This window comes from Drosophila obscura, unplaced genomic scaffold, assembly GCF_018151105.1.
Source record: "Drosophila obscura isolate BZ-5 IFL unplaced genomic scaffold, ASM1815110v1 contig_192, whole genome shotgun sequence".
Taxonomy (NCBI): Eukaryota; Metazoa; Arthropoda; class Insecta; order Diptera; family Drosophilidae; genus Drosophila; species Drosophila obscura.
Window position 1 is genome coordinate 662,134 of NW_024542781.1, and position 225,788 is coordinate 887,921.

Below are 225,788 nucleotides of genomic sequence, written 5' to 3' on the forward strand. Positions count from 1 at the left end.
TCAAAATCGAAGAATATGATTTCCGATCATAAACAGAATTAACCCATTGTCGACCAAAGTATATTTACGGTATATCGGTATATATTAAAGTGATTTTCAAAATGACCGCAACCCTCCTAAAATACCGAAATTATTCGGATTTAAATAACCCGAAGTCAATCGCTGTTTACTTGAAGCCTATTACTCAGATCGAAAAACTGTTTGCTAGCAAACAGAGGTCATATATTTTTCGAGCGACCAGTGGTGTGACCAGAGGTGTGCACTGCATTCCGAACGGTTACACTGCTCAGACCGCTGCTTGGTTTTGTTTAAAGTTAACAAAATGCACTTCTTCGGCTGGGCCGCTCTTCCCCAGGCAAATCCTGGGCTCCCCAATATTTTATTGGCAAGGTAATGTGTCTGAATATCAGCAGCAGCCGACGCCACCCGTGCCGACCACCGTGAAGACAAACTGTTTTGAAAGCAATATTTGTTTTATATTTATGAAAATTAATAAAAATATATTATAATATCCATATATTTGTCCTTTATATAATGCTGCATTAATTAGATTCTATTTGTCTTCATTATTTAAATATTTCATTTGGTTTTTTGTTCTCTTATTGCAATGTTTGCTTCGTGTTTACTGGCAAAAGATATCAAATTAATATCTTTTTCGAGGTGGGTCGGAACATACCAAAAAAACAAGCAAATACTTCTAATACTTTTCAAGTATATACCGACCTTTTTGTTTTTTGATCTGAGTCACAACCATACAGTATATAGATGTGCCAGTTCATACAACGAAACCAAAACTTCGTAAACGATATCGCAAACGTGAGTTACGCGAAACTCAAACGGGTAAAACGATATCGATAACGATAATTATGTTCCGAAACCGTTTTGAGTTTCGTTTCCAGGTTACGTAAATGTGTGTGTGCCATGTATTCTACAATTTTTAAACTTTAAAACCAAAATTAAACTTTAAAACCAAACTCGATCTATTCAGGGTCGGATCAACCCTCAACCGGGCCCTGGGCAACCATCAATCTGGGGCCCCATTTTTCACGCCAGCTCCCTTCTTTTTTCATTTCAAATAAAAACTTATAAATTTAATGTTTTTGAGATTATTTTATATTCTTATCAGTGGGTATTATATTTTTATCCATTATTTGTAGTTTTGTTTTTTCAAAAAAATTTTCTGTTAGCCCTAGGGGGGCCCTCGGCAACTGCTTGTCCGGCCCATCATATTTTGTTGGTGTATTCTGTCGCTCGACTCGACGCGGGCCGCCATTTTTCACATTTTATGAACGCTCTGCAAAAATACCCCGCGCGCCCGTACCAAGAAACGTCAAACGAAAATTTAACAAGCATTTGCTCCTCGTGAAACATCTTTGTATTGCATAGTCTTTGCTTCTACGCAACGATAAAATCCTGAAGAGACCTTATTTACATTTAAATCTAAAAAAATTGTTTTAAAAAATCTTAACAGCTTTTAAAAGCTATTTGCAAATTTTACAAGCTAATCCACTTTTAAAAATGTCACTTTATAAAAGTCTAGCCTGAAAAAAGCTAAAATGACAGCACTGCTGCGCGTTTTTGCAAATGGCGGCGCTGCCAATTTCTTATAAAAAGGGGAGTGCAGTCGAAGCGAGCCGTCATTTAAAATAAATTTTTGAGCAATCAACTGCTCTACTAAATATTACTGCGCTGATGACTCTGTTGGTGCAGTTCTACAATTATTTTTATCAGCTCTGATTTCGGCCTTTGGCTCTTTGCTGTAAATAGTATGGGGCAAAGCTCATCACTCTTACAGCGACTGAGCCTGAGTTCTGCGTTCGGGCATTGCGCGAAAAAGCGAGGCATCATCTTCTCTAGCTGCCCCAACTCCTGTTCCATCACACCGTGATGGTCACTGTCTGGTGGCCGGAGGAGCGTTCGCACTGCCCCCTTGGCTTCCTCCATCTGTGCTTTTCATGTGGACGCAGTATACGTCCACACGTCGTACACTTGGTGTAATATATTTTCTTGGAAAAAAAAAATTTCCTATATATATTCTTGACTATATGTAGCGAATGAAAAGCCTTACCGGGTCCACGTGTCCGTAATTTCCCGCCAAATTATTTCTTAGGTGCGTGATATCTTATAGGCAGGGAAATTTGGTCATGGCGTAGCCAAAGGCATCGCCATTGGCACGGTTGCCGTCAGAAATTATCCCAAGCAGTCTCGGAGTCAAGTGCCCCAATCTCCGCTTCAGATAGTCGAGTACACGAATTAAAGCGTAGCTTACTACCTCGCTTCCCATTTTTCGGCTCTCGCTCGCTGCCAAAGCAGCCAGCTGCTTCAGATCCTCCGTCTTCAGTCGGAGGCCCAGTTTCTTTAGTTCCCGGAACGAGAACACCTGCCAGTTTTGCAGCCGACGAGTGAAGCTGCTGGCTGCAGTATAGCAGCGCAGCTCTATTGAAGGATGCCACTTCTTGAGGATCTCTGCCACGGATCGCACATCGCAGTATGTGTCGCGACGCGAACGGGGGTTCAGGGTGATGTCCTCGTTCTGCAGCCATTTCTCAAGGCGAGCGCGCTCGTAGTAGTTTAGTTTACGGATGCCCGGCATTGCACTTACTCGATCCACAGATCGTTTTCCAATTTTGATAACTATTTTTGCAGTATTGTGGGTGTACGAACCACCAATCAACTGCACGATACTAAAAAACAACAGGTACAAATTGTATACTTTGGATGTCGAAAGAATTGTGAATAATAGATTTTTGTTTTCCAAACCAGTGACCGCTTCAGATAGTCGTGTACACGAATTAAAGCGTAGCTTACTACCTCGCTTCCCATTTTTCGGCTCTCGCTCGCTGCCAAAGCAGCCAGCTGTTTCAGATCCTCCGTCTTCAGTCGGAGGCCCAGTTTCTTTAGTTCCCGGAACGAGAACACCTGCCAGTTTTGCAGCCGACGAGTGAAGCTGCTGGCTGCAGTATAGCAGCGCAGCTCTATTGAAGGATGCCACTTCTTGAGGATCTATGCCACGGATCGCACATCGCAGTATGTGTCGCGACGCGAACGGGGGTTCAGGGTGATGTCCTCGTTATGCAGCCATTTCTCAAGGCGAGCGCGCTCGTAGTAGTTTAGTTTACGGATGCCCGGCATTGCACTTACTCGATCCACAGATCGTTTTCCAATTTTGATAACTATTTTTGCAGTATTGTGGCTGTACGAACCACCAATCAACTGCACGATACTAAAAAACAACAGGTACAAATTGTTGACCGCAATTTGGTGCCTTTTTTCGAGCTGCGTATACTTTGGATGTCGAAAGAATTGTGAATAATAGATTTTTGTTTTCCAAACCAGTGACAGCCAATTGGGAATGGGCAGAGTGGGTGGGGGTGGGAAATAAAAACAATATATAAAAATAAAGGATTCGCTAAAGCTCTGGAAAATTTTCTATTAGATGTGTACATTTATTTCATTCAGAGCGTTCATAAAATATTTTTTAAATTTTGCCATTTCTTTTCGACAGAGTTCCCACTGTAAATACACACAATACAAACAAATAACAACTTTAAAACCAAACTCGATCTATTCAGGGTCGGATCAACCCTCAACCGGGTCCTGGGCAACCATCAATCTGGGGCCCCTTCTTTTTTCATTTCAAATAAAAACTTATAAATTTAATGTTTTTGAGATTATTTTATATTTTTCTCATATAAATAAAAGAAAGTCGTGTTTGTTACAACACTTATTACTCGAGAACGGCTGGACCGATTGCCATGCTTTTTGATTTGTTGGATTTGTTTCCTTCCCGAATAGCAGAATACATCTTAAAAATTATGAAAACTCGATATGTGTAATGAATACTTAATCATTTCAATAGATGCTGATTTGTTTATTACATGTCAAACATTTGTTGTCCAATCCTGTCAAATAGTGTAACAACTATTTTTTTTTTTTTTTGGAGCTTATGGCCTGGTTGCTGAGACCTTTAAGCCACAACATTATTTTTTTTTCTGAAGACATCATGTGCACTAGACCGAACATTAAAAGATCTGCGCAATGACTCGAGATGTTTTGGTGGTGCAATGATTTTATTATCTGGCGATTTCCGACAAACACTACCAGTCATTCCAAGATCTACTGCTGCCGACGAAATAAACGCTTGCCTCAAAGCATCAAACTGAAGCAATTATTTCTGCATCTCCAAGTCAGATACGCACATTATTTGCTATCATCATTTCAACACGCTTCCCATCGAACCCACGTGACCTGTGGAACAAATACAAAGATAACATGTCAGAAGATATTTTACATCGAATTCGCGTCAGCTCAAGAAATTCCGATCTTGAGGTGAATGAGGAGATCCATAACCAGACTTTGCCCTTGATCGAAGATATGTGTTACCTCATGTGCAGCAGTTTGTTAGTTAGGTTAAGAATGCCAGCGCTAGATCGCTGAATGAATGACGCATTTAATAGAGAATTGGAACGTGAACGTGAATATGATCCACATGAACTAATCCAATCAGTTCAAACGAATGTACCTCTGTTAAATCCTAAGCAGAGGGAAGTCTATGATACACTGATTAATGCAATTGATGATGGAAATGGCGGCTTATTTTTTTTGGATGCCCCCGGTGGAACTGGGAAGACATTCCTCATGTCATTGATTTTGGCCACTGTACGTGCGAGATCCGAACTTGCTGCCAACTCTGCTGCTGCCCGCTGCGCACTACCTCCCGCACAAAACTCCGTCGACACATCCATCAGCTCCTGGCTGCTGGAAGTGGCCACCACCGCCGCCGACACGATAACTCCGCGGAGTCGCTCCCGGGGCAACTTCTACCGGCTGGGGCAGTGCGGAATTTAATAAAAAGGCGAAAATATTGTCCTTGTCCATTTCACAACTTTCAAACGCGTTTTTGTGTGTATGGACATGGACGCCATGCAGTGGCGTAGCTAGGTAGGAAAGGGCCCCGGTGCAAACGGGGCCCAACCTAAAGTAAGATACTTGATCATTAAGAGGGTTTTGTGTGAGCTTTATGGATTAATAATTTTGGTATTAGGTCATGAGGTAAATCGAATTCTTTATTTTAAAATGTATGTGTTCAAAAAACTTGTTTATACATTTAAAAAAAATTACAATCTTTATTTTGCCTTACGTTTCGCAAAATTACAATACTCAACAAAATTCAACCGACAGCCGTACTCAAAAAGAGTTAAGGGTTATATTAGATTTGTGGCACAAGTGGATGTGTGTAACGCAGAGAAGGAAAACGTTTCCGATCCCATAAATTATATATATTCTTGATCAGCATCAATAGCCGATTCTATGTCTGTCTGTCTGTTAATGAACGCCTAGATCTCAGAGACTAAAAGAGCTGGAGCAACCAAATTTTGTTTCCAGACTAATGAACTGCTACAAGTGTTTTTCAAAATTTCGCCCCGCCCCCCTTCCAACACCTCAAAGGACGATAATCTGTGTCAGGCACAATTTTAAGAATGACCATTTTTACCATATCTGAATCAGATCGGATTATAATTATAGCCAGAATGAAGAAATTCATTTTCAGTTGCTTCCTCCGCCTCCCCCTTCCAGAGACATGCTACCATCTCTTCTCGCTCGCACACTCTGCTGCGTTCAGTGCGCGAACAACCCCTAGCGGAGGAGATGTAGAAAACAAATGGTACATCTATAATCTACATGTTAGATGTAAAATATACATTTAAATGTTGATTTAGATAACAGATGTAGCAAAACAATGTTAAATGTAAATTTTTTTTTTAATTTTAAAATTCTAAAAAATTATAAGCTCAAAAATGTAAATGCTGAATGAGTACGGGTATAAGTAGAGTTGCGTCCCCAGAAGCGACTCACACGTTCCTTCTGGTTTTTTTTTTTTTTGATAATCATTTACCTTCAACCGTGATTAGTTGAAAGATTTATTTGGCCTCCACGTCTGACACTGTATGTGGGTAAGGAATGGCTTGAAGATTGTTCCGAATGCTGACTGCAAAAAAAAAACATGGGTTCACGATGTTTTGGATGTTCCAAGACGGTTTGTGTGCCTTAAATGCGGCTTTTGCGCAACCAAACCTGAAAAACTCCGAGGCCAATTTGACCGCCTTTTGTGGCAATATTTAATAACTTCTAAACGAAATAATATTTTTTGGTTTAGTTTTCTTGAAATGAGTTTATATTGGCAAAATGGAGGTATCTTGAAAAAATGGGCGTGGCAACGCCTTTTTTTAAATGAAAAATCACATTTTAATTTTTTTGCTCCAAATAATAAAAAAAAAATCTTTATAGTCGAATGTTGGGGATATTTTATTATATTCAGGGGGCGTGGTACGCCTTAAAAATAATAAAAGATATTTAAAAAATATTATTACAGATAGCTTTTCCAAACAAATTTTACCCGGGACACCTGTAATATAAAAATTCAGGGACTTTTAAAAAAATTTGTATGCGCCTATTGTATGCGAATCGTGTTTTCTTTTATTTCGCTTGAATGAACCAAGATTTTATGAACTGTCATTGGTCAATAATAGTCTCCGCAGTATTAAAGCAAAAGGTTTGAAACTTAGCCACATTTAATGGGAACTGACTTGATATATATATATGATATATACATATATATTGTCCATAGGTTTGTGATCAGCTTAACATCAATGCCAGTGATTTCTGCGAAGAGTTTCGGGTCAGTAAAGGCACGTCGAGCGGTATTGCCATTATTTGTGCACCCAAATCCTCCAAATTTTGGTTGATCTACGATTTGTTGTATGCAACGTTGAGTTGCTGTTGAGCTGATGGAAGGTGAAGAGCTTTAGCGGGGCACTCGCAGTTCCGGTTTTTGTTGCAGTCGGGTGATGGGGTGGCTAAAGGGAAGGAGCCGCTGCTCATCCGCTCGTCTATGTACATAAAATCATTAAATTCGCGTGCGATGGACAATTCGGATAATTCCACAAATAGAAAAAGGACAGAAAGAACAAGGATTAACTTCAAGCATCCAGACATTTATCTTGTGGCGGCAGATGTAAACGCGACCACGACTGCCCTCCCTTCCATGATCGCTATAATCCAAAGAAAATTTATGGCGATCCCAAAAAAAAGTCTATTTCGCAATTCCTATGTATGTACATGTTCCCTACACGACGCAAGACCCCCCTCAAATTAGGCGCAACTAGCACGAATTCATATCAAAGCTAAATTTATTTAAATAAACAATGCAAATCCTAAAACTACTAACATCATATTCATTTCGAAAATGGTTCAGAATTGTTGAGCATCCAATAGGGAAGAACAAAATATAACACTATTATAATATTGATAAGGAAAGAAGAATATAAAATATATCGAAGGGTAATATGTATATGCATTAAATAAAGATAAGGTAGGATAATATGAACTAAAAATTAATTCAATTAAATAACTAAGCGGCATATTAAAATTGGTTAAATCAAAAGAAAAAGAAGAAACAAAAAGGATTTTTGTTGTTGTTGTTTACTGTAATGTTCGTTTTACATTTTCCATGTAGGCAAATGCATAGAATGCGCAAACCAACGGCAAACCCACCGCTAAAGCTCTAGAGCGTATGCTTAGGCTGTTAGGCGCATGCCAATTCGGCTAGCGGGAAGAAGGCACAAAAGGGACCGGGAAAAAATTATATTTTATCACTTACAGATGGGTATGCATGTAGGTATGCATACAGTACTTCCTCGGAGAAAGGCGCCTTTCGCTGGGGGTTGGTTTGATGACGCTGTGGAATTAAGGTATTATTGTTCCCTGTTGGCTCCTGCCAAAGGCATATTATTGTTAAATTTCTTTTTTTTTTTTAACACAATTCTTTCCCTCTCCTCTGCAACTAATATGCCATATTTAAATTGGGAAAAATTTGTATGATATATTAAATGTACTTATAGAATAAAGAAAAAAAATTATAAACTATGTGATGGCATCGACTTCTCTTGAGACAACGTGGAACTCTGACGTTGTAGGTATGTCCCTCTTAGCGTGGCTCACTGTAAGCACGGTAGGCTGTGGCACCTGCGCAGAGGTTATGGCAAAGTTATGGCGAGGTGCGGGGCCCAAGAAAACGGCCCCCACCTACATTAGGCTGACGAAACGCCCAGGTCAAACGATGCTGGTCTGGCTTAGGGCGGGGCACTACTTTTTCACCGTCAAACGAAAATTGAACGAGCATTTGCTCCTCGTGAAACATCTTTGTATTGCATAGTCTTTGCTTCTACGCAACGATAAAATCCTGAGGAGACCTTATTTACATTTAAATATAAAAATATTGTTTTAAAAATGCTTAACAGCTTATAAAAGCTATATGCAAATTTTACAAGCTAATCCACTTTTAAAAATGTCACTTTATAAAAGTCAAGCCGGAAAAAGCTAAAATGACAGCACTGCTGCGCGTTTTTTCAAATGGCGGCGCTGCCAATTTCTTATAAAAAGGGGAGTGCAGTCGAAGCGAGCCGTCATTTAAAATAAATTTTTGAGCAATCAACTGCTCATTGTTCACAGCACAAATACTTCCAAAACTTTCTGTCACACAGACAAACCATCGCCAACCAAACTTTCGCTCCAAAATTAGAAAAGAAAAGTACAAACAATCGGTCTATCGATTCTTGCCAATAAGGCTGAACAGCAGCCAGTCGACTGCTCCTGGCCTGCCTTCGGCCAGCTGTTTCAGATCCTCCGTCTTTAGTCGGAGGCCCAGTTTCTTCAGTTCGCGGAACGAGAACACTTGCCAGTTCTGCAGCCGACGAGTGAAGCTGCTGGCTGCAGTATAGCGGCGCAGCTCTATGGAAGGATGCCACTTCTTGAGGATCTCTGCCACGGATCGCACATCACAGTATGTGTCGCGACGCGAACGGGGGTTCAGGGTGATGTCCTCGTTCTGCAGCCATTTCTCAAGGCGAGCGCGCTCGTTGTAGTTCAGTTTACGGATGCCTGGCATTGCACTTACTCGATCCACAGATCGTTTTCCAATTTTGATAACTAATTTTGCAGTATTGTGGGTGTACGAACCACCAATCAACTGCACGATACTAAAAAACAACAGGTACAAATTGTATACTTTGGATGTCGAAAGAATTGTGAATAATAGATTTTTGTTTTCCAAACCAGTGACCGCTTCAGATAGTCGTGTACACGAATTAAAGCGTAGCTTACTACCTCGCTTCCCATTTTTCGGCTCTCGCTCGCTGCCAAAGCAGCCAGCTGTTTCAGATCCTCCGTCTTCAGTCGGAGGCCCAGTTTCTTTAGTTCCCGGAACGAGAACACCTGCCAGTTTTGCAGCCGACGAGTGAAGCTGCTGGCTGCAGTGTAGCAGCGCAGCTCTATTGAAGGATGCCACTTCTTGAGGATCTCTGCCACGTATCGCACATCACAGTATTTGTCGTGACGCGAACGGGGGTTCAGGGTGATGTCCTCGTTCTGCAGCCATTTCTCAAGGCGAGCGCGCTCGTTGTAGTTCAGTTTGCGGATGCTCGGCATTGCACTTACTCGATCCACAGATCGTTTTCCAATTTTGATAACTAATTTTGCAGTATTGTGGGTGTACGAACCACCAATCAACTGCACGATACTAAAAAACAACAGGTACAAATTGTTGACCAGTTGCCGTCAACAATTTGTTGTCCGGCCCTTCATATTTTGTTGGTGTATTCTGTCGCTCGACTCGACGCGGGTCGAGGCATTGACGAAGCCGAAAGCAGAGGCAAAGGCTAGCCTAAAAGAGAATGGAAGAAATACGCCGCGCGCCCGTACCAAGAAACGTCAAACGAAAATTGAACGAGAATTTGCTCCTCGTGCAACATCTTTGTATTGCATAGTCTTTGCTTCTACGCAACGATAAAATCCTGAAGAGACCTTATTTAGATTTAAATCTAAAAATATTGTTTTAAAAATGCTTAACAGCTTATAAAAGCTATATGCAAATTTTACAAGCTAATCCACTTTTAAAAATGTCACTTTATAAAAGTCAAGCCTGAGAAAAGCTAAAATGACAGCACTGCTGCCCGTTTTTTCAAATGGCGGCGCTGCCAATTTCTTATAAAAAGGGGAGTGCAGTCGAAGCGAGCCGTCATTTAAAATAAATTTTTGAGCAATCAACTGCTCATTGTTCACAGCACAAATACTTCCGAAACTTTCTGTCACACAGACAAACCATCGCCAACCATCTTCATCGTTAAAACTTAAAAAGTATTTTCTTTAAAATAACAGCAAAAATTACAGTAAAAACTAATCACACAAAATGTGTGCAATCCAAAGGAAATAAATTCCTTCTCTGTAACGCACACACACATCCACTTGACCACAAACCTAATATACATACTAACTTGTCTTACTAATTAAACATAGAAATATAAATGGAATATATTTAAATTATATTTACCCCGAGCTGGTCTACATGCGATTCATCGATTTGCAGGTAGAATGCATGTCCATCGAAGTTCTGAAGTTCGTTCATGAAGTTTATGTATCCTTTATCTAACCCCTTCACACGCTACGGCCGCTCAATTTTTGATAATATAGCCTCAAAAACTTACCCGCATGTAGTTTAGGCATCGGTGAAGAGCTTGTTTCGTTGCTGGTTCATGATATCCAAAATGAAGTCCTTCATGGTGAGGATGCGCCGGCGTCTGCTGGCATCACTTCAAAGCTGCAAGTCTTTTTAATTGATCTTTCAGTTTTTACTCTATTTGGCATGATATATATAATCATGCCCTCTTCCAGCTCTCCTGGAGCCAATTTTGACTGGTAAATATACAGATGCTTCATCTTTTACGCACAAAAACAACAGCAAATCAAGCCATAAACGCCATAACATAAACGTAACTGTAAATAACCGTGCCCTATGGTCATACTTTGATAGAAATGGTATTTTGTGATTTTGTCCGCTCGGTCACATATGTATATATACACAATATTTTTTCAAAAATATCAAAAAACCATTAACATCATCATCTTTGCCCTGCTGGGGTATATTGGTGTCAGCTTGGGGCTGCAGCTTGGCCGTCAAAATTGCAGCATCCTTGGGTGTCACTGAGTATTATTAAACAGTAGATCATTAAACATTCAAATATTCGAATACCTGTCGGCTTTAAAAAAACCTTTAAAATGGATTTGTGGATCGAGTCAAGACATAGAAGAGGGTTTGATCCTGGTAAAGTGGATCCACTCGAGTGTATTTTTTGTTATTAAACATGCCCAAATGTACAGCAATTACTCGCTGACACCTTTTAACAGCTTAATTTAACTTTATAATTCTATTTATGCCCGGTTAGCCGTGGATCTCATCATATTATCTATATTAAAAAATCATCCAAACAATGGGTTTTTATTGTTTTATTAATTCATTTTGTTTTATTTTTCAAATGACCGCCAAACTCCATTTAGCGCACAAAAAATACCGACATTTTTCGTTTTGGAATTCAAAATTTATTTCTCTCATTTACTTTCTAATGTGGTTGGTATCGACGACAAAAATCGACGCTTTGGACGCTTTTGCTTGAATCTTTTTATGTAAACAATCCAACAAGAAAGAGTTCCGAAGACTAGCCAATCCTGAACAAAATTTATTGAGGAATTGGATAAAATTATTTGTTTAATGTTGAGGGGGCCAACTAGCTAGTAATATTAAACCGAACATTAAAATCTAGGAATATGTCATGTCCGTCGGTATATTTATGGTATATTTTAATAATAGTATATAAAAAGGTATATTTCGGTATTTTTCGGAGGGTCACGGTATATTTTACATAGTTGAGCTATCGATAGTGCCCTCGATTGTTCGACACCTCACACCTCTAATTTGCTAAAGAAATAATAAAATAAGGTAAAAATTAAAATAAAAACTATATAAAAAGGATCCAGACAGTATCTGCCAAAGGACTTTGTGAACTACTCAAGCTAGCGAAAGCATTGGATAGATCGCTCGATTAGTGAAACAACAGCACATATTACATAACCTTTTAAGGTTACATATGGGAGAAGAGCAGCCGAAATTCGCAAAATATTAACAAATTATCTTTGCCTGCAGATGCTGTCGCAAACAATTCTGACTGGAGTGCGTGTGCTCCGCACGGAGGCTCGCCGGAACTTTGGCCTGGCTGCCCCAGCCCTGAACAAGGCCTCCGATCCCATCCAGCAGCTGTTCCTCGACAAAGTGCGCGAGTACAAGCAGAAGAGCAGGTAAGTCTAGCTAGAGAAAATCTTCATCATTATCACTTAGTAATCACCTCTGTCTACCTCTGTAGCGGTGGCAAGCTGGTCGATTCCAATCCCGACATTGAGCGTGAGATCAAGACCGAACTGGACCGTGTGGCCAAGCAGTTCGGCAGCGATGGCAAGACCGATATGCTGAAGTTCCCCGAATTCAAGTTCCCCGAGGTCAAGGTTGATCCCATCACCCAGAGCGCCAACTAAACAATGAATTAGTTGAATTCTTTTTAAGTTCTTCTTTCTTTTGTCTCTTCGGCGTTGCAAGAGTGACGTCCCAGAGGCGAGGCTTGCAAACAGCAACCAATAAATCCGGAAAACAAGCGAAACGTTTGTGAAAACATCAAGTGCTATGTGTGTGATTGAATCAGCCCAAAAGTTACATGGAAATCGTTTAAATGATCACTTTTATAACGCTTAAATAGATAGACACAAATGATATTCCTAATCTAAGACGAAACAAATCCCTATTTTGGCGCATCGATGGCCTGCTGCACTGTTTGCTGGAGCAGCTGCATCTTGTGGTTGGTGGCCACCTTGCTGAATGTCGTGAGCAGTGTCTGGATATCCTTGCCGCTGATGAGGGGCACAAAGTTACCCGCACAGGTGCAGAATTCGGCCAGATTCTCGCGCTTGATCTCGTTGCAGCGAGCACAGCGCAGATCCTGCAGGACATAGGACATCATCTTGCGCTGCAGGGCATCTAGCATGCGCATCTCAATCTCCTCATTGTCATAGGCCACATAGCACTGGGCGCACAGCCAGACGGGTCTAGAAAGAGTCATTTAAATTAAGACAGGCAAAAGGATGGACTCGTTGGTTCCCACTCACATGCCATCCTTCATGGCGCGATGCTTGTCCTTGCAGAGATCCAGGTCGCGACAGTGATTGCAGGCCTTGCATATGACCTCGTTGATGATGTGACTGTCGCAGGGATCCTGCCACTCGGCCATGTCCGAGAACTCGCCAATGCCCACGAGACGCAGCATGTTGCGCCGCAGCTCGTTGATCTGCTCGGCGAGCGTCTTGTCCACACTGAGCACCTTGATCATGGTGCGGATGAGCTCCAGGCCCGGACTGGGCTTTCCCTTGCCATAGTTCTTGTGCAGCTTAAGGATAGAGTCAAAGGCACAGTGGGAGATGTCTCTGATGGCCTGCTCTGTGGTCTTACGCTCGGCGAGCGACTGCATGAATAGCGTGATGAGCGACTCAAATTTCTCCCGGCACTCGTTCTCCTCGGGCAGACGCTCCCCAATGGTCCAGTTGAGCTCTAGAGCCAGCTCATCATCTGCTTCTGGCTCTTGGTCAGCATGAGCCGAGGGATCTCTGTTCTCCTCCTCATCATCATCATCATCATCATCGTCGTCGTCGACATTCTCCTGCTCTTGGTTTCTTTCACTCTCCTGCCGCATGGTGGTGGACACAATGGAGGACACTGTCTCATCTATGCCCTTGGGCAGCTTTCCGCGTATCCCGGAGAAGTTGGCCTGGTCCAGCCAGAGCATAAAGTTCCAGCACTGCTCAAAGGACAGCTGGATCGAGTGAAACATCTCCTTGTTGCGCAGACTCTGGACAATGTAGTCGACATAGCCCAGGGCATCCGACACGGTCTTCTTGCCCGAACTCAGGATAATCCGATTGAAGTCCGCATACACAATGGTGGCGCCCAGACGCTTGAACTCTGCTATGATCCGCAGGAACATCTTTCGCATGAGATTGTTGAGGGATCTCCTCAGAGCAGGATCGTAGAGCAGCGCGTTGCTGGAGCGCACCCAGCGGTAGAAGTGCACGATCTGAAAGTCGGAGAAGATGTTCCGATTGATGGACACCTCCCGCAACCAACCGTTCACCATGGAGCGCATCACACGAAAGGCCGCGGAGCAGAGGGCCGTCTCATCGTAGCTGGGTAGTGTGGCCGCCGGCACAGTGCCGATCATCTCCTCGAGGGAGGCCTGCGGCATCACATCAAAGGTGATGGCCGAGGAGGCGCCCTCCATCTCCTGGATCTTGCTCGACTGCAGCAGCGCGCTCACCGCCAGGCTGTCCAGCGCCAGTTCCACACACACGTCCGGATAGAAGCCAGCCTTGTTCTGCACCACGCTGATGTTCTCTTCGAATTCCGCCAGCAGTCGACTGTCGTCCGCCTCGCGGCCGCCCAGATCCGGCCTCGTGCTGGCCGACCACCAGAGCACAAAGTTGTGGCGCTGCAGGAGGCGGGCGAAGAAGAGATCCGCTCCGAAGAGCACCGTATCGGGTGGCATGTTGCCAATGGGCACATGGAAGTAGCGACACTGATCCAACATCAGATCCAGGACGTTGTTCAGGTTCAGGAAATGCCGCACCACGGCCCTGGTGCCCTGACGCTGCCAGTCCAAGCCAGAGAGCAGGCTGGCATCATCCGAGATGTGGATCTGGGCCTGGGGAAACTCCAAAAGGATGGGCATGGCCAGCGAGAGTTTCCTCGCCTCCAGGGCCGTCTGCAGGCAGAGCATGGTGGGTCCCTGGTTCTCCTGTTTGTATGTGGTCAGGGCACGCTGAATGTGCCTGTAGATCTGCTTGACATCCACCTCAATGACCACCTCAAAGGTGTAGTCCTCAACGGGTATCTTCTCCTGCTCCTCCGCCGTGAGATTCTTTAGGAGAGCGAGCCGTTCGGCGGCGTAGAGCTGCCGCAGATTGGGCATCTGATTGGCACGCACCGTGTCCAGGGCGAAGATGTAGCCCTTCTTGCTGGGCATCAGTATGAGCGACCAGATCTCCTTCTTCGCCGTGGGCGTATTGTGCTGGTACAGGTAGATCTTTCGCATCCGCGCATTGGCCATCGCCAGGTACTTGACCTGCGTCTGGGGTCGCTGCTCCAGTTGCTCGATGCTAAAGCTCTCCAGCTCCTTGGTGGAGAGCAGGGCCAAGCGACGCGACTCCTCGCGCTGCACGCCACAGATGCAGCCCATGTCCATGAGGGCGCGGAATTCCAGCGTCATTTGCGTCTCGTAGATGCCCTCGATGTCCGGAGTGGCCAGATCGGCCAGCATTCCAAGGGAATTGTCCCGAAAGAGCTGCTCGGGCACGCTATAGCGATACAGATTGAACATGGGTCGAGAGCGGGGCAGCACGCGGTTCACCTTGCGCCACAGTTGTCCCTCCTCCGGGGGCGCTGCACTCCTCTGATTCACATAGAAGATCCTGGGCACCGTCAGCTTTATCCGATGCAACTCCTCTCCGATGAGCGCCCACACGGTAAAGTGTCCCAGATCATCGACGGGCACCAGTTGCAGGATCTGCCAGGGCTGGTCCAGCAGCGTGCGCTGTGCTCGCCTCAGGAACCCGCCCAAAGTGGCCGTCGCCCCGGGTGCCCTGGGGATCGGCGCTTCCTCGTTGCGCACTCGCTTAGAGGCCTGTCGCGAGCGCTGGCGCTGCTCCTGCTGCCACTTCCATTTGCGCTTCTGGAAGCGCACCCACTCCACGATGCTCGCGTGGGTCTCGCCAATGGCTGGTGGAGCGCCCAGCGCCTGTCGCCAGGTGGTGGGCTGCGGCGTCTGCTCCTCCCCTTCCCCCTCGTCCAGTTGGACTCGTTTCCTCTTGGTGACTATTGGCAGACCAGTGGGGTCCTCGATCTCCTTGCCAGCCATGTCCTCCATGTCCCGCAGCTCCAGTTGCTTGTCCTCCAGCGCTGGCTTCGGTTTCGGGCGACTCGTGAAGATCTCGTTGATGCGCCGCTGCTTGAGGACATCGTTCTTCTCCAGCATCTTCTTGTGCAGCCAGTCGGGATGCTGCACCCTCGGCACGGGGTTGGCCAGTCCCTGAAGGGCCGCGGGTATGGTGATGATCTTCTGGATGGTGCCACCCAACCGCTCGATGTAGTAGTTCCAATCGAGGACATCCCGAATGTCCGCATCCCCCATGGTGTTGTCCTTGAGCCAGCGCCGGAGATGATGCCGCCGCACACTCTCCTCTGACTGGAAAATGGCCAGCGGTATGGCCCGCTCCGTGACGGGGGCACCTTCGGGCTTCTTGGAGATGATGTACTTGCAGGCGAGGCCCGCATCCTTGACCATCTGCTCGCCGAGGAACTCGGCCAGTCGCTTTGCCGTCGATATGGAGGTGCTCTTCTGGGTGCCGTACTCCTCAAGCTTCTTGGACATCGATTTGTTCTCGGAAATCAGCTCGAACAGCTCCGAGTCGGGCAGATTGGATCCGCGGCTGTAGAGGACATCCAGCCAGTAGTCGGCCACCTTGGCCACCGATGCATAGCACTCCTCCAGGGTGCTGCCCGCTAGGAACGCCTCGAAGACGGAGCTCTGGAAATTCTTGATCAACTGCAGCTCGCCGCGACGCTTCACCTCGAAGCCCTTCAGCTCCGCAAGAGAGCCATCGAAATTGAAGACTGCGTAGCGTTTCTTGAGCTTCTTGCCCTCCTCCTTGGCGGCGGGCAGGACCATGGCGAGGTAGGGCCCATCCACCTCAAAGAAAATGGAATTCTCATCGCGTATATCGTACTGCGGTGCGGCGTCTGCGCCCTCCCCATCCTTATTCTCATTCTTTTTCAATTCGTGGTACTGATCGTTGGTAAAGTGATCCTTGACCATTGCATTGAGCACCGCATTCGGGTAGGAGATGTTTATCTTCTTTTTCTTCGCGTGGCTCGTCTGCACGGTGAACTCCTGCGGAAAGGATCCTGGCAGTATGCACCAAATACCATCCGTGTCCAGCTCCAAAGGGCGACCCACACGCTCGATAATCTCCCGCGCCTTGGTGATGATATTCGAGCCGGTGAGGCACACAATCCCGGCCATGGGCATGGAGTGCCAGCGAGCGCCGCGTCGCATCACATAGCCGTAGAAGGAGTTCAGGATGCACTTGTGGGCCAGCTGCAGCGAATCGTAGAGCACCTCCCTGCCCTTGGCCGCCTTGATCTCGGCCGCATCGCCCGAGGCCACAGCGGACGTGACTGAGGCCTTGGCCACCTTGGTGAGACCTTTGTACTCGTACCGGCGATCCCTGAAGGCGCGCACCGTGTCCACATAGAAGCTGTTCTCCTTCTGGCAGATGGTCGAGTTGCGTGTCTCCAGTTTCGTGATCTTCGTCTTCTTGTACGCCTTGCGGCAGTAGTCGGACAGGCGCTTCTTCTCGTACGCCGCCTGATCCTCCTTGGAGAGCTCGTGGAAGGCGCGCGTCGGCCCCCCTGGGAAGAGCGATGGAAACTTTTCCGTCTCCAGCTGCTGCTGGATGCGCTGGAACTCGTTGCGCGAGGCGGGCAGCATCTCCCCGCGCCACATCCAGTCCATGGAGCGCTTGCAGCGTACACCCGGCTTGTTGAAGTCACAGGCGGCACAGTCCAGATCGCTGACCATTGCCGAGGGTTGTAGGCGATTCGTCAGAATGATATTGGGGTACATGGCGCCCACATCCAAATGATAGATGACCGGCTGCTCCAGGCGATTGGGTATGTCGTGGAGACCTTGGAGGCCTTGGAGAATCTCCTGTTTGACCTCCTCGAGATTGAGCACCTGCTCCATGGGTATGCCCTCCTCCACGACGATGGCATGGCGCAGGACTCCATCGATTTGCTCCATTAGCTGCTTCACCATTGTGGGATCCAGCCGAAAGCGGCAGGGTATGTCCGCTCGAAACACACCCGACTCCAGGGCCTCCACATGGCCACCCACATAGGTCTCAGAGTCCAAGACATGGCCCTCGTTGGATAGCTTGTTCAGCTCCGCCTGGTGCTTGTTGGGATACACAATGTTCGCGTGGTAGCCCTCCACCATGAGCAGCGTCTCGCAGAGAGTGCCCGAGCCCTTGCGCAGGATCTCGTCGGGCTCCATGGGAATGATGGTGTTCAGGGCAAAGATGAACGGATGCACGTACTTCATGTAGAGGTAGTAGGTGGCCACCGCATCCGACACGGAGTAGTTGGCCAGCACCTGAGGCTGCTCCACGGCCATGCGGCACATTTCCTCGGGATCCAGCTCCACGGGATCGTAGCGCAGCTTGGCCTTGGCCACCGCCTTCAGACCCTGGGAGCCCACAGGCAGATACGAGTCCCGCTTCACCCAGCAGAGGCAGTCCATGTGGATGGAGGGGCGACTCAGGTAGACGCCATCCCGCATCTTGGAGAAGCCAATCTCCTGCTTCATGTCCAGGTCATAGGTGGCGGCACGCGTCTCCACGAAGGGCCAGTCGAAAAAGTCGCCATTGTAGGTAACTATGATGTGGGGACGCACCTCCATGATGTGATCGAAGAACTTCTGCAGCAGCTGCATCTCGTTGTCCTCGTTGTAGACCACGAAATTACCCTCGAACTCCGGCTTTGGGGTGTACTCAAAGTCGGCCACATTCGAGGAGATGATCTCTCTGTTGGTGATCAGAAATCCCTGGCCATCAATCATGTAGGATATCATCATTATCTGATCCGTTTGGGCATCGGGAAACTTCAATGGCAGCTTTGTCGTCTCTATATCGAAGGCCAGGACCACGGGCTCGGGTCGGTCGAGTATATCCGGCCGCGGGGAGATGTGGGGCATCTCCACGCCGCTTCTGCACCGAATGTTGTACCACAGGCCGCAGAATATGCGCAGATCTATGGAGACCCTCACATGGTAGGGCACATCGTGCTCGCGTATGTCCATGATGCAGTCCATGTAGTCCTGCTGCCGCTTGCCCAGGCCCTCCTCCGTGCTGGCCGACGACTGGGCCAGCGATGTGGCCAGCATTTGCATGTAGTACGTGTTGGATTTCTGGCGTTCCGTGTTCCGCCGCACGGCGGCCATTAGCTCGCGTCGCACCTTCGTCATGGCGGTCTGATTGAGGAACGAGAGCTTCAGGTAGTTCTGCTGCAGGCCAGACAGATGGTTGGGCAGATCCAGATCCTCTTTGGAGATGTGCTCAAGGCTGGCTATCTGGCCAGAGTATTTGCGGCCCAAGAAGCGTGCCACCTCCAGGTGCATTTTGTCATCGGGTCGAACCAGCAGATAGGGCTTATAGGCCACTGTGCACTTGAAGCGCGAGCCATCCATTTGTATAAAGAACAGATCCAAGGCGGCTATTAACCGACGATCCTCATCCAGCACTTCGTTCTGTTGAGGGGAAAGTCCTGGAGTCTGTAGAAGGATTCTGAATATGGTTTAATGGTTTAATTCTTACGGCATGCATATTGATGAGATAGCCAGTGCGCTCCTGGTTATCCTTGACTCTATCGAAGCCATACTTCGAGTCAATTTTGTCGTTCTCCCGCGACTGTCGGTAGCCTGCCTCGTTGTAAAAGTCATCGCTGCAGGAAAAACCGCTGATAAAACCGCCCTTTTTCTCTACTTTCGCCACTTACCCCTCAGTTCTGTTTTCGCCTACGAATCTCCCAGTGTTTTGCAGACTTTTGGCTTTGCCAAATGCAGCCATTTCTGCGACAGAACGAAAAATAAATATAAATAAAAGATTTGCCGCCAAAAAGGTATTGCTGGAGATGATATTGATATATCGATGTATAATTTTTAATATCGGTATTTTTGTGCGATAGGCAGAACGAATTCTGCGTTTAAATACGAACAACAGGTGTCGCTGCTGCATTTTTTATTATCATAGTCGACAGGAGTCCCAAGGTGCGCCTTAGACCAACCGATTGTATTGCATTTAAAAATAGATTCTACAGTTCATGGTAATTGATTTATTAGCAGTTTATGTGCGTTTAGTACTTCCGAGTATGTCCAAGAAGCGGCCACATGCTGACCACTTGAGTTTGTTCTTCTGCTGGACATGTGTGTGCGCACTACAGTTCTTTTTATTTTTTATTTTTCATTTTCCATTCCAGTTTTTACTACCTCTCCGAAACCGAATTACACACGCACACCAGCGCATTCATTCATAAAATCCGGCTCACCTACACGAGTAGTAAAACAGCAGTCGCAGAAAAGAGAGCAGTGGCAGCGACAGCGACTGCGAGTCCAGAAGAGTGTCGTTGTTGCGCATGCTCTCTCGAAATCCGCTCTCGCTATGCGCCATGCACTTGTCGACCGGTGGATACGTGCCGTACCCTGTGTGCAGCTATTTAATTACAGGACAAGTTGACAATCTCGTCGCTGCAACCCCATATTTGTTGCACGTGTGTATCGTTATGCAAGGCTGCCTCTGCCCCCGGCCCAAAGGGATCGCTTCGAATCTTATTGCCCTTTTTTCTCTTCTGGGTGCAGTGCAGCTGGCTGTGCCGCCCCTGCATATGCATGCATTTATGCTCGTGTGTGTATGTAATTTATGCGAAATGCGTTGCCAGAATATAAAAAGAAATAAAACACAGGCTCTTATTTTGTTGTTGTTTTTGTATCTCTATGTGTGCATACACATAAACCTGTTTCGGTGTGCGGCAGTCAGTCCCGTCCCAGTTCTGGGCAAAGAGAGTCTTTCAAATGCACAGTGGTTGTCATTGGTGGTTATGGAAATGGAAACAAACCATAATAGTTTTCGGAAATTATATTCCTAGAAAAGATCGGTGAAAACAGCGAACAATCTTCATTATCATTTCTTACATCACCCAAATTGTACCCAGTACTTTGCTGTTGTGCGACACTGTGCCAATGCTTGCTAAAATGATTGCCCACGCACACTCGCTCATAAATCATGTATGTATGTATGTAATTTTTTGCACTTACACACAGTTCTGACCACGCAGATTTTGTTGTTGCTTTTTCATTTGTCCCCGCCACATATTGCATTTGTTTTTGTTGCCTAAATATGTAATTCTGATTTTTCTGATTTTCTTTTTTGCTCATACTGCGCCCAAGCGTTCTGCGCGTGTATATGTGTGGAAATAGCCGCTCTCTCAGACTCGTCTCCCACGCGTTCGCTGTGCTCTCCTTGATTATGTTGTTGCTGTGCGTTTGACAAAAGTTGATTTGCCAAATCTGAACAAACATATGTACATATGTACATAGTATGTAATACATACCCATACGGACCAACACACACACACACTTATGCATAGTGCAAAATACTCTCGATTTTCGTTTCGTTTTGTTATATTCTGTCGTTATCAGTGGGGGGAAAGAGTGTCCAACAACACTAAGTCTGGGGCGCAGTTGTTGCGCCGCTTCTTCTTCTTCTTGCCTTCTCTCTCTCTCTCTGAGTTTTGCTCTCTCCGCTCACTTGTGGCAGAGAAACGCGTCGGCGTCGCTGTCGCTGTTGCTGCCGGCGTTGCTGCTGCTGTTGCGCCTGTTGCTGCCTCTGCTGCGCCGCACTCTGTTTTTCGCTCTCTTTTGGTTCGGTCGGCGGCAGCACATAACGGTTAAGGTGTTGGAAAAACAAACAAAAACAGTGATCGCGAGTGCAATAATCAAAAATTTCAAAGAAAATCTATCACAAAATCCATATAAAAAGTTTACATAAACAAACCCCTGCCGCAAGATCGGTGGATATACGGTTAAACAAAATAATAATATAAAAAAAATCTATCAAAAAACCACAAAAATCGCTTAAAAATACATCAATCTGTGCGTGAGTGTGTTTCGCGTTTGTTTTTCTGTGTGCGTGGGTCGCACTCCTCTGATCCATTCGATTTGCTCTGTCAACCAACGTTCCTTCTTATAAGCTGAACCTAAATCCGAGGCTCTCGGCTCTCTCTGTGTGTGTGTGTTTCCTTTCGTGCGCTTTGTTTCAGGCACGTAAATCTGTCTCCCTCTCTGTCTCTAACCACGGTTTCGCGTTTACGGGCCCTAATCAACCTGCTGATCCCCTCCAGAGGGTTAAGCACACACACCGACACATACAGCCATAACGAAAGACGGAGAGAGAGAGATAGCTATCCTGCTTCGATCAAGATTATGCGCCTAATTTGAAGCTGTAATTAATTTGAAGATACCCTAATAAAAAGAGTGAACACCACGGAGAAGCGGATAACCAGAGGCAGAGAATAGAGCCGAAGCACACGAAAATTCTACCTTCTACCACATTTTTGAGGGGCGTTTGTCTATACCCGGCGCTATTTTATTAACCCCCCCACCGCCGGTGAGTGTAAAAAGTGTTGAAAAACAGTAGTCCCCCTGTAAACCCTTTTCGAGTGTGCGAGTGTATGAGTGTGTGTGCCTGTTGCCTGTTTTCTTGAATGAATCGGAATTGGAATCGGAGTCTAGGGGGAAAACTGGTTTCCCAGCGCGATCTTAACTATCCGCTCGATTCAGTCCAGGATTGTGCTGCCTATAAAACTCGTTGCTTGCCACAGAATTTGAATTGGTTGTTGCCACCGATTCCGATACTCATGGCTAAGAGCGAGAGAATGACAGTGTATCTGTGTGGACGTACTTCCACAACCCTTGTGGTGGGAACCAGCGATCGAAATTACTACTGTGTTCCTCTTACAGTTTCCGGTCCCGAACCGAACCCATTTTTGATTGCTTTTTTTCTTGGCCATTGATCTGCAACGCGAGCGAGGTTCCCCCAATACCCCAATCCCAAATGTGTGAATGTGATAGAACAAATATATCATTAAAGTGATACTCGTATGGGATTATCATTTGGGAGGAATGCAACAAGAGTTTCGTTTCGGAAAGATCTAACAAGGGTCAAGGGCTATGGGATAATTGGTTCATTCCTGCGGGAATCTATACGAATCATAATTACATTTGATCTTAGCTTCGAACAAATCTCCGGATTAGGGAATCGAATCGGGCAGATCTAACAAGGGGTAGAACAGGGAAAGTACCTCCCATCTTCCATATTTACGATACTTGTTTAATTCATTTTGGGAAAATCTGCCATTGATTACCCCAGACATTTCTATAAATAAAACCATATATCGATAAAGAGTAACCTTGGAGCTTCATTCATTCTTTAGTTATATGTATGTATATGCCTCTATTTTCTTATCGATTCGAAACCCAAATTTCTGGCGATTCCCTCATTTTGTTGTGAATTTTTAAACAAATTATTCTTATCAATGGGCGAAGTCCGTCCCCTTCCCCACCAAAAAAAAGTGATAGATAATGGAAAAAAACCCTCATTAAAAATATGGCAAAGATTTCTCCTAAAAAAATTCGCAAAATAAAGTATATTTTGAATGTGTTATGAACTCAGGCACCTCATTTGAGTGTCAGTTCAATTTTTAGCTCTTAAAAAAAGAGTCGCAAGGTTGTAGAAATCATGGAACTACATCATATCTTAACAGCAGAACCGCGCAAAAAAAAAACCTTATCGCCGCCCCAGACGACACAACGTAGATAACCAAAAAACAAAAACTAGAAGAGAAACAACATGAAAATCGGAGAATACGGAGGGGGGAACATATGTTTTCTCTGGAAAAATAGCAAAAAAAATGGAATATGGGAAGATTCTCTCCCAGTGAAACGTGTATCTGTATCTCAGACGGGTCCCTGGCTGTATCTCTGTGTGTGTCTTGAGTCTGAGTCTGCGTATGGGGCACAGCATCAGCAGCAGCATCTGCTTGAAGGAGGAACAGATTGTAAACGAATATGATCTTTCGATATGGTGCACACACACACCGCTCACACTCCTCCCCCCCTCCCTTTGCTGCACACACAAATAGGGGTGCAATTTTTCGTGTGTGTACGTAACGGTAGAATACATATTTAGTTGCTGTTCTTTTTGTTTTCTTTTTCAATGTCTGCTGAAAAAGGGATGTTAAACGAATGATGATCCTCGCTTTCAAGACGGTACTATGGTACGGGATGGGACGGGACCTGCCTGTGTCTGCGCCTGCGCCTGTGCGCACATGTGTTGCCCTCGAAGAAGATCTCTCTCTCTCTGTCTGTGTATAGTGTATTTGTGTGTGTGTGGCTCTGTTGTATCTGTATCTTGTCTTGGGATCAATCTGTGATCTCTCTGTGCTCTCGAGACTGTCTGCAGAGCAGCAGGTTGATACTTTTAGCATCATCAAAACGTGGCATGGGGCAACGAACGAACTGTGCACTGAACTGTAATTGTATATGTTGGATATTTATGGAAAAAGGATCTTAAAACTGGTCTTCAAAGATCCACAGAGGAAGAGACAGAGAAAGAGAGAGAGAGTGGTAGCAAGGGGCAAAGAAACCTCAATTATGGGAACCACTGATCTTCATGGTTGAAATTATTGATTATAAAATGCATTTACTTAACATTCGTTTATTAAATTTCGTGTTGCACTTGAAAAGAGGTTTCTAGGACCAACAAATATGCTCTCTACCAGTGAGACGTATCACAAACTGTATCTTAAGATCTTTGGCTGTATGTACATTATTTATTTTTTATTTGGAAGGATTAGAACATGAAAGTGTCTCAAGCTTCGACCGAGGGGTGCTGCTGCATGGCGCGCCACACGTATAATGGTCGACAGAGTATGGAATCTTCAAATAAATGCCATACGATTTTAGGATTAGGAATTAAAGACAGTAAAGATTTTTCAATTGCTAAAGAATTTCCATTGAAAAAGCTTTAAATATCCCATGCAACCATCCCCCAAATGATATTACACTTACGAACCCCTTAATGATCTAGTATTTTCTCTGATCTGAAACCAGAAATCCATTTGTGGTGCCAAAAATTATGCCAATTATCTTTTGCGGCCAGGCCAGAGCACTTTAATGCGTCAATAAATTATGTATGTATATATTTTTGGGTGTGTGAAAAATTGCATTTAGTATTTTTACCAAAAACCAAAAACCACAAAATGTAAAATACCACTATCCCCCGGTTCCTTCAATCTATATATATATCTGCCAACACACAAGTAATATCGTATCTATGAGTACTGCGAGTATATTTTTGCTGCATTCGTATGATCTCTGTATTCCACATTGTTCAATCAATGATTTCACTGCGAATGAATGAGAAGGCGGAGTGGCACTCTGTTGCACTCGCTTGTTGATTTTTATTTTATTATCCATTTAAATGTTGATTAACTTAAATTGAGAATGCTAGTGTATATCGTGGATATATCGTATGACATGTGTGTCTTTTGGTACAGATCTCAGGCAACCGCTTCTGGGGACACAGAAAATCAGCAAATCAAATCAAAAATTGATTTCGCAAACTCAAAAGCTGAAATTTATGCAACTGTTTTTCATTTTCGAATACCCTAGAGTAAATGAGGTATATTAGTTATGCCAGAGAGTTTGATTGTAGATGGGACACTGAAGGAGTATACATATAAAGGGTAAATTGTTACATTAACGATTCTATCAATATTTTAATGTTTTTTAAGGGTATTTCAAGCTTCGAGCATGTCCAAAGCAAAGCATTTTCTTTGCTTTTGTTTCAGTTTTAGATCCACAGCGCGAATATGGTGACATTTCATGGGGGATTTACATACATATGTGTGTGTGTGTGTGTGTATGTATATGTATATGTAGATAATTGTAGATAAGGCCACTAGATAACTGTCACCAAAACACAGAAGAAGAAGGATAGCTAGGGGGAGAGAGAGAGCTAGGAAGAGACGAAAACTTTAACTCAACAATCGTCACCGATGCGACAGTTTCTCCACTCCACCCCGAGTATTTGCATAACGTATCTAATTAGACGACCACTTGCCTGCAAGATACTCAGATACTCTCTTTGTAGATCAGCTTACTCAGCTGATATCTATATATTCTATATATGTGCATATTTACATATGTATGTCCGAGTGTATGTAGATATGGGTAAAGTTTTTCCACAAGGTTTCAGAATATTTAAAGATGCTGTTGAGGAATATATATCTACCATTACCATTATTCTATTCAATTCGTGCTGTTTCTTCTGTAAATTGATGAAATAAAATTGGAAAAAGGTTGAAGTGGAATAAGTCTTATGCATCCTAAAAGGTACATTTGTATATCCTTCTTGAAAAATAGGAAGGTATTTTCTTTTCTTTCTATATTCCATTAGTACCAATAAAATCCTTTCATCATTCGATTTTGTAAATATGGATGATGTATTGGCATGGACTTTTCAGGCCTCCTAGCATTACCTCTAAAAATGCCATTAAACTTTGTATATAATATCAAATCACATTTTAAATAGAATATATTTTAGATATGTAAATAAAACCAAAATACATTAAACCTAATGGTTCTACATTAGTATTCAGTCATTCAGAACCTCATTATAAAGTACTTACTATAAATTTAAAGACTTGTTTGTGAATTTCAAAATTTGAACTCAAATTTTCCACAAATAAAACAAAGAACAGATTATGCATATTTTCCACAAACTAATAAATCATTTAGAATCTTTTTTGGTCAGCAACACTGGAAAAGCGAGAAAGGAATGGCATTAGTTTTTGAACTTTTTATAGAGCAAAAAACGTTGCTCACTTCAGAATCCACTTGCATTTTATCGCATGTTCTGTGCCCCCGTTTTCGGTATTACTTTTTCCTTCACTTTGTTTATCACTAAAACGTTTTTATCAGTCGGAAGGCGTACTTGTATTTAATGTAAATATACTCGTAATTTTTAATGCGTAATTTACTGCGATTTATCTCGGTGGCAACGGGGAACCGTAATTTATATTTATTTATAGTGGAGCATCAGCATCCAGCATCAGTAAGGAATACCAGAGCCCCTACTGGGGCTCTGTCGGGGCCCTGCTGGGGCCTTGAGAAGTGTAAGAAACCCAAAATAAAGATGGGAGTGTGACAGAAACCCTCATAAGAACCCGAACTCGAACCCTCATGTGTGCTTTGGAGATTTAATTTGTTCTTTTCTTGGTGGTGGCTTATCTCTGCTCCAGCACTTCCGTTTGATAAAAATTCCCTACGAATTTATTATTCTTTTCGGATTTGGATTTAAGTTTTGTCCATTGTTGTGGGATGATGAATAATGGAAGATAGAGTAGACTTAGAGAAGAAAAGGAAAATGGGAATCGCGAGAATAATTGTAGGAGATGTTTTTTCTCTCGTTATCCTTCGCTCTCTCCCAGAGCGGCTTAGCAGGCAAAGTGTGGGTTTTAATGTACGCTCTCGCCGAAAGGTGATTTTTATTGCATGTACTCGAAATGTACTCGAAAAGAGAGTGTCTCTTTCTCTCCTTAACTATCTTTCTCCAAGTGCGACTTTTAATTGAAAAAAATTAAAGTCTAAGTATTATTAAAAACTATTCTTTAGTTGAAGAACTCTAAAAATAGAAGGAAGTTCTATTGAGAATCATAAAAACAGCTCCCGTAGAAACCACAGAACAGAGCAAAAGCTGAAGGGTGAAATCTGTTTAGCCTAAAATCTGAACACATGGAATATATCGTATAAAGAACGAAAAGAAGATCTATCTCCGTGTGATGTGTTCTCCTGTCTATCTGCTTGATCTCTCTCTCTCTCTGTCTTTGTCGTACTTCAAAGTAATTTTTCATGTTTTTTTTTCTGTTTTGAATGAGTTCCCAAATCCCCAAACAACATCATAATCATCCGCTGTTAGGCCCGAGTAAATATTTGACAACTCTAAAGAGACAGAACTCTAAAGAGGAGAACCCATTAGAAATATATATATATTGAAAAACCCTTTGGGTAACCGCCTTACAACCCATAGAATATATGCCATGGTTGGATGCTGTTTAAATATCAGACCAAAAGTGTGCTCATGGGCGGTACCTTTTGTTGTGGCTCTGTGTGCACCTCAAAAGGAGGCGGCCTTTGATGTTGCAAAAGTGTCATAATTTGTTGAATAAACAAAGAGAGAGAGAGAAAGAGAGACAGCACGAAGCGAAGGTGCGAACGGGAGGTGTGAACGAGGTCCAATAAAAATTACTGCTAAATGGCTCGATAATTGTGCCGATAATTGCCATCCATTTGTGGCACTCATTTTCCGCTTTTCCATTTGCATTGATTTGTTTACTAATTTCCCCTTTTTCCATTTTCCGTTTTCCTTTTTCCCTTTTCAGATGCCTTCACAATATGGAATTGGCGATATGTAAAACAGATCTATCTGCCACAAAGTTTATGCTGCCACCACCAGCGTTGCCCCCCGCATCCAACACCATTGCCACAGGAGGAGGAGCCGCCGCAGGTGGAACACACGCTTCGTCGTCCGTTGCACAGTTTTCCTTTCCCCACAACCTCAACGAACTGTTCAACGGCTTCAACGCTGGTCATCTGTTCAAATCGCAGCCAAATAGCAGCAGCCACAACACTTTGTGCCACAATTCCACCACAGTCAGCATTCATCCATCGGTGGTGCCATCGATTTTGAATAGCAATAACTCCAACAGCAACATGAGGCTCAAGAAGAACCGAAAGGTTACATTTATAACGAGTTTAGTGGCGGTAAGGCATTGCATTTTAAAGGGACATCCCTATTAATCTCTTTTCTTTATTATATTCGAAACAAAATTATTCTGTACTGTTAGGACATACTGGGAGAGAGGAGAAGCGTAAAAATAATAGTATTTGAATGACTGGATAAGGTATATGTACCTTATAATTAGATTTACATTTTTATTAGATTTTTATTGGAAAAAGATCATAATAAACATTGCTTGATCAGATTTGTTCAGATTTAAAGCCAATTCTCTTGAAGAATCTCAAGAGGAAAACTTGTTAGGTCCCAGATCATTCCAGATCTCAAGATCTCGTTAAGCAAACACTCGATGAGCGATGATCCATTGATTTCTAACTCTCCAAGGACTTTCACGTAGAGCTGCTGCTGATCGATGGCTGCATAAATTCTATAATTTCTATATATAAACGTTTCTGTCGCTGATCGATCGATAGCCTGTCTTTCTGTCTGTCCATCGTTTTCTATGCCACTTTGACAGCCTCGACTGCATCGATCGATGACAGCGCGAGAGAGAGAGACCTCAATCCGGAATGCAAAACACGTCGAAGCGAGCGGATTCTAAATTTGGTTAACGAAACGCAAACGCAATTATTATGTATTATGCTTTTTGCTTTTTATTCAACACCCTTTAAATATTTATTACCGAACGATCCAACGATCCAGCGGCTCTTCTCTGGGTGATATCTATCTTCAAAGCGTGGAGGAAAGGGTGTAATAAAGTCGTGTCTACGGCATTCAAAGGCGCAATTCTATTGTGTAAACAATCTATTGTCAGAGAGTAAATGTGTCTGCTATAAAAGCCAGAAGCGTGCCACTTAATTTATGACGCATCTTGCGATAGAAATGATTGACAAAAGGCCGCCCATACCGATCGTTCGAAGGAACTAAAAACCTCTGGAACAATGGTTATGTGTAGGGCTTCCCATTGGGACATTCTTTCTCGGCTCCAGCTGATCTTTTGAGGATCGTTTCAGTGCCTGCGGTTCAGCGCATATCCGCTGAACCGTTGACCACTTTCATCCGGTCCGTGACCCCAAAGGCCTGACGATCCTTTCTCTCAGGACATGCCCTATGTGCAGTCGCTTGGAAAATGCCCAGCCCACAATGTAATCCGATCTCTATCATGTCTGGGTAGCAGCAGCAGCAGCAGAAAAAGTCTTCTTGGGTTTCCATTTCGAAACGTAACTGAAGCTTAAAACCAAAAGAGCACTTTTTATGGGACATGTGGGGTGGGGCCATTCAGGAGAGCCCCCGAATTGAGTTCCAAATCGAAATTCGTGTGTGATACACACATTTCATTTGACTATTCTGACCTCCATTATCATTAAGCGACGACACAGTGGGACCTCTCCCTGGATCGCCGCTCTATATGGAAGTCAAACGTACAATTCAATTTATTAGAACGAGATCTCTCAGGGCAGAGGGGAGGGGAGAGATCTCTCAGCTCTGCTGTGGACATTGGGGCAGTCCACAGAGGCACCCGTCAATTGCTGGCAATCTATTCCATGTTCTGGGGCTGGCTCTGATTACTCGAGCCCCCTGGTTACACTTTTCGGAGAGAGAGAGAGAGCGAGAGAGCGAGATGGTAAGGAGGGAACATATGCACATTTATTTTGTAATTGGGTAAAAGTGGCTTGTTTATAAATATGTACAAACACACAGCACACAAACAATAATTTGGATGGCGGGAGGGAGGCCTTGTTGTGGATTTAATCATTGTATGACAGATATTACACGGAGTGAGAGAGGGTACCTACATATACATATACTAAAAATAAAGATAAATAGATGTAAGTATGATCTACAAGACGGAACGGGGGAGATCTTGCTTAAAGGTATTAAGGTAGACTCTGTGAATAAATGTCCAAAAGATTATAATATTTTTAAAGAAATGAGATGATGATCTTTGTAAAGATAATGATCATATGGAAGAAGCAGAAGGAAGAAAGGAAATAAGATTTGAAAATTATCTGGAAAAGTAATTATCTTGTGGAACAAATGATCTAAGGCTGATGATACTATTGAAGAAAAGGAAGGCACATGATGAGCTTCTGAAGGAAGTTCCTGGAAAGGGGAAGATCTTGCTGAGAATTGATCTATAGATTATGTTCGAAAACATATTTTTCACTGTAATTAGAACATTTAATGTTTAGATTACATATTGGAAATGGAAAAACATGAAATATATTATGGAAATGCAATGGTAAGATCATTAGAGACCACTGAAAAAGACGAACCCCAACTCTCTCTCTCCCAGTGTGTCTTGGTAATTTAAACATCATGAAATAGTTCATAGCAAATGAATGGTATAATTTGTAGAGATGGCAGAAAGGGATCGCAAGCTCTTTGTCTCTCTTTCGACCTTTTTTTTCAAGGGTGGAAATTTAATTTGATTTTCATTATTTGTTTTGTTAAATTTCGTAGCATATTCAATCGGTTGCACTTAAACTTTAAGCTCTCTCAAGTCTCTGATCTAAACGTTTCCCCTTATATAACCTTTCACTCTCCATTTTTGTCTATTCCAGTCGAAAAACATATTCATCAAAGAGGAGCCCATCAACGGGTGCAAGGATCTGCCGCGTACAATCTGCAGTTTATCGGATATTTCAGATCATGAAGCCTCCTTGGGTGAGTACACTAGAAACCATCCAAATATCATTTTACGGATTGTGCACGATGACACACTTCCAGAAAAGAAACCCCAATTGCAATATCTTGTACTACTTCATTTATTTGATTTGTATTATTATGTCTCTGGTGTTGCTTTTCATTTTGTTTGTTGAATGGAATTTTGTGGTCTTTGTGGGCTCCAATTTGATAACAGATTTCCAAGAATTCCGTACTCCGTAATAATTGAAGAGCAAAATGTCGTTGAAGAGCTGGCTGCGAATGCGAATGTTCAACAATTATATGGTTGGGGCGCGATTCGTTATGGCCCTATCTTTTGCCACAAGCACAGCAATATACATACATACATTCATTATATATACATGTGTACAATATATTTGTTCATGGAAGAGCATTGCTCTAGTTCTGTGCTTTTCTTTACATGTGTTATAGGGTATTGAGCCATCATTAGTCATTGTTCTCAGTGTCCATTTGGCATTTCCCACGCTTATATAATCTGGATGATGGAATATACTGTTTGATCTTGGGTTTTATAAACTCTAGAGCTATCCAATTTGATATTTAGATACATTTTATAAAAATAAACAATCTAAAACTATAAACTTTAGATGTTTATACTAAAAATGTACTAAAATTGTCTTGAAATAAAATAAAATTAAAATATATAAAATTTTAGATGCTAAATGGAAATGATATATATATTTCTTAGGATACATATATCATAGTCGAAAACCTTTTTGCTTGCGACTGTTATTATTATTTTGTTTTGCCTTTTGAACCGCCCGATAAGAAAGGCGCTGACATACAGACAGAGAGAAATGCAGAACTATAGAACGAGAGAGAGCCAAAATTATTTGGCGATAAGATAATGCTACACAGCAAAAAAAAAACAAAAAACAAAAAAGCGTGTGGCTTGAAAGAATCCACAAAAAAATAAGGAAAAGATACGAGTATTGTTTTGCAGACGGATTGTTCTAGCACCATAACACATGATATACTATGTATGGATTGTACTTATGTATTGTATTGTATGTACTATTATTTATTATATGTATGAATGAAAAAATGTACATAATTATCGGTAGCATTTCGCATAGATTTCTGTGAAAAGTCACGTCGTTTGTTTCCGGTTGTTGCGCGCCCAGCCCAGCCCAGTGTTCCTCCTTCCTCACAAAATCCGGCAAATTGCCAAGAGAGAGAACTTACATTCATTTGCCCAATCATTTGCTCTTTCATTCATTCATTCATTCATTCACTCCTTTGTGAAAGAAAAAAAAGAATACATTTGCATTTGAAAAAGCACGAAATAAATATCTGAATAATATGCAGGGGGCTACCTTACTTTGTACTCCTCCCTATGCTCTTCCCATTCAACTTCTGCTGCTGTCAATCAGACAATACGTCAATCAGTCACTCACTCACGCAGTCTTTTTCAGGCAGTCCCTACATCCACCCAACCAGCCGTTTGTCAGTCCACTGATCGTATACGTAATGTGACAAAACATTGTCGCTGTTATACCCCTTGAAGAGAGATATAGAAGGGTGTTATGATTTGTAAAACAGAAAGATCGGACGACTTCTATTTTAAATAGCAATTAAAACCTAAAAGAAACCTGTAAATTTGATTTGATTTATTATTTCATAAATCTGTTTTATATTAGATTCAAAATATCCCGAAATAATACGACCTTTGGCTTGTGGGAACATTTGTACAGCGAACCAATGTAGATTGTGGGGGGGCTAACCAAAATAAGAATGATTGGATTTTAAAGAGTATCAAAAACCTCGACGTCTCTCCCCAGAGCTACTCTTTCTTTTTACGCTGTTGTTGTTCTTGCTTTTGCTGCCACGCTTTGACATGTGTCTACTATACTTCATCTATTACACAGATACACACATACATATGCAGATCTATCTATGTATGTATATCTGCTTGTATCGGACAGCGTTTTATGGTAATTTGTTATGCATCTTTTGCCCTGATGTTTGCTGTTTTTTTGCTGCCAAAGCGAGGGAACAATGTACCGAACAAATATGTGTTAATAATGAGAAATTCTTGCGATTCGATAATAATAATACTAAATACTGGGAAAGTACTTGTACTGTATTTTATGAGTAACACTTATGGCAAAACTCCACTCCAAAGTCGTAAGTAGAGTCCGAAGGCACTTCTCCCTCGACAATACTCGTATCTATAATTTTACTGAGAATTAAAGTTTTAACGAGTTTAATCTCTTCAATATTCCCAAGAGTTTCTAAAGAACTTTGTGAAGAGATTAAAATTATTCAAGGAGCTATTCTCATTTCTTTTCATGCCTCTCTCTTAGTAAAATATATATAAATATATATCTTTGGACTTAAAATATTTACTTGAACTATTATCATCAATTAAGATCATATTCCATATATCCTGATCTTCCAATCCATCGGAACTGGAGCAGTGGGGAATCATTTTTTCATCATAAATCTATGAAAATGTATCTGTATCTTTGTTGTATCTGTGCCATGACACACATCAGGCCACATGAGGCACAAAGCCTACTGCCAGCTGTAGCCTCCTCAGGGTAAAAACCATTTTAGTGCTGTTTTAATGTTTATAGAAAAAAAAACATCTTGGGGATAGACTGGAAAGAAAGGAACGGAACCCGAACTCGTAACGAACCCCCCAAAAAAATAAACGTAAAAAGTATTTATGTACAATATTTATGTCTTATCGCTGCGTAGAGATCAACAAAAGCGCAAACACAATTTCAATGTCAACGCAGCGACAAAAGCAGCAACAACAACAAAAACACAAGACTAAAAGTCAGTGCCCAACTAAATATATGTACAAATACATACATATGTATGTATGAACATATAGTGCTATATATATATATAGAAAATATGCTCGTGCTCTCTCTTACACACATCTGTAGAAGCACAGGAGTTCCCTTACTCGTTGCGTCGCTAGAAGAGATCGCCGACCATAAAATGGCAACAGAAAAGGGGAATAAAACGATATAGAGACCTTGGGGATACCCTATATTTGTATGTAATTGGAAAGAAAAGAACATTATATTGTTTACTTTCAGTTTGAGAGGAAAATGTGTGACATTTCCTTGCTTTTCATTGCTGGAAAGTAGAAAAAAAAATATTTCACTCTGGTATCTGGTCGAAGCCAGCACCTGTTACATACCTTGCCGTAAATAAAATATACCCTTGTTATCTACAAGTGCAGGGCATTGAAATCACTAAAACAAAAAACATGCAAAAACGGCGACAACTGCGCAGATGCTGCCCAAAGAGATGGTGAAGGAGGAGGGGGAGGAGACCCCTCTTCAATGGGCATGGGATAAAAAAAAGGGGGGAACATCAGTCAGAAGAAAACGAAAAAGAGGCTGATGAAGAGGGAGAGCCTGAAGAGGAGCAAGAGGCGCAGTCACGTACATTTAGTTTACATTTTTGTGGATAAAAGATACGGACAGGGCTGCCCTTATTTTAATTATATACACATACACACACAATACACTCACGAATGTACATACGTATGTATGTATGCATTTTGTATATATCACCACACACACACACACACACACACAAATATATGTACTAGCTGTCCGCGCTTTAATCATCTCTCATTAATCATAAACTTTGAAAATAACCACAAAAAAAAAAACAAGGAAAAAAGAAACAAATAAATAAAGCAAATTAAATCTTTTTTGTCTTATTAAATATGGCCTAAGATTTGTATGAAAATAATATTATAAAAATGCTTTGAACGAGCGCCAACATCGGAGAGAGGGATCCAAAATCTTAAAGAGAGCAACAGCAGCAGCAGCAGCAGAGAGAACGAACCGCAGTCAGAGAGCGATCTGCTCTGCCAACGCTAACGTCGACGTCGCTGCCTGCGCCCCACAACTTTCATTCATTTTGGCGCTCATTTCATTCATCCTATTGCTGCCGGCGTCGCAGCCAGCATTAGCTTCAAAGCGCGCGCTCTCTCTCTCTCTCTTTCAGATTCTCTCAGCCAGAAAACACGTTCGTTTTCATTCATACTCGCACAAAACAAAAAACGTTTGTTGGTTCTGTTTTTGCTGTTGTGGAACGGGGGGGGTACGTACCGATCGCCTTACGGCTTTGAAATGCAGTTGATGAATGATTTAGGGGGGGATGCATGTATGATGGGGATCCAGCGACTGGATCTTGTTTCTTGTCTCTTCTCGCTCTCGCTTTCTTAATCTTCCTCTTTTGCTGCTGTCGTTGGATCTTGATGTTTGTTTCCTTCCTTTTATTTTGCGTGCTCCATTCCGCACTTTTGCTCCTCTTCCTCTCTGTGTTCTGCTTGTGCCTAAGTTCCTGCAAACCGGCTTTGTCTTTTGGGTTCGTCTTGGAGTCTTTTATCTCTGTTTCTGCGGCATGCTTCTCCTCCTCTGCTGTCTTTGCTTGTGCTGCTCCTCTGTCTCTGCCGCTGTCCGTGGGCGCGTCGCTGACTTGTAGCTCAGCTTTGACTGCGACTGCAATCCGTTGTTGCTTTCGATACCCTGAAAAAGAAAGGGTATATATTGTATTGACTTGTGGCTTGACAAGCACTGTCGAGTCGAGTCTTAGGTCTTTTCTTATATCATAGATTGGTACCCTAGAGATGGGATGACAGTATAAAGTATCTTGCATTTGTTTTTAAATCTGAACATTTTGATTAAATTACCTCATTCATAATGATCCCTTAAATGTGATTAGTATTCTGTGATTGTTTCATAGGCTCTATCGATATTCCAGGGTATCTAACAGTTGTGTACCCAAAATCTAGTTTTCCTTTTTTGTTTGCTTGTGTATTTATTTTGATTTTTAAAGTTGCCTTCTTCGCTTTATTTATTCATAATTTGAACTCTCCCGCCTTGCCTGTGTCTTCCCCCGCTTCCATGCCTTTCCCCCGCCTTTTCTTATGCGCTCCAGCTCCCCATTCCCCCCCTCGAAAAACGCACAATTTGTTGCCAGCTGGAAATGGAGCTGGAAAACGAGTTGCCAACACAACAACACACACAAATAATCCACACACTTGCTCTCTCGTGTTTCTTTTCTGATTTAAGTTTTTTGTTTTAATATAAGTTTTTTTCATACCTTTCAAATTTTCATGTTCACAGATCTTTTTAATTTTTTTTCTGCTTCTCTGTTTCGTTTGGGTATCCACTTCTTCTTTCTCTCCACTTCTTGTGGTTGTCTCTTTCGTGGAATTGGTGCGTTAACAACTTTTGTAGTTGCTGTTGTTGTTGTTCTACAATTTTTCATTCATTCATTCAGTCATTTGTTCGTTCATTCATACAAATCTACATACAGGAGTAAGTGTGCGTCTGTGTGTGTGTGTGTTTGTGTGTACATCTCGCCTGTTTTTCGTTTCATATTTTGTATGCACAAGGCGTATGCTGTGTGGGGTGGGGCATTTCTTTACAGGGAGCTTCTATTCTATGAAGTATTTCACCGACTCATTCTGGAGTGTCTTCGGGTCGTTCTTTCTTTCTGGTCTCCATTACCTTACCCTCTTTTTAACACATCTTGCCTGTGCATATGCCACTTTGTATTCACTTACTATTTTTGGGGATCTTTTCGTTTGCGTTTTGTTTGCTTTGCTGTTGTTGCTCTTTTTTCTTTAGTTCTCTGTGCGCGTGTGTGCGTGTGTGTTTGTGTGTTTTGCCTTATTCTGCTTTATTCATTCATAAAAATTTTTACAGCTCCAGCCGTTGATTTTGCTGTTCGTTATTGTTGTTTTTGTTGTTGTTTCGCTGAAAATTAATTGCTTGAGAACTTTTGATTTATTTGCATTTTTGTTTTTGTTTTTTTTTTTTGTGTGCGGAGTGGGGGGAGGCTTATAATTTTTATTGTTGTATAATTTCATGATTGCATTATTCGATCGGAAATTGCATATTGAAGGAATAGGAAAAAATATATGTATGTATCGCATGCACGATGAATGACGGTACAGTAAAAGCTCTCTTGGGTGGACAGGCCACAGATTAGATGGGATTGTCCATGGGATTGTCCACTTTTCTTTACCTGAGTGTGTCAGTGCCTTGTCTGCCGAGGTGTCTGCTTGAGGGATTTTCCACCAAATTCCCATTGGATGGAAGTTCTTATGGTTGCATAATTTAGACGCATTATAAAAATACTCTCTAAATAAATCTAAATCTTATCTCCTTCTAGAAGTTCTCTTGGGGGACAGTACCCTCTGGAAATCTTATCGCCCTGAAGTAGTTCCGCACTAATCTGTATTCCATTTCCTCTATTCTATGCTTCTTTACTCTATTCTCTTTTGCTCTCTTTGCATATGTAAATCGTTAACAAAAGGCAAATAAAAAAACAATAAACTGTTTGGAGCATCATCTCTGGGGTTATATCTAATCACTTTACTCCCCTCAAAACCTTGTTGTTTTTTCTCTCTGTGTAGAACGGATGTATCCCGCTTGTTTCTCTCTGTGTAGAACGGATGTGTCTAAATTGAGAGCATCCCATGGACAAATTAGCAGCATTTGTTGTTCTTTCTTTCTCCGTCTCTCTCTCTGTGGGTTTTGTTGTTATTGTTGTTCCGTTGTAAAAAGCCCAGCACATGGCTAATCAGCACGATCCGAAAAAGAGTGAGATATATTGTAGGGGAAGACCTACAGACACAGAGAAAGGGAGAGCGAGATCGAGAAACCCCTGACAAAGCACAAAAATCAGAGAAAATTCATAAGTTCTCAGGTAACCCTCGAACAACAGACGCGTGCGACCTTCACCAATTTGAACTTTACCAAAAAAAAAAAAACTTACTTTTTTCCAATTTGTTTCTACTTGCTTCCCACTCCATACGTAAACCCCATGCCAAAGAAGAGGCACAAAACGAGAGAGAGAGCCAATATTTGTGGCTGCCTGATAAGGGGCCCCTCGATTTCGTTATCTAAAAGGGTGGTGGTGGTGGTGCAGAAGTGGTGGCACGGAGGGCACTTCAATATTATAATGCACTTAGCCTACACCTTGAAAGATCGAGCCTGCGACAAAAAATAACAATAATATGTGTGCTGGGGGTGAAGTGGTTTACAAAGAGGAAAGGCAACGAAAGGGGGAAATTAAAAAAAATTAAAACACATTTAATTTATAATTAAAAAAGTTTTTTTTTTTTCGTTTGATTAATTTCATTCTATTTTATGAATAAATAGTGTACATATTGTACATTTTGGTCCACAGATAAGAGCTGGTAAAAACCCAGCATTATCAGATAGTTTATTTATTTTGAATTCTGAATATTCAACCTTCAACTGACACCTTCACTGGCAACTTCCAGTGCCAGCTGCTCCAGGCCATTATTGCCTGGCCAAACGTTGGCGTTGTGTCACCAGAGCATTCGAACTTCGCGCCCATTTCTACAGCTGAATATCTGTTTCATGGCGGCTAGCCTTTGTCAGAGACAGAAAACATGAATTGGCACTCTGACACAAGCTGAAATATATGAAACTGTAATGTAAAAACTGAAGTTCCAACTATGACATCAGGGAGCGCCACTGCGTCGCCATCTACATGGTAGAAAATCGTCTGGCGCTGTATGTTCCAGAAAGTCGAATTTAATTAATTAATTTCATGCGTCTAGTCAACTCTATGTCGAACGTTGAATTATTCTTGAGTCCTTGACATTCATGGAAAGGGTTTCCCTCCTCCCAACCACTAGGAATCATAACTGTGTGGACTTGTGACGCTCGCTTTGAAAGAAATATGTCATCTTTACGAAAAAGGAAAGAACATTAGGATCTGTAAGATGGTCTTCCCTTTGATACCCACTCCACTGTGCTCTGCAAAGCTCTCAATCGACTCATTGGCATTATCGGACTTTGTACGTCCTGGCGACAGAGGCCTTTGCTGATTGGTTGTGGCTTTGATTTGATGAAGGATAAAACTAATTGTGATATTTTTTAAAATGATTTGAACTAGTTTTTTAGCTTATTTTCTCAATCTGGAATTAATGAAATAACCCAATCAACTTTCAATAAATATTTAATTTCTACCATAAAAATAATTGTATTATATCTACATATATTTTATGCATAATATCGCAACCTGAAGGCCATTAAAATATTTGCCTTTTGTTTCCTAACCCTGAAAGGCAGAAATTATGTCCAAAATAAACTCTAGCGCGTGCCATCTAGCAAATTAATTTTATAATTTAGACAAATGCTTAAAGGAAAAGTTTCAAAATAACACAAAATCAATTAGAGCCCATTTTAGGATAAATTCAATTAATCATAAATACCAAATATGGACCACAGCACAGCAGAGCACAGATCAAAGATATAAGATACAATCGTATCTAAAAGGAAATGTCTGAAATCCCATTAGGAAATGCTGCAAAACAAATATGAATCAATTAATGCAACAAAAGGCAACCTGTCCACGAAGCAGACTCTGAGATACTTACACACACACTCACACACACACACACACACGCAGAGAGATACAGATACATAGATACACAGCTACTTGTATCCAGATTAGACGGCAACAAATTGCGGCATGTGTGGAAACCCGTTCTTGGGACAGCTTCAATTGCATTTGGATGATTTACCAACCGTCGGACGGACCAATTGATAATCGCAATCGCTGAGAAATTGAATCATATACAGCACGGGACGGGACGAGACGAGACACACACGCAGGATAGGAACCGATCACCCCGATCCATATTTATGGATCGTAAGAGAACACCTGCCACAAACATAATTTTCCAGTTGTCTGCCTACTCGATGCAAAAGTTTTCCAGGAGTAGTCATAGCCATAGTCCATCCATCCATCCATCCATCGATCGATGATCATCAATTGAAGCGTGTCCGCCGACTTGGCCGGTCGCCGCTCTTTTGGCCAATTTATCGCTGCTGTTGCCGGCTCTCCTCTCCTCTCCTCTCTTCCAACATCAACCCCTTTTTGGCCTGGCCAATTGATAATTTAACGCTTCAATTGGCCCAAAAAACAATAGGCCCTATGACTTATTCGTATTGTCTTGGCCCATTGCCTTTTGGGCCTCCCCCCACCACTCATTTTTCTGCCCTGTCATAATTTGTTCAGCATTTTCAAATTAAAGTTTAAGCTGAACATTTCCCCTACTCCTCCCCTTCCTCCCTTCGACTGCTTCTTGGTCGTAACGCCTAATGGGTTTTCTCTCTCTCTCTCTCTGTGTATTTTTAATGCCTTTTCTGCAATTGTCATTTGAATTAAAAGCCATTTCGTTGCGGCACTTTTAACTCTCTTTGCCTCTTGAATGCGTTTTTAGATCGTGTCACCTGTTTGCTTTTAAGAGCAGAAGGTTGTCTAAAAGTTCATTAGGCCTCCCCTAGATGGTGTTTGGCGAGTGGAAATTAATAGAAATCGAAGAAGGAGGATGTTTAATTAAATGTATACTCAAATATTGAAGAATTTTAATTGATTTTGTGGAAAATAGAACAACCTTAATGTTGGTTTATGTTTTTAGATATTAAAATTCTAATATTCCCTTGGTATTGTTTTAGTTTTAATTTCAACTTCTTCATTGGAATTTCTAATACAATCATGACATGTTTTGAATGTAGCAGGAAGCCAAAGAAACTAGATTAACCTACGTAACAGAATACTAGAGGAACTTTTGGATCAATATGTTCCCTTAAAATATCAAATTGTTCTTCTAATTTTTCCCACAATTCTATAGAAAGTGGAATCATCCATCAGAATTAATCGCTAAGTTTTTGATTAAAATCATAGTCCATGGATAATTCTAGCATAATATATATCCAATAAATATCCAAACAGAAAGTTTTATATCCCTGATCTCATGCCATAACTTTCCATCAGAGAAAGAGATTTTCGTGATGTATGAATAGACTTGAAATCTATTCGAAGATCTATATAAAATATCATCCCATCCCCCAACCCCTTATTCTCTTTTGTGATTCCCCTCTCCCATTTTCGATCTTCACAAACAATTTGTCGGCTCTGGCGCTTTTGTGTCTATTCAGACCAGAGAATTCTCTAAACAAAAACAATCGATAAATTCTCATAGAAGATTGCTGCAAGTGGCAAGTGGCAGAAGGGGGCATGTGGCATGAGGCAGGGGCACCGTAATCCGTGGATAGCGCCATTCGCACAGTGGGTTACCTTTGATGCCGAACGCAATTTATCAACGAATTTTATTGAGTGTTTTTCTACTGTTGTGTTTCGTGTTTCGTGTGCCATTAGCTGTGCTGCCTGCCTGTTGCTTGCATTTGAAATCCGCGCCGCCTCTGACGCTGACCATAACACCTACCGATCCACCCATCCACCTATCCTACCCATCCACCGATTCACGGATCGTAATTGTATCGAATTCCGAACGGAACGGATTGGATTGTAGGATTGGGTGGGGGGATCACTTGTGTGTGACTGGAACATAAATTTGTTTGTACAAGGAAAATATATTTATATAAGTACTGTGAAACAGTGCGGCACGTATCTGTAAGACAGAAAAAAAACAGAAAAAACACACATCAATTGATATATTTTCAATCCGAATATATTTTTTTCTCCTAAGAAATTCTTTAAATTTCGATTGTCTTAAAAATCAGAGACGCTGTAGCTTTGCTTTTACTGTTAGTCCATTGTCTTACACTTGCGAAACGCACTGTATTTGGTAATTTCTTCCTATGGCTGTGTGTGTGTGTTCGAATCGGAAGTTAATTTATGCTGCGTTTAAGCATTTAGTTTTGTTTATTTGAAACCCCCAACAAGATTTGTGGCTCTCCACATAAATTTGTTTGTCAATGCACCTGATGCCCCTGCCCCTGTCCCACCGTTCTTTGCTCTGTTGAAATTCATTTAATTTTATATTTTAATTTGGTTTCGACTCTCAATTGTTTAGGTAGCCGCCACCGCCACCGCCAACGCCAACGCCACCGTTGCCGCATTGCTTAGTGGCAGAGTGTGAAAATTCTGACTCTTGCAACTGCTGCATCATCATCAGCATCTACATATAGGAGGAGGCAGGGGGCAGGAGTGTGGCACGTAGCAGGAGCCTGCCACAAGCAAAAAGGGGGGAGCCTCTGATTTTTCCTTTTTTAACCTCATGGCTAATGCCAACAAACACTCGAGACTCGAGATAGTGCCGAGACTCTTGCGCACACGCAAGCTGCAACTGCAACTGCAACATCGGAGCAGGTGAAACTTTTGCTGCAACCAGTACAGGCAAGAGGAGGCTTATTGGGGGAGGCGGTGTGGTGGTGGGGCACCAATGAAACAGCTGACCAAACCGCTTTTGTGGCATTAAAACAGGTCTCCCCAATGAGCAAATGTTGGGGGGAGGCTGAGTCCTGTTTCTCTCTGTCGTTTCTCTTCGCTGCGTATCTCTCTATTAAAAATAGTCTAATGATCAATGGGTGCTCCCCCTCTATGCAAATGGCGGGGCGGGAGCGAGGAGGGGGGACTTGCAGCCAGTTTTCGTGGCAGCCTCTCAACGATCATGAAGCATCATCATCATTGTGTGTCCTAGGGCGAAGCAGGCGACCAGGTGCTATGCTCCATATAGTAGGAAGTGCCACGAAAGTGCAGATTAAAGAGAGTCTCCAAGAAAGGCACACAGAAAGGAGCGACGAAAGAAGGGAGGGAGGGAGGAGGAATCCATTCAGAGATTGCCACAGCGTGGGCTTATTATCCCACCAAACAAATTTCAACTTCATTTGCCAGCTGAAAGAAAACCCAAAGTCAAATAAGTTATCAATCGGAAACCTGCCACTGCCACTGCCACTGCCCCTGCCCCTGCCCCTGCCCCTGCTCTTCTTTCTTCGAAGATCTTTCCACAATTTATAATGTGGAAATTTAAGTTAGGATCCATCCGGGTGTGTGTGTGTGTGGGGGGCTGTGTGGCGCCACATGTCTTGGCATCTTATTTAAAAAACAATTAATATTATTTGTTTCCCCGTTTTGTGGATATTTTAATTCAATTTTTATCAGCGGGATGGCTAATAGTGCCCCTACCGTCACACATTTCGATAGCCCTATTCGAAATTTAGCCATCAATTAATGGCCGAAAACGAAACTGGAAATGGCTAAAAACAAAATGTTTTTACAGCTTGAGATACATTTAATTTGAATGCATTACGAAAGTATCTTTTGTAATTTATGCAAAGCCAAAGCATCCACAGAAATGCTTTAAAGATACTTAAAGGCAGCACTCCATTTAGATTTTATTGGGCTTTTCTGTGGGGATTCTCTTTTGGGTTTCAGTTTTCGGTAGTTTTAGTGGCTTCGATCTTTCATCTATTTATTTGCCCCTGGAGTGTGTGAAAGCTATAAAAGTGCTATAGATGGGAATTGAGTGGCAAGAACACAACCTAGGAAAGGGTATAAGGATATGCAGATATAAAGCTAGATATCTATACTAATTAGATCTCATATCGGTTGCCTGTGGGTAGATGGTAATAATTTGGTTTATTTGGAATATTTGTTGTACTCTTTTTAATCTATAGAGCGAAGGAATTTATTCCATTTCTACTACCAGGAAAGTTCCTTGGTGCCTTTCGCTTATGGGAACATTTTTATCATTACATAAATTTAAAGCAGTGGAGTATTCAATTTGGATGCTGGAAGATCACAGATCACTTCCGTGTGCATTCAGCAATCTATTTGAGATACAATAAAAGGAAGAACTTGTGCTCCACATTGGGGGAAAAAACTACTCCTAAAGATATCCACGAGCCACGAGACTCCATTCCCCGCTCCCTCTCTCCCCCCGACTCTCGTACTGAGTAATTATTGCTAATTGATGTTGATGAAAAATGAATTTATGAATGTGTGTTTTGTTGCTGTATTGCTGTCCGCTGGATGTTCTATCAATTAAACCGCACTCAACCAGTTGCGGAGCTCACAGATGTAGTATGAATGAATGAATGAATGAGTGAATATATAACTGTAAGAACTAGCCAACTTTTGGCAGAAGGAAGTTGTGCCTGAAGTTATCTCCAAGATAAGAACCAGACACGTTATATAATTTATGATATTTTTGATGCCACCCCCTGGAGACAGAGATGCGTCATTCGAAGAAAAACAAATTTCATTCATGATTTGAGGCTACGGCCAGAGATAGGAGAACATTTCGCGAGTGTGTATGCATGGATAGAATATCTATATAGTATATAGACTCGCTGTATAATCTATCTGCATGGCAGTCAGCAGTCAGCAGCCAGGCGGGCAGGCAGGCAGGCACACAAACAAACAAAAGATACGTACACACATGGATACGATAGACGATGGAGAAGCATATTTAATTTGAGGCACAAACTAGCAATGATTAGGAACATCCGGTTTACTAACCGAAAAAAATACACACAGCAGCAGCAGCAGCAACCGAACGAATCAACGATGGAACGACGAACGACAGAATCTCCAACCCAAGAGATCCACAGGCACTGCGCGCAACAGCATCATCATCATCAACAGCATGGGATACTCTCTTGTAAGATGGAGAGCATTACAATCTTGTAAGGAAGGGTGCCTATAGAGTGGGTGCTTTAAGATGCTATAGAGGGTATCAATAGGGATTCATTTCTATTGGAACTGCCATTATCATGTATCTGTATTCGCGTAACTCCCGATCCCCAAACATATTAATCAAAATAGATTTCAATCGAATTTTAAAGACTCTTACGTGTATTTTTTTTTATAATTCTTTTTAATCCGAGTATTAAATCTGGAATTTACTCGACTCTGCCACTGGCAGTATCGGTTTAAATAATGTTTTTTCTTTATCAACTATCTTCTATCATTCTTGGAGTATCTTTTGGTATTTTCTATCATTCTTGGAGTATCTTTCAGTGTATTTCAATCTTCGGTTTCCCTGCATCAGTAGCCTTTTTCTTTCCCATTGAACAGTAGTCAACCAACCAACCACCAGACGATGACAACAACAGCATAACGACACTTCTCTCTCTCTGTCTCTCTCCCGCTCAAACATTCAACTTGTGATTCGTTCTTATGTCTACGATCAACGATCATGATGATCGTTTAATGATCGTTGCTGGGATGCTGCTGGATATTTGAGTGTGGGTTGGTGGTTGGGGGTTGGGGGATGGGGGTGCCCCTGCTGTTTGCAAGCTATGGGATAGCGGTAGCGCCAGTCCCCAAGCCTCTCTTCTTCGAGCTTCAGTTCTCTTCAGTTCTTGGACATAAAGGCCCCGATAATAATGATGTTGTTCTTGTTCTTTCGGTGCTCCGGCCGCTGCCGCTGCTGTGAAATTCTCTGTTTGGAGTTTGAATTGTGTGTAATTTGTTTGCTACTCGGCTACCGCACTCCGCCGGCTACTGTATTTTCCAGTCGCCAGCCTCCAACTTGAGCTTCAGTTCAGATACGATCCAATCCCGAGTGCCTGCCCTCGGCCTGAGCATCTCCACACGATCATTGCATTCATCTTGGCCAGGCAGAGAGATGGAAAGATGGAGAGACGGTGCTGCTCTTCTGTTCTCTTTGTTTGTTGTAAGCCGCGCGACATCGTCTTCTGCTCTGGCCTTCTGGTCTTCGTTCTTTGAGTCTCTGCTCCAACAGATCCGATCAGCATCAGAATCGCACTCGTGTTTATCTTTCGCTTGAACTTCCTTTTGGGGGAATTTTTCTTTTCGCTACGCTTAATTATCGATATTCATATTGGTTTATTCGATTAAATGGAAATTGACTTCTCTCAAAGTGGGCTAAAGCGAAAGAGATTCCCATTTGTTACGGGGGGGTTGGCTCTTAATTAAAGCTATGAAAAATGGAAGGAAAACTCTTCTTTGGGCTAATTGAAAGTTGATTGAAATTGGTTTGAAGATTGTTCGTGGAGTAATTGTTATGGGAATCATTCGATCTTGAAGTTTTTGGTAAGATTGAGATCAAAAATATAGTTTGAGATATCTTTATTATGTTTTTAGGCAGGAAGAGGATATTAATGGCCTGAGAGAACGAAAAATACATCGAAAATTAATCTTGGTCTTAGAGAAGTGAATATCCAAGGATCAATCTATCACTTTTACGATTTTAAGTCTCTTTTTATACACATTTTCGATTTTGAATCCATTTTTGTGTCATAAAAGTATCTTAGAAGCAGCCAGAATCGAACTAGAAACAGTTTACACAATAATTTTGATCCCAAACCAAAAGAAAACGTTCTTTTCCTGTTTTGTATTTTACTCACAGTTTAAATACGATCTTTAAGCGATTTTCAGCTCAAAAGTATCTTTTACTCACAATGTCTTTATCTCTTAATCCCTGTACTTCTGTATCTTTTACTATAAATTTCTGTATTTTTTATACCCCATTCTGTATCTGTATTTTTTACTCTCAATTTGTGAATCTTTTTTGCCAAAAACTGAATTAGAAATCGCTCATTAGAATATTTTCAATCTCAAATCAAACTGTATTTCCGATTCTCAGCAATCCGTTACCAATCCGTCTTCCGTTTGGTTTAATTTATCTTTGGGATTGCTTGTTGTGGGTTGAATGATCTCTGTATGGATCCGATTCCCCATGTGCTATTTCCCATTGATACCGAGTCTCTTTCGTATCTGATTTATGCATAAATATTTCTGTGAATGAATTGATAATGTAAATATTGTGGTGTGTTAAATATTAAACCGAACTTCCCATAGCAATTAAAAGGCAATTAATGAGAAGGATCTCTTGTGGGTCTCAGGCCTCATATGATTAAAATCGAGGCACAGAGGCGGCCCAGGCCCGGGAGGAAGGTACACAAATAGAGAACGAACTAGTTTTTGGCTTCGTCCAGATCGAGTTTTGTGCTGAGGTTTGAGTTCGTTTTGGAGTTCCAGTTCCCATTCATTGATTACACAAACAAATTGATAATTAATAACTTTAGATACATCGAACGAGAGACGCGAAAGAGCCCAGATATCGGCGCAGGGGAAACCCGTTTGGCCCGGAAACATATCCTGTGTCCATTAACTGTTTTCTTGCTGCTTGACAAACTTCCGCAAAAATGGGGGGGAAAAAACTATGCTATGGAGCAGCATCAGCAGCAGCAGCAGCTTCCTTTTGCCGCTGCGTTGCCGCTGCACTGCACTGCGGATGCTGCAAATAGGTTGGACCTGTGCCTGTGCCCCACCGAATCGAAGCTGTCTGCCTGCCTGGCTGCCTGCCTGCTGGCTGCAGTTTTCTAAGCTGATTTGAATGTCAGATATAGATATATATTGTTGTATGTTGTCCATGTTGGCCAAGCAGCAACTTTCGCATTTCATTTGGCACGAGAGCAGCAGCGGCATCGGCATCGGCATCGGGATCCCTCCTGAGCCAGCAGCCACCACATCATTCACTTGACTTCATTCGCTGCGACTCTGCGAAATATCTGGCCAGTTGATCAGCAGGCAGCATCCCATCCCATCCCCCCAACTCTCAGGTACAACTACAACTACATCACAGACTTTAGATACAGCTACAACTCGCCTGCTTCAGTTACAACTACAACTACAGCTTCAGACCCCAATCCTCCAACTCAACTCCTGCTTGCAACTTGCTGCCTGCGAGCCTCCTAAAACAAAAAAGAAAAAGTTGCATGCGTCTATTTTTCTGCAGATTGTTGGAGGGGAATACCCTAAAAACATGAGTTGTAGTACATTTATAGAGAGGTTGGACGGGGTTTTGGAAGCATATACAAGAGCGGGATGGGGCTTTTATCAAGATTCATTCTATTCCAGTATTCATTTGATCCATTTCTGCTGCTTGTCCATTGCCAAGAGATATTTTTCATTGAATATTTCAAAGTTGTTCCCAGAAATCTCTTCATAAAATGAACATCTAATCATGGGCCATAAGTCTTCATAGATTTCCTCGAATAGAGCATTAAATATTCGTTGTATTCTGCAAGATGAGTGGAAATTTGTTGCGTTTGTTTTTAGTTTTTTCTCACATTGACCGGATGAGCAGCTGCTGGGGAGATCTGTGGAACTGGGGATCAGGTGAGGATGAATATAATAACATAAACCCCAATATCAACAACGGGCAGTGGCAGTGGTGGCAGCAACAGCCACAGCAGCAGCAGCAATCGATGAAACCAGTTTTCCATTGAGAAAACGGCGAATACGAATACGTATACGAATACTCGAATGAATACTGGCAGCCACTGGGGGCCAGCCACTACATGAATTAATCACTTCGTTTGTAGTGGACCGATGGGGCAGAGACCCACAGATCCGAGCAGCAGCAACAGCAACAGGCGGCGGGTGGCTGAATGAATCGATGGATGGGATGGGGGATGGGGGATGGGTGTGCGGATGTGTGCAAGTTTTCCAGATCAACTCTCATGGATGGATCGTGTTTGAGTATGAGTATTTTTATGAATGAAATGATCGACAGCTGAATTGCAAAATCGTTAAACAACGAAACAAATCCAGTGGCAGATCCAACAGGTCGTCTCTTCCATCTCCCATCTCTCATCCATTCATGCTGATGATCATGAAGTCCCCCCCCGTCCGTTGGCCGATGGAAATCTAATTTCTCTTAATTATATTGCCAGCTCTTGCTAGATTTTGTATACTTAATGAGTGCTTGATTAAAAATATGTCTGCTCATTCGTTGGGTTGCTCAATGGCCCAAAGATTTATGGGTTATTCTCTATATACATATTTTTGTGTGATATTTCCTTCAAGTTTTGGCAAAGATTTTGATGGGAGTTTGTCTGCGAAAGAGTGAATCCATTGGCCAGTCAATTAATCAATCAATCAATTTGTCAGTCAGGCAGTCATTGGGTTCAATACGAGTATTACACTATGTTCATCCATCGATTGACTTGTTGTTTCTGCTAATGCGATTATGGTTGGTGATTTTTTTTTGGGGGTGATGTGATTGGGTAATGATTGAAAGGATAAGAAAGTAGAGGCAACCGACAAAAAGAAAGACAACTCGAGTCTTACTGGGCAAAAGTCAGAGGTGGAGAGGGAGATAGAGAGGTTCTTTGAGTACTTGTCGAGCTCTGGGAAAGAGAGCCAAAGAAAGAAGGAAAAGACTAAATGGAGACGCAAAGTATTTGCTAGTGCTCTCTCTCTCAATGAGTCTTCTTCTTGCCGAATTTCATTGCTAAGTCACACTGGAAGAGAGATTAAGATTGTTTTGCTTCATACTGGCTATAATAATGATCCGATTGAAATCACATTTGGTAATCTGATAGATGGGATCAGTCTTAATTATTCTGGAATTTCATTATTTTCGTTATGTATAAAGTGGAACAGAAATATCTATATGCGAAACCTAAGAATAGTTTGATAATTCATTTAATTTTTTCCTTGAAATTTCCTAATTCACATCACATTTTTAAAGATCTTTCTTGTATCAAATCCCACTTCACAGAGAACTAAACTTTACGATTGTTTCAGATCTACAATCACTTCGTTCGGGGTCGTTCGGTCATTTCCTTTCATAAAGCGGCCAGGCCTTTCGTGTGGTATACTTTATGGCTATACATAGATTATATCGGGGTATATATATAGAGTCGTGAACAATCATGAACAATCTGAACGCTGATTGCACTTCAAACAGCGTTGCCAAAGTGTCTGTTTGATATCAGACATTCATACGGCATACGGCAGCCTGCCGATGCCTTCCGCTGGTGCCGAGTGCCACTTTATTCACACCTTTCATGAATGTATCTATCCCCCTCTCTATTAAGATATAGATGGGGGTAGGCAACCGCACACAACAAGTGCAATGGCAACAAACATAGGTTCTTTGATGTATAGAATCCCCATCTCCCACATGCCACACACCACCCAACCCCCCCGTGGATACAACTCATAATTTGTGAAACAGATCTCTAAAGATCTCAGATCTAGAAAGCAGGAAGAATATACCATACACATACACAAATATATACGAGTAGATATTGGGTATTGGAACCATCATAAACATTGATTTTTGTGTGATATTATTTCACCAAAATTTTCACATTGTTTTGCCTTTATTTTGTCGTTTGATGTTTTGTTTTGTACCAAACAGTTAAATAAACAGAATTTATTCTGCGAAGAATATATATATACATATATAGTACATATATTAATCGGTGGAAATCGGTGGTAGATGCTATAGCATAGATCTGCATGCTATATTTTTTAGCATTTTGTTTTGTTTGCTTGTTTGTAAACATTCGACAAAGTTCCGCTGAAGATGCATGGAAATGCCGCTCTGTCTGTCGGTGTCCTCTATTTTGTATCTCTGTATCTGTTAGATGTGTTTTCTATGTGTATCTGTATATGTGTGTCGGTCTCTCTGTTTTTGTTCTTTAATGTCTCGGTGCGCTTGTTTTTCTTGCTTGAAACAAAATACCCATAAAAAAGTTAAAAAACATCGACGTTTTTTAATGTTTGGTGCAAGAAAAGAACCAATGAGGGTATATTGTATTCTTGGGCTTGGATGTGACGGAAAAGATATCATCATTGGTATGAACTCAGAGATCTTAGACACCTGAACTATTGGATTATCTAAATTTGGTAAAGATAATTACTATGTGATGTCCTTTTTTTGAAAGATTATTTTCACTCTGTTCAAATTCGTCTTACATAAGCATAATATTGGGAAAAATCTGTGGGAGCTCCAATATTTCTGATCTTAAGATAACTTTGGGTATAGGTATACTCATGGATATTATCTACCTATTTATCAAATATAATTAAAATGGCATAAATATTACATAAATATACAGAGGAAAACAAGTAATATCTACACTTTTAGAGATATGAGTAAAAATTTAAATTTAAATTTTTTAAAAGTTATAATTTTTAAGATAAGTTGTAGAACTATCTACGATAAAAGTCCCAAAATTCAGCCAAATCCAATAAATTTGGATCCCACTTCAAACTTTGTTTAAGAGGTATTCTTTAGTCTTTATAAACTACAGTCCAATATAAAAATGAATTTATTTGCTTTTTCGCCCCAAAGGCAAAATATCCGACCAAATTTTCCGAGGGGTTGGGCAGAGGGAGAAGCAGAGAGAAAATATCTGGGACAGAGAGACGATTGATCTCAGTTCCGTTTTGGCATTGTCTTGGCATCACACAACACACCTTCTCCTGCAACTACTCTCTCTCTCTCTCTGTCTCTCTCCTTCTGCTCCTCTCTCTATGTCTCTCCTTTTCCATGTGAGAGTTTTCGTTTGATCATCAATTTTATGAGGCAGAAGCATTGTTGTTGGGGGATTTCCACCGATTGACTTTTCGGGGGGCCTCTGTCTATATAAATTTTGGTATTCTTTCCCCCCGTTGATCGTTTGCTAAATAAACATTTTTACTGGATCCATGGATCCATGGATCGTTGCGTGTTTTTTCGGTTGTTTTTGTTTTTAGGGGGCAGGGGGGAGAAACAGCAAACCGTTTCTCACTTTTGGCGGCATTTATTTTTTGTATTTTGTATTTTGCTGGAAATTCTTCAAGTTCTTGGAACTTACAGTTTTATAAAAAAAAGCTTCCCAAAAATTCGTAGAATATTTGAGAAATAATCAGATATAATATTATCAGCACAGCATAAAAATATTACATGAAATGCATTTCGTATGAACCTTTTGGTCTTGACTTTTGCTTTCGAAATCTCTTTCGTTGATTCAATTTACTCTCGCACGAGTCTGGGTATGAGTATGAGAACTATGAATGCTCTGAATAAATCATTATGAATAAATGCAATTAGACAGAGAGTCTGTGGTCTGTACTGGTCTGTTGGTCAGTTGGTCTGTCTGTGGTCTGTGTTCCCTCCCACCATCCAATTTAGAGAACAATTAAAAGATTAAAGACGGAACGAACGAACGAACATCTTCTGCGCATGCGCACAGCCCTCTCCCCACAAAGGAAATTGTGAATCGACAACGATTTTTGTCACTAATTGAATGAAATTAAAATTGAAAGAAAAAGCCAAATTAAAGGCAGAAATTACTGAACATAACAGAACCACTTGGCGACACAAGCCCTAGCCATTGATTGTAGCCAGAGTTTTCCTAGAATTTTACTTTATCTACAAGTATTTTCATGATCGGAATGCACATTGCACATATGTACACCATTAATGTATCTGTATCTATAATTGTTGGACAAGCAGTCTGTCGTTTTTTTTTTTAGCATGCTAGACAGCGGGCTGCCTTTGTTATCAGAAGGTTCTTCATTACGAGGTCTACCTGTCGACCCAGCTTACCTGGTGATGACTCAAGGGCCATTCCCCACTCTCATACCGCATATCCAGATCCCCATTGCAGTTCGTCCCCCCATCGAAAATCAGCGGCTGGCTGGAATTATTGAAGGGGGAGACAAGATCTCTCGATTGGGGCATATATTTTATGCCAAAAAGCAGAGAAAACGAACCAAAAAGAAGGCTGCAGAGAAGGCAACGAAGAGCGAAATTTTTGGTTGATTTTTCCCACGCCAAAGACGCCAAGCAAACAGGAGAGAAGTCCTTGATCCAAAGATCTATAGAGAGGGGGTACAGAGATCAGTAAAGAGGAGTAAAGAGAGGGGGGTACAAAGATCACCAAAGAGAGGGTTAAAGAGGGGCTACACAGATCATTTAAGAGGCGTATAGAGAGGGGTTCTGTCCAAAGTCCGCCAAAGGCCGTCTACAAGTCGCTTATGACCCATCCTGTGGGCAGGGTATTTAGATGATCCTTTTTTTCTTGTGCACAAAATTTTTGGAGGATCATTAGCAGGTAAAAGCTGCAGCAGCAGCCAGACTCTCCAGGACTCCCATTGTCCTCCTCTACAAGTGTCTGTGGGGCTGTGTCTGTGCCTGAGTATCTGTGTAATTTGAGTCTTTTCTTCCAAGCAAAGCATCCAATATTGGAATCTGTCAAAATAACAAAAACAAGCACAAAATACAACACAATTCAAGTTCAAGTGCGTGGGAATTTTATTTTCTGCGAATTTCGTGTGTCCTTCATTGAATGCAGAATGGGAAATGGACTAGAGATTGGGGAGCAACGTATGGCAGAAGGAGTGCAGTTATCTGTTGATATTTTTCAGGTTAAAGATTTTACAGAAAGTAATATTCTCCTGGGGATACAATTAAGGCTTGGAAAAGTACTTAAGAATGTAGCTTCCGTACGATTGGAATGATTCCATTTGATTTGGGTTTTATTTCATAAAATTCGTACTAAAAAAAGAAAACAATTTCTCGTGGCTGACTTCCTTGCCTCGCGTACCTTCCTTTAATTTTGTTGCATTCATTCCTGGCATATTTATTGATCTTTATTCCGCCTGAACACAGGCCTAAAATTTCACAAGACTCTCTCCTTAATTGCCCCCATAATTCCGTGAGTAATCCCTTAAACATAAGCACTCTTATGATCCCATTTGATCTTCATTCATCAATACCGTACCGTACAGACACTCGCACTTAATCGCATACATCATCCGCCAGTTTTACGAGTATAATTTGCTAAATAAATATTCCCATAATTATGGAACACACCTGAGGTGCAACACTTTTCATGTCCGTTGTCGATGGGACGATGGCAGGAGATGGGATGGAATGGAATGGGATGGGATGTGGAGGGAGGACTTGGCAGTACTCCCTACCTACGTCAGAAATTGGGCAATTAATTTACTTTTCCCCAGAGATATAGAGACGGAGAAACAAAGACAGAGAAAGACAGTCACACCACACATCAAATTGGGTTCGATCGTTTTGCACCCTGTTGCAGCAAACAGCAGCAGCAGCAGCAAGTGGGGAGGGAGAGACCTGTGGTGCACCTTCCACTGCTGCCACTGCCACTGCCACTGCATCTCGAATCTCAGCTGCAGCATGCAACGCACTCTCGCACACACACACAAACACACACACAGTTTAAGTGTTGAGTGTGTAATTTTATATTTCCGGTGTAGTACGACAACTTCTCGGCGGCTAAAGGAGTCCGGGGAGATGACGCGGGAGTCGTGTGGCCAGGGTCGCCTCGCCGCATCTTTTGGATGCCACTGCCACTGCCTTTTCCCCTTCTTTTACACTTGCTTCTCTCTCACTCCATACCTCTCTCCTTGTCTTTCTCTCTCCTCCACTTTTGCTGTTTCAGCTGCAAAATGTGCAACACGAAGAGCTTCGATTGAGGGGTATTTGTAGAGAACTTATTGCAATTTCTTGTGGCATCTAGAACTTGAGAGATATAGAATTCTGCTCTGGCATGCTCGTATATATAAATACGTGTTTACATATTTACCGAAAATTGTTATAGTCGGATAAGTTTTTAGGTTCTTTATTCATCATTTTATGCCCACTCGTTCCATCAAAAAATACCCAAATTAGAGGGTATACTTTAGTCTTAATCCAAAACCCGTGTTTTTTGCCTTGTTTCCTCTTCATTTTCTTTCAGTTTGTGTTTTTTTTTCGTATACCTTTTTTGAACGACGTCGTCGACAAACACACAACTCACACAATTCCTGCAATTATTTTTATATCGAAAACTCCCCTCATCACCCAGCCAGACCCCATGCTTCATACTGCTCATACTCCATGCTTAATGCTTCATGCCTCATGTGCCCCAACTCCCGGGGATGGCCTCCTGTCATGCATACATATTTATTTATACTCGAATGTGTATTTTGTCGTAATTTGGCTGAACATTATTTGATTTATTTGCTTTCAATATAATTTCCAGTTCCAGTCGTCATTTCGTCTGTCTTTCTTTTCTGTCTTTATGTCTGTCTTTCCATTCTCTTTTTTTTTTTAAATTTTTTATCCAGAATTTTAGAATTTCTGCTTAGTTTCCTTTGGTTTTGGTTTATAGGTAATATTAGGGAAATAAATGTCTAGAAAAGTGCATATATGAGGTTCCTGGAAATTTCATCAATGCACAGGGAAATCGAAGGCTAATCGAAGAAACATTTCGATTTTCAAATACTCTTAAAATTATAAAAATCTCCAGAAAAGAATTGTAAAGAAATAGCCATACAAATTTAGATGAATTTTATGATAGTTTTGTAAGCAATATTATGTTGAATTTTAGTTGAGAGTTAAACAACATTTTTGGAAAAGCTTAAGAATTTTAAAAAGAGTATTTACATTCCTTAAAAAAATATTTAGGGTGTTAAAAAGTCTATTTCTTATTTCCTTCCAGCATTGCCAGTATTTACATATGTACTTCTCTTTATTTTTCCACTAGGTTGACAACATTTTCAACATTTTCCAAGAACTTGTCATGACATTTTGCCTCTGCTTGAATTTGTATTTACTTAAAACCCACTGATGACGCCCCCTTTTTTTTATTGACTTAATTTACGATTTAAGCAGCATTTATATCAAAGAATCAAAGAACTATATATACTGATACAGATGTCTGGCTATCGGTTTGAAAATTCCAATCAAATTAGTTGCCTTGTTTGGCCCCAAGGCTTGGTAGGAATTGTTTTATAGATGAATGCATGTCAAAGGACATTCGATGGATAGAAGGAGCAGAGCTACAGCTATTGATTGCACTATATATTTTGCACATAATTACCCCAGACACCAGACATCACCGCTGGTTCTCTCTCGATTTTATCTTGTATATTCGTACCCCCCCCCCACAATGCGGCATTCCAGCAACGCCTCCCATCTTCCATCACTCCGAAGGTGGAGACTGGAGGCTGAAGTTAGTAATGAAATATCTAACGACCGGAAGTCAATGACAAATACTGCTGTTCCCTGCTGCCTGACTTTGTGGCAGAGAGTTTTCCACAGAGTTTGCTGCTGTTTGCCTTTTGCCTTTTGGCTGTTTGCTAATTTTCCCTCCTTTGCAGCACGTTGACATCAGAAAACACTCTCTGTCACTACCTTTTGAAAATGGTGTTTGATTCGTTTTCACAATCAGTTTTCTTCGATTCGTTCCGGTTATCAAGGTTATCAGATCAAAACAGGAAACGGAAATAGGAATTTTATTGTGCAAAACACATTCCATTCCATTCCATTCCACTTCACTCCACTCGAAACCAGTTTATGAATGAATTTTATGCCCAAAAACAAAAGAGTTGGCCTTTTTTTTGCGCACCCAGAGCTTCGGCCAACATCCGGATACCTGAGAATAGAACTGCTGGCCATAGATAACACTTATCAGAATGGCGGCACTGGCCTGATAAGAGTCCCCACCACAATCAGCGTTCAGTTCCAACCTGCACTAATAAATTTGCGCGTGTTCTTCACCTCAAACCAACGCGATGCGATGCACGGGATTCTTGGAATTGCGATAAGGTCCCAGGGAGAGAGCGTGCTCTACATGGAATATTACTCACTTTAGAAGCATATGATGATTGGAATAAATCTAGAGAGAGACGAGACCTCTTTCCCTCCCATTTACGTAATCCTAGATATGGAATCCCCGCCTTTCGCGTAGGCGGGGAGACTTAGTGTCGAGCAGCATCAATGGGGGAGATTCTTTCTCACACAAAATGTGGTCTACGTGACTTTTGTGGCGTATTCAAAGCTGAGTAAGTGGTCCATTGATTGGAACATTTTCGCGATAGGATTAGAAAAGGGTCAAATCTAAACCGGCATACTTGTGTTTCTACTACTGGGGATTCCCCTATTTATGCTTTGCATGGATGGTGAAAAAACTGGGAAGTCAAATATGAGGTGCGCTGTGCCAGGCAAAAATTTAGATATGAACGATACGTGATGAAAATTAAATTGGGACTCAAGAATTGGAATCAGTAATCGCAGGATAATCAGTTATACAAAAGGTATAGGTATAAGGAACTGAATTTCGGATCTAGATCCGATCTAGATCTTCTGCTAGATCTTAAAAATATTCTCAAATTTCACACAAGTGTAACTTTGTTTTCAAAGTACTAAGTTAAATAAATTACATTACTAATCCTCCACATGCAATCCGTATCAACTGCCACTCACGTGGATACCAGAAATCTCAGTCAAAAGACCAGCCCACCGTGACCAACAGCTGCATATGTACATCCATCTCTTCTAGTAAGAGAACAGACAGACAGAGGTACAGACACCCCATGGTCAGCATGATTGACCCATTTAAAGATCTCTGACTGCAAAAAAAACTCTCGTAATGAAGATCATCAGATGAGGAGTGAACAATGAACACCTCATATGATTACACGAGTATACGAGTGTACTACTCGCTTGTACCAACCGCAGCGTTTCTTTAGTCGCTTGGGAGGAGGATCAGTGCACCGCTCCTGCACTTCTGGGCATTAGCACCCCAAGTGGCCCTCACTCTGTGGGCCATGTGTGTGGCCCATGGCTAGGGTCTTCAGGCTTCGAGTCTGAGTACCGTGTTCTCTCATAATGAATTTTGAACACGCACAGACGTTTTGTAATTTCAAGTTTTGAAGTGCTCGAAGACGAAGACGTCTACGACTACGACTACGACTACAAGTCATACTCGTAATAATTGTTATAGTACTTTTTATAGTACATATGCACATACCCTACACTATGCACAGCAGGGGGGGCGGCCACCTTGGTATCTTCTCCTCCACACTCCTGTTCGTACAGGTAATATCTCAAAGATAAAGCTGGGAAGGGTTTTGTTCCCCCATCCCTGCATTTGTCGCCAATTATGCGGTTTTGTGATAATGACCAAATGATCTCTCTTCGTCTCTCTGTCTCGTCCGTCTGGCCCGCCGTCGCCTCACGTAATTTCAATTCATTCATAGATGTTCGTTTTGTTTCGTTTCGCCTTTCGTTTCGTTTTCCATTCATAAATTTACCTGGTACTCGTGCACCGTACGAGTAAACTCTCGTACCTCTCGTACCTGGCATATACCGCGAGGGTACATAGTCATCATAATAGCTTTATCTGATGTCTGCTCTTGGCTACACTGGAAAAATATAAAGATGGGCGTCGAGTCTTAAGCGATATTAAAGAGCTATATATTTTATTTGAAAGTTAAATTTTGTCCTGTGGATATTGAGCCTCCAATTTTGCCCAGTGTACCTCTGTTGCTGCTGCCGTTTCTTCTTCCTTTATGCACACACAGCACACATGCATATGGCGCATACTTATATAATTTAAGCGAGGCGGCGACGTGGCCCCCGCTTATCCATACGCTCCTGCTCCAACACACCTCCACTCCACCACCTCCCGCTATCCATTGGTCTCTCCATCTCACTCACTCTACCTTTATCGCCTTGCATTTCAATGTTCGATACATCGAACGGAAGCAGCGGAAGCAGTCGACGTCGACGTTGTTGGTGCTGGAGTTGTGTTGTTGTTACTCTGCTCTGCCTATTCTCCTGCTTGTGCTGCTGCTGCTTCTGCCAGCGTATCGGTGTCTTTTTCTTATCTTTGTTGTTGGATTTTAGAGGCCTCTACATTACCTTTCCTCTGCCTGCTGCCTGCTGCCGCTGTTGCTGCCTTGGACTGCTGCTTCTTCGTTTTCTCCTTCGGGTGTCTTTTACTTTTTTTTGTTTTCTTTGTTGTTTTTGTTCTTGTCAATTTGTCTGGAGTTTTTGTTCAAAAGAAGCGAATGCGCGTGTGAGGCAACACGAGAAATTCATTCATAAATTGCTTGTCTGTTGATCATGTGTTGTTGTTAGAGGGAGAACGAGAGTACAAGTGTGTGTGCTGGAGGGAGAAAGGGAGTGTTGTACGAGTGCGAGTATATGACGTGAGAGAGTGAGTGTGGGGGAAACCTGAGTAGATTTGCCATATGTGTGTGGGGTAGACGAGGAGATGGGGGGAGGGAGCAATCTGGTTAAAAAATTAAGGAACAAGATATGGACAAGGAGAACATGCAATAAGAGCAGAAAAGAAAAGCAATAAAAAAAGAGGAATAAATATGAGAAGAATGAAAGGCAGAATACGGAAGATTCCCTACGTTACTTCCACTTTCTTCAGTGATTCTTCCTTAATTCCTTCCCCGTTTGAATTTTCTCCTTTTCCCTTTACTCTTTTTCTGTCCCGCACCTGTTACACACCCTGTATGCCAATGGCGGGGGTGGGTGTGCAGCGTCACCTGTTGCCTCTGCGACTGGAATCCCATTACCAAAAATACAGCACCAAAAAAAAAAAAAAAAAACACGGCTTGCCTTTGGCGCTGTTTGTATTTGTATTTGCTTTTGGTTTTTTGCCTTGTTTTTTTAGTGTGTTTTTTTATCTAGCTGCCTTTTTGCCTTCTACCTCTTCCCTCTCCCTCTTCCGCTCTTGTTGTTTCTGTTGTTTTACGAGATGTTGCCGTTGTTGTTGTTGTTGTTGTTGTTCTTGTTGTTGCTGTTGTTGCTGCTGCTGCTGTCCCGATGATGGCCGTTTCCGTTCCAAACACACGCTCTCTCTCTTTTGCTCGCTGCTCTCTCTCTCGCTGTGTGGTTACGCTCTGCAGTCGGTCGTTTCGTTTCATTTTATGAATGAATTCTCGTTGCTTGGACTCTCTTCGCGTGCGCGCTCTCTCTCCAGTTGGTTCTCGCTCTCTCTGTCGTTCGCTGTCCCTCTCTGACGCTGGCGTCGCTACGGATATGCAGCGACGGACGCGATCGTTTCGTTTCAGTTCGTTCCAGCCAAATCCGAAAGATACAACAGACCCAGAGATACACAGAATTACAAAATTATACTACATTTTGTGTTTTGCGCTAAATAAATTTCCATTAATCTGTAGAACTCTAAAAATGTATCTGTGCCTGTGTCTGTGCTCTTGAGTGTAGTTGTATCGCGCGTATCTGTGTGTTTTAGTGTTTAAATAAGCTACAAAAAATCTATTAGCTATAGTTATTTGTTGACAGTGTACTAATGTGTCTGTGATATACATGCAATTAACGTCTTAATTGCAATTGAGGCTTGAGATACATTTGTATCCGACAGGCTCGAACGGGGTGACGACTCGACTTTCACTGACATTTCGGGGTCAAATGTGCGCGCGCCTTGATTGTGCCACCACACCACACCAATCAATTAGAATCAATTGAAGAACTCTTCTCTCAATCTCGATCTCGTATCTCAAAGATACCCCACCCTTGTATCCGTCGGAATTGTTTTGACATTTGACACCCACAGCGGCAACAAATCGTTAAGAAGTCAAGAATCAACTAGAGAATCAGTTACCGCCTGATTATGACCAATGAGTGGATCGATTGGAGCGACAGTCGCATGCTGCCCCCACTGAGATCCGCCCACTATAACCATCATCATCATCATCAGACCCTCCTTCAGAATTGCAACAACAACAACAGCAGCAACAATAACAGCAGCAACAACAACAACAACAACAGTAGCTATCAAAGCTTCTCCAGCAAATTCCATCTTAAAGCCCATAAACTCCAGCAGTTGTCCACCAATCACAGCCGACTGAAAGGTTTACCTCTTTGCCTCTCTCTCTCTCTCTCTTTCAATCTGTCAATGCTGCAACGGTAAACTAATCAATGTATTTCATTTCTGTATCTTTTAGATGTGCCCACTGCCTTGCCACCCCTTACGCCGGGCACCAATCGCAAGGTCAACGAGGTGCTCAAGGCCAGCTTTGCATCCTGGGAGAAGGAGGTGCAAAAGTACAACATAACCAAAGGTAAGATCTATACACTAGAGGGAAGGGTTCTTTGAAGTATCTATAGGATACCCAAAGATGTTCATTGCATTCTTGATTGGATTTTATTTCTCGCTGAACAAGTTGCCTTCTCTCCAATGACATCCCATACATGTCTCAAAGAAGTGTTGCCCAAAAAAACTATCCCTTACCCAATGAAATAATTCCGATGCGCTATCAAAATGATAGAATTAAAATATTAATAGAATTCCCACAGCAATAACAAGCACACAATTGCGCGAACTCCCACGCTCCATAATTAAGCGCCCAGCCCCAGAGAAGCCCAGAAAGAACCCCAGAGCCGGGAGGCATTAGAAAACGATTAATTTTCATTTGAATTTACATTTCTATTACTATTTTCATAAATGAATATATATTTCCATTTTCTATAGATCCCCGTGAGTGGACGGAGGAGCATGTCATCTATTGGCTGAATTGGGCCAAGAACGAGTTCTCGCTGGTCTCCATGAACCTCGATCCCTTCTATAAGATGACGGGTCGTGCCATGGTCGAGTTGGGAAAGGAGAAATTCCTGGCCATTACGCCGCCCTTCACCGGCGACATACTGTGGGAGCATTTGGATATCCTACAGAAAGGTAAGCACTACGTGAGGGGAATTTTAGTGGTCCACTGGCGCCAGCAGATACAACAAATAAGTGGAATGTACATGTACCTGCCCCAAGAGCGAAAGGAGAGCCAAAAGCCACTCAAAAACGGAAGTCTGTCTAACAAAGTCAAGGGGTTGGACACTGGGGTGGGGTTCTACAGTGGAAGTTCGATGGCAGGCGACCACTTTCTCAGCTTACATTAGAATGGGACCAAAAATGTAACAAACAAAAATCCATGTATAAAGAGTGCCTTTCAAAATATTTCATTATCAGTTATAGTTCCATAACTAAAATAGTGATAAATCGGTTAAGTTATCTTGAGCTAACGATAGTTATCGTAACCCTCGTCGTGCCTATTCTCCCTCGGTCTTTGCCTTTCAAATACCGCGACGTGACATTACAAGCAATGGAAATGTGTGAGCTCCAAGCGATAGTGTAATTTCTACATATTTTTTTAAATCGATGAAAGTCTGTCCACCCTGTACCATATCTCTGTCGAAGGAGAGGGCTCCGATTGCCCCAAAGGCGACTTCACTGTACTCCATTGCATAGGTTGGGGGACTTCAACTGCTTCACTGTTAGGACCTGTTGCGCCATTTCCATCACCCCCCTCTGTGCTCCTGCTGTCGCTTCCTGTCCGGCGCTGCCTGAAATTCGATTTCTCATCGAGGTCGTTCCCGGGTCGGATGTTGAATCAAGTGGCACAGAAAAATCCTAGAAGGGGCAGCAAGCGAGCGAAAAAAAGAGGCGAAATAAATTTTGTATACAAATAATATAATTTATTGAGTTTAAAAAGCTCTTAGTGCTCGGGTCGACCTGATTAGTGAGTTCAGGGTTAGGTATTTTTATGCTAATAACTCAATTTATTGTGCAACGGAACAGCCATTTACTATACGACCTTTTTTTTTTTTTGGGACAAACCCCATTTTAATTTTTCACATTTTCACAGATTGCGAGAAGCCAAATGAGGATATTGTGCACGGCAACTCCTTTGAGTCGTCGGCCACCACTGCCTCGGTCTGTGGATCGGACCATCAGGTAGCCCCCAATTACCCCACGTCGAACACGGGTGGCACCGAGGGTACACCCAACTCCTCGCAAACGGCGGGGCTCTCCAGTAATAATACCAGCAATAATACCAATAACAACAACAACAATAGCCGCCTGTCCTCAATGGATTATGTGACGGGAGCGGGCAACAGTGATAAAAGCAGCTTCCATCCAGCATCCTCCCAGCACAATGGTAAGTGGATTATTTCCTCAAATTTATCGTGTATCTAGGGATACATTTCAAATTTAAACTGGGTTACTGGTCTTAAAATAATCACTGACGAATCTCAACAATTACAAATCCCAAGGACCCAAATCGAGGGATCCTGAGCGTTAAGCATATGATGCTACGGCAGATACTAGGGTCTACAGTTTTACTTCTACTACGATTTGGGAGAGCTTTTGCCCCCGAAAATATCATGAAAAGGGGTTCTTTAAGCTAACCCAGTCTTATTTTTCACACAAGAATGCTCTTCTCATTGCTGTCGGAATATTTGAAGAGTTTTTGAGTAAAACAATGAAGAATTTTCTCAGAATTATAAACCAGTTTGAGCTTCAATTAAGTATTCGTTAGCGAATTTTTCAAATCGTTTGAACCATTTGTATCTTTGATTGAGAAATTATAAAATTATTTGTGTACATAGATTACGAATTATGTTGCATTGTAAAACATTTAAAAAATGTATCACTAAATGACATGCCATAGATTCTTGCAATTAAAAATTGCATTTATTCATTCTTTTTTGCCTACTGTTAAAGATGCCTTCGTTAATTTGTTTTAATTTGTGCAGTTCAGCACCCTTGATTATTCATAAATATGACAGGAAATCATCGAAGGACACTATTTTCTATCTTTAGATACGGGAAATATTTAATCCATCAGATACGCAATCCTTCAGCTCATACGCAAATAACTCCACTAATCATTCATTTCAATTATTATAATCAAATTTATGTGCAAGTAAATTTTGTGCATTCACTAAAATTACACTTAATCGATATCCGACGATGAACGACATCCGCCAATCGATGGATCGCATCAGATCGAAGCTGAATCTGAATCAGAAGAATCATTAACCGATCATCAGCCTTTGTTTATGGCACATCCTCTCGGGTGTAGTCGATTTGCGGTCAAATGATGAACGATACGAGCCATTTTGGCCATTATTCGGATCAGTATTTGGCATGTGTTTAGTGTGCATCCGGCCTGCTGGCCCCTTGAACTAAAATCAAGAGCAAATCCATAACTAAATTCAAATCGAGAGCCAATTTAAACAATTCATTTGCACATACATACATGCATATGTACATATGTGTGTACATACTCGAATATATCTTGTATCAATGGCAGCATCAGCAGATACACTCGTATCTGTCTTATGGATGCATCCACAGGGAGCGTTTTGACTTTGTTTAACATTCCATTCCCCTGTGATTTGTATTTTTAATTTATTTATGTGAAATTGAAACGGAAATTAAATTTTAAAACAAATAGCAAAATCCGTCTGTCTGTCGCTGTCGCTGTTGCTGTCGCTGGAGCCTGGCGCCAGCGTAGGCCGCGTAGAGACAGAGACTCCGCTCTGGGGCTGCGGCATATCTAAATATCTATTTAAATTGTTTACATATTAGGCACGGGAAAAGATAGACGCCAGTGGCACAGCTTGAGATTGAGATACATTTATTTAATGCGTGTGGCTGTACAAATTGGAACAGGGGAGCCGGGCAGGGCAGCAGACAGCAGGCAGCATCATCAAGCCCCCATTGTGTGCACAGGTCATCGGTGGCAGTGTCAAGATGATGAAGTATCCGATACAAAATATTGAATGATTAATCAACTTTGCCCCACAGCATGCACCCGTCTGCAGTCTCCGGCAGTCAGTCCTGTCTCCGATCCGATCCGATGAAAGTTTAGTGGCAGCAAAGCCCACTCCTCACATTATAATAAATTAATTGAATTTATGGTCTTTGACACATTATGACCATAAATGCTCAAAACATTTACATATCGAGACCCAGCGGCTGATCCAGGCGTGTGCGCGGCTAATGAAACAATCAAATCATTTGGCCAGATCAAATAACATTAAAAATTAGGGAGAAAAACACTCGAGCAGTGGGTATACCCTGTCTTTGTTGATGGTTTATGGATCTTCAACGAAAACGTTGTTCCTTTTGGCTATTCAAGAGTTTTGCTTCATGTTTTTGCTGGCGCCTATATTGAGTTTGTTAGTAGTAGTACTTCCATGCAATCGGAAATACCATTTCCGCATTGCATTGTTGAGCCTAGTAATCCTCATTTCCTAATAGTGTTTCCTTAATTTAAAGTATATTGCCAATGCATAATAGCACGCGTACTCGAGACTTGAGACTCACTTGAATCGTCTTAAAAAGTTGAGTTGCTTTTGAGTGTTTGATAACACATCGACTAGAAACCTTTTGTAATCGTAATCGTAACTTCCCAGAAACCATATCTATTCTCTTCAAATTATGAACATTTGCTGGGATGTAAACTACAATAATTACCAACAAATTTTTCATACATTTATAAAAACAAAACATTAAACATATTAAAACTAAAAATATTTTATGGAAAATATTGCAGTTCAGTTTCCAATTTTCAGTCGGGTGACCCCGACATGCAAACAAAAATTAAGAATCTTTGCTAAGGCTTCGAACTGTGATTATTTTAAAGCATGAAGCTCTGAAGTTTTGTTTTGGGGCATAAACATCCTCTAGTCTTTAGCTATCTTTAAGTGAGAGTATCTTAGACTCCAGCGTAATCCCCGTGATCATTTCAGTGGCTGTGCGCTTTGAGTTTTTCAATTTGATTCAATCATTTGTACATATGTACATAAGTATATGCACACATCTCGGTTCTCCGTTTCGCTGTTAATGTTGTCCCTGTTCTCATCATGGTTGTTGTTATTATTATTTCAATCTTGTGGATAAACCACTCAGTGGGGGCCCCCTCTCTCTCTCGTACTCTCTGTCTGCATTGGCCCGCATCTACAGAAATTATGCGGTAGCCCCGACCCTACACTCACGTGTAGGCTTTTTCTTAATTCGTTTCGATTGTCTTTTTGTCAGTCATTAATTTGTGGCATTTGCATATTATTGATGATCATTTGCATATCCCTGGAACTGTCTGGTCTGTGTGTGAAAAATTGATTGACCCCCGCGACTGTGGATACACGAGTGCTGTGTCTTTGAAGAGAGGATTTTTATTCCCTATATTCCCCTGTTGCGTGACTCTGTTGACACTCTGTTGAACCCGTGTTGCTCCCTGGATTTTGCAGTCAAACAATTATGCAGATGAGTGGCCTACAGTTTATGGGTTCCAGGTGTTTGCTTATGCCTGAAGAAGACCTTCAAGGATGGATTGGGGGGGAGGGAGGGTGCTCGGGCCTTAAAACTCACTCATTAAGACTAAAAACAAATTATGATTAATTACAGACATTAAGAATCGAGTTCATGCCTTTGGCAAACAACGTTTCCAAATGGGAAAAATGGAAACATGGAAAAACTAACCAAAAACCAAAATAAATAATAATGAAAACAGTGTCATGAACACACGCTTCACTTTTGGCCAAGTCAACCAAGTGGATCTTCTCTTCTTTTAATTTTTGGGGGCTACAGCTACAGCGTGCCCCCACCCTCTCGCCCCTTTAGATCGTGCAACACCTAAAACTACTACACGATGGTTGGAAAAATCAACGAAGCGCAAAAAAGCTGAAAATGCCTCAAAGTTTCATCATCATTCCAAAGGGGGGGTGGAGACACACTGAATGATTTACGATCTTGCACTTTAACGCAGATTTTGTTGCTGTTGTGTTGTTGTTGTTTCCCTCCTCAACACTCACTCACTCGCTCGCCTCGCCATTCATTCATTTATTCATTCATATTGAAAGTATTTTCCTTTTTTTGCCTACAATCAATATACAGACATACGAAAGATACAATAGCTCACAGATACACAGATAAGCTCACATATGAGCGCTGGATGATTGCTACTATACATCTACATCTACACACATCCATGACCAGAGAGACCCCAGACCCCAGACCCCAGAGCCCCAGAGCCCCAGAGACCCCCAGAGCCCAGGGTCTTTTCAATGTTTTGGTTGAGAGCATATCTAGGCTAGTGTATCTGTATCTTAGATATTTGCACGCAAAATTGTTGCTATCTTTCGGATTCATTGTTCTTCTTTTGGCTTAAAATTTTGATTTGTTTTTGCTGTCTTTCGAGGGACACGAGAGATCACATCCACTCGTACCTTTATGATGTCATTTCCAACTCATCCCTGGATGAAAACCCAAAAACGAATTCAAGTTTATTTCCCTTTGTTCATCTACAAAAAAAAGTTTTAGATTTGCAAAAATTCTATTGGAGTTTGTTCTCTCTCTCGCTCTCTCTCTCTTTTTTAGTGCCGAGTGTATCTGTATATTTTGTATCTGTATCTCTGGCTCTGGCTCTTGCTGTTGTTATTTTTTTATTTCTACATAATAAAGTGCCTGATGCGTGAAATGTTTGTCCAAGCTTGAAGAGTTGTTGCCATTGTTGTAAGCCTCTAGCCTGCCGCCGGCTGTTGATTCATGTTCATCATCATCATCATCATTCATCATCATCGGTCGTTTCAGCTCTATAGAACCTCTGCTCTCCTAAGTGTAGCTCAAACTTCACAGTTCCATTCCCCACTCTTCGATCCTCTGATCCGTGGATCTCTGGCTTACAGAATGACACATGTAATGCACATTCGTAGATACATTTTGTAGCGCAAGCGAATGCTGCTCTGCTCACATGTCTTTGGGCATTCTATCTACCATGTGACAGTTTGTGGAATCTCTTGAATCTCTTTCGTTCACTCTCTTGCTCTCTGCTGCTGCTGCCTGTCAAGTTTAGTTACAGTTTGTTGATTTTGAAAATGACAATGGAATGACAATCTTTTAGTTCTCCGAGAAAGACGGAGACAGCGACAGCAGACACAGACAGCAGACAGTGACATGTGGCAGACGTCATCCATGAAGGTAGACGACACAAAGATTATGCTCAACTTTTCACTTTCGTTGGCGATTTGTTTGCTCAAGTCATGGGGCACTCATGGGAAAGTTATTATGGAAGTGTTCTTTTTGCTAGAAAAAAAAGTGATGAAAATATGGTGTAGGAATTTTTGGGGAAAGTGTCTTGAAGATTCTGTGGAAGCTTTTTATCTTCCATTCTAAAGATTTATTGGACATATGTAAATATAAAGACTACTAACAGCTACATAGAATGATAATGATAATTATAGGAACAAAATAGAATAGTTTCCCAAATTTACAAAGCATCATAGCATTATGTATGTTCCATTTTCATAAGAAAATTCATCACCTAACTACTCCAATTTCCTGAAAAGTCACTCCACCATCATTTAAACTTTAGTTGAGATGGAAAAACATGCATAAATTTCCAATTAATCCCAAAACGAAAAACTTAATTATAGAATAGCAAATACAAGTATGCAAACCATTAAAAAATCCAAGTGGAGTTATCAAGAATCATTCCATGAAATTAGATATTTCTGCAGAGAAACCCCAAAAGCCAATTACCATACAATGTGGGAGGAGGAGCTCAGCAGAGATGGCAGATGGAAATTATGATCACCTCGAGAGAAGCAGCAGTACAAGTTAATATTTCTGCTCTCCATATTAATTACACTAAATTCAGCCATTAACGCAAGATAGTTTTCACCTCCCACAAATTGTTGTGGCAACAGAGCAGAACTGAACTGAACTGAACTGAGCTAAAGTGAAGGAAAACCCCGAGGAAAAGCCAGAACTATGAAGCGTTGGAGAAGAAATCTTTTTCGATACGCAACATAAAACCTAAAGAGTCATAACACAGGAGGGGAATTATGTTGATTGCAAATTTGTTAAGGTCATAAAATGGAATTTTAGTTTTAATTTCAACGCCATTTCCATTGTGTTGTGCCAAAGGTAAAAGCAAAAGAAGCGTAGAAGTAACAGAAGAAATAAAAGAAGTGGTAGAGCACTTCTAGCATATTATTATGGCATTTAGCGGAATTTAAGAGGCGGCCCACTTCGTTGGCGACTCCCAACTCTTCTCCTCTGCTCTGCTCTGCTCTCCTCGCCTTTCCAGTGCCACAGTGCCACAGGGAGAATTAATCATTCTCCAAAAGAATGGAAGTGGCAGAGGGGCGTGGCTCAAGGGGGTGTGGGCGCTGGCAGCGCCTCGAGGGCCTTCAGAAATCACATTGCCACTAATTAACATACTCGACTCCAACTCCGATCTGGGAGTATTTTTCGGACTACGCGCCTGCGCGCTTCGCTGCTCAAAGCCGCTACTGAAGTCCGGGGGCCTTTGGATTGGATCTCATGGATGGGGGATGATGGTGGATGGTGCGGGATCTGTACGATCCATGGAACCGGGGGGGTATGTGTGGCATGCGGTGCGGAAGGCTGCCAGAGCGCAGAGAGCTGTGAAAAGTCAAGTCAACGTTTTTCATTTGAGTTTTTTATGCTATTTTTCAGTCTGCGGGGTTTTTGTTCTTTAAAGACTAGAATCATACGACTGGTGCTGTCTATGTGAGATACCCTGGAATACATATATTACATATACATACATATAGAAGGATAAATACATAGAAATATAGATAGATATACGAATAAACATAATTTTCTGAATTTTTTTATTTCTAAAAATTCTTTTTTTCCCCCTTTCATTCAATTACATTGCATTATTACTTCTAAAACCCCTCCCTTGAGAGGTATTCGTTAATTCGATTAGATTCCCTTTAGACTCTGGTTCTACTGCTTCTGTTTGCTGTTTTGTTACCATTCCTGTGGTTTCTGCCTGTTGAGTGGTGGCTTGTGGAATATCTTTGTAGGTGATGCATCTATATAACCATCTCTGCTGATGTCTAACCCTAACCCTCACACTCACACTCTTCTGTTCTCCTTCTCTCAACTGCAAAAGCTACGCGGATTTTGTTTAATTTATTACCATATTCAGTGGAATCTGACGCGCGCCAAGCGAGAAGAGCAACAGGCTGGGGGGGGGGGTGGAAGAGAGCAGTCAACCGACATTCGGTTATAATAGAGGGGGTATACTCGTACTCTACTACCTCCCCTTCTATGCTCGCAGCGCCTCTATAAACCCCCACCTTTTATAGCCCTTGCCTCTTTTTCAGCCCCCTCCCTTCTCTCCTGTTTTCTCTCTGTATTCTCCTAAAATTCAAATTGGATTTTTCAGCCTAGAATCAGACGTAGTTTTGAACTGTTGCTGATGTTGCAACAACACACTGCCTGTCGACGGCAAAGTCTCCTCGAACTTTAATTTTTGATGCCCTTCTTAAAAGGGTATTATGATTTTGAAGCCCAGAGAAGGAAACCCATAGGGTAGAAGGTGCCTGGAAAGATAATTTTGTACAAAGAACACTTCAATGATACTTTGGAAATTTCAATTTCCCATGCAGATACTTTCCTATAATCATTCAAAATGAATAGAAATCTGACTAGAATAATAAACTGGTTTTTTATACGAAATCATTTTTTGAGCCCACAAAACTTTAGATATCCCATAAAAATCGTATAACTGCGATCTATAGTAAAGATCATTAAAGGGTATCCAGGTGTAGCTTTACTCTTGATGGTTTGTAGCTTTGTTTATACCTCTACGTTTGTGTTTCTGTTGTTGTATTTTTTCCATTTTATTTCGTTACGAACGTAGATGTAAATTTACGCCATAGAAAAGCCTCGTTACGGTCGAGTTCATCTAAAACAAAGAACGCAAAGAACAACAAAATGTTGGGGGAGAAAAACAACAACACAACAACAACAACAACAATAAAAAACACACAACAAAAAAAAATTAAACATTAAATTTGTATAATGCGAAAGCCGCTAATAGAGAGAAAGAGACAGGAGAGACATGCATGTGGATTGGAGCGAAAGAGATGGATGGATGGATAGAAGCAGTCCCCAAAAGGCAATGAACGAGACGTGGTGTAAATGAATGAAAGAGACGAATTGCATTTGATTTCAGATGCAAATGCAAATGCAGGCTTCGGCGGTGGTGTCCATCCATAAAGAGAAGAGAGATATATATCTATATAGATAGATGGATAGAGGTACGAACAGACGGAACGGTGTACCACCTTGAACTGCGAATCAAAAGGGTTAACGTTAACCCCATGTGAATATCTCTATATGGAACTTTGGGTTTTAAAGCTTTGCATATTCATATGTACATACTATATAAAATGTAGATTAGAGTTGGACAACCATAAATCACTTTGAAATATGGTTTTCAATGCCACGAGGGGTTATATTGGGGTTATATTCTTTGAAGATTTGAAGATGATGTGTTTGAGAATTGTTGTACATATTTTATAACAATTGAATAAAAATTATGAAAATATTGGGGGAATAAAACTTGTAAAAAAATGGAATAATAGAACAATTTAAGAAGTGAACAAAAAAAACAAACATAATACTTTTAGTAGTGGGCAGATATAACGGTCGACTGGTACTTTGTTGGTAGGAAAGGAGGCTCAGAGAGAGAGGGGCCGGATGGATCGGTATGGAAAAATCAATTTTTTTTGTCATTAGCTGAAAGGGGTGATGGATTCCATCCAAAAATATTTTAAATAACAGAGCTTTATTGCCCATTGGTCGCTATAAGGTCTTTGCTTAATTTAATAAATGATCCAAATATAATCAATCGTATCAACTATCCTAACCTTAAAGCCTTAATTAAACTCTGAATCATTTTCAATGCCAATTTGTGAAAAATCAAACATAAATCACTTGAAAAAACTAAAAAAGCTAACGAAAAGAATAATTAAATATAGTATATAGAATTAGACTGAGAAAAAGGAGTGGGGATAGTGTGGATAGGTGGACAGAGGGTTGGGTGAGGCCAGTGAGGAGTGTGTGTGTGTGTCTGTTGGCAATTAATTTGCAATCAACTTTCAAAATGTTTCGAGTATATTTGCCAAGCGACAAGAGGAGCAGCGGCAGCAATAGAAACTTTGAAGCGAGGCACTTTATGCATCATTAAGAATTAGGCAAACGAACAAAAAAAAAAAAAGAAGCAGAAACCAAACGACAAAATGGAGAAATAGTCTTACAAACAGCACATACGACACACGCACGCAGCTAGTAGATACAAATGTATCTTTGTATCTGAAGGAGAGTTACCCAACGAACGACAGAGCGAACGAACAAGCGAACGAACGATAATTATTAACTCGCAAACAAACGAAACAAATAAATAAAATCAAATCAAATGTTCGACGAATGGAGTGGAGAGACTTAGAGGGGGTCGAGTCGGTCGCCCCGTAAAGAACTGAACCAACATCCGTTGGCCAAGTCAATGAATGGAGATTGGGAATGAGTATGGGGGGGATCTCTCTCTGAGCCAAGTTAAAGCTGATGCTGAGGCTGGGGCTTTTAGCCTGAGCCTAAAACCCAAGCCGGTTCGAATGAATGAATGAATGACTGAAGGGGGTGAACAGTGAATGAGTCAATGAATGAGTGTGGCGCTGAATGAACTGTAACTTGTTTTAGATTTTGCAGACAAAACTCCTCTCCCCCCACCCCCCATTCCACCACCTCCTCTTGGGGCCTGTAATTTGGTTTTAACTCTCTTTTTGTTGTTGTTGTATTTTATTTATTTCGTTGGCTTTTCGAAAAGAGTTCACATGCGAGTGAGGAGAGGAGCGGAGACGATGGCAAACGGCGACAAAATGTTGACCGGATGTGAGGCTGCGTTTTTTTTTCTCTCTTCTTCTCTATCACTCCATCAGTCTCTCTCTCTCTCTCTCCCTCTCTCATTCATTGCTCCTTTGGGAGCCATGAGTGGTGCTCTGTCTCTCTGTCTCTCAGTCTCGGGGGCTCCCTGTGCAGACATTAATTATATTATTAAAGCAAATTTCAACGCTAAAATTAATAACTCTGATGAAATTATGTCTCAGGTTTTGTGGTTGCTTGTCGGCTTGTTGGCTTGGGGATACCTCTTGGTACTCGTGTGGGTGCGTTTTAGAGTATGTTGGGTTCAAGGAGATGTTTGTGACAGAAAGAATGAGGAACCCATGCCTCTTTTATTCAAACTCGATGTTTCATCTCAGAAAGAATAATTGGTTGATGAAATCAGTTGTTTTTTTTAGCTGATTTTAGCTGATTTTTAGTATCTATCCAAATCAAATTTTAACATTTTGGGACATATTTACTGAATATTTCCTCTAAATTAAATTCAAATCAATTATGTATATCTCCAATTTGGGTATCTTCTAGTCGTTATATAGTTGTATCTCATTCCCATCTGATTCATCATACACCTTTTGGTTTCTGCTTTCTCCAAAGGAGGGAGTTAATTTCGTTTCAGTTAAGGACATTCTGTTGTGGCCTCCATTAAGCCGCAATTTCCTTTGGCATTTGCGCCAAAAATCTCCCCCAAAAACCACCGCCCCCCCCCGTGCCAGTTCCAGTCCCAAGATCTATCCTTCTATCCCTCTGTCTATCTTTCTATCCATTCATCGATTCCTTAATCTTTCGCGTGGCCCCATCTTTGGTCTGCTGTCAGCGCCTTTGCAATTTCCTTGCATATTTCCGCTTTTAGGCGTTTTCCATCAGTTTTTCTTTTCGTTTCGTTTCTTTTTGTGTGTTCCGAATGCAATTCGTGTTTATTTATTTTACTCAATGGCCCAGAGCGGAGTGAGGAGCGGTGTGCGGCGGCAGGCAGGCATGAAAACTGTTTGGGGGTCTTCTTCTCTCACTTTTGCAATTTTCATTAACAATTTTCGGTTTTCTTGAATTCTGCGGCCGTCGCGCGTGTGCGTTAATTGAATTGTGTTGAAAATTTGTTTTCTCTTGCGTTTATTGTTGGCTACGAATCAGGCGCGAAATGATGGGAAGATTTTCATAGAATGCGAATTTGAGGAGGAAAATCTAGGAACATTTATGAGAAGAAAAATGAATGAATAAATGCATGTATGTTCATTCAGATCCTATAGCTCTCACTTTGCAACAATATTTATTTAAATTTTGTCCCAAAGTCCTACTGCACTTCGTTCCCTACTTATAAGTATTTCTTGTAACTTCCGGTTCCCAAAGACCGGAAAGACACAATTATGATGCCAAAGTCAACAAACAAATACTTGAGACTAAGATAAATCCCGAAATGGGTAGAAAATAGTTAAATTTTAAAGCAAAACCCACCCTCTCAGAGAGATCTACTGACCCAACCAAACCTTGGGAACACTTGTCCCACTCAGACCTCAGAAAAATAACGAAATTATATAGAAATGCGATTGTTTGGGAAAATCGACGTGCCATAGGGGTGTTCTCCTCTCACTGAGAGAGGGTTGTTGATTGAGGAGAGGGTGAGCGCAAATTCCGGTAGAGCAAGTGCTGGTCCGGACAGGGGATAGGGGGTGCTGTGCCGTGCATCTGATGTCTATCAGTGGATGCAACCACCATGGCAAAAGGACCTGCAGGACATTGCATTGCATCAGTGTTTTTTTTTTTGGGCGCAATAATTTGTCTCGACTCTGAGCCCGAAGCTGGTGGTAACACCTGAAGAGGTGGCCCCTGCCCCTGGCCCGCAGTCTGTGTGGAACGTGGGAAAATTCTCATATCCCTCAGAGACTCTACCGCTATCCCTCTCTCACTCTCCTTTCCCCTCAAGGCAAATGCAATTTAGTGGCTTGAACTCGTAAATTCTGTGCAAAAGTATCTTTTAGTTGCTGTTTTTTTTCGTTGTTTTTTTTCAGATTGTTATCACTCGAGAGTTGCTTGCCCTTTTCTCGCTACCTCTATTTTTATTCATTTTCATTTAATTTTCACATCGTTTGCCCTCTGTTTTGTGTCATTTATTTGTCTACATTTGTCTACATTCTCTTTTCTCTCTCTCTGTTTTCGTGATTCGTATTTTGTGGTTTCTTTTTCCACTCTTATTTTATGCTCTGCTCTGCTGTGCTCTTTGTTCGAAATGCGTCAAAGTGTAAATAAATTTGAATTTTCAGCTTGTTTTAGCTTTAATTTGTGTTGCCCCCACTCCCATTCCCCCGTCCCCTCTCTGTTGTCTTGCAATTTTCAAAAGTGTCGAGCCGCTTTCGTCTCGCCATCTACATGTACATACTATATGTATGTATATCGAGTGTGTATATAAAGTATTTTTTTTTTTTTTAGAGCTGTTGTCGGCTTTTGGGTCTTTTGATCTGTGCGCCTGCGCGCAGCTGATTTGTTGCTGTTTACCCGAGAGGTTTTTATACTGTTTATTCAGTTCTCTAGTAAGTATCTGTAATGCGCCCCAAACTTATCCACTCAATTTTTCAGAGATAAGAAGATATGATGGTTGGCACCACGATGGGAACTCTGAGAGGGGGAGTAGGTCTTTGGGTCTGAGAAGTGGTTCCACTTTGCTGCAAAAATCTGTTAATATGGGAAAAATACATAGATATTTGTTGTTTTGTTTTGTTCAAGGTATTTTCTAGTACACTTGCAGAATGTCAAGGTCTTAGTTTTATTTATTTTAAACGAAGTGGATATATATTTGGAATGGAGGATTAGTTTGGTGCTGTTTGTGAACTTCTTGTTGAAATCTATCTGTTTTATCGTTTACTGGAGTTATAATCATCTTTCATTAACCCCAAACTTATGTCTTCCATACCATATTCATCCGTTTTCCCATAGTTGTGATGGAAAGTTCATTATTTTAAAATCAGGAAGTCAATTAATTGCACCCTCCTGTAAATTTAATCATAATTTTTCCTTGCTTATAGAGCAATAAACATCTCTCATACCCGCACTGTTCAGACCCTCCCGTATATCGGAGCTGCTCTCCCACGCTCTTCCCCACGCACAGAACACGGAACTTGTATGGTTGTTCGTGTCCTTTAACGAGACATTACCGCGCAATGAGGTGGAACGACTTTGGGCCAGGTCCAGGGTTCCTGTCTCTCCATCATTTGTTGTGTAATTTATCAAAAAAAAAAAAACAAAAAAAAAAGAAGGAAAAACTATAAACAAGTTGGTTTTTGCTTTCCTGTAGAGCCCACCCCATTGGAACGGAACGGGCGTGGGAAAGCATTGACAACAAGTCGCAGGGACAACAAAAAGTTGGCCAATTAAAAACTCATTGCATCGCGTACAACGAGGTGTGCAATTAATGGTCTAAAAGGATACGATTACCACTCCCACACCCCCTATACCTCGCTCGTACCTTAGACAGCGGCACACCGAGTATGCGTATCCCAAGGATTGGCAAAATGTTTTATTGGTTTGCATTTCATTCCTTTTGAATTACATTTGGCTTCGGTTTCAAGCGAAAACAAAAATGAGCAACAAGCAACAGGCAGGAGGGAAGGGAGGCAAGGCCGTCCACAAAGCAGAGCCGCAGGACATTTCGATGAATCAAAGCAAAACGAAGAAGGGCAATGGAATGGGAGTAGGAGTAAGAGCAAGAGCAAGAGCAAGAGAGACCAAAAAGAACAGCAACAAGCGTAGAATGAGTAGACAACATCCGGTAATTTACTTCCTTTAGTTCCGTATCGATGCACCACCTTGAACAGTCTTTAAGAACGGCTCGGCCTCGGTCTTCGATTGTTTTTCGTTCGGTTTTTGAGTTCAGTTCAATGCCTTTCTTCCTTTTTTCGGGTAGAGATTTCATGAATTTTTATGAATGAAATCTACAACAAAAACTCAGGGAAGAAGGAACAATGGATTGCAGGCGCAAGTAAATTAGGCAAGCCCTTAGGGGCCCCCGCCGCCACGACTCTCAAAAGTGGCCTGGCAGGTAGAGATCCTCGGTCCTGGGCTATTCTAATGTCCCTATATAGCCCTCATATCGCTTGACTGCATCTTGTTCTCGGGGTAAACATACAAGCGTGGTGGGGGTACAGTGGAAGGTGGAAGGAGGAAGAAGGAACAAGGAAGAAGGAAGGAGCCGCCAGAGCCGAAGCCACAGCCAGTGCAGGAGCACTGGCGACTGCCTGCAGTTTTCTCACACTCGGATAAATTGTGTGGGCGATGCCCTGCATCTGTTTGCGTGCGTTCGTGTGTGCAAAAGAGAGAGAGTGAGAGAGAGAGCAGGCACAGGCACGCAATCTGATCCTAAAGGGCGAGAGGGAGAAGCATGAGAACGGTTGCGTTGAAGTTATTGGCAGAGGGGGAGACTTAAAAAAAAAGAGCAAAACTCAAGGTCCAACAGTTGTCCAGGCAAGGTAAAATAAAGGCAAGGTGAGGCATTGAATAAGGAGAGGAATAGCACTGAAAGTAATATACCTTTCCCCTGTATGTGTTCAATCTTACTTTATATATATCAGAAAACTATATCAGGAGTGGTGCTCCCACCTTATCCAAGTACAACTTGCGCATGCACAACAGTTGTCCATGGCTTAGCGCTATCTCGTTTACTCCCGCACACTTGCTGGCTTCGCACTCTTGTTCTACCTCCCACTCCTGCTCTCTGCCCCCTCCCTTGCTAGCGCACACATGTTGTCGCTGTCCGAAAATTCTGTCGACGCACGCAGTTTTACTCTCCCTCTTTCCCCTTGCTTTCTGCTGCTGCTGCTGCTGCTGCTGCTGCTGCTGCTGTTGGAGTTGTTGTTCTTGTTCTTGATGTTGTTGTTGTCATGGTGATAGTCGGACAGGTGCAGAATTCTCTGACATTTAGTCAGCCGCTTGAGTTCCTTTCTACCGCTCCCTCTCTCTCTCTGTCTTTCTCTCTATTTTACAGCCAGGGTTCATTCGTTTGTGCTTTGCGGCACTCTTCTTCTCCTTGTGACCGCATGCCACATTCGGTGCACAGTGGGAAACGGCCATAAATGAGCCATTTAGCGAGTCACTCTCTGTGCGCTCCTTTCGGGCCAACTGTCTTTTCAGAAGGTAGAACATCTGACACACACACAGATATGCACAGCTACACAGATGCGTAGAGTAGAACATACCCACATGGCCTTCAAGGAGCTCTGATTGTAGATCGGACAGATATCAAACATGATCATTTCCGGTTTCGGAAAGTGTTGAAATCCTGTTTATACACGTCGATCTGGAGATCAATGTAAGATTTGCATGTGTCAATCTTGTTTGTAAGCTTATCTCGGGGGATCTGTGTCTCACGATCCACAGAACATGATCACAGATCACATGATCAGCGATAGCTCGTGATCAGTGACTTTAATGGTTGCTAATCTTAGCATGGATTCGTATTGGGAACCGTTATGATTATCCATGGTTCTATCTATTCATCTCTGTACAGGATCTATGATTCATTTAAGGATCTATGTATATCGTCTCGCAATCCATAGATGGTTAGTTAAATGGCTTTAAATCTTTGTTGAAACACAATTCTCCCCTAAATCTAAGCCAGTTCAAAGATTCACCTGTAAAGGACATTATGAAACATAAATTTTCCCAGCTAATTTAAGGTTTTCCTTTGAACTTGAGCCACCTGATCCCAGATCTGCGATAAGCTCAGTTTCCTTTGCCATTTCCTAGCTGAAAATCAGTTAGTGTCTCATTTCCTATAGAAGTCATCCATTAGTGGTTTGGAAACTTCTCAGTTTTCATCTGAAGATCATTGACATCTCCTCTGAAGGATCTCATATCCTACTCAAGCATCTATCTACATCTATCTATCTATCGAGCGTAGAGATCACAATCAACAGATCAACAAACAGTCACTTGGCAGCATTTGGCTTAATCAAGATCGATAAGTGCAGACTCGTACTCGTAGATCAATGCATGGGATACACACATCATTACCAGCGCCTCCTTCATCATCAAGCTATACTCCAGTTCCAGCATCCAGTTCCAGTTCCATCAGCACCATCAACTACCATCTACTACCATCTCCATCTCAGGCTACACATGCGTTTTGCTATCAGAAAGTATCTGGTTTCATTTCCGCTCTCTGCCGTCTCTGATGGGAGCTGTGAAAACGCATGTGGATCGGTTCGTAGGCATCTCCAGCGTTATTATAATGATTGTTGTTTGTATTTAGCGTGTTGTTTACAAGTCTGGGGAACAATCAGAGAAGAAGGAAGACCTCTCTTTGGAGGTTGCATCTGTTTATTTTGTTGTCAAAATGCAGGTATTCCTCCGGCAACCTGAAAAAATTGCACAGCAGCATGTGGGGCTCGGTTTACATAGAAAATTGATATTATTCTTGGCCTCTTGCACGGAAGCCAGCCTCCCCGAAACAGGTGGGTTGTTGGGTTGTTGTTGTTGTTGCTGTTGGTAGAATGGGGGGTATCTTGGGGATAGTAGTGCTGCAGCTGTAATTATGATGGAACTACTGGGATGGGACTCGGACTGGGACTGAGACTGGTGTTTACGATTTCCTTCCGTTCTGCCGTCTAACAGTTTATTTATTTATTTATGTATGTGGCTTGCTTGTCTTCTAACAGGTTCGCTCTCTCTCGCTCACTCGTGGCGCTCGCTCGCTCGCTCTCTTTCTCCTTCTCCTATAATTGATATGCCTCACGCGCAATGCACTCACATCCGATTTACATTAGGCAGAGCGAGATGGTGCGACATGTGTGCACGTGTGTGTGTGTGTGAGCGGAAGTGCTTACATATACCAAAGAGAAAGAGAGAGAGAAGGAGAGAAAAAGATCGAGTGGATTGGAGTGTGGAGTGCAATTTGCACACGTGCACAGAGGTAGATAGAGAGGGAGATATACTCCGCGTAACATATCCTTAAAGATATCCTATATCTATCCTTTTATTCCTCATTCCCATTCCTCCCATTCCTTCATTAATTTGATATCAATTGAATGGCCGCCGAGTGCTCTCGAGTGTCGGCGGCAGCCAGCTGTTAGCTGGCAGCTTAAGGAACCATTCCTTCCATTTCGTATATCCTTGTCTTACCAGCCTCCTTTGTCATTGTTCCCCTCTCTGTAGGCGCTTCCTGTAACTCCCTCTCCGCTCTGCCCAGCTCTGCTCCGCTCCGCTCGCCAGCTCTGATTGCATTAAATGTGTGTAATCCTTTTGTTGGAACAAGTTTTAATTGAAATTCAACTGGAAAGTATACCCTTTTTTGGCACACACCACACTCTGGCACTCTCGCACTCGTACTCATCTTTACACTCATTTCGTATTCATTCAATGGAATGATAATTATTATGTTAACCCTTGGTCTGGTACTACCTCTTTGAACGTGTGCGTTTTGGGCAAGTAGGATCCCATCCGATCCGATCCTCTCTCTGTTCTTCTTTTTTTGGTTTGGTTTGGTTTGTTTTGTTTTTTTTTTTCTTTTTGGGTGGAAGTGTCGCCGGTTTTATGAGATTGTGATTGGTTTTCTCTGCTTTTCGGTGGTGGCTTTTCATCGGGTTAGGAAGGTTAGGGGAGTACCCTGGAGGAGGGGCACACGGGCACTGCCATTGCCACTGGCAGGGGTTCAATGGGTTTACCTCCTCTCCGCTCCCATCTTTCCATTGCCCTACGACTGTGCGCAGGCGCACGTGCTTCAACCGGAAATGGTCGTAAGCGAGGCGCATCATCTATCTCGCTTCAGCTCTTTGGTGGCTCCCCAGCTGCTGTCATTGCCTGTCTTCTCTTCAGTTGTTTTTTTGTATTTCCGCTTGTACTTCTTCTTTCTATTGTTCCACGCTCTTTCCACTTTACGCGCAGCCAAAAAATCAAAGAAGAACAAATATTTTTAAAATTTATTTTACATCATGCGATTATTATTTTTTTGTGGCGTGTGCTGCCAGAATTCTTAAGTGACCCAAAAAAAGCCAAGACCCAAGCCAAGAAGAAGCCCAACTCCAACGATCCTTTTGTGGCCGAAGTCCCAAACATGGTCAACAGCTGTTTTGTTTTTTGGGGGAGAACTTCCTTTTTCGATAATTATTATGTGTGCCGTTAAATTGGCAAAAGTTATGACTTTGTAAAGGGTAATTTTGAGTATTTTTAATAGAGTATTGGAAATATTTCTTTTAAAGCCGAATTCCACTGGAAGTATTTGTGAGAGAAATTGCAGTTTTAAACCGACTTTTATCATAATTTTATGACTAAAATGGTTCTATATAGGGTATTCAAAGTTTCAGGCCATAATTTACCCCATTCTTTCTGGTTTTATTTTTTGTGCTTTGTGCTTTATCAGCCCTCTGTCGACAAGAGTTTTCCAGGAAAATGCCAAGGCACTTGAGCCCTCGTTGCAATTGCTGCTGCTTCTGCTGCTGCTGCTGCCAATGCAATTGGAAACCAGACAGTGGTATGATAGCCATGGAATCAATAAGCGATTGATTGCCCCCTGCTGATAAGAGGCAGTATTATTTTTGTATCTTTGAGGTTGCGCTTATCGGGTGCTCTATCCCATGGCTAAGCTTTGCTCTGGGGCCTGGTTGGGGAACGTGCCATTTCGGACTCCACGTTTCGCACTCGTTTCGACCGAATCGAAATTGTCATTGGTTGGCAGCAGCTCCAATGTCGAAAAAATGCCCCAAAACACGTTTTCAGAGCGGGCCACCATTTTTTAATTTTATTTTTGGTTAGAAATATTATATAAACCCATACACGCTCATACAAACATATGTATCTCAAGACCTGAAGACACGTACGGCTTGGGGGTTTGAAATAGTTAACTAATTTTTAATTTTTGTTGCGTTTTTTACTTTGTACGGGTATGGTTTTTTTTTTTTTTTGGCATGATATCATCGCTGGGAGAGAGGAGGGGCAGTAGCCAATCCCACTCGGGCTCTGGGACTCTCTGTAGCGCTGAGATACTTTTTCTGTTGGCCATCAGCGGAGCTGCCCACTCGATCATCATCATTGGATATCTCAGAGGCGGACCAGTGGGCTGAAGAAACAGTCTTTGATGGCCATTTTGTGTGTTGCTGGGCGCTGTGTTGGCGTTTGTTAATGATCGAAAAAAGCTAATTTCGAGAAAACTGTACTACAGTTCGCTCCCCAGAGAGCAAAGAGGGGAGTGGGAGAGTGGGAGAAATCAACAAGTTGAATCTTGCTCGAACCAAAAAATATCATTTAAAATGCGCAGCAGTAGTCACTCACTAAAGAGCACACACACTAAACACCACACACTGATTATGACGAAGGGAGAGCGGGGGGCAATGAGAGAGTGTGAGAAACACCCTGTGAAAGTATGCTCCCCCTCCCCGCCGCCGATGATGATTATTATTTGCCATTGGCACACACATTCATTTCTTCTCTCTCGCAATGTTGTACGCGCTCTGCTCTCTCCCACACACACGCGCACGCACACGAACACGCACACGAACACACACACAAGCCAGCGAACGAAACGAACCAACCCGAGCGAACAGCAATCGAATGCACGAACGAAACAAGGCAGCAACTTCGGAGCAACTTCACTTCTTTCCCGTTCGCCGTCGACGACGGAATGTATCTCGGCTCGCTAGCACAATTCTTTTGAGATCCGTTTAGTGCTGGATTGCTCATACGCTCCGCGCGCGATAAGTGTTTTTAAGAAAACTTGAGAATTAAAATTGAAGATAAAACCCACACCCAAACTGGAATGAAAACAATATAATATTGTACATAATATATAACTTGTGCCTGTGAGTGAGAGAAAGAGTAAAGTGTGATATGCGCATTAAATTATCAACGGTGCCAGTTGCCAGTGCCAGTGCCAGTGGCAGAGTGAAACGGAACGAGTGCAGGGGGCAGTAGAAGAACCCTACAATTAATTGCCATTAAATTGCAAAAAATAAACCACAATTGGAATTACATATACGATAAAGCCGCCGACGGTGAAATAGTGGAGAGTGCGAAACATATATAGAGAGGGGGGAGAGAGAGAGAGATTTCCCATGGCATTTCAGAACACAAGTGTGAAACAGGAAATGAGGCGCTGAGAATCGATCCTCAATCATTGTGATTAAAATCTCTTCAAGTGTCACGCCCACATAAGTCACAACTAAAGTCCCTTGTTAAAATCCCCCTACGGCATAGTTAATACTTATCAATGCCACAAGAGCAGAGGGGCCCCAGGCACTCCAATTGATTAGAGCCCGCATAAAAACAGAATCATAAACCACACACAAAAACCAACGAAAATTGTATGTGTGACAGTGCAAAAATTAAAATATTCCAAAATAGAAAGAAAGAAGAAATCAATTTTAATACGAGTGCAAGTACCACCAGCAGCATTTAAGAGATTGACAGAACAAACCGAAACAGATCCCGCAGATTCCACACACACAGAAACTCTGGTATTCATTCTGGTTAATTCATCTGGACCATCGTCAATGACGCCTCGCTTTCTGATTAGCGAGGAGGAGTTTCCGTTTTCGAGAACCGATCAATTTGTGAACGAAGCAGCAAAGAGATGCCGCCCTCTGCGTTTTTAGTGAATGCCACCATAATCAGCAGTGCCGCCAACGCCTTGGACAGTGACAAGGAGTCGGATCTCCTTCACCAGCAACAGCAGCATCAGCATCAGCAGCACAGCCATCATATCCTCCAGCAACAGCAACAACAACATCAACAACACTACAACAATTACAACAACATGGTCCTGCAGAGCTATGAGAATTATCCCAGCTATCATTTGGGACAGCATCATCATCATCATCATACGCACCATCATACCCAGCAATCGATGCATCTGCAACATCATCAGAGCCTGCAACAGCAGCAACAACACTTACCACAGCAGCAGCAGTCGCACCTGCCACAGCAGCAGCAGCAGCCACCGCACTATGGATCACCCACCCAGCAGCAACAGCAACAGCCACAACAGCATCCGCACCATCGTCTATCCGGCGGGAGTACGGGCAGCACGACGACCACCTCCTCCGGCTCAAGTTCGAGTGCTTCCTCCTCCAGCAACACCTCATCGCAAGGATTTGTGCCCAATAGCAGTGGCAGCGGCAGCAGCACCACCAGCGCCAGCAATCTGGTGGGAGCTCTGAGCAGCTCGACGGCCGCCTCCTTGGGTCTGGGATACTTTAACGATATGGCGCCCTTTGGTAGCGACTCTGGAGGCGTGGGAGTCGGTGTGGGGGTTGGAGGCAATGCCTATTACACGGATTCGGATGTCAACTTCTTCAGCACAGGTCAGCAAATATTTACCAACATCAAAAACGGAACAATCCTCGAAAACTTTTTAATTACAATTTGTTGGAGTGTGAAAATCATCTGAAAGATACGTGGCGATGCGATGCGGTGTGGCATAATTAAATTCGTTTGTAATTCGTTTTTAAGTGTTTGACACGCAACAAGTTGACTCTCCCACTCTCTCTCTCGAGCCATGCCACAAGGGGTGGCAATAAGTAGATGGATGGCTGGATGGGAAGACTCTGTTGTTTGTTGGGGGGAACAGAACAGAACAGAGCACTGAACAGATTGACCTGGTGATAAGTGGCCAACACTTCTTGTGGGGACGCACTTCTTGTGGCAATTAGATGGCTTGTTTGCTGGTCGTGGGTGGGATAACAAGATTCATTAGAGGTACAACATTGTTATAAAATATACAAATCAAAAGTTACAAGATAGATTAAAGAGAACACAGTAAAGATTTAGCTTCAAAAATACAACAAAGATGCATTTAAAGCATAGTTAAAATATGCTTTAGATACAGTGCCAAATATACCGAAAAGTTTCAACTGATAGTACCAAAATACTTGACAGATATTATAGATACAACAGAGATTAAGAAGATACAACATAAATTATGAAAATATAAGACAGAAAATACAAAGATACAGAAAATACAACAAAATGCTCTCAAAAATTATTGGACCTAATACGAGCAAATTATTATACAAAGATACAGAAAATATTTGAAATATTCTGAAGACTCAACAAAGTACTCGCAAAATATAAAACAATAAAGACAACAACGAAATTTCACAAAAGATACAGCAAAAAATACATAAAAAATGCATCAAATTTATAAAAGATACTGCAAAGATATACAAGATACAAGATAGACACGACAAAATTACAGCAGATAAACAGTGTTACAGTAGAAGCACAATAAAAAGGATATCAAAAATACAAAGTATATACAGATATAAACCATACAGATACAATTCAGTAGATTCAGCAAAGACACAAAAATTAAAAAAAAATGTTGAAAAAAAAACAGTTATAATAAAAAAAAAAGATACAGCTACAGAAGATGCAACTAAAATGGAAGACAGATACAAGTAAAATCAACAACAAAGATATATTAAAGATGCAGCAGAAATACAACCTAGATAGATGCGAATACAGAGGCATAATTAGAAGATTCATTAGATGCCCACACAGAGATACAGATACAAATTGTACGAGTAGAGTATCTCTGCATCTCTGATGATGCTCTGATGATGTGATGCCTCCTCTCTCTCCTCTATTGCCAGCGTGTGCGAGAAGAGGCGGCACCTAAAAAGGCGCTGCGCTGCTGCTGCTGCCACACAACTCTTTGACCACCAGCCAACCAGTGGGGCTGGCTGCCTCGTGTATCTTTGTATCTGCGCAGTAGCGTCGCCGAGCGAATGGGAAACAGCGCTTTGAAAGCTTTTTCATTGCTTCTTCGGAACGACAGACAGAGAGTGTGAGAGAGGGAGAGAGGTAGTAGTCGAGTGAGCGTACAGCTGCGCATGCATGTATGTATTTGTATCTGTGTGTTGGGTATGCCAACAGGTTTTCGTATTTCAAAGATACTTGCGAGCAGCGTGCTCTCGTCTCGGTCTCGAAATGTGTGAAATTTCCGTTGTATTTGCAATTAATGTGGCGTTGCACACAAACACACACACACAAACAAACACTCTTACAGACCATTAGATCGAGGGGGATGGTGGTGATGGTGCCCCCCTACCATGTGTATCTATGTGTATCTATGAGATGTGTATCTGTAAGTTCACAATTGGTATGAGTGTGCGCTGTGATTTTTGATTGGTTTTCGAACTCTTTCACACGCTTCCCCTTCCCAACACATACACGCACACGAAATGGGAAAAGACGCCCCATTTAGGAGAGTGTCGAGTATAGAAATGTTCTTCAAGCTGATTTAGATGAAATTTCTTATCAATTTAACAACGAAAGGAAATTTTCTGATGGAATTGGGACACTTTTTCAAGTATGAGAAATTCTTAAATGCTTTCCTCGAACGATTCTCCTCTAATTTGCACTTTCTATGTGTCAAGAATATCTGAATAAATGTATCTTTGGATTGAAATTCATTCTTAGGTTGGTTTTGCTAATGAGTAAAGCAATGAAAGGTTCGAAGTCCTTTCATTAGTAATTATATATCTCAAACTATCCTTTTTCGCACTCCACACATTCTATATTTCCATATAAATCTCTAACTAATCCATTTGTATCTTGTTTCTTTACATGTTGGCTCTCCAGGCTACAGCAGCAACGCACATGAACGCCCCAACAACAGCCCGCCCCCGCAACAACAACAACAGCAGCAGCAGCAGCAGAATGGCAACACGAACAACAGCAGTGGCAACAGCAGCAACAATTCGATGCTGCCACCGGCTGTGCAGCAACAAAGCTCCAGCGACAGCAACAATACCAGCAACAACAACAATAACAATAACAACAACAACAATACGAATCCAAACAACAATAATAATAACAATAACAACAATAACATTAATTACCAATTGGCCGCCATGGCCGCCATCTACCAGCATCAGCATCATATGAAAGAGGAACCGGGAACGCAAAACGGAAGCGGCGGCAGCGGTGGATCCTATGCGGCAGGAGGGCCCAATGGCAGCCAGAACGATCCCACCGATCTCAGTAGCTATGGCCTGCCACCGCATCTGGCCGCCGCCTATAGCGCAGGTGGCAGTGGCAGCAGCAGCGGGGGAGGAGGAGGCACCGCCTCCACTGGGGCGGCTGGGGATGACAGCGATTACCATAGCACCATCTCGGCGCAGGAGCACCAGAGCCAGGCCTCGAGCGGAGGCAACGGCAGTGGCAACAACAGCACCGGCAACAGCAATGGCTACGGCATGGATGGCAGTCCGGATTTTTACAACTCGTACGGACGGGGACGATTCCACGACTATCCGCCAGAGTTTACGCCATACGATGCCCAGCCCTTCCAGTCGATGGGCGCGCAACAGACGGCCATGGATCAGTGGGGGGCACACACGCATCCCCATCCGGCGGCGTACATGAGCACCCTGGGGCTGGACAAGTCACTGCTCGGTGGCTACACGACGCAGGGCGGAGTGCCGTGCTTCACGGGCTCGGGGCCCATCCAGCTGTGGCAGTTTCTGCTCGAGCTGCTGCTGGACAAGACGTGCCAGAGCTTCATCTCGTGGACAGGCGATGGCTGGGAGTTTAAGCTAACAGATCCAGATGAGGTAAGTCGTTAGAAGGATATCCTTAGATGCATGACAGTCACTAATCCCCATTATCTCTCTCTCTCTCTCTGTCTTTAGGTGGCACGTCGCTGGGGCATACGCAAGAACAAGCCCAAGATGAACTACGAGAAGCTGAGTCGCGGCCTGAGGTACTACTACGATAAGAACATCATCCACAAGACGGCGGGCAAGCGCTATGTCTACCGCTTTGTCTGTGATCTCCAGAATCTAGTTGGGTAGGTGTCCATACTCTTTGAGGGAAATCCACTTAAGTAGCTAATGAATGTATTTTTCTGGTTTGATTTACAGCCACACCCCTGAGGAGCTGGTGGCCAAGTACGATCTGAAGATTGAGAAGAAGGATGTGGACTAGCAGGAGAGCAGCACGGAAGCTGCCTAAAAAGAAGAATTGCAGGCAGCAGCAGCAGCAGCGCAGCAGCAGTTGGAGCAGCCGTCGAAGAGAATTGAGAGTCAGAGGCTGCTCCCCACAACAGCAGCAGCAGCAGCAGCCACGGATTGTACTCAACAAAAAACAGAGAAATATATTGTTTTAATCAGCGTGATGTTAGCTTTTAAGCAGCAGTACCACCCACACAAAGCCACCCACCAGCCCCCCTGCCCCCAAGAACTGCGATCTTGCAACGAGATTAAAGTGTCCCTGCCCCCTGCCCACGAAAACAGAACCCAATCAATCCATCAATATGTTAATTGTAATTATTGTGTAAAAATTAGACTTTTGAATTAATTTGAAATTAATTTAAAATATTTGTATTTTCATAAGGTTAAGATTTAAGGAATTTCGTAGTCCCTTCTCGTAGCATCAAGAAAATAAAAGAAAAACCAGTTAAAATTTGAGGTAAATTCTGTGTGTGTGTGTGTGTGTCTGGGTGTGTCTGTATGCGTGTGCAATGCGAATGCGACGATTGATTTAGAGGCCATAAACAATATATAAAAAAAGAAAGAAAGCAATGTGTCCCCCAAAAAGTGATATTAGAGCGCAACATATTCTCTGTTTAAATAATCATTTTCTTAACCCACAAGGCAACATAACATTTCAGAATAGAATCATTCAAGCTTCAAGTTGTAAATATTGTAAGAAGAAAGAAGGAAGATGATGTAATAAGTAGGAGCCCCCGATGAGTCCCCCCTAGTATTTATATGATAACTACATAAGTTCTCCTGTGTGTCCCTGTATCTTGTGCGTGCTTCCGTGCGATCCCAAAAGTTTTAAACAAAAGCAGTTGATCCATTTTATCTAAAGAACTCTTCTATATAGCATATAGCATACATATATATAGGATATCGTAGTATCCCCTAGGCTAGGCCCTACTTAAGTCTTAGCTCTTAGATGCTTAGCCACGTATTAAACGTAAAACACACATATACTATATATAATACAGATATATAGCATATATATAGCGCATATATGTATATGTAGAGCAATTCTAAAATATTGTATTTATATACATTGTAATATTATTAAAGAACTAAAATACGATAAACACACACATTAAATAAAAGCAAATGAAAAATCATAAAAATCATTTAAACGTAGTTATCCATGCCAACAAATTGCCAAATATCTCTGGCATAGTTATTTCGTTTCCACAGTACAGAGTTCCTATTCCAAAATTTTCACATTCCCTTGAAGTTTCGTAAAAGTTCATAATTAAAGCAAAAAAACTATTTTTAATAAAAAATCAGCCCAAAATGCTACGCAATCTAACAATGACGCTGTTCAAGCAGCGATCGCAGGTCCAGTCGCCGTCGCCGGTCCAGATACAGAGCCGCAGATACGAGCACAAGATGCCCGAGCATCTGAAGAAGGTGGCCAGCGACAAGGATCCCGAATTCTCGGCCATGGTCCTCTACTACTACCATCAGGCGGCCCAGGCCATGGAGTCGCAGCTGGTGAAGGAAATGGGCAAGTACTCGCACATGAAGCCCGAGGCGCGACAGGCTCGCGTCTCAGCGATCCTCAATCTGATTGGCAGTGTCACCACCTCCGTGGAGGTGAGCTTTCCCATCATCAAGAGCAATGGCTCCTACGAGATAATCACCGGCTATCGGGCCCATCACATACGCAATCGTTTGCCGCTCAAAGGAGGTAAGTTCCGGAGATGTGTATATCACAAGGGATACTGTATCTTATTTGCTGTCCTGTCCCTAGGCATTCGATTTGCCATGGATGTGGACGAGAATGAGGTCAAGGCATTGGCTGCCATCATGACCTTCAAGTGCGCCTGCGTCAGCCTGCCGTATGGCGGCTCCAAGGGCGGCGTTCGCATCGATCCCAAGAAGTACACCGTGGGGGAGCTGCAGACCATTACGCGTCGCTACACGATGGAGCTGCTCAAGCGGAACATGATCGGACCGGGCATCGATGTGCCCGCCCCGGATGTGAACACCAGTGGACGGGAGATGAGCTGGATGGTCGATCAGTACTCGAAGACCTTCGGCTACAAGGACATAAATGCAGCGGCCATTTGTACGGGCAAACCGGTGCACATTGGCGGCATCAACGGACGCAACTCCGCCACGGGACGTGGCGTGTGGAAGGCCGGAGATCTGTTCCTGCAGGACAAGGAATGGATGGACATGCTCAAGTGGAAGACGGGCTGGAAAGACAAGAAGGTCATTGTCCAGGGATTCGGCAATGTGGGCTCCTTTGCGGCCAAGTTTGTGCACGAGGCGGGGGCGAAGGTTATTGGGGTGAAGGAAATGGATTCCCAGCTGTTCAACAAAGATGGCATCGACATTAATGTAAGTCCACAGCTGGGCAGGTTCTTATGATGGTTCTCATGGGTCTTTTTCGGCAGGATTTAATAGCCTACAAAGATGAAAAGAAGACCGTCAAAGGCTACTCCAAGGCCCAAGAGTCCAAGGAAGACCTCTTGGAGGGCGAATGCGATATTCTGATGCCGTGCGCCACCCAGAAGGTCATCACCAGCGAGAATGCCAGCAAGATTAAGGCCAAACTGATACTTGAGGGCGCCAATGGACCCACCACTCCCGCCGGCGAGAAGATCCTCATCGACAAGGGCGTCCTCCTGGTGCCCGATCTGTACTGCAATGCTGGCGGCGTTACTGTCTCATACTTTGAGTATCTCAAGAACATCAATCACGTCTCCTACGGCAAGATGAACTCCAAGACCACATCCCAGTTGATCCACGAGGTGATCAACTCCATCAATGAGTCCCTCAATCGCTGTCCCGATAGTGAATTTGTAAGTGAATCCGCAGCATAGGCTCGTTCTCATTAAATTCTTTTACTTTCCCCAATCCTTAGCCCGAGATTGAGCCCAACGAACGCCTCATGCGCATACGCGACTGCACCAAGGAGGCCGAGATCGTGGATGCCGCTCTGCAGACTGTGATGGAGTCGGCCGCCGCTGGCATCAAGGCCACCGCCAATAAGTTCGAGACCTGCAACGATCTACGCAAGGCCGCCTACATCTATGCCGTCTTCAAGATCTTCAATGCCGTCGAGAGCTCCGGCATTTCCCAACAGTAGTCCCCATTTGAACCTCAATATAGCATTGTAATTGCTGTCTAAAATTTTGAATTTTCCCTACACAAAATGTTTCTGCCCAACGGAGGCGTTTTAACTAAATATATACATATTTATATATAATGAATTGGTTAAATAAGCAAGAAAGAAATTTTTATTTTATTCTGGATCTACGACTTAAGGAGTTTCGATTTTGTGAAGTTTCTGCCTTAAAATTGTATCCTAAAACTTAGGAAATCAATAAATTATAAGTTAAATTATTACTTGTACTATTATAAGTTTTAATACACAATCACAGCACCACTCGAAAAACCTGCGTGATACCCATTTAAGTCCGATTATTTTTGCCATAGAACTATTGCAGTATACATTGTACATTGCTTTGATTTCAATCGTGAATTTATAGTCATATCCAAGAGAATCCATTCAAAACTGATCAATGTATCCGCCTTTGTGTTTCATTTCAACAGTCAGGACTCCTAGCATTAAAGGTCACCCTTGCGTAGTCAGTTGACATTTTGGGTTTTGATCAAAACTATACGGAAATTCCTAGCATTCACAAGGGCCACCGAACCCACCCACAAAACTAAAAAAACTCTATTCGTGTTCACACTTCAGATCTATAGATAGAGATTTATTTGATTGTTTTATTTATTTTTCGGTTTTGAGTTGAGTAAATTCACAGAATGGACGACATACAGCCATTCAACAAGACGGAGTTCCTTGAGGGCTATCTGCTGAAGCACAAGGAGCTGGGGAAGCGTCAGCGCGAGTACAAGAAGATCCTGTCGGGTAAGCTGAAGTCGCGCAAGGAGACGATCATCGAGGCGAGCTATGAGAATGCCATCGACCAGCTGGAGGACGAAAAGAACGATCTTAGGGCCCAGATCTGGGTGGCCAGTGGGACGACGCACCAGCAGAACAATCAGCGGTACTTGGAGCTCATCCGCTGCCATGTGGAATGCCAGGAGAACCTCGCCCAGGACCTGGGCACCCTCAAGACCTCCATTACGAACATGGAGCGCGAGATAAGTCGCGTGAATAAGCAGATCTACAACCTAAATCGCCTCACTGTACCGGACCAGCAGCACCAGGCCCATGTGGGGCGTGTGCGCAAGAAGATGACCATTCTGGAGAACTCCCTGGAGGTGGGGGTGCGCCAGGAGTGCGGCTTCACGGCGGCCAATGCGGAGCTGCGGGAGCAGCTCATCCGCATCCTCAACCACCGCACCTTCTTCAACGATTCGTACACGAAGATGGTGCAGAAACTGAACAGCGACAAGAAGTATCTGATAGATCTCATCGAGTACGCCCTGAACACCTTCGATGGGTGCATCGATGTGTACGAAAAGATCGACAACATCGCCAAGAGGGAGGCAAAGGAGCGGGAGGTGCGACGCGTCGAGATGCAGGGCATCATGCGGCGGGTGGCCGCCGATGGGGACAACACCGCCTTTCTCGAGTGCAAGGCCAAGCCCCGAGAGCTGGCGGACCTGCAGCCGAAGGAGTACCGGCGTCGGGACGAGTTCCGGCGGCTGCACAACAAGAAGATCAATCTGTACAATTCGGTGCTGCAGAAGATCCTCGACTATACGGACTCCAACAACGTGGAGGAGGTGATCGAGAAGTTCCAGCAGCAGGAGAGCCTCTACTACTCCTTCTTCAACTACGCCAACGAGATGTCCTACCACATCACGCTGCTGAACAACTCGGTGAACCGCCTCTTCGAGGACATCATCGCCCTCAAGCGGGACAACTCCAACACCCTGCAGGAGCAGCTCGATCAGATCGGCAGCCTCGAGGTGCAGGTCGGCCGCAAGCAGAACTCCAACATGCAGCTGCAAAAGGCCCGCGAGAGCAACGACGCCCGCCTCGAGAATCTGCTGCAAGGCCTCGAGACCGTCTGCGAGATGTGCGCCATCGATGCCACACCGCTGTCCCTCCTCCTGGGCGACCACACCCACGTCAATCTGGTCAACTTCAGTCGCTTCTGCAAGCTGCTCGAGGTGCGTGTCCAGGAGCTCACCGCCAGCGTCTATGTGATGGAGCGCCAGGACGAGGGCCGCTTCGACTATGTGGTCAAGCAGATCGAGAAGATCTGCGAGCTGCCCACCGATCTCAACGACATTGTGCTCACCCAGCAGTGCCCGGAGTGCGCTGAGGGCGAGGCCTTCAACATGGACGACGGCGGCGACGGCGTCCTCATCCACACCGTCACCGAGGCCAAGAAGAAGCTCTACGAGAAGGTCACCCAGCCGGAGATGCAGTACCGCCTGCACAGCATCAGCCAGTGCCGTCTACCACGGTCCCGCCTCCTGGCCGCCAAGAGGAATATGTAGATTGCCTATTCCCTCTTTGCATCTGTTTGGTTTCCATTATAATACGAGTAACATTATTTGTGGGGTCTAAATTGCTTGGTTAATAGCTATTAACTATAGTTTATTGGTGGTTGATTGGTGGGTCCTCTATCGGATCCGCTCGAAGAGGACTGCTCGGCCTTTCCTGTAACGAAGGGGCAGGCAGGATTTAGACGTGAAAGATATTCTTAATATTCTTAATATTGTAGAATCTACAGGGCTCGACACGGCCCTATCTATTCTGCTGCTGCTGCGCTGCCACTCACGTACCAATACAATCTTCCGCAAATTCCAATGCAAAACGAGTGAGTGTGTGCGTGCCGACCACCAGATTTAGATAGATGATTAGACGCAAGTATCTTTATTGAGAGAGTTTATTGCCTGTACCAACAATTTTATAGACTGATTCTACTTAATCTTTGGACGATGAATCGAATGCCTGTTCCTGGGACTGCCTGTAAATCTATTCTCTGCTTACCTACAAATCATTTAGAGTGAGGATCCATCGTTTCCACGATTGATTCTTCAGATAAATCATGTAGAGTGCCCCTTAAATCTTGCAATTGTTTCTTCAATTCTTGTTAACAGTTTATTAAATTATTTTAAGACTAAATATCAGCTAAAAATGTATAGCTATTAGCTAGATAGATTCATTGATGCTTTTGGGGTATGTGGGGGATGTATTAAATAGTTTCGAGCGTTGATGATTCGTTAGAGCTAGTAGATTCTTTTGGTTCATTGGTTCTTGGATCATTTGTCCTACTTCTGGGTGGATGCCTGCTTCTGCTCCTCCTCCTCCTCTCCGAGACCCAAGCCGCTGATGAGGCCACCAAGAAAGCTGTCCACAATTGGATTTCCGCTGCCAGCAGCGGGAGCAGGTGCAGACGCAGCACCGGTAGAAGGGATATTCGAGGTTGGGAAGGAGGGACCAGCACCCACCGATCCACAATCGTACATGCGGTTGAGCTTCTGTATGTCCAGGTCGGAGAAGCCATTGCGCTGGCCCATTTGATCGGCACCCTTGGCTTGCTGTGGGATAGAAGGATATGGGGCGATGTCAGTCATGAGAGGGAAGGGTACCAGTATCATCCCTCAGCACTTACCATCGGCACAATGGTGGGCTGTCCATTGATGGAGAAGGCGTTCTTCGAGTAGTGCATCACACTGCCATAGTCGTAGGGCACGCCAAAAGCCTCGGTGAGGGCGGCCTTCTCGAAGTTGTTCATCGCCGACGACTGCACATTGCCGTACTGGATGGCCACGTAGCCATCGCGTTCCATGCGGTTCTGTTCGTGCAGGAAGCCCAAGGCGTGCATCAGCTCGTGCATGGCCGTGCCGGGGCGGCTGAGGCATCCAGGACTCTGGAGATTCACCTCCTGCTTGCCGCCGACGCGGCCCACGGACGACCAGCAGCCGGAGCTGCCGCTCACAATGGAGATGTAGTCGCGCTGGGAGCTGCGCTGCACGAAGCGGATGCAGGTGCGGCGGTGGTACTCTGCAATGGCGTTCTCGATGGTGGTCCTGTCGCGGGCATTGAAGTTGCCGCGGATCTCGTAGGGCACCACGCCACGGGGCCAGCGTGAGGACTGGGTGGGCAGGCCGTTCTTCATGATCAGATCCAGATCCGTCTGTGGCACGAGCATGTCGCCCTCCAGGTAGCTGCCCAGCTCCTCGGGATTCACCTGATCGGATTCCGCACTGAAGTTGCCCACTAGTTTAGCAGTCAGCTCCTGGTCTGGTTTCCCGTACAGCGATGCGCCCAGGGGCGTCAGATCGATGATGTCCTTGCCCAGGACGGGTGGTGCCTCCTCCTCAATTCCATTTCCCGGCAGCTCCACCACCTCCGTGTCATCCTCATCGTCGTAGGACACTGCCAGAGGCACCGCCTGGCAGATGGCCAGACCCAAAGCTAGCAGTAGAATCACTCTATTCATGGTTTCGGATTGGGTTTTGGTTTTGGTTGCTTGTGTTTTTGCTGCTTGGAAGGCGTCGTTGGACTGTGTTTAAGTTCTGTCTGCGATCGGGCTTATATATCCCCCGACGGCCAGAGCATAATCTCGGGGGCCCCCCCCCAACTCTTTATCGGACGCGGCGGCCGGCGACTTTCATATGCATAAACATGTTTTCCCCATAGACCTTCACGGGTCTCGTAGTCGTCGTTCTCGTACTCCCAGTCGTAGCAATCGTCATCGTCTCTGGTTTTGTCACACGCTTTATGGCTGTATAGCTCTGCAAATATTTGGCTGTGGGTTGTGGTGTCGCTCCTCCGTTCAGTTCTGTTCTCCTCCAGCTATTGCCATAAAGTGTATCAGTAGTTTGTTTGCATATCCAAAAGTTAAGTTTAATGACACTTAATTCGTGATTTTGTGCCGCCCCCAAACGATAACCGATAAGAGCATTATCTTACGGCACGGCACCGGCGACCTCTTAGCTTTATGGATGATATTCCGTTCCGGAATATTTTGGCTGTGATTTAGAGTGGAACATTATAATAGGGAACTCTTAAATAATTCATTCTCAAGGAGGTTCTAACACGCGCTCGACTGCCAGACGAATGGCATTGGGGGAGAGGTCTGTCTATGAACGATTAGGGAAGACACAAGATTATAGTACGTTTAGGTCTGGGACTTGCCAATGATCCATGATGGGAGTACTTTAAGAAAATAAAACCAATAACCGATTGGTACAGCCTCAAGAATACTAGAGGGGTAGTATGTTTCAATCCAAAAATAGCTTAAAAAAAACTGAATAAAAAACCTTCAAAATGATGACAAAGCAATTGGAGAAGTTTTAAAATTAAAAGAAGTTTAATTCTGGATAGAAAATCTATAAAGGGAAGCTTACAAAATTAGTTTCGATCAACTAAAAAAGCCTCAAAGATAGAAATTCAATTCATTTTTTGAAACCCACACTTCTTAACTTTTTGAATTGACAAAACGATTGGGTAAAATGAAACCAAAAGCCGATAGGTGAAGCCTTAGGGATATCTTCAGATAAAAGTGCTTATCATTTTTTGATTCACACACATTTAATATCGGAGTTCTTTTACTTCTTAAATAGAAAAATGAACTCAAAATGTCACAGAAACCTCAAATTGAAAGTTCTTTGGTGCCAAAACTGATTAGATAATCACTAAGATGAATGTTTTGTTAAGTTCTGATTCGATTGATGGACACGCAAGATGAAAGTAACAAAAATTTGTCCATAATTTCTTCACTTTTTAACTTAAAAAAAAAATTCTTCTAACACATAGCAAAGTTTTCTTTCTAAAAAAATTTAGTTACAATTATAATGTATAATTACAGAATAATAAGTAGAGCTTGGAGACCAGCCCTTAATGGGCACTAATACGAGTATGTTCTGAAATGAGACTTATTCGCACTCTTAAATACTAAACGACTAAATGATATTCACAAATGTTGGCACAACGCATGACGGCGGTGTCGGCGACTTCAAATGGAAATGCGGGGGAAAAACATCACTGACTGGAGAAATCCCAAGCCTCTGCGTCTGCCACTGCCACTGCCACTACCTCTGCCTCATTAATAGATCGTAGAAGAACGAACATCTGTGTGTGCCGTAGGCAAGAAATTAAGTTCAAGTGCATGGAACACACGCACAAGCGCGGCAGCAGCAACTATCGATCTATCAACGGATGGGCTGGGCTGCCATTGAGGTGGGGAATTAGGTATCGAAGCTCATTTCCACCACCATATTCGAGTCGGAATTGGAGTTGGCAAACTCCTCCTCCTCGTCGAACTTCAACTTCATGCCATTGAATTTATCCGAATTGAGGACCCGCCGACTGTTGGCCGTAATGTTCTTGGCCACATCGCGCAGGGCGGCGCTGCATATATCATCGATGGTGGTGGCATCGTCCATCAGATCCTCGATGCAGGACTTCAGAATGGTGGAGGTGACAATGCAGTCGCGATTGAGCGACAGACTCTTGTGGAAGGACTCAATGGCCGAGTCCAGATCACCCAAAAGGGCATGGATAAAGCCAATGGAAGTGTACGTGGTGGCACTCTGCGGCTTCAGCAGGAGAGCCTAGAAGGGGACCACAGATTAGAGCTAGAATAAATCCCTCTCGGAGCACTTACATATTGGAAATTGTAGAGGGCATCCTCGTACTTGTGAATTTTGCGCAACGAGTGGCCCAAATTGATGAAGAGCGGCTCCCAGCGGGCGGATATCTCCTCGTTGTTGGCCTTCGCCCGCTGCTTCACAATGTCCACGGTGCACTGGAAGATGGTGGCTGCCCCACCGTACTCGTACTCGTATTTGATCAGACCCAGCTCGTGCAGCACATACACATCCAGTGGGGCAATGTTCATGGCCTGCATGAAGAACTTTTCGGCCAGCTCAAGGTTCTTGGTGAGGCCACACTCCACGCCGATGTAGAGGAGCGGCAGGTGGCAGCCGCGCATCAGTTGTGTGGCCTTGAAGTAGGCGGCCATCGCCTGCTCGTGCTCGTTCTCGTTGGCAAAGGAGTGGCCGTAGGCCAGCCACGCCGGTCCGTACAGCCGATCCAGAGCGGTGGCCTTCGAAAGATAGCGACGTGCTGGATCGCTCTTGCCTATCATATCGTAATAGCAGCCCACGGCATACCAGGAGATAGCCTTGTCCGGATAGCGATCCACCAGCTTGTGGGCCACATAGAACAGGCGATTAAAGTCCCCATTCTCCACCAGGCAGGCGATCTGTATGGTCAGAGCAATGTTGTGGAAGGGATCGATCTTCAGGAGGCTACGGGGATACAGATATGTGGATTTAGATGTGTGTGTCAATGGATGATCTCCAGCACTCACTCATTTAGGATCTTCACGCATTGCTTGTAGTCGCAGTCGTAGAAGCATTTTTCCGCCTCGGCGGCCATCAGGTCAGTACTGCGCTGAACGCGCGTGAGGCATTCGCCCAGAGGCACCAAAGTGTCTGCCTCGAGGTCCCGCGAACGTCGGCGACTGGAAGCATCGAAGATGGATCGATGTGTGGCATCAATGAGGGAAGAAGCACGCGACAGGCTCGTCTGCAGGGAGAACGAAGGAGCCTTCAGGTCTTCCAAAACTCTAAGAAGGCGAGAACTAATTTTACAGAATGCTCCAAAGCGGAGGTATTGGCCTGGCACTCACTTTTGTGCTGGCGACACGAATTGACTCGGCGTCAGGGGCACCTTCAAGGCGCTAACCCTCGGCATCTGCGACTCTGAGGAGCAGGTCTGCTGCACGCGAGCCGTGAACTCCTTGATGAACTTGAGCACATCCGGATTGACAATCGGCGAGATCTCCTCGCCATTTCGTGCAGAAATCAACTCGTAGTACTTTTTCAGGCGCGATTCATACAATTTCAAGATGAATTTGGCATCCGCTTCGCTGGACTGTTGGGCCAGCGGCAGGTGATGCATTAGCTCGAACTCTGGACGGAAGATGGAACCAAATACAGAGGTGCTGCGTGCAGAGAGATATCTGCTACTACTCACCCTCCCAAGCCATCAGCATTTCATGCTGCACGAGGGCTTCCAGGGCCTCAAAGCAGTAGATGGATTTGTGCAGCGCCTGCACATAGAAATCCATGGCTGTGCCGCGGTTGTCCAGCGCCTCGTACACCTTTCCCTTCACCAGGAAAATGGAGGCCAACAGCTCGTTGCGGCTGTTCTCCTCGCCCCCAAAGACGCTGTTGCTCTCGATGTAGCAGCCGCTGCCGGGATCCACGGGCTGGTTGATCACCGAGGTGGTCATCATCTCCACCTCTACTGTCTGGATCATGGCATCCGCCTCGTTGTACTCCTTGGCCGCGTACAGGCTCTCCAGCAGCAGGTTGAAGCACGGCAGAGAGTTCTTCTCTAGTTTGTGGTGGCGAATGGTATGGGCCGCGCGGTGGAACTCTCCCAGCAGATACATGCACTGCGCCTGGTAGTAAACATCGCGCGGCTCCTGGCCGCTCAGCACGGCCACCTTTTCGGCCCAAAACAAGGCGGTGCCATAGCGACGCTAGAATGAAAATTGGAAAATTGGAATAAATTTACACATTTCTTTGCCGGCGTCTGTGCGGCGCGCATTTACCATCTCTATGAACTGCTTGACCAGCCGGCGGTAGATGGACAGGTCAATGTGGTCGTTGGTCGTGTCCGCGGTGCTGGTTTCATTCTCCCCAGGCATTTTGTTTAATCAAAAGCGGAGTTTTCTCTGTCGAAATAAAATTGTTTTAATTTGCAAAATGCCAGCCACAAAACGGACTGATCTGGCAGCGCTGTTCGAAACAGCTGTTTGCACATCGCACCAGACAGTAAGAAAAACGTCCCATCACACAACGCTGTTTACACTGGCAGACGCAAGCATAGTGAAGGAAAAGGTATACCTTCATTTATAATCCTAAAACAATTATATTTTTATGGTATGAGGACGAACTCCAACAAAATCTGCAAAGAAGTGGCTAAAATATATAGTAAATAAATTTTAACGTTTTCCATAATGGTGTTATATCAGCAATAACCTGCGTCATGCAGTGTAAACGACTATTCTGTATCATGGCGGCTGTTCTGATATCGATAGCAAACGCGCGGTTGTATGCACTCTTCTGCTCTCTGTTTCTCGTCGTATATAAGTCCTCCTTGCGCCCTTCGTTGTTGGGGCTTCACATTTGGGGACTTCATTTCACATTGCTCATTGCTCCGTTAGGTTCTGTTCCCTGCAGTTCGGCCCGGAACAGCAAAAACAGCCGACAAGAAGAGAGGCACAAGAAAACAAAGTAAAAGAAGCTTTTTGCCAAAGGCGGCGGCAGATTACTAAACTTCTTCCCCTTCTTCCATTGTCAGCTCAGCAGATTTAATAATCAAAATAATTGTTCAATGCGAGAAATGTGTATGGGGGACTCGGTGTGTGTATTTTGAAGCGTGTGTAAAAAGACGGGACGGCGAAAACTACTCTTCAAACAACAACAACAACGCACCAAAAGTAGCGTAGTAGCAAAAGGCGTGCAAATCAGAAGTTGTAGTTGTAGTGGCAGAGTAACGGTTGCGCGTGTGTGTGAGTGTGTGTGCAATGTGCTTGGCACCACGCACGGAGGAGGACGACGACAACAGAATAGCAGCCGACTCAATGCAAAATTAAAATTAAATTTGCCAAATTTTATGCACGCGGCGCGTGTCGGCCTCAACACTGGGAAATAGACGGGAAACGGAGTCTCTACGCTGGGTATGTAGCATGTGCATAGGTACAATATATTGCATTGAAAGCCGGCACAACAAATTTTTGTAAATTTCATAAAAGAACAGTAAAAGTATGTGCGTGTGTGTGTGTATGAAAGATTGTAAGAAAAAAAACTGTGTTTCCCAACTCCCTTTTTGCTCTACGTTTTAGTTTTGTGCTCTTCTTTCATTGTGCGTGTTTTTTTTTTACTGTTGTTTCGTTTGACCATCAAACGCCTTACATGGCTCACGTCATCTCTCTCCTCTGCCCACTGTCCATGGCTGAGAGGAGTGTGAGAGAGTGGGTAAGAGCGAGATAGAGAGAGGGCAGGGCATGGCAAGGCTAGGCTCAAACTCCAAGAATGGCGCTCGCCGCTCATTGTGTGCCCGTGCAGTCAGTGCGGCTTTCTGCTCATTTCATGCTGATTTATGGCTCTAATAATAGCTTCGCTCAACACACAGCTTCCGGTTCCTAGCCAAAAGGTTTACACTCGTTCGCACTCGCAGTAGGCGTGTCGCTCCCTTTTAGGCCCTTTCCGGCCACTTGATAGTTGTTCTTATTGGAGCTATAAAAAGGAATTGGAATATAATGACAGTGAAGGGACAGAATTATGAAAGGGCTAAAGCCTCACTCTCCGTACTCTCTCTTCCTCTCGCTTGAAAGCACTTTTAAATTGGTTAATTACAGTTATGTTGTGGCCATGGGCATGGGCATTGGGTTACGCCTTGATCGATTAACGACATTTAACGCTCAGTGGGTCCCCATTTTAGTGAGGGGGGCAGGGAGCGTCCGTCCGCGTGTGCTTTTTACTCGAGTGATTTGCATCAGAGAAAACGTTTTAAGATAAGCGATGAGCGATGGATGGGTTAACGGTAACTACAAAGGGGAATGTCAGGGATTAGTTTAGTGATGAAAGCATCCCCTCCCATACGCCCATGATCAATGAACGGTGAACGTACCTCCCCGCCCTCCCTGTGATATCATTTACCATGCAACAATAGAGGAAGAGGAAGACTTAAACTCCCATTACTTATTCCAGATTATGTAAAATACATTTTCCTATACTTTGTACGCTCTTTCAGCACTACTCTTCGGCAGCAATTTGAAATTTGGCATCTATTGACGAGAAGGCATAATGAATCGATGACTGTTGGCTGCTGCTGCTTCTGCTGAAACCGGCCACATCTGCCAGCTGTCTACTGTCTTGTGTGTGTCCTGCGTGTCTTCCGTCTTCAGTGTCTGGCCCCAGCAGAGTCAAGTGTCGAGCCCAACATTACATTGCCTGAGGCGGTCGAACCCAACCAAATCCAACCCCAAAGAGTCGGAATCCAACCGAAGCTTTGCCTGCGCAGCTTCAACAATTGAGCAATTGAGAGCGCATTTGGGCAGTGATTGGGAGAGCGGATTGCGCGAGAGTGTGAACAAATAGTTGGAGCTATAAAAGGAAACGCCGTCGGCTGGCTTGCTTGCGGCCTGGACTCGAGTTGGACCCCAAAAAGGAGGAGTGGGGGAGCAGGAAAAGGAGGAGAGACAGCACAGAGCAGACACGGAAGTGGTGACATCTGTTTTTGCCGCTTTGTCAGTGCCATCCGGCAGCCAAAAGCCGAGCAGAGTAGACGAACCCACCCGAACACGAACGAGGGAGGACACGAACACAAGTGTGGAAATTGGAATTTTTATTCAAAACAATGCCCCTGCTGCAACAGGTATGTAAATAATAATAAAACCCATTCGCACTCCTCCTTTACGGGCGGTAATTGAAACGCTCACGTACGATTCGTGACTTCGGAGTCGGAATTGGAGTCGAACCAAAGAGAAAGATAGAGACAGAGACAGAGAGAGTAACTGTGTATCAGCTGTGGTTTGGTCTGGTCTGGACTGGTGCTGTGTTGTGCTTTGGGGCTTATCTCACCTATACAATTGGGACTTTTAGTGGTGTGTATGTGCCTGCCTGCCTGCTGGATGATCCTAATAAGATTAGTGCCCAACTTGTACGTACAAGAAGGACTTGTGAGAGTGCACTCTCCTCTCTCTCTCCCTGGCTTATACAGCCTATTCGCTGGGGAGGGGGGTCGTGGTCGTTGTCTGTTGCACATTATGAGTAGGTAAATTCGATTAAACTTGTGGCGTTTTGTTCCTCCAACAGCAGACAGACGCTGACTACTCTACTGCAGCGCTTTTGCTTCGTCCTTGGTCCTTGGAGTACACACAAACACACAGACGATAGCAGGGCAGGAGCAGCCGTTTAATTGTACTCTTTGTTGCGCAAAATAGTTGCGTGATTTAATTTCCGGCGCCTTTATATGTTTTTTAATTCACTTAAATGAGCCCTGATTCGATTAATACACTCACTCACGAATATAGAGAGAGAGAGAGTGAGAGTGTGTAAAGGCCAGAAGAAAAACAGCAGAAATGGGAACGAAGCAGGGCAAGCATACTACTGCTTTCAAGCAATGCTTGCACTGCTTAACCAATCGAATGAATGATGCAAATTGAAAACGTTCTGGAAATATTGTATGTTCTATTGGTTTTTTTTTAACAATGTTTATAAGGAGCTTTGCGGTGTCGGTACTTTTTCTGTGATTTTTTCCCATTGTGTCCAGAATTACATGTAAGAAGATTAAAGCGTTCCCCAGAGATACCCTGCTTGAACCATGCTTGACTGTTGATGGCAGCCAATTGGAATTTAGGGACTTTAGGGACGGAAAAGATTGTAGACTTAAAGAATGGGAACTGCAACTGGAACATTGGGATGTATTGGATTTACAAAATTACATTTCGGACGGAAAAGTGAAGAATTTCAGGCGGTATAAAAACGCTCGAACGAGAACTGACACTTTAGGATGTGGAATGTAAATATATGAACGCACTCGTCTGAGCCGTATAAATCTTTTGGAACCATGACTGGTGGTATTATTCTCGTGATTGGCATGCCTCTCAAAATCTTGTATTTATCCTTCAACAAATTAATTATATTCCAGTCGGAAATAAATTCAAATCAAAATTATGTCAGATCCGGTGGTTGCCCTTCGCCTCCAGTGAAGCCTCCTCAACTGAGGGACACGGCGCACACATGTGTACATTTGCCCGTAATCATTACAATAAATGTATGCCCCCCACACTTGACTCGATGAACGCACCACATGTTAACCCCACGCATCCTACCCGGCAACCAACAAACACCAACGACCCTCGACTAGATTTAAACGATCCTAAAGCGACTGTCAATATGTGTGACAGGTTTTTTAAGACGGCTCCCAGGATGCTCCCAGCCTGCTCCATCTACTTCCGATGGTTGGGGCACTTCCAACCATTGTTGCATGCGTCGGCGTCTCTCCGTTTGTATCCTTGCCACGTCCTTCCGCCTCCTTCCACCATCTTTCGTGTCGTCTCGTCTCCGAGTCTTCCCTGTCTGTCAAAGCGGATGGGCTGAAAGTTGCCTCATTGTCGACTGTGACATGCCTGGGCCGGGCCGAGCCCATCGTCTATTGCTCATCATTCAGGCATTTGACGATGGAAGAAGAACCTTCCACCATTCCACCACCAAGGCAGAATGGGGTATGTGCTCTTGGGTTTGCACTGTTGTGCCATCCCATCATCCTGCATCCATGACAATGGCGCTGCGCATTTGTTACAATGTTTACACAAATATTTAAGGATAATCCGACGATTTCAAAGGGGTTATTATGCAATTTTTCTACTCATTTTATTGTGTGGCAGATGGCAACAAAAAATGCAAAAAGCAAAGCGAAGCAAAGGCAAGGCAAAAAAAATAAATGCAAAAAATCAAAATAGACACAGGGAACTGAATAACTAAATGCAAAATGTCAATTTCGTCGTGTAAGCAGACGTCTATCCTCTTGAGGGTGGGAAAAATGGGGAGTGGTGAGTGGGGTTGCGACTGCGGATGGGGGGTTTACATCCATCCATATTTATATGGTCCTGGTACTCTATAATGTCTAAAATGCGTCTACTTCCTGCCCTGCCGTGCCCTGTACTGCCCTACAGCTTAATGCGCTTCTCCCCTCTCTATCTACCCCCTATCCCTCCCTCCATCCCTCTACAGAGATATATATCTGTATTATTTATATTTTTTTTGCATTCATTGACTTTTCCCCGCTGTTTAAAATGCCTATAAATAATGGTGTCTGTCTTCCTGTGGGGAATGGGGAAATCTGGTGGCAAAGCGGAAAATTTGTCGGTCATAAGAAAAATGTTGAGCATTTTATTTGCCATTTCGATGCGCTGTGGGATGTGTGCTGCGACATGTGTCCTGCATGTCCTGCTCTGCATACGACGACGACCCCCCCACAAAAATACCCCCTGCTATGACATCGTTTCATATTTCATTTTCTTTTATTGTATTTCTCCGTTTGGACCTCCAAGGACTGCACTCAATCAGAACTTTGGGTTAGAGTTCAGTGTTGGGTCTTCAAGTCGAGTACAATGGCAGGAAGAGATCTAAGAGAAAATATTTATTCGATATAGTTACGCTTTTGATCCGCACTTAATCGCTGTAATGGTCAAGGAGATCATTTATCTTCGGATCTTTGTGAGTTCCACAGTTCCATTAACAGCATTCCCATTCGCATTCGTATCGAATGGGTCCATTGGGACATTTGTACAACGAATACCCCGAATGCTGGCTCTTCTCTGGGGCTATTCTTGGCCATTAATCCTGTCTTGCTGGCAGACCAATGTACAACCTTCTAGAATCTATATCTAAGAGTGATTTCATGTGCCTGGAAGTGTTTGTCATTACAACAAACGAGACCCATTTCGAAAATACACTAGCCACACCGCTGTCGCTCGCAGTACATCGTCAACAAAATACTCAGCACTCAATTTTTATTTAAATACGTAAGTATTTATGTATTTACTAATATTCCGCTGATCCAAGCTGATCGTTTGTATATTATTCCTTCCGTGTGATAGACTTGAGATCATTGCCGCTCAGGTTGCAAGTCTGCAACACTGTGTTACGCATCAAATGGTAGACAGCGTCTGGCAATGTCATCAGTTGGAATTCGGAAAGATCCAAATGTTTATTTTCTTTTGCATCCTCACACATCGATGCACCATACGGATGACACCGCGTCCGGCAAGTGGCGGGAATGTGTCTAAACTAATCATCTAAGGGCTACGTTCGTTGGCAGTCGTGTTTTCGGTGGATTTGTCATTGGAACCATTGGTATTGGCTCCACTGTTGGGAGCATTAGCAAGTTGCCTTAATCAAAACATGGCTAGAAGAATCTGCAACACAATACACAAAAAACCCAAAAACCCAATAAATATCATCCACTAATGTTAGCTTGAGGTAAAACCAAAATAAAAACCCAAAAAAAAAAAAATAAGAAAGGACTCAAATTGACTCTTGTGCAAATGGGAGGATGCTAATAGCCATCTGAAATTTGATTTTCAACAGTCAGGAGGCAAATCATTGGCATTATTCAAATCGAACACAGAAGAGACCCCCCAAGTCCCCCAGAAACGAAACGGCGAACCCGGAACAGAAGAATGGAGGAAGGACGGATGAACGGACGGACGGAGGGTCGGCCACTGAAGTGAGATGAAGCTCTGAAGCTGTAGCTGAGAATGAATGAAGGAAATATCATTGTGTTTTGGTGGGTAGAAGGACTGCTGCAGGACACAAATGCTGGACGGCATTTACAGTTGGTTATGTATCCTTAAGTATATGCCGCGGGGGTGTCTGCCGAATGCGGACTGCCTCTGCGCCTCTGCCTCTCTTGCTGGTTGGCTGACAGCTTAGGATATGTCCACCAGCAGCAGCAGAAGCAGGAGCAGGAGCACCACCAACCGTCGCATCTCTTTCTCTGTCTCTCTATTGGAATGTCTCGACATTTCGCGCAAATGCCAAAAGTACAAGGCGTCGGTCGTCGTCTTGCAACCATCCAAGAATCCAAGGATTCAACAATGCGGCGGCGGCAGCGTCGGCGGCCCACGGGGCCCCCAGGCACATCATTAAAATGTCGATACCGAGCAAATCACACGCCCGCCGCCTGAAGGATAATACTCGCCTACCAACAACACAAATAACTATAAGGAAATATCAGAAATGAGGGGCAGAAGGGGATGGGATGCGTTTTGTTGCACTGCCTGTGGGGATGGGCTGGTTGCTGTTTGCTGGTTGCTGGTTGCAGGTTGCAGGATGAGTGCGTGGGGTGCCGCCGCCGTATTAGGGCGTAGCCCCAGTGCAACATGAGCCTCTGGCATTTAAAAAATAACAGAAAGGAAAATGGCAAAGCGGAAAAAAACACAACGGAAAAACAGAAAACAGAGAAAACGAGTGCAAAATTCAATTGAATTTACTTGGCCAGACTTGGTCGTCGTGTATAGTCGGCGTGGCACACTCTACACTCAACTAGCATTTAATGCATTGACTGTGGCATGCGTGGCAGCAGGTCTCCTCCTGCTCCTGCTACTGCTCCTGCTACTCCTCTTTCTCCTGTGGTTGAGCGAATGATGAGAGAGAGGAGCAGCAATAGCAGCAGCAGCAACAGCAGCAGGATGGTACACGGTGTCGAGGCATCTACATATACAATGCTGTTGCGTTATCATTAAAAGCGCACAAAAATGCGGCAAAAGAAAATAAGAGGAGAGCAGTCAGCAATGAGGGGGGGAGTGGCAGGAACAAGGGGAAACAGAAACAACTACAAAAGACAACCACAAAAGGCCAGCACCCTGTTGGAGTCGCCTCTTGTGTTATTTTTTTTTTTTATACCAGCCTCTCTTTTTTTATATATTCTGTACAGGGGGAGTGCCTGCTCCACACAGTGGATGCTCCTCAGTGTTCCATCCAGTTATCAGGGTAGATGCATTGAGTGTGGGATATGTGACATGCGGGGAAGATCTTTAAGCTTAAATTGGTAACTATCAGTTATGGGAGAGGTGATTGCAAATAGCTATAGCCTGAGTTGAAGCATTCAACATGAAGCATGAACTATCGTAGTGGAAAATAGCTCTTAAACCGGTCAAAAATTAATTCCGAGTAGAAGATGCCGCTTGGGGTATTAGAAAGTAAAGATACGTAATTATCACCCACTAATGAGCTGTCTCTGTAAATTCGGTTCCAAGACACAGACTATCTTATTCTCGACCTACTCTGAAAGTTATATTTATTTACTGCCGTTTTCTGTTGATAGCACGTTGTTCTCATCTGTTTTCTAATTGGGTTCTTTGATTCCACTGTTTTAGGAGTAGAAAGCTCTCCCCAATTAACGTTTATCATCCTGCGATTCCTTCATTTCCATTCAAAATTTCCTTCCACCTTAAAGTATAGCATAGTTTTCAGCATCGTTTCGCTGTCATTCATTAAAGCGGTTCTCCATAAACGTTTCATGTGCCACCCAACACTTTTGACAGTTTTTGACTTTTCCTTTAACTCGATTCGAGGATCTCTGCCAGGCCTCTTCCTTGCCCCACCAGAGCATCGCACATTCGATTCCTTTGACAGCAGTGCGACTTGGTTTTGTTTCTCTTGTCAGAATAGGCCTGCAACAAAAAACTTGTGCCTTTTCGCAGCCTAAAAAAAGTGCATCATACGCTGCGTTCCGTGGTGCCACCAGAGGGGAGGATGGAGCAGGGTGTGGCATGAGAGGATCCGAGAGATCCAAAAGCAGAGATAATACAGTGCGGAAAAAGCGCGTGTTTTATTTCCACTTAGCACCCGCACTCCCCGGCACTGCCTCTCGCCCTCTCGCATATTGAATGCCTGTTGACGGCTGCTTGGCCCCTCGCTCCACGCCTATTTCTGCCGCCCCTGGAGACTCCTCTCTCTCTCTCTCTCTCTCTCTCTTTGTCTCCATGTCCTTTTCTGGCTCTCTCTGAAGGGAGAAACAATAACAGCAGCAGCAACAAAAGCCCTGAGAATCGGAAATGTTGCCGTTGAAACTGAAATGTCGCTACGCCTCTCATCGTTTGTTTGTCCCTAGTAGAGGAGGGCAGCACCAGCCGTAGCAGTGGCATGCAGCAAGCAGATTGTTGGTGGGGGAGTAGGTGCTGAAGGATGCCATGGTTTACGCCCCATGTAAACGCTCCTACTCCTCCCTCGTGCTCGTGCTGCCTTGCTGCTCCTGTCAGTGACTTGCCTGAATTACGATATTGTTATTATTAAATGGATGGGCGGCAATAGGGAATCTGGCGAAGAGAGAGCCTCCTCCCGAAGATGTCTCTGTGCCTTCCTTCCTTCGTCTCCTTCTGCACTTTGTTGATAGTTGAGTTTTGATCCAGAAACGGCATTAAATGTCTTGTTTTCATGTACACATATTGGACATAACAATACGCACAGAAATGCACTTGCAAAATAGAAGGATATGCATACCCCCTATATCCCCCCCTACATATGTATATCTGGATGTGGATCTGTATCTGTATTGGGAGCGACACATGGTGTCAAAGCAGAAATCAACTTGTGCGCTGATGAAATGACATTCAACATTCAGCATTCGAACAGACATACAGCCAGCCATGCAGCCATGCAGCATGCAACTCAATTTAATTTGCCCAGGCATTGGCATTTAATGAAATGCACACCAACACAGAACACAGGAGACAGAAGGAGAACAACGTGAAGGGGAGAGAAGGAGAATGAGTAAGGAGGAGTAGCACTACTAACAGCAGATGGAACCTCCTCCTACTCCACTCCTTACTGTGTTGCATACACTCGTAGGCGCAGCAGCAATTACGTGCCACTGCATTAGACCCGTCCCTACGCCACACCCACAGCCAGTATCCAGGATGCCTGTGTCCTGCAGGCATTTGCATCTTATCGAATCGAATCCACTGTCGCCTACGGCCGCAGCCACAGCCTCTCTCTCTGCCTGCCTGCCTGCCTTTGGCTCCTTTCGTTGAATGCTTTTTAATTTATAAAACATTAAATGCGGCGCCTTTTTCTTCCACGAGTCAGCCAACAGATTCCTGGGGGAAAAATATACTTAAGGTCTTTTTTTATGCTCCAAGAAGATTCCGAGAGGAAACGTTTGTTTAAGGACTGTTTTGATTGACAATAAGAAAGCGAAAAGGTCTATAAAATCAGGGAATCTGCTCTCAAAATCAAGTGAGATCATAAGAAGAAAGATTTTCAAACATTTGTAGGGAAATAAATATACTCTTGATCTCCTGGACTCCTGCACTCCGTTGGTGGAAGTTACTCTGAAATAAAGAATAACCAATTCTCAGTTGGAATTCGGTCTGTGACATCCGCACACCAAAAGAGATTATGGTTCGAATGACGTTCTCAGCGATAGGAAATATTTATAGATCAGAAGTGAGTCCCTCGATAAGAATAAAGCATTTTGGTGGGAGTTGGATTCCTATGCAATTACTCGTAAATTTCCCAAGTTGAAGGATTGAATATCCATAACATTTTCTCCTTCAGAAAGAGTGCGGACATCAAGGGATTGCCGGGGGATTTAAACAGTGCTCTGCTCTCCCCAATCTTTGGAACACGTAGTAATATGCAAACACTCTATTACCGCTGGCAAATTCAAATGCATTCGGCCATAACTCTTATCCTTTATGGGGCACCACAACCACACACCGCTACACTCCCCACTGCTGTCCGTCCTGCTGACTCCTTGACAACATGTAATCGTCCATAAAAAAAATTACAACTGTGCATTAACCTCTCGCTCTCTCTCTCTTCTCTGGACGGTGGGAAGGGGGAGGAACCCCAATCGAATGGAGTGCCACAGTGGGAATGCAGCTTCCAATAGGGTGGGGGAGGGTAAGGGGATGGGGCTGGGGCTGGCGACGACAAGGACAACATCGTTATTGAACGCTTATCACTACATGCCATCAAATTTTAATGCCGAAACCCTTTGGGCCATAACCAGAAGGAGCAGGACGCAGTGGCCAGTAGCCAGCAGAAGCAATGTGTGGCAGTAGCCAGTGGCAGTGGCAACATACTCGTATCTAATAAGTGTTGCAAGCGATGCAAACATCATAATTTGTATGACTTTTGGAAGCAGAAACTTGTAATTTTCCAGTGGACAGAGGGGCCGCCTGGCCTGTGTGTTTGTGTGGCAGGACATGAGAATATCCAGGCAAATCGCTTGCCAAAAAAAAAATGTAAGAAAATGCAAGAAAAGGGCAAAGAAAATGTCCATCCATTGAGTAGGAGCAGGGGTCCCTTGACTGCCTGCCTGCCCGTCGACAAGCAAATGCACAAAAGGCAAAGTCAAATGGACTTTGGATAAATAACTACTGAGTTATGGGTGGTGGTGGATCTTTGGATACTTGGCCAGGAACAGGAACAGGGACTGGGACTGGTCGGCATCCAGTGGCAGAGAAAGAGAGCAAGAGATTCGGAATATCTTCATGTAGCAATCAGCTGGCAGGCCATGGAATGGCAGCCAAAGGATAGAGCATGTGCCAGGGATAGGAATTAGGAATGGGGCAGCAGCAGCAGCAACGAGGAGCAATGCCATTGAATCAAATTTTGTAAATCCTCGACGACAAAAGACGAGAGACGAAACGAGACGCTGATGCTGATGCAGTAGTCGAAGTAGTAGAAGGAGCAGCGGCAATAGCAGCAGGAGAAGTAGAAATCTTGCGACTAAGAGACCAGTAGTCGTCACAGTCAGAGTCTCTCGATAGTGCGACGACCAAATGGAAATGGGTGGGATGCAGAGTGTTGTCGAGGGCTGGGGGGAGTGGATGCCCCCATGAAGAATAGGACAGCTTCAGGGCGGTTCTCCCGCCATAGCCCTGGCCGCCAGTCAATAGGCCAAGGGTGTTATCTATGCGTCAACGGGTGGTTAAGATTTTTTGTCGTATTCAATTTCGTTGTTTATGGGCCTCCCTTTATTCTGCGCTCGTTTCTGTGGAAAAATGGAGGAGCAGCGGGGAATGCAGGGGACAGTGACAGGCGATGCTTGCTGCTTGATGGAGATGTTACTTTTTGGAAAGAGATCTCCCCAAAAGGTACCTGGGGGTACTCTAGGGGCAAAGGAAGTTCATGTCAAAACTGACTTTTATTTCCAATTTTTTGAAGATATTTTATGGGGAAATATTTTCTTTCCTTGGAGTTTCTTTGGACATATTTTTGATGAAGGAATTTTCAAAGTAGACTCCTTTTTTCAACCACCATTTTCTTCCAAAATGTTCCAGTTTTCCAGACCGAAATCTGGAAGAGCAAAAGAGCTCTAAGACAAGTTTTTAAATATATTTTTAATTTAATTTAATTTAATTGCTGGAAATTTAAGCCATTCTTCTTGCTAATTTACAAAATTAGGAACCTGAAATCATTCGAAAATCTCTGCCCAAAAGAGCATCCCAAGTTCGTGGCCAAATGCCACATCCTTCATGCATTTCTTGACTCTTTTTGGCTGGCATTTCCGACAGCGAAAGCTTTTAGCATCTTGGGCGTCTTTTGTACGTCAGATGCGGATGCGGATGCGGACACGGATGTGAATGCGGATGTGGCGGGTGTGGAATGTGCGATGTGGGATGCGCGGCCTCGGCATTACAAAATAGCTTCAAGACTATTTGTAATTTGCATTCATTGACGCCGCTTCTAGTCTCTTCTTCTGTTTGGTGTTTTTTTTGTTTTTTGTTTTTTTATTGCCTGCCACAAGTTGCAAGTGTGCTTGCTATCTGTGTGGCAGTGCGGCAGTGTCCTGTGTCTGTGTCTGTGTCTGTGTGGGAGGATGTGACGTATGTCGGTTGGAAACAAAGTCTGAAATCCTACGCCCATTCACCCACACACGCTCTGTGTGTGGCACTGTGGCATATGTATGTGTCAACAGGCCACAATGCCTGCCGCCTCTCAAAAAGTGAAAGATAGAGAGAGTGGTCGAGGGGGAGGGGAAAGAAGAGTTGTCCGGCAATGCTGCCTCCTCCCTGCCACACCCAAAACGAAGAGGAAGGGGAAGTGTAGGCGGCGGATGATTGCCGTGCGTGTGGTGTGCGATGGATGTTCGTGCCATTTCCGACTTTGCCACGTACCTTCATCAAGTTGTCATTCAATTTTTAAATCCATGGCAAGTTTTGTACTTAACGTAGTAGTTGTGACAACTTGACAAAAACTAAGGAGGAAGCCATCGCCAGCCGCCCGCCGCCTGTCGCTGCTTCTCTGTTTCCTCCTCATTCTCCTCATTCAGAACTTGCCACACAAGAGCAAGTTTTTTGCTGTCAGGAAGAGCAGTGCGTTAGAGAGGAGAGAGGGAGAGGGGGGAGAGATCTTTAACAGGAGTTCACATGTAGGACAGGGAAATCGCTTCATTTCCACTCTACTGGAGGGTGAAAGAACAGAATGAATGGTTCGACGGGTTCCTTAAAAGTTAATTAAAATATATTTTTCTTTTGTGTGAATATATCTGGGAGTTACCATAGCTAACAAGACACAGCTCCTCCATATTCCAGTAATATTATTTCCGTAATTTTTACGGTACTAGCATGCCGGAATTTGCTCTAAAATATTTTCCAGTAGATGCTAAAAGCTAGCCTCCAATGTTGAATGATAGAAGCTCCATTAAACGAATCATTCGGTTTCCATCAATCTGTCAATCCTCGCACCAGCATCTTCCACAAACACCTACTTGCGGCATACCTTAATCCTCCAGCTGTTAGCTAGCCCCGGAACCCTTTGATAGGTGACTGGAGCACGACTCCTTCTTCCTCTCCCTCCTACTCATGGTTTACCATTATGGTTACTTGTTGCCTTGGCTTGGCTTGGCTTTGCTTTGCTTTTACCCCCCCTATCCGCACTTTGGCAGCTCATCCTGGCTGGCGTTCATCAGGATTCTGTTGCTTGTCCTTCGTCCTTTGCTTTGCCTTCGATTCCGTGTTCCGTTTGCCGCATTAATCCCCCCTCGGTCGTTGGTCGTCGGACGGTAATGAGTTGTACGCCATTTTGCGCTAAATTGTTTGGCGAGTGCCTGATAACAATATTTGCACTAATTTGGCATTTTTAAGTGTGCTCCACTGACACTTGATGCGCTTTTAATTGCGCCCAGGCGCTCGAGAGGTGCTCTTCTGTCGAGGAGCAGGAGAGGCCAGCACTCAGCTTTGGTTGCCTGGTTGTCTGTCCTGTCACCCCCCCTTCCCTTCTGTCTGTCTGTCTTGTGGCTCTCCTCCTGCGGTTGCCTTGCCAACTTTCTACGTTGTTGCATCCGCATCGGCATGCTTCTCGTTGTGGCTCTGGCTCTGTCTCTGGCCCTGGCATGTGGCAAGAAATGGAAAAGATAAACGATTCATTAGTTGCAGCAGCAGGAAGGCTGCCACTGAGGCACTTTCTGTTGTGTGCACCTGCAACCCCCCACCCCCCACACACAAGGACGAAGCCCCGACAGAGACAATAAAAGTTTCTCCAACTGGCGCCCGTTTTTATTACAATTACAGTTGGAAAATCTCTTGCTCCGATGTCATCCTTCTGTTGCCTCTGCCTCTGTCTCAATGCTTTTTTCTCCTTCCAGTACGACACACCCGACTGCTCTTCTGGAACTAGTGGCAGTGGCAACATGCGGGCCTTGAGCGGCGCCTCTTCCGCGGACCTGCTGCAGAAGCACTCGACGATCAACTCTCTGCTCGAACACCACCAACAGCAGCAGCATCAACAGCAGCAGCAGCTGCAACTGCAACACCACCAGAAACAGCAGCAACAACAGCAGCAGCAGCAGCAACAAAAGCAGCAACAACAGCAGCAGCAGCTACAGCCACACGATCTGCTGGGCAGACGCAGCAACGACGATGGACTGATATCATTCATAAACGGTACGATATGGCATTTTTTATTACATGTATATAGATATATATATCTTCTGGGGTTTTCAGTGCCATTTCCAAGCTATAGACTACGATTTCTACCCTGGGAAGAACCTAATTCCAAACAAATCATTTTCCTTAGCAGGAAAAGAAATGTCAGGACTGTAAATGATAATTATATTTGCAGAAAAAGGGACAATTGTTAAGCAATGGAATTGTTTTAAAACACGAACTTATCACTCATATGTTCCAAACTTCATTAAGGAGAGAGGAAAAGGCAACTCTCACCTTTGCGTAGGCATCGTAGAAAACTGAGAACAATCGAGAAAGATTTAGTCTCAGGGAAGGGACTTTATAAAAACCTCCGTAGTCTGAGGACAGCTTCGAAATGCGTCGAATGAAGCATCCATCTGCCTGCCTGTTGCATACACAAGAAAGAACCAATCAAATCCACACAACGGACCCTTTCATCTGAATGTGGCATACTTTTACATAAATTAAATATACACAGTCTTAGAGTCTGTATTACAGATGTTCTCTTACGAGTACAAACACCATGTATAAAGGATGGTTTTTATTTTGTATTTATATGTATGGAAAATGGAGAATATGGAGGCAACTCCTATAACTTTCGTTTTCCTGTCAGTCAGACAGAACTAGACGTTTCGATATACATTATGAACAATATGGGATATATAGAAGAGAGCTCAATCGTTTTTTACTTTTAGGAGTCGGCACACACACAAAATATTTTTTCATTTCAACATTTATTTAGTCAATCGTTATTATCGTTGTAAAGAATATATTTGTTTGTTTTGCAAGTCGTTTTTGCCTTTTGTCAAATTCGCATTCACATTTCGGTTACAAATTTACGCTCCACCAATAAAACGGAGGAATCGCAGAAAATAAATTTTAAAGTAGCCATCTACAAATTTTAAATAAAAAAATCCACAAAATTGTTCTCCTGTGCCCACACCACACGCACACGCACACGTACCGTGCCACACACACACACTAGTCTGAGTCTGTCACAAAGATCGCGGTTTGGCGATCGAAGTACTTTGAAAATCGGTGCCCGGTGTTCCCGTCCGCGTCGGGGAGTAGTCCCAGATATGGGTGGCATTGAGGAGCTGTTCATCAGGAAGGAGCCATCGAAGGCGCCCACGCTGAACCAACACTCGTATGAGTCGTCGTTCGTGGATGATGTCGTGGATGATGTCGGAGACTTTATACCAAGCAGCGAGGAGGCAGGCTTTCCCAGCGACAGCCCCAGCGATAGCCCCAGCGACAGTCCCAGCAACAGCAGTAGCAGCGGCAGCAGTTCCGGGGAATGTGACATGCTCAGCAGTAGCAGCAGCAGCAGTCAAGGCAGCAGAAATACTGGAGGCAACAGCAACAACATCATCATTGAGGAGGACCTTGGCATGATGGCTGTCGGGGATGGAGAGCAGAACTTGGCTTCCAAAAGCCACGACAGCAGCAACACAAATAGCAAGGACTGCAGTAAGTTTCGGGGGTCCTGCCAAAATGGCCAAAAATGAAAGGACGGACCCAGCCATCGAGCGAGACATCGAAGGAGAGCCAACACATATTTACGCTTAATTTATTAGCAGTTTTTGAATATTTGCAAAGTGCTTGAGGAGGCAATAGTTTTTGATTTATCGAGGGTCTGCGCAAACTTGTAGATAATTGTTGACCATACACTGCCGCTGCCTCTGCTTCTGCTTCTGCATCTACATTCTCGACTCTCTCTTTTCTTTTCAGATCCCATCACACTCAGTGATCTGCTGGGTCTGTGCGGCAGCACCACAACTGGAGGAGCAGGAGGAGTTGCAGCAACTGGAAACGGAGTGGGAGCTGGAGCTGGCATGGGATTGGTTGCAGGACCAAGAGCCGGAGCTGGAGCCGTAGACGGAGGAGGATTGGCCACAGCCCAAGCTAGTAATCAGAAACAGAATCAGAACCAAAGCAACGGAGACAACGGCATCAGCAGTGGTGGCAGCACGAATCGTTTGAATTCCGCCGCTACTGCTGCCGTTGCCGCCGCCTGTGGAGAGAGTGTGGGCGTGGGCGTACGCGTAGGTGTCCAACTGTCGGCCAATGCGGCTGTCTACTCCCCCCTGACGCCCAGCTCCACGCAATCCTCGGCCTCGCCAGGCACCACCAAGTCCAATTTCGACTACTTTCAGGTAAATCTTTGGCTAATGTTATTCCGTTTCCATACGAATCGATTCGATTGATGCCTGAACTTTTTGCGAGTATTCTCTCTCTCTGTTTTGGGAGGCTCGGGAACCCTCTTTCTAATAATTGCACTCAATTTGCACCGATTTCTAGTAACTTTTTTGCTTGTATCTACATATTGTATACCCCCATCCCTCCTCTGTGTCTGTCTTTCCTCCCCCACTCTTTATATACATATATATATATATCTCCCTCTCTCTATCTATGTGTCCCCGCTATAACTATTTCTCTGTCTCCCTTTCTGTGTGTTCGTCTATGTCTTGTCTTAAATACCCTTGCAGAGAGCATTACAAATTTGCCATTCATTTGGCCATAAATAAAGATTTAAAATTTAAATCTTAAATTTAAATTTTAAATGGAAGAAGGGAAGAATTTTCTTAGGAAATCAGAGATTTCTGTCAGAAAATGTTTGAATTTTCGATTTTTATAAATTGATATATATAAAATAATATGATATTGGCAGTTCTATAAAATCCTATGTCTTCCATGGATACACTCGTTAGACAGAGGTTCCAGACCACAGTTCCATTAACAGCTCTGGTCTCTCTTTGTGTCCGCATATCAGTATATCAATGATAATATTAGAAGTCATCAATGCTATCTCTCTTGCAAGGGTATTTTCTGCTTCGTATCTAAGACGAAGATAACCGTTTAACCTTTTACTGTTTACCGTTTGACCGTTGAACTATCGTGTTTCCTTTCGTCGTTTTTTAATTTATTTGATTTCCATATTCTTTATCTTTTTTATATGTCTGAATGGTTGGGTGGAATTGGCGAAAAACAAAAACAATTAAACAATAGTTTGAAAATGTTGCACAAAGTAACCCACTTAAGGCTTTCCAAAGAACAAACATCAGCTTCGATTGCTCTGCACCTTTATCGCCAAGTACGCCTTCATCTATTTACAATCGCTCCTTTCACAGTTCACCTCTGGTCAGGTAATGCTATACTCGTAAGCGGCACTGCACCACAACTGCACCCGCCTTCTACAATATATATTAATTCTCGAATATAGCCCGGATCTAACATTTCATTCCTCATGCTACCCCCTGCAGTGACAGCAGCAACTCCTCCAGCGGCAATGGCCTCTCAATGGACTCGATCAACATGCTCTACCAGCAGCAGCGCCAGGAGCCGCAGGGCTTTTCCAGCAGCGGCCTGGGACTGAGCCTGCAGAATGCCTCCACGCGCTCCAACACGCCCGAGAGCCAGAACAGCAACCAGTCGATCAATGAACCAAATCTACTGGATATGATTGTGGGTTCTACCCTTCTCCGAAAGAAAGTCGAATCTCTTCTTATTTATTTTGTTATTTCAGAACCTACTGTCCGTGAATAGCAACCGACTGGCATCCATGCAACAGCAGCACCACCAGCAGCAGCAGCAGCAACTCCACCAGCAACAGCAGGTCCAGCAGCAGCTGCAGCAGCAGTACGCGAGCCTCAACAGGAACTACGAGCAGCAGCTGTCCGGCAACGGAGGGCCGCACAACTTTGACCTGAACGGTGACCTCAGCCAGTGCGGCCTGGAGAATTTTGCCAGTGTGGACATGGAGCTGGCGAAGCTGCAGAATCTGCAGCGCATCAACACCCTGAAGCTGCTGCAGGCCCAAACGCAGCAGATGCCGCTGCTCAATCAGCTGTTGCAGAGCTATGCCGGCAACATGCCCGCTGCGACCAGTGCAGCCAGCAGTCTGACGAATCTCGGGGGATCGGCGAATGGATTTGGGCCCAACCTCACGGTGGACGGCGGCGCCGGCACCAACGATGGGCATCTGGATCGCGTGGCCAAGTTCCACAGGAGCTCTGCGGCCCTGTGCGATGCCACCTGCACCTGGAGCGGACAGCTGCCGCCACGCTCGCACCGAATGCTCAACTATTCGCCGAAGGTCTTCCTGGGCGGCATACCCTGGGACATCAGTGAGCAATCGCTCATTCAGATATTCAAACCATTCGGTTCTATCAAGTAAGGATCATTCCCATTCCCCTTCGAATGGCTCTTAATTTGTGTGTGTGCTTTTTTTTTGTGTAGAGTGGAATGGCCGGGCAAGGAGCAGCAGGCTGCCCAGCCCAAGGGCTATGTCTACATCATCTTTGAGTCGGACAAACAGGTGAAGGCCCTGCTGTCTGCCTGCGTGGTCCAAATGGACGATGCGCACAGCGGCAGCAACTACTACTTTAAGATCTCATCGCGTCGCATCAAGTCCAAGGATGTGAGTAGATACCCCGACACCCCGGCACTGCTGGAATGCCCTCTCTTCAATTTCTGTTTCGCAGGTTGAAGTCATTCCATGGATCATTGCCGACTCGAACTTTGTGCGCTCCAGTTCTCAGAAGTTGGACCCCACAAAGACCGTCTTTGTGGGAGCTTTACATGGAAAACTGACGGCCGAGGGCCTGGGCAAAATCATGGACGATCTCTTCGATGGGGTGCTATACGCGGGCATCGACACGGACAAGTACAAGTATCCGATTGGTTCGGGACGCGTCACTTTCAGCAACTTTCGCTCGTACATGAAGGCCGTTTCGGCCGCCTTCATCGAGATACGCACCACGAAGTTCACCAAGAAGGTGCAGGTGGATCCGTACTTGGAGGATGCCCTGTGCTCGATATGCGGCGTGCAGCATGGCCCCTACTATTGTCGGGAGCTCTCCTGTTTCCGGTGAGTGCTTCATTCGGAGATTGTATTCTGAATCACACTAAAGGGTGTCCCTTTCTGCAGCTACTTCTGCCGCAGTTGCTGGCAATGGCAGCACAGCTGTGACATTGTGAAGAACCATAAGCCCTTGACGCGCAACTCCAAGTCGCAGGCTCTGGTGGGCATTGGCCCCGCCTCGTCGACCGTCTCGCTGTCTTCCTCCAATCACAGCAACAGCAATGCGGAGCACAAGATGCAGCAGCAACAGCAGCACCACCACCATCAGCAACAGCAGCAGCAGCATCACAGCCAGAGCCACCACAACTACCAGCCCCAGCAGAAGCATCATCAGATCAATCATAATGGCAATCTTCATCAGTCGCACTCGCAGTCCGGAGGAGGAGGCTATGGGCTGCTTGGCAATGCTGGAGCCGCCGCCAATGCCACGGCTACTTCGTTGTACAACTTCCAGCAGCAGCAGCTCCAGCAGCAGCAACAGCACCAGGCGATCTAGAGACATCCTAGCGCATTTTAACGTGCTTCCGATTCAGCGTTGGACGTAGATCGCAAGCGAAGAGCGCACTCCCAGACATAATGGTGAACGACACAGACACAGAATTTTATTGATGTGTATATAGATATATATATATATATAGAACAACGGTACGAAGTATGAAGTATACGACTATACGCGTTGAATTTTCCCTTAAATTCTTAAGGCTTAAGGCCCCTTAGTGTCCCTCTCTTCGAACACCCAAACCATTCCCCTTCCCCAAAAACAAGACACTGACACACACTCTACTACTACTTTTTGTGCTATTTCTTTGATAATCATGCTTACATATCAAACAGCATTTGGATCAATCGATGCTTGAGCGATGAAATGAGCGATTTCATTTACCCATCAACCATCAAACAAACCACAACACTATAATTGTTACTATTTTCGGCTAAGAAAGCTGTTCTAAATCTATTCTATATTTTGTAATTGTCTAATTTTAAGCTAGCGAGAGAGAGAGAGAGAGAGATCGCGGAAGCTGTATCGAGAATAAGCATTAGCTTGCCGCCCTCTCCCGCGAGATTGGAGAATCTCTATTTTTGTTATTGTTTATTTTTTTTTGCGCTATTATTGAGGAATTTTATGTGGTTTCTTTTTACATAGCCAAGCCCCATACATATATATTTCATATAACTAGATATATTTATGGACTGTCCGTTGAACGTTTAACTATCAGGGAATTTCAATTTTTAGGAGAACTTTTTAAAAATTGTAAATTCATTTACCTTTTGCCTACCCTATTCCTATTTTTGTCATTTATTGAATTTTTGTTACACCTTTGAGTTTTTTTTGATACACGAGATTATTTTTGTTCAGTTTTTTTTTTGTTATTTCGGATTAGTTTTAAGCACCAACACGAAACACGCAAACTCCTTGTTAAAAATTTACGCGCGATGCCTGATTGATTGTTGAACTTTGTTTTAAGGGAACTTATCATTATCCTGCTTTTGGCTTTTTTGGCTGTTCCAGTTTTAGAGCGCCGCATATCATGGCGCTATAAGCTTATTATCTCTATGTCTTACATTATTTTTCATGTATTTTGAGAAAGGATCTCCAGTGCGTTAACCACTTATTATCCATATACCTATACACACACCACGTATGTAGCCACAAAACACACACTAATCTTTACATACATATTGTACTTAACAATGCTTTAATTTAAATCATTTTTTGTACTTTTCTATTAGAAAGCAAAAACGAAAAGATCAGCACACAAACACACGTATTCACAAATATATAACACAATATTGCCATTTTCTACGCTTTCATTTTCTATTTTTCATTTAGCACACACTTACTCGAAGCTTAACCCCACACTACTAACCCTTTCCAAGCATTCCCCAGCAGATTGTTACTCTTAAGAATCGCCGAAAACCAAAAGAAAAGAATGAAACTTACTAGTCGTAATATCAAAAGTTAAATTCGAACGAATTTAAGCATTAAAACAATCAAATTACTTTACCAAGAAAAACAAACTGAACGAAAAACTAAACGCTGGTTTACAACACTGGTGACTGGTTACTGTACTCCTTACTGACAGCTGTCGGCAGATGCTGTTTCGTGTCGAATTTTAACGAAAGCATGCTCTACACTCTCTAGACCCTACTCTAGGCATTAATTGATTTTAACATTATTTCGAGACACCATACACTCCACACACGATACGATACGATACCACATGACACGACACGACACGACACTCATTAAGAAGAACCTACAGGGATTTTATGGTAGAAAACAAAACAAAAAATAAACATGAAACCAAATAATTATATAACTAATAATACCAAAAAGAGCGAATGTTGAGCGAATGCTGCGCGGCAGAATAGTTAAATTTGTTTAGTTTTTAATGTATCGATTTGCAAAGATAAGCAATTTTTAATTAACCAATACGAGGATGATGAGGAGAGAGAAATGTAGGAGTATGGAGAATGGAATGCGGGTCTAGGGTAACCATGGATGCCTCTTAGTGTAACGGTTTCTGTTGTAGCGCCTCTACCTACAAAAATCTTAGTTTCCTTTGCCTCTAGGGATCGCCCACAGTGGTCGGTCCCGATGCAAGCCAAAGAGTGTATAAGAGCAATAAACCCAAAAAAAATAGAGAACGCAATGAATGCTAGACAAATGCATTGTTACTAACCATTTACCCCATAAATAAATACCTATCTATTTACAGTATACGCACACATACCCATATACATAATGTATAATGCCTTCGATAAGGATAAGGAATGATTAAGGACTAAGAAGAATGGATTAAGAAGCTAATCCCAAGCAAATCACCCACTTAAATCGCTTTAATGCCAACCACAAATCAAAACAAAACAAAAGCTTATTGACTACTTTTAAATGCAGTTTGTACTTACGATGCAATGCAAGTATATTCTACATATATACATACATCCTATACCTATACCAAAAGCCTATACCTACGCCTAGATATAGATCATACGAATAGTTTATAAATCTGGATATCAGGGGTTGCGGTGGACAGAAAAAGAGTTGAACATTTCGCTGGAATTAACCTTAAACTATATACAATATATACATACACACCTATATATATATACATATATGAAAAGTATGAGTATGAAAATCAAGAATGGTTTATAGTATATATTTTAAATCTGAAAGTTGAATGAATCACAAATACCCTGTAATACTTAAGCTAGACAAACTGTAAAGATAAAATGGTGCTTTAGCTGAATTATTAATAATTGTAAGACTTACCCCGAGGGGGGAGCTACAGTCAGTAGTATTTTCCCTCGCTCACTGGATGGATGGATTCTTTTTAAATTATATTTTTTAGCCTCTTTTTTTTTATTCATACAATACCCATTCATCTATTGGATGTAAAGTGTTTTTAGCTCAAGCTTTAAATTTTCAGATACAACATACAAAAATATACACTCAACAATCACACACACACATACACACTCGAAACTCAAACACTTGCATACATATTCGTGAAACAATTTTAAATATCTATCTAAATTTACGATACTTTTTACTCACCAAAGAAGAAATGGCGACGGCGAACAAATTTTAATGGAACATTTTAAGGCTTTTTCGGCCAGATGGCAATTGGCGCACTCAATCTCGATCGATCGTATGTTAAATCAGTTTTACTTTAATGTTTTTAACGCTTTTACAAGCTTAACAACCAAAACAAACAAAAAACGAGAATTTTAAATTTAATCTACTAACATTTTAAACTTTTCCGCACTGGCTTTTCATCTAATTTAAAAAAGAAGACATTTTATTTTCAAAAGAATAAGAAAAGTAAGAAATTTCATGTATCAATAAAACACACACAAGAAAAAAAAGACAAATTAATGTTTAAACGAAATGTAAAGGAACCAAAATCGAACGCTTCCCACGCAAAACCGATAATATTAAATTTTAGCAAAGTAAAAGTAAAAATAATTAAGGAGATTATGCAAAGCGAAATTAGACAACAATAAAACCTTAATTACCAATCCAACAAATACTATATAGTACAGATATATATACATACATATATATTTTACAGACACAAGTCATCCGCTTATCTACTATACACCCCCTAATTCTAAGCCTCCTTCTACGAGTACACTATAAAAACAAAAGAGTAAATAAATTATTTTTAAACTCATGGTAAAAGAATCCGAAAATCTGATGTAAGGAATATCTCTACTCTTATGCCGATATCTCTACACCTACCACACACACACACAAACACACGCATTAACTACATATATAATGTAACCTATACCGTACTCTACATATACTAAAACTAAAGCTCTCTATACTAATCAATGCCCTATACATACATACATACATATATACAGCGGATATTTTTACTATCGTATTACCGATTGATGGTTAATCATGTGGTATTCAAAACACACACACACAAGACAACAAACAAACCACACAAGCGAACATGTGAGACACATTTTGGGGGAACATAAAAGCAAGAACTTTGCAAATTGAATTTTAAACAGTAGCACACGGTATTTGCTCGGCAAATGTGTTACAATTAGGCAATAAGCATAGGCGATAAGGATAAGAATGCAATAAGAACGGTTTTTAAAAAGACTATTATACAACCTATATATATATATACGAGTATATTAAATATATATACACAAAAGAAAAGAAAAGAATGGAATACGAGTATATATAATACCGAAATATTCAGAATTCAGAAAGGAATACTAAGCTTTTAATGCAATAATCAAATACCACATACAATATGATTATATATGAATATATTTTAATAATACATGAAGAAGAAAAAAGAAATAATAACCAAAGAGACGATACGAATACGAATCTGTGCGTTTGAATCCGTATATGTACACTGTTGTTATAGCAGGAAGAATCAGAAGAGGATTTAGAAGAATATTTAGTACGGGGTCGTCGTCATCGCCCAGCGGGATGCCCCTAGATAAGGGTTTTGATCCCTAAGGGCTGGTGTTAGTGGCGACCCAACTAATTGATTTTCCCACCTTATATAGGAATATAAACAAAAATTACTGCAGTGCCATTTTAAATAGCTTCCGATATATATGTATATTGTATACCTATTTATGTAATAAAAACTATTACTATATATTGTTATGAGCAAAAGTTCAAATTGCATTATGGTTATAACAACTACACACACATCCACACACTCATTCATTCATTCACATAGATACACACACTCACACACAGCTACAAAAAAGCAAATGGAACAAAGTTGAACATTTTTTGTGAACTTTTTGAGGCTTTTTTTTTGTATACGATATGCAAAAGGAAACAGAAACATAATGAAAGGAAAGGGGCGAATAATACTACAAAAAATATTAACAATAATGATACGCATAACCGTACACCTCCTGTAGCTAGGTATATTATTGAAGAATTAACAAATCCACAACAACAACAACAAATATCTCTATTTATATCAGACTAACGTGAATTTTAATGATACGCGCTAACAGATACGGGGTGGCTATAATACAGGACTCCATTAATATTTCATACATCTAAAGAGCTTACCCATGAAGCAAACAGTAAAGCAAAGCAGAGCAGAGAGCGCAACCCGAAAGATAATGATAATAATAAAAATACCAATTGTTAATAAATATGCGGCATAAATAAAATATATACATAAATATATTTACTAACGAAATGTTATTTTAAACCATAGCCGAAAGCTAGACCAGACCAGAACAGAACAGAGGTCAGTAAGTCAGTCGGTCGGTGCCTCATGTAATCTAAATCGAAAAAACAAAAAAACCAAGTTATAAACCCCATGCATAACGAGTATAATATCAGACATATGAGTATTTTAAATATGCCTAGGGAAGAACATTGTATACAATGACTGCTAAACTGATGACAAATCGTATAAATGAAACAAACACAAACATTATTATAATTATTATCATTAAACATTCTTGTAACGAACCCTCGCCTCGGCAGGGCGACGACAATATTCATGAAGGGAGCCTGTACATTAAGTTAAGCCTTCTATGCTGTCATGCTAAAGGCAACACTAAAACAGAGAAGAGAGCATACATATACTGTACTCCATTACATGTATCGGAACCTAACAGAAAACACACAATAAAATGAAGTAACAGATAATAAAGGACACACAGACCAAGAACCCAAGTCTTTATCAATTTTTCAGCGTATATTTTGTGCTTTTCAATGATCTTACATGCCAGACACGGCTGTTGTTGCGCGGCCCCAACTTTATATCCAATCACACTTACTTTGCTAAGGTACAAAAACATCTACGGACTAGTTTAAAACTTTCGATCAACAAAAAATACGAATACAAAAAGGCGAGCAGCGACAACTACTTGTTGAGTCTTCTTTTGGCAAAGATCTGATAGATGCCCAGGCCGGCGGATAGGGTGCCTATTGCCCCCACCTGGAAGGTGGAAAGCTTTCCGCCCCACAGATAACCTCCGGGCAGAGTGCTAACGGCGTGAACAAAGTCCAGGGATATGCGAGCAATGGACAGCAGCTCCAGGCGATGCTTGGCCAAGGCAGTAGCATCAATTCTGTGAGTAGACAATGAATTATGAGTGGCGGAAACATTTGATTATCTTAAATATGATCACTCACTCGCTTAGCTTTGGATTGCAGCTCAGTTTTTCCTGATTCAGAGCGAAGTTACGCATTGTTCTAGAAGAGAAATCTATAGGATAAGTCGATCTTTTGGCTGAAATTCTATCATACCGCATAAGGTTGAGGTAAACAGAGAGCACCCAGAATATGGAATTTACGTTGTCCCATCTGTCCGCATTCTTCACGTCCACAATCTTGTGCTCGGCCAGCCAGCAGACCTTCTCGATGGGGTAGTACAGTAGGTCCACGATATTGGCCGTGACCCCCAGCACGGCCATAACGCGATCCGGCTCGTTCTCCCCCAAGCCATACTCCAGGGCGTACTGTATCATGGGAATGTCGTCGATCAGCCGCAGAGTGGCCCTGGCCCCAGATATCTTTGAGCTGGCTGTGGCATATCGCTTGGCCAGATCGGGATTCCTCTTCGCATGGTAGCCAGCCACCAGTTTGGCGCTGTAGCAGAGCGCTTTCATCACCTGTAAAAAGAGAGAGAGAGAGACACGTGGATATTATTGACTCAGTTAAGGGGTACAGCTGTGTATCCAATTTATCCAAGCGAACAGCACCCCGTGTCTCTGTTTGCACTCACTTGACCCCTTTTACGGACTCTCTCGCGATCGGATCCGCCTTTACCATTGCAATTTGTGAAATTGTTTTGTTGTCACAAACAGATAAAAAAACATCAGCGATAAAAAGAACACCAGGAATGCCACAAGCATCTTGCGTAAATGCCACCACTAAACTGGAGCCAGGGGAGTGGAGTCCACCTCGTCCAGCCCTGATGATGTTTACTCGACTGGCTATTAATATTGTAGGATATTTGCTTTGAAATCAATGGTAATGGGTTTTGTTCGATTGCTTTTGTGGGTCATCGAATGTCACCCTTTCTCCCCTATTCCGTGGACAAACCTTTCTCTCGGAGCGTATAATCTTCTTTATCTGGCAGCGCGTTAACTGCTTGCCGGCCATAGTATTCAGCATTATCTTAAGTCAGTCGCCGACGACTATAGTCTCGTGAGTACTGCCAGAGCTGATAAGCCGAGTCGAACCATGCGAATCGAAGCCATTGCCAAATGCAAGAAGTGAGGCAAGGTCCAAAACTGAGACTTCCTCGCCGAAACCTCTGTCAAGAGCTGAAAAACCTGTTGGTTCAGGGTCAAGACAGAGACAGGCCCCCTGAGTGGTCCCGTCATAATGCCACGATGCAGTTTCTATATATAAATAGTTTTAGGCAAACACACACACTTAAGTAATTGGTAAACAAAACAGGTGGTACGGCTAATTAATTGCTAATTGATTTTGGTGGTTTAATTGGTTTTTACCTTATCGCGACCGCCATAGGAGTCGATAATATCACAGAATTCGCTCACGAACTTCGTTGGGCTGCTCATAATGGATATGATTAAAGGACAAGTACAAGTACCGTTTTAAAATACAGTCAGAAACGCGCACCGAAATGAAATAAAAGCAACAGACAACAGAAACAAAAGTCCGAAGCGGGGGAGGCGGAATCACAATAAAACAATAACAATCGAACAGCTGTTGCTGTTTTTATGGCCATCGATAGCCACAATCACGTCGATATGTACCATCTCTACTGTGCTAAGATTTCTTCATATTTTTACTATTTAAAGCAGACAAACGGGCACAAAAACACAATAAACAATAGAAACAGCAATCATGCTTGGGTTGTATGAAAAGGAATGAGCAAACCCAAAACAAACTCACTTAGCAATCAAAATTTTCAAATCGGTACGTACAACATCGATATATTAGCTCTTCCCATCACTATGCCAAATAATATATTTCGGTATTCGGTGTTTCCTCGGTATATTTACGGTATATTTTGAAAATGAGACAGTATATTTCGGTATATTTATTTTATCAATAAAATTAATTTATATTAGCGGCGGCGGCGGTAAATTTTTCCATCAATCGTGAATTAACGAAAAGCGGGAAGAAAATAATAGCCAAGCTTTCATTTTGATTGCCAACAAGCGAGTAGAAGAAGCCCCTGTAGTCAACGGAAGCGACTGTCATTGCACGCAACACTGATGCTTGCGTTAGTTGCAGGACAGATCAGGGATCAGGATTGTTCGCATCGACTGCTCAAGTATGAGTTTGCCCAGTGCTAACATCAGCAACAACAGCACCAATAACCACGCACACGCCTCTTCGCCCGTGTACACTGGTGCCGCGGGCATAAAAACGACTGTGACCAAAAAATCCTCGAAAAACGATTTACTGCGCTGCGCGGTAGGATTGCTGCTGAAGCAGAAAAACTATGTGGTAAGAGAAGTGCTGGTGCACGTCAATATAAATAGCCTCCCCACATACTAATCCCTAATTGTATCCCTCCCCCCACAGAGCAATGAGAGATTCCGACGCTCGGACTTTCTCCTGCTGCAGAACAAAAATCAGTTCGCAGTAAGCAAAATGCTGGAGGCGGACCTGCATGGCGGCAACAGTTTCACCTACTCGAACGTGCAGGTGATCACCAACAACCAGCACATGGTGGACCAGCAGTTCGGACGCTTCTCGCAATTCGTGGAGGCCCAGCCGGAGCCGCTGCGAATCGAGATGAAACGCTTCTACGGGCCCATGCTGTGCCACTTCTACTTGGATCTGCTGAAAGCGCGTGAATCCAAGGGCGCCGTCGAACTGCTGAGAAAGTATGCGCACCTCGTGGCGCCGGTGGACCTGTACGACGCCCCTATGCCCACGAAGATTAATGGCTGCACCACCACAGAGTCCACCTTTCTCATACGCTTTGCGCGGGAGGCACAGGACACCGGCGACACGGAGCTGGATTACTTCATGAACCTGCTGCAGATACTCAGTGGCTGCATTAAGCAGGAAACTGCCGAGGCAGACGAAACCGTGGCCCACTTTCGCTCCTCCAAGTACGAGCTGCACACCACATCGCAGGTGGTGGACAAGATGTGTGGCTATCTGCAGCGCCGTGGCCATGTGCTGATCATGAATCTGCTGTACACCTGGCTGCATGTGCAGATCGTGGAGAACGAGCAGCGCGTCTTCAGCGAGGATCATCTGATGGGCCTAACCGACGACGTCGATGCGGAGGATGTGGAAGACGCCGCTGGCACTTTCAGTATTCGCAGCGAGCAGAAGCTGATCAAGTCCAGCGCAGAGAAAAACAGCAGAAAACGGCCCCCCGATGAGCCAACCGTCAAGCTAGAGAATGACATCAAGAAGGAGCCGGACGGCGACGAATTCGCAGAGGCCGCCAGGTCGCAGCTCAACGTAGATGGCTGCCTGGAAACTCTCAAGTCCTGCACAACACAAATACTCAAGGCACAGATCGAGCTGCCGCGCTTCCTGAAGATCAGCGAGCGTACGCGTGGCCTCACCACGGCCCATGTGGACGCCAGCGAATGCCACATGGTGGCGGGCTTCGACAATTCATCCGTTCAGCTGTGGCAGCTGAATCAGCACAGTTGTCGGGGCAAGAGCTTCTACAGACGCTACCCGCAATCGCAGTGCCCCTGGGAGTTGAACAATTGCGAGAACAACGAGGAGGAGGAGGACGACGAGCCAGCAGCGGAAAGTGCTGAATGCACTGAGGAAGAGCGTCGGGATCGCAGCAGGGCGGAGCGTCTCAAATATGCAGACAATTCCTTGTAAGTGCAGCTATTTTCCCTCAACTGAAACAATTCTTTGAACATCATTCCGTGACACAGCAATGAGTATGGCGGCCTGCAGCTGCGTGGCCACACCAGAGGCGTCACCGACGTGCGCTTCTCTGCCCACTATCCGCTCCTGTATAGCGTTTCGAAGGACGCCACCATGCGCTGCTGGCGGGCTCACAACCTGCACTGCGCCGCCATATACCGCAGCCACAACTATCCCATTTGGTGCATGGACGAGAGCCCCGTGGGCCAGTATGTGGTCACAGGATCCAAAGATTTGAGCGCACGCCTGTGGTCCCTGGAACGCGAGCACGCGCTCATCATCTATGCAGGCCACACGCAGGACGTAGAGGTGGGTACCATCAAGAGTACTCTTATCCTGTAGAAATATGCCTAAAGTTGTGATTTCTTACAGTGCGTTGCCTTTCATCCGAATGGCAACTACTTGGCCACTGGATCCGCAGATCACTCGGTGCGTCTGTGGTGCGCCACCAGTGGAAAGCTGATGCGTGTTTTTGCTGATTGCCGCCAGGCGGTGACCAATCTGGCCTTCAGTCCCGATGGCAAAATGCTGGCCGCCGCTGGGGAGGAGGCCAAAGTGCGCATATTCGATCTGGCTGCTGGGGCACAGCTGAGCGAGCTGAAGGATCATCCGTCACCGGTTAGCTCTTTGGCTTGGAGTCCACACAATCAGCATTTGGCCACGACCTGCAGCGATGGCAGTTTGAGGCTCTGGGACATCAAGAAGCTCACTCCCATGAGGTGAGTACCCAGTTGCATTTCCAATTTGGCAAATATTTGTAATGAGATTCTCTATTTCTCCGACACACAGTGAGAACAGCAGTGGGGGATGCTCCACATCCGCGGCCACTTACCTATCGGGCACATCGAATCGTCTGTTAGCCATTAATAGTTCCTGCCAGCGTCTGGTCGATGTGTTTTACGGGAGCAGCAAAACGCTCTACTGCATTGGCGCTTAATCGAGAATAAATGAATTTCCATTTCCAATGTTTTATGCTTGAAAATAATTTATTTTTAATAAGTCTGTATAATATTTACTGTTACTATTCTGTGTATGTGTGTGTGCAACAAATGGTTTTTTCTTTGTCTCTGCTGCTGGGGGGGTGTATTCTTTATACTATATATATCCCATTATATTAACAATTAGTGTGATCGATTGACTCCTCCTCACAAATGTCAGATTGTATCGTAAACAAGGCTCTGGTCGGCTATTGAGCTACTGATTACCTGATGCCTACGCCTTCATTGGCTTACTAGTGGAATAAAACGCCTTTGATTATAGCTTATAGGCTGATAAATTTCGATTATGTGGGATTAACATATATATATATGTATGTACAGACAATCTGCATCGGCCTGGAACTACTCACTCCACCACTCCTCTTTGACTTTCGACACTCGCACAGCCCTCTGGGACAAAAGAACAATTGGAACTTAAATTTAGTCTGCATCTTAATCGATAAAATTGAGTTTAGAAAGTTCCAACTATTAACCTGAACGTAATCCAATCTCTCCAACAACAAAACGTTGACTTACTATAGCTAAGAATCGAACTTAAGACCTCTAGTACACAATAGAATGAATATGTGGGCTATCCAAGGGGATAGAAAATTAATAAATAATAAGCAGGGCGGTACCGGATGATGCGTGCCGCAATTGGACCTGGGCAACTGGACTCTCTCCCCTCAAAAAAGAAAAGAGAGCTTTCCGAATGCAGCTGCCGCGTTACAGTTTGTAGCTGCTGTTGTTTTATGTTGAGTATAAGATTGATTGTAACTATAACGAGTAAACGCATTATAACATTGTATTAGCCCTACTATTCCTCCTATCTCTTGCGGCTGCGCATAAACTGCAAGGTCTTGGCCATCAGAGGAGCCTTCTTGGGTCGCATCGGAGCTGCACAAAGAACAAGTTAATTAAATCACAGAGAATTCACACTTCCCAATCGACTTACCAATTTGCGCTGTGTCACGTCCTGCACCCAGTACGCGCAGTCGGGCATCGCCCACCTTGGCGGCATTGGGCGTCACACTGGAAAGAGCCGCCACTCGGGCGGCTGGCGTTGCTATCAATTTGCCCTTAGTGCCGTACTGCTCCTGCTTGCGTTGCACGTTGCGCGGTGGCTTTACCATCGAGTCCACGAAAGCCAACTGAGTTTTGCGCACTGGAGCCTCGCTGATCTTTTGCGAGGCCCTGATGCTCTCGGCGAGTATGCTGAGCTTGCGATCCTTCTCCTCCTGGCAGCGCTGCAAGGGTGAAAGTATCTTAGCTTTGTGTTCGTTTCTCAATGGATGATGCAGCGGTGCGTACCAAGAACATTTCACGCCATGTCTCCATCTCCTCACGCCGCTGGCTGCGACAGTGGCGCGTGACATGCATCTGCCACAGGATATCGCTGTCGTCCATCAGATACGGATTGTACTCCTCGAAGTTTAACAGCTGCTGAGGTGTTGCCCGCTCCAGAACAGGTCGAAGCACCTCAAAAGGCACGCCACCGGTGTACTCCAAGGCTGCCAAATCCACAAAAAGAAAGTTAGCAACCCACACAGCACCCACAGTCATGTTTAACAATTAAAAATAAATATTATTCGTGCTTGGCAGGCATAACTTTAAATTGAACTATTTCCCACTCACCATCAATATTCTTCTGCAGGACTCGCGTGCACAGATCAAATAGTGAGGCCACCTGCAGGATTTGGCCAGTCCTCACACCTGAGTAGATCTTAGTGCTGCCGTTCAACCGAAAGATAATCAAATGGTTGATTGGTAAGAGACTTGAAGAAGTACCCACCGCATTGTCTTTGAGGAAATGCCTGCGGCCAGGGCCTCCGATTCGTTGAAGTAGCGAGCGGCGGAGGGCTTCTGGGTGCCACCACTATGGTTGAATACCACATCCATGACTGTCTGATTCAAGGGCAAGGGTTTGTAGTTGTTCGAAATGGTAGGCAGCTCAAGGGCAATGCTCGGATCTAGTGGCTCCAGCTTGGCGGTGGAGGCGAGTAGTTCGGGTTTCTTAGGGGATAGAATTTGTTGGATTATCAAGGGTCGTATCTTGGTGGGGTTTTCTTTTAAAATTACTTTGGTAGTGACGGGTCGACTGCTGCTGGAGGAAGCTTCCCTGTAGGATGGCGCCACAGCTGCTGCGGCTACTGATGCTGATGCTGAAGCTGAAGATGTGGAGGATGATGAGGCTGCTGTTGTGTGTGGCTTGGCCACATGCTTCGCTTTGCTGCTGCTGCTCTTCTTGTTGCTGCTCATGGGCATGTTGAGCATGCCGAGAACGTCATCGAAATTGGCACCCATGCTGGAGTCGAAGCCATCCACGGACTCCTCCTGACCGGTTGCATCTTTGGTCATTTTGGTTTTTGCTATTTTGGGCTTGGGTGTGGCGAGCTCCTCCTCCTGACGCTGCGGGCTGTGATGTCGCTTGGATGACTTGGACGATGAGGAAGATGATTTGTGCCTCTCCGATTTATCTTTCGGTGTCTTTTGATCGATGTGCTGGGGTTTATCTTTATCCTTAAATACAAAAATAGAATAGAGGAATTATTCTCCTGATGGTATCAACAGCAAAAAGCTCTTACCTCTTTCAAGCTCTTTTCGTGCTTGGATTTGCGGTGTTCTTTTGTGTCGTTTCTGTGGCCCTCGGATTTGCTGGTGTGGTGACTGCTGCTGTTCCTGTGGCTGATGCTGCCGCTGCTTGACTTGTTTGGTGAGGACAAGTCCTTAGTCTTGTGTTCGCCATTCGATTTCTTGTCCCTGTGCTCCTTGGACTCCTTGTGGCTCTCCCTTTCCTTGTCCTTCTCCTTTTCCCTGGACCTATCATGGCGGCTGCTCTTGTGTTTCTTGTCTGATTCAGACTTGGAGCTCTTCGCGTGATGCTTACTGCTGCTGCTCCTCTCGGACTTGCTTTTGGAGCTGGTCTCGTCGTGTCGGGACTTTCGCTTGCTGCTGCTAGGTCCGTCGTCGCCGCTGGATGAATTGCTGCCTTTGTACTCCAGTTCCTGATCATCTTCACTGGATCGCCGCCCATTCGATTTGCTCGAATCCTCCTCCTGGCTAGTGGTTGCCGTTGCCGATGGCGCTGGCTCGGCGGGCTCCTCCTCGGCGGCCACCATGGCCTTCCATCGTGTGACTAGAGTGCGGGCGGCCACCCCAACCTCGCCGTTGAATTTTCGCAGGGCATTCACCGTCTTGCCGATGCCCGTCTCCTGCAGGTGTTCGAATTTGATGGGCAGATTGAACAGCTTTGTGATGCAGTGCATCATCTATTAAATTATGTATATAAGGATAATTATCGGATAATGGAATTATAGACGATTATAGGTTAGATTAAACCCAACTTAGGGTCTAAGCCATGCGGCAGGTCTGTCAAACTTTTAGAAATTTCGCAAGAAAACGAAAGGGACCAGGTGCACGACGCGACCACAGACAAATATCAAGGGGTATGTATGGGGTGGGGGCACAAACAACACGCACACACAAACAAACACTTACCCTTTTCTCGTCCTCGCCATGCTTCTCGATGCTCCGCTGATAGTGACGCACAACATCGACCAGATTGTTTGTGGACGTCATTGCCGAAAGAGGATCGAGGTGCTGCTGGCTCTGCTACCGTATGATTGCTTATTCACTTTTCTTTTCGCTTCTGCTTTGAGACCACTTTCTTAGTGCCAACAGAAAAACGGCACGCAAGCAGCTTCGTCAAGTCAGTGACAGAGCTATTTGCACAGGGTATTAAAACAGCAAAAATCAACACAAGGACACACACGAGCACGAGTAACCGAAAACACACAAAAAGGGCCCTTTGGGGCAGAGTTTTTGGCTACTCTGCTATATATTTAAGAACATTTCAGTTGTCGTAAATCTTTAAGGCTGCTCTGGCTGACCTGCTGGTGTGACCGTGACGATAACGATAAAAAATACCATCCGGCCAAAAAATAGGAGCCAGGGCAGAAAAACCAGGGCAATCAAACGAGACTTAACCCACTTAACACCCTTCTGTTTAAAAAGTTGAGCACCTTTGTTAAACCTCGGAAAACAATACTGTTTGTAAAGGCTCCTTGTAGCTCCATCCTCCTCTTTACTTACAAAACAAAAATGACCACCGATATCTTTCACCTGTAATGAGTAAAAAATGTTAAAGTTACATAAATTTCGTGGAAATATTAAATACCCCCCTGGTCGACAATGGGATAACGTTCTATTTTATAGTTTGTCCGAACAGCTGACAGCACACGATAAAGTGGCAGCGCTGTCACATACAATCGGTCATCGGAAACAGGCGTCTTTTAAACAAAATAAAGTATAAATTTAAATTTCACGACAAAATGTCTGACGACGATTGCGACATATTCAGCTCTTTGCGAAATGCTCGCGTTAAAGGTAACACAACTGGGAAACATATAATTCGATGGATTGACCCAACAAATGTGTCCCTTAGAAATTCCCAAGCTGGTTTACAATCCGTCCAATGAATCGTTCTCCAAGGAGTTTGAGGAGTCTGAGCTGCTCGACCGCCATTCCACTACCAAGAAAGTTAGCAAAGTAGCCAAATTGAATGACACAGCCACAGTCCAGCCCAAGGGAAGGGGCCGCAAGGGCAAGAAAAATCTGAAGGAAGATGACAAGCCCCCCATAGCGGTGGCTGCAACAGTCGGGCAACCAGAAGAGCCGTCACGTCCTCTCTCCCCCATCTCCCAATTGATATTGGAGATGGAGCAAAAAAAGGCTAAAGCAGAGAAGGAGAAAATCGCAGGGCCCGTGTCCAGGCGTACCCGCTCCTCTGGGAGCAAAGTGGAGAAACCTGTGGTCGAGAAGCCATCACCGCCCAAGCGGAAATCACGGGGAAAAAAAATCGACAGTCAATCAAAATCCACTGTGCATGCCTCAAGGCAGATCTCCATAATGGAATCTTTGAGTGGTGCCATTTCCGTACCAATGCCCACCAATCGGCGGCAACAGATGGCAGAGAAAGCAGCGCGATCTACCGTACTGGATACCATTGACTTGGCATCAGCTGTGGCACCACGTGTCGAGGGTTTTGTAAGGAATTAACAAATAATTATATGGAATCGATTATTATGACCCTTTTGCCGTAGGTGAATCTTGACTCTGATGACGAGGCCGCGGGCTCTGCACCAGTGGAGGAACCAAACGTTGAATCTGAGAATGCACCCATGGATATAGCCTTGTCCTGGTAGGAATTTGGTATAGCAATTGCCTTAGTTTTTTCTACAGCATGTTTTCTGATCTAATCTTTAGGCTGGGGGAGATTCAGAACTACAAGTTGCGGCAGCATCGCAAGTTTGCACACATGTTCAAGGAGGTGGCCGAGCGCAATGGCGTGAATGTGGACGATGTTGTGATTGACAAGTACGAAACTCTGGTGGATCCCACCGATACGCCCCACAGCATTGGTCTCATGAAGTTTCACACCCTAAGTGAGTGATGCTTTAATTTGTTCGCCTTCGAAATGTATAACCCATAAGAGTTCCATTATCCCTGCAGAAGGTCGTGCAATATGTTCGAATAACAGCCACAAACAGGATGCCGCCGCTTCCTCCGTTTTGCTAAAGAAGACACACAAATTTCATTTGAAAGTTCAGGGGGATATGTTCAAGCGGCCCCTGTTGATAGGCATGAAGAAGAAGGATGTCTTCAAAGTATTGTATCTCAAATGTGCCGACGAGCTTGACTGCGATGTTCGTCTGGTGAAATTATTGTAAGTAAATCGTTTACGGGAAACCTTAGCATAAGGTCTGACTTTTCCATATAATATTTATAAAACAGCTTCGATGGCGAACTACTGGATCCCGATGATACGCCCAAAGCCCAGGAGATGGAGGGCAATGAAATAATTGATTTGAAATTGAAGACTTAAGAGAGCCCTTAGCCTTATATGTATTAAAATTCTTTTGCTTTGAGCTAGTTTCAAATTTTGGCTTATTTAAATGAGTATTTATTAATGTTACTAGAAAATATAAGTCTGATATTAAATTTTAGAGGCTTTTTGTATGTAGAGCACAGCTACCAAAAAAAAAACAAGAACCCTCAAGCATCCACATTATACACCCCTAATAGTACGATACTTTGTTTATCTAGCATAGACTCGTACGCCAGATCTCGGGCAGCGTCTAGAGCGGATGCTGTTGTTGGGTTTTCATATTTGCGGGGGGTGGCACTTGGGGTGGGTTTTCATGATGGGGGTGTTGGGTGGCAGTGTTTGGAATAGTTTGGAAATTTCATTCTGCCGGCTTTTCTCTCTCTCTCTCTCTGGCTGTGGCTCTCCCTTATCCTTGTGCAGTTTCCCTTGGAATTTCGCTGCAAAAATTCTGACACAGGACCAAAAAGGAGCAAATGCAAAGCTCTCTCTGGAGAAAAGCTCTCTCTGTCTGTCTCTCGCTCTTTGTGTTTAGTCAGCTGCCAGAGGATTTTCCTCGTCAACTCGTCGTTTCCTTTTCAATCAGAAAGCAGAAAGAGTTTATCCTTCGTGCTTGATGGACGCCTTTTGTTCGCGCTTGTGCAGCCTTCAGAGAAACCAACAAATATCATTTTCAATCGTATGAAACTTATTTTTATTGAGCATTGTTTCGTTTTCCAATTTGTTTGCCCGACCCCCCTGCGCTCTCGATCCCCCATCCATGCCGTCAATGTTTGTGTGTGAAAATAACCGTGAAAAAATCAAGTGAATTTCCTCCACCCCGCTCCATACAAGAGTTTCGTGTTTACCCACAGCCCCCACCATATCATACATACATACATATATATAAATACGATATATAGTATACGAACGTGCATATATTTGGCGCCTAAAACTGTCGAAATAAGCGAAGGATACTCGACCCCCGAGGCAGGCATTGTTGTGACGATTGTTATAGGTAAAGCATACTGTACTGTAGATATCCTACTCTTAGTTCTGCTCTCCACCCTACTGCTGACATTGACAGTGACTCTGACAAATGTGTTGGCCATGTTTACTTGGTGGCTTAAACAAGTTAATTGCCGTGCGCCAGACACAAAAACCAACAGCAAACAAAGCTGAGGCGGCACCTCCTGCCAGCTCTTCTGTCACAGCTCCAACTCCTGCCAGTACTCTTTGTCTCTGTGTGTCCTGCTCTTCCCTTTGGCTGTGGCGGTACATGTGTTTATCAATTATTCAGGCTGATTGTTGGCATTAAATATTAAAGTATGGCTGTGCAGGATATGTGTTGCTTATGAGGCAGACAGATCGAACCAAAGAACTACTCGCACAACATTCCCAGAGAGCGACCCTTTACGGCCTGGGCCCAGGCTAGTGCTAAAAATAAAACGTGACACCTGCAAAAATGTGCCTCAATGTACGCACCACCTACTAGCCACCCAACTTGCCACCTTGCCACTCATCCATCCCCCCCCATCCCAATCCGCACAGGCTAATGGCCTTGGAAAAGTCCAAAGGCAAAGGCATAACTAGTTAAGGGATTTGCTTCAAATGGGACTCGGAGGGCACTCGATTCTGCTCTGATTGCTCTGTCAGCAATCGAATGCTGCAGTACGTTTATTGGCCTGCCCACCCCACTCCCTTCCTGCTGCCTGCCTACTGCTGAACGACCTTCAAATTGGCATGCAGCATGCAGCATTCGTGTAGCATGTATCGTAATTAATAATGCCAATTTCCCCCTAAAAGCTTTCCCATCCCAGACCATGGTCAAAAGTGCAGCTGCACAAATGCATCCGGTCGAGAGAAAGTGCACAGAAAAGCATAGAAAATATGTAGCAGAAAATCAAGGAAAATTGTGTAAAAGAGTTTAATAAATATGAGGATTTTCTAATACAATTTTATTGATCGATGATTAGGAGGAGCATTTTTAAAGATACTTGACTAATATTTGGTATAGTTAAACATAAAACCATTGTCCGCCCATCAACAAAGAATCACCACGATTCAGTATCTATACCAGTCGGAATGAGGCGCTAAAGTACACATCTGTGTACTAGGTATCGCTTGATTCGCCATTCCGCACATAGTCCATTTTTTTTTCTGGCTATTTATAGCCAGCGATGCGACAGACCGGAAGTAACGTAAAACGTAACAAATGACACTTTGGGGCACAATTTGCACACATGTCGCATACGCAACACACACACACACAGCCAAAGACACATACTCTTAGGTACATGCAACACCAAGCACACACATGCTCCTCTTCTGCTATGTATATGCCACGTTAACATGCCTCGTTGCCTGTTTTTTGGTTGCATTGTCCTCTGTCCTGTCCTGTCCGGCTCTCTGGGCCTGGACCCATGTATGTCCATGTATGTCCAGTCGTTTTTCTGGCCTCTCCTTGTCTTTCTTTTTTGTTTGTTTGTTTTTGGTTATGTTTTTCGTTGTTGTATGCAACGAGCGCAACAAGCAAAAAACAACATGGAAGAAAATCACAAAACAAACTGACGCCATTTTGCCATTAATCCCGACCACTTTATGGCCAGAAACAAACAAACACCCTCACCTCCGTGCCATGCAGTTGATACCCTACAGGAGAAGAGGGATAACTGACATTAGTTTCGGTTTGTGGAGTGCCCCTAGGATTAGTTGAAGAAGAGTTACAGATCCGTATGATGATTAGAATGTATTATAGAACTCATAATATCGTATACTAGTTTAGAATAGATCCTTATTCTAGTGTCCTGCACAGTTCATATTGTATAATTATCATTTTAATTTTGATGATATTTATGTCTGGGTATGCTTATGGCACTTATTATGCATATTTAGATTGAATCGAATTTATATCTGCTCTTTAAGAACTTTAAATGGAAAATCTGCGAAAGTACACAAAGTCCATGAGAAAATACTCTGCCATATCAGAGTTAGCGACGCATTAGTTAAAGCCCCTCCAATCTCTGCTTCTGAGACAACTTTCACACCAAAAATTGAGTCCTGCAAGAGGAGTACGTAAATTTCATTAGGTCATCCCCTTTCGATCCTTTAACTGCTCTAGCCAACAAAATACAAATACGTTCAAGTACTGCCACTATCCTTTCTCCACTCTCCCTTCTCTTACCAATTCTACTCCAGGGTATATCCGATTCGTAGCTAAAACTCTGCCCATTGCAGACATACATATGTACTCCATTGTTTGGTTTATTCATTTTGGGGTTTTTTTGCCCCTTTGTTTTGCCTCCTTTATGCTTTACTTTGTTGCGCCATGTTTATTTTCGCCCTGCCCCACAGATCTAAAGTTGGTTAATGGTAGCAATGGCTGAAAGGTTTACGGCCCGTCCAGCTACCATTTCCCATTTGCCAGCTCCTAGTTTCTTTATTACGTTTTGTGTTATACCAACAGCAAACACAATTGCCCTGGCTGTGGCCCCAGCACCCGTACTCGCCTCGCCTTTTGTTTCAAGTGCTGCTGCTGCCATCAAATGGAGTGGCCATCCCTTCCACGACTCTGCAATTGGGATTCGCATCCCCATCCGCGTATTCCAGTGCTCCATTTAACTGGGTCTAGTGCTCTGGAGTCTGGGAGTCCCATCCTCATCCTGGCTGGTACTGCTTTTGCTGCTGGTCGGCGTGCATTGAACTGCTCTCGGTTACCTCTTCGATATTTTCTTACAGCTTGTGGGAGTTCTCTGTCCAGGGCTTCTCCTACTGGGTGGCTGCCTCTTGCAATTATTGTTGTGCCTCTCCAACCACCACCCCCACCCACATGGGTGATCCCCTTCACATTTGATGTGCATTTGCATTTGCGTGGCCCTCAGGCTATCGAATGCTTTTTAGTCCACGACATTGTCATTGTTGTTGCTCCCTTTTTTTTTTTTACTTCTATTACACTTCTACATTTTTTTTTCCTTGCCACAAAGACCACTCCCACACTGGAGTGTAAGGGGATAGCCATGGAGTCCGAGTACGAGTGCTTTTATTAAAGTTTTTTTCGTATTGTTTGCCTTTCACAATGTCTCCTCTGGCAGCGACACCCGACCGACGACCAGAAGTGGCAGTGTGGCATCAGTTGCAGTCTGCAACGTGCCACAGCCAGCACAAACACACACAGATATTCCCTGCGCCTCCCTTGTTCTCCTCTTTTGTGTGTGCCTTTGTGTGCTTTGCTGCTTTCCTTCCACAGGAAGCGGCAGTCTAACAATAACTTCTAGAATTCTGAGTGCGTTGGCAACATTTCAGATAGTAGTACAAATATTTCTTATTAATTTTTGTTCAGCTAAATGGAGCAGCCAAGAGAGGAGAGCTATAATACACAGACATTATCACACATTGAAGGCGCTTTAAGTTTTCTACTTTGCTCAGTCTTTGCTTGAAGGGTATTGAATATCAGTAATACATTTATTACCTATCTAAACTATAGAATATATAGTTTTTAGCTCTCTCTCCTGCCTTCAGAGTCCATCAATACCAACAGACACTTAAACGCCAATATTTACCCATACATATTTCTCTTTACAGTCTCTACAAGAGCCACAACTCGAACGACATACATACTCGTACATATGTAAAACACCAGGAACTGGACCAATTTTTAATAACAAAAAACCAAACAAAAAAAAGCCAACAAAAAACACAAAAAAACAATCAAAAATCTACTCACCGACCTCTTGCTAGACTTCTACATACCAACTAAAATATATACACGTATACTCGAAGTCCATAATTTGGGAGAACCTTTTGTAACGAGAACTTTTGGATAAACATATCTCTAGACGAAATCGAGAAACCCCCGGACATACCGCAGGAAAGGACACCAACGGGAGAGAGAGAGAGAGAGAGGAGTGTCCTACCCCTACCCCCGTCCAACGTTCAACGTTCAACGTTAACCCATTCCCCCCAGCAAGTGTGACAAGAGAAATCATCCAAGACGGCGCCGCTTAAACCGCAAGCCTACAAAATTGGTCGAATGTTATGTTGTGGGTTCTGTTGTGGCAACATGTCGAAGCGGGATTACAAAGTTGCCACCACGGATGGCATCGAGCTGGAGCCGTTGGGCGGCGAAAAGAGCGACAAGGAGAAGGACAAGGATAAGGAGAAGCAAACGAATGGCGTTACCTTTGGTGAGTGTTCCATCTTAACAGCCATCCTTTATATCCCCATATATGTACATACCACTGCATTGCAATTGCCTGCGGGGACACCTCTTCAAATGATCAAAGCAGTGGGGAAAAGTGCATAATTGCACTTGTGCATAATCCGACGCTCCACGCAATTTAAACTCCCCTTTCCATTTTTTTTTTTTTCTTGTTTTGTTCGTCCTTTTTCCCTGCCAATTCGTGGCAGGCTGTGGCTGTGGCGGTGCCCCTCTGGGATTTATTCATCAAGTTGTTTTCTTAATTACGCCAAATGCAAAACAAAAGCATTACAAATGCGACTCGTCTTCGTATTCCAACCCGGAGGAAGCGGTTACTCATACGCCCCGTTGAATGCCCTGCCTGCGGTCTACAGGCGAACGCAAAGTAAATGAATGTCAGCAAACGTCCCTACCTTTGCCTCCTCTAACCCACCCTCCTCCCACCTCTTAGTGTTTGCTTGCATGCATCTGCCCCCCCTGGTCTAGGCACGAGATTTTTCGAGATGTTTTTTTACCCTGGAAATTGAAAAGTGGAAGAATTGATGCATTCTGTGGGTAGGAGGAACTGGTTTTGAAAGTCCCAGGAGTAAAGTAGACAACTCTTTTATATTTATTGTTGGATTGTGGTATTAATGGGCAGTCGTTTCCAGTAGTGTCAGGCTTCCTAATCCATTTTCTATGCACTCGTGTCACCCGATGGAACTAGATCCACCAGGGTATCCACGCAGTCCCAATATCGACTCTCCTCTTGAATGTTCTTATTTCTTATTTTCTTACATCTCTTCTTTGGATTGCCTGCAGCAACGTGGCTTGAATATTTTTCCGCTTTGACAGATGTCCACCCGATCCGGCGCCCTGCTCCAGATGGCAAAGAGGCCACAGACAGGCGGCCAGAGGGACGAACCAACAAGACAGGGCAGACAGGGCAGACAGGCAGCCTGTCTGGGGGGTCGTTGGTTGTTCCGTCGGTCTCCTCATGCTCTTTAAGCTGTCAGCAATTTCAGGAATTTTGAGCTTTCAATTGGGGCTTGTTTCGGCTGAAAGGCACCCCAGGAGGCGAACCTCAATTGTGGTAATAATATGCGCCAAATGAAGGGTTTTGTCTGGGATCGATTAAGTTTATCTATAGAGAGGGAGAGAAAGAGAGAGTGAGGGAAGTCTCTTAGGGTTTTGTGTCATATTTAAAGATGAAACTGATGAGGAGTTCCATCTCAGGAGCAATAGAACTGACACCTTTGCTATTGGTTCCACTTTAACAGCCCTAAATCCATCGTAATCATATTTAAATTTTGTACTTATCCTTATCCCTTTCCATTCCTCCCCCATGAACGAGGGCGCGGGGTTCAGTTTTGCTATCAATATGCATATCTGGCGACACGTTAAACGCAAACATATGCAAATCATGTTGACTTTATCAAGGCGACACATCGCTGCCACTTGGGCATGCCGTGGGCCAAAGTGGGACACAAGAACGGCGCCAGTCGGTCGCTCTTACTCTCTCTCTTCCTCTCTCTCTGCCCCGCGACTCAAAAATCCCCTCCTCATCCTTCGAACGGCAAATCAGTGTCACGGGAACAGGACGTGGACGTGTGCTCGTGTCAGGCCTCAGCATCAGCCTCAGCCTCAGCGAAGCAATTAAGGATGCATAAAGTGGAGTAACCACTTGACTCAACGCCCCACCACACAGCCGCAGCAGCAGCCACAACTGCCTCAACTGCCACGTGGATACGAGATGTTTACCTGTGACGTAATGTGGTTTAACCTTTGTGCAGGTCACTTTCCCCTCAAGCGTGGGAATACACGATCTGACATGTGTGTGGGCTTGAAGGAATAATGCATTTCATTGGATCTTTGACTAAGAAATGGAATCAGAAATCATCGCTTGATGATCATCCTTTGAGAATGGATTGCAGTGATGTGAATCTAAAACTTCTTTCACACAAAGTTCAAGCATTCTCAGGCATCCTTCATCGCTTGAATCCTGCAGTTTTCTTGTTTAAATATGGCAAAATAACAAGGAAATGTTTTTCTTGGAACACGACTCATATGAACCATCCAACAAGTGCTAACATCTAGCGTAGAGCTATGCCAACAAGTGCTGAAATCTAGCGTAGAGTTCCTTAAACTTTGTTCTTTGAGCTACCAAGAAGTTTACACATTCTTGGGGCTGGCTGCCACACCCATCTAAGGGTTAAGCAAGGAGGCGGCTGCTGACGTTGATAATTGCAGGATGCGTTGCGTTGATTGCAGTCTGAATGGGGCTCTGCTCCTGCTCCGCACACACACCCTCGAGCACTTGATGCGGGGGAGGCTTGACTCGAATAAAGAATTCCTGCTGCCTATCCGGGAGTGCATCAGCGAGATAAAATGGGTCCACAAGAAACAATTGAAGTGGCAGGGAGTCTCTTCCCCCGCTCTCACTCCCTCTCTCTCTCCCTCTCTGCCTCTCTGTGTCGATGTGGAAGAGTGAAAGTAAAGGATACATAGAAATGAAATGTGTTTTTGGGTCAGGCAACTTCAAAACTCAGAAGAGTCGGAAAGGAACGGAACGGAAAGCAAAGCAAACGCTTCGGAATGTGGCAGGAAGAAGGAATGGAGCATGAGACATGAGGCTGGCAGGCGACGGAAAACAAATGGCAAATGGAAAATGGAAAACGGCAACATTTGCTGACTGACAAGCGCAAGCGAGCCAAACCAAGCCAAGCCGAGCCGACGAGCGACGAGCCCCGAGCCAGGCCAAGTCAACCCGTCAAAACGTCAGTGTGAGCAACAATTTATTGTTGCGAAATGGCGCAGGCAAAACACAATTAAATGCAACTACAAAGGACACACAAGGATCCCCTCCCACAGTCCCTGCCCCGCCTCCAGCCACAGCCTCCCACTGGGCGCGTAATTAAATGGAAATGGAAAATATTGCCAGGGGCCTCGCTGGGTGCTGGTACATTTCTGCTGCTGGTACTTGTTGAGGGCCCAGGCACTTGAAGGCTTGCCACAGCCACAGCCACGAGCACATTCGGTTTTTATGGTTTTATATACTTATTACTCTTGCCCAGCAAAAGGGGTCTCGTCTCCAAGAGCTGCCATCTGTATGGGACTATAATTATGGCACCCTCCAATGGGACAAAGAAAAGGAATCCCACAAAGGAATTCGCCTCAAAAGGAACTATTGTAGGGATGCGTGCATTGATTCCTTTACGAAATCTATAATAGATTGCCAACAATTCAATCTGAAATTTAATCAATCATTTACTTTTTTCTTCAGTTCGTTCTGACACCCCCTTTTCACCATGGAAACCCCCGTTTTTACTTGTATCTAAGGGTATCCAACCTCCCATAAGCATTTTTCCAGCTTATCCTTACCCACAGCAGACCCAAGCTGGAGCAGCCCCCCGAGCTCTGGTTGCTCTGTGGGTTCAGCGGGCTCTGATGGCTCTGATGGCTCTGGGGGCTCTGCTGAGGTTTCTGCTCGGTTTCTGCACAATTAGTTTGCCAACAACTCGGTTTTGATCCGCCCGAGTTGATCCCAATGCAATTTCCCATTCATATCGATTGCTTAACCCCTCTCTACACACAGCCTTAACCCTCTCTGGTTAACCACTCGAGTTGAACTTTTTTCCAGTTTGCATTGTTTGGCCCCGCAATGGGCCTAGGAGTGGCCCTCGAACACGGTCTGCCAATTAATTAAATCAATGCAAATGCCTCAAATTGAGTGTGCAAATACGAATACACGCCCCGCTGCTCCCTGTGATTATAACTCATTTCCATATCAAACAGAGTGTGGGAAGGATACGAGTTCTCAAAGATATTGATATGCTTGATTTATTCGAGATTTATTTCGAGTTCTTAAAGCGGATTCTGGGCTGAGGAGTCCCACGGGGTTTCTATAGCAGACTTTGGAGTTGAGCTTTGGGGCTCATAATTGGAATAATAATTGTATCTGTAAGTATCTGTAAACAAACATCGAAAGTTAAGTGTCATTTGCCTATGTATATGACCCTGGGCCCTGGCCTGAACTACTGTATCTTACATTTTCTGCAGTTAAGGAAAATAAACCTAACAATCCTTTGAATCAAGGATAATCACAGCTAGCCTTTCTTTCTGTTTGGATTTCTTCTGGTTGTTAAGCTAAAGATTATCAGGGCAGAGCACGGGTTCGAAATTCAGAATAATTTGATAACTTTTAATGAGTTATTTCTCTGAAATATCTGTGCCATCTTGTGTCTGTGGGCTGTGACAATTTTATGTACCCAAAGCCAGAAGTGAGGCTTTAATTTCGTGAGAATTTCGTTTGCCTTCGATTTTTGCCACATTTGCGCATTTAGTGATCGCATCGAACAAGCCCTTAATCGAGTAATTACAAGGTTTGACTGCCCCCCAGGCCAAATCGCACCCTGCCACTGCCTCTGCCACACACGAGGCAGCCACACAGCAGAGGCATTACGAGCAGCAGCAGCAGTAACAGCTTAAATTTATTGATTGTTTCATAAACAGCGATTATTTAACCACCGTATTTGGATGGGCATTGCCACTGCCACTGCAACACACCGTGCCCCCCCATTCTCACGCTTAATGCCGCTTCCATGAGCCCCATTCCATTCTCCAGCAGTCTGTCGGACGGCAAACACTTGTGGCCATCTTCGGTGTGTGTACAACCAGTTAAGGTCCCAAGGCAATGGGCGACACTGACTGGGTGGGGGGGCTGGATTTACAGGCGGATTTTACGCATACATTTGTACATGTAGATTCTCCTTCAATTCCACACATATGGGATCAATACAAAATACTCGAACGATGCGTTGGGGGCGAGTGGTGTGGTGTGGTGTGTGGCACATGACAAGTCACAAGTGCGGGCAGTAAATTTGCATGCGACAGCAAATACTCAATAGTCGGGATGGAATGGAATGGCAAGAGGGCAGGGCAGGACAGGGAAGGGCAGGGTGTTGAGTAACTTGGTTAACACGAGGTCTGGTTTGGGGGTCACAATTGAAAAGGGAAAAGCAGCGAATCGAACCAGAATCGAGACCAACATTGCGGCAACATCGTGTCGTGTGCATCGAATCGACTTTTGTCTGTGAACCCAATGGAAATGTGCCCCGTATGCAGTTTATTTCTTCCAGCCCACCCCCCCCCTCGAGACTGTGACAGGGTACAGGACACAGAGTCTTGCGGAATTTTCTTTGCTCTTTAAAATGGTTCATCACCCTGGAGTATCCTTTATAGGGTATTCCAAATTTGTCAACGCTTTAATCTCGGCCAAAAAGTAGGCGTTTGATGGGGCGCGGTTTTGCCTAATGAACTCGATTCACACAGAAGGGAACAACTTTAGACTAACGTGACGAAGAATTTATTGAGTTAAGCCGGTTGAATGGGGTGGTGGGGGCTGGCGGTTGCTGGGGGAGGCTGTGGCTGTGGAGGCAGAGCATCCCCATTTTGTTCCCAACAAGTCACCGCGACCGACCTGTGGTGGTGTGTTGTTCGCTGCAAAAGTACCAGCCAAAGTGTACTAGTATATGTATCCATTCGAGGGAAAACTTTGACTTGCCGCTGAATTTGTCGCATTTACAAAACAAAAAGGAAACGTAAACTCATACTCAAACTCAAGAAGCCGAAATGAGATTTCATTTGCCGGCAAAAGTTCTTAAGGAAAACCGAATTAGCATTTGAGTTGAGGCGGCGGAGGCGGCAGCGGCTTTTGTGCTCAATTTGTTGATTGTTTTTCCCCAGTAGTAAGTAACCAGGGAACTCTCTCTCTCTCTTGCCCAGAAGTAGGCAACACAAATCATCGGGATTGGAATAGGAATAGGAATAGAAATCATCAGCATCAAAGCATCGTAAATCTCAAAGGCAGGAGTTGGGTGAGGGGAGATAAAGTGACAGAGACTGAAATGAGCGGAAATGAAATGTTAAAGCACAGAACAGAGCACAGAACCCATCCCTTAAACCCAGAGAACTGTTCTAATGATGATCCCACTCCACGAGTAAGTCGAATGGCATGGGCATGGATGGTACACTATTTGGCCGAAAACACATGATAAACAACACTGCATTTTCGTGGGGGGAGGAGAGAGATATCTGTTTGGTGGGGGGAATCGGGAATGATGTGGCAGGAGGAGGAGGAGGCAGGACTGCTGCTGCTGCTGTTTAAGGGTTGCAATATTTACCGCTAGCTTTCGTCTGCCTGGCAACACTCTACTATACACTGTTATTCCTTCTCTTTCTCCTCTTCAAAACATCGTCTGCTGGCGGAGGGGGGGAATTTCATTTTCATTTTTGCAGGTGAGCAAAATTTACTCAGAGAGAAAGCAGCATTGAGCGAAAGCAAAGCATAGAGAGAGAGAGAGAGAGAGAGAGAGCGAAAGCACACATGCGCCTGGTACACCAACTAGGGTTGCACTCTCGCACTTTCTCTCAGGGCTGGAGCCCATGGAGGACGACTCGCAGCAGCGGCAGCATCCAGTTGGAAAATGTACGCGCACTCAAACGCAACAAAAAGCGCGTGACAAAACGGGAACAGCACCACACACAGAAGGCGGACAGAAAGGCAGAAGGAAAGAAACAGCAAGGAATATTCGGCAAAAAGCACACACACACCCACACACCCACACCGAAACGAATGCGTCGCGTGCTTCCCCAAATCCCCAATATCCCCATCCTTCAACACCACCCTCTGCTGCTGCTGCTTCTGCTCCTGCTGCCGTGCGTGTCTATAGAGTGAAAGAGAAAGAAAGAAATTGCCGAAAAGCAAGAAGCAAGAAAAAAGTGAATAACGGTACAAATCAATTGCTGTAAATAAAAAGTAAATTAGCAATTATTTTTTTGCGTGAAAAGTGTGGAAGAAACTGAATTAAATGTAAATTAGGACACGACATTTCCGATGCGAATTCCCATTGCAATTCCAACTAGACCAATCCCAATGCCAGATCCAACAAAGACAGCAACAAGCTCATCATATTTACAGTTACAATCGGAAGAATATAAGAAGCAAGAGAAAGTAGGAGAGAAGTGGGGAGAAATGGAGGGGAGAAAGCGGTGCTCAAATGTCGCCTCAGGAACAGAACTAATTGAGCCCACAAAAGCGAAATGGAATAATGAACGGTTCTGCTCTGTCGCCCCATGCGAGAAAGCGAGAATGCAGCTGAGAGAGCCAAAGAACCGCAATTCAGTCAAGTGTCAAAGCAAGCGGTGAAAAGGGAAAAAAGGAGCAGCTGAACGGGGAAAAAAAGCAAAAAGAAGTGGTGGGAGGGTGAAGTAGAAGGTGGAACGGGAGAAGTGAAGAAGAAGCATGGTTGAGGACTGGAAAGCGCACTATTGACATATATATGCGCGCATACAAAGAGAAGTGCCGCTGCCGCTGCTGCCGCGGAGCGAGCGAGCGAAGAAAACGCGGCATGAGACAAAACAGGAAATTCACTTACACAGTCACACACACTCATACACACACGCAGTTGACGCATCAAAAAGGAAAATTCGCGCTGTTGAGCTTTTTGCATTTTGACATTTTCATTTTCAAAACACAGATTCCAATGCTAGAGAGAGAGCCATATTATGGCTCTCTTTTTGGAAAATTCCACGCTCTCTCTCTCTCGCTCTCTCAATGCCGCTCTAAGCTCCTTTTGCGTTTTTTTCGTTCTTTCTCATTTCATTTGTTTGTCTGCCAACAACAATGGGCCCAACTAAGAAAATGGGAAAATGAGAATGTAAACAAATACATGCTGAAAAAAAAACAAAAGCGGAAGACTAGTTTTGTGGGTCGAAGCATTTGATACCCTTCGAGATCGATTTGTCTTATACAAGCTGAAGGACTACAGATTTTCCGGGAATAATTTTAGCTTTTGTGTGGCGAATCCTTATACTTTAATATGTAAGAAGATTCTGTTGCTTAGCAACAGAAGATACCTCTGCTGCTACACACATGTTCTGCCTACGTCCGACTGAACTCTATATCGCAGTGTTGCCGAATCATCTTTCAGATCGAGATATTTTAAGTATAATAGCAAAACACAATTGATAACGTTAGGCAGCGGGATTCTAGACTTTTTAGTTTTCATGTTTTGAGTGGTCACTAGAGATCGTGGATCGCACAGGTTCGTATATTCATACATATTTATGGGATATCGCCCGGTGATTATTGGTGGAAAAATATCTTTTAATTAGTTATAGCGTAAAATCGACAAGTGTATCAAACGACATACGCATACAGTCCACAGGAAAAAAATTCGGCAGTGGATAAATAACTAGACAGGGATGATACAAAATAAATACATATGGAATATACATTTCTGATATGTACTTATATAGAACATTTACACTTTATTACTTTGTCTTACAAACATGTAAATTAAATCATTAACCATGTGCCAGGAAGGGTATACACAATACAAATGTGTGTATAATTAAAAGGGAATTGTGAAATGCTTTTTCATGATTCTTGCGTGCCCTAGCCGTAATCAGTTAGGAGTGGGAACGGGACAAAAGAGTTGAGAGGTACTGTTGTTGCATTGACATCAGCCACGAAGGCAAACAAAGAGAGAGAACACACTATTTGACATTACAATACGGTTTACACCACTTTCTACTTGTTCAACTTGGATTTTCAGCACGGCATTGACATTAATAATAGTTCATAGGGAGACACAACGATACATTTGTGTTGAAGCCAAATTGTACTTTCCAAGTATATATATGTACATTGTACATGTAAATATAATTTTGCCGCTGCGCTGATACTACATGCAAACCAAACAATAGTCTTAAAAAAACAGCCACATTTGACGGGAAAAAAGCGAAAACGGCAGCACTGCTTCAGAACCGCCATTTTAACGCCGTGAAGCTAGCCGGCGACTATAAATAGCGGCGCCAAACAGAACTGCAGGATATCCCATCCGGGTTTGATGGGTAGACAAATTACTTAGGATGATTATAACTTAAAAAACTTTAAAAGAAATGTCTAAAGTTGGGGTGGTTACAAATCGTATTTTAGCTTCTCTTCTTGACCGTTTGACGAGCCGCCAGATAAGGAACTGCAATCAGTGCCATTGCGCCAGATAGCACCCACTGATTCATGGTCCGTGCTTTATCTGCCATTTGCTGATTGGCAGGGGCCTCAAATATACTCGTAGTTTGTCGCTCATTCCAAAATTTCTGATATCAGAGACCTAAACCACGAATTATGTCTGGATGATGCTTCACGAAACAAACTTCAGGCTCAAGTGCTCCTCAAAGGCAGACACAGAAATTCAGATATACCTACTCCTACTTTTATATACAAAAGCCGGCTAACATAGAGAATGAGAGAGAGCGAGAGACGTAGATACTAGAAAGAGGAGGGATGGCTAGACATTTTGGGGGGTTGATTTTTGGGCGTTGAAAGCGCTTTTCACTAATTCAATGCGACATTGAAAATTGCGAAAAGTGCGGCTCTGTCTGCAAACTCTACGGAGGGGGAGGCGGAGGCGGAGGCGGACAGAGTGCCAGACGAGAGCGGACGTCTGACTAGACGAAACCGGAAGGGCGTCAGCTTCTGGCTGATGGCCAGGCCCAAAAGGAAAGCGGAAAGTAGAAAATGCTCTTCAAGGGAGCCAGCTAAGTAAAGAGGTTGGGGTAGGCCCTAGGTCCTAGAACCCCTCTCTAGATGATGGCATAAATTATGTATGTATATGTATATATTTCTGTGAAGAGTTTCATTTTTTGGCAGTCGATTTATTGGTTAAAGGGTGTAAAAAACACAGCGAAAAAGTCTGTGCCTGGGGCGCCTGAATAAAATATGAAGAGCACGTGGCTGCTGTTGCGGACAGTCGCATGGGTCTGGCAAAGGGTTCTGGTTTCAACCTGAATGGGTCATAAAAATTGGTTCGTGATTTCCCCCTTTCCAGAGCAAATAGCCTGACAATTATTTGCGGTGTGTGTTTGCGGTGTGATTTTGTTCCTATCCGATACTGTTTCCGGTCTCGAGTACAATTTCGTTTACGGACACGGGCGAATAAGCGTGCGTATTGGCCGGAAGACAAAGAGAGATCGGCCCCGTTAAGATTTCGGTCGTCGGCGGTGGTCGTAGAGGCTCAAAGATTTGGCGTCGCGAGCGCATCGAAATGACAAATGATCCGGACCTCGATGACTGTGCATTTCTCTCAGGTAAGCACCTTCCCTTGGGTACAGTCCCTCGTCGTTCCCGTCCCCCGCTACGGCAGTTGCAATGCCCATTAAATGAATATTTAAGTAATCCTACACCCGCTTTTTGTCCAGTACTCATTCAGTTTTTTAATTACATTTCGACAGGTGGCGAATCGAGTGGGGGCCGCCAGACGCGCACCGGAGTCGCCGTCTGCTCGCAGCGTCGGGCTCTTCTGGTGGCCGGGATCGTGCTTGGCTCCCTCCTCCTGACGGCCATCATCATTGCCTACGCCGGACCGTCGAACGGTAGGTTGAACCACGTCCATATTTACCCTTACCCCCCAAACCCCACATCGCATTTCTTTGCCTTTGTTCCTTGACTTTTTTTTTCGAGCATTTTTCCTTCGTACTTATTTTCATTCCATCCGCAACAAAACAAAGGAAGGATGGGGTTTGTGTGGCTTGTTTCTCGTTGCCGTCACTCGATTATCCCTTTTTTTTTGTATCTGCTGTGCGCTACAGGATATGTAGTCAATTGCAAAAGGGGGGAGCTTTTCTGAAAATATATAAGGAAAGAATTACGAAAATTTGACAGTTCCAACGGGGAAAATGTAATTGAAAGAGTTCTAGTGGAGGCTCCTGAATGGGTCTGCAAATATGAAATATGACTCGGTGTTAGTTCCATTAAATATCTCGAGAATTAAAGAGAACACTCCTATAGGAAAATAATTTCATAAATCGAGTAGAAAATTTAAGGAGTCGAGGCACACCCCGACCTTGGCCGAACTCTATTTTCTATAGATATCGATTAAGTAATGCCAGCAAAAAAAGCCATAAAACTTTCTTCTGTTCGAACTGAGGCTCCATAAAAGAGCCGCAGACGGCCTCATAAATCTCTATAAATGGTAATTGAATTCCAGCCATCCAATCAAGTCCAGGGCCCTCACTCTTGTCTCATTTGGCGGCATGTAATATGCTTTTAACCATATTAAGTGTGGGCCAAGGCGAAATCCATTTCATTCCGGGTATAAATAGACAGGGGCCTCTGACAGAACCGTACCTCCCATGCAGGTGCAACGTATGACGACCTAAGCAACCATGCCATAGGCCGGGAACCACCGCCACCAGGACCTATGGTGGAGGGTGTTGTGGGGTCTGTCGTCCCCGCATTGAATTGCAGAATTATGCAAAGTGCAAACACATGCAAACTTTCTGTTGCATACTTAATGGGGCTAAATGCATTGGGGAGCTAATTGCATTACCCCTAGGGGTCGAGTGTGTGTATGGGGGGGTTGTGTACACAGACATATGTCTGGGTTAAAAGCCAGCTCCAACCCGTTTCGAACTCAATTATCAATCAACATGAGCCTCCCTATACGTGTAAAGTTAACTTACGCTTCCGCAGCTTCAATTAGTGTATTGATTCCCTCTTCCTACACATCTATACAATACCTCATCTAAACCGTATACATATATATATATATCTACTATATCTCCATCTATAAGCAAACAAAAATATCTGTATTTTTTTTGTTTCCTTTCATTCTTTCCCATTTGACGTTTCTGTTTCCGTTTCTCCTCCTCCGTTTCCGTATACGAAACGATTCTTTAACATATCGTATAAATATGAATATTTGAACAACAACAAAAAATGAAATATTTCTCTTAAATGCTTGTTTGATTGATTGGTTGAAATGTGAGTAACAATTATGCCAAATACCCGAATACTTCTAAACTGGTAATTAATCACCACATTCTATATAACCCTTTTCGGCATGTTGATGTCATTGATCATCTGTTGGTTCCTTCCTTTCCTTCAGTTATGTTATTATCTTATTATTGTCATGGTTTCTTAAGTACTGTATATATGATCTCTAGATGTATGGTCTTTACATTAGATGGAATCATTCTAGAGGAGAAGATGAGGAAAGTTAAATCATTAAACATTGTACATACTCTACATCTTTTTTCCTGGTCATCGAACATAAGAAGTTTACACATCGAAAATATCCTATTTGTTAATATGAAGAAGAATCCTCTAAGGAATTTGAGTAAATTCCAAAAATAAGAAGTATGTTTTAAGTACAAAGATATTTATAAATAATAGGGAATTATTATTATTTATTTTATTTTATTAATTTAAGGCTAATATAAAATATTAACTTAAAAAAAATATGCGAGCACTAGCTATTGTGGCCTTCAACTCGGATGTTAATAGCAGCAGTTAGATAAATTCATGCATCTATATTTGTACTAGAACGTTTTTTCTTGTGACTTTTACTCAGAATTGCAAAATGGTAGAGGCGATTGCTTCAGCCATCTGTACATATGTACATACATGCATAAATACACTTAGATAAAAAATTCCTGTAATAGTTCTTGTCGTTGCGCGTAAAATAGATTATTCGGATCGATTTCCGAATAGGGGATTTTTAACATTTTTTCACGCTGAAGCAATTTAAATAAGGACAGACCTTCCCAGAAAATGGCTAAAGTTGCAGCACTGATTGGCACCAGGGGTTGAGTTTGGTGTGAGCGGTTTCCATTTCGATTTTGAATTCCATTGGTGCATCTAATTTTTGAATAGTAAAATTTTAGTTTTATTTAACATCTGTTTTCTTTTTTACGACGAAGAATCTATAATTCCAACATAAGTAAAACATATATTTATGTCCATTTGTGGTACTAACACAATCTGTAAATAACCGATTGAAGAACACAATTTCATTTGAATAAAAAAACCTTACCTGGTTCTTAAAAGCTTAAATATATGCTTTTCATGGCACTGGCAGTAGCAGTGCAGTCAAGATTTTCCCACCTTATGAGGTGAATGTGTTGTTTTGTCAATGCTAGCACCGTTTCCTGCCGATAAACTTCATTTGTTTCAATAGGCTAGAAAAAAGGCTGCCATATGAATAAATCAAAATTCCCCAAAATATAATAAAAGAAAACTGCTAAAATTATTCTTTTAGGTAATTCATTGTTCATTTTCACTGGCTTCTTCTACCACAAGATCTCCATCTGGACTCGCCAATATTTTAGTTAGTTAGTATTAGTTAGTATAGTGGAATACAACCATAGATCTGTCCAGAAAAAGGCTGAAGTGGCATCACTTAGAGGCAGTCTATTAGGCACAAATGTTGAGTTAGGTGTGAGAGCGGGTCTCGATTTTGATTTTGGATTGCATTAGTGTAACTATATTACAATTTAAGTTTTATTTAATATCTGTTCTTACGACGAAGAAACTTTAATTCCAAGATAAATAAATCTTCTTCGAAGAAAAATAAGTACGTTATCGGTGCATCCGTGCACTACCCGCGTAGGTTTAAGTTTTAAAGTAATATGTAATATGTGTTTATTGATAATAATAGTAATGCTCGTGTCGGCGGCTCGAACACAACTAAACGAGTCCATGATATGATATTGTAGGGATGATTAAGAACTATCGGCTACATATAGTTTGATACATTTCAACAGGTTACGCATCGCATGGAAAATATAAATAATAATATTAAAAATAAGAAATAAAAAATTATTTTTTAGTGTTGAGTCGTTTATAAACGAAGGAACAAAACAGAACAAGTGAACGAACTGAATAAGTTCATCTAAATCGTTATTTTTTGTTCGTTCTTTTTCGTTTTACTTAGTTCGTTTTTTACACATTTTGTTGTGTCGGACAAATTAAAGGCAATCCCATCCCATCACATTACATTTAAAAAAATTCGCTTAAACGTCAATTTACTGATTTTTGGAATCACTTCGGGGTACCTAAAACGTCCATAAATTGTTGCAAACTATTTACAAATAGAAATCAGAGCTCAACATTTAATTAAAAACAAATGAACGATGAAAAAAAGGACGAACGAAAAATAACGATGAACAAAAACGACGTCTTAGTTCACTGAATAAAAATGAATGAACGTACTTGTTCAGTAAATTGAGCGATGCTTTCTCCACACTAGTATGTTTCTGACAAAAAAAATTAATGAAAAATACAAAGTACATTTTAGACTTAAAGTACACATCTTTTATCATTAGCAAGAGCATTAATTCTCAGTTTAAGCTCCCACATATACCCTTAAAAAATTACCCCATGTATCCCCCCATTTATCTGGTTACATCTTATGGAATTAGTTTTTGTAATTATTTCAAAAATTGCTATGATTTATTGAAGCTTTGTATGAATATTATTATCTCTGTTCGTGTTGTAGATTTTTATGCCGATTTCCTTATAACTGATTCTTATTGTCAATGGTTTAGATACATTAGTTTTCCCCATCATTTTCAACTGGTGTTTGAATCGAGATTCATTCGTGTTCCTCTCATTTTCCACTGAAGATTGATCGAATTCAATGCCCTCCATATATCGCGACATTCAGCCAGAAAGAAACTCCATTTGTGATACCCCTAACTTGAGTTTTGTTTCCACCCTTTAGATGTGCTAATGACTTGAAACGAATCCAATTATATAACTGATTTACTGCTAGCTTTTCTTTAATCCCCCCCTAGATGATTTTCCCCCCTATAAAACCCCTCTCTATACCTCTCTCTCTCTCTATCTCTGTTGATTGTGTATAATGCAATTTGCTTTAAGATACTTAGCAACGAATCCCCCAAAAGAATACCCCCGAATCGGAGATGAGAAAGATGATTTATCCAGAACCCATAATGACTTTGCGCTTTGGCTATCCTTGCAGACTGCTCCTGCGGGACGAAAACCGTGTCCGGCTATGAAACGGATGAAGAGAACAACACGCAGCCCTTCAATCCGATTGCCACCAACGGCGAGCCCTTCCCCTGGGTCGAGAAGATGCTGCCCACCAGTGCCCGACCCCTGCGCTACATGGTCACCATTCATCCCAATCTGACGACATTGGACGTCAAAGGTGAGGGAGTCGAGAGTGCAATTTTCCCCTTGATTATAATTAGATTGTCTGACTTGCATTCCGCCACCTCTCGCTCGATTTCCAGGCCAAGTCACCATCGATTTGCACATTGAGAAGGAGACCAACTTCATTGTCCTGCACATCCAGGACCTCAACGTAACCGAGAAGGTAAGCATAGCACAGCAGAGCATTCAAATTAAGCCAATTAGCATCCAATTCGCGATTTGAGTGCATCTATTGATTGGTTTTTTTTTACCATTTGCCATTGCCATTTTCCATTGCCATTGCAGGCCATTGTGACCCCTGGACCGAAGGGATACGCCCTGAAAATTGTCAAGGTGCTAGAGTTTCCGCCGCGCCAGCAGCTCTACATCGAGGTGAAGGAGAAGCTCAAGAAGAAGTCCAATTACACTTTAAATCTGCGCTGGTACTCGAAACTGAATCCCGAACCGGAGGGCTTCTATGTGGACCAGTACGAGAGCTCCAATGGTGTGGAAAGGTACGGGTATAAGGGATAAGTGCTTGCAGCATACAAGATGTCGCTCTCAACATGCTGGAACTTTACTTACAGATTGCTAGCTGCCACTGTCTTCCGACCGAATGGTGCTCGACGGGCCTTCCCCTGCTTCGATGAGCCGCATGTGCGAGCACCCTTCCGCATATCCGTGTTCCGCGATCGCTTCCACATCGGTCTATCCAACTCCATTGTGCACACCACCGAAGATGTGGGCTTCTACATGGGCACAGGATTGGTGAGTGTCTAAAAATATATAGCAACAGGAGACATACATAAGTAAATCATTGTTTGGTCTTTTCCATGCAGCTTCGGGATGACTTCATTGAGACTCCTGCCTTGCCCGCCGATGCCGTGGCTTGGGTGGTGAGCGACTTCCAGCGTGAATCCCTGCAGCCCTCGGCCGCCTACATACCCACCACACCGGCTCCCTACGGCACGGGGGCGGGGGGCAAGAAGTCTGCGCAGTTGAACAACTACACGCAGCTGAAGAGCAAGAACCCGCCTGTCCGCAACATCACTGCCCTGACGCACTCGCTCAACGTGAACCTCACGCCACGCCAGAATCTCAGCCACATTGCAGCGGTGGCCACCACAACAACAGCCCTGCCGGTGAGCCTCAATGGGAACGGAAAGCCCACGAATCTCACATCCCTGTCTCAGTCGACGGGCTCCTCCATCAAGCGTGCGCCGTCGTACACCTTCTATGCGCCGCGCGATCTGCTGGTGCGCTCTTCGTTCATACTCCACACATCGCGGGATGTGCTGGAGTACCTGCAGACGTGGCTGGACATTAGCTATCCCCTAACCAAAGTGGACTTTGTGGCACTGCCCTCGCTGGACCGCAACATGATCTCCTCGCTGGGCCTGGTCACGCTCAAGACCTCCTTCCTCACGGATCCCAGCTCCATAACGTCGGAGCAGTACCAGTTCAGTGCCCTGCGCATTGCCGAGGCCATGGTGCGTCAGTTCTTTGGCGGCATCACCTCCCGTAAGGTACTGAAGGACGTCTGGCTGTGGGAGGGCCTCATCCAGTATCTCGGCATCCATGCTCTCGCTCCGCTCCAGGAGAGCTGGCCCCTGAGGGAGATGTACCTGCTGAAGATGGCCACAGCGGCGCTGGACATCGATGCCATCCAGGGCTGGGACAGCATCATGAACGGCACCAGCCACGATGGCAAGAACGAGGACTTCTTTGTCCAGAAGACGGCCGCCATATTCTCGATGCTGCACACGGCCATCGGGGAGGATCGCTTCCGGGGCTGCCTGGGCTCCTTCCTCAAGGTGAACCGCTTCAAGACCGCCGAACCCTCGGATCTCTGGACCATCTGCACCAAGAAAGCCAACGGCTCGAAGAACATCAAGGACATGATGACCCTGTGGACCCATCAGCCCGGATTTCCCCTGCTCACCGTCACTAAAATGGGCAACAGCGTCTCCATATCACAGCGCCCCTTCCGGCCCGCCGACTTCTTAGCCATCCACGACGACTCCTACGACGGCAACAACTACAACAAGACCACTGTGAATGCCACCGATATGCCCAGCACAGTGCCGCCCACGCCCCAGGGCAAGCACAAGGCGGTGCCGCACATGAAATGGATCTTCCCCGTCACCTACGTGACGGACATCAACAACGTCAGCGAGACCCTGTGGATGCAGAATGTGGATAGTAAGTTTTTTTTTTGTCTGTTTTATTGCTAGAAATTGGAGAAAGATAAAGCTGGAATACACTGTCCCACTGTCCCTTCATTCATGGAAAAACCAAGGGATCTCTACTAGAACCTCGTCGACGAAAGTATAGCTGTGGATGTATTTAGGTCTTTAATCTGAATCATAAAAGTCAAAGCTCAATCGCAACTTCTCTAGAAATCCCTTTAATAGAATCTTCGGTATCTACGCTTATGTATTCACAGTATTTCCATGGCTATTTTCCCTCCCTTATCATTAATTACCGAACCCTGTTTCCACAGTAAACTTCAATGTGCCGGAGAACGTCAAGTGGATCAAGGTGAATGCCATACAAAATGGTTACTATCGCGTTGTGTACAACGACGATAACTGGGCAAATCTCATCGAGGAACTATCCAACAATCCCAAGAGGTTCAGCAGCGAGGTAAGAGTCCAATAAGCATGCAGCGCGTCCAGCCATAATTGAGAGATAATTTTGCCTGCAGGATCGTTTGGGTCTGCTGTCCGATGCCTTCACGCTGTGCCATGCCAATCTACTGCCCTGCGAGATCACCATGAACATGATCCAGTATCTGCCCAGCGAAACGCACTATGGACCCATGGCATTGGCGCTGCGGCATCTGGAGAAGTGGCGGCGGATACTCAAGTACTCCGAGTGCTTCCTGATGCTCAGCGAATTCATCAAGATGAAGATCTCGACGGTTATGGAGAAGGTGGGCTGGACAGATGAGGGCGATGTGGCTGCCAGGTAGGAGAGATCTATCTGTGTGGGGATCATTAGAATATTTCTGATCGATTCTTTTCCCCTTAAAGATTGATGCGTCCCGAAGTTTTGCTGGCATCGGTGCTGTGGGAGGATATTGATAGCATAACCAAGGCCAAGAATATGTTGAATCAGTATCTGTACTACAATGGATCGGCCATAGCGCCCAATCTGAGAGAGGTAAGCGGTGCTCTGGCGGTGGCAGGAGTAGATCTAACCAAATTTTCTTTGTTCTTTAGGTGGTCTACACGGGCTCCATTCTTTCCGGGGAGTACATCTATTGGCAGCATTGCTGGGAGCGCTTCGTTACCTTACAGCGGACCTCGGAGACTTTCGTGGAGCGAATGCAATTGCTGCGTGCTTTGGGCAGGACCAAGGATGCCTGGCTGCAGAACCGCCTGCTGTCGCACGTGACCATGCTGCCCACGGAGGAGGTGGTGCAGGTGCTTAAGGCGATTGCTGGCACGCCCACAGGTGGGGCCATGGCCTGTCGTTTCCTGCAGGCCAAGTGGTTCGAGCTGGAGAAGCGACTGGGACCGGGAACGATCAGCTTTGCCAAGGTGATATCGGCCATCACTCAATACGGAGCCACAAAGTTCGATTACGATGAGGTATGGCATCTCTACAGATCTCTGGAATCTTTACAATATATACTTACGGATTTCTGTTGCTCTTTTCTCAGCTCAAATCGCTGGTACATCGCTTCGGCAGAGGTCAGGGCATGTCCGTGCTGAACATGACCCTCAGCAGCGTGGCCTCCAATGTCGAGTGGGTGGCTCGCTCCCAGACGTCGCTCTACAAGTGGGTGGAGAGCAACCTGCACTCGCACCGCCGATAAAGGATAGAGGAATAAACCCCAAGGAGGAACTTCTTCTTCTCACACTCATTTGTAATTATGTTCCTCTCAGACAGACGGATGATCTTCAGTGGATTTTGATTTCGCCGCGTAAACTATGGATCTATATAATCTATACCATATCATTGCCAATCTCCTTGGTTCTCTACTCTCAAACATACACACACACTATAATTTTAGACACAACCCCTTCGAAGCGAACTCAAAATGTAAATTACGATCGATGGATCGATCGCAGCAGTTCTTATACGAGTATAGTTCTTATATGTGTACAATATATCTATTCCAAATTGAGAAAAAAAGAAACATTTTTCAATATCTACAACTGAACATAAGGATATCTATCTATATATGTATATTGTATATGTATATGTATGTATATTTTACAAACCGACAAAAACATATTTAGAGCAATGTGGGATAAATGTAGTTCGTAAGCAGAAGAAGAAAAAAAAAAACAGAAAAACCAAAACATATTTTTTCAGAAAAACTTAAAGAAAACAAACCCAAGATCAACTATGGATTGCATTCTATATGGTAACAAAGAAACAAAAAAAAAAAACAAAAACACTGTATAGCCTATATTGTATATTAGTATTAGTGACCAGCGTGTGTATGTATATGTGTGTGTGTGTCAGTATGTGTGTGTTTTGAAATATCACAAATATCTTCCTTTTTGTCCAATCGAAATTAACTTATTTAATATTTAATAATTATCTAACAGAAAAAAGCCTGCCTGACACTAAACAAACAAAAAAAGATGATCGTAAATCAGTTATAAAAGAAAGAGGGGACCTTGATTATGTGACTCATACATACATTTGTAGTTCTTCTTAGGTTTTAATCGGAATATAAGCCGAATATAAATTGAAGAGTTACAAAAAGTGAACTTAAAGAACCCTGAAGGGATACTTAAAATTCTTTAGCAGCGCTGAAAGCTTGTTGCCTCCTGTTGAAAACTGGTGATGTAAAATTCTGCAAATATTTCTACAAATCTTCTTGTACAAGATGTAAATTCACAAAGAACAGGAGAGGATTGTCTTTAAATCCTTGAAATCTTTTTATCCAATATTTAAGTTGAAAAAAATATTGATGTCACATTTTGCACAGATTTGAGTGATCTGTAATTATTATATTATCAGTATTACGTTTAAGAGTAATACTTAATAGACTTCTACCAGATTTCATCCCTTAGAACCTTAAGATCGGTTACAAGTACGGTTGCATATAGCATATAACAATCCACAAAAAAATATGTAAGCATTATTTATTGCGAGGACTTAGCCAATTTATCATTAATTCAAGAGGAAAATCTTAATCAGAATTGTTTGAAATTAGGATAAAATCACATGGCAAGCACTTAAATATGTTTAATGGGGTATGCATACAATTCAAAGAATCTGAAAAGATAATACAAGCAAACAAGATATTTAAACTTCAGCTGAGATTAATATATTGGTTAACATTATCATATATGTATGTGTGTATGTAGTTAACAAAGAAGCCAACGGAGTCTCCCAATGAGTTCTAGTGATGTTCGTCGTATCGTTAAGAAACATTCCGTAGTTGCATTTTGTATGTTAATTTTAATCAAAATTGCTTGCCAATACCATATAGCTGCCATGGAAATACAAGTCTTAAAGATAACTCAAAAAACGAAACGTACATTAGATCAAATCGGTTAACATATAGCACTCATAAGTAGAAAACGATTGGTAGGCTCATTTGAAGTTCGTTGTGGTGTCAGGCAGGCAACAAAAAACATAATACAGATTAAAAAATACTATATAGAGATCCATACATGGCGTACTCGTCGTACATGCTGTAGTTTTGATGGAATCACAAACCCTTTATTGTAGAACCCATAGAAGCAACCAAAATTCGACACTCTTTATTTACGCACTCGCATAAGACAACCAGAAACAAAAAAGAAACCAAAACAGATAACGTTCCGAGACTACTATTAATGCTTTAATTTGAACAGTTTTACCATTTAATTATATCGTGGCTTATCATTGGAGTGTTAGCCCAAAAGATAGACTTTTGGATGGATGGATGTGGTCGATGTTTGTGTAAACTTAGGAAACCCGTCGACTTCTGGTCGCTTGTCTTTTGTGGGGCCGATGGCATGCCGGTTTTTGTGTTTAATTATACCTTTAAATGGAAGTACGAAAAAAGTCTTGCCATTGGCAGCCAGCCCCGATAAGAGCGAGTGCCATGTGGCGAGAGATTAGCTCTACAGAGGCGTAGACAGGGAGAGACTTGAAGAGGGGTTTGCTCATAAAGAAACTAAGTGTAAAAGAAAGAAGATCCGAACCCCCTTTGGCCTCCACCTGAGTGACGAGTATCTCCATGTCTCAATCGCCAATCTTCCTCTCTCACTATCTAAAAACGTGTCCAACGTTTAGGCATTGTTGTTAGGCTAGGCAGTTAGGTAAAAACCTTCAACACCATTTTAGTATGCTAATTTGAGATCTTTGATTTGGTTTTGGTTTTTTTTTTTTTTTGGTGGGGGGAGGGGGAGAAGACTTGTCTTTTGGGAAACTATATGCTTGGCTTTAGATACACTTAAGACTAACTCAAAGATACTCGTACTCGTACTAGTACGGCGTACAGCGTACTCGTACATCGTACATTCTTGCAACAAAGTCAATCTGCTCAGATACCAGAATATATATACAGAAACAGAGAGAGAGACAAAAACCACAAGCAACTTTATTAGCTAACGACAGAAAATACAGAAATAAATAAATAAAAAACAAGTTTTTGGAGCGATTTTACGGATTTTCGACAAATGTATAAACCAAACAAGAAACCAACAGAAACAAAAAATGAGAAAAATGATAAACGAAAACAAACTCAAAATAGAAGAGCACAAAGACACACACAAAAATTGGGAAGATACACCCCAGAGGGCAGAGAATTAGAAAGTTTTACGTATCATATGAGGAAAGAATATCATTTGATTTTGGTTGCACCTTTGAATTTTGGTTTCCTTTTTCAACCAATTTCATCATCTAATTGTACTTTATAATGCATATCCGTCCACAGATTTGATTGATATTACATATTTGGGTTCCGCTTAGTTCATCAATGATCACACACACACACGCAGAGAACCTCACCCACACAGACCCATGTCCCGTCCAATCAAAACCTTTTCTCGAAAAACCAACCAACACCCCCAAAAAAAAAGAAACTATGTCTTGGAGTTGAACAAGAAATGGCCTTTACTATAATTTTCTTGAGCGAAAGAACGAATACACGAATTCTAGTTAATTTTATTAGATGAAATTTATTTGCAAAGATCGTAATGCATTGGCTATCAGGTTTTATAAGGAAATTTGTGTAGGGATGGAAGGAAGGAAGGAAGGAAGGGAAGAGTATTGTATCTAGGAGGGAAATGAAAGCAGGCAGAGAAACTCTAAAGACGTAAATCTAATTGTATGCTAAATGATATATACACATCTATATATATAAACATATATATATTTACATAATGTATTTTAAGTCAAATGGGAATATTAATAAAAGCGATAACTACTCTGTAATAAAAACAAAAACATTTACATCTTCTTTCATTTAGTTCCAAAAAACGTTCCACATAATAATTTGGATTGTGCACAAAAGAAAATATTTACCTTTAATAGCATATCATCATTTTTATGGCCCAATCAGTTATCCATTATAGTTTATGAATGAAATTGCTTTGCACCCCCGATGCCATTGTTTTCTACAATGTTTTTTCGCAGGCAGTTCTACTTTGTCGCATTGGGGAGAGCCAATCGGTTTTGTAATCACTCAATAAATTGTGTTTGCATGTTGATGTGGAATGGAGTGTAAAATTACCCAGGAAAACTCAAATGTTGAATCACTGTTTAAGAAGGAATGTCGCTCGAATACATTAAAAATTCATCTACATATAGTATGGCGCAAAAGTGTCATTATTTATACATTCCAGAGAGTTTTGGATCATAGCTCTGAAAATAGGTAAACCCCTGAATATAAATATATAAAGGAAAAATAAACAATACTCCTTATATATAACTCAATACCTACCCTACACCCAATTGGTCACTCTTCATATACACAAGCGTGGCTCAATGTCGTTTGGATTCATCGGCCCCCCCTTAAGCGGAAGATATGGATTCCACCCCGCTGTTAATTGGGGCCCTGCCAGCTGGGGTCTGGGGCAGCGGATCAATGGACAGAAAATCTGCTGCCTGCTGTCAGCACGCGCTGAGACACGCGAAAACAACAACAGATTGGAGCGCCGGCAGAGCTTTTAACGCACTTGTCGCTATCTATCTGTTTGCTTGCTGTAGGGGCCGATTGGGGCTCTGACTCTCTTTCTCTCTCGCGCGTTATCTCTCTTTTGCCGCCAGCGACGCAAACAGCTGAAGCAGTGTTGGCGTTCGCTTGGAGCTTTTCAGTGTTTTTTGAAACGCCGTTCAGTGAATTACTCGCTCGCTCGTACACCTGATTTCTGCCCGCCATCCACCGATGCAACAGCTGATTGCGCTCTTAAGTGGAAGTGTTACATTCAGACCTATCTATGACAAACCTCTCTTGCTCTCTTTCGATTCAACGAAACGAACAGAAGAGGAAGATACAAACAACAAGTGTGAGAGTGTGGCGCGCTTTTTGAAACTGTAACTGTAAACTAAAAGTGTAAAAAGGCCGACAACAAAAGGTGCGCAAAAAACCATCAACAAACGCAAATTGTAAACCAGTAGGTAAAAGAGAATTAAGTTAAAAGTGTGTTATAAATAGGAGAATAATTACAATTACAATTAGTTCATTTCAAGTTGAAAAGGGGAACAACATTTGCGTCGTTAAGCTTGCATCCATCCTTCTCCCTCTGCTACTGCTACTGTATAGGGTGCTTGGCTCGTGTGTGTGAGAGTGTGTGAGTGCGCGTGTGTCTAGGCTAGTGCAAGGTGCAAGATAAGACAAGGTGAGGACATTCCCAGAGTGTGCTCTAAAATGAAATCGTACTCTTCTGCTCATACTAATACGAGCGTGGAGAGTGTACTGTTCATCCGTGGAACATAAAAAGAGCAAGTGCATAAGAATGCCGCACCTTGTATACAATACACTTTTGGTCTAGCATGTGCGTGGAGAGTTCTAGGAAATTTCTCTCCTCTAATCAACAAGTTGAATTGAATTTTAATTTCGCCAGTTCTCTCCTTGGCTCTTCCCCTACTAATATTCCCCTTATATATGTGTGTGTGTGTGTGTGTGGGTGTCCATTTCTATGGAAATTTGCTCAGCGCCAACAAAACAACATCAACACGTGTGTGTGTTGTATATATATATATTTCGCATCAATTTACCGGTATGATGTGGTCATCATCACAGCGTGCCGTGCGCCTCGCTCTTCCGCTCTTACTATCTCTTCGCTGCGCTTGCTGCTTGCTGCTCTTTAAACACAACAACAAAGTGTGCCGTGCCTTATAAATAAATATTTACATTAATTTGTTCTCTTGAATTTTGTTTGCTGTACATATGTATGTGTGGTGGCACGTCAGTGTGTGAATGTCTGGTAATGATAAGGAACGGTTCCATAATGTATACAACAATTAAACAAACAAAAATAATATTGGAAACAATCGAACATCCACAGTCTAGAGTCACGCTCTGCGAAATCCATTGATATGAATGTATCGCCAGACTTTATAATAAACCCTTTTTGAGACCTCCTCCCCATCCATTATTATGGGGCGGCAGCTTCAAATGTTTTTGTCACGACAACACTTTTATTTAGTTTCTGTTTGTTACCTCGTGGAGCAGAAAAGGTATATTATGGTCGTAAGCGTTTATGAGACAGGGTAAGGGAATGCTTTAAGCCCTATAAAGCGTGTACCTCTGAGTGTTTTCTTGATCTGCCGTAACATTTGTCGACCTAGACTTGTGCGTAGTTTAATTTTTAATGCTATAAGATCTTTCTTATATCTTTTGCTAGAATTCCGTAGCATTTACAATTTTAAAGATATAGGGGTTCCCTTTTGGTGCGATAATTTATAAAGATAATATCTAGCGATAAACCAATAATCATTACGATCGATTAAAATCCATAACTCAAAAGCCAGCAAACTCTATATTATTAGAAAGTTTTAAGGGGACAATATCCATATGTAGTTATGTAGGTATATTTATAGCCAATAATTGACGATCTTTTAAGAAGCATCAGTCAGCGAAAATGCAAATGCAAATGAAACAAGCTTCCAAATAGTATTCTGGTTTCCAGAGATCTTCCACTCTCTTATTTTCAGAGACTCTTTGCCTGGATATCATTGTCAGATAGAAAACCTGAAAAGCGGGTATCACATAGTCGAAATATTGACCTGATCGTTCTTTATTAATACCACGTATTTTCTCCCACCGCAAATTAAAAAGTCAAACTGCATGACGATCCCCAGACACGGATTCCACTTTTCTGCCGTACCCGTAGCGGGACCCCGACCCTCCGCTTGATCTGCCCCACTCACCTGTTGATTTGACTTTGACAGTTAATTGCTAAAATCAATATCTACAAAGGTACACTGAGATACAGATATGTACATTGTTGTTGTCGTGCACATGTACTTCACATATCTGTGTACATGTGTTTTGTCGGACAGCAGGGCTTGTTCTGAACTTTGTATGTTTGTTTTCAACTTATTTTTTCACATTTTTCTCTCATTTTTAATTATTGTTAACGTTTTATTCAAATTATAGCCTACGTCAAGGCATCCAACGACAGTAGAAAACAAAAGCAACAACAAAAAATATTTAATAATAAACAAGACTGGAAAACGGACTTACATGGCTACCGAAGCAAACAATACTCTAGTCGAGGGTCTTTTCTCTATGCTAAAGATAAGCTCTAAAAAAAAAAGAAAGTTCTCTTTTTAAGAGACAATTATATCAGATTCTGAATATTTAAAGATAAAGGCGAGAGCTTTGTTTACTTAAGAGAGTGTTGCCTGCTTAAGAGGAAACGATACAAAGATGTAAAGACGAAGACCCAATCTTAGTCTAAGAGAGATCTACAATCAGTAGACCCCAAAGAGATTTTATTGTTTTCATGCTAAGATAATGAGACCTACTTTGGAAGGAAATCTTAGAGATTTCCGAATTACTGAATGAAAATAGCAGGAATACAAGGGGCATAAACCTATTGGAGGGAAGATCTCTGGAACAGACCTCGCCCTAGGCACCAAAACCTAAGCCTAGATCGCTCTTAAGACGATCAAATCTTCAAGATATTGCACATGAACAAACCCCATTGTCGTTTTGGACCATTGTTTTCTTGGATTCAATAGAAAAAAAATTGATTTTACACTTCCTAAAATTTCACATTTAATACCTTGAACCATTATTTCTATCTCTTACTCTCTCCAACCTTTTCCATTCTGCGACCACCAAATCTCTCCTGCAAGCGCATCTACCCCATTTCCAAGTGTCTGATCATATAAAAAAGCGCTTAAAAAACAGGTTTCATTTTTCTTGTGTCGCACAAAAACGTAAAGATTTGCAATGTTGACTTGGTTTCGCGGAAAAAACCGTACGATATCAATACGGTTTGCATTGTGACTTCATGATTTATAAATATATGAAACCATTAACAGAGGATGCAATGCCATTGCTATGTAGAAATTTGGAGATGAAAGTGATATACATAAATGGGGCGAAATGATTTAAGTATTCTGGGAAGAAGGATATCCTTCAAATATTCTACACAAAAAGTACAGAGAAACTTTAAAGCCATAGATAGCCTTGAAATTTAGAGGTGTTTACAGGAATAGAATACACAGACAAATAAAAGATAATCTAAGGCCCGTGTCCATATTGATTGATTGCCTTCGATATGAACACATATTCTGTCAATTTTTCATCATTTGTTTAACAACTAACTTTATTTTCTGCCATAGCTCAACAATGATTCGATTTCACCAATTTGACATTGCATTAATAATTGCTTTAAATTACCTAATATTTCTACTAACATTGATATGTATCTGTGATTTAATACGATACATAACAGATACATATACACAGGTACATAATTAATATTTGATTAGAAAATTATAACTGACATCTATCTTAATCCCATAAATAAATCCAAGTCTATTTATAAACACAATATGATATGCTCAAAGTTCAGTGTTTTATAAACTTTATACTTTATAATCAATGCCTCTTATTTAAAGTTCTCGAAATTCCCGTTGAGCTCTAAAAACTTTAATTTCCAGCCCGTCTTTATCTTCTTTCTCTTTCAATTGTCTCATCTTTATCATACTTCCTCTCGCTCTCTCTGCCTGTGTAGGTATTTCGAATCTTGAGAAGATGACAGGCCCAGACACCGTACTGAGCCGCTGATAGACCTCTGTCCACTTTACTCGCTTTTCGTACTTGTTTCTTTTTTATTGTTTTTTTTGGTACTTGTATTTTCGCATATGAGTCACACTCGAAGCAAACCAGAAATCTCAGCGTTTCCGAATGGTTAACTTTTTGCCATAAGACTCTTAAAAAGCAGAGACTGGGCATTCCCAGAAAAGACCTTTAGACCCCACATAAAATAATGTTCAAGTGAGCGTTATAATTGTTGATACTGGTGAGTAGCTTAATGGAATAGCGTTAATTATGCAGATATTTTGGGGGATTTAAGCTTCAGGGTGGTCTTGTTTACTAGAAAAAGAAAGAGAGAGAAATGTATAATGATAAATAAAAGATAGGATAGGTATAACCATTGATCGATGATGTAGATGGGTTAAAAATATAGATAAAATATGTGTTGTAGATTTATAGATATACAAAATTTGATTGATGGATGTATTTATGAATTTAAAATTAAAGTTTGAACTTCGAAGATATCAAATAGAAGTAAAAGTAAGTGTGTACGAGTATACGGTAAAAGTTGCACTGATTCCTTAAGGTTATATCTATGACTCAAGCGATAGGAACTCGATGAGCGTTATAAGGAAAGAAGTAGCAACTGTAGATAGAAGTATACATCGATAGATCAAAGTTATAAATGTACCTACATATGTATATGGAACTCAAGCGATAGGAACTCCACGTACTATCTCAAAATTAACTGTAGATAGAAGTTAGAAAATAAACGTACATATATGTACATATATATACAAAGACCTATCTATACAGACCATAAATATATATAAATGATTCATATATGTTGAGATAGAAGAACAAATCAACATACATATGTATGTATGTAGAACTATTCAGACAGCCAGACAGATAAGACCTCAAATGATTGATATATGTACTACCCTTAGTTAACATCAAACACTCTGCCACGACTTGATGCCATTAAATTTTAAAGCATTTCCGATTGGTTTCACTGCTTAATAAGGTTATTATTTATTTGAAAACCCAATCTAATCGGGAAAAACTTGCTGTCAAAAGATTGGCTGATGTAATTTGCATTGGGCTGGGCTCCTCCGTACAGTGATAACTGACCGGAAAGTACGCCTCCCAACATGAGTAATATACCAATAGATAGAGTAAGAATTTTCCCTATCAATATAGAACCCGATCATTGTTTTGAGTAATTTCTTCGAATGTTTGCATGTGTGCTCACTGTACTTATCTATGGCTGTGTGCGTAATCTCCACCATAAAATAAATGGCAAAGGCAATCAAGAAATAAACAGATTGCTTAACATAGCTCGATCGGAGCGTTGCGTTCTTATCAATATTTATAGCGCCAGTACAGTGAAGACTCGCCAAAAATAGGGCAAACATTCATTTAATGCCCAGAGATAAGCACAAGAAAGTAATTAAAATCATGTTTTCAGTTGAATTATTGACTCCGCATCACGATTAAAGACCGACTGAGACGCAATCATGTTCAACCTGGAGGACCTGCCCCGACTACAGTCCCTCTCCCCAGCGAGGGACATCGATGAGAATTATATACAATATGAGTCCATTCTCACGAATCCCAATCCCAAGAAAAAGGTCACCGTTCGGGTGCCCATCGGACCGCCATCGAAGATGACAAAATTGATCAAACCCACGGTGGCCTCTACCCCCTCTACGCCCTCTCTGGACACCCCGCCCACACCGTCGGTACCACCCTTCGCCTGGAGAGGGGAATTCCAGTTCACGACTCTGGTAAGCCCCCCAATAATTACACCCACAAATGTTGGCAGCGCAAAAAGATACGAATCTTAATTAATTTAGTCTGGATATTCCGTAAGTGCAGTCATTACTATATTATCCTTGGACTCATTAGGTTCATTATGATGTTAACTTAGGCAGAGGTATTCCATTTAAGCAGGTACGTTTTATGGTCTGGATAATCTTTAAAGAGCTTAACCATACCCTTTCGAAATACCGAAAGTAAATTTTTCCCATTGGCCATCTGAATGTTGGCATATGTATGTGGTTTATATTATTTTATTTATTCTTTTTATTCATCTATTGGGCGGGACACGCCTTTAAAGGGCAATTTTACATGCATTTCATTGGCTACGTGTCGCATGCGTGTACTCTTACACCTCAACTACATGTAAATACATGAGTGGCGCCAGTGTTCTTAAATGCTATTTTTTCAGCGAAAACATACAAAGATTGTTCAAAATAGTTTTTTTTGTTGATATTTACTGGTTACTAACCTGATTAAATAGACCGGGGTTACGCTATTTTTTTTCTCGGTATATTTATGGAACCATATCCAGTCACACTCGACAAAACAATTCAAGTGAAATATTTATTTTTCCATATATATACTTTTGAAAATGACCGCCAAACTCATTTAGCGCACAAAAAATACTGACATTTTTCGCTCTCAATTCGTGGTGGGTTTTTAAAATTTGCCCTCTTTTTTGAGGTGAAGAGAGCGTTTTCGTGGTGACGACTGTAGCTCGATACTATCATGATAGTCTCAAAAACATCGATAGTAGAGGCTTGCGGCAAAATATCGATACTATCGATAGTGCCCTCTTTGGTTTGACACCTCTGTTGCCAAACACACAGAAAGCTGTGACAAAACGGTCGGTGGAAATCCGTGTCGTCGTGGAGAAATTGCAAAAACTTTGGTTTGCCAAACACACAGAAAGCTGTGACAAAACAAACACGTTTTCACAAAGACCACGAAACACGTAGGTTACGCGAACGAGTTGCCCAAAGCAGATGCGGCAATAATTTAGCAAGCAAGCGGAATAACAGTGAAAGAAAAACGCGTAAAAGTGCGAAGTACAGGCGGCATGTGCTCTCTCTTGCTCTCTGTGTGTGTGTGCATGTTTTCGGGAATAACAAATGGGAACTATTGGAATTGTTTTATGTTTTTGCTGATGAAATAGTTATGTTGCATGCCCCAATAAATAAGTGCAACTCATTGTGGTGGTGTGGTGGGCGACCAACAGGCTAGCAACAACAGTTATTCAGCAAAACTCTCTCTCTCTTTCCGTGCATTGCGCTCGCTCTCTCTCTGACTACGCTCAGCTGACATGCTGCAACCTCCACGAAAAAGCACTTTGATAAATAATTTGTTAATACAAAGTGCAAAGCGAAGGCTGGACCGGCGCTTACAGCGCTGCCGTCGCTCTGTCGTTCTCCTCTTCTCGAAGTTTCGAAATTCTCGTACTCGTATATTTGACGTGTGTGCTTTGTAATTTGATTCTACATAAAAAATTAAATTATTTTGCATTTAATTAAATGCATTAATAAATGTGTGTGCGACAGCACATTTGAGTCTACCTGTGTGTGTGTGTGCTTAAAGCAAAGACAGAAGCAGAAATTCGCGAGAGCATGGACAAGAAAAAAACAGCAGTTGCCGATGCATGTGTGTGTGTGTGTGTTCTTGTGTGAGTCAGACGAAGCACCAAAGAAACGAGCGATAAAAGCAAACAAAGAAATAAACAACAAATATGCAGGCAAAAAAAAAACACACAATATTAGACAACAAAAACGGCAAAACAAAGCTAAATTTTGAAGTATTTTTTGACGATTTCACCAGCCGCCTGACACGCACACATACGCACTCTCAACACATACGCAAAAGCATGTAAAGTGCGTGTGGTAGACTGTAAGAAGAAGCAAAAGAAGCGGCTTTTGCTGTAAATTGAAAAGAGAACGCAAATTGTTATAAATAATTAATGGAAAGTAAATGCTAATCAATTAGAGTGTGAAGCACAGTGAGAGAGGGAGAAATCTAATTTGGCCAAGTTCAAGGACGTACGCGAACAGAATATCCATGTATTTGTGTTAATATTTTGTGCCTTGCAGCAATAATAAAAATATCAAAATAATTGAACGAAAAAACGCAAAAGAAAGTGAAATATAAAGAAATTAAAAGCAACAACAACCGAAGAAAAACCAGCGGGAGAGTGAGTGAAACGGCCAACTGCGGTTGTGCACCGCAACGGTAAATAGCACCAGCCACACATCACATCATTCACCATTGTGTGTGCAAGAAGTGCAAAATAAACGTCAGCAGCAGCAATAAGAGAAGAAAGAACAACAGCAGCAACCATTAAAGGAACGGGTGGAAAGCAGCACCTACAGCATTTACTGCGTCGCAGCTTTTACCGTTGTAGAGCAGCAGCGCGACGCATCTTCTCTTTTTGGCAGGGCCAAAAATTTTCTTCCGAAAGGTGAGTGCACTCTCCCTCCCACACACACACACCCACTCACATCGCATCATTCGCGCACATTTGCATTTGTGTATTTGTATATCATTCATTGAGAACTGCTTGCTCAAGGGATATTAATTAAAGGTGGGGAATTTGCAAGAGTCTGGTCTGCAATTACTCAAAAGACAGATACCATCATACATGCCTCACCTCGTGCTGTTTGTCTTTCTGTTTTTTCGTATTTCTGCGCTAATCAAAATTAATTTTTCTTTTTATTTTAACCCCTTCCGCACCCCTGTGAAGATTCCCTTTTTGCAAATTGCTTTAAACAAAGAAAGTTTATATCTTCTAACAAATTTTTGGCATATTTTTTGGTGTGTGCTCTGTGTTGTTTTATCTGCGTGTTTTGTGTCCGTCCTTGAATTGGGTGTTTCACTTGGCGGCAGGCGGCAGTGCGCAACATTTCGAGCAAGAGACCTTGAACAAGTTCAAGTTCAGCGGCAGTGTCTGTGTCTGGGTCATTCCTTTTTGGAATTTGCGTTTGCTTTTGTTGTGGGAGTTAATAGAGGGCATAAACGGTGGCAGAATGAATAGGGGAGAGACACACAAGGACAACGCATGGGCATATTAAATGCGTAGTAGAAGGAAAAGATTAACTGTTTCTATAACGTTTCTAGCCTTCAAAGGATCTCTCTTCCTCTCTAACCTCAATCTTCTTTAGTGGTAATAGTGTGCTCCCAACGGAAGTAGCTGTCTCTTCAAGCAGTTTACTTTCGTCAAACGAAAGCAGTCACTTTCTTTCAAGTGCAAGCAGTGCTTTTGCACACAACTAGGCATCTCACTCTAACCAACGGAATTCGCAAGCTTAAACTCCCTAGAGTTAGAATCAGAGACGGAGATAGCACATTTCCCATTACCCATACACGGAAACCCATACTTTCTTGGCCACACACTTCCTCATCACCACAGAGTAGTCGTCGCCTATTTCCATTCGCAACAAACGTGACAAAGGCCAATCGGCCACTCGAAACAAACGCATTATCATTGAACATTCAAATTGCATCGGCCATGTACATTCATATAGTTATTTATTTATATTTATCCATTTGTTATGCTTACTAATTCCATTATACATATTTCGTGACTACTTACAGAACAAACACGAGGACAGCCATCAATTAAAGAAGAGGCGGTGAGCAGCACACACACACAGGAATTGCGATTTAAGCAATCAGAGATCGGAAAAGAATATATTTTCTGCTCTGTTCTGTTCGTTTTGCGCAGAGATTTCTCTGGACGTGGCAAAAAGAAAGCCGTGAGAGCGGGGCAGAGGGGAAACGTCATTGAACGGCTGCCATCCCGGACGACGCAGCCATCGAGCTGTTGTCTGGCCGGGGGGCTGGAGAGAGGAGACCTCGCACCGCCCACGCACCGACGCGTCGGTGCAATTGTAACGTCAGGGTAAACAGAACAGAAACCTCTTTAAAATGATCTCAAATAAAAAATCACACGCCATGCGGATGCTTCAGCTGGCTCTGGCCCTTAGCCTGTTCCACTACAATCCGGACTATCTGCTCAATCGCTGGGACTCGCAGCTGGAGCTGGCTCACGGAGATGGCTGGGAGCTAGAGATGCTGCGATCGGTGCATCGCATCGACATGAACCACAATCCGTATGCCAACCGCAAGATGATGATGCCACGGATCGAGGATCTGCTGCCCTTCGACGACCATGGAGTGGGGGGCGGAGGCGAGTACAAGCTGCCGGCGAGATTCAATGGCAGCGCCTTTGTGATGAATCTCCACAATACGACCGGCAACAGCAGCGTCCAGACCGCAGCCCTCCAAGATCTCCAGAGCGGCGGGGGAGGAGCGACTGGAAATTCCAATGGCGGATCGAGTGCCCCCTCCACGGGGGGAGGCACTGGTTCGGGTGGTGCCTCTGGCCTGGGGGAGATCCACATCGACACCACCGCAATGGCCACCGGCCACCCTAATCACAACCACTCGATGCGTCACCATGCCGCCCCGGAGCTGGACATCTTCCTGTCGCCGCATCTGCTGCAGGAGCAGCGCTCCATTTGGGAGCAGAATCTGGCCGATCTGCAGGACTACAACGATCTGCCGCAGGCCAGCCCCTATGCGAATCTGCCCCTGAAGGATGGTCAGCAGCAGGCGCCGAACAGCTCCAGCCTGGATCTCAGCCTGGCCGCCCTGCTCCACGGCTTTGCCGGCAGTGGGTCGCACCGCGACGGATCCACGGCCCTGAATGACAGCACACCCAATCCCGGCAATCTGGGCAGTCTCACGGTGGAGCAATTCGGACCGGATGAGGATGACAACGAGGAGGATCTATATTTGTGTCGCCTGTTCGGCCAGGACGCCGACGAGGAGGATGTGGGAGTGGCGGCCAATGCCTGCGAAGTCGAGGGATTGACCACCGATGAACCCTTTGGCAGCGCCACCTTTGGCAATGAAGTGGAAGTCGTCGTTGAGGATGAGCATGACGAGAATGAGGAGGAAGAGGTAACACCATAGTTGTAGCTGTACTTGTTATTCGACTGATTAGAAGGCTCTGTGATGTCCGATATGGCACCACCTGCAGAGGGGCAAGGGCCCCCCGTGTCTCTGTGGCCGAGTGTGTGAGTTATCGAACAGTGTCGCTGAAAAGTATTTGCATTGCTAATGAACAGATCGAATGAACCCCGTGCTTGACCTATTCCAGTCGGCAGGCATTTGATTTGTTTAGGTACAGAATAGAACCCCATTTTGTTGCTGTATTCCTCTCTCTCTGGTTTTGTTTTTCGATCGTTTTTTCTATATTTAAATGTGGCTACGCTCTATGACAATAGTTTCCCCATTTCCCTGCTTATCTGTAGATAATGGAAGCTACATATGACTGGCTTTGTTTATATATGAACCATCAGCATGACTGTTTGTCATAGGGTACCTCTAAAGAACGCTCCACATTCCATATCTCTGAGTTAGCTTTGTACGCCTAATCAATGATTAACCGAAAGTGTAGTACATATAATTTAAATTGATTTTAGTTGTATTTAAGATTATTTGAGGGATTCATTGATGGGACATAAAATCAAAGATATTTTAGAAGGTTTTCCAAGAGCAATTCTGTTGTTTTGGAGTGTAAGAAAGTGATTTCAACTGCGTTGAAGCTCCACCGAGCTAAACAGGGTACAGCAGATCCAAAAGGTCGAGGTACTCTTATCCGTTAACAATGTCAAGCAACACAAAAAGCTGTCGATTAAACCGTAAAGCACTTTGACATAGTAACACTGTTTCCCTATATCGAGAGTTATCAGTGGTTTTTCCTCTTGTAAAATGAAATAGTTGAAGCCCTAATCTCTGTAGGGCATCCCAATGTTATCTGTACATGTATTTCTATTTGCTTTGCGGTTATCCTCTCTCTTCCGATTCACACACGCAACAACTTTCACCCTCTTTCGGGGTCCCCAATCCATAGTTCACATATATTTAATATGCAAACACACAAAAACAACGACAACGACAGATACAACACCAACCAGGCAATTAGGTCATTAAACGTTTTGACTGCGCAAAAAAACAAACAAGAAAATATACACAGAAAATGAAAAAAAGCAAAACATTTTTTTAAGCAAAAAATGGAAAGAGATTTGTGCACAAAATTAAAAATTCAATTTAATAAGTGCGATTTTATTCCACAAATTGATATAAATATATGTACATATGTTTGCACGTTGACAGAGCAATTCATGACCATAGTGGCAAATGCAAGGGTACTTGGAAGATACATAGATGGAATATAGATGAAATCCATGAACCATTTAAGTAGAAAGAATATATGTAGTTTAATACCTGATAATGTGTTGAAACTGATTTGTTTTTCGATAATGAGGAATTCAATTAAAATTCAACAAACAAATTCGTTCTCTATCGATCTGTATCAATGATTGCATCGAAGTATGTATAGATATTTGAAAGGAACTTTTTAACAGTGTTTGGAATGGAAAGGTTTTTTATAGCGAAGAAGCATTCTCAGATCAGATAAATATTTATTGCCTGCCTGAATGTGTGAATGCGTATACAAATTTATATATAGGTACATATATATTATGGAGCTGATTTGTTGTCTTTTTAATATTTATTTTTAATCGCAGTGCATTGCAGTCAGCGATTCTGTCCGTCCGTCCGTCCGCCTGTGTGCTTTTTTCGTTACTTATTTTTTGTGTTGTGCAAATTTCAGTTTAAATATGCATAAAAATTCATACTTGACCGAAAAGGAGAGCAACAGGAGAGGCAACACGGAGCGAGGGAATGGTGATGGGGATGGGGATGGTGGAGAATGACTAACTCTCGTGTGTTATTTTCGATTCGATTTATTCTGTGCTGCTATTCGACTGTTGGTTGGTTGGTTGCTGTTTCTGTTGTGGCCTGTAATTTGTTTCTGCCTTTTCCACGACATGTCACGAATGTTTTCCATTTCGACTGATGACGGTTTTTATATTATTTTTGTATTTGTGCTGTGTTGATATTTTTTTTGTGAATTTGTTCTTGAGACAAAAACATACATTCACTTGTATGCATGTTTATGCATATATTGTATATATTTACTCTTTATGATGTACATATACATATAATGCACTCGGCACTCACTTGGTTGCATAATTATTGAAAAAATTTCGATTTTGAATCATTCATGATGATTTCCTTTGTTCTTTAATGAATAAGTGATTCTGCATTCGACTTCCGACATTTTATGGTGCATTTGTGGTTTAATTATGGTACCCTTTTAAATGGGGTCATATTGGTTCTTATCGAATGTTTGCATACCCAGGTGTGGGGTATATATATATATTTTCCTTTTAAATGTAGTTGATGTGTGGGTCCTTTGTCTATCTATTCTAGAAGTTTAAGGTTCCGATGGTAGGGCATCCATTGTGCCTACCCCGGGCTGTCGCTCTCTTTCTTGATTATAATTACATCTGCTCAAAGCTGCAATCCATAAACGAAGCAATATGCAAATTATTCTCTCGAACTAGTTCCCCTTCGATCCATAAACGGACTGAGATAATATGCAAATGAGCGAACTAGTTCGCGTTCTCCTTTAAACAAAGAACAAAAACCATGCACCTGTCGCTTTGTCTGTGCTGTGTGTCACCTTTTTCTGAACAAAAGATCTCCACCTCTCCCCCTCTTACTCCATCAAAGATTAACCTCTGACCCTTGAATTTCCAAAGATCTAACTTTTCCACTCATTCCCCCCACTCGCTTTAACCAATCGCCTGTTCCCAAATCTGCTATTCTGTTGCTCTGAGCATCTGTGCAGTCAAGTGCCTCAGGTCGATCTCTGACTGACCTCCTCACACACAGCACACACACTTGAAACTCTATTTTGCTTGAATGCCGTCCACCTGTGGTGCTATCTCGCTCTGTCTCGCAAGATTTGCTAATTGCAAATCTACAAAAAAACAAGCAGCAACAACAACAATCACGCACAAAGCTTTGATGCTTCGCTGCTTTGCTTTATGCGTCTCATTCGCACAAGCAGAAGTCACCTTTCGTCATGTTTTTTTTGATGTTGTTTTTGGGTGTTATTTTTGGGGTCTGTTTCGTTGAACTTCGTTGAACATTCAAAGTCTGTGCTCGTCCCCGAGTCTTGAGTCATCTCTCTCTCTCTCTCTGGCAGAGATATTTCTCCTCTCTCATTATTTAGCACGCTTTGATTACGCCTTTTCTAATATTCGTGCTATCATACTGATACTGCACTTTTCACAGACCCAGCCAGCAGCAACCGCCCCATCAAAAGGGGTGTGTGCACATAGACAGAGGAGGGGGAAAGGGGGATCTGACGTGGGAAAGAAAACTTGAAAACAAAACCGAAAAAGAGCGTAAAAACAGCTGTTTTTACCGGCATCACATTCAGCGCGCGCTCTCTTCAACACACTCTTCAGCAACTCTGGCAACATTTGTTGCGAGAGAGAGAGAAACTCACCAAGCAACATGCTGCAGGCGAAAGCCATTTAGCCGATACAACAACCTGGCCTTAGTGTGGAATGCAACCCTTGAAAGCTTTCATCGCTTGAAACGAACGTTGGAATTTTAAAGAATTAAAGCTTCCCTTGGAAAATATAAAATATATTTTTAAGTTTTTCAACCATTCAAGCATTTATGTATGTATATTTCTTCCCACCGTTGGGTCATCTGCTACTAGGCCCCTTATCAGTTGCGTGTACTTTTTTGTTGTCCGATTTACTTTCAAAATTCGTGCAAAACAAACTTTATCAATTGAAAATAATCAAATATTTTTTTATGAGCACCCCTCCAGCTGCGGCGCTGATTAGCCAGCCCCGGTTCCAGACAGAATTTCTAGCCCCGTACCAGGCGATACTTTCAGTATGCGTTATGCCGATTTCCAGTGAATACGTCTCAAACCGAATCGTCTGTGGATCGTCGCGAAAGCAAAGCAACAACCCCAAACCCAACAACGGAAATCATTTTCTTCAACTCCCAAAATGTGTCTCAACGAGGAGTACAAATATATGCACATCTACCTAGCGGTCTGTCTCCGAGATTTACCTTCTTCCTATATTTATCTCTATATGTGTGATATTAACAGACAGACTATCTTTTTTTGTGCACACGGATAAACTTTCTATTCACATGGCCATAGTGTTGGCGCAAAAAAAAAAGGCAAACGCAAAAACGGTGTAAAGACTGCAAATTGAAAAATAATTTGCCTATAATTACGTTGCATTTTCCCATCTAATTACCTTCAAAGGGGCGTAGAGGCAGAGGAGGCAAGCCAAAAGTGTACAAGAAATATTCACAATTCACTTGGATTATAACTATTTATTAGGGATGGAACATCAAGTCAAAGAAAGACACAAATACTCGCACTAGAATCGTTTGTTACCACTTGAAAGATATCATGTTATCGATTTGAAGTACTTTTGCGTAACAGAAATATTATTTGATATTAAAAATGTAAATATGTACATATGCATGTGTGTCTGAATGGTTGAGTGACTTATCAGGGCAGTGGACAAATGATTAACTTGGAAATCTTACTCCTAGAACACTTAGAAAGGGTTTAGAAAAGTTCAACAGAGGTTACACGAGCAGTGATCATAATATCGGATAGGTTTGATACATTTAATCCTCATCATAAATGATATCATCCCAAGTGATGAATGTGACTCTTAAATGATTTTGATGAATTGTGAAAAGCCGTACAATGAACCGTTTTCTTTGTGTCTTTTTCGTGTTTCGTGTGCCTTTCGTGCTGCCATCTCTAGTTAATACTTGAATACTATTTCTATCTAGTTTTTGTTCGGTGAGCTTTAGTTTCTCACCCAAGAAGCTCTCGTTGGTTAATTTCCATAATTAAATACCGTTAATTACGGTTCGCGAACTTCTTCGAGGCGCCGCCTATTGGCCCAAGTGCCCAAAGTGCTATGCGGGAAAGAGATAACAAGAGTAGAGGTGTGTGTGTGTGTGCAAAAAAGTTCGTATGTCAAATTGATTATATGGTGGCGAGAGAGAGAGAGAGAGTGGGAGAGGGGAAGAGAAATACGTACGAATTTGAATTGAAAATTCATTAATTGATGGGCAGAAACCATTCGGATGACACAAATGAACTGTTATTAAGGCATACCTCTACCTGTACCTGTGCCCTCTCTATCTGAAGGGACGGGACGGAACGGGTGGGACTGCTAACCGCAAAAATGTTGCATCGAGCGGCACACAACAGGATACTTGAGGCCAAAGCCACAAATATACAGATACATACATAGATACTTCAGCTTTGTTGGTGGCACAATCACAACCCGACTGGAGGATTGCTGCAACTCCAGACTTTTTGGTTTGACGAGCACATGATTAATATGCGCCACACTTGCTCTCGCCTCCTTGTGGCTGCCACAAGAGTATACGCGCCACACGATGCTCAAGTGATCTCCGGCTCTGGGATCTGTCCTTCGTGCCGCGCTGTCAGTTCAGGTGTCATCAGAAATATCTCCGCCGCCGCCGCCGCAGACGAGGCTTTATTAATGACTTTTTGCGAACCTTTTTAGCCACACGGACGGGCCGACAGACCCCCGCTCTGACAGTAAGTCCCGGCCTAAACCGGGTCTCTCTCCTTTCCCTTTGCTTCCTTTGCTTGATTCTTTCTTTCTTTTTCTTCGGGCACTTTCTTTTGCTTTCACTGGAGACTTTTATGGTACGCCGCACCGCCCGCCCGCCGCTGCTGCTTTGAAGCCTAGAAGGATCGGATCGGAAATCCATTTATCTTTTTTACTTGCTCGTTTTTTTTTGTATTATTATTGCGTCGGCATTTTGTGGTCAAGTAAAGCGATCGCCTAAGCGGAGACTAATTGCTGCCACAAAGCGTTACAAGTGTCAATATTTTGATGCAACCATGACCCTGATTGATGGTTTGTCAAACAAAAGTAGATGTCGCGGGGGAGCAGCAGCAGCAGCTCTCATTAGTCATGTGGATCGTTTAAGGGGCAGCAATAGTAGTTCCATAGATCGTGTATTCCCCCTGAAGAATAATATTTATGAAGTGAATATTCAATAGTAATCAATTAATGAATATCTGATTAGACTTATGGATCGTTTTGTTCCCTAGTAGAACCAGGATTTAAGATGTTCTTGTGCACATTTCTCTTACATCAACAAATTTCTCAGTATGCGAATCATATCTATAGACCCTGAGAGTGGTTTTGCCCCCCTCTGCAATCATCTCTCACGAGAGATTTCCTCATCTTATCTCTCTCACTTTATCAATGAAACTCTCCTCAGTAGGGGCTCAAGTACGAGTGTGAACGAATGTCTGGAGAGCGCCACACGTGTACCCAAAGCTTGAATAGTTTCTAAAGCAATAGACCCATATCAATGGACAAGGTCACGGGGATATACATATACATATGTATATATTCTACAGGCCTATAACTATTGCCCAGCGATAGGAATCGGCCCATAAATATGCACTACAGCCATAAATTGTGAAATTCGGGAATAAATTCTAAAATAAACAACACTCGAAATAAAAGTTAATGCGGGATTTTCCCACAAAGGGGAATGCCCTCAGATGATCAAAAGATCAATTTCTCAGCCCTTTCTTTCCGTTATTTCTCTCCGTTTTTCCATCATTACGATTTATAAATCGAATTCTTTATAGAATTCTACACAGAAGTGTGTGTACGTGTTTGTTTTCTTTGTGTGGGGCAGTGCTGGCTGTGTGTTTGTGTCTAAGCTGCTAAAAATGTCACGTATTATTGCCCATGGCCCACAGCTACAAGTACTACTTGGGCTGTACAAAGATAACGTCCGTTGTATTTCCGACCCTAACCGATAAGAACTGTAACCTACACTACACGGTGGCTACGGCTACTACTACACTGTAAAAAGTACCTCGAAGAGGTAAGAATTTTTTCGGGAGATCCTTTTGAGAGAAGCCTTTTGATTTTTGAGTGGGATTTTATTTTTTGATTTTATATGGATGGAAAGGCAGCTATCCTTAGAACAAATTAGCGTTCGTTTTATGGTTATTTTATATTCATCAGTTGGATGGATGAAAAAAATGTGGTGTGATTTTTATGTGAACTCTGTTTCCTTTAAAATTAAATTTTAAGATTTATAGTTAATTTCCTTTAAAAGATTTCTGTATGTTGCATTTTTGGGAGCCTATTGTAGAGCCTTTTAGTAAAAGGTGACAATGTGCCTCGAAAAAAACGGTATTCCTCCGTTTTATTTTCAGTTCTTGTTCTTAAAAGTTCTTTATGTAAAGAACCTTTTCCATTTTTTATATAGTTTTTCTTTAACTTTTCATTGAAGTTTAATTAACAATCAAGTTGCCAATCAACCATGACTATATACCACACACTTTTTTATAGATATTATAGATATATAATCGTATATGTATATCGTCAATATAAAAAGGCAACAATCAACCCCCTCCGCATAAAAAGGGGAGAGAAATATGTAATAATGAAATGCCAGCAGGGGAGGATTCGGTTTTTGGTGTTTCGGTTCGGGAACCTCTTCTTTCTTCTCCATTTAATTGCTCTTTTTTTTTTTTTTGGTGCAGTTGTAGCTGCTGAACGAACATGCGCAACGCTTGCCCAAGCACACACACAGATACTTCTCACTCATACTTATATGCCTTTCACAGATACACACAAACACATGGAGAGGGGGCCGACCTGTTCCCTGGGGAATTTTCACTGCTGCAGTGCTGCTGCTCTCTTTCTCTGCTGTGCGGCGCGGCAGTGGCAGTGGCAGCAATTGATTGGGCTCGAAGGCGGCGGCACAGTGGCCCTTAATTTCCCTTCTGATTCTGACGGGGGGTAAAAACGGGAGAGAGACCGAACCGACCGACATGCCTGAGAGAGACCAATGATGCCGCCGCCATAGCCATATTCTGCTGACTAATCCAGGAGATAGGCGTGGTCACAGAATGATTGATTGCTTTTCTTTATTTTCCGCCCCCCTTCCTGCTGCCACAGCAGCGAGAGAAGCGGCAGCAAAGCAGAAAGAAAAACTTGTAGAAAGCCTCTAAAGAAAATTTTACAGTAAAAAGAAAATGTCACACGTTTTGGGACACACAAGAAAGCAAAAAAACATGTCATCGCTGGGACATGAAACATTTTAATTAAAACATCAAAAAGTCCTTTGGCAACGATTGTTCTTTTGGGCATTACAGTAGCCCAGTAGAATCGATTGTCCCCGTGCTAATGTCTGCCATTATCCCGTGATTATCCCTCGTTTCTTCAGATATTTTTTCCCTACCTGTTTGAATGGGAGAAACCTGAAAGCAGAATGCAGCGGCTTAAGATGGAGGACAACGCCCATACTCCCCTGCCTCCTGTCGGTCCTCGGTCGTCTGTCGCCTGTCGCCGACTTTCGACTTGACCAAGAAAAAGGATTAAAGTGGTTTCGGGCCGAGCAGCGTTAATAATGCATCATTAACGCTATAATTTGAGCTCGAATTCCGCTTCTTTTAGTCATTCCTTCTCCACCTTCGTGCTCTTTCCGCATGATTTGGCAGAATTCTATGCCATACCGAAAAACATCTTCATAAGCAAAACGATCTGCACATGTGGATGAATGTCAGCATTCCTTTGTGGTTGGGTTTTTTTTTTGTCTTTCGGCAAGTGTAAAAGCATTTCGGAGATCTTTTTTCGGCAAGTATGGAGTCAGATCTAATGCTAAAGATTCCTTTCTGAGTATTTTTTACAAGTTTGTCATTATTCAAACTCTCTTATACAGCTTTTCCGGAAGGAGAAGAACCATTCAACGCTCTTTCCCTTTGGTAACCTTACAGCTCTCTTGCAGCTCATTTTCGTCAAGTGTAGAACTCTCTTCGAGTGAAATTTATTGCAGGAAAATATTGTTTGCAGTGTGGCCGATGATAAGAGATTCGTCGTCGTGTGGCGTAAACAAGTCCCCGGGAACGGGCCCAAGGCACGCCGTAAGAGAGTGCTCTGTGTCTGTCTGGAATCATTGTTATAAATACTATATCATTTATAGACTATAGAGCCCCCTCGGTTCTCTGTAGTTTATTGATAACGTCAGCGATTGACGATTACCGATTGACGGCGGCGGCCAACGAGCGACCGACTCTTTGCTGCTTCGAGAGGTTTCTGGCTAAGGGAGCGGCGCGCATTGTGGGGGCCGGTGTGTCCGCGATAAGAATTGTGAAATAAGAGAAGCCTATGTATGTACATATATGTATGCATATATGTTTAGTTGTTGTATCCCCAAATTAGTTTATGCTACTTGGCAGCATTTTACAGCGATAAAAGTGATGATTGTGGCTGGGATTACACTTGTTGGAAGAACTTTCATGGCAGGTCTATTGCCTAAGAGATATTTCTTTAAAGTATGATTGCTCTATTCAATCTTTAGAGATTGTGCGAACTTTGAAGATTGCTTCAAAGATTCGATTGATGAATCTTTCATAATTTTTCTTTGCCTAATATTTCTATTAAGGTTTGGCAATAGATATAGAATATATAGATATATAGAGTAGACACGGAATAGATATAGAAGTATAGCTGAAGATTTTCCATTTTATTAGCTATAAGATTTGTAAAAGTTTTTTGTTATTCTAAGGATTAAAATAATCTTTTTCTCAAAGAAGTTTAGTTTCTTCCGAAAAATAAACTTCTCTCATCTATCAGATATCTGTTTAATATTTCCCAGAGAGTATCCATCATTCGACACTCCCTATCTTTATCTGACGTATCTTTTTTTATCTATGGAACGAACCCTCGCCTCGCGCGACTTATCAGCGAAACAGCGCGAAATGTAAATCGACATTATCAGAAAGTAATGCAAAGCAAAGCGAAAAAGTGCGGAAGAGCACATAGAGTAGAGAAGAGCGAGTGTGCCGTGCGGCCCCCCGTGTGGAGGGAGTGATGGAGTGGACTCTGAATCGTGTGACTCTTGCGGCTCTTTCAGTCTCTCTTAGGGAACTAGAACAAGCGGATGACGTTGTGGGGCTCGAAAAGAGCAATTGAATAGTGATTAATCGTAGTCGAAAAATAAACAAAATAGAACTGAAAGTGCAACCCAAAAATAAAAGAAGATAGAACTGAAAGATTCGAGTGTAAATATGAGGGTGTTCATCCACGAAGCGCTGGTCAGACATTTGTGCTTACAATTTACATTCAAATAAGATGCAAATAAGATGATTACTGACTCTGTGTGTTACTTATTGTTCTTACAGGAGAGTGAAATCGCTGAGGTGCTGTACAAACAAGATGTGGACTTGGGCTTTAGCCTCGATCAGGAGCAGATCATCAATGCCTCCTATGCCAGTGGCAATAGTGCGGCCTCTCAGGCCAAGGCCAAGGCGGAGGCCGAGGCAAAGTCGGCGGATCCCTCGATGTCGGACTCTGCCTTCAAGGATAGCGACGACACCGATGAGATGGCAGCCAGTGGCGCCTCTGTCGATGATATTGAGAAGCTGAAAGCTTTGGAAGAGCTTCAGGAAGATAAGGTAAAACTAAAACGTAGATTTACATTTGGAATTTCACAATATTTACACGCCATATGGCAGGGGGCACCTACTATAGAGAGCGATATGCGCTGCCGTTAGTCGAGTTATCTAACAGATAAATGTTCGGTACAGGGGGGGATGCAGTGTTTGTTTTTTTTTTTTTATCTTAAATAATTGATGAATGTCTCCACCATATACTACGCAGGACAAGGCCAATGAGAACCCCCTGGAAGAGATAACCAATGAATGGAACGGCATTCCCTTTACCATCGATAATGAAACTGGTAAGTTTTCACTCTACTTTCACTCTCTATGTAGATCCATGATCTTGGGGTTTTGCTTGTTACATCTTAAGCTCCAGACAGGCACAACAGACCAGTTAGATAGACAGATAGATCTCTCCTCATATCTTATCTACTCGTAGGATACGAGTTTCACTTTCAAAAATACCCAAAGATAAGCTCTGGCGAAGAGTAACGAAATCTTTTATGAGACAAGAAGTTGAAAGATTACACGCTTCCCAATGAGATAAACATCTCCTTTTTTTGGGCAAGGGAAGGCATTATTTATTTGTATAGCTTTAGAGTCACTTGTATTTTAATTTCCTTATGTCAAGAGGATTAATGTAGTTATTTTTTTTTAGACATTTAATTACTTTTCATGCTTAGAGTTATGTATCTAATGGAAAACATTAGCTGTAAGTGGAAAAAGCTTTATGCCAGATGGGTTCTATGAGGAATCCTAATTGGAATTCCGCTGCTCTGGTGTTTCAGTAAGCTTTTCTCAAACGATTTTCATTCATAGAAGCCCCAAATTTTACGCTCGGATCCTTAGCAGAAATGCAAATCGACCGAGGGGCACTGCTCTGCTGTATGACGCGCTTGGATTCTGATTCTTTGGACTCTAACTATCTATTGCAAATGGATTTTATGAATCTGCGAAAATTGGGATCTGTATTATGTTTTATGCGCATCTTTTGCTAAAGGAAAAAGGAATCATTGTCTATCCATGATATCGATCTATGCACCCTAAAATCCAATTCTTCATTTGCTTAAAGTCGTTTGCCAACATTCTTAATCTATATAGAAAAAGATATTTCAGTTGTATCTATAATTAAAAGGCTATAATCTCCAGAATACCTTTGTGTACAATTGCCCCATGCTATGCTCTCATCTATAATTCCACACACATTTATCAACATCTCCCCATGAGGTTTATCCATCGATCTGGCTCCCATTCGCCCCCACAGGAGGAAAAGCAACATTTTCTGCTAACAAATAAAAGAAGAAAAACACCCTGGAGGGAAAATAAGAGGAAAATGGCATGCCAAAAAGATGGCGTCTGCTCTAATATAAACGAAAATGGATTATCCTGGATTCAATGCGGGCCTCATTTCGGGGTGCGTGTATTTTCGAGACGTTTATAAATGAATGTAGGCATTTTGAGTTGACAGGCACGAAAATTAAAAGAAAAATGAGCTTTTTTTCTTTTTCGTTTCATTTTCCCGAAAACCCACTCACCGCCCTAGCAGCAGCGATGGCTGCCTGCCAGCCTGCCTGCTAATCTGCTTGGAACCGCGCCCCACTGCCATTGCCACAACCATATTTCCACTCCGATTGCCATTCCCCATTCCCCGTGTTCCCTTTCCCCCGTTTCCATATCCAAACAGTTGCCTTTCAAACAAACTTTGACACGCACACACGAACTTTTATTATTAAACAGAACAGAGAACGCGACCCCCAGAGCCCAAGAAATGGAGCGGGTAGATGGAGAAACTCGTCTGGAACTGGGAATGTAAGATGGAGGGGGGGGAGAGATCTCCACCGCCCAGTGGCAGTAAGAGTTTACTCTGTAAGCAGCAGCAGCCACTGCCACCGCGTGTCGCGTCGCATGCAACATTTTTCTTTTGAAAAATGAACGAAACATGATTCGCCAAAAAAATTCCAAGAGCAAATACACACACAATATACATATATAGTGAAATATATATACACATCATATATATATGTATATATTGGTATTGGGAGAAAGAAGTGCCATGTACCATATGCCGGCAATCCGTGGATGGGGAGGTCTCTGCTTCTGCCCGTGTGTAAGGCTTCAACTTTGGCCTATAAGGCTGTTACGAGTACGCAGTACATAGGGCGCAGAGAAAGCCGAACCTTTTCCCCCGTGGGGTTGGGTGGGTCCGGGCGTCCGACCCATATTACCCTCTGCCGTGCCTTCTGCTGTCCGTCTCCCCCCTGGTCGCTCCCCCCCCGCCCCCCCCCCCCCCCCCCCCCGGCGGCCGCCCGTCGTGTCCCCCGCCCATCTGAATCTCGTCTTCCATGAAATTTCGTGCCCCCCCCCCCACGCCATGCAACTCGTTTCCTTCTCGCTCACACTCTGTCGCGTTCGTGCGCGCACCCCGCGGGGGTGTCTATGGTATTTTTGTGTTTTGTTAATCAAAATATATTTTTTTTACTATCTAAAATACTGGGGTTCCCCGCCCCTCCTTCTCTTTTTTTTTCGCAAAATGCTAAAGGCAGTGGCGTCGACCCTTAAGGGGGGATTTAATAATGGATGGGGGAAAAATAAAACTTACTTTGTAATGTAAAAGAAGCTGCAAAGCTTTTCTATAAAAAGTTATCCAACAATTTCGAATAAATATAGTCCCATAGTCAGCTATCTTTGAGTACACCTGGATGTGAAGGCTCCACACTTCACTGTGAATAAGCTATAAATCTATTTAAATTGTATTCAAACTCCTGAAGATTCCAAGATACAAAGTCAATGCTCCTCTCTGGGTAAGCCACTGGCAATTCTGCCACCCTCCAGACCATTCCCTTTCTGCCTCCCTCTGCTGCTCCTGCTGATGGCACTGCCATGGAACAGGCTTATTGAGCAGAATATTGTTACAGGACGAGAGGCCGAGTAGACTCCTTTTAGCAGGGTTCTCTCTCTCTCTCTCTCTCTCAGAAACCATTTTGTGTCCCACAGCCACCACTAATCAAAGGAAAACCAAGGGATTGGAATGAGCAGAACCATCAGCAGCTCACAGCATCCACCATATTGGATATATACGTATGCTATGGCCCTATTCATGGGCATTTATGATGCTTATTATGATTGTGCTTCTCTCGACTGCGTTTGGCCATTTATTAAAAATCCATTGATGCGCAGCACGGCGGGGTTCGGAGATTCGAGGAGATGAATATCGCATTCGAGGCACGCATTCACACGCTTTTGTGTGCCCTGCCCTGCCCGCCCGTACCGATTTATATATATATTTCTATCTATGAGTTTTCGGTGCGTATCCAAATTCCCCATGGAATCGAAATCGAACCGAACGAAAACCCAATCTCTGTACTCGGCAGCCTTTGGCGGCATGCATTATTATCCCATTGTTTGATTCCTGCCTCCTAAAAATGCTACTAAAATGAAAGTCATTTTTCGGTTTTGTGTATTTTGAAGGAATTTCTTTAATTTCACCTTTCGCACGTTTAGGCAGAGAGTTTCATTAATTTTAATCATTTTTCTAGCATTTGTTCCTGTCTCGGAATGAAGTTGTTGGCATTTTGGAGACATTTCTCTTCAGGTATTGTCCTGTCCTGCCAGAGGATTGCCTTGTCATTGGACAAGGCATATGTTTCCTCACACATTCTACTTGGGATCGTCTGTGGCACTCTTCTTCCTTCCACTCTTTGTGTTAATTAAGTTGCAAGTAGCAGTATCTCTCAGATATTGTACTCTTTCGCTTCGCTCTTGTCCGCCCGCCCCAATCAACTTTTGTTTGTATTTCCCAATACTGTTTTCTGATTCTGTCTTCCATTCTATGGGGATTGTATATCCCCCCATCTGTGTGTGAATCACAAATCTGATTACATTCTATCATCGATTCGATGCTTTTGAAATTCGTTTTGGTTTGTTCTTTTTTTTTCCTTCTATTTTTTTTTTTATTCCGTTTGACAAGTTTTTGTTTGGCATGACTTGGCTAGAAGAAGTTATGCTCTTATTCTCAATTATGTTATAGATATTTTTGGGTTGCCTTTTAATTCCATTATGCAATCAGTTAGGCTGCTGCCAAGCTACGCCAAGTTTATTGACCACAGAATCCAAAGAAACCATCGAAAAAAAACACGTAGGTAGGATTTGTGGGAACTGAACGTTGAAAGTTCTTTTGTGACATTTTTGTAGGGTTCTTAAATGTTCTAAATAGTTTTTGCAGCTATAACCAATCCAAAGCTAATGAAATATATATCATTTCAATGTAAATTAAAATTTTTAGCTGGGAATGTCATTAAAAATTGAATATGTTAGTCATATATTATGTAGAGTCTAAATTTAAGCACGTACTTAGAAAAGATTAATCAAAGACTGCTTTTATCTATTTTAACTTATTTCTAAACAAGAAATAACATGGTAATCCCCTTCAATTGTTTTGAAATCTCTTTAATCTCTAAACAAAGGTAAATGAGGGTACCCTAATAAAAGTAGAATTTCATAGTTTATAATAAAAACCCCTCAAATTACGTGCTTGCAAAAAATTCTGTTTCTTAATAGCTTTTTGGTCGCATCTTATTATCATGTTATTCGTCGTACATTTTTTCTGTGTGTTTCCTGTAGGCAAAGAGGCCACGAAGTTGTCTTAATAATATGTGTATGGACGACATAGGATCTATGCTAGATCTATCAATATATTTATGTACATCTACGCTCCTTAAAAGATCCTTTAAGACAATCCATTCCTTAGTTTATTTCTAGTCGAATTTCTTAAAATATTTCCCATTCTTTCATTAGAACCTGCATTCAAAAGGCATTCAACAGAATATTAGTAGTATTGGAAACCTAAAAAGTTATCATTTAATTTCCTGTCCATCAATGGCTACCATGGGTTTTCCCTCTTATCAAAAGAAAAACAGATGAAAATAGTGATGAAAATTATTACAGAACATCTGGTGCATGGCCTACAGGGCTCTCTGTCTCTGGCAGTGACGATGCCACTGGTGGTGCACCTATTGAGGATCTGTCTGTCTGGTGGCCTTCCCCTCACCACCACTCCCTGCTGTTGTCTGGCCCAAAAACAGAATGTGGAGTGGAGGAGGAGCGGTTCAAATTCTACATGGTCAGCATTACGCTACAAATTTACAAAAAAAAAAAACAAAAAAAAAGGAAAATTTACATGCAAACAGACGTAGGGGATAGAGCGGAAAGAGGGGGCGAGTAGACACTGACTGCAGTCCTGAGTCCCAGGTCTGACTGAGGTCTCGTTTGGTCTAGTCTGCTCCGGGCTCTCTGGGTCTGGCTTGGTCAATGATTTTTCTGCTGCATAATCGTATCACTTTCAAGTGTTTTCGTCTTGCGCAACCTTCTTTCTGTTCCCCTTTCTCTCTCTCTCGATTCCTACTTCTATTGCCTTTTGGGCCAAAAACTAGTTGGCAATTGCATAATTTTGTGTACTTTTTTTTTGCCATTTAATTAGCTTTTAGCCTTGTTTTCATCCATAGAATTCCGAAGAAGTGCTTGACCCAATGAGTGCCCTGCATTGCTATCGGCTTTAAGGATTATAAAAGTTTCTTCACTTGTTTTCGTAGTGCGGGTTTTTTTTATTCAAATGAACCACTATTCAAACGCATACTGAATAGTGAATACCCATTCATAAAGTTCATTCAGCGTCCATTCAGATTTGTGGCAACTCATTAACCACAAAAAATGGGACGGAATAGAGCAGAAGTCAAGTTAAAGATAATGTAAGGCGACAGATATATGGGAGACAGACACACACACACACATATCGTGTAACAATGCGAGTACGAATAGTGTTGTAGGAGAGTTGTATCTTCATCCCCCACACTCTGACTTTGGTTTATTTTTTAGCAACTTCATTGTTGACACTATCCAGCGACGCAGATCTGTCCTGTCATAATTGTTGCTCACTGGTTTTTGGTATTGCTCTGCTTTTGCTTTATTACTGTGGAGGTTATGCTTCTTTGCCAGTGTTGGTAAGTGCTTTAAGAGGGCACAAAAGTGAAACTAAAGAAAAGGGAAAGCTTGTAAAAATCCATTCTTGTAGATTTTGACAAAATCTTTGGGAATGCAATATTCTAAGATCATCAAAGATTCTAGAATTCATAGTTGTTTTTAGTTTAAAAGATTGATCAAATAATGTGGTTAGCATTGTTTAGTGTTGAATGAAATTAAAGTTGTTTAAGTTTCAATTTGAAGCAAATAAAAGCGTTTAAACTGTGGTTTTAATCCACATTCAATAAATGGAGTATAAGACTTTGTTTCGTTTACGTTAGGATTTTTCAAGTAATTTACTAGTGTTGGTAGACTTTAAATGATGGAAAAATATTTTCTTAAATAAGAAAGGCAAACCCTTAAATGTAAAATTGTTATTAATATTCCCTTGATTTGTTTTTGCAGTCTTTTGTTTATTTGAGTTTAGCTTCATAAGTTCTACCAACCAGTGTTGGTGAATAAGTAAAAAGTAAAGCCAATAAAGTAAAATTTGTATTCAAGTCAAAATGATCATCCATGAAGATCTTTCACCGGATACAACTCTTTCCCTCCCCCTACTCTGTCCCTCTCTCAATCAATCGCTTCAATCAGGCACCGCTTCTGCTTCTTCGTTTCTTTTCTGTTTCTTTTTTTTGCGCCCCGGCAACAATTTAAACTAATTAAGTTGTAATAAAGCACTCAAGAAAATGCTTGAAGACGCAGAGAAGTAAAAAAAATATATGATTAACCAGCCAAATGTTTTGCTTGTTCAATATACGAGTACGAGTATATTTCTCTGTTGCTCTTGCGCTCTGTTTCCTACTGTTTCTGTTTCTTTTTTTTTTCATCTACAACCAAAAATTATACAAGCATCCAATCGAAATGTCGGCTACCCTCTGCCCTTCATCGATGATGCTGCTAATTTTTTCAGAGCGTACACCGAACAGCGATGAGATAGATCCCATAACCCCCTACCGCCTGCTCCTCGCTCTCTCTCTCTCTCTCTCTTTCTCTTTCTCTCTCTTGTTTTTTGAAGTTCACCAAATACGTTTTTTGGCTCTTTTTGGTTATAGCCTGGTCTATTAGTTCAGTGGCCCATTAATGTGCATACTGCCTGCTCTTTTCCACATTTATTTCCTTCTCTATTTCCCTTACATTTTTTGATTGCGGTAATTGTGTTAATTTTTTGGGTAAATAAGTTTTTTTTTTAATTGGGAAGAAAACTACAGAAAGAGGGAGGGGGTGGATGGATGGATGGATGGGTGTCTATTGGGGTCACTGTTGCTGGGGAAATTGCCTCTGAATTGGCCTCGTCGTAAGCGTATTTATGCCAAATATATAATTGGCTTGATAATGTCTGCTATGAGCTATACGAAATATAGATAGGGCACTGGCACCGGAGATATCAACTCAAGAACAAAAGGAAGTCCTCTTCCATTTTGAAAACACTTGACAATTGAAATTCAAGTTTCAAAGTAAGTTTCGATGAAACAAAACATCCAAAGTTCCTTACATCAAAGCTTTCCCTTTGTTTTCCTTTTATAAATAAATCAACCAACGAACAAACGACATCCCAAGCATCAAATATCAGTAGCAGTCAAGAAAAAATATATATATTTCATAAAGTACAATTTGTAAACCAAAAATCCGTTCAAAATGTGCGATTCGGACTCCAGTGATAGCTGCATATCATCCTTGATATCATCGCGAATCTCTCGATCCTCATCCTCTTCGCGGTTGAGTGAATTCACAGATGCACGAACCGAGCTGCAGGATATCTACCGGGACATAGGACGACACCTGGAGATAATGATGGACACTTTTAGGGGTAATGCCCTCATTGAAGAGGGGATCGTGGAGCAGCTTGAGGAATACCAACAGAAAGTGCAAGCCATCGATAAAGTGCTGATGCGGAAGCGCATGAAGGTGGCCTTCTTTGGGCGCACCTCGAACGGGAAGAGCGCCGTGATCAACGCGATGCTGCATCAGCGGATCCTGCCCAGCGCCATGGGGCATACAACGAGCTGCTTCTGTCAGGTGCAGGCCACCGATGGGGCGGCAGAGGCGGAGCATGTGCGCATCGAGGCGGAGGATCAGCGGCTGGAGCTCACGTGCCTGCGGGACCTGGCCAGCGCCCATTCGCCGCGCTCCCTGCCGTCACGCACGCTGCTGCACGTGAACATGCCACGCAGTCGCTGCCCTCTGCTGGATCACGATGTGGTGCTCATGGACACGCCCGGGGTGGATGTGACGGCCCAAATGGACGACTGCATCGATCGGTACTGCCTCGATGCGGATGTCTTTGTGCTGGTCCTCAATGCCGAGTCCACGATGTCCCGCGTGGAGCGGCAGTTCTTCAAGGAGGTGGCCCAGAAGCTCTCGCGCCCCAATCTCTTCATCCTGAACAATCGCTGGGACATGGCCAGCAGCCAGGAGCCCGAAATGGAGCATCTGGTGCGGGAGCAGCATGAGGAGCGCTGCCTACAGCTGCTTGTCGAAGAGCTGGGCGTCTACGCGAAGGAGGATATGGAGGAGGCCAGAAGCCGCATCTATCACGTGTCGGCCCTGGAGACGCTGCAGCTCCGCATGGGTACCAAGAGGGAGTCCACGGCCGCATCTCAGCAGCGTCTCGAGGAGTTCCTGCGCTTCGAATCGGACTTTGCCGCGTGTCTGGCCCAGGCCGCACTCAAGACAAAATTCGAGAAGCATTTGCTGAGTGCCAAGGATATGGTGGGGCAACTTTCGCAGCAGCTATTGGTGCCCCTGCAGAACACCCTGCGGGAGAAGGCCACGTTGGATGACCTGCGGCGGACGATGCTCTCCAACGCCCTCGAGGCGCGGTCCATCGAGCACGAAGAGCGGAAGGTGGAGTTCTTTGCCAGCGTCCAGCGGCTGTACAATGAAGTCTATGCCCTGGGCCACCTGGTGATTGTTGAGCAGATCTCGCAGGTGCCCGCAGAAGTGCACTCCTTTGCCCTGCAGCCCTTTCACCCGCATGTGCCGCGACAGCTGGACCACTACCAGCGCTCCCTGAGCGCCCATCTGGAGGATATATTCACGGAGCAGGTGCTCGAGCGACTGGCAAGACCGCTGCAATCGAAAGTGGCCCTCCTCGAGCGGCAAGTCATGGCCGAGGTCACGCCCTGGGAGCCCGTCTTCCGCGTCGACTGTCAGACTTTGATGGAGACCTTCCAGCCGGATCTGAGCTTCCACTTTACGTGGGGCCTGTTCCGCATCTGGCGGCGCATCAGGGGAATGTTGGCCATGCCCCTGCCGGAGCAGATGCCCCAACGGCCACCTCAGAATGGCAGGACGAGACCCACGTTTGCCCTACCAATCATCGATCAAAGCCAGTGGCAGACGCTGGCATCTCTGGTGTGCTCTGAAAGCGCCGTTGGAGTTGTTCTTGTAGCTGGAGTTGTTAGTCGTTCGGTGAACTGGCGCGTAATTCTCGGTCTGGGCACCGCAATGGCCGCCATATACCTCAATGAGCTGCTCCGCTGGACTCCTGCCGCTCAGGAGCGCAGATTTAAGGCCCAGTACTCGGAGTTTCTGCAGCGGAAACTCCGGGCAGGCGTGACGCACATGAACATGGGATTCGGGCAGCAGATCTGGCAGCATCTGATGGCGGCTGCGCGACACTTGAACGCTCAGGCGGAGCAGGACATACAGGTGCTGAGATCACAGATCAAAGAGATGCTTGATCGCATCGAATCGAACAACGAACTGCATTTCAAGTTGGGGGAATTCCGCTCCAGTGCGAGTCTGCTAGAGGATCGATTGAAAGCATTCCAGGATCTCTATATGGGGAGCAGGATCTAGGATCTTAGGATGGGAAAAAGGTTTTAGGAAATTGTTTTTGTTTCATGTTTCAAATTTCAAGAAAATGTTTATATTTCGTTGGGTTCTTTAATGTTTTGAATAAAATTTGCGTTGCTTATATGCATGATTTGTAGAGAAATGAATATAATATTGTGTGATATTGTGATATCATGTGTAGAACTGCTGAATGCAGTAATCTGATTCAAGTAGATGATTATTCCCATAACATCTGAATCTGAAACCTTTACATTTCATGCACTACAAAGATGATTCCATACGACTATGAAACTTTTTATATTCTCGCCAAAAGACCTTGAAAACGTTTCTTAGTTCATTGAAAAAGGTAACGCAATTTACGATTTTCAAGCTTTCTTTGACCTTTGTGGAAATCCATTTTCATGCAAATTTCCAACCACATTTTTTCTTTATTTTTTGGGCTGTTGACTGCTGAAATTACTTGATTAGATTGTTTTCTCTGACTCTGCCGCTTGATGGATTGTACGAGACACATGCACAAAGATACAAGCACACGCACACTCTGAAATGCTGGCTGGGAATAAGAACAAGAGAGAACCAGTTTGGCTTCTCTTTTTTTCTCCTTTTTTTTTGTGGATAAAAAGCCAGAGTTGGAGTTGGAGTCGCGGAGTCCGGAGCTGTACAAAAAAGCCTCCATGTTGAAGCACACACAGATGCAAATTTAAGCCCCGCCTCTCTCACACACACAAACACAGAAACATGCACAAAAAGAGAGCCGCATTGCGCATGAACAAAGGCGCAGCAGCAAAACCAGGGAGGAAGCTCATATAGTTGTCCCGCTCACACACAAGCAGAGCCCGACTTGAGCACGCCATTTCTCTTGCGGTGGTTGTGTGCACGCGCTCTCTCCCTCTGCTTCTGCCGACGCTGGCCGCCATTGGCGCTGTTCGCTGCTCGCTGCAGCCGCTGCCTTTGGGCCCGGTTCGGGGTCTAGAATCGTATTTGAATTTTTATAAACTCTCAAGAAACGTTGGACGTTGGACGCCTGACGCGCGCGCAAACCGTAACCGAAACCGAAAACTGCAACCCGTAGCTGTAGACCGTAGCCACGTCCGTACGTCGTGTGGGCGTAGACGCAAACAAGGACTTTGACTCCCGTCATCAAATCGAATTCACGGACAAACCTGTCAGCATTGGCCAGGTGACATTCCCCCGAATAAAAAGTCCGTGTGCGCTCAAGTCAAGTGAGGCCTAAAAATAGTCTTTAGAGCTGTTCTATAAGCGAACAAAAATACAATAAAAAAAAAACTGTGTCAAACATTAACAAATTACAATAAACTATTACGCTTCCGTGTGCGAAAAAAAAAGTGAAAGTCTGCTGCAAAATCAAGTTACCAAATCGCAAATCGACAAATAAAAATAGCTCTCGAGTGGCCGACCATTGTGCGATTCTTAAAAAAGCCAAAAACCTCTTTGGCCACACAATCAAAAGGCATTGCAAAATAACTTAAACCCATTTTCCAACACAACACACATCCATCCTAACAATCGAAATTGTGTAAAGAAAAATAAGAGGTTGGACAGACAACAAAAAGTTAACGTCTGTCTGTCTGATCTGCAGCGGAAACAGCAGACATATCGGTGGAGGAGTGTGTGCCGGTGGTGTCTCTGGTATATCTAGTTGTGTGTTGTGCCATTGTTGATTCTGCAACATTTTGGCTGTCAAAACGTTACATAATTGTCAAAGTTTGTTTGTGGGCCAACAAAAAATATCAACAACAATCAGCGATTTGTTGCAACAATTTGTGTTCAATCTTTTTACAAAAGACAACAACAATCAACAGTGTGTTTTGTGGTTTTGTGGTGGCGCTTGTGTTTCTTGGATTATACACATCGAATGCATATATTTTACAGTTATCATCATCATCGTCATCTGTAAGCATTGCAACAGCACTACGTCTGAGCCAAAGGTACGTAAAGCCTGGAGCTCCTCAATGTGGGAGAATACCAACAAAATTATGATGGACTTTAAGCGAATTTGATCTCGAACGAAAACCCACTAAAATGGGGACATTTAACTGTACTCTAAAGGATATATATTTGTAGAGGTATCCATTGCGGATTGTACTGAAAGAGAAGTTATACAACAGCTTTTTCAGATATGTACTCGTAAAAGTAGCAGACCGTATATCATATTTCGGATAGAAAAGAATCTTCAGAATTCGACGCCAAGTCAATGCTTATCGTATATGTTTCCATGGATTCCGATCACATAGAGGATTCCAAAGAAAAATTTTAAGATTTTATAGAGAACACTTTGAAAGTTTGGTAGCAGTCACACAACATCAGAAAAAAACCACATTTATGATAACACACAGCTTGTGTTGTGTGATTGCATTCTCGGACCCGAGACACCTATTTTTGTAGTCCCTGTCGCTGCTCGCCGAAGAATAACTCTCTGAGTAACGCATTCTATTGCAATGGAAGCAGATGGGAGTAAGGGCGTGCCCACAGCTGAATGTCATTGAATCCCCTTTGATTTCCCTTTCGAAAATGATACTACCAGTTAAAGTGTAATATATCTGTTTAAATTTAAATACATTTATGCACTTGAAAAGGGTAATCTTTCCTTGAAGTAAATTTCGTACCAAGTCGTATCTCTCGAACACACGAAATTCAACCCCTTCAAATCAAAGACTATTCAAAAGATTTCTCAATATTAGCACAGAGTAAAAATCTAAGCTGAGCAGCCACTACAATAATCCTGCCTTCAGCCTTAAGCTTAACCTTCGATTAGGTCTATAATCTATGCAAACACTATCTATCCATAAATATGTGTACTACCACTCTCAATCTGTGTAAATACCAACCCCTCGTATCGTATGTTAAATATCAAGTAGCCGTCGGGTGTTTAGTGTTCAATCAACCCCATTAGCGGCTCCATTACGGACAACTGCGTTCCTTCCTTCCTGTAAACATCCTGAAAGGTAACCCATAAGTATGGTAGCCCAGCTACTCCTTCTTCTATCATTTCTAACCAATTGAGCAAACAATTGCTGGGGGCCCCCATCAACGCCTCTTTTGACCAGGGCTCACACCTTGTGTCGCCTAATTGCTGGTGACAGACGGCGGACAGTGGACAGTGGACACAGCGGACGGTGGACAGTTCCTGGTCGAAACAAAACAGAAACCACGAACCCAAATCGAATAATATTTTCGTTTGTAGTTAAAGCCACAATGCGAGCGAACCAAAACAGAAAAAGAAACGAAACGAAACGAAACGAAATGAGAGACAAACAATCGAGGAGCGGGCGAGCTAGCCCAAAAGACCAAAAACGATAAGCAAACAATTCCCAAAATAAAAACCATTCGATTCCATGGACAACGGACAACCCACACGACAAACACCACACAAAATTAACGGACCACGAACTGTTACCAAAAGAAAACGAGGCAGAACCCTCCTAAAATAACAGGCCAAGAGAAGAGATCCCAAAAAAAACATGGCCAGAACACTGGAATAGGCCCAAAATGGTTGTGGAATTGGAATTGGAAGCGCAGGGCAGGGAATGTGCTGTGCTGGTGGTTTTGTAACCAATCGTAAGAATAACAAAATGTTTTTTGGTAGAACCAAGAAGCAGATCTCCTCTGCTGCCCGGAGCCATCTGGGAATGTTTATTCTAATTTTTGTTTGACCCAACTCAAGTGCCAAGCCAAAGGTCGTGAGGCGTCGTCGTCGTCGTCGTCACAGCACTTGAGTCAGTCTCCCTCCCTCTCTCTGTCTTTATCTTTCTTACCTTTGGGCCAAGTTGCGCCCTCTTTTACCTTTACACTTTATCTAGATGTTTGCCCACGTCTGGGTTTGGGACTGGATCTCCCTCTTCTAGGAATTCCTTACCCATTCCCGATGTTAAGTAGTCATTTTCTGATAGCATTCAATCGAAGAATCCCCTCAATTTCCTTGGAATTTCCCCAATGCAAATATTTGACTTTTATCAATATTTATGCAGGAAAACCATTGTTCAGATATAAATACTAAACACCCAAAGGGGGAGAAGCTTTAATCAATGTTTAGGTATAGTATTTGGAGTTCTCTCTCAGGCTGTCATAACTCATCATTAATTAAAGAGCAATCGGTTGGGAGAGTGGAGGAGGAGGCCCCGTAGGGAAATCTCGTTCATTTATTGCAATATTTTTCAGCTGCTTCCGTCAGACGGGCAGAGAGAGAGAGATCTTTGAGAGATCACGTTTATATGATTATGATTAATGATCATCGGGCACTCGACTGCACTCCACTCCACAGTCGGACTTTAGTTACCGTCTATCTTTTGTGATAGACACAGGAAAAACTGCTACTGTTTCCAGCCCCAGGAGATTTTTTGGGCCATTTTCTTGTAGCAGAAAATGGATCGCCCTCTGGGGAAATGAAAAAGGTAGCTCCAGGGACAGGGGCAATCCTATTCAAATGATCAAAATATTTTTGTATATTTTCCTTGCTTTTGATTCGAAAACAATAATCATGTTTGGGTCCAAGGGGAATGGAATTTTTCACGTATTACAATTATAGACAATAATATTGAAGAGATCTTTGGAATACAACAAACAAAAAAATATACATATGTCTCGGGAACTGGGAAAGTTAGTAAAGAGAAAAACCATAGAATTTCTATTCTTACTCCTTCCTGAATCTCCAACTAACCTTCTGTTTGTGTTCCTTTTTCTTCTACAGGTGAATACATTCGCTTGCCCCTGGATGAGCTGTTGAACGACGTGCTCAAGCTCTCTGAATTCCCAAGCCTCGAAGACGAGGTAGGTCTTTTCATACCTTGGAAAACACTAACAAAAATTTTTAACACTTCTCTCCAATCCTTTAGCTATCTAACGATCCGGCTGCTTCGACATCGCAGGCTGCTGCTGCTTTGAACGAGAATCAATCGCAAACGATCACTTCTGAGACGGGCGAGGATCTGCTGACTGCCGAAGGAGTTGCTGTCCAGCAGCGAAAGATCAATACAGACGGCAGGAGCAACAACAGCACGAGCAGCGACCAAAGCGATTCGAGCGACTTTCCGCCCCTGTGCGACTTTGAGGATCTGCAGAGCTCCGTGGGCTCGCCCCTCTTCGACTTAGATGACGACGCCAAGAAGGAGCTAGACGAGATGTTACAATCCACGGCACCGACCTACCACCATCACCATGCCCATGGCCATCCCCATGCCCACGGCCACCCTCACGCGCATCCACACAGCCACCATCATGCCGCCGCAGCCGCTGCGCATCATCACCACGCCCATGCGCACCATGCCGCTGCTGCAGCTGCCGCCCACCAGCGGGCCGTGCAGCAGGCCAACGCCAACTATGGCGGCGTGGGCAGTGCCCCAGGCAGCGCCTTCCAGCGCCAGCCATCAGCTGCCGGTGGATTCCATCATGGCCATCACCAGGTAGGCATCAGAACATATCAGATCCCATCAGGAATGCATTGATCTTAATCCCTCGGGGGAGAGACTACAGACTATAGACTACAGACAGATGTATATTTATTTATAATTTGGTGCGGATGCTCTTCGATTCAAGTGCTGCCATCCGTTGATCGCTCTAAATGTGTATGTACAAGCGTACATATATTGTACATCTATATTCTGTAGAGGGTTATGTTGATGTCAGAGGCGTCAAGTAGGATTTTTTCAGTGTGGAAAAGGGTCTTTAAAAGGTCCCCATTGATAGCGAGTCTCCGTCAGGAGACTCATCGATCCAATTAAGTTCTTTCCAGGAATTTAAATCGTTACGTCCACATTGGTCAGTCGAATCAGCTGTTTTTGACATACGCGACTTTATCGTAGCATCGATACAATTCTAAACAAATATCGGCTTATTGTATCGAATTATCGATGACATTTTTTTTTAGTATTTTAAAAGAATACTAATGCTACGCCCCTGTTTCCAGAATGCACACACACACACACTTGTGTAATCATTGAAGGATCATTCGCACATGGCTTTCGTTATTCTTATTCTTTTTGTGCTTCTCCCTTCTTGTTCTTGTGCTTCAATCTTTGCTTTTGTCGAGTGCCTCTTCTTCCTTCTTTCCCTCTCTCTCCCTTTGAATGCTTTACGTGGTCCCCACTCCACCCCATCCTACAGAGACCCTTCCTCTTCTTCATCCACTGTTCTGTTGGAGCACTTGATCTTGGGTCTCCTCTGCTTGCTTTTGCTCTCTTGAGGCAAGCTGGAGGAGCTGTTGCTCTTGCTGTTGTTTATACAAAAGCTTCAAATCTGGTTGTACATGTGCTCGTCCCTTCTCTCCTCACCTCTCTCCTCTCCTTCGCTCTGTTAACCGCTTTTATTCCGTTTCCAGCCAAGTTCCCCAAGTTCGTCAATCAAGCCACAACAATCTTGGCTTCTCTTCTTCTTTGCCTCAAACTCTTGTCTGCCTCTGACGGTTTTTTATTTTACCTTCTGCTTTTGTTGTAACTGCTCATCAAAAATGTACAACAACCGGCCACGAAAATTATGATTGTGAGGCGAATGCGAGCAACGATAAAATAATATATACCTACGGATACTCGTATACTATAGATGTACATATGTACATACATATATAAGTTTGGTTTTGCTTCGAGTCTGTCTTCCATCTTGGTTTTTTTATTTTATACTTTTGCTGCGCAGACTCTGCTCTTCAGTTACTTTTATGAAGTTTCGTTAAGACTTTTCTCGACATGTTTGCTCTTGTTGTGGTTTATGCTCCAGCTCTTTCTGGAAGAATTCTGGAATTCCTTTTTTGCCTGTCTTTTCTGAAGATTACAAAACTTGTTGTTAGAAAGGATCACCTACTTTGTTAGCTTTCCTTGAATCCTTTTTCGGGAATATTTTCTCTACGCTTTATAGATCCCTCAGATCCCACAGTGCTCCCTTAAGCCAACACAGATCTGAGCTCAAAACAAGTGCGCAACAACAACTAAAAACAGTAGCACCTGAATGAAATTCTCGCTCTCAGCCCAACTCTAAGGAGAGAGAGTGACAGAAGGAGCTGTTGACAAAACGACACGACACACACCAAAACAATGTCCACAAGAACACAGTGTGTTGTGTGAGAGCGAGTGAGAGGCGTCGAAGCAGTCACGAAGTCAGCGACAAATTACCGTAAAGTCTCTTCTTCTCTCTGCTGCCGGTAGCAGCTCTGTTCTTCGGTGCGGCAGAGGAGAAGGATTAACCCTAGACACCACACCGCACTGGGAGATTCCCGTTGTGTTCCGTTTGATGTGGTGCGTCGAAGTTTTTGTGAATGCGCAGCAGGTTGTCGCTGCCGTCTCCCTGCGGCAAAGCCATTTAATGAGCAAGATGATCTGTTGCTCTGATGGCAGGCAGGCTCTTCGCAGGAAGTGCGTTGGCTAAATCCTCTCTCCTGTCCCTGGTCTCTAGGGGTACTAACTGTTAAACAGAATGTGTCATTAGCATAGGGTTTTGTTTTTTCACTCGCTCACTGATTCCCTTTGATCCCAGCGTCCGTCGTGGAATGATCAATGATCCATCAGGTTGATCGGCGATCGGTCGTCGCGGATCATTATGTAATGTGTGTGCTGTCAACTTCCTGATAATATTCGCGCTGTCTTTGTCTCTATCTCTGTCGCTTGGTGTCCTCCCCTCTCTCTCTCCACAAAGTGGGAGGGCTGTTAATTGCAATCACGGGTTAAGCTCCTCTCTTGCAAGAGGGAGAGGCAGCAAAGAGGGAGAAGCGGCGCCTGCGTTTATTACCAGACACTTTTGTTGCTGTTTATTTTTTTTGTACCCTTCCCCCAGAGAAGGTATCATGATTTTGAACTATTGTGCGCTAAGGAGAGAGGGAAACGTTTTCGACATTAGTATAGTTTATATATTCTTGATAAGTTCGTCTGTCTTTTCCATAGCCTCATGAATATATGACAACCAAAGGTCAGAAATTGCCTTTAAATATTTTTTAAATTAACTCAAATCAATTTTATCAAAGTAACGTCTATATATAGTCCCTGATATCCCTGATATAGGAAGAAGCAGCAAATTCCAGTATTACCTCAGAGTTTGGCAAAATTCTAATCAAATAAAAACAACAAAAAAGTATCATAAAGGGTATCTGAAGCCCCTGGACCCAAAGCTAGCTTTCTTTTCTTATTTGCCTTTGCCTTGTGCTTTTTTTTTTTTTTTGCATTTTGTGTCTCTTTTTTGTGTCGCATGCAATGTGCCACTTGACTTTTCATCATGGGGCTGTGGCTGTGGCTGGGGGGCCGTCCGGCAAAGTGTTTATTGAATTCGGTGGCACTTTGCCGTCTCAACGCTGCAATCCCTCTGTCCCTGTCATAGCGCCCTCCGTCTTGATTGCATCTGTGGAGGGAGCTCAGCAGTAGCCCCTGCAATTAAATCTCCATTTAGCACCGCGCGCGAATTACAGAAGAAACACAAAAAATTCAACTCTTAATGTCTGTCTCTTGCCACTGCCCCTTGCCACCGTACGCTGTGCCTCCTCCCTTCTGCCCCTCCTAATCGCCTTGCACGGCTTTAATTATGTGAATTTTAAATATTTGCAAAAAGCTTAACGCTGAAATCAGCGCAGCAACAACACCAGCAGAAGCAAAAAAAACTTTATTAATTATTTTACAGCATCTCTGTTGTTTTTTCTTCTTACTTTTGCCTCTTTTTTTTGTTCAATTTTTTAATTCAATTTATGTAAACAATTTGATGGAGGAGACATGGTGGAGAGGGAGATAGGGGAGACGTGAAGCGGTGGCTCAGAGATTGAAGCTGTCATGGGATTCCGCTTTGTACACACACATAAATCAAGTTAATGACAAAAAATATTGTATCAAGTGTACAACGGAAGGGGCTATAGGTGGTTAAGGAGGGGATAGGGGTACCATAAAAGGGGTACAGGCTCTATAGAAGCGGTTAGACATTGATGGAAGGGGTATACTAACAGTTTGCAAACACAAACTAAACCATAAAACAATCTATAACGCTAGCTGACGTGTTTGCGAGATCTGTGATTCCCCCTCGATTCCATTGATGGATGGGATGGGAGATTTCTTGGAAAAGCCTGAACATACATCAAATTTATTGTTTTTATAGTAGATAACTTTTTGGGAAAAAGTTGAACATTAATAACTTATTACAAATTATTCCCCATTAAATGCACTTAAGGAGTTAATTTTGGCTTAATAATCTCACTAATTTCTATTGCAATTTCAGTTAATGATTCTCACATTCATTTTTCTGTATGAGCAATGAATCATCTACCAGCCCAGCTACAAAGTATATTTCAAGTGTTTTCAAGTGCTAGAATTCATTTTGAGATAAATTTAAATGAAAACTTGCGAGGGATGCCATTGAAAAAGGGTGTTCACATTGTTTTATTCACTTTACATGTGATAAAAATGGGAGAAATATCCATCACAGAGGATAATCTATGACAAAATCAGACTTCATGCATGTTGGAATTGTTTAAACCATTCTCAACAATTCATTTAGTAAATATGAGCCTTCTTTTAAACCGCTTACCATCACACTATAAAATATGACATTTTACTGGTTTTCAAACGTGGCTAAGAAGTTATAGTTCGAGAGAGTTATAGACATAGTTTTGAGTGAGGTGAACATCTGAACATGTTTCTTAAGGAATAATCAGACACAATGGAAACTGAGCTTTTGAATTACCATCAAAAGATCTCTATTCTCCCTCTATGCTCATTTTTTTACGCTTGATGTTGACTTTGAGATTCTGGAAAACAGATTCTTCCCACACACAAAAGCAGACAGACACCAGATCGCTACACATATGGATGTGGATGAAGGAGACACAGGGAGATTGCAAGATCGGCTACCGTATCTAAGTTGGGAGTTGGATTTTGTGTTTGTGTGTGAGAAACGTAACAAACAATGGGCTTGGGCTGTGACTGTGGCTGCGGCTGTGGCCACAACTAACACCAGAAGTTAATGACAAGACAGTGACAATTCAAATTACACACGAGAGCGCACACATACAGATACAGCAAACACTCAGATACAAAGATACATGCATAGATACACACACACGCACACACACGGATGGATACAAACAGTTGACTGCTTGCTGCAACTGGCTGGAAGTGAACGCCCAATGCTCGTCTCCGTCTCCTACCTGAAGTGCGGCTGGGCACATACCATGTACCATACCTGTTTGCGGTACAGGAGCGTGTTGAAGCATTCATTAGATACACTCACACAGATACAGGGGCAGGTTGTTTGTTCAGCTTCTCACTCATACAACGAGAAGTGCATCAAACCAACAATCCATCCATCGGTGTGTGCGACGATGCCTTGGCTACTGTCAGTCAATGCTCGGCCTCAACGCGCAAAGGATCGATCCACCATCAAAAAAAAAAAATAACTCTCTTTTGTCGGAATTTCATTTCATTTCGATCGGCATCGTTTCGGTTCTTTCTTTGACACCTACTCAGTATCTGATGATCTGTATCTCTTCTGCAATGTCAATGTCAAAGTGCATCAGCATCAACGTCAGTCCCGTGTACGAGTATCTCTGAAAGATCTTAATTGCGGTCGGTCCCTGCATTTAGCATTAACAAATTGGAAGCGAAGGATCGCAAAGAAAGAAGGATTCGGAATCGGTGTGTGTGTGAAGTGAGTAGTAAAGTGCTTTAATGATAAGTGGTGGGGCATCTGGGAGCCTACACCCACGCATGCGCAGACTCCTGGAAGTATGCAAAGATCTGTGAGGTGTCTGCCTCTGTCTCTGGGAATTAGTTAAGCAAATAAATAAAACCCTGCAATAATTAACAATAACAAAAGGCGGCCTAATGAAGTCGTAGTCGTTGTTGTTGGAGTCGTCGTCTCACGATCTCGCTGTGGCATGGCCTGTCGATCACCAGAGATATTTACAGGAAAAATAATAATAAAATAAAAGACAGGCCCAGACGCAGACAGCGAGACTGAGAGAGACCAGACCAGACCGCTGGCTGGGGGCTCTGGGTACGCCAGAGCACTTGTCAATTTCAAAGATACGAAACTTTATTTCAATTTCATGTTGATCGATCTCTTGTGAGCCCCCACCAGCAACCAAATCGCCGGATTGATACATTGTGCACGTTTTTTGGCTTACCCAAATGCTGCTACACCCCTTGTACCTCTCCACACTCCCTGCCCCTACACTCATCAGCGAACAGGCAGGGGTCTGGGGGTTTCTCAGATATTGTTACTTGTAGCGCAATTCGAAATTTGTTTATTGTTGTACGAGAGTCTCGGATTTCTAGAGAATTTCGTGGCGCATTGGGATGATGATTGATCGCTTATTGATACATATTCCATAATGCCAGCGAATGGAGCATGGAACGAAACCCTTCTCACCTTGTTAATACATCAACACAGCACAGCAGCAGCTCTATAAAGGGCACGATGAAGAAGGATCAAACGTATTAATCAATGTCCCCCACTCTTTCTTCTCTGTCTTGCAGAGCCGCATGCCGCGCCTGAACCGCAGCGTGTCGATGGAGCGTCTTCAGGACTTTGCCACTTACTTCAGCCCCATACCCAGCATGGTGGGCGGAGTCTCGGACATGCCGCCTTATCCCCATCATCCGCACTATCCCGGCTACTCGTACCAGGGCAGTCCCTCAAACGGCGGCGCTGCCGTCGGCGGTGGTCCCATCCCTCCAGTGCCCGGACAGCATGGTCAGTACGGATCCCCGGCCACAGCGCCGCTGCAGCCACCACCACCGCCGCCACACCATGCGGCCATGCTGCACCACCCGAATGCGCCGCTGGGCGACCTTTGCTCCGCCACTGCCGCCACCGGACAGCCCCACTACGGGCACAATCTCGGATCGGCGGTCACCTCCAGCATGCACCTAACCAACTCTAGCCACGAGGTGGAGGGAGCCGCTGCCGCAGCGGCCGCCGCTGGTAATGCCTACAAGATGGAGCATGACATGATGTACTACGCGGTAAGTGGTGATCGATCTTTGTTAGTTAATCGATTATTAATCGATTTATCGTTTCAACAGAACACTTCCTCGGACATGAATCAAACGGATGGCTTCATGAACTCGTTTTTTCCCGATGAGGATCTGCACTTGATGGACATGAATGAGAGTAAGTACAGCCAGAATATTCAGTCATCAAGAATTCATGTACTCATGTACAGCTGATTGACCTTAAATGCCTTAAATTCACCTTTAAATCAAAATTTGGCCACTTTTCCCTAGAGTACTTCCATTTTTGGTTTTTATAATTCAAAAACTTCCCTCCCTAAAACGTAAAGTACAAAACTTTTGAGTCTAATTCGGCAACATACACACACACAAACACACACACGTGTTCAACGAGAGAGCTTTGACTCGCTCAGATCACATAAAGCTCACTCAGACGAAAGCTCAAAAATGAGCAAATGAGCAATCAGCGAGAACAGAACATAACAATAGCAACCGATAAAACCTCTCTCTCTCTCTCACACACACTCTTAAGATTTTTCGCCGTTGTCCGAGTTTTGTGTGATAAGCACACACAACATTGTGTCGTACAATTAGAACTTTTGCTCTCTCGATCGCTCTCAGGTTTCGCGCTTACTTCGGATGACAAATAATTCGTACGTTTTGCGGACACACAACATTCGCAAACACCCAATGGGCGCGAAAGAGTCGGAGCAAAGCAAAGCGACAAGAACAGAGCAGAGCAAAGCGCGGCAGAGCAGAACAGCAGCAGCGCAGCAGCAGCAGCAGAGTCGCCACCGCCGAGTCAAATCATTCGAACCCGAACAATCACGAACAAAAGTAAAGTAAATATTAGTGGCCAAAAAAAACGAGAAATGAAACACAAAAATTATAATATAAATCATACAAAAAATGTAACAAAATCTATTACGTAGAAACAACGTGCTGCGGATCGACACTAAATATAATTAGCGTAAATAATTTAATAAGTGATTTAATGACGCATTTGGCACAAATTTAAGATAACTATTCCCACACGTTCGCTCTCTCGGCTGCTGCTGCCTGGCTGATTTGCCCGTGTGTGTGTGTGCATAACGAATTTAGAACGGTTGATGACGCGTGTGAGTAACGCATCCGAAAAAAAGACACTCTCGATCGCTCGCGGCGCGTATACAAAAACGGAATCGTTTTAAAAATCCAACAGGTGAGAGTGAGAGCACGCTGCAGGGTGGGTGCTTTGCTATATGTGTGGGTGGATGGGCGTGGGGTTATTTATAAAAGAATAGCAAAAGCAACAAAAAGCACAAAAGCCCATTTGAAATATTGACCGCGTAACATTTTTTTCATTAGTCATGCCGCACGGCGATCTTTTGCTGCTGCTGCCCGCGGTGCTGCTTCTGCTGATATCAGCAGTAAGAACGTTCTGTTTATCTCTTTCCCTCCCTCTTTCGCTCTGTAGACTTCGACGTCGACGCTGCCTAATGCCCGCTCAGCAGGTTTTTTTTTCTGTCGCCGTCGCTGTCTCTATCGCTGCCGCCCGCCTGTTTGCTGTTTACTATTTTTAAACTGCTGAGTCATCGTTTTCGAAACAAAAAAGTTAAGAAAAAAAGCTTAACGAGCGGATGGTAGTGGAGAGAGAGTGAGAGAAACGCAATCGAGAGGGAGAGGTTAGAAATAGTCGCCAATATCTCCGACTAGGAATGCCAAATCTTTAGTGGGTTACGTGTTTGAGTAGGTATTTGTAGCAATTTTTGAGAAACAAAGACGTTCTCATTGGGATTACCCTTGCGGATGGCGGATATATCGATTTGGTGAAGATGTTTGCAGAAAGTGTATTTATCAGCATTAATATATCCGTTTTCCGTTACCGTTTTTTCTTCAAAAGATAGCAAATTTGCGTATGGAAAAAAGGTGAAAGGGTATCAAAGCGGCGACCACCAAAGCTAGTATTCTTTATTTTTTGTTATTTTGCGAGTTTCGTCTTTTTTGCACTCATCATGAAACGTATCGTGCTCTGCCGCTGGCTTTAACGGCTATCTTTATGATTTCCGTTATGTTTATCGGTCTTTTACGTTGCATACGTTGCGTACGTATGTACATTGACAGCTGTCCTGCTCTAGTGCGTACACATGAATATACATACATGCATGCATACATATGTACTTATGTATGATGTACGAGGTGTATCTGTATTTATTGCTATCACATTTTGTCAAGTCATCAATGTTTATGGGTTTTGACCTTGCTGATGAGGCAGTAATACTAAATAATATAAGACAGCAGCCACCTAATCAGCTTACTAATCAGCTTGATTTTACTAATTAAGTGCAAGTTGTGGAAATGTAGGAGTGGTGGGAGATTGCAACCTCTCGACGGATGTGCATATGTACATCTTTCGTCTAGATTCAGAAGAACCCCGCAGACATGGTTCACGATAAGATTAAGTTGATCTGACGTTGAAGAACCATTCTTTTTGCTTGTTTCGCAATGTGAAAAGGTATTGCGCAGAGTGGGAAAGCGAGACGTGCTGTGAGAGAGCCACGAGCACGTTATATATACTTCTACCTTATCGCCCGATAAGATAAGTAGTCGACTGAAATATGGAAAATGACTGCACACTTTTGGCACTGACTGGGGTTCATATTCCGCCACGAATCGCATTGTCCTACGGATGCGTTGTTGTAAATTTGTACGGAATAATCGAAGAAGTGCAGATTTTTCTGCGTGAAATATAGGTTAGGTCACAGCCACTGATTGCAGAAGAAGAACTGGTTCGGTTCCGATGGCGTAATCGAATGACAGTTTCGACAAGTCATTGGGAACTCTAGTTCCTTAGCCGAATTGGTTCCGCCAGGAGTGCAACGTCACTGTTCACTAGTTTTTAAGAAGAAATCTGGCTTACACATACACATTCCTCGCAATGTACCTTATATTAAAATGTTACGTTTTGTGTCTCATTCCAGGCTTCTGTCGCATGGTGGACAACAGCACCAGCAACAACTCCTCGGTCCTGGGCCTGCCCGGCAGCGGACATGTTAGCCACGCAGCTAGCTCCGCACAGCTGGTCTCTGGGAATCACGGCACTGCTAATGGCGGATCATCCGTCGGCGGCGGTGTGGCATCTATGAGCGGTGGCGCTTCGTCGGTTGGAGCTGCGGGTGGCATGACCGCCGATATCCTGGCCAGCGGTGGAGGTGCAGCTCAGGGCGGAACGGATCGATTGGACGCTAGCAGTGACAGTGCCGTCAGCTCGATGGGCTCCGAGCGGGTGCCGTCCCTCTCCGACGGGGAGTGGGGCGAGGGCAGCGACTCGGCCCAGGACTACCACCAGGGCAAGTACGGCGGCCCCTACGACTTCAGTTACAACAATTCGCGCATCAGCACGGCCACCCGCCAGCCGCCAGTGGCCCAGAAAAAGCATCAGCTCTACGGCAAGCGCGATCCGCACAAGCAGGCGCCCAGCGTCCTGCCGCCCACAGCGCCTCCGGCCACGGCCCAGACGCAGGCACAGAGCATCAAGTATGAGTACGATGCCGGATACGCGGGCATGGCCAGCGGAGGAGTCTCCGGCCTGCAGCACAACAGCGGCAGCGATCCGGGCGCCATGGGGCCGGCCCTCTCCAAGGATTACCATCAGCAGGCTTACGGCATGGGGGCCAGCAGCAACTTCCCCGGCGACTACGGGGTTCGTCCGCCGCCACGCACCTCCCAGGACCTGGTGCAGCTGAATCACACGTACTCGCTGCCCCAGGGCAGTGGCTCGCTCCCCAGACCCCAGGCGCGCGACAAGAAGCCCCTGGTGGCCACCAAGAACGCAACGAAGGCGGCTGCCGGCAGCTCAGCTGCCGCCACCGCGGAGGACGAGCACCTGACGCGCGACGAGAAGCGCGCCCGCTCACTGAACATACCCATCAGTGTGCAGGACATCATTAATCTGCCGATGGACGAGTTCAACGAGCGCCTGTCCAAGTACGACCTGAGCGAGAACCAGTTGTCCCTCATCCGGGATATTCGTCGTCGTGGAAAGAACAAGGTGGCCGCCCAGAACTGCCGCAAGCGCAAGCTGGATCAGATCCTCTCCTTGGAAGATGAGGTAAATTCGGTCGTCAAGCGCAAGACGGAGCTCAGCCAGGATCGCGCCCACCTGGAGGGAGAGCGCAAGCGCATCTCAAACAAGTTTGCAATGCTTCATCGTCACGTGTTCCAGGTGAGTCTTTCCCCTCTTAATAACACGTAAAACAGCAGCTAACTTTGTTCTTTTCCTTGCAGTATCTTCGCGATCCTGATGGCAATCCCTGCTCGCCGGCCGACTACAGTCTGCAGCAGGCCGCCGATGGTTCGGTGTATTTGCTGCCACGCGACAAGTCCGAGGGCAATAACACGGCCACGGCGGCCTCGAGTGCAGTGTCCTCGGCTGGCACGAGTAACCTGAACGGGCATGGCCCCGTGGCGCCTCCCATGCATGGGGGTCACCACAGCCAGCACCATCAGCCGCTGCATGTGGACGACACCATGTCCCACCACGTGGCCAGGATGCCAGCGCATCTGCAGCAACAGCAGTCGTCTCAGCATCACCATCAGCATCAGTCGCAGCAGCCAGGAGGAGGAGGATCGCAGCAGCAGCAGCATCACAAGGAATGAAAATACCTGTTGCGAATTGCAGCAACAAAGAGTTGGTTGACTAACTTTCAGCGCGAGCAGCAGCAGGAGCACCGTTCCCTGCAGCCGCAGCAGCAGTACGACTACCGCTACGACTTTTTCAACAACAGTTACCTGTATTACTGATGATTACTGATTGATTTGATGATTACTGATCATTGAGCTGTAGCTGTGGCGTGACCTGGTGGTGCGCTCTCCCTGCTGCAACTGCAACGTGTTGCTGGCAACATTCGTTGCCCTCACCCCCTTGCATTGCACCTCCTCCTTCATCGCATACCGCATTCAGCACCCTACCCGCACACATTTATGCTTTACTCTTTTAGTCAGCATTATTGTTATTTATTTTTTAATTAATTCATAATGGGATTCATCAGCAGAGTCTTCCGCCGGGGGTCTCTGCTTGAATGGAGCCCATCTCCAAATCGTATATACCACTACCACTACAACCATTACTTGTGATAAACCAAATCATTTCTGCCACTAAATGAAGGGAATGTCCAAGCCCCTTTTGGCATGAAATGAATTTGTAAATCGCACGATCATACATCGTCCAGCATCCCATCATCCAACAACATCTATACACTTATCAACGCGTCGTCCAACAATATTTGATGGTGAAACCGTTTAAACATTTCAATAATAATAGATTGTAAAATATCAAACAAAAAACATAGATAAACGGATGAAAGAATGTATAAAATAGTTGATAAGAGACGGAAGCACACAACAAAAAAAAAAAAAAAAAAAACAGAAAACCATTGTAAAGGTTGATAAATATTGAAGGACTACGCCCGTAAGACACTTAGACGTAAGCTTAGTGGTACGCTTTAGTCTAGTGACACAAAAAAAAAAACACTAAATCGTACTAAAAATGTAAGGCATTTATCCAGCCCATAACAAACGCAAACATAACACAAATTAGCTTAGACCGTAACATCTGTAAATAGATAGATTGTACTTAGTTAAACCATTAACTAAACAAACCTCTAGGCTACACGAAAAAAAAAAAAAAAAAACCATCAAAGAAACTAAAGAAAAAACAATGTAAAAAGAGTACAAAAACGTACTACAAAAAGGAAATAAAACACATTAATGCTCTTGCTAGGACGGTCCCGGGACTGCAACTGCTGGAACTGTGGTGTCCTGGCATTGGGCGACCCCTAGTTGATAAGCAATTAAGAGATATTAATATTTAATATTCTTAAATGTCCTACTGCATAAAGAGTTTAACTTTAAACTAGCGATAAACACAACACCCGCATAAACACGAGTACGAGTATGATATCAACCTAAACGCAGAGATCCGCAACACGAAAAAACAAACAAAAAACAACAAAAACAACTAGGTATATATGTATTTTAAATTGTTTTAATGAATTTCGCGCACATTGAATGTTGATTGGAGATTGGCAAAACAAAACAGAAAATATATTTCCATAAAAAGAAACCCTGGTAAAAAAAAATCAATTAAAAATGCGCAGCTTCTCGATCAAGTAATAAAAACTTAAAAACAATGCGAAATTATTTGTTGTAAATTGAAATTAAAATAATTAACTAAAATACTATTGTACTACTACTACGCCTACGGACATCTAAAACAAATACATACGTAAAACAAAAAAGGAATCATTTAAAATATTCTATTAACATAAAAATTGGAGCAAAAGTGTCTTCAGATATCATGTCGAGTTCCGTACAGTCTCCTGTTTGGAAGTCAAGGATATCTGAGCATGCTTTTGTCTCTCCTATATATGTTGCTATATATAATGTATGTGAATGTATCATATGAGAAATTTGTATGCTTTAAAAACGATCAACTTTCCCTCAGCTAATCAAAGAGAACGTCAAAATTAAAGAAAGAAACTACAAAAAAATACATAAAATTAATCGAGTTTTTAATGGTGTTAAGCTATTAAGCGTTTTTAATAGCTATTGTTTTAGGGCCTAATTTTAATAAAAGAGCCGAGAAGGTTTATTATAATATCAATTTATTAATGTTTAGTAGCGGCAGTACGCGTATTGCTAAAGGTATAAAGACCGACGGTTCTGATGATCAATAACAGAATGTGAAAGGGCAGGCGGGCCGAATTGCCCGTGCCCTAATGCAAGCGAGAGAGAGAGCAAAATAAGCGATAGAAGCTCGGGCTGCTGCTGACCCGAGTACGAGCAATAGATAGAGAGAAAGAATGCGAGAGAGCAGCATAGTTGAAGAGAACGATAGCGAAAGAAGGCTGTAAACGAGATGCATATATAGCCCGCGATTCGTGTGTCACCTATTGACCGAATATATGCGTATGTGTATATGCAACGGCAGAAAAGTTCGAGAGATTGCAAAGGCATGCAAGTGCTGGACCAGATCATGACCATTGCGAAGGCATGTTATGGCAGACGGACCGAATTGCCCGTGCCCTACGCGATGCTACGAAATAGAGAGCGAGGGAGTGTTCGAGAGAACGAGAGAGCTGATAGATCGAGAGAGTGATATAGCGAGATAGTAAAGTAAAGGAGAAAGGTACGAGTCGAAGAGACGAAAGAACGGTTGCATAGGCTATTAGATTGAGTAATGATAAGCGGATACAATATTTATATGCAGTGGGCAATGCAAATAGCAAAGGTGAAATTACGTTATTTTGCGCCACTGGCTATTATTCGAGCAATTTGTTGGGGAATCTGAAGCTGGGAAACCAGACAAATGGTATCCGGGGAAATATATAAATAAATTAAAGTCTGGTGGTATTTAATTTTTGGATAAAGATTTAATCGTTATTGGATTCTCGGGAGTGTTCACAAATATATTTAATGGCATATCTGTAGGCTGAGCGAAAAGTATTTGAATAAAATTCCTAAAGTATCTTTTAAGGCTATAATATCCTTGATCGTTGATAAGTATTTCATTAAGGATGTTAACCTGGCTCAGATCGATCTACATATAGCTGAGAATATGAAATATGTATTGGGGAATACATATATCCTCGATATTTTATAATAATTTATTATTTATAATCGTATCGTAGAGAATGACCATATCTACCAGATTGCCGAATCTGAATCAGATCGGATCATAATTATAGACAGAATGAAGAAATTAATTTTCAGTTACTGCCTTCTCGTTTCGATCTAATTTCTCTCATTTTCTGCCTCCACTTTCCACCCCTCAATTGGCAGAAAACCGTTAAATTCAAATCTGAGATACCAGGCGAACAGAAATCAGCATAAGGTCGCTAGTTTTTTTTTAATTTCTCGTTTTTTCTTGTTTTTCTTTGTATTTCGTTGCTCTCTGCTTTCGATCTAATTTCTCTCATTTTGTGCCTTCACTTTCCACCGCTCAATTGGCAGAAAGCCGTTAAATTCAAATCTGAGATACCAGGCGAACAGAAACAAGCAGAAGGTGCTGGTTATTTTAATTTCTCGTTTTTTCTTGTTTCTCTTTGTATTTCGTTGCTCTCTGTTTTCGATCTAATTTCTCTCATTTTCTGTCGCCACTTTCCACCGCTCAATTGGCAGAAAGCCGTTAAATTAAAATCTGAGATACCAGGCGAACAGAAACAAGCAGAAGGTCGCTGGTTTTTTTAATTTCTCGTTCTTTCTTGTCTCTCTTTGTATTTCGTTGCTCTCTGTTTTCGATCTAATTTCTCTCATTTTCTGCCTCCACTTTCCACCGCTCAATTGGCAGAAAGCCGTTAAATTCAAATCTGAGATACCAGGCGAACAGAAACAAGCAGAAGGTGCTGGTTATTTTAATTTCTCGTTTTTTCTTGTTTCTCTTTGTATTTCGTTGCTCTCTGCTTTCGATCTAATTTCTCTCATTTTCTGCCTCCACTTTCCACCGCTCAATTGTCAGAAAGCCGTTAAATTCAAATCTGAGATACCAGGCGAACAGAAATCAGCAGAAGGTCGCTAGTTTTTTTTAATTTCTCGTTTTTTCTTGTTTCTCTTTGTATTTCGTTGCTCTCTGCTTTCGATATAATTTCTCTCATTTTCTGCCTCCACTTTCCACCGCTCAATTGTCAGAAAGCCGTTAAATTCAAATCTGAGATACCAGGCGAACAGAAATCAGCAGAAGGTCGCTAATTTTTTTAATTTCTAGTTTTTTCCTGTTTCTCTTTGTATGTCGTTGCTCTCTGCTTTCGATCTAATTTCTCTCATTTTCTGTCGCCACTTTCCACCGCTCAATTGGCAGAAAGCCGTTAAATTCAAATCTGAGATACCAGGCGAACAGAAATCAGCAGAGGTCGCTGTTTTTTTTAATTTCTCGTTTTTTTGTTTCTCTTTGTATTTCGTTGCTTCTGTTTTCGATCTAATTTCTCTCATTTTCCGCTTTGTTTTTCCACCGCTCAATTGGCAGAAAGCCGTTAAATTCAAATCTGAGATACCAGGCGAACAGAAATCAGCATAAGGTCGCTAGTTTTTTTAATTTCTCGTTTTTTCTTGTTTCTCTTTGTATTTCGTTGCTCTCTGTTTCGATCTAATTTCTCTCATTTCTTTCTCCACTTTCCACCGCTCAAATAGAAGAAAACCGTTAAATTCAAATCTGAGATGCCAGGCCAACAGAAATAAGCAGAAGGTCGCTGGTTTTTTTAATTTCTCGTTTTTTCTTGTTCCTCTTTGTGTTTCGTTGCTCTCTGCTTTCGATCCAATTTCTCTCATTTACCGCTTTGTTTTTCCACCGCTCAAATGGCAGAAACCCGTTAAATTCAAATCTGAGATACCAGGCGAACAGAAATCAGAACAGAATCAGCAGGAGGTCGCTGTTTTTTTTAATTTCTCGTTTTTTCTTGTTTCCCTTTGTATTTCGTTACTGTCTTTTACGATATAATTTCTCTCATTTTCTGCCTCCACTTTCCACCGCTCAAATGGCAGAAAACCGTTAAATTCAAATCTGAGATACCAGGCCAACAGAAATAAGCAGAAGGTCGCTGGTTTTTTTAATTTATCGTTTTTTCTTGTTTCTCTTTGTATTTCGTTGCTCTCTGTTTTCGATCTAATTTCTCTCATTTTCTGCCTCCACTTTCCACCGCTCAATTGTCAAAAAGCCGTTAAATTCAAATCTGAAATACCAGGCGAACAGAAATAAGCAGAAGGTCGCTAGTTTTTTTAATTTCTCGTTTTTTCTTGTTTCTCTTTGTATTTCGTTGCTCTCTGCTTTCGATCTAATTTCTCTCATTTTCTGCCTCCACTTTCCACCGCTCAATTGTCAGAAAGCCGTTAAATTCAAATCTGAGATACCAGGCGAACAGAAATCAGCAGAAAGTCGTTAGTTTTTTTAATTTCTCGTTCTTTCTTGGCTCTCTTTGTATTTCGTTGCTCTCTGTTTTCGATCTAATTTCTCTCATTTTCTGCCTCCACTTTCCACCGCTCAATTGTCAGAAAGCCGTTAAATTCAAATCTGAGATACCAGGCGAACAGAAACAAGCAGAAGGTGCTGGTTATTTTAATTTCTCGTTTTTTCTTGTTTCTCTTTGTATTTCGTTGCTCTCTGCTTTCGATCTAATTTCTCTCATTTTCTGCCTCCACTTTCCACCGCTCAATTGTCAGAAAGCCGTTAAATTCAAATCTGAGATACCAGGCGAACAGAAATCAGCAGAAGGTCGCTAGTTTTTTTTAATTTCTCGTTTTTTCTTGTTTCTCTTTGTATTTCGTTGCTCTCTGCTTTCGATATAATTTCTCTCATTTTCTGCCTCCACTTTCCACCGCTCAATTGTCAGAAAGCCGTTAAATTCAAATCTGAGATACCAGGCGAACAGAAATCAGCAGAAGGTCGCTAATTTTTTTAATTTCTAGTTTTTTCCTGTTTCTCTTTGTATTTCGTTGCTCTCTGCTTTCGATCTAATTTCTCTCATTTTCTGTCGCCACTTTCCACCGCTCAATTGGCAGAAAGCCGTTAAATTCAAATCTGAGATACCAGGCGAACAGAAATCAGCAGAGGTCGCTGTTTTTTTTAATTTCTCGTTTTTTTTGTTTCTCTTTGTATTTCGTTGCTTTCTGTTTTCGATCTAATTTCTCTCATTTTCCGCTTTGTTTTTCCACCGCTCAATTGGCAGAAAGCCGTTAAATTCAAATCTGAGATACCAGGCGAACAGAAATCAGCAGAAGGTCGCTAGTTTTTTTAATTTCTCGTTTTTTCTTGTTTCTCTTTGTATTTCGTTGCTCTCTGTTTTCGATCTAATTTCTCTCATTTTCTTTCTCCACTTTCCACCGCTCAAATAGAAGAAAACCGTTAAATTCAAATCTGAGATGCCAGGCCAACAGAAATAAGCAGAAGGTCGCTGGTTTTTTTAATTTCTCGTTTTTTCTTGTTCCTCTTTGTGTTTCGTTGCTCTCTGCTTTCGATCCAATTTCTCTCATTTACCGCTTTGTTTTTCCACCGCTCAAATGGCAGAAACCCGTTAAATTCAAATCTGAGATACCAGGCGAACAGAAATCAGAACAGAAATCAGCAGGAGGTCGCTGTTTTTTTTAATTTCTCGTTTTTTCTTGTTTCCCTTTGTATTTCGTTACTGTCTTTTTACGATATAATTTCTCTCATTTTCTGCCTCCACTTTCCACCGCTCAAATGGCAGAAAACCGTTAAATTCAAATCTGAGATACCAGGCCAACAGAAATAAGCAGAAGGTCGCTGGTTTTTTTAATTTATCGTTTTTTCTTGTTTCTCTTTGTATTTCGTTGCTCTCTGTTTTCGATCTAATTTCTCTCATTTTCTGCCTCCACTTTCCACCGCTCAATTGTCAAAAAGCCGTTAAATTCAAATCTGAAATACCAGGCGAACAGAAATAAGCAGAAGGTCGCTAGTTTTTTTAATTTCTCGTTTTTTCTTGTTTCTCTTTGTATTTCGTTGCTCTCTGCTTTCGATCTAATTTCTCTCATTTTCTGCCTCCACTTTCCACCGCTCAATTGTCAGAAAGCCGTTAAATTCAAATCTGAGATGCCAGGCCAACAGAAATAAGCAGAAGGTCGCTGGTTTTTTTAATTTCTCGTTTTTTCTTGTTCCTCTTTGTGTTTCGTTGCTCTCTGCTTTCGATCCAATTTCTCTCATTTACCGCTTTGTTTTTCCACCGCTCAAATGGCAGAAAACCGTTAAATTCAAATCTGAGATACCAGGCGAACAGAAATAAGCAGAAGGTCGCTAGTTTTTTTTAATTTCTCGTTTTTTCTTGTTTCTCTTTGTATTTCGTTGCTCTCTGCTTTCGATCTAATTTCTCTCATTTTCCGCTTTGTTTTTCCACCGCTCAAATGGCAGAAAACCGTTAAATTCAAATCTGAGATACCAGGCGAACAGAAATAAGCAGAAGGTCGCTAGTTTTTTTTAATTTCTCGTTTTTTCTTGTTTCTCTTTGTATTTCGTTGCTCTCTGTTTTCGATCTAATTTCTCTCATTTTCTGCCTCCACTTTCCACCGCTCAATTGTCAGAAAGCCGTTAAATTCAAATCTGAGATGCCAGGCCAACAGAAATAAGCAGAAGGTCGCTGGTTTTTTTAATTTCTCGTTTTTTCTTGTTCCTCTTTGTGTTTCGTTGCTCTCTGCTTTCGATCTAATTTCTCTCATTTTCTGCTTCGTTTTTCCACCGCTCAAATGGCAGAAAACCGTTAAATTCAAATCTGAGATACCAGGCGAACAGAAATAAGCAGAAGGTCGCTAGTTTTTTTTAATTTCTCGTTTTTTCTTGTTTCTCTTTGTATTTCGTTGCTCTCTTTTTTCGATCTAATTTCTCTCATTTTCTGCTTCCACTTTCCACCGCTCAATTGGCAGAAAGCCGTTAATTTCAAATCTGAGATACCAGGCGCACAGAAATCAGCAGAAGGTCGCTAGTTCTTTTTTTAATTTCTCGTTTTTTCTTGTTTCTCTTTGTATTTCGTTGCTCTCTTTTTTCGATCTAATTTCTCTCATTTTCTGCCTCCACTTTCCACCGCTCAATTGTCAGAAAGCCGTTAATTTCAAATCTGAGATACCAGGCGCACAGAAATCAGCAGAAGGTCGCTAGTTCTTTTTTTAATTTCTCGTTTTTTCTTGTTTCTCTTTGTATTTCGTTGCTCTCTGTTTTCGATCTAATTTCTCTCATTTTCTGCCTCCACTTTCCACCGCTCAATTGTCAGAAAGCCGTTAAATTCAAATCTGAGATACCAGGCGCACAGAAATCAGCAGAAGGTCGCTAGTTTTTTTAATTTCTCGTTTTTTCTTGTTTCTCTTTGTATTTCGTTGCTCTCTGTTTTCGATCTAATTTCTCTCATTTTCTGCCTCCACTTTCCACCGCTCAATTGTCAAAAAGCCGTTAAATTCAAATCTGAAATACCAGGCGAACAGAAATAAGCAGAAGGTCGCTAGTTTTTTTAATTTCTCGTTTTTTCTTGTTTCTCTTTGTATTTCGTTGCTCTCTGCTTTCGATCTAATTTCTCTCATTTTCTGCCTCCACTTTCCACCGCTCAATTGTCAGAAAGCCGTTAAATTCAAATCTGAGATACCAGGCGAACAGAAATAAGCAGAAGGTCGCTGGTTTTTTTAATTTCTCGTTTTTTCTTGGTTCTCTTTGTATTTCGTTGCTCTCTGTTTTCGATCTAATTTCTCTCATTTTCTGCCTCCACTTTCCACCGCTCAATTGTCAAAAAGCCGTTAAATTCAAATCTGAAATACCAGGCGAACAGAAATAAACAGAAGGTCGATAGTTTTTTTTAATTTCTCGTTTTTTCTTGTTTCTCTTTGTATTTCGTTGCTCTCTGTTTTCGATCTAATTTCTCTCATTTTCCGCTTTGTTTTTCCACCGCTCAAATGGCAGAAAACCGTTAAATTCAAATCTGAGATACCAGGCGAACAGAAATAAGCAGAAGGTCGCTGGTTTTTTTAATTTCTCGTTTTTTCTTGTTTCTCTTTGTATTTCGTTGCTCTCTTTTTTCGATCTAATTTCTCTCATTTTCTGCCTCCACTTTCCACCGCTCAATTGGCAGAAAGCCGTTAAATTCAAATCTGAGATACCAGGCGAACAGAAATCAGCAGAAGGTCGCTAGTTTTTTTAATTTCTCGTTTTTTCTTGTTTCTCTTTGTATTTCGTTGCTCTCTGTTTTCGATCTAATTTCTCTCATTTTCTGCCTCCACTTTCCACCGCTCAATTGTCAAAAAGCCGTTAAATTCATATCTGAAATACCAGGCGAACAGAAATAAGCAGGAGGTCGCTAGTTTTTTTTAATTTCTCGTTTTTTCTTGTTTCTCTTTGTATTTCGTTGCTCTCTGTTTTCGATCTAATTTCTCTCATTTTCTGCCTCCACTTTCCACCGCTCAATTGTCAGAAAGCCGTTAAATTCAAATCTGAAATACCAGGCGAACAGAAATAAGCAGAAGGTCGCTAGTTTTTTTTAATTTCTCGTTTTTTCTTGTTTCTCTTTGTATTTCGTTGCTCTCTGCTTTCGATCTAATTTCTCTCATTTTCTGCCTCCACTTTCCACCGCTCAATTGGCAGAAAGCCGTTAAATTCAAATCTGAGATACCAGGCGCACAGAAATCAGCAGAAGGTCGCTAGTTTTTTTAATTTCTCGTTTTTTCTTGTTTCTCTTTGTATTTCGTTGCTCTCTGTTTTCGATCTAATTTCTCTCATTTTCTGCCTCCACTTTCCACCGCTCAATTGTCAAAAAGCCGTTAAATTCATATCTGAAATACCAGGCGAACAGAAATAAGCAGAAGGTCGCTAGTTTTTTTTAATTTCTCGTTTTTTCTTGTTTCTCTTTGTATTTCGTTGCTCTCTTTTTTCGATCTAATTTCTCTCATTTTCTGCCTCCACTTTCCACCGCTCAATTGGCAGAAAGCCGTTAAATTCAAATCTGAGATACCAGGCGCACAGAAATCAGCAGAAGGTCGCTAGTTTTTTTTTTTAATTTCTCGTTTTTTCTTGTTTCTATTTGTATTTCGTTGCTCTCTGCTTTCGATCTAATTTCTCTCATTTTCTGCCTCCACTTTCCACCGCTCAATTGTCAGAAAGCCGTTAAATTCAAATCTGAGATACCAGGCGCACAGAAATCAGCAGAAGGTCGCTAGTTTTTTTTTTAATTTCTCGTTTTTTCTTGTTTCTCTTTGTATTTCGTTGCTCTCTGCTTTCGATCTAATTTCTCTCATTTTCTGCCTCCACTTTCCACCGCTCAATTGGCAGAAAGCCGTTAAATTCAAATCTGAGATACCAGGCGCACAGAAATCAGCAGAAGGTCGCTAGTTTTTTTTAATTTCTCGTTTTTTCTTGTTTCTCTTTGTATTTCGTTGCTCTCTTTTTTCGATCTAATTTCTCTCATTTTCTGCCTCCACTTTCCACCGCTCAATTGTCAGAAAGCCGTTAAATTCAAATCTGAGATACCAGGCGAACAGAAATAAGCAGAAGGTCGCTGGTTTTTTTAATTTCTCGTTTTTTCTTGTTTCTCTTTGTATTTCGTTGCTCTCTGTTTTCGATCTAATTTCTCTCATTTTCTGCCTCCACTTTCCACCGCTCAATTGTCAGAAAGCCGTTAAATTCAAATCTGAAATACCAGGCGAACAGAAATAAGCAGAAGGTCGCTAGTTTTTTTTAATTTCTCGTTTTTTCTTGTTTCTCTTTGTATTTCGTTGCTCTCTGCTTTCGATCTAATTTCTCTCATTTTCTGCCTCCACTTTCCACCGCTCAATTGGCAGAAAGCCGTTAAATTCAAATCTGAGATACCAGGCGCACAGAAATCAGCAGAAGGTCGCTAGTTTTTTTTAATTTCTCGTTTTTTCTTGTTTCTCTTTGTATTTCGTTGCTCTCTGTTTTCGATCTAATTTCTCTCATTTTCTGCCTCCACTTTCCACCGCTCAATTGTCAGAAAGCCGTTAAATTCAAATCTGAGATACCAGGCGAACAGAAATAAGCAGAAGGTCGCTGGTTTTTTTAATTTCTCGTTTTTTCTTGTTTCTCTTTGTATTTCGTTGCTCTCTGCTTTCGATCTAATTTCTCTCATTTTCTGCCTCCACTTTCCACCGCTCAATTGTCAGAAAGCCGTTAAATTCAAATCTGAGATACCAGGCGCACAGAAATCAGCAGAAGGTCGCTAGTTTTTTTTTTAATTTCTCGTTTTTTCTTGTTTCTCTTTGTATTTCGTTGCTCTCTTTTTTCGATCTAATTTCTCTCATTTTCCGCTTTGTTTTTCCACCGCTCAAATGGCAGAAAACCGTTAAATTCAAATCTGAGATACCAGGCGAACAGAAATAAGCAGAAGGTCGCTGGTTTTTTTAATTTCTCGTTTTTTCTTGTTTCTCTTTGTATTTCGTTGCTCTCTGTTTTCGATCTAATTTCTCTCATTTTCTGCCTCCACTTTCCACCGCTCAATTGTCAGAAAGCCGTTAAATTCATATCTGAAATACCAGGCGAACAGAAATAAGCAGAAGGTCGCTAGTTTTTTTTAATTTCTCGTTTTTTCTTGTTTCTCTTTGTATTTCGTTGCTCTCTGCTTTCGATCTAATTTCTCTCATTTTCTGCCTCCACTTTCCACCGCTCAATTGTCAGAAAGCCGTTAAATTCAAATCTGAGATACCAGGCGCACAGAAATCAGCAGAAGGTCGCTAGTTTTTTTTTTAATTTCTCGTTTTTTCTTGTTTCTCTTTGTATTTCGTTGCTCTCTGCTTTCGATCTAGTTTCTCTCATTTTCTGCCTCCACTTTCCACCGCTCAATTGTCAGAAAGCCGTTAAATTCAAATCTGAGATACCAGGCGAACAGAAATAAGCAGAAGGTCGCTGGTTTTTTTAATTTCTCGTTTTTTCTTGTTTCTCTTTGTATTTCGTTGCTCTCTGCTTTCGATCTAATTTCTCTCATTTTCTGCCTCCACTTTCCACCGCTCAATTGTCAGAAAGCCGTTAAATTCAAATCTGAGATACCAGGCGCACAGAAATCAGCAGAAGGTCGCTAGTTTTTTTTAATTTCTCGTTTTTTCTTGTTTCTCTTTGTATTTCGTTGCTCTCTCGTTTTCGATCTAATTTCTCTCATTTTCTGCCTCCACTTTCCACCGCTCAATTGTCAGAAAGCCGTTAAATTCAAATCTGAGATACCAGGCGAACAGAAATAAGCAGAAGGTCGCTGGTTTTTTTAATTTCTCGTTTTTTCTTGTTTCTCTTTGTATTTCGTTGCTCTCTGCTTTCGATCTAATTTCTCTCATTTTCTGCCTCCACTTTCCACCGCTCAATTGTCAGAAAGCCGTTAAATTCAAATCTGAGATACCAGGCGCACAGAAATCAGCAGAAGGTCGCTAGTTTTTTTTTTAATTTCTCGTTTTTTCTTGTTTCTCTTTGTATTTCGTTGCTCTCTTTTTTCGATCTAATTTCTCTCATTTTCTGCCTCGTTTTTCCACCGCTCAAATGGCAGAAAACCGTTAAATTCAAATCTGAGATACCAGGCGAACAGAAATAAGCAGAAGGTCGCTGGTTTTTTTAATTTCTCGTTTTTTCTTGTTTCTCTTTGTATTTCGTTGCTCTCTGTTTTCGATCTAATTTCTCTCATTTTCTGCCTCCACTTTCCACCGCTCAATTGTCAAAAAGCCGTTAAATTCATATCTGAAATACCAGGCGAACAGAAATAAGCAGAAGGTCGCTAGTTTTTTTTAATTTCTCGTTTTTTCTTGTTTCTCTTTGTATTTCGTTGCTCTCTGCTTTCGATCTAATTTCTCTCATTTTCTGCCTCCACTTTCCACCGCTCAATTGTCAGAAAGCCGTTAAATTCAAATCTGAGATACCAGGCGCACAGAAATCAGCAGAAGGTCGCTAGTTTTTTTTTTAATTTCTCGTTTTTTCTTGTTTCTCTTTGTATTTCGTTGCTCTCTGCTTTCGATCTAGTTTCTCTCATTTTCTGCCTCCACTTTCCACCGCTCAATTGTCAGAAAGCCGTTAAATTCAAATCTGAGATACCAGGCGAACAGAAATAAGCAGAAGGTCGCTGGTTTTTTTAATTTCTCGTTTTTTCTTGTGTTCTCTTTGTATTTCGTTGCTCTCTGTTTTCGATCTAATTTCTCTCATTTTCTGCCTCCACTTTCCACCGCTCAATTGTCAGAAAGCCGTTAAATTCAAATCTGAGATACCAGGCGAACAGAAATAAGCAGAAGGTCGCTAGTTTTTTTTAATTTCTCGTTTTTTCTTGTTTCTCTTTGTATTTCGTTGCTCTCTTTTTTCGATCTAATTTCTCTCATTTTCTGCTTCCACTTTCCACCGCTCAATTGGCAGAAAGCCGTTAATTTCAAATCTGAGATACCAGGCGAACAGAAATAAGCAGAAGGTCGCTGGTTTTTTTAATTTCTCGTTTTTTCTTGTTTCTCTTTGTATTTCGTTGCTCTCTGCTTTCGATCTAATTTCTCTCATTTTCTGCCTCCACTTTCCACCGCAGCAGAAGGTCGCTAGTTTTTTTTAATTTCTCGTTTTTTCTTGTTTCTCTTTGTATTTCGTTGCTCTCTGCTTTCGATCTAATTTCTCTCATTTTCTGCCTCCACTTTCCACCGCTCAATTGTCAGAAAGCCGTTAATTTCAAATCTGAGATACCAGGCGCACAGAAATCAGCAGAAGGTCGCTAGTTCTTTTTTTAATTTCTCGTTTTTTCTTGTTTCTCTTTGTATTTCGTTGCTCTCTTTTTTCGATCTAATTTCTCTCATTTTCTGCCTCCACTTTCCACCGCTCAATTGTCAGAAAGCCGTTAAATTCAAATCTGAGATACCAGGCGAACAGAAATAAGCAGAAGGTCGCTGGTTTTTTTAATTTCTCGTTTTTTCTTGTTTCTCTTTGTATTTCGTTGCTCTCTGTTTTCGATCTAATTTTTTTCATTTTCTGCCTCCACTATCCACCGCTCAATTGTCAAAAAGCCGTTAAATTCAAATCTGAAATACCAGGCGAACAGAAATAAGGAGAAGGTCGCTAGTTTTTTTTAATTTCTCGTTTTTTCTTGTTTCTCTTTGTATTTCGTTGCTCTCTGCTTTCGATCTAATTTCTCTCATTTTCTGCCTCCACTTTCCACCGCTCAATTGTCAGAAAGCCGTTAAATTCAAATCTGAGATACCAGGCGCACAGAAATCAGCAGAAGGTCGCTAGTTTTTTTAATTTCTCGTTTTTTCTTGTTTCTCTTTGTATTTCGTTGCTCTCTGTTTTCGATCTAATTTCTCTCATTTTCTGCCTCCACTTTCCACCGCTCAATTGTCAAAAAGCCGTTAAATTCAAATCTGAAATACCAGGCGAACAGAAATAAGCAGAAGGTCGCTAGTTTTTTTAATTTCTCGTTTTTTCTTGTTTCTCTTTGTATTTCGTTGCTCTCTGCTTTCGATCTAATTTCTCTCATTTTCTGCCTCCACTTTCCACCGCTCAATTGTCAGAAAGCCGTTAAATTCAAATCTGAGATACCAGGCGAACAGAAATAAGCAGAAGGTCGCTGGTTTTTTTAATTTCTCGTTTTTTCTTGGTTCTCTTTGTATTTCGTTGCTCTCTGTTTTCGATCTAATTTC

General features: G+C 43.0%; 16 protein-coding genes and 2 long non-coding RNA genes across 38 annotated transcripts; 10 read left to right on the forward strand and 8 right to left on the reverse strand.

The window, feature by feature from the left end:
• Positions 1 to 8,605: 8,605 nt before the first annotated feature.
• Positions 8,606 to 8,947, reverse strand: LOC121404260. The gene has a single exon (XM_041593589.1). It carries the CDS (start codon positions 8,945 to 8,947, stop codon positions 8,606 to 8,608), a length of 342 nt encoding a protein of 113 aa, XP_041449523.1.
• A 2,806-nt stretch (positions 8,948 to 11,753) lies between these two features.
• LOC111072960 (ATP synthase-coupling factor 6, mitochondrial) lies at positions 11,754 to 12,560 on the forward strand. Its single transcript, XM_022365050.2, has 3 exons — positions 11,754 to 11,830; positions 12,035 to 12,186; positions 12,252 to 12,560. The coding sequence occupies exons 2-3, from the start codon at positions 12,035 to 12,037 to the stop codon at positions 12,418 to 12,420; spliced, it is 321 nt and encodes a 106-aa protein (XP_022220742.1). The 5' UTR covers positions 11,754 to 11,830; the 3' UTR covers positions 12,421 to 12,560.
• Positions 12,561 to 12,603: 43 nt separating this feature from the next.
• Positions 12,604 to 19,654, reverse strand: LOC111072959 (DNA polymerase epsilon catalytic subunit 1). The gene is made up of 4 exons (XM_022365049.2): positions 19,538 to 19,654; positions 19,357 to 19,483; positions 13,045 to 19,289; positions 12,604 to 12,984 (listed from the first exon to the last, which is right to left on the reverse strand). The coding sequence occupies exons 1-4, from the start codon at positions 19,606 to 19,608 to the stop codon at positions 12,681 to 12,683; spliced, it is 6,747 nt and encodes a 2,248-aa protein (XP_022220741.2). The 5' UTR covers positions 19,609 to 19,654; the 3' UTR covers positions 12,604 to 12,680.
• Positions 19,655 to 21,452: 1,798 nt separating this feature from the next.
• On the forward strand, positions 21,453 to 87,624 carry LOC111072939 (ETS-like protein pointed). 4 transcript variants are annotated; one of them, XM_022365024.2, is made up of 9 exons: positions 21,453 to 22,203; positions 28,040 to 28,421; positions 30,960 to 31,062; positions 60,388 to 60,504; positions 60,915 to 61,118; positions 62,080 to 62,373; positions 85,503 to 86,476; positions 86,555 to 86,712; positions 86,786 to 87,624. In XM_022365024.2, the coding sequence occupies exons 2-9, from the start codon at positions 28,053 to 28,055 to the stop codon at positions 86,847 to 86,849; spliced, it is 2,283 nt and encodes a 760-aa protein (XP_022220716.2). In that variant the 5' UTR covers positions 21,453 to 22,203; positions 28,040 to 28,052; the 3' UTR covers positions 86,850 to 87,624. The 4 variants fall into 4 exon arrangements, with proteins under 4 accessions (XP_022220716.2, XP_041449478.1, XP_022220718.2 ...); XM_041593544.1 differs by lacking the exons at positions 21,453 to 22,203; positions 28,040 to 28,421; positions 30,960 to 31,062 and adding an exon at positions 59,541 to 60,294; XM_022365026.2 differs by lacking the exons at positions 21,453 to 22,203; positions 28,040 to 28,421; positions 30,960 to 31,062; positions 60,388 to 60,504; positions 60,915 to 61,118 and adding an exon at positions 61,451 to 61,546.
• Positions 32,065 to 32,566, reverse strand: LOC111072942. 2 transcript variants are annotated; one of them, XR_005967831.1, is made up of 2 exons: positions 32,405 to 32,566; positions 32,065 to 32,320 (listed from the first exon to the last, which is right to left on the reverse strand). It is a non-coding gene; the product is annotated as an uncharacterized LOC111072942 (long non-coding RNA). The 2 variants fall into 2 exon arrangements; XR_002607633.2 differs by having other exon boundaries at positions 32,400 to 32,566.
• A 454-nt stretch (positions 87,625 to 88,078) lies between the features above and the next one.
• Positions 88,079 to 90,105, forward strand: LOC111072941 (glutamate dehydrogenase, mitochondrial). Its single transcript, XM_022365029.2, has 4 exons — positions 88,079 to 88,583; positions 88,647 to 89,239; positions 89,296 to 89,703; positions 89,766 to 90,105. Exons 1-4 carry the CDS (start codon positions 88,187 to 88,189, stop codon positions 89,988 to 89,990), a joined length of 1,623 nt encoding a protein of 540 aa, XP_022220721.2. The 5' UTR covers positions 88,079 to 88,186; the 3' UTR covers positions 89,991 to 90,105.
• Positions 90,106 to 90,500: 395 nt separating this feature from the next.
• Positions 90,501 to 92,382, forward strand: LOC111072940. Its single transcript, XM_022365028.2, has one exon. The coding sequence runs from the start codon at positions 90,674 to 90,676 to the stop codon at positions 92,324 to 92,326; it is 1,653 nt and encodes a 550-aa protein (XP_022220720.1). The 5' UTR covers positions 90,501 to 90,673; the 3' UTR covers positions 92,327 to 92,382.
• Positions 92,383 to 93,023: 641 nt separating this feature from the next.
• LOC111072999 (low choriolytic enzyme) lies at positions 93,024 to 94,331 on the reverse strand. The gene is made up of 2 exons (XM_022365104.2): positions 93,448 to 94,331; positions 93,024 to 93,373 (listed from the first exon to the last, which is right to left on the reverse strand). The coding sequence occupies exons 1-2, from the start codon at positions 94,276 to 94,278 to the stop codon at positions 93,104 to 93,106; spliced, it is 1,101 nt and encodes a 366-aa protein (XP_022220796.2). The 5' UTR covers positions 94,279 to 94,331; the 3' UTR covers positions 93,024 to 93,103.
• A 1,272-nt stretch (positions 94,332 to 95,603) lies between these two features.
• On the reverse strand, positions 95,604 to 98,595 carry LOC111073016 (cell division cycle protein 16 homolog). The gene is made up of 6 exons (XM_022365131.2): positions 98,407 to 98,595; positions 97,824 to 98,334; positions 97,477 to 97,759; positions 97,156 to 97,413; positions 96,448 to 97,093; positions 95,604 to 96,394 (listed from the first exon to the last, which is right to left on the reverse strand). Exons 1-6 carry the CDS (start codon positions 98,500 to 98,502, stop codon positions 96,029 to 96,031), a joined length of 2,160 nt encoding a protein of 719 aa, XP_022220823.2. The 5' UTR covers positions 98,503 to 98,595; the 3' UTR covers positions 95,604 to 96,028.
• Positions 98,596 to 99,154: 559 nt separating this feature from the next.
• LOC111073014 lies at positions 99,155 to 119,973 on the forward strand. 2 transcript variants are annotated; one of them, XM_022365129.2, is made up of 10 exons: positions 99,155 to 99,537; positions 100,614 to 101,237; positions 112,968 to 113,265; positions 115,021 to 115,445; positions 116,299 to 116,435; positions 116,553 to 116,754; positions 116,816 to 117,462; positions 117,529 to 117,709; positions 117,774 to 118,159; positions 118,220 to 119,973. In XM_022365129.2, the coding sequence occupies exons 2-10, from the start codon at positions 101,220 to 101,222 to the stop codon at positions 118,647 to 118,649; spliced, it is 2,724 nt and encodes a 907-aa protein (XP_022220821.2). In that variant the 5' UTR covers positions 99,155 to 99,537; positions 100,614 to 101,219; the 3' UTR covers positions 118,650 to 119,973. The 2 variants fall into 2 exon arrangements, with proteins under 2 accessions (XP_022220821.2, XP_022220820.2); XM_022365128.2 differs by lacking the exons at positions 99,155 to 99,537; positions 100,614 to 101,237; positions 112,968 to 113,265 and adding an exon at positions 113,962 to 114,759.
• A 4,362-nt stretch (positions 119,974 to 124,335) lies between these two features.
• LOC111073018 (peroxisomal membrane protein 11C) lies at positions 124,336 to 126,327 on the reverse strand. Of its 2 annotated transcripts, none has more exons than XM_022365134.2 (4): positions 125,718 to 125,852; positions 124,920 to 125,284; positions 124,806 to 124,865; positions 124,336 to 124,741 (listed from the first exon to the last, which is right to left on the reverse strand). In XM_022365134.2, exons 1-4 carry the CDS (start codon positions 125,787 to 125,789, stop codon positions 124,534 to 124,536), a joined length of 705 nt encoding a protein of 234 aa, XP_022220826.1. In that variant the 5' UTR covers positions 125,790 to 125,852; the 3' UTR covers positions 124,336 to 124,533. The 2 variants fall into 2 exon arrangements, with proteins under 2 accessions (XP_022220826.1, XP_022220827.1); XM_022365135.2 differs by lacking the exon at positions 125,718 to 125,852 and adding an exon at positions 126,131 to 126,327 and having other exon boundaries at positions 124,338 to 124,741.
• A 570-nt stretch (positions 126,328 to 126,897) lies between these two features.
• LOC111073015 (TAF5-like RNA polymerase II p300/CBP-associated factor-associated factor 65 kDa subunit 5L) lies at positions 126,898 to 129,555 on the forward strand. The gene is made up of 5 exons (XM_022365130.2): positions 126,898 to 127,097; positions 127,176 to 128,449; positions 128,510 to 128,810; positions 128,874 to 129,220; positions 129,291 to 129,555. The coding sequence occupies exons 1-5, from the start codon at positions 126,924 to 126,926 to the stop codon at positions 129,436 to 129,438; spliced, it is 2,244 nt and encodes a 747-aa protein (XP_022220822.2). The 5' UTR covers positions 126,898 to 126,923; the 3' UTR covers positions 129,439 to 129,555.
• Positions 129,470 to 133,394, reverse strand: LOC111073017 (transcription elongation factor B polypeptide 3). The gene is made up of 8 exons (XM_022365133.2): positions 132,977 to 133,394; positions 132,064 to 132,747; positions 131,558 to 131,998; positions 131,271 to 131,491; positions 131,114 to 131,208; positions 130,790 to 130,989; positions 130,434 to 130,725; positions 129,470 to 130,375 (listed from the first exon to the last, which is right to left on the reverse strand). The coding sequence occupies exons 1-8, from the start codon at positions 133,055 to 133,057 to the stop codon at positions 130,305 to 130,307; spliced, it is 2,085 nt and encodes a 694-aa protein (XP_022220825.2). The 5' UTR covers positions 133,058 to 133,394; the 3' UTR covers positions 129,470 to 130,304.
• Positions 133,395 to 133,720: 326 nt separating this feature from the next.
• Positions 133,721 to 135,473, forward strand: LOC111072955 (uncharacterized protein CG4449). The gene is made up of 6 exons (XM_022365043.2): positions 133,721 to 133,864; positions 133,923 to 134,524; positions 134,581 to 134,678; positions 134,744 to 134,922; positions 134,990 to 135,203; positions 135,272 to 135,473. The coding sequence occupies exons 1-6, from the start codon at positions 133,810 to 133,812 to the stop codon at positions 135,360 to 135,362; spliced, it is 1,239 nt and encodes a 412-aa protein (XP_022220735.2). The 5' UTR covers positions 133,721 to 133,809; the 3' UTR covers positions 135,363 to 135,473.
• Positions 135,474 to 135,964: 491 nt separating this feature from the next.
• Positions 135,965 to 160,299, forward strand: LOC111072966 (endoplasmic reticulum aminopeptidase 2). Of its 6 annotated transcripts, none has more exons than XM_022365060.2 (13): positions 135,965 to 136,041; positions 139,923 to 140,524; positions 150,814 to 150,954; positions 155,346 to 155,534; positions 155,620 to 155,702; positions 155,825 to 156,033; positions 156,106 to 156,286; positions 156,358 to 157,720; positions 158,022 to 158,164; positions 158,226 to 158,488; positions 158,554 to 158,683; positions 158,743 to 159,114; positions 159,186 to 160,299. In XM_022365060.2, the coding sequence occupies exons 2-13, from the start codon at positions 140,371 to 140,373 to the stop codon at positions 159,339 to 159,341; spliced, it is 3,384 nt and encodes a 1,127-aa protein (XP_022220752.2). In that variant the 5' UTR covers positions 135,965 to 136,041; positions 139,923 to 140,370; the 3' UTR covers positions 159,342 to 160,299. The 6 variants fall into 6 exon arrangements, with proteins under 6 accessions (XP_022220752.2, XP_022220754.2, XP_022220753.2 ...); XM_022365062.2 differs by having other exon boundaries at positions 155,394 to 155,534; XM_022365061.2 differs by lacking the exon at positions 135,965 to 136,041 and adding an exon at positions 136,269 to 136,359.
• Positions 160,300 to 160,603: 304 nt separating this feature from the next.
• LOC111072967 lies at positions 160,604 to 163,602 on the reverse strand. 3 transcript variants are annotated; one of them, XR_002607636.2, is made up of 3 exons: positions 163,419 to 163,602; positions 163,001 to 163,357; positions 160,604 to 160,759 (listed from the first exon to the last, which is right to left on the reverse strand). It is a non-coding gene; the product is annotated as an uncharacterized LOC111072967 (long non-coding RNA). The 3 variants fall into 3 exon arrangements; XR_002607634.2 differs by having other exon boundaries at positions 160,605 to 160,759; positions 163,001 to 163,339; XR_002607635.2 differs by lacking the exon at positions 160,604 to 160,759 and adding an exon at positions 162,506 to 162,904 and having other exon boundaries at positions 163,001 to 163,339.
• A 206-nt stretch (positions 163,603 to 163,808) lies between these two features.
• On the forward strand, positions 163,809 to 212,676 carry LOC111073003 (segmentation protein cap'n'collar). Of its 8 annotated transcripts, none has more exons than XM_022365111.2 (10): positions 163,809 to 164,095; positions 169,165 to 169,483; positions 184,678 to 184,950; positions 185,156 to 185,234; positions 199,457 to 199,536; positions 199,602 to 200,168; positions 206,202 to 206,690; positions 206,751 to 206,838; positions 209,639 to 210,882; positions 210,945 to 212,676. In XM_022365111.2, the coding sequence occupies exons 2-10, from the start codon at positions 169,214 to 169,216 to the stop codon at positions 211,314 to 211,316; spliced, it is 3,462 nt and encodes a 1,153-aa protein (XP_022220803.2). In that variant the 5' UTR covers positions 163,809 to 164,095; positions 169,165 to 169,213; the 3' UTR covers positions 211,317 to 212,676. The 8 variants fall into 8 exon arrangements, with proteins under 8 accessions (XP_022220803.2, XP_022220802.2, XP_022220800.2 ...); XM_022365110.2 differs by having other exon boundaries at positions 163,809 to 164,052; XM_022365108.2 differs by lacking the exons at positions 163,809 to 164,095; positions 169,165 to 169,483 and adding exons at positions 171,610 to 171,966; positions 173,100 to 174,470.
• LOC111073005 (transmembrane GTPase fzo) lies at positions 192,484 to 194,883 on the forward strand. The gene has a single exon (XM_022365117.2). It carries the CDS (start codon positions 192,586 to 192,588, stop codon positions 194,749 to 194,751), a length of 2,166 nt encoding a protein of 721 aa, XP_022220809.2. The 5' UTR covers positions 192,484 to 192,585; the 3' UTR covers positions 194,752 to 194,883.
• Positions 212,677 to 225,788: the final 13,112 nt, after the last annotated feature.

Coding starts and splice junctions, on each gene's coding strand:
- LOC111072959 (XM_022365049.2), bottom strand. CDS start 19,608: ATGGCTGCATTTGGCAAAGCCAAAAGTCTGCAAAACACTGGGAGATTC. Junction 19,290..19,356: donor ATCTCATCAATATGCATGCC/GTAAGAATTAAA, acceptor TCCCCTCAACAG/AACGAAGTGCTGGATGAGGA. Junction 12,985..13,044: donor CGCGCCATGAAGGATGGCAT/GTGAGTGGGAAC, acceptor GACTCTTTCTAG/ACCCGTCTGGCTGTGCGCCC.
- LOC111072960 (XM_022365050.2), top strand. CDS start 12,035: ATGCTGTCGCAAACAATTCTGACTGGAGTGCGTGTGCTCCGCACGGAG. Junction 12,187..12,251: donor GAGTACAAGCAGAAGAGCAG/GTAAGTCTAGCT, acceptor CTACCTCTGTAG/CGGTGGCAAGCTGGTCGATT.
- LOC111072940 (XM_022365028.2), top strand. CDS start 90,674: ATGGACGACATACAGCCATTCAACAAGACGGAGTTCCTTGAGGGCTAT.
- LOC111073005 (XM_022365117.2), top strand. CDS start 192,586: ATGTGCGATTCGGACTCCAGTGATAGCTGCATATCATCCTTGATATCA.
- LOC111073003 (XM_022365108.2), top strand. CDS start 173,433: ATGATCTCAAATAAAAAATCACACGCCATGCGGATGCTTCAGCTGGCT. Junction 200,169..206,201: donor TCCATCATGGCCATCACCAG/GTAGGCATCAGA, acceptor TCTGTCTTGCAG/AGCCGCATGCCGCGCCTGAA. Junction 206,691..206,750: donor ATGACATGATGTACTACGCG/GTAAGTGGTGAT, acceptor TCGTTTCAACAG/AACACTTCCTCGGACATGAA.
- LOC111073016 (XM_022365131.2), bottom strand. CDS start 98,502: ATGCCTGGGGAGAATGAAACCAGCACCGCGGACACGACCAACGACCAC. Junction 97,760..97,823: donor AATGCTGATGGCTTGGGAGG/GTGAGTAGTAGC, acceptor TCTTCCGTCCAG/AGTTCGAGCTAATGCATCAC. Junction 97,094..97,155: donor TGCGTGAAGATCCTAAATGA/GTGAGTGCTGGA, acceptor GTATCCCCGTAG/CCTCCTGAAGATCGATCCCT.
- LOC111073015 (XM_022365130.2), top strand. CDS start 126,924: ATGAGTTTGCCCAGTGCTAACATCAGCAACAACAGCACCAATAACCAC. Junction 127,098..127,175: donor TGAAGCAGAAAAACTATGTG/GTAAGAGAAGTG, acceptor CTCCCCCCACAG/AGCAATGAGAGATTCCGACG. Junction 128,450..128,509: donor AAATATGCAGACAATTCCTT/GTAAGTGCAGCT, acceptor TCCGTGACACAG/CAATGAGTATGGCGGCCTGC.
- LOC111072999 (XM_022365104.2), bottom strand. CDS start 94,278: ATGAATAGAGTGATTCTACTGCTAGCTTTGGGTCTGGCCATCTGCCAG. Junction 93,374..93,447: donor AGCCCACCATTGTGCCGATG/GTAAGTGCTGAG, acceptor TCTATCCCACAG/CAAGCCAAGGGTGCCGATCA.
- LOC111072941 (XM_022365029.2), top strand. CDS start 88,187: ATGCTACGCAATCTAACAATGACGCTGTTCAAGCAGCGATCGCAGGTC. Junction 89,240..89,295: donor AAGATGGCATCGACATTAAT/GTAAGTCCACAG, acceptor CTTTTTCGGCAG/GATTTAATAGCCTACAAAGA. Junction 89,704..89,765: donor GCTGTCCCGATAGTGAATTT/GTAAGTGAATCC, acceptor CCCAATCCTTAG/CCCGAGATTGAGCCCAACGA.
- LOC111073018 (XM_022365134.2), bottom strand. CDS start 125,789: ATGCTGAATACTATGGCCGGCAAGCAGTTAACGCGCTGCCAGATAAAG. Junction 125,285..125,717: donor TTATACGCTCCGAGAGAAAG/GTTTGTCCACGG, acceptor CTCTTTTTACAG/GTGATGAAAGCGCTCTGCTA. Junction 124,742..124,805: donor TGCAATCCAAAGCTAAGCGA/GTGAGTGATCAT, acceptor GTCTACTCACAG/AATTGATGCTACTGCCTTGG.
- LOC111072955 (XM_022365043.2), top strand. CDS start 133,810: ATGTCTGACGACGATTGCGACATATTCAGCTCTTTGCGAAATGCTCGC. Junction 133,865..133,922: donor GCGAAATGCTCGCGTTAAAG/GTAACACAACTG, acceptor TGTGTCCCTTAG/AAATTCCCAAGCTGGTTTAC. Junction 135,204..135,271: donor GTTCGTCTGGTGAAATTATT/GTAAGTAAATCG, acceptor TTTATAAAACAG/CTTCGATGGCGAACTACTGG.
- LOC111072966 (XM_022365060.2), top strand. CDS start 140,371: ATGTTATGTTGTGGGTTCTGTTGTGGCAACATGTCGAAGCGGGATTAC. Junction 150,955..155,345: donor CTACGCCGGACCGTCGAACG/GTAGGTTGAACC, acceptor CTATCCTTGCAG/ACTGCTCCTGCGGGACGAAA. Junction 158,489..158,553: donor GAGGGCGATGTGGCTGCCAG/GTAGGAGAGATC, acceptor TTCCCCTTAAAG/ATTGATGCGTCCCGAAGTTT.
- LOC111073017 (XM_022365133.2), bottom strand. CDS start 133,057: ATGACGTCCACAAACAATCTGGTCGATGTTGTGCGTCACTATCAGCGG. Junction 130,726..130,789: donor CATGGCGTGAAATGTTCTTG/GTACGCACCGCT, acceptor TCACCCTTGCAG/CGCTGCCAGGAGGAGAAGGA. Junction 130,376..130,433: donor ACGTGACACAGCGCAAATTG/GTAAGTCGATTG, acceptor TTCTTTGTGCAG/CTCCGATGCGACCCAAGAAG.
- LOC121404260 (XM_041593589.1), bottom strand. CDS start 8,947: ATGCCAGGCATCCGTAAACTGAACTACAACGAGCGCGCTCGCCTTGAG.
- LOC111072939 (XM_022365024.2), top strand. CDS start 28,053: ATGGAATTGGCGATATGTAAAACAGATCTATCTGCCACAAAGTTTATG. Junction 31,063..60,387: donor AGATCATGAAGCCTCCTTGG/GTGAGTACACTA, acceptor TGTATCTTTTAG/ATGTGCCCACTGCCTTGCCA. Junction 60,505..60,914: donor AAAGTACAACATAACCAAAG/GTAAGATCTATA, acceptor CATTTTCTATAG/ATCCCCGTGAGTGGACGGAG.
- LOC111073014 (XM_022365128.2), top strand. CDS start 114,369: ATGGGTGGCATTGAGGAGCTGTTCATCAGGAAGGAGCCATCGAAGGCG. Junction 114,760..115,020: donor CACAAATAGCAAGGACTGCA/GTAAGTTTCGGG, acceptor TTTTCTTTTCAG/ATCCCATCACACTCAGTGAT. Junction 116,436..116,552: donor CACAGTTCACCTCTGGTCAG/GTAATGCTATAC, acceptor TACCCCCTGCAG/TGACAGCAGCAACTCCTCCA.